General features: G+C 44.4%; 1 protein-coding gene across 3 annotated transcripts; it reads left to right on the top strand.

Moving 5' to 3' along the window:
* Window positions 1-11,633: 11,633 nt before the first annotated feature.
* On the top strand, window positions 11,634-216,918 carry nfatc3a (nuclear factor of activated T cells 3a). 3 transcript variants are annotated; one of them, XM_072518290.1, is made up of 10 exons: window positions 11,634-11,953; window positions 24,972-26,082; window positions 42,033-42,195; window positions 92,692-92,891; window positions 105,275-105,447; window positions 107,290-107,430; window positions 131,384-131,439; window positions 132,556-132,682; window positions 144,284-145,042; window positions 212,539-216,918. In XM_072518290.1, the coding sequence occupies exons 1-10, from the start codon at window positions 11,866-11,868 to the stop codon at window positions 212,658-212,660; spliced, it is 2,940 nt and encodes a 979-aa protein (XP_072374391.1). In that variant the 5' UTR covers window positions 11,634-11,865; the 3' UTR covers window positions 212,661-216,918. The 3 variants fall into 3 exon arrangements, with proteins under 3 accessions (XP_072374391.1, XP_072374393.1, XP_072374392.1); XM_072518291.1 differs by lacking the exon at window positions 11,634-11,953 and adding an exon at window positions 12,952-13,140; XM_072518292.1 differs by lacking the exons at window positions 131,384-131,439; window positions 132,556-132,682.
* The last annotated feature ends 71,440 nt before the right edge of the window (window positions 216,919-288,358 follow it).

Here is a 288,358-nt window from a genome sequence, read left to right on the forward strand (position 1 = left end):
ATAAGGAGAGTGGTAAAAAGCACTTTGGCTGCTGAGACGTTAAGCCTTGTAGAGGCGGTTGATATGGCCTTTTATATAAGTATGATATTGGTAGAAATTTTGGGATTAAGGTATTTGGGTAATATACCTATTGACTGTCACATTGACACTAAATCCCTTTGGGGAAATGTGCACTCTACAAAATGTGTCAATGAAAAGAGGTTACGGGTAGACATCGCAAGTTTGAAGCAGATGTTGGACAGAGGGGAAATAACAAAAATTAAATGAGTCGACAGGAGCTATCAACTGTCAGACTGTTTTACGAAAAGAGGGGCGAGTTCACAGAAACTTTTGGATATTGTTAATGAAGGGCGCTTGTTTCTGTGACTGTTTTTTTTCTTTCTCGTCCAAAAAAAAGGGGGAAAATCATGTGTGTGTTTTTGAGTTTCTTGAAATTTTCTTTTCACCTAATTATTTTTTTTCTCTAAGGAAGGGGAGACTGTTAAGTAATGGGTTAAGAGACATTGCAATTAGTTGTCTCATTTATGTTAAGTATCCATTAATTGACACTGATATGTAAAGAGGCTTCAGGTGGCCTCTGTCAGGTGGTGTGTTGTTAAGAGTTTTGTGCAGAGGCGGTGGAAGTGAAATAAAGGTTGTTTGGTGAAAAGGACCAAGAACCTTAGACTCTTCATATCACAGCAACTAAAACGGCTAACATCATATTCCTTCTGGCTGTGACTGCAGCTCTCCAGTTCTGAAAATGAAACTAAAATACACTCTGCAGCAAACAGCCTAAAACAAAAGTAAAAAGCTGACAGGGCAGCCCAGCTCCACCCACACTCTGACATCACTGATAAACACCCATTTCTTAAAGGTACATTTCTTAAACACCCATTTCTTAAAGGTACTCTCACATGACACCTGTCACTGACAGTCAAGTCTGCAGGCTCCTCAAGGGAGTGGAGATCAGGGCTGTATTGAGGGAAGGACTAGGGTGTGAGAGAGTAATCATTTTAATGCTGACAAGGACATCAAATGTGGTGGTGAAAGTGTGACTGAGCTGGTCAGTAACTTTAATGAGAGCGGATAAAAATGTAATAACTCACAAAAACATTTATGATTATTTTCAGATGAGAGATTACGATGAAGCTCCATCTGTCCTCTCAGGTGAGCTAAAAAGGTTCCAAGACACTGTTTGCGGGGCAGACCAACAGAGTTCTCCTGATGTCCTGGTCAGCAGTTACTCTTTAACCAGCATCAATAATACAAATTATCCAGTTGTTTATTTTGTTGCTGTTTGTGGGATCTTACTATGCACAAATTGGCTGCTGGCTTTCTCTTCATTACAACAGTGACTACACTTCAGAAGTACAGCAGTGACTGCAAATTTTTCTGAGACTGTATGAAAACCATTATATAAAAGCAAGATTTCTTTTCAGTCTTTTCTGTGGTTTGCTTTGTGCAGCTGCGCTATCTATCACAATACTTGCTGTGCTAAGCAGCAGTAGCTGTATTTTATTTGTACAGACAGTAAAAGGGAAATAAAGGGCTTTTCTGCTGGAACGAGGAGCAATGGTGTCATTTGATTAACTGGGAACATCCAAAGAAGTTTCCTTTGTTTTTATATTCTTTCACAGGATGTCGCTGGCTAGGCCCGCATTTATTGCCCAACCCTAATCATCCTGTCAATAAATAATCAGTATTTATAAAAACAGACACAACATTTTGGCAACAAAGATGATTCACGAATATTAACAAGAGCACAGTTAAGGATGGTAAGTAGGAGGGTGAGATTGCGAATAATGCATGTGGTGAAGAATTAACTCTTGTTTTGCTTAACTGTTGTCGGGGGTAAGTCAATAACTATAGACCCATGTACAAATAACAATACAATTCACTGGGATTGCCTGTAAAACTCCATTCAGTCCATTTAACAGCTTGACTTCAATCACTTCAAAATAGTACCATGGAGAGCTTTGTAGTATGAAGGAGAGCATTTTAAAGCTATTAAACACAGATTTGGATATTGTGAAAATAATGTAATCTATAATAAGGCTTAGTCCCGACTTATCATTTCACTCCCCCAAAAAATACAATTGAGAAATCAATCATACTTTAAGAGACTGAACAATACACAAGTGCATGGGCTTTTTGCACATTTACCTCGGCTAGCAAAGGAATGTATTGTTGAGTCAATACTGAAATCAGAATACAAATTACCAACGTTAATTACCATCTAAAATGTTGCATTGTTGAGATCTCGAATACAATCTAGATGCAACAGTAGTTATCCTGTTAGACAGCATTAAACAATAAATTATTGGAGCTTGTGAAAAAGACAATGTGATAACAGTGGGGGGATTTTAATCTTTACAATCAAATTGGCAAGAGTGGCAGGAAGATGTGTTTGTAGACGTTCTTGTTACAGTTTCTTGGAGCAGTGGAACTGTCTAGGGATAAAGCTATCTTAGATCTAATATTGCGTGATGAAGAAAGATTAATTCGTAATGTCATAGTAAAAGATCCGCTGAGAAACAGTGATCATAATCCCATTGAATTCCATGTTAAATTTGAAAGTGACATACTTCAATAACAAACAAGAATCTCAAACTTAAACAAAGCCAATTACGTGGGTATGAGGGGAGAACTGGCAACGGTTAATTGTTTAAATAGACTAGAAGATATGATGGGAAATGAACAGAGGGAAATGTTTGAAGAAACAATTCAAATTGTACAACAAAAATATATTCCACTGAAAAACAAAACCTCAGCAAGAAAAGTCCTTCCATGGCTCACTCAGGAAGTTAAGTATTAGGTTGAAAGAAGAGGCTTATAATCTTGCAAAAAAATGATAGCAAGCCTGAGGATTGGGAACATTTTAGAAATCAACAAAGAGCCACCCAAAAGTTGATAAAAAGAGAAAAAATAGAATATGAGAATATAAGAGCTTCTATATGTATCTAAACAGGTAAAGAGTAGCTAAAGTAAACATTGGCACCTTAGAAACAGGGGCAGGAGGAATGAGAAAATGGTGGAGGCATTGTACAATTTTTTTGTAACTGTCTTCATAGTAGAAGACAAAAGTTTCACTCCAGAATTTGGCAATAACCTAGGGGCTATAAAGAGTGAGGAAGTTAATACCAGCAGAGACAAAGTATTGGAGGAATGTAAGGGATTAAGTCTGACAAATCCCCAGGACCCTGATGACCTACATCCAAAGGTTCGAAAACAGATAGCTGCAGAGAGAGTGGATGGGCTCGATATACATTTTCAAAATTCCTTAGATTCAGGAACGGTCCCACTAAATTGAATGTTGGCAAGTCAAGATGGTCATCGTTAGACTTTTTAATGCAAATTTCACCATCTGCCGTGGTGGGATTTGAACCTGGGTCCCCTAGAGGATTACGCTAGTCCAGTGACAATACCACTATGCTGCCCATACCCTGGTGGAAAAGGGTCAAGAATATGGGTCTGAAATGCAGCCAACAATTGAGGAGCAGCTCCCTCAGATAATGGAAGAGTAGCTGCGACATCTGACATCCCACAGATATGTGAAACACTGACTCCTCCAGGCCGCAGAAATTACAGGTATCCTGGAGATCAGTGAATCAACCGAACAGACTATTTTGTGGTCCACCACGGGCAGCTTCCTCCATGCCAAATCCCGATTGACAAAGGGATGACTCGTGGGTAGGTAATCTTCCACCACGGAATCCTGACTCCCCTGTATGTTGGGATGGAATGCCACATTGTGTCTGGATGGCTATCAAAGGTGAGGAAGTGGTGGATGTATAAGGAAATTCTCCTTGCAGATTAGAATGGCATGGAGGCGATTTCCGAGAGACAACTCAGGTTGTGGGGGTCAAGAGTCCTGAGAGACGTTGCATGGCCTGACACTGATGAGAAATTCTATCTGAACAGGAATCAGCTTAGATGGGAGTACGCCACGTGCCTGAGATGCTTCGACACCATGTGCACTCTGCTCTTGATTCTCAAGGTTCTTGAGAATTTATGATTCTTGATGGTTTTGATGATGAGCTGGGGCAGCCAGGGACACACGTTGTGCCACCTCTTCTGGTGACATCGACCCCACTCTTCTGTAATCCAGTACATCCTGGACTCTGGTCACTTTGTCAGCCAGACACCAGGGGCAAAATTCTCCCCCAACGGCGCGATGTCCGCCGACTGGCGCCCAAATCGGCGCCAATCAGACGGGCATCGAGCCGCCCCAAAGGTACGGAATGCTCCGCATCTTTGGGGGCCGAGCCCCAACATTGAGGGGCTAGGCCGACGCCGGAGGGAATTCCGCCACGGCAGCTGGCGGAAATGGCGTTTGTTGCCCCGTCAGCTGGCGTGGAAATGCGGCGCATGCGCGGGAGCGTCGGTGGCCGCTGACAGTTTCCCGGCGCATGCGCGGGAGCGTCAGCGGCCGCTGACAGTTTCCCGCGCGTGCGCAGTGGGGAGAGTTACTTCCGCCTCCGACATGGTGGAGGCCGTGGTGGAGGCGGAAGGGAAAGAGTGCCCCCATGGCACAGGCCCGCCCGCGGATCGGTGGGCCCCGATCGCGGGCCAGGCCACCGTGGGGGGACCCCCTGGGGTCAGATCGCCCCGCGCCCCCCCAGGACCCCGGAGCCCGCCCACGCCGCCTTGTCCCGCCAATAAGAAAGGTGGTTTAATCCACGCCGGCGGGACAGGCATTCTAGCAGCGGGACTTCGGCCCATCCGGGCCGGAGAATCGCCGGGGGGGGGCCCGCCAACCGGTGCGGCGCGATTCCCGCCCGCGCTGAATATCCGGTGCCGGAGAATTCAGCAACCGGCGGGGGCGGGATTCACGCCAGCCCCCGGCGATTCTCCGACCCGGCGTGGGGTCGGAGAATCTCGCCCGATGTGCTTGTTAGGTGAATTGGACATTCTGAATTCTCCTTCAGTGTACCCGAGCAGGCGCCGGAGTGTGGTGATGAGGGGATTTTCACAGTAACTTCATTGCAGTGTTAATGCAAGCCTACTTGTGACACTAATAAAGATTATTATGCAGAAGTCAGATCGGGTGATGAAATTTGCCTCAAACCTGAAAGCTTGCAGAGTCCAAAATTAAGTATTCATGATTTACTCTGTCAAACATCTTCTCCTGATCCAGGGAAACAAATGCAACCAACGGACCAGTCCTTTGGGAATAGTGCACGAGCAACAAGACCAAATGATTGTCAATGATTGTCTGGCCTGGGATTGTATTACGATCGCAGACCAGACTCCGACAATCGCTAGGATACTGGACTGCAACCCCAACATTTGAGTTTATTTTGTAAGACTGTGTGGAAAGAATGATTCACTCCAGGAGTGATTGCATGAAAAAATGGGGATTTGGTATTTTAAAACAAAACTTTATTATGAATACAATATTATACTCTTTAACATCACACCTAAAACGAACAGCTTACAATTACCCCTTAAACAATCATAATCAATTTCCTAATAAACAGCAAGAAAATAAACATTCAGCTCTCAATCCATGTTTTAAATCAGCATGGCATAGAGTAATACTTGCTTTACAGAACAGATTTTGGCTCCTGTTAGAACCCCTGCAGATTCTGGCTGAATACCTTCAAATAGCTGCTTCAACTGGGCTGTTTCAGCCTCTTCCTTGTCTTCAGACAAGACTGCTCTGCTTTAACTACTATTACTATTTTTTAAACTATCCTTGTGCTTTTACTTGTGGTTAAAACAAGTGTTGCCAGATCAGACTTCAACTCCTCTCCAAGTCTTTTTTTCTAAGGGGCAATTTAGTGTGGCCAATCTACCTACATCTACATCTTTTGTGTTGTGGGGATAATACCCAAGCAGACATGGGGAGAATGTGCAAACTCCATACGGACTGTGACTCGGGGCTGGGATTGAACCCGGGTCCTCAGCGCTGTGAGGCAGCAGTGCTAACCACTACGACACTGTGCCGCCTCCTCTCCAAATCTTTCTCAAAATGTCTCTGAATCCCTTAGCTCCACCCAGCAATGACATCATCTCCCCGAGCCGAAAAACAAAACAGCTTTCCAGGCTGAAAGCACATTAAATCCCCAAGACTGTCCCCAGTCAAACTACAGTGCATTAGCCCAGACTGAAAAACACATTCCTCTGGTCAATTTCACCTCCTGGCTTCTAAAACCTCCCAGGCCCTGCAAAACAATATCCTTTTTAAAAACATGACCACTACAGTCAAACACACACCAACTCCAGGATTTCAACGCTTTAATTGCCCAATACCTAAAACCCTAAAATCCTCCATTCATCATAAATGAGTAAAACTGGTCAGGTTCGATCATGTAAGCTTCTCGACCCATCTGCAGCCTTCGATCCAGTTGACCCCACCATCATCTTCCAACCACATATGCTCCCTCATCCTGTTGGATGAAGCTACCCTTTCCTGGTTCAATTCTTACATATCCAGTCATAGCCAGAAAACCTCCTGCATTGGCTTTTCTTCATACTCTTGCACGTTTACTTCTGCATTCTACTAATGATCTCTGTATTTCTCATCTAAATGCTGCCTTTTGGCAATGTCATCTGACAGGTTCCACATATATGCTGACTACACTCAGGCTCTCCCTCCCATGACTTCTCTCAATCCCTTCCACCGTCTCTGATTAGTCAGACGTCCTGTACTGGATGAGCAGAAATTTCCTCCAATAAATACTGAGAAGATCAAAGTCATTGCCTTTGGTCACCACCACAAATTCCATTCCCTAGTCACCAACTCCATCCCTTTACAACAATGATCCCTGGAATGAAGAGCTTGTCAAATGAGGAGCGGTTGAGGACTCGGTCTGTACTCATTGGAATTTAGAAGGATGAGGGGGGATCTTATTGAAATTTACAGGATACTTAGAGGCCTAGATAGAGTGGACATGGAGAGGATAGTATCAAAAACTAGTATGAAAAACTAGAACTCGAGGGCACAGCATCAGACTCAAGGGACAATCCTTTAAAACTGAGATGAGGAGGAATTTCTTCAGCCAGAGGGTGGTGAATCTGTGGAACTCTTTGCCACAGAAGGCTGTGGAGGCCAAATCACTTAGTGTCATTAAGACAGAAATAGATAGGTTCTTGATTAATAAGGGGATCAAGGGTTATGGGAGAAGGCAGGAGAATGGGGATGAGAAATATATCAGTCATGACTGAATGGCGGAGCAGACTTGATTGTCTGAATGGCCTAATTCCTATGTCTTATGGTCTTATGACCTTTACCTGGCCTGAACCTGGGCCAGAACGTTGGCAACCTTGGTGTCATATTTAATTTTGCAATGATTTTCTGACCACATATCTACCCCATCACCAAAACTGTAGACTTTGAACTCAATAACAGCGTCCAATGCCAGCTGGCTCTCAGCTCGTCAGCTGCTGAAACCCTCATCCATATCTTTGAAATCCCCACATGTGAATATTACAACATTCTCCTGGCCTGCCTCATATCTTCCATCCTCCATAAATGTGACCTTATCCAAAACTTTGCTGCCTGATCCTAACTTGCACCAAGTCCTGTTGATCCATCACCCCTGTGCTCACTGTCCGACATTGACTTGCAGTTGAGCAGTGATTACATTTTCATCCTGATTTTCAAATACCTCCACAGCCTCGCCACTGCTTACCTAGGCTCAGTAATCTCTGGCAGCCCTATAAGCCTCAGAGCTATCTGAAATCCTCCAATTTCTGGCAGTTGTGTGTGCCTGACTTTAAATGGTACCCCATTGGTGGCTGTGCCTTCAGCTGCGAATGCCCTAAACTTTGGAATTGTTCCCCAAACATTTCCACCTCTCTGCCCTCTTTCCTCATTTCAGATGCTGCTTGTAACATAAGAACATAAGAACTAGGAGCAGGAATAGGCCATCTGGCCACTCGAGCCTGCTCCGCCATTCAATGAGATCATGTCTGATCTTTTGTGGACTCAGCTCCACTTTCCGGCCCGAACACCATAACCCTTAATCCCTTTATTCTTCAAAAAACTATCTATCTTTATCTTAAAAACATTTAATGAAGGAGCCTCTACTGCTTCACTGGGCAAGGAATTCCATAGATTCACAACCCTTTGGGTGAAGTAGTTCCTCCTAAACTCAGTCCTAAATCTACTTCCCCTTATTTTGAGGCTATGCCCCCTAGTTCTGCTTTCACCCGCCAGTGGAAACAACCTGCCCGCATCTATCCTATCTATTCCCTTCATAATCTTATATGTTTCTATAAGATCCCCCCTCATCCTTCTAAATTCCAACAAGTACAGTCCCAGTCTACTCAACCTCTCCTCGTAATCCAACCCCTTCAGCTCTGGGATTAACCTAGTGAATCTCCTCTGCACACCCTCCAGTGCCAGTACGTCCTTTCTCAAGTAAGGAGACCAAAACTGAACACAATACTCCAGGTGTGGCCTCACTAACACCTTATACAATTGCAGCATAACCTCCCTAGTCTTAAACTCCATCCCTCTAGCAATGAAGGACAAAATTCCATTTGCCTTCTTAATCACCTGTTGCACCTGAAAACCAACTTTCTGCGACTCATGCACTAGCACACCCAGATCTCTCTGCACAGCAGCATGTTTTAATTTTTTATCATTTAAATAATAATTCCTTTTGCCGTTATTCTTACCAAAATGGATAACCTCACATTTGTCAACATTGTATTCCATCTGCCAGACCCTAGCCCATTTACTTAGCCTGTCCAAATCCCTCTGCAGACTTCCAGTATCCTCTGCACTTTTTGCTTTACCACTTATCTTAGTGTCGTCTGCAAACTTGGACACATTGCCCTTGGTCCCCAACTCCAAATCATCTATGTAAATTGTGAACAGTTGTGGGCCCAACACTGATCCCTGAGGGACACCACTAGCTATTGATTACCAACCAGAGAAACGCCCATTAATCCCCACTCTTTGCTTTCTATTAATTAACCAATCCTCTATCCATGCTCCTACTTTCCCCTTAATGCCATGCATCTTTATCTTATGCAACAACCTTTTGTGTGGCACCTTGTCAAAGGCTTTCTGGAAATCCAGATATACCACATCCATTGGCTCCCTGTTATCTACCGCACTGTTAATGTCCTCAAAAAATTCCACTAAATTAGTTAGGCACGACCTGCCCTTTATGAACCCATGCTGCGTCTGTCCAATGGGACAATTTCCATCCAGATGCCTCGCTATTTCTTCCTTGATGATAGATTCCAGCATCTTCCCTACTACCGAAGTTAAGCTCACTGGCCTATGATTACCCACTTTCTGCCTACCTCCTTTTTTAAACAGTGGTGTCACGTTTGCTAATTTCCAATCCGCCGGGACCACCCCAGAGTCTAGTGAATTTTGGTAAATTATCACTAGTGCATTTGCAATTTCCCTAGCCATCTCTTTTAGCACTCTGGGATGCATTCCATCAGGGCCAGGAGACTTGTCTACCTTTAGCCCCATTAGCTTGCCCATCACTACCTCCTTGGTGATATCAATCCTCTCAAGGTCCTCACCTGTCATAGCCTCATTTCCATCAGTCATAGAATCATAGAATCATAGAAGTTACAGTGCAGAAGGAGGCCATTCGGCCCATCGAGTCTGCACCGGCTCTTGGAAAGAGCACCCTACCCAAGGTCAACACCTCCACCCTATCCCCATAACCCAGTAACCCTACCCAACACTAAGGGCAATTTTGGACACTAAGGGCAGTCTATCATGGCCAATCCACCTAACCTGCACATCTTTGGACTGTGGGAGGAAACCGGAGCACCCGGAGGAAACCCACGCACACACGGGGAGGATGTGCAGACTCCGCACAAACAGTAACCCAAGCCGGAATCGAACCTGGAACCCTGGAGCTGTGAAGCAATTGTGCTATCCACAATGCTACCGTGCTGAAAGTGAACCCTCGGAAGGCGACGGGCCCAGACGGGATCCCTGGTCGTGCACTCCGAGCCTGCGCGGAGCAGCTGGCAGAGATATTCGCGGACATCTTTAACCTGGCCCTACTCCACTCCAAGGTCCCCACCTGCTTCAAGAAGACCACCATCATACCGGTACCAAAGAAGAACCAGGCAACGTGCCTCAATGACTACTGACCAGTGGCCCTGACTTCAGTCGTAATGAAGTGCTTTGAGAGGTTGATCATGAAGCGCATCACCTCCATACTCCCAGAACGCCTTGATCCACTGCAATTCGCATACCGCTGCAACCGGTCCACATCAGACACCATTTCCCTGGTGAACCAGGACACCAGTCACTGGCATGTTATTTGTGTCTTCCACTGTGAAGACCGACCCAAAAAACCTGTTCAGTTCCTCAGCCATTTCCTCATCTCCCATTATTAAATCTCCCTTCTCATCCTCTAAAGGACCAATATTTACCTTAGCCACTCTTTTTTGTTTTATGTATTTGTAGAAACTTTTACTATCTGTTTTTATATTCTGAGCAAGTTTACTCTCATAATCTATCTTACTCTTCTTTATAGCTTTTTTAGTAGCTTTCTGTTGCCCCCTAAAGATTTCCCAGTCCTCTAGTCACCCACTGATCTTTGCTACTTTGTATGTATGTAACATAGCTCTTTGACCATGTCCTAGTATATAAACTCATATGGTTGTGTCAAATTTTGTGTGATAACACTCTGTGTAGTACCTTGCAAAGTTTTAATGTGTTGAAGTCGCTTAAATATGCAATCTGAAGGGCAATAAGGAATGGCCAACAAATACCCGCTTAATATTTCCACATTAGAACACAGAATTTAGAAAGAAGCACAATCTGCTTTTCCACTTAATTCTGTGGAGCGATGAGGAAATATTAAGGAAAAGCATACACACTTTTGCCCTCAAGCCTCGTTGTTGGGGAATTTGAACTTGTCGAACGAAAAAAAGTGACTGGGGAATGCCAGATGACAATTTGTTTTCAAATAGAGCAGAGAGAACTACAACTCCCATGAGACACGGGGCCGAAGGTACATGCGCAGTGGGCAAAGTTTCAAAAGATGGCCATGGGTGCATGGGGGGCGGGTGACTCCACAGGGGAGTGCGAAGTGGTGGCCCGGCGAGGACAAGAGGACGCGCGATCACTGTCAGGGACTGAGGGGGCGTGGCCGCGGTGAGGGACTGAGGGAGCGTGGCCGAGTGAGAGCGAGTGGCCGCGCTGAGGCACTGAGGGCGGCGTGGCCGCGGCGAGGATGAGGGCTGGCGGAGAGGGACAGAGGGGTGGCGGAGAGTGACAGAAGCGGCCGCCGTGAAGGTGTGAGAAGGGGCGGGGCGAGAGAAAGGGGGCGTGGTGAGGGAAAGGGGGCGTGGTGAAGGAGAAGGGGCGTGGCCGCGATGAGGGAGGGGGCGTGTCCGCGGTGAGGGAGGTGGCGAGTCCGCGGTGAGGGAGGGGGCGTGGTTGCGGTGAGGGAGGGGGCGTGGCCGCGGCGAGGGAGGGGGCGTGGCCGCGGCGAGGGAGGGGGCGTGGCCGCGGCGAGGGAGGGGGCGTGGCCGAGGCGAGGAAGGGGGCGTGGCCTCGGCGAGGGAGAAGGGGGCGTGGCCGCGGTGAGGGAGAAGGGGCGTGGCCGCGGTGAGGCAGAAGGGGCGTGGCCGCAATGAAGGAGGGACAGGGGGTGCGGCCCTGGCTGCAATCAAGGAGGTTGCAAGAGGGCGGGGCGTGGGGGAAGCTGAGCGCGAGTCAGCGAGCAGGCGCGGGTGATGAGGCTCGGCAAAGTTTGAGAGGCGCAGCGAGGAGAGCAGGGGTGTGGGGGGGTCTGATTAACTGTTTCCAAACAGGACAGCAGAGAGGCGAGCGGAAAAAAAATAAAACAAGCCCGGAAAAGTTGGCGGTGTGAGCCGGGATTCCCCCCCACATTCTGTTATGAACTTTATTAAACAAGTGGGGGAAAGGGAAACTGCTAACCGATGACTACTGTAAACAGTGGCAATGACGAGTTTGACTTTAGACTGATATTTGGTGAAGACGGTCCGCAGCCTGGACTAGGCCCTGCAGGTTTGTATGAGAGAGGAGAGGGGGGAGCGCTTCCAGATGGAGGGGATTAAAACAACAAGAACAAAAAGTTGCAATCTGTTTATGTTCAAATAGGATTTTTTAAAAGAAAATGTTTTTGTTGAACCCAGAATTTAAATGTTGAGATTGCGGGCGTTATTCTTGTATTGTTATTTTGATATAAATATGAAAAGCCAAAGGGGCAGGTTTCACCTTTTGTGCTCATCCGATTTGTGATCGCGCAGGCTAGACTGCTTGAGACGTATGTCGATAAATTGTAGTATTTACACACACAACTGGGTGCCGTTTATGCTTTGCTGGGGATTAGTGTTCTGTACACATTGATTCTATGTAGTGGTCATCGGCTGTCTCTATTTAAAAAGTTCCAGCTTTAATTATTTTTCTCCAGAGAAACGGATTCATGCACTTGCAGCATTTTCAGTTTGGCACGAATTACAGTATTGGGGAATACTTTCGCTTGTAAATTTTAATCTGCCGCAGCATTTAATTTATGGCCGGGAATGGACCACGTTAGCTTTTTTTTCTTCTTTTCTCTTGTTTTAAAACTGGTTTGGCAAAGTTTTTGTTTAAATCTCTATATTTTTTGCTGCCCTATCAGACTACGCGCTACAAAACGTAAATAAGGGTAGGTGTCGTATCTCTGCGAGTCCTTATAGGACGTGGGAATAGACTAAAGTAGACTTGGAAGCTAGCCCAACATTCAAGTCATCAAATTTGCCTAGGCACGCCATGTGCAGTTCAGATGACAGTGGAATTTAAGACGAGGGAAGTGATCAGAAAGGTAGATCCACTTCCAGCAGCCTATAGCAGAGTAGCAATCTGCTACCAGACCTGATCGCTAATGTTGGCAGATATCATATACTCACCTATTTACTTTCTCCAAACATCGTTATTGATCTTTAAAGTGGTCTCCGGGTTTGATAGGGACATTGACAGTACGAGACTCGAAAAAGAAAGTGGATTGCGAGTTACTATAGTGTCCGCGTGATTGGACGACTGTAATTTCATCGGCCTTCTGGTTAATTATAATTAAATATCAGACTGACTTTGCTGTCAAAGGACTATCACGGTTTCTAAACTTTGTAGGTGCACGTTTCTTTGAGACTTCAGGTTTACTTTGTGCAGTGCCAGGACTACGAAATATATGATGCTTTGTGCCACATCAGCAGGTGAGCAGCAATTTCTGAATTAGCACTTTTGGGGGGATAATTTGAGCTGGATCAGTTGTTGACATTGTTTTACTGATTTTGGTTTTATCAAAATTGAAGCTGCTGTTACTATGTTGGCTTTTACGGCTTCTTGGAAATTTTCAACTAAGTTCAACAGTTTTGTCCCAAAAAGTACTTTTCAGTATTAGACATATTTTTTCATTCTTTGATTAAACCTGTTACACAAGTTTCAAGGAAGGGATTTCGGAACTATCTACATTGGCTAGTTTAAGTTCTAGGTACTATGTGTTTTGCTAAATAACGAGCAGGAGATTTGTTTCCATGGAGTAGAGATCAGATAGCTATGTGTGGTATTTCAGTAGTTTAAATTTAGTGCAATAGTAACTGTAGTAGTGCAGTGACATGGCTTGTTCTCAGTAATGCAGAATATAGTTACTGAAATGTAATTACATCAACCTACTCTTTGTAACTCTAGTATTAAAAGTGCAAATTTAAAATTGTCTTGGTTCTTCCCCTCCCAACGATCACTAAGTTTCTTTGACAAATCTATTGAACAAAATATATAATTTAAATAGCCATATACCACTGTACTTTTAATCTTTTGTTCTGATTTTGTAAGCCAGAAGAGTGCAAGCTGTTGTACACACTGTCCACATAGCTCAAATTCAGTGTATACTCTCATGACTGAGATGGGGTACCGAAAGGAATTATTTTGATTGTGCGATATCACTGATAGATTTCAGATGCAGCAGGAAAGCGTGGAAGATGCAAACATTTCTAAAGCTGTATTGGACAGGACTAAAAATCATGAAGAATGGACCTCTAATTTGATTGATAGCACTGTGCTATCAATCAAATCATTACATGCACGTGTTTATGTTAATACAAGAAAGGACACTGGAAGGGGAGAGAGGTGTGCCTAAGCTCTAATCTTTTATTAATTGGGAAATAGCAGAAGTAACTGACTGTAACTTGCATTTTAAGTAAGTGTTTAATTGTCTTGCAATGTTAATGCATAGGGGTACATAAGTTTTAAAAAAAATATTTTGCAGGGAATCCATTCACAAACCATAAACTTGGGAGATGGGAGGCAATATTGTCAATATGTTGAAAAGCCTTAAAGCACCCAAAGAGAACAGAACCACAGAGAAGCAAATAGTATGAAACACTGATAACCGCCCTCCTCCTTTGACAATATACATCTTAATTAACACACAAGTCTTTGGGGAAGAGGAGGTTGCGGAAGGGTTGAAAATGACTAAAATATGGTCATACTGTGTAAATAGTGCACTAATGGTCTCGTTTTTCTGTTCTCTTTGGTAGTGAATGAGGTGAGTATCAAGAATTTAATGTAGTTTAGGCTTTAGAAAACAGTGATTTGGATTTTGCAAATTATGATTTTCTTTTGGGGGCCCATTTGTTTATTTGTGCAGAATACAAGGTACTGTGCAGTCATTCAGCCTTGATTGATAACTGCCATGTGTGCTTGGTGGATTGTGGAAAAGGCCTCATTTGACTTCACTCAAAAGTTGAACATCAAATTTCAATTTTGAGTTTCCTGTCCGTTTGTAATATTTTAAAATTTTATCAATAAGCACCAAGTTGTGGTATAATAAAAGTGCAACTCTGTGCATCAAGAGGAATGTTTCGGCCTTGTGTAAGTCTTGCGTAGGTGGCTACTAATTATAGCATTGGTATTTTGATGTAGTGCATCAGTGTTGTGTTGACAATAGAGTTGCTTGAGTCTTTTCTGAGTGGGCTAATCAACTATGGCTTCAGCTACATGTCAGGGTTTTTAGCTTGTGGTCTTATTGTTTATTATTGGGGTGCAGCGTGCTGCAATTTTGTTTTGCCTTGATGACATTGATTGCAATGCCGCATTAATAATCACAAACCGAGACATTTATTAATTGCCAGCATGTTATTTGTTTACTATTGAGAATTACGGAGCTGGTGTTCGAACTGTCATTTGCCTTTGCCAAATGATATCTACAGCTGTGTTTACAAAAACAACTGTTCTCAGTTGAACAAACTGCAGAAAAAAAGCCTGCTAATTAATGTCAGATTCTTCACAATGCTCATTCTCAATTTCCTGAATGTCTTTATATTAATATTTTACATTTTACTTTGTTCTTTAGATGCAAATGTAATCCTGTTTCCTTGTTGGGTAATAATTTACATTTTGGTGCAGGATAGCAGGATAGGGTCTTTCACTTGTCAGCTGTTAAATTTTGAGAAAGTTGTGATTGTGTAATTTACCTTTAAATTGATGTGTAGGTTTTATGTTGTCGGCTGTTAGCCTTTTTTTTTTTCAAAGAAAGTGAGAATTGCAGCATTGTATTTTGGGTTGACTCCTGAAATGGCTTGCACCTTTTCGTTTCTAACTCTGACAATTAAAATAGTTTATCTTTAACTCAGTAATAGGATTTTAGTGAAACAAGACAGAAATTGCTGGATACATTCTGTGGATTGCGAGTTCCCGATAAAAATGATTAACTGTTGAGCTTAGAATAGAAATGCTGTAGCTATCATAGCACATAGCAAATAAAGTTTGTATCTTCTCCTGAGAGGGTTCAAATGAAAGTGCGGTTTGTCACCTTCTGCACACAGAGATTGTATTGTACTCCAAATATTTATTTTATATAATTAGTTTTTTTTCTAGGCAGTATTTGTGCTGAGTGTACAATGTAAGGTTGAGCATTTATAGTGTGACCGAGGGCATTGCTTCAAATTTGAAGTGCGCAGTATCATGTGATGGGAGCTCAATTGTTACATTCTCTTTGGAAGGGGTGAGGAATTTGAGTTGTGGTTTACTAGTATACATGTGAAATGTATGTGTATATGTGTGAGCACAGTCCTAAATCATCTTCAGTGTAAAGCCCGAAAAATATATATTTTAAAATTAATGCATATTAATATTCAAGTTGGGAGCAGGAATAGGCCATTTGGCCCCTTGAGCCTGCTCTGTCATTTGATGATGTCATGGCTGATCTGATTCGGGCCTCAACTGTTTTCCTGTCCACTCCTATATTCTTTGACTCCCTTGCCATTACGAATCTATCTAACTCGGTCATAAAAATATTTAATGACCCTGTTCACTGAGAAACAGGATTCCACACACTGTTCCACATTTTCACAAATTTAGAGCTGGAAAATGTTCTTGCATACTCCTGTTAAGGGATGTGGCCTTAGTGATACTTCATGGAATGTGAGTGTTGTTAGCACGGCTAGCATTTGTTCCCTATCTCTAATTTCCCATTGGTTCCTGGGGATGTTTGCGAAGAACTTGGGAAAACAGTAAATTATTGGTCTCAAAAGCAAACATCTTTATTGGGAAGCACATGTTTGAAAATGTAAACTTATGGCTAAATGGCCCCCTCCCTGATAAATATTTTGTAGTTTTGAATGCTCCTAATAGTTGATATGTTTTTTCTGGTAGATCTTTCATTGTACGACAAGGATAGAGGATGGCTAAGTGAACAGGAAACAGGGAATCAGGATAATTGGGTCTTTTTTAAGTTGGCAAAATGAAGCCAGTGGAGTGCCGCAGGGGTCAGTGCAGGGATCTCAACTACTTGCATCTATATTATATGACTTTGCTGAAGGGACTGACGTCCAGGTGGCCAAATTTGATGATAAAAAAATAAGTAAGAAAGCAAGTTGTGAGGAGGATGCAGAAAACCTATGATCCCCAGGCAGACAAGTGAGTGTGCAAAGATTTGGCAGATGGTGTATAATGTGGGGAAAAGGTGAGATTGTCCACTTTTGAGGAAGAATAGTAAAGCAGAATATTATTTAAATAAAGAGACCACAGAGTGCTGCTGTTCAGAAGGATTTGAGTGTCCTTGTACATGAATCACCTTGTACATGCCTTCAGTTATGCTAGTAATTATGAAGGCAAATGGCATTTGGCTGTCATTGCAAAGGAATGGAGTATTAAAGTAGGGAAGTCTTGCAACAAGTGTACACGTACAGTTTTGGCCTCCTTAGGATAAAATTGCAGTGGAAGCAGTTCAGAAAAGGTTCAGTAGGCTGATTCCTGAGGTGAAGGGGTTGTGTTATGAGGAAAAGTTGAGCCTATCTATACTCCTTTAGAGTTCAGAAGAATGAGATGAGATTGAAATGTATAAGATTCTGAGGGCGCTTGACAGGGTAGATGCTGAGAGGAAGTATCCTCTTGCGGGGGAATCTAGAACTAGGGCTTATTGTTTAAAATTAAGGGGTCTCTCATTTAAGATGGAGTTCAGAAGGAATTTCCTCTCTTAGGACGGCCATGAGTCTTCGGAATTCTCTTTCACCCAGAGAACATAGGAGGCTGGGTTAGACAAATTGTTGATTGACAAGGAAGTCAACGGTTATGGGGGAACAGATAGGAAAGTGGAGTTAAGGCCAGAATTAGATCAACCATGATACTAAATGGTGAAACAGGTCAATGGGCCAACTGGCATTGTAACAATCCTATTTCTTATGATCTTATAATTGGATTTTACAACTCTATGAGCATTATACCTTGTGATACACATTGTATTATTTTGTTGCTGATATGAAATTTGTTTAGGATGTCCTGTTTCCCTAAGACCCCAAGTCTAATCACTGTTAACATGAGCATATGAAACTAATGAGCAGGAAAACAACAGATGAGCAATTGAGCTTATGTTACAAATAAGCACCTTACCTTCATAACCCTCTGCCTCCCTGCCCAGCCACCAGCAGCTATGTAATCTCTCTGCAGAGGAAATAAATCCTTGGCCAATAGAGGGCCAAGAATTCAGGGAAACCCCTTTGATACTCCTCCTTCTCCCTCTCCCTAAGGCACTCCAACCAAGTTCCAGAAGAGAACAGTGACAAGGATGCAGCACACCCACACCTACCTTTTGCATACAGTGACATTTCAGGAACTCATCCAGCTTTCTTTTGAAACTTGTAGGAAACCCATACTTGCTGCCCAGTCTGTGAAATAGTCAAAACGTTGATTTTACACTGTGAAAAGGACAGCTACTTGACAACTGATCCAGTTCTATACTTGGATAACTTCAGATGAGGTCAATTAAGAGGCTGTTTGTTGAAATGAAGAGGATTTGCAGCTTCACACTAAAATTTCAAGCTCAAAATAAAATAAGAAATGGCTATTGTTTTCATGCTTTGTGGCTGAATTTTCCCATTCTGAGACTATGTGCCATGGCAGGGGTGGGAATATGGAGTGTTTCTTGCTCCGGTGGCTGGTGGGAAAATACATCAAATGGCCTGGCCCTGATCACATTAATTACACACCTGGGTGTTTTACGCCGTATTCCGTGGCGGACAGACCAGGGTGACGTGTCGTCTGCTGTTTTGTCCGGGTACCATTTTGTACAAATGGCTAACATCACTGACCCATTATTGATGAAAGAAGGTGGGTCTCCCAAAAATGAAGGCAGATCTCTGGGAGCACCTCGAGATTGGAAATTAGACCTCCTGAGAAAGAAAATGAATCTGCAGGAACATTCTTGGGCAAGAAGATGGACCCCCTCATGACACCGAACGTGGATGTTCCATTTTCAGATGCAACCCCCGGCCCAATTCTGTGGTGTTCCAGGGTCCCGGGTTGTGGGTGGCCTCCATCCTGAACTCTGGAGGCAGCCCCAACCATTGTTGAGATGAGTCCCCACATCTGCATGCCATATTGTTCCGAACGTGTTACACCCTGGAGCATTTTGGTACCAGCAGTGCAGAGAATAGTGTCATAGAGGTTTACAGCACAGAATCTGGCATGTATGTTCGGTCCTTGATCATCACCGCCTTGTGGCGGCAGCACGGTGGTACAGTGGTTAGCATTGCTGCCTCACAGCTCCAGGGACGTGGGTTCAATTCCGGCCTTGCCTGTGTGGTGTTTGTACATTCTCCATGTGTCTCTGTGGGTTTTCTCTGGGTGCTCCGGTTTCCTCCCACAGTTCAAAGATATACAGGTTAGGTGCATTGCCCAGGCTAAATTGCCCCTTTGGGTCCTGGGATATGCATGTTAGGTTACAAGGTTACAGGAATAGGGCAGGATGGCTGGTGGTGTGGACCTAAGTCGGGTGCTCTTTCAGAGGGTTGGTGCAGACTCAATGGGCCGAATGGCCTCCTGCACTGTTTGAATTCTATGATCATTCTGTGATCCCATTAACAGGATGTAAGAGTTTCATGACAGCCTCCGGCAGGTTTTCTGACCTGCCATGGTGGGCACCAGCAGAGGTTCTCCCATCATGGCCTGCCATCAAATACGCCGGCGGAAACCATTTTACATGAGATCCACATTTTTTTCCTATTAATTCATGGGATGTGATATTTATTGCCCATCCCTAATTGTCCTTTAGAAGATAATAGTGAGCTCTCTTGAACCACTGCAGTCCATTTGGTGCAGGGGAGGTACACCTACAGTCTGTTGGGAAGGGAGTTTCAGGAATTTGACCCAATGACAGTAAAGGAACACCATTCTAGTTTCAAGTCAGGATAGTGAGTGACTGGGGGGAGCAGGTGGGGGGTGGGGGGTGGGGGTGGGGGGTGGGGGGTGGGGGGGGGGGGGGGAGATTTGCAGATGGTGGTGTTTCCTTGCATCTGCTGCCCTTATCCTCTGAAGTGGTAGAGGTCACATGTTTAGAAGGTAAGGTAGGAACATTGGCGAATTGCTGAAGAGCGTCTTGTATGTAGTACACAGTGCTGCACAGGTGGTGGAGGGCGTGAATGTTTAAAGTGGTGGATTGGATTACAATCAAGCAGGATGCTTTGTCCTGTGTCGTTTGTCTATATGTTGTATGAAAAGTCCTGTCTCATATAAAATTTGTCACAATTCAGTCTTCGCACACATTCAATGCAAATTGCTGTCTCATTTTTTTTAGAAGTGTAAATAAAGGCTGTAATATGAAATAAACAGAAAAGCTCCTCTGAAACGTGCAATACAGGAGCAGCGTTGACAAGCAGAAATGACTTGATTAAGAATTGTGACAGTTTTTTAGCCACATATACTAGTCTTAATCGAAAACAGCTTTCATAATTTCAAGTGCATACTTGCTTAACAAATCTATCACTATTCAGTGTGGTGATTTGCAGTCTTTCTGACCAATGTTCAAAATTCTAGCATAAATATATGCATATCTTGGTGCAGCTTCTAGATTTTTGTTCAGCAGCTGAAAGCAGTGCTTTGACTTCACCAGAATGGTTGTCCAAGTCGACATTCATTGCATTGAGGTGCAAAAGACCCTTCCCTGCTCTTCATCCAAAACTTGGTTTGTTGGTTGCCTGGCTTCCTGCTGGAGGCCTGTCGTGAGCAATCTTATTGGTCCATTTGATTATGATTGTTCCTTGCTCCACACCATTTTCCTGGTGTTTCCAAGTTTAAATATAGGTTTTTTGTCCGTGTCACACATCATTTTAGTTAGTAACCAAGGAAGTAAAGCATTCACATTGATCAAAACACTTGCACGTTCTGCTTTTATTTTTTCCCATTTATCAACAAGCTCGCAAATACATGCAAACCATCTTTTTTTAAGATTATATGCCCAATACCTGTACCTATTCATTTTTAAATTTACTAATCAAACTAGTTAGGTGCACCTGATTTCCCCGTTAGCCACATGGATAACTGCACTCCTGTACAATGCAAGTTTTTAGCTGATAATTCACAAGTAAATCCTGGATCCTGATATCCAGCCTGAATTTCAATTAACCTTTGAATGAACTCACTCAGTGTTTGCTTATTATAAATTAGCCATAAAGGGACATACATCCGCACTGTTATGGCAGATGATTATTGTGTTTACATCATCAATGATTTGTAATATCAGCACCGTAGGACACTTGTGGTTATGTAATTTCTAATGCATATTTCCTGCTCACTGCATTCCCCTGCCCTCTGATTTCCTCTAAAAATGAAATAAAACTGACAATTTCAAAAAAATTGCTTTGAAATTTGGTTCCCTTTAGCAATTTGGGTATCTCACCATTGGGACCCTTTAAAGTTGACCTTTCTCTTGCATCTATCTTTCAAACATGGTGAAGGCTAGTGATGCTCCTGGATGAAACACATTTTACAGAAGTTACTGAATTCAAAAATGTGAGGGAAGAAAATTAAATGCAGTCATGAAGGCAGGCTGATTCAATTAAAATATGATTGTAAGTGGGAGCTGAATTAACACACAGTTGAATCAGTATGTCATAATAGACTTCCTACAGATGCTAATAAATTGTTTCGCACTTCAGGCTCGGGAACTATTCTCTTTGATTCCCAAAAGGATGGCATCAGCAGTCATCGGTTAATGTACATTGTACATTTATATGAAACACTCACATCTTTGAGCCAATCAGTTGACCCTTGTTGGTGCTGCTGTTTATGTTGGCCCACCAGGTACAAATTATCTGTGGATCATTCTCTATGGATCAGATAGTGAAGAAGACTGCATTCATTCCTGGATATGATCTGTTTTAGTAAGGATGTAGCACATATAGTGATGGAATTGTCTTGTATTTCAGAAATCAATCGCCAAAATATTGAAACCAGTTCCTTTAAACCCTTTGGACACGAATATTTATCAAGAAAGAGAAAGGCCTCTTTAGCAAAAGCTTATCTTTCACCAACTACTTAGTTCACTTTTGTCTGTCAAATGATACTCGCCATCATTTCATTTTCTACATTTATTGTTCCAATTGGTAACTTTCGTTAGCACCATCAGAAAGATAAACTTTTGAATGCAACTTAATTTAGTAAATGAAAGTTTCCGTTGTTATTGTCTGTAACAGTTTTCTGTGTTAGTGAATTTGGATAGTCTGAACCCAGTGCCTTGTGGGAATTACATTACATTGACGATAGAATTCACTTAGGAGAAGTGCCTGTGTGGAAATTGGAAATTTCGGTATGAAGCATTCATCCTTCTGAGTTTTGGGTTGGGACAAATAATTAGGATTTATGTAGAGAGAGATTTACTGTGCAGCTTGCTGTGATACGAAAATCTTTGAGAACTTGCGACAGAAATTGAAAAACATGTTTCACTCCACAGGTCTGATCTTTACATTGATCAACAAAATGTTATCTACTCTACCAAAAAAGTCATGCTATTAGCTATTTTCCTTGTATAAAGCTGCAGGTTAATTTTGTAAAAGACTCTGTATTGCACCTCAGATCTGAGTCCTACAAGTTGATGGAACTCTTGAGAACTTGGACTGAGTTACAGATATAGTTCATTTCTGCTTAAAACTCTGAGAAATATACATTTAAAAATAAAGTGATTAGAGTTCACTTTCTTAAATTGGACATGGCTATGATGGCTGTTAGAATTATTTTATTTGAGTTATTGAATATGTCATTTGGTAGAATTTATAACCACATTGACAAATGAAAACTGTCCTGGATTGCTATCTATTTATAGATCCCAGAGAGAAATAAACAAGTTTTTAAATGCGTTTGGACATCGCAATAATACCAGTTTGTTATCTATATATAGTCAGATTGACTGTTGCTCAAAAGTTCTTACATAATGCAGGCTGCTAACATAATGAGTCAGTTGAGCTGATATTTGACATTTTAATGGACAATACTGCCCAATGTGCTTTCAAAGTTTTAAATTATTGCCCAATGCAATATTTACAGCACCTGTTCGTACGGGTTACCTACTACCTTCTGCTGTTTTATATTTTGTGAAATTTTCATCTGTAGGGTGTAACAATCAGTAACATATTTTGCAGCATGCCTGGTTTTTGGAAAATTGACCAGGATGCATAATGGATGACTAATTTGTGGCTGCCTCTTTTACATAAGGGAATGATAGGTTTTCGGGGGTAAGTGGGATGCAGCTTAAGGTTGCCATCAGATCAGCCATGATGTTATTAAATGGCAGAGCAGACTCAAAGGGTTGAATGAGCCACTCCTTGCTCATGTTCGTATGTATATACCTCTGCAAAGCTGAGAGTTCTGTTCATTGTTTCAAAACTCAAATGCATTTTGCTAGCGGTTTACAGTAAATTGCTTAAGTCAAGTGGTGTTGATTGAAGATTATGAAATATATTTGATTATATGAAAACTTCTGTGGAGGTTATCTGCACATGTGCAGTACCTGGATCCATAAATAGCTTTGGGGTAACCATTGGACTAAAACTTGCAATACTTAAATTTTTCATAATTCTAAGGGTTTGATGAATTCCATGAAAATGTTCATTTATGTTCTTGGCATGCTTGCGGAAACATTTGGTCAAATACAGACTTAAATTGCAATTATACAATCTTTGTACTCCTTGATCGCCTTTTTGTTAGGAAAGAGTTAATGTTCCCCAGTGCTAAAGTTTGAATTGGGGTTTTAATATTTAACGGATTGCACTTATTGTTTAATAGACTGCACAAAAATATATAAAGGGGATACAGGTGGTACTGTTTTGTTGTTGAAGTGATCACAAACTTGGAGTTGAAGAAGTCGAGACTTGCTTCCTAGTTCTTATTATAGAGTTGCCATCGGAGCTTAACACTTTTCAGTTGTTTTTCTTATGAACACATCAGGTTAATGGATCTCGGCTTGAGTGGCAATATGTCACAATGCATTTTTGTACCAATATCTTGGTGTATTTATTATGTTTTAATTGTATACTAATCATAGAATCCCTACAGTGCAGAAGGAGGCTATTCGGTCCATCGAGTCTGCACCAACCCGTCGAATGACCAGTCTGCCCATTTATGAGTGTCCACCCCACCCTCTCCCTGTAATCTCATAACCTAATCTGCACATTCCTGGATATTGAGGGGTAATTTAGCATGGCCAATCCACCTAACCACATCTTTGGACTGTGGGAAGAAACCGGAGCACCCGGAGTAAACTTGTGCTGACGGGAGAAAGTGCAAACTCCACCCAGACAGTGACTCGAGGCCGGAATTGAACCTGGGTCCCTGGCGCTGTGATGCGGCAATGCTAACCACTGTGCGACCATGCCGCTATTAAATAATAATCATCTTGACTGCATGCTATTGTGGTCTCTCAGCAATACAATATTATGTGTAAAGGTGTTGTAACATTTTTTAAGGAAAGCTTCTGATGTTTGTAGTTTTTAAAGGGAATTTCAGATCTATAAAGAGAGAATTGTTAGAACCTTGCATCTCAAATCTTCACATACAATGAAATATATTGTAAGTACAGTAAATATAATGGACGCCATATTGTGAACCACAAAATCCTATCAACTGCAGTGGATGCTATCAACATACCACCAATAACTCTCTGCTTCTCTTAGTACCATTGGATCTTTGAAATTTACACCTATGTCACATGAGCAGCAGCATGGAATCTCAGTTAAAGATCTCACCTGAAGGATAGCACCTCTTACCATGTTGCTCTCATTTTTGCGTACTGCACAGAAGGGCTAGCCTGCATTGTGTTTCATAAGTCCTGGGGTGAGCTTGAACCCACAGCTTAACTCATGAGCGATAATAATAATAACTGAGTTAAATTTATACTGATATAAATATGGGTTAAGGCATAGAAGATCGTTTGGGATGTTTGCTGCTCCTGAAGTTTAATTCCGCATCGATCATTGCTTAGTGCCTGCAAGTTCAAGAGAATTGGAGAAATCTATAGCAAGTAAATTTGATCTTGGATAAATTAGGATAATTGGCTCAACTGAATATAAGTGTACTAGTTACCTGCACACCTTTCTGCAGCTGAGCCTGGAGTATTCAGTATACATTTTTATGTCATAGAAACAAAAATGTAAAGGGAAGGGTAGTGCACTTTCACTTTATATTAGCGAAATCAACAAATCTTGTGTAGTATAATGAAAGTCTCTACGAACACATGGTAAATGGAAGGTATAGCTCATCTGTTTTCTTTTTCTTTCAGATACAGAGCCAGATGATTCTGCATCATTTTACATCTTTAATGAAGGCCATCTTCAATCAAGTATAATCCAACCAATAGGTGTTCATCACCATGAAACACAGACACATTCTGTAACATTTTCATCACCACATCGGCTGCAGACCTCTAATATCCAGGACTCTAAATATAATCCCATTGGTGGTCCAAAAGCATTTGAATGCCCTAGTATTCAAATCACCTCTATTTCTCCCAGTTGTCAGCAAGGGATAGGGCATAATGAAGAAGTGCATGCAAATGGCACAGATAATGACTACATGGAAAGACCATCCAGGGACCATCTATATCTTCCTCTTGATCCTGCTTATTACAGGGATGCATCACTAAGTCCAAGTCCTGCCAGCAGCATTTCTTCCAGGAGCTGGTTTTCAGATGCTTCTTCTTGCGAATCTTTCTCTCATATATACGATGATGTAGACTCTGAATTGAATGAAGCTGCAGCTCGTTTTACACTTGGCTCTCCGAGTGGGTCACCTAGATGTTGCCCAGCAGATGAGACCTGGCAGCCAAATTACTCATTTGCACAATCTCTATCACCTCGACAATCACCTTGCCATTCACCTAGAGCTAGTGTTACTGACGAAAACTGGCTCAGCCCTCGCCCAACTTCAAGGCCATCTTCTAGGCCCACATCTCCTTGGGGAAAGCGGCGACATTCAAGTGCAGAGATCTGTTACGCAGGTTCACTTTCACCCCATCATTCACCAACACCATCTCCAGGCCATTCCCCAAGAGGAAGTGTCACAGAGGATACATGGCTTGGTAATACTGCTCTTCAAGGTGCCTCTAGTCTAAGTCCTGGGCTCATACCTTTTCAGTGTTGTCCCCCAGAGACTGACATCCCTTTAAAATCAAGGAAGACTTCTCAGGATCAGGCTGCTCCAGTGTCAGGAAAAATAGATTTGACTTCAGAAGATCAGGGAAGTTTGTCACCTTCAGTTGAATCTCCAGTCGATGATCTTTGTGGCTCTCCACATCATTTAAAGAAAGATTTGTCAAGTGAACAGTTTCTTTCTGTTCCTTCACATTTCACTTGGAACAAACCAAAACCTGGTGGCCATACACCAATTTTTCGGTAAGTCAGCACTTGTTTTAAAATAATGCCTTTAAGATTTTTTTCTAAAACTAGAAGGAAATAAAAATTCAAATTCTGTTGAGCTAAGGACATCTCCAGGTGGTTGTACCATTAGTAATGCATTCTTCTTTTGTTGTACATAATTGCCAAAATCTAATTCAAGGGCTTGGTGGATGAAAAAGATGAAAATTCCTTGGAATAGTGTATATTGCCCTTTTAAAAGCCATAGCCAGAAGTTAAAATAAGACAGTGAATGTTGTTAGTTTAAATCCTGTTACAGTATGGTGTGCTTTTTGAAAGTTGACTTTAAGAAAAAATTCAATTTTGAAAATAATGCCTCAACTGGAAAGAATCAGTGTTGTTCTGATTAGCATAGAAATGTGGCGCGCTTTTAAATTGTTGATGTAATTCCAGTGATGTAATTCCAATTGATGGGAGTATGATCAGCATTTGAAATGTTTCTACCTGAAAGCAAATAAATGTATTTGGCAAGCAAATAGTTTGTGCCTTGGGGCATAAAATAAGTAAATTAGCAAAATAGTGATGCACAATTTAAAGTGAAAAGTGTTCTTGTTATATGGCTTTTATCTCAAGTGAAATTGCTGTACATAGGGTAGATTATTATTGTCTGAAAGAGCACATAATATATAACTCCAAACAACAGTAGCCATTACCCATGTTACTTAAGATAGAGGAATGACTCACCTGGATTTGACTCCATTGGTCTGCTGACTGACCTCCCATTTTCTACCCTTCGCAAACTTATATTCGTCCAAAAACCTGCTACCTGTATCGTAACTCTTATCATCCCATTCTCCCATTATTTCTGTGCTTACTGACTTATGTTTACTCCTGGTCCAGCAATGCCGCGTGTTTAAAATTTACCCTGTTGTGTTCAAATTTTTCCATTGATTCATCCCTCCCGTTCTCTGCAACTAACAGCCCTACAACTCTTTGAGAACTCTGCGTTTCTGTTGTTCTGCTCTTTTGTACATCCCAGAGTTTCCACCATTGATGGTTGTGCTCTCAGGACTCTAGGCCCCAAGTTCTAGAATTTTCTCCTCAAACCTCTCTTTGCCTCTGTCTCTCTTCCTTTTAACATGGTCTTTAAAAACAATGGACAAAATTCTCCCCAAACGGCGCGATGTCCGCCGACTGGCGCCCAAAATGGCGCCAATCAGACGGGCATCGCGGAATGCGGAATGCTCCGCATCTTTGGGGGGTGAGCCCCAACATTGAGGGGCTAGGCCGGCGGCGGAGGGATTTCCGCCCCGCCAGCTGGCGGAAACGGCCTTTGTTGCCCCGCCAGCTGGCGCGGAAATGACATGTCGGGGCGGCGCATGCGCGGGAGCGTCAGCGGCCGCTGACAGTTTCCCGCGCATGCGCAGTGGGGAGAGTCTCTTCCGCCTCCGCCATGGTGGAGACCGTTGCGGAGGCGGAAGGGAAAGAGTGCCCCCACGGCACAGGCCCGCCCGCAGATCGGTGGGCCCCGATCGCGGGCCAGGCCACCGTGGGGGCACCCCCTGGGGTCAGATCGCCCCGCGCCCCCTCCCCCCCCAGGACCCCGGAGCCCGCCCACGCCGCCTTGTCCCACCGGTAAATAGGTACTCTAATTTACGCCGGCGGGACAGGCAATTTATCGGCGGGACTTCGGCCCATCCGGGCCGGAGAATCGAACCGGGGGGGCCCGCCAACCGGCGCGGCCCGATTCCCGCCCCCGCCGAATATCCGGTACCGGAGACTTCGGCAACTGGCGGGGGCGGGATTCACGGCGGCCAACGGCCATTCTCCAACCCGCTCGGGGGGTCGTAGAGTGACGCCCAATATCTTTGACCATGCTTTTGGATACCTGGAACTCTCCTAAAGGGGTCTAGGGCAATTGAAAATTTCCAAACCAAATTGCTTTTAATTTTGTTAAGCAAAGGCATCAAGGGTTATGGAACAGGATAGCCTTGATACAATTGAATGGCCAAAGCTGGTTGAATGGATTATTAATGTTCCTAAATTCCTTCCTTCCCTAATATCTCTTGTGCAACTCAATGTCAAATTTTGTCTCTTAATACTTCTGTGATGCACCTTGGCATGTTTTACTGCATTTGAGGTGTTATATAAATGCAAGTTATTGTTGTTGCATGATCTTTGGAATTAATGCCCCAGGAGTTGATATTAATGACCACAACCTTTCCTGCTCTATATTAATGATCTTTTCTTGGATGTTTGGGGTGCAATTTCTAAATTTTCAGATGGCACAGAATTTATGAATTGCAAGGAAGAAAATGATAAGACTTCATGAGGACATAAACTGCTGGAATGGCTGGGCACAGGGCAGGTGAAATTTTATGTTGAGAAGATTGAAATTATGCTTTTTGGCAGGCAGAATAAGGAGAGGCAATATAAAACAAAGGGTACAACTCTAAAGGCAGTGCCAGAGCAGAGACTGGGGGATATCTGCAAAATTCATTTAAGGTGGTAGGGCAGGTTGAGAAGGCTTTTAACAGGGTACAAGGGATCCTGGGGCTTTATAACTAGAGATGAAGAGTGGACTTCTCCCATTCTGAGACTAAGTGCGGTTGTGGGTGGATCTGGCGGAGCCTTTCCCGCTGGCCAGAATGGTTGGAACCCGCGCCAGATTCTGCACTTTGAATCTATTAATCATGCACAGATGAGTTACCCTCTGACTCTCCTGGTATGTTGGCAGCTGATTCGTCTGCCTGCCCTCAGCTGATGGGTTCAAAGGTCTCACCGCCATTTTTAAAAAGCTAGTCCAGCACATTCGCATCACTTTCTCCAGCCCACCTGTTTCACCAAACTGTGCAATATGTCAGCAGCCCAGAGGGAAAAGGCTAGCAGCTTCAAGATGTCTGTTCTTCAATTAAACCACCGAGCCCATCACCAGCGAGGCATCCATGTTCCACTTGGACCTCTACCTGTTGCACCTGGAGTCTTCATTCATCCCCTGTGGCGGTCTTGTGACGCAGTGATAGCGCCCTTATTGCTGGACCAGAAGCCCTGGATTTGAGTCCAACACCAGGACTTGTTGGCAATGGAAGGAGCATTCAATGTGGTTCAACGGGCTGCCTATCAGCTCGGAAATCCTACCACCACTTCCCAACTATGCCCCAAAGGGTCAAGAACGGTGTATGGGTGTGAAGATCCACTAACAACAACATTCATCCCTTTCTTGTAAACAATATGGTATTCCTTTGAAACCCTTGTTTGTGAGCTTTTCATGCAGGCTTGTCAGGGTCCAGCTTCCCTCCCCTCTGTCTTCCCTCTGCCTTCCATTGTTCATCATTTTGGCCTCTGTCTGACATCGTTAGCCCTTGCCACGGGCGGGATGGGAGAATTCCACCCATAGTGTACAAAATCAAGGAGGTTATGATGAACTTTTATAAAATGCTGGGTTTTGCTTCAGTTCTGGGCACCACACTTTAGAAAGGATGTAAAGACATTAGAGAGGGTGCAAAAAAGATTAGCGTGGTTCTGGGGATGTGTGACTATAACTGGATAGATTGGAGAATCTGGGGCTGTTCCATTTAAGAGAAGTGAATGTTGAGTGGTGGAGATTTGATACAACTCTTCAACAGCATAAGAGGTCTGGACAGAGTATATAGGGAGAAATTATTCCCATTGGCAGAAGGATCGAGAACCAGAAGAAACCAATTTTAAGGTGAATTGGCAAAAGAACCAAAGACAACACGGGAACAAACATTTTTATGCTGCACATGGTTAGGATTAGGAATGCACTGCATTAGATTGTGGTGGAGGCAAAATCAGTTGTGTTTTTGAAAGGGAATTGGATAATTGTCTGAAGAGAGAACATTTGCAGGACTCTGGGGTAAAAGGTGAGGGAGTGGGACTGGAGAGTTGGCACAGACAGGACAGGCCAAGTGACTTCCTGTGCTGTAACTATTCTCTGATTCATTGACTTAGCGTGCACTAAAAGGAACTATTGACAGTTAACCAATGAAAAAGTGGCATGCCATAAGATGTGTCAAAGACAGGAATTTACAATAAAAAATAAATACATTTAGTGTACCCAATTCATTTTTTCCAATTAAAGGGCCATTTAGCGTAGCCAATCCACCTACCCTGCACATCTTTGGGTTGTGGGGACGAAACCCACAAAAACACGGGGAGAATGTGCAAACTCCACACGGACAGTGACCCAGAGCTGGGATCGAACCTGGGACCTCGGCGCTGTGAGGCAGCAATGCTAACCCACTGCACCACCATGCTGCCCTGAATTTACAATCTTGAAGACAAAAATCTCATGTGTTTCCGCAGTTTTAAGCATTCGCTCCGATCTAAGCTCGGCAATTAAGGTGTTTATGCCGCCTGTTAGAGTATCTGTATGAAAAGAGTTTGAACAGTCTTGGACTCATTCCAATTGATTCTATAATTCAACATAAATTGGTAAGATAAGGTTGGGTATTGATGGAAATGGAATTCTTGCTAGTGCAGTGAGATAATCATAAGAGTGGATTAAAGCACCCGGATGCGCTTACTTCTGAAATGAGTAAGTGTGTATTGGTGCGGAATAGAAAAAAACACTTTAAAAATAGAAGACAGAAGTGAAATAAGTTGTTTTTTCAGCATCTTCACTCTTGGTGAACTCACCAATCATGTTAATTGCTGGAAAATTGGAGGGATCATAGAAGAATGATAGAATCCTTACAGTGCAGAAGGAGGCCATTCAGCCCATCGAGTCTCCACCGACCCTCCAAAAGAGCATCCTACTTGCATCCAATCCCCCACACTATCCCCGTAACCCTACCTGACCTTTTTTGAGACACAAAGGGTCAATTTAGCATGGCCAATTCACCTAACCTTCACATCTTTGGACTGTGGGAGGAGCACCCAGAGGAAACCCATGCAGGCACTGGGAGAACGTACAAACTCCACATAAACAGTCACCCAAGGCTGGAATTGAACCCTGGTCCTCAGGCAGCAGTGCCAACCACTGTGCCACCGTGCTGTGCTGCCCTAAAGGACATTAAGGGACATTGGAACTAAAATACTAAGGACAAAGGTGCATTGTCTAATAAAATATGATGGCTAATTTTAGTAATTGTATATAGCCAGTCTTGTCTACTGGTCAATTACATTGAATGTCCTCTGATTGCTGACATTCCTGCTGGTGGAAACACATCTAATCAGCCAATTTCTCAATATGCAGTTGGTGGGTGAAGCTCTCCATCATTGTGGCTCTTCTATAAAATTAGCCATAAAAGAGCTGATAAAAGTTAATCCCCTCCCCCAGGAAAACCAACTGCAAAGGTTGGTAACATTTTAATTGGCATTCTTAAGAACTGATAATTACTCTGGAATTTCTCACTAAACATATGAGTGGAATGAAGTCTGTCTGGGTTCATTCCTCTTTTAACCTTGAACGAGTTGTCTGGGCACGATTTGTGGTGATGTTGATGTTTTCCTGCAGAAGTAGGATTTCTTCTACCCAAAAATATTTGAAAGGCAGGTGTATGTTATAGTATTTAAAATGAAACCAGGACGGTGTGGGGGAAATGGAAGCCAGGAATAGAAATAAAGCAAAATATAAATTAACAGTTTTACATTTTGTGCTGTCAGATTGTTCTATGAAGACCTTTTGGTATCATCTAAGAGAGTAATAATTAATTGGAAGTACTGCAGTAACTCAAATACTTTTACTTCACTTCTGAATACCAGAATTCTCCAGCCTCCCAACTGCTGCTGACAACTGTCATCTGGCAACCTGTACTGCACCAGATTGCTAGCGTTGCTCAATGTCCTATTGCTTTAACAGAGAGCCTGAGATTGCAGGTGGTTTGCTTGTCTGCACTAAATTGGAATTTCAGTTGTTGTGCTCTTAGATCATGTGGCCCCTGTCTTCCAACAACTGACATTGGAACTGGTGACCTTCAGAACCAAGGCTGGGCTTGATTAAGAGAGGGAGTAATTGTTTTTACTCTTGTTTTCCCTCCATCTACCCACTAAAACAAATTGGTAGTCAGGTGGATAGAAATTCCTGCAAATTCCCCCACTGTAAAGTTGAGGCTTCATGGCTGAATGTGATCAAGCTCCACTCCAGCAATGTTCATACATAAAGGTTCAGAGGACTGCTATATTATCAGAGGCTCTGTCTTTTGGATCTCTAGGGTGGTGAAGAAAAAAAAAACAGTAGAGGAGTTCTCATGGTGCCCTGGTCAAAGTGGTTGCTCAGCCAAATTCAATGTGTAAAAGAAAATGGACACGTATCTGTTTGAAGGACTTTGTGGGATGTTTCCTGTGCTCAAAGTGGCTGCAGCGTTTTCTACCTTGGTATTTCATTGGCGGTAAAGCACTGAGATATTTTGAAAGCCCTCAAATAAACACACGTTTGGCCCCTTGCTTTTCCTTAACATCTCATCCCCTTCACTCTTTCCATCTGCTCCTCTGATACCCACTGTGTCCCACATTCTCCAATTATTTTCCTCTCTTCCCCTTCTTCATCTCAATCTTCTTTCCTCACTCCCCTTCCCTTCCTCTCACCTCCCCTCTTTTCTCCATATTGTTCTGTGACCACCTCTTCTGAAGGACAGGCTATAGTTTCAGGCATTGAATCAGTAAAATAAATGCATGGTTTTCATTTTCCATTTATTTGAGAATAGTCAATTTTTCAATGTAGGCTTTTTTCTAAATTTGAAATGACTGCTGAGTAATAGTCTCAAGTGGTTCCTGATCACCTTCCCCTTTCTCCCAACTCCACAAGTGGAAAAACCTCTGCTCCCATGCACTTTTTAAAATGCCCCTATGAGTTTCCCCCAGGGTTGCATCGGTGAATTTGGGACAATCCTGGAGGGTTGTACTTAAGACTTGTTGATGAGAGGGGAGGCCCGACAGTATTTGTCTTCAACAACTCTGCATCTAGTAGATGATGTCAATCCCCCCCCTGGGGTTGGCCCATGCAACGTTTTTCAATGACATCAGTGGAAAATATTTTGATGGTAAAACCGCAAAATATGTGATACATTCAAGGCGAAGTAACTGGACTCCCCATGAGGTTAGAACTAGAAATTGTAAAGCCATTTCAGTGAAGAAAATGATGCTTTTGCAGTTGAGCGATAACTGTCAGTTCTGTGACTAGTAACAATGTAGTCCCAGTGCTTGCAGCTGACTTGCTTAGACTTGTTGCATAAGGTGCAACACCAAAATTGGTTTCTTGGAGCACACAAACAAAAGTAATGTTTGAAGTGTTAATTGTTTGAAACAGGTGTGGCTTGAGGAATTTAACTCAACCTCCATATACACCCCAAGTAAAATTGCCTCTTAAATTAGACCTGTAGAGACCCCAAAGACTGATTCAAAATTCAAGCTTCAGTGTATATATTGACTTAAACTTCAAGAAGCCTTGAAGCTAAAAATACCAGGCTTGTTATAGCTTTAGTCCCTCTGTGTTTTTTTAGCGTTTGCTACTTGCTGAAATATTTCAAGGGAATGCTGGCTAGCCTTTTGGGAAATAATCAGTAGAACAGCAACTAAAATAAACTTAAGTGAAGGTTAAATAATTTAGATTGTAACATCAGTAATCTTATTTACTGAATCAGATACTTGGGAACAAAATGCTGAAGGGGCAAATTCTGACAGCACCTCTTGAAAGTGATAGTTAAATTGCCATGTAGCTCTAAGTTAATATATATTTTTAGTGTAGTTATGTGCAATCTTTGCACATGTTCATTGATCAGGAGGTTGTTTCTGATGCCATAATTTTGCAAAGTAATCCAGCTTGTTTGCTGTAACAGTGATATTTTTAATCGTGATGGACCAAAAGCTAATGAACTTTTCACACGAATTTTAGTTTATAGGAGTCAGTGAAGATTACTTTAGAAAAAGGATTAAAATTTGTTTGAATTAAATACTCCCCGTTTTCTCAAGTGATTCCAAATGGTTAATCTGTTACAGGCTTGTTTCAACCATAATGTGTTGTAAAGGTTCGTGAGCTATTGGATTAAAATTATGGAATTCTGTCCTTCCTTGTGTAACTACTGTACCATAAAATACAACAGCTCTAGCCCGAATTCTGCCCAGTCTGCTACAATGTCCCCTCCAGTGATGTTTTCAGTTATCCAAGTCTTACCAGGAACAACTCCCTCCACCTTTCCTGGAACAACCCCCCCACCCTAAGACCCATGATTTGTTATTTAACTCTCTATCTTTTAAAAACCTTGAAGCATTTTTTTGGTTCTTTTTGATCAGCTCTCCTAATTCTTCTAAATCTTGGTCTGTTTTAATGCATTGGCTCATTTTATTCTATTAAAGATAAAATATAAATACAATTTGTTGTTTTGATAATCAATAACATTCAATATCCTATTTAAACATTAAACTCAAGAAAGTATCAATATTGCATTTGTTTTGAAAGTGACCACAATGAATCAAGTTAGTGTAGTAGTTCCCAGCTAATCCACAGCCTCATGGTGTATCACAATGCGTATTTCTAACTGTAATTTGACACTGCTGCATTGCCTGCTTCAGGTACAGATGTGTATTGTAAATGCAGAGATCAAATTCAGATGAAGATCCGTGTCATCATTCTATCCTGTAAACAGTCTATTTGAAAGGATGTTCCCATATCTTCTGATCTCCCAAGTGATCTGAGTTGGCATTTAAAAAAAATAAGGAAATGGCAAGATGAATGTCAAAATGCTGCTACTAATGTAGCAGTGGGGCACGGTCTATGTCTATATTGATTATTGAAACCGAAAAGGGTCTTGTGTTAAAAGCTTTGTAACGATTTTCCTTTTGCAGAGGCTCTTGAGAGTAAACTGAGCAATTATAGAGCTATAAATAATGTAAAATATCATAATAAGTGAAAAAATATAATCTTAATAATTGAAAGTAGAAAACTTGTTAGTTATTAATGTTTTGAAAATACATTTTGTATCATTGGCACACTGTATGCCATATGATTATTCACTTGCTACTTTTGGCACGTATTGTGATCAAACCAAACCATTCAGAAATGTAGAAACCTAATGCAAAGTCTGAAAAATATCCTGGACTCCTTAACAGGGGTAGAGGGAAGCCTTGGTGATGATACCAATGTTCATGTTTTGAGCAAAGTTTAAATATGAGCACCATGTGCATTGTCTGTTTGTAAAGTTTGTCTGCGGAAGGTTTTGTCAAAATAGAAATAACCAAGTGGATAACTTAGGGGCTGTTTAGCACTGGGCTAAATCGCTGGCTTTGAAAGCAGACCAAGGCAGGCCAGCAGCACGGTTCAATTCCCATACCAGCCTCCCCGAACAGGTGCCGGAATGTGGCGACTAGAGGCTTTTCACAGTAACTTCATTTGAAGCCTACTTGTGACAATAAGCGATTTTCATTTCATTTCATTTCATGCTAGATTAAAAAATAGTCTTTTTTTAATACTGGAGAAAAATACAGGTAGGTCAAAGAATATTGTTTATCTGAATTTGAAGCCTATAAGTCTAGAACAAATAGGTTGAAATTGCCATACTGAATTCTTACTAAAACCATAAGTGAATTGTAGGATACTTATTTAAAATGGACTCTTGATCTCCAATAGTACAGCTATAATACAGCAGATAGGATGTGAATACTTTTAGTAACAGTCACTGAAGATAATAGTGGAATATGTATTATTTGATCATTACTCAACTTTACAGTGCTTAGAGTATTGTTGAAAAAATATATTTTGTCGAAGCTTTCTGTCTTGCATTCATCAGGACAATGTAAAGTTCTTTCACCAGTTAATGATTGAGATCTAAAGGCTAGCCCAGTTTACTTTTACCCATTTAGTTTTAACTCCATTTTTATTGTTAATGTAATCATAGAATCCCTATGTTATAACCCTACATGGGACTCATCCAGGATGATTGTTCCCTCGTTGAATTAACCAGCACTAGTATAGCAGGTCAGCGACAGGAAGGAGTGAGGACCCTGAGATGTGTAACCAGGTCCTGTGTAAATACTGCAGTTTTGCTGAATAAATGTCTTTCTTATGAACTTTTTGGGCTCCCCTTAGTCGTTTACTTCACCCCACAGTACAGAAAGAGGCCATTCAGCCCATCGAGTCTGCACCACCCTCTGAAAGGCCATTCCCCCGCCCTATCCCAGTGATCCCATTTAACCTTTTGGAGACTAAGGGGTAATTTTATCATGGCCAATCCACCTAACCTGCACATCTTTGGACTGTGGGAGGAAACTGGAGCACCCGGAGGAAACCCACGCAGACACGGGAAAACATGCAAACTCTACACAGACAATCAGCCAAGGCAGGAATTGAACCCGGGTCTCTGGCACTGTGAGACAGCAGTGCTAACTACGGTGCCACCGTGCAGCCAATAATGAAGAATGTTGTATTAGATCGAAAGATATAGTGCCATTTAATATCCTATGCTACATTATTCGCACCTGGGTGAATTAACTTCATTAGCTTCAATAACTTCATTGGCTTATTCTGCTCATTAAAAGATCGTATTGTCTGAATCAATGTGTACGTGATAAATGTAATTTCTTGTACTCTGTTCTCTCTTGCGTAGAATTTGTGTTAACCCATCAGTTGGGATCTGAAACAGATGCTATGTAGAGAATTAATTTTAATGAGTGCCAGAGGTTAAGCTGCGCCCAACTGTATTCCACTCCAGTTCAGAAAATGTTTGAGATTTTTAAAGGGGTTTCGGTGTCAATTGAATGCGTTTATGGAGTTATTTGAAATTAGCAATTAATTCATTTTTAAATCAGTTAAAATGTTTACTTGTATAATGTGATTATAGAATATTGAGTTGAAATCAAAATTTAGTCGCTGTTATGTCACAAGGGAACCAAGCACAGAGACTCCTTGAGGAACATGCAGAGGTGAAGTTGAGGCTTCAGAGGGAGGAATGCACAAATCTTCAAACAGCCCATCTACCCAACCCTTCCAGCACCACTTGCCCCATATGCGGCAGAGTCTGTAGATCGTGCATTGGGTTTATCAGCCATTTCAGAGCCCATCAAACTGGTGTGGAAGCAAGTCATCCTCAATCTCAAGGGATCGTCTAAGTGTGAAGGTGTCTGTAGTCAACACTTGCCACCAATTTATTATTTGAGTAGAGCATCCTCCTGGGGAGAAACCCATTGAATGTTTAATTACCAAAACAATGGAAAAACATCCTCTATTGACAGATGATGTATAAGATTTAATGCCCTCCAGTTTCCTTATAACCACAAAGTTTAACACCATTCTGCTGACCTGGCTTGGCAGTAGTACCTTGTTATTAAAGACTCAATGCTTGAAAACTTGGCACCTGTTCCAATTACGGATTATTTTGTGGAAGTAGTGAATATAAAGAAAGATTTGCATTTATATAGTGCCTCTTTGCAGCCAATTAAATGCTTTCAAGTTGGTTACTACTGTAAGGTGGGAAATATGGCAACCAATTTGTACTTGGCAAGTTCCCACAAACTGCAATGTGAAAATGACTAGATATTCTACATTAAGCATGCTGATTGGGAGATAAATATTGGTCAGGATACTGTAGATAACTGCCCTGGTCTCCTTTGAAATAATGCCACGGAATGTTTTGTCCACTTATGCGGGATCTTATCAAACCAAGCTATCAAAGATTAATCGAAAGGCAATCCTCCAAAGTACAGCTTGTCTTTAGAACTCATTGGCATGTTTTTCTTGGTTTTTCTGCTTAAATCCTGGAGTGAGACTTGATTGCATTCTTTTTTTTAAATTAAAAATTAAAAAAAAAAAAAATTTTTTTTAGAGTACCCAATTCATTTTTTCCAATTAAGGGGCAATTTAGCGTGACCAATCCACCTAGCCTGCACATCTTTTGGGTTGTGGGGGCGAAACCCATGCAAACACGGGGGGAATGTGCAAACTCCACACTGACAGTGACCCAGAGCCGGGATCGAACCTGGGATCTCGGCGCCGTGAGGCAACAGGGCTAACCCACTGTGCCATCGTGCTGCCCGTTGACTTGATTGCATTCTTAACGAAAGGTGTCCAAACATAACCTCAATCGGAATGCATAGCAGACTACAAAATTGCTGGAGACTTGAAGATTGTAGGGTACACATTTTAAGTATTTTCATCCATGCAGTTTATTAGCAGAATTTGTATCAATCGAGCATATTAAAATATATTTTTATTTGTAATTTTGTTTATTTATGCATTCTCTTGAGCTTGCATTGTGCCTGCAGTGCCCTTGAATTATATATACATCAAGAAGCTGATTTTCTCTCTAATTTTACAGCCATATAAACAGATAAACCTTGGTTTAATATCTTTCTCAAAGAAATATCCTAACAATATAGCACTTCCTAAATACTGCACTCGTGTGGAGTAGGGTTTACACCTGCATCCTCTGACTCAGAAGCAAGAGTGCTCCTTTGAGCCACACTGAGACTCTAAAAGTTCTTCAGTGCTTCAAGAATGCTAAGTAATTACCAGTCTGTGTGCAAAAGTATAATTTTCAATGTGCTTGTGTTGGTCTTTGGCTCTCTTCTTTGCCATTGTGCCCTCCTTTACTCCACTTCTCTCGCTCTGTCTTCTCTTCTGTTTCCTGTTCCCTCTTTCTAGCTCCCTTGTAATCTCTTTTTCCCTATCCCTGTCTCTATCTTCCCCATTCTTGTTGTCTTTGTAAATATCTCTTCCTCCGTATGTCCAAATTTATATCAGCCAAAACAGTTATTCCAATGGGTATGGGAGGAGCCACACTACTTCACAGATCACAGCATGAGTGTAAATGCTTAATTCACTTAGCAAAATGGCCAATTGTAATACTTTCGCTAGAGTTAAACTCAGAATAAAAGAGACTAACCAGGCTTCTTTCAGTTAATTCAGAGTGACCGATTTAATATGCAATGAAACTTATTTTTAAGAGCAAGTCGTAAAAAGTGGCTAACATACAATTTGCAATCCCGAAGTGTAACTCTATACCCCTTTAAATCCCAACACGTACACACACTTAAACAAAGACCAAAATGAATAATGTCTCTGCAGAGGTTGGCATTTTAAAAACACCTTCCGGCCAACGGGAAAGCTTAATGAAAAGGGATAAATTTAGAAGACTTTCGATGCTGTCGATCTGATGATCCTGCGCCCAAAGACGTATTGCTGGTGACGGTGGTTGTCTGGAAGTTCTTTCCAAAGGAGCTTCAGTGTGGAAGAGAGCAGCGCAGAATACATGTCCTTAGGATCTCACTCTCTCATCTCTGCTTCTCAAAGTTCCAAATAATTTAATAGTAATCGCTTATTGTCACAAGTAGGCTTCAATTAAGTTACTGTGAAAAGCTACATTCGGGCGTCTGTTCAGGGAGGCCGGTATGGGAATTGAACCCACGCTGCTGCCTTGTTCTGCATTACAAGCCAGCTGTTTAGCCCACTGTGCTAAACCAGCCCATAGATATGTTATACTGAGATGAAGATTTCTAGCTGGAAACTAATAACTACACTGAACTTCAGTTGAGGCAGTGAGAGAGCAAGTTGGGCAATTTCTCTTTTTTGGTTTATTCCCCAAAACGGAGTCCAAAAAAACCAAGTTTGAAACAGAAAGCTCACCTCAGTAAGGTGGGTTCCAGAAAACCAAAGGGCCTTGTAGCTTGAAACCAGCAGTTTATTTTTCCCGTAGCAATTAAAATGTAAGTAAACAAACAGGTGTTATCTCCTGTGGTGCCTTGCCGGTCATTTAACTGAAGTGACTTCTTGGGAAAGACCATTTTTGCTCACAGTCCAAAAACATAACCTTTTTAAAAAAAAACCCCAAGTGTCCAAATAATTCCTTCCAATTTAAAAATAAAACCTACAGTTCTAGGAGATATTTATTCCTAACTCAGCGACCACTTTTGGCTGTGAGAATTAATGTGTAGATTATGTAACTGAGTCAAGTTCCTCTTATTCATAGTTTGCATCCTTTTCTCTTAGTTGCATCATGCAATTGGGAATGATACAAGATATATTTTTTCAAAACTGTCCATAAATTTCAGCACGCAAATGTGCAATAGCAGCTTTAGTGGCCTGATTAAAAAGCAGAGGTTATTCTGACCACAGCACTGTGTAGAGTTGTTAAAAGGTCATTGTAATTAAATTGGTTGAAGAGATTATGTAATGATGTGAAATAAATTGCTTCATCTTGGGGTTTAGCTTCTTCTAACTCATGGGGATTGCAGTAATATTTCATTGCTAAAGTCAAAAATAAAGCTATTTTTATAGTCCTAGAATTCTGTATGTTAGTCGTTAATCATTGTTTCTCTGCACTTAATCAGATATAACATCGTTGGAAACTAAAGGGAGAGTCAATTTTGTAATGCTTTTTGAAAGCTAGCAATTAAGTTTGGTGTCCTATATTTGCTGTTCCTCTGGCCTTCAATTGTGAGTTTCTATTCATTTATAGATCAAAAATAAAATCTCCCATTCCAGTTATCCCCCAGCTGGAGAACCACCATGTTCTCTGCTACTACCAGTCGGAACCAACAACACCATGTGTGTTCAGTTGTGTGCAATATCTACTTAACACACGCAACCCCCTCAAAGTAATTCAGAAAATTACGGAAAATAACAGATACCAAACAAAGGGAGAGAGATTAGGACTGTTAATTGAAGTTTAGGTCAAAGAGATGTGTTTTAAGAAAGGTTTTAAGGTAGAGCAGATAAGTGGAAATTGAGTGTTTTAGAGAGGGAGTCCCAAATAATAGAGCGAGCAGAAAGTTAGATAAGTTTGAAGGAGGTTGCTCTTATAAGCTTGTTTTTGGGCAGCATGGTGGCACAGTGCTTAGCACTGTTGCTTCACAGCGCCAGGGATCCAGGTTTGATTCCTGGCTTGGGTCACTGTTTGTGCAGAGTTTGCGTGTTCTCCCGTGCTCCGTAGATTTCCTCTGGTTGCTCCGGTTTCCACCCACAAAGTCCCGAAAGATGTGCTTGTTAGGTGAATTGGACATTCTGAATTCTCCATCTGTGTACCCGAACAGGCGTCGGAATGTGGCGACTAGGGAATTTTCATAGTAACTTCATTGCAGCGTTAATGTAAGCCTACTTGTGACGCTAATAAAGATTATTATTATTATTATTATTTTAAAAATGCACTGGACCAGCCAATGGTCCCGTTTTTCTCCTATCTGTCTTTGGAAAAGATCCAATTTCTTGTTCAGCCACAATGTACATGGTTGTGATCAGATCCCTGGAGAATGAGAATTTAACTTGAATAAGCACATTGGCATTCAATAATGTTGTACCAGTGGCTCGTATTTCTGATATACCTTCTTTAACTACAACCATAATTAAAATGTAGAAAATACTGAATGATCACAGCAGCTAAGATGGGGAATTCCAATTGGCTGGAGAATCCTGTGTCGGCCCAAAACCTGGATTGGCCCCGGGCGGAAGACCCGCCCTAGTCTTTGGACCCGCTGGCCATAGCGAGCTTCCCGCCCCATGCTGGCGGGAACATGCATACAGCTGATGTGTGTGTCATTAGAATGCGATTAACGGGCGGGAATTCCGAATCTCCAAACCCCACCCCGGCGATGCTCCTAGCACCAGCATGACATAGTCCCAATTCTCTCCTTGCAGGAGTCAGGGAATGGAGAATCCTGCCCATTCTATTTGTCTTAATTTCAAATAGGTGGCATGATTACTTTGTTCAGATTGGAATATTATTAGCCTCATTTACCTTCCAGCTTTTAAACTGTTTCTTGAGATGTGAAGCAACTGAGACCTGTTTCACCTATTTTTGGCTACTCGCACATGGCATTGCCTGAGGGCAGGAGGAAGGTTTCTGGCTGTTATTTTTGTCAACTGAGTTGGAAGGGTCAAAAATGGTTGTGGATGTTGAATGAAAATGCATCGAAGGTAAACTTTTTATTTATGCCACATGTAAAAAGTCACCAGGTGAAGCTTCAATATGATGCGTGGTTTGAAATACATGTAATAAAGTCACAAAGTGTACTTGAAGCATTATTTACATTTTGTCTTTCAGTACATCATCGTTGCCTTCTTTAGACTGGCCCTTGCCAAGTCAGTATCTGCAGTATGAACTAAAGATTGAAATGCAGCCGAAGACCCATCACAGAGCTCACTATGAGACAGAAGGGAGTCGAGGAGCTGTGAAAGCATCTTCTGGAGGACACCCGGTTGTTAAGGTATGCACTTCATTTTGTTTAAATGCTGACAACTTTTTATTCGATTCATCAAATTGTGGCTAAACAAATCCAATCCAAGGTAAGGATTTATTGCCCTCTAAGGTAGTGATCAGCTGCTTCCCAGAACTGCTATAGTCGGTGTAGTGTAGTATACCCACAGTGCTATTAGGTAGGGAGTTCCAGGATTTTGACCCAGTGACTATATTATGTATGTTACTGAAAGGGGCAACACAGGTGGAGAAGGTAGTCAAGAAGGCATATGGCATGCTTGCCTTCATTGGCCGGGGCATTGAGTATAAGAATTGGCAAGTCATGGTGCAGCTGTATAGAACCTTAGTTAGGCCACACTTGGAGTATAGTGTTCAATGTGCTTGCCACACTACCAGAAGGATGTGGAGGCTTTAGAGAGGGTGCAGAAGAGATTTACCAGAATGTTGCCTGGTATGGAGGGCATTAACTATGAGGAGCGGTTGAATAAACTCGGTTTGTTCTCACTGGAACGAAGGAGGTTGACGGGCGACCTGATAGAGGCCTACAAAATTATGAGGGGCATAGACAGAGTGGATAGTCAGAGGCTTTTCCCCGGGTAGAGGGGTCAATTACTAGGGGGCATAGGTTTAAGGTGAGAGGGGCAAGGTTTAGAGTAGATGTACGAGGCAAGTTTTTTACGCAGAGGGTAGTGGGTGCCTGGAACTCGCTACTGGAGGAGGTGGTGGAAGCAGGGACGATAGTGACATTTAAGGGGCATCTTGACAAATACATGAATAGGATGGGAATAGAGGGATACGGACCCAGGAAGTGTAGAAGATTGTAGTTTAGTCGGGCAGCATGGTCGGCACGGGTTTGGAGGGCCGAAGGGCCTGTTCCTGTGCTGTACATTTCTTTGTTCTTTGTTGTCATGTACAGACTGTGCTCTGAACCCAAGTTAGTATCTGTGGTTTTCTCTTCTGAATCCCCCCAGGTGATTATCTCATGAGAGTTTCCAAACTCCATTCCCAAAAACATGCTTTAAAATCTTTTCTCATAATATTGCTTTCCCTTGAAGTTTGCATTCCAAAATCTCGTACAGTTTTTACAAATAACACATTGAAACAAAGCTTCCGCTTCATTTTTAGCAGCGAATTCAGTTCAGGATTTCACACCATCCCCTTTAGGATTTTTTTGGTCTTGACTACTGTGCAAACTGCGCACAATTGCAGTAACCTTTCAATTCCCAGACCATATTAAAATGAGATTGAACATTTTGTCTATCTCTGAAGTCTGCTGTCTCACTTTAAATCTAGTTACTGCAATTATCTCTTTAACTCAGAACACTTTGTTTACTCTTCCTTGAATTCTTCTGAACAATTCCTTGGTCTGAGACAGTCCAGAATTCTTAGACAGTCTTTCTGTCCCAATTTCCCGGTTATTTGGGCTGTATCCTGTTACTTAGGAAGCCTGCATCTTTGCAAATCCCTTTTCCTTCCTGGTTTCTCCTGGCAGAGTTGAGAGCTGTTCACTCCTGAGTGACCCGGCTACAACTGCTCCGGTTTCCAGTTAAAACTAAGAACAAAGGAAAACCATTGCCGCTGAAAACCTTCCTTTTGCTCAGCACCAACTTGTTTCTATTTATTCTTTACACTTTAGCCCTCTCTAAGCACAATAGAAACACAGTGGGAACTTAACAAACCCCCAATCATACAAACACTGATGTCCAGCATGAATCTAACTATAGAATTTACCCTTCCAGCACAGAGACATTAAACTAACCACAGCTAAAATGTTCCTTATTTCTAATGTTTACCAACACAAATATAATTCCCTTAAAAAAAAAACTACCTTTGTTTTCCTAACATGTAAATAATTTTCCCCATACACAAAAACAGTGTTTTAAGTGCATATTAAATTTTGTTTATTGAAATGCCTTCATTATTGTGAATTTTTCTGTATAGCGGGCAAACCTGTTTTAGTTTCTTTGGCGTGGAATCCGTTGTGCATCAGGTTTTAACAATATTGTCACTCGACTTGCCATATTGATGATAATGCAGAATAAAAAAGAAATATTGCACGTAAGCACAAATGCTTGAAAATTATGTGAAAGATTTCTTCCTTGATGAACTTTCTTGTCAGAAAACTGATGTTCCTTTGTTTCCGTTTGTGCAGTTTTGCAAAAGCATGTACCGCATTTTAGTTTAGCAGTGCTTTAATACTCAATAAACTATGACTGCAGCCAGTTTCTCCTGCTTTGTCAAATATTAGCAAATGTCTATTGGTGAGGTTTATGGGGAATAAGGAAATTGAACTAAAATTTGAAAATCCCTTCCTATTCTCATAATTCTGCAGCATAATTTTTATTGTGGGTAGTTTGGTTCACAAGTCTACCGTCGCCTATTGGTGCACTGAAAACAAAGCAGCAGAAACAATTGATTGTCACTACAATTTTAATTCATTAGTGACGTTTCTTATTCACTTAGCCATAACAGGCATCGCTCTGGCATGAACTAAATGGTGGGGCCAGGGACCTGTACCTGACGCACAATTAATACATGCAAGAAAATATTTCTCATTGTTACTGTTAATAGCACACAGCTTGGTAAATAAGGTGTATTTATGTGGGAAAGCACTTGTCAAGTCTTACTTTGAAATGGTGCCTTCCCTTATCAAGACCTACATATACGTTTTATGCCTGTTGTAACAGTGCTATTCAGATTGTACATTTCAATGAAATTGGATTGATCTTTCAGTTAAAAATCCAGTATTGTTTTTAAAAAAAATGTGACCCACATTGTGTTTTGCTTATTTTTTATTTGTATTTTGTAATTGTGACAACTACATTCTGGAAAGCCACAAGAAAGGGAAACAAAGCATTCAGAAAATGATTCACAAGTTCATCTTGCTATACTTGAATACTTGTACATAACAATCTTACCCCACTTTGAATGCTTTCATGTATGAGAATTGCCCTTTTGCCATCCTTGTAGCTTTGCTGTTGTTTATGCGAAATGTACATTTACAGAATGTATGAGAAACATGAGACTGCTCATGACACATGATGTGGCTGTTTATTTTTTCACTAATATTTAAATAGAAGCTGCAGGTAGTTTTTTTCCTGGATTAAATCAGATTGCCCATCCTCCCAAAAATTTCCTAAAAAGGTTACTTTGTGGAGGCTTATGTATTTGTAATTTCAGCAACTGAATGGAATGGATATTTTTAGATTCTTAAATCAAGAGGATATCCTTGAGCTCATCCACTATTTAGCTCTAGTGCCAGAGTTATTCCTTTTATTTTCAGACTAAACACTGGTCATTTTTCCTCTCCGGTCTTTAAGTAATAGTTTTTTTTTATTCATGGGCTGGTATGGGCAGCATTTGTTACCCATCCCTGATTGCCCTTGAGAAGATGGTGCTGAGCCGCCACGTTGAACCTCTGAAGTCCATGGTTTTGTTAGGAAAGTAGTTCCAGGTTTTTGGCCCAGTGGCAGTGAAGAAGCGAAGATCTGGTTTGAATTAAGAATGGTGTGTGGCTTGAAGCAGAATTTGAAGGTGGTGGTATTCCCATATATCTGCTATGTTTGACCTTCGAGGTGGTAGAGGTACAGATTGTTTGGAAGGTTGAAGGAGGTTTGCAGTATATCTTGTAAATGGTGCAGGTGCTGCTGCTGAGCACTAGTGGTGAGGGAGTGAATGTTGAAGGTGGTCTATGGGGTGCTGAACAAGTGGGCTGTTTTGTCCTAAGTGGTGTTTAATTTGAGGTTGTCTTCATCTAAACAAGATGAGATTATTCCATCACACTTCTCGTGTGTGTCATGTATATGTCGGACAGGCTTTGGGAAGTAAGATATGAATTACTCACTGCAGAATTCCCAATGTCTGATTTGCTGTTGTGGCCACAGTATTTATACTTTAGTTTCTGGTCGATGTTAACCGCCAGAATGTTAATAGTGGGAGATTCAATGAATGTTGTGCTGTTAAACTTCAAGAGGAGTTGGTTAGATTGTCTTTCGTTGCAGATTGTTGTTGCCAGGCACTTACTGTGCAAATGTTACTTGCCATTTATCAGCCCAAGTTCCAATGTTGTTCAGGTCTTGCTATATTTGTGCATAAATTGCTTCAGTAACTGAGGAGACACATATGGTACTGAATATTGTGCAGTCATTGGCAAACATCCCACTTCTGACCTATGATGGAGGGAAGGTCATTGATGAAGTATTTGAAGATGGCTGGGCCAAGGACACTACCCTGAGGAACTTCTGGAGCGATGCCCTGGGGCTGAAGTGATTGGCCTCTAGCAACTACACCTAGCTCCCTTTGTGCAAGGTATGATTGTAACCAGTGGTGAGTTTTATCTCTGATTCCTATTGTTGCTCGTTTTAGCCTTAGTTTAATTGCTCTTGTTCTATCACCTTTGCTCTTGAGTCGCCAGGTATCTTTCTGATACCGCCACGTGGTTCAAGTCCGAGTAATGATCAATAATCCAACACACCGCTTAGTAAGAGTTAAATCAACACACATTTATTATATACAGTAATCAATAGTTATACATTCTACTTCTGAGCTACTTCCTACAACTAACAGGCCAATACTTAACTTTGGAAATGGCCCACCAGGTCAGGGAAACGAATGGCCTTTTGTATGGGTTCTGAGCCTGCGGGATTCAAGGCTGGTATAGGTCGATAGCCAGGAGCGCCTATCTCGTAGCGAGCGTTGAAGTAAGACTTACGATTTTAGCGGCTGTTGCAGAAGGGTCTCGAAGGGTGCGGAAGGATGGAGAGAGGAGAAGAAGGGTCGATTTGAACTTGGACTCTATTCTTATAGTCCCCAGGGGCTTCCTGCCTTTCGGGGCGGACCCTGTACCTGGTTCCAAGTGATTGGACTTTGTCCCAATCACTTGGTTCGATATTCTCCAATGCTGGAGCGATTCCTTGATCGATGGGTGGTTTTGGGGTGGTCGTTCACCTCTCTTTGTGTAGGCTCCTGCTGGCGCCGGAAAGTCTGGGTTGGCTTTGTGTGTCTAATTTGTTGCCTCCCTAGAGGCGAATACACAGTTTTACCTGCAGCTGCTTGTTTGAGCCCTGTTGGCTGATTTTCCCATCAGCCTTTTCCGTTCGCCATTTTACATCGGGGTTGGCCATTCTAAGTCGGGAGTTAGCCATTTTAACTGGCTACACTATTAACTTGAATTTTGCTCGGGCTCCCTGGTGCCACACTTGGTCAAATGCTGCCTTGGTGTCAAAGGCATTCACTCACATCTCACCTCTAGAATTCAACTCCTTTGTCCATGTTTGGACCAAGGCTGTAATGAGATCAGGAGACAAGTGCCCCTCGAGGAACCCAGAGCATCGTTGTGTAGGTTATTGCTGAGTAAGTGCCGCTTAATAGAACTGCTAATTACTAATAACTAATAGATAGTTTTTATCACTTTGCTGATGATTGTGAATAGGCTGCTAGTGGTAATTCACCAGGTTAAATTTGTCCTTTTTGTGGACTGGACATATCTGGCCTATTTTCTCCATTGTTAGGTAGATGCCAGTATTACATCTGCTTCTATCACCGTAGGGCATCAACTGTTCTGTTCGAATGTTGATATGCAGGACACATAGTTCTCCACAGAGGCTCTTTACCAGTGGAAATATTTGGATAACAAGTGTTAATTTTTGCTTGAAGTAATTATGATGGGATACAAGTATTTTCGTATTGGCTGTGCTCCTATTTGGGTGGAAGGATATCTTGGGAAATAGTGTATTTCTAGTTGAGAAGCTTTCGTTTTTATTTAATTTTATTGAATCGTCTAAATAGGTACTTTCAGCCCCACCGTGTGCAAATAATTAATTTTTGCAATTTTGATACTTTTGAGTAGGAGCAAATGTGGCAATTTTGGAGTTGACATCAGTATACAGATTTTTTTAAATCCTAAATTTATAGTAAAAGAACAAATCAAATAGCTGAATTGTGCTCTCTCATTTAAAATGCATGACAGTTTATACTTGTAATAAATAATGTGTTTTGAACATTAGCGGAATATTTGCTCTCTTACCAGTAAAGAACCATTCAATTGTAACATGACCAAAATGGCTGACAACTTGAGCTTTCCCTGTTGGAATTTGCAGGTTGCAATTAAATTATAGCCATCAAAAAGCCATTAAATCAAAACATATTGCAAAGTTTGAAGACACTTCCTTCACTCTTACCAAGTGATTCAATGCCTTCTGCTGAATATCAGAGTTATCTACCATGCCCTTCAGTGCATATTGTAAATATAGGAATTCTTAAACTTTTAAAATTTGCATCTGCCATGATCATGAATAAAGGAAGAATGAACCTATTTCTGTCTTAACCCAGGATGGGTTGGATTTCACTTCATGGAATCATAGAAGGAGGCCGTTAGGCCCATCGAGTCTGCACCGGCCCTTGGAATGATCATCCTACTTAAACCTATGCCTCCACCCTATCCCTGTACCCCAGTAACCCCATCTAACCTTGTAGACACTAAGGGGCAATTTTAGCATGGTCAATCCACCTAACCTGCGTATCTTTGGACTGTGGGAGGAAACCGGAGCACCTGGAGGAAACCCATGCAGACACAGGGAATTACTCGAGGTTGGAATTGAACCTGGGACCTTGGAGCTGTGGGGCAGCAGTGTTAACCACTGTGCCAAATGCCATTCTTTATTAATTTGCTTTCAAGAGACTGATCAGAAATTATAATATTTAATTGAGGTTGTGTCCCTTGGATATTAGCAGCCACGTGGATTTAATGGTTGAAGGCTTGATTCCCAAGGGCCTGGAAAATCTGACGGCTGAAAGGCAATGGAAGCTGCAGCAGGCGAGTAGGTTTCCAGTGCTGCTTGTTTGCAAGGAGGAGCAATAGTTCCCATCCCCCAAAGTTTACCTGCTGTGATTAGTCCCTCTTCCTTCGACTGGGAATGGGACCAAGAACTTCCTGATGCAGTAGCAGTAAGGTGTTTATTGATGGAATGCTGGCAGATAGTATATCATCTTTGAGTAATTAATCACAATACCTAGTTCGTCAATGTTTTTACCATTTTCCATCCTGATGTTTCTTCAAACGTGTGGATATACGTCAGTTGCTCTTTTAAAACCTCTTTCTGTGCAAATTTAATCAAAAACTTCCAGAGAGTGACATTGTCAGGCAGAATTCTGGTATCCACCTCACATAGGAATCAGGGAAAGCCATTTAGCCCCTTGAGCCTGTTCTGCCATTCAGATAGATCATAACAGATTTGTGGCCTGACTCCAGGGGCGGGATTCTCTGCGGGCCAGGCCACTGTGGGGGCACCTCTCGGGGTCAGATCCCCCCCCCCCCCCCCCCCCCCCCCCCGGAGAACTCCGGAGGCCACCCATGGGGCTGGGTCCCGCCGGTAGGGACCAACCTTGATTTACACTGGCAGGATCCTTGTCAAACGGATGGGTCTTCGGCCCATTGCGGCCCGGAGAATTTGGGCGGCCCTGGAGCCCATTGAGTAGTGCCGGTCCCCGCCATTCTCCGAGGCGGGCGGCGCGATTGACGCCGGGGCGATTTTTGGGGGGATGGAGAATTCGGAGGACGGCGGGGGCGGCATTCATGCCGACCCTCAGCGATTCTTCGACCCGGTGTGGGGGGTCGGAGAATCCTGCCCCATATATCTGCCTTTTCCCCACATCCCTTTATACTTTTGCATTAACAAGTATCTTTTAATCTCAGATTTAAAATGAACAGTTAACCCAGTATTCATTTTAAATATTTTTGTATTCTTTCAAGGGATGTGGGTATCTATCGCTGGCTCGGCCAGCATTTGTTGCCCAACCCTAATTTCGCTTGAGAAGGTGGGGGCGAGCTGCTTTCTCAACCACTGTAGCCCAGCGATGTAGGTACACCCACAATTCTGTTAGGAAAGGAGTTCCTGGGTTTTGGACCAGCAACAGTCATATAGTTCCAAGACCAGATGATGAGTGGCTTGGAACAGAACTTGCAGCTGCTAGTGTTCTTATGCATCTGTTGCCCTTATCCTTTGAGGTGGTTGGAGTTGCAGGTTTGGAAGATGCTATTGATGGAGCTTTGATGAGTTACTGCAGTGCATCTGGTAGATTGACACACTGCTGCCATTGTGTACTGGTGGTGGAGGGAGTGAGTGTTTCAGTTGGTAGACGGGGTGCCAATCAGGTGGCTGCTTTGCTGGATGGTGTCAAGTTCCTTGAGAGTTGTTGGAGCTTCACTCAACTCAATCAGGTAAGAGGAGTGTACAGGAATGTCTTGTAGATGGTGGACAGGCTTTGGTGAGTCAGGAGGTGAGTTACTCACCAATAATTCATGGGGTCTGGGGTCAATACTGAGGACTCCCAAGGCATCTTGTAACTCTGGTGAGGTCTCCTACTGGTGGGGCAGGACTTACCCAGGGATGGTGTTAGTGGTATCTGGGACATTGTCTGTAAGGTGTGACTCCATGAATATGACTGTGTCAGGTGGTTGCTTGACCAGGCTGTGGGACAGCTCTCCCAATTTTGGCACAGGCCCACAGATGTTATTAAGGTGGACTTACAGGGCCGACTGGGCTGGGTGTGCTATTGTCATTTCTGGTGTCTATGTCGATGCTGGGTGGCCCGTCCACTTTCATTCCTTATTGATTTCCTGTATTGGTTTGATACAACTGAGTGGCTAGCTGGGTCAGTGCAGAGAGCACTTGAGAGTCAGCTACATTGCTGTGGGTCTGGAGTCACATGTATGCCAGACCAAGTAATGATGTGGAGATGCTGGCGTTGGACTGGGGTGAGCACAGTAAGAAGTCTTACAACACCAGGTTAAAGTCCAACAGGTTTGCCTTCACTACTTGCCTTCAAACAACGGCGCAACCTCAAACAAACCATTGTTTGCAGCAAACTACCCAGCCTTCAGAACAGTGACCACGACACCACACAACCCTGCCATGGCAATCTCTGCAAGACGTGCCAGATCATCGACATGGATACCACCATTACACATGAGAACACCACCCACCAGGTATGCGGTACATACTCGTGCGCATCTGCCAACGTTGTCTACCTCATACGCTGCAGGAAAGGATGTCCCGAAGCATGGTACATTGGCGAGACCATGCAGATGCTGCGACAACGAATGAACGGATATCGCGCAACAATCACCAGGCAGGAATGTTCCCTTCCAGTCGGGGAACACTTCAGCAGTCAAGGGCATTCAGCCTCTGATCTCTGGGTAAGCGTTCTCCAAGGCGGCCTTCAGGACACGCGACAACGCAGAATCGCCGAGCAGAAACTTAAAGCCAAGTTCCACACACATGAGTGCGGCCTCAACCGGGACCTGGGATTCATGTCGCATTACATTCATCCCCCACCATCTGGTCTGCGAAATCCTATCAACTGCCCTGGCTTGACACAATTCACACCTCTTTAACCTGGGGTTACCCCATCTCTGGATCTGTAAAGATTTAATCACCTGCTAATGCTCACATTCCAAGCATTGTCTGGCATCTTTGAATCTGTCTATATATATATATATATATATATATATATGTTTCTGGAACATACCTCTTCATTCACCTGAGGAAGGAGCAGCGCTCCGAAAGCTAGTGACATCGAAACAAACCTGTTGGACTTTAATCTGGTGTTGTAAGACTTCTTACTGAGACCAGGTAATGACAGCAGATTCCCTTCCCTAAAGAATATTAATGAACCAGATGAATTTTTGGGACAATCAACAATGGCTTCAGTGTCATCATTTACTGAGACTAGCTTTTAATTCTTGATTTATTAATTGAATTTAAATTCCACCAGCTGCCATGGTGGGATTGGAACCCCTCTCCCCAAAGGATCAGCATTGACTCATCCAGTCTCCCCGTTTGTGAAAGCGAGTTCCAATCTTCTACCACCTTTTCTATGAAGAAGTGTTTCCTACCTTCATTCCTGAAAGGTCTAGCTCAGATTTTTAGTCCATGCTCCCTAGTCCTAGGCTGCTCAACCAGTGGAAATAGTTCATCTCTATTTACTTTATCTGTTCCCCTTCATAACTTGAAAACTTAGTCAAATCATCACCTAACTGTCTACATTTCAGGAAATGTAATTCTAATAATGCATGCACTCGAAGATCAGTATATCCTTCCTAAGAAGTGGTTCATGGGACTGCTCACCGTACTCAAGGTGTCATCTAACCAGGGCTTTGCGTAGATGAAGCAAGGCTTCTAAAATTCTTTAGATTATCACCTGTGCATGGCCATACCAAAAATGTAAAGAGCTTGTGCACTTAATTCACCTGCATACCACAAAAGATGAAAGTAGAGCGTACATAGATTCCTTTGGTCCATCACTAGTTGCATTCTGCCAATTGGCATACTAATCATTATCCCCTATGAAATGCCTCTTGAAAGTCCATATAAATAACAACCATAGATATTCTCCTCCACTACCTTAGGCTCCTCTTCAAAAATATTCAGTCAACTTCCATCAGTAATTATGTACCCTTTAAGAAATCAAAGCTCCATTGAGTGCATCATGGTTGGGATGCAGTGCTTGAAACAAAAAGACCATCCTCATATCAATGTCAGCCACAGTGCCGACTTGGGTAAGAACCAACAATTTTATTAATAATAATAATCTTTATTGTCACAAATGGGCAATTAAGTTACTGTGAAAAGCCCATAGTCCCCACATTCCGGTGCCTGTTCGGGTACACAGAGGGAGAATTCAAAATGTCCAAATTAACTAACAGCACGTCTTTCAGGACTTGTGGGAGGAAACCGGAGCACCCGGAGGAAACCCACGCAGACACTGGGAGAACGTGCAGACTCCGCATAGACAGTGACCTAAGCCGAGAATCGAACCTGGGACCCAGGAGCTGTGAAGCAACTGTGCCAACCACTGTGCTACCGAAGCAAAAATGGAAAGGCACTAATGTAAAAACAAAGTGCCTGAAATACTCAGCAGGTCTCGCAACGTCTGTGGAGCAAGAAACCAAGTTAACATTTCAAGCCAGACATGACTCTTCAGAACTCTTCTAGTTTCATATATCAAGGCTGAACAATCACCAGCAACCTGTCACTTGATGCTGAAATCAACACACACATTGCAAAACCTGCAACCGTTATGTCCTAGCTAAGTACTTTCTGCAATACTATACTTTTGGGGTAGTTAATACTGAGTGATGGATCAGGTGAAAAAAGCTGTGTGAAACTCGCTGGCTTCACAGCCGTCTTTTCTTGTCTGATTAAATAGCACTCTGTGCAATTTCAGAATGCAGGCGAAGGCCTCATAGCCAGATGGAGGGTTGGTGCCTAAACACGCCACCTTGATCTCAAAGTTAAATTTAAGGCCCCCTCCATGGATACTGGGACTCTGCCACCCTGGCATGTGCCCTCTTGGATGTTCCCCCTGGCAGTGAACCATCTGGGTGTGGGGAGCAATGCCCATGCGTATCCCTCATCCCCAGGGCCCACAATCACCTCCATGTGTGGTCATGTTTCGTTTTTGAAAACCAGAAGTAATTTGCACCGGCATGCCGTCACCTTGCCTGGGGGAAGGGTAGGTTGTGAGCAGATGTTACAGCATCAGGCCCATTCGTTAGATTAAAATGTATTTAGCTTGTGGAAATCGGGTTCATGCCCAACCGTCATGGGGGGTGGCAGTAAAGAGCTTAAATTGAGATCACACCAGCGCTAATCTGTTTCTGGCCATCGTGAGATTTAGTGGTCATTATGGGATTTGCGACCACGACCATTGCGCTTGCTAAATTGCAGCCATTGTCTTTGAAGGGGGGGGTTTGTTGGCACGTGTTAATATTTGCAGGGCTTCCCCCAAACAGAATTTGAAAACCACGAGGGTAAACCACTTACTAGGTCTTTATATATCTTGGGAGCTTCGCTCAATCAAGAAATGGATCTCGGAACGAACTTTTTGCAAAAAAACCCCTATCTATTCCTACATTGCAGAAGACGTCCATTTGGCCCACCGGGTCAACGTCGGTCCTCTGAAAGAGCACCCCACCTAGACCCACGCCGCTGCCCTATCCCCGTAATCCCATCTAACCTTTTTGGACACTAAGGGGCAATTTAGCATAGCTAATTCACCTAACCTGCACATATTTGCACTGTGGGAGGAAACTAGAGCACCTGGAGGAAACCCATGCAGCTCTGGGAGAACGCACAAACTCCATACAGTCGCTGAAAGGTCAGAATCAAACACTGGGCCCCTGGCCCTGTGAGGCAGCAGTGCTGCCTGACATAGCATCTTTAACTTTATAAAGTTTCCCAAGCTGCTTCAAAGGAGCTTTATAAAACAAAATGTGACACCAAATCACATAAGGTAATATTAGAATAGATGACCAAAAGTTTAGTCAAAGCGGTAGGCTTTAAGGGGTGACTTAAAGGAAAAAATTGATGTAGATAAGAGGTGTAGGGAGGGAATTCCAGAGTTTAGAGCCAAGGCAGCTGAAGGCATGGCCACCAAAACTGGAGCAGTTTAAAATTGGGGATGCCGAAGAGGGGATGTATACTGATGATTGTAACATTTGTGGCACCTCCGATACAGTAACAGCTTCTGTTCTCATGCAGCAAATCTATTTTTTATTAATTCATGGGATGTAGACGTCACTGGCAATATTAGCATTTATTGCCTATCCCTAATTGCCCTTGGACTGCGTGGCTTGCTCGACCATTTCAAAGGGCAGTTAAGAGTCAACCACATTTCTATGGATCTTGAGTCTCATGTAGGCTGGACCAGATAAGGAGAGCAGATTTCCTTCCCTAAAGGACATTAGTGAACTAGATGGCCTTTTATGACCATCGACAATGGTTTCAATGTCATCATTAGACTGTTAATTCCAGATTTTTATTGAATTCAGGTTTCACTAACTGCCATGCTGGGATTAGAAATCGGGTCCCGAGAGCATTACCCTGGGCCTCTGGGTTTCTAGTCCAATGATGATACCACTATACCACCACCACCACCACCACCACCACCACCACCACCCCCCCCCCTCCCCCCCCCCCCCCCCCCCCCCCCCCCCCCCAAGTAACATTTGTGCCACACAAGAACCAGACAATGGCTGTCTCCAACAAGAGATAATCAAACCATCATCCCATGACATTAATTGGGGTAAGCATTGTTGAATCCCACAGTCATTACCCTGAAACTGAACTGGTCCAGCCACATACTTATTGTGGCTGCAAGAGCATGTCAGAGGCTGGGAATTCTGTGGCGAGTAACTCCCCTTGACTCCCCAAAGCCTATCCAACAGCTGCAAGATGCAAGTCAGGAGTGTGATGGAATGTTCGCCACTTGCTTGGATGAGTGCAGCTTCAATTGAAGATGCTTGACACCATCCAGGGCAAAACAACTCACTTGATTGGCATCCCATCTACCTTTCACTCTCTCCACCTCTGATGCACCGTGACAGCAGTATGTACCATATACAAGATCCATTGCAGCAACTCACCAAGGCTCCTTCAACAGCACCTTCCAAACCAGCGACCTCACCCAGGAGGACAATGGCAGTAGATTCAGTGGAGTGCCACCACCTGTAAGCTCTTCTCCACGTCACACACCATCCGGACTTGGAACAATATCACCCTTCCATCATTGTTGTGGTGTCAAGAGCCTGGAACTCCATTTCAAACACCATTGTGGATGTACAGTCCAAAGATGGACAGCAGCAGTTTAATAAAGAGGCTAACCATCACTTTCACAAGAGCAATTATGTATGTGCGCCAAATGTTGGCTTTGTCAGTGACATTCACATACCATGAAAAAATAATTTAAAAAAGGATGGTGAAGAATGTTAATTGAATATCAATTGTGTTTAATTATATACAAGTGGAGGGCATTAATTGAGCTTTTACTTAAGCACATAAAAAGAGACACTTCTAGAATTTGTGGTGTGTTCAGTTAGGGCAGCACGGTACAGTGGGTAGCACAGTTGCTTCACAGCTCCAGGGTCCCAGGTCGAATCCCGGCTTGGATCATTGTCTGTGCGGAATCTGCATGTTCTCCCCGTGTCTGCATGGGTTTCCTCCGGGTGCTCCGGTTTCCTCCCACAGTCCAAAGATGTGCAGGGTTAGGCGGATTGGCTATGCTAAATTGCCCTTAGTGTCCAAAAAGGTTGGGCTAGGTGGGGATAGGGTGGAGGTGTGGACTTGGGTAGGGTGCTCTTTCCAAGGGCCGGTGCAGACTCGATGGGTCAAATGGCCTCCTTCTGCACTGTAAATTCTATGATCGCTATGATATGGTTTTAATGCTTTAATCTTTAAGCAAATATAAGACTGAATAAAGATTGCCTACGGTATCCCCCTTACCAACAGTTTTCTGGGCAAGAACTGTGTGATAGAGCTAGGTGTCAGTGAACATGTGGAAACCAGTGCTGTGATTGTGAATAATGCGGTCTCGGGACTGTATGCAGATGAGAAATAGAAGGGTGGCCAAGGATAGACCACTGGGCACACCAGAGGTAATGGTACAGGAGCAGGAAGAATAACCATGGCAAATGACACACTGGCTATGATTAAAAAAGAATGGAGCCATGGGACAGCAGTTCCATCCAGTTGGATGACTGGGGAGGTGTTGTAGAAGGATGATGTGGTTAACTGTGTCAAGAAGGAGGAGGAAAAGTTTTTAAAATAAATAAATGTAGAGTACCCAATTCAATTAAGGAGCAATTTAGCGTGGCCAATCCACCTACCATGCACATTTTTGGGTTGTGGGGGTGAGACCCACGCAAACACTGGGTGAATGTGCAAACTCCACACGGACAATGACCCAGAGCTGGGATCGAACCTGGGACCTCAACGCTGAGAGGCAGCAGTGCTGACCACTGCCCCACCGTGCTGCCCTATGAGGAGGGAAAGTTTACCTTTGCCACAGTCAAGAAGGATGCCAATTGTTACTTTGACGAGACCTGTTTTGGCACTGCGGCAATGGCGGAAACCTGATTGGAGGAATTCAAACATGGAATTCTGGGGAAATGGATGTATATTTGACAGATGACACTACGCCTGAGGACTTGGTGAGAAAATGTTGACGGTCAGCCAGAATTACTTAATTTCATTCATTTCAATGGATTTTGGCATGCACTTGGCTAAGTTTCTCTTCTGTGTGGTTTAGGATGGGAAAGAAACATAGTCTGTTGCTTAGTACATATGTTGCAAATTCATGAATAACATTGTTTAAAACCTCAAATGTTTTGTGTTTAATAATGATTTCATGAACCATTGGGATCTATCTGGGGGCACTTGCACCTTTACTCGGTAATTGGTTCTGTTTATGATTGTATTAGCTCAGAGGCAATTCTATCATGATCAGAAATCTCTGATTTTCCTCAACTAATGCCATGACATTGTAAATGCTAATGAACCACTGGTACAGGCAGCCGGAGCTTCTCATTTGAAAAATCACTTCAACGGTATGTCATAAAAGCAGGAAAGCTATTTTCCTTTTCCTAATGCTCTTCTAGACTACTCTTGGGAGTCCATCTTTCAGACTGGCCAGCCTCTAGAGATACTGGGCAGATGAACTGCCAAAACTGGCAATGCAAAGCTCGAGGCTCAGCTGACACGTTGACTTTTGGATGGGTTGGCTTGGAATAGAGGTTTTGACGATTTATGTTCCTACCTTTGCTGACATCTGTGGAGCCGTAGTGAAAAGTGGAAGTGGTCATTATAGTGATGTCAGGAAGGTTTTTATCATTGCGAGCAAAAAACACTTGCAATTCTATCATGTGTGCAGATCTGCAAAAAATCAATTTAAATTTTAAATAAAAAAAAAAACATTTTCTCCTCCATGGGAGCAAACCTCAGTTGCTAACTGTATAAATAGTATCTTCAGAAGTGACTATTTCACAATGCACATAACAAATGCAACAATTTGGTTGCAGGAAAGTACCTGTTTGTCACAAATATTTACAAAGAGGCATTGTTTTGGAATTTTAATTGTAAGGCTGAGGAAAACGAATTTTCAAATACCAAATGAAAGCTACCTTCAAAGGCTACATTTTACGAGGAAGGCACTAAGATGTACTACAATGATGGTTCTCAAACTTTTTCAGTTATGGAACCCTTTCGGCCTCCCAAGAATACTGAAGTTACTCCTGAGAATTATTATTATTGTGTTGAAGAGCCAAACCACAAAAAAGATTGTTTTCGCACATAATGGTTAAACATATAAAAATCTAATTTGAGTCTTTTCTAGATCTTGTATGTATACATTTACTATAATTAAAAAGCCCTTTCATTAAAAAAACATACTTGGGTCTTACTATTTTGTAATTTTTAATGGGAGGAGTGTTGCTGCTCCTTTGGTTCAAATGGGAAGAGTGCTACTGGAATGTTGGATTCTCGCACTCCATTCTCTCTCCTCGCGCCCCTTTCCATCACGCACTCACTTCTATATCTCCTCTCTCACACACACACTCTCATCCCTTTCTTGCTCATGCGCACTCTCCTCTCGTGCTCTCTCTCTCATGCTCACTCGCTCCCTTTCTCTCCTCACACCCCTTTCTCTCACGCACTCACCTCTCCCTATCTTATCTCTCTCTCTCTCACACACACACTCATCCCTTTCTCTCTCATGCACACTCTCCTCTCGTTTTCTCTCTCGCGCGCTCCCTTTCTCTCTCTACACATGCGCACACACACAGACCGCCCCCTGGCATGGTGCAAACCCCTGTGCTACAGCATGAATTCTGACCTTTTTATTTGCTAATCAGCATTATCATTCTCCATAACCAGATTCCCAATTAACCACGTGGCGCTAATGCAAAGGACAGCACTGGTCTGGTCTAAAAGTCCTTGACTTCACTTGCTCGCAGTAGAATAGATTCAAGACAAAAACCATGTTGGGATAAAATATGGAACCCTCAAGCTGCCATTGGAATGGACAGATCATATCTGAAAGTTTGCAAATTGCAATTAATTTGCTTTTTTTAAAATAAACAATTTTGATGAGGTATTTTTTCGCATTGTAAACAGTAGAATTACAGAAAGTATCCATTTCCGGGCTGCCGGGGAAGCAAAGGCCAAGACGTCGGCCTCTTTCTCCCCCTGGATTTCCGGGGCCTCTGAAACCCCAAATATCGCCACCTCTGGACTCATTGCCACCCTCGTGTTCAGTACTCTAGACATGATGTCCTCGAACCCCTGTCAGTATCTCCTAAGTTTTGGACAAGCCCAAAACATGTGGACATGGTCTGCCGGTCCTCTCAGACACTTTGCACACCTGTCCTCTACGCCGAAGAATCTGCTCATCCAGGACACTGTCATGTGGGCCCAGTGGACGACCTTAAATTGAATCAGGCCAAGCCTGGCATATGTTGCAGTCCCATTGACCCTGCTCAGCACGTCCGCCCACAGGCCTTCCTCAATCTCCCCTCCAAACTCCTCCTCCCATTTATGCCTCAGCTCCTCGGTCTGCGTCTCCTCCACCCCCATGAGCACCTTGTAAATATCCAAGACACTTCCCTCCCCCACCCATCCTCGAGACACTACCCTATCTTGGATCCCCCTTAGTGGCAAGAGTGGAAAAGATGGCACCTGCCTACGCAAAACGTCCCACACCTGAATATACAAAAATTGCCAGCGGCTCTATAGCTAGCGCAAACAGCAGTGGGGAGAGGGGGCACCCCTGTCTAGTCCCGCGGTGCAGTCTAAAATAGTCGGACGTTGTCCTGTTTGTCCTCACACTCCCCTCCGGGGCCTGATATAGCAGCCTAACCCAGTCGATGAAACCCACCCCAAATCCAAACCGTCCCAGCACCTCCCATAAGTACTCCCACTCTACCCGGTCAAACGCCTTCTCCGCGTCCATTGCCACCACTACCTCCACCTCCTTTCTCTCTGGGGGCATCATGATCACATTGAGCAATCTTCTTATATTCGCCACCAGTTGCCTACCTTTTAACGAACCCTGTTTGATCCTCCCTAATAACACTCGGCACGCAATCCTCAATCCTAGTGGCCAAAAGCTTTGCCAGCAGGTTAGCATCCACGTTAAGAAGGGAGATCGGCCTATAAGACCCACACGGCTCCGGGTTCTTGTCCCGTTTTAGAATCAAGGAGATGGTAGCCTGTGACATCGTCTGGGGCAGCACCCCTCTGTCCCTTGCCTCATTAAAACCTTGACCAGCAGCAGCCCCAATATCCCGGAGAACTTTTTATAAAATTCTACCGGGTACCCATCCGGCCCCGGGACTTTACCTAACTACATGGCCTTTAAGTCCTCAAATATCTCCTCCACTCTGATCAGGGCGCCCAGCTCTTCTACTAGCTCCCTAGCCACTTTTAGGAATATCAGGCCGTCTAAGAAGCGTCTCATCCCCTCCGGCCCGCGGGGGTCTCCAAGCTATAGAGTCTGCTATAAAAGTCCTTGAAAGCCCTGTTCACACCCGCCGCATCCCCTACCAAGTTACCGCCTCCATCCATCACTTTACCTATAGCCCTAGCCGCCTCCCCCTTTCTGAGCTGCTGAGCCAGCATCCTGCTGGCTTTCTCCCCATGTTCATATACCGCACCCCTCACCTTTCTGAGCTGCTCCACTGCCTTACCCCTGGACACCACCCCAAACTCCGCCTGCAGCTTCCTCCGTTCCCTCAAGAGCTCCGCACTCGAGGTCCCCACGTACCTCCTGTCAATCTGCAGGATCTCCGCTAACAATCGGTCCGTTTCTGCCCTGTCTGTCTTGTCTCTGTGAGCCCGGATTGAAATCAGCTCCCCTCTCACCACTGCCTTGAGCGCCTCCCACACCACCGCTGCTGAGACGTCCCCCTTATTGTTGACCTGCAGGTAGTTTTGTCGACACTTCCTCACCCTCTCGCACACCCCTTCGACCACCAGCAGTCCCACATCCAGCCTCCTCTGCGGGCGCTTGAAACTCTCTTCACTCGCCTGTAGCTCGACCCAATGCGGGGCATGGTCGGAAATGGTGATTGCCGAATACTGCGTATCCACCACCCCTGTCAGTAGATCCCTACTCAGTATAAAAAAAATCGATCCGGGAGTAGACCCTATGGACGTGTGAGAAAAAGGAGAACTCCTTCCCTGTCGGCCTGCCAAACCTCCACGGGTCGACCCCCCCCCCCCCCCCTTGTACGTAATGTCCAAGCAAGATAGAAGGCAACTTATTCATCTGTATGACTAAAGTTTACAAAATAGTACCAAGTTTATAATGTAGTTCTATGGAATGAGTGATAAGGAGAGAAAGAGAATTATAATTTTTTTGTGAGAAGTTTTTTAGTGAGAAATGACAAAGAAAGATTGTGAGAAGAAAGAGAAATCTAGAACCTAGAATCCTTACGGTGCAGAAGGAGGCCATTTGGCCCATCAAGTCTGCTCTGACCCTCTGAAAGAGCATTCCACTCAAGCCCACTCGTCCGCCCTATCTCAGTATCTCCTCAAACTAACCTACACTGGACAATAAGGTGCAATCTAGCCTGGCCAATCACTTAACCTGCACATCCTTGGACTGGGATGAAACCGGAGCACCCGGAGGAAACCCACTCAGACACGGGGTGAAGGTACAAACTCCACACAGTCAGTCATCCAAGACTGGAAATGCACTTTTGTACCTGGTGCTGTGAGGCAGCAGTTCTAACCAGTGTGCCACCTTGCCGCCCCTTTGTGAAATAAAATTGTGAAAATGTTAAAACCCGTAGATTGCCCTATGATAATCTCCCCTTTTTCTTTGGGGAATTTATCAAATTTCACATAACACCGATCAAATATGATAAGTCAAATGGCTCTATTTATATTTAGAAATTTATATGCAGCTCTGTATTTCAGTTCTGTATGTAATGGAAAAGCTTAACACATAGTCCTTATTGATGCTTTGTAAACCTGTACAATTTTTGCTTCTGCATGATACCACAACCATTTTTACAATTGGTCGTATACTACCTACCTAGTGAAAGGTCTGCAGCTGTTTCATGTTTAATTTTCCTTTGAAAGTGTTGTTGACAGCCTTCTCTGGTGAGACACTGGTTTGCGTCATGATGGTCAGCTAAGTATTGAGTGTTGTCTGGTGTGGCTCAGGAGCCCCTCAGACATGGCCATCTCTGCCTCATTTTCTGCAGAGGAAGACGGTGGCTGAGATCGTGCTGGATTGACTGGTCCTTTTCGTGGCCAGCTGATCTTCCTGTTTTTCTTGCCTCTTCCAGTGTCTACCAAACAGAGGTATCAGCTGTTGGTGACTGTCAATGCCTGTTGTCTTCATATTTTGTTGCAGGTTTCCTTGTCATGGAGGTGTGGACACCTAGGAGATCTCAATTCAGTGGGGCAGCACAGTCGTTGGCACTGCTGCTTCGCAGTGCCAGGGTCCCGGGTTCAATTCCAGCTTTGGATCGGGTCACTGTCTGTGTGAAGTTGTACGTTCTCCCCCTGTCTGTGTGGGTTTCCTCTGGGTGCTCCGATTTCCTCCCACAGTCCAGAGATTTGCAGGTAAAGTGGATTAACCATGCTAAATTGCTTCATCGTGTCCAAAAGACTAGGGGGGGGGGGGTTACGGGAATAGGGTGGGGCATGGGCCTAGATAGGGTGCTCTTTCAGAGGGTTGGTGGCCACTCGATGGGCTGAATGGCCTCCTGCACAGTAGATGCAGGGAAGATGTTACTAATGATGGGTGTGCCCAGAACTAGGGGTCACAGCCTGAGGATTTAGGGTAAACCATTTTGGACAGATATAAGGAGACATTTCTTCACACAGTGGTGAGCCTGTGGAATTCATTACCACAGGAAGTAGTTGATGCTAAAACTTTGAATATATTCAAGAGGCGGCTAGATATAGCACTTGGGGAGAATGAGATCAAAGACTATGGGGAGAAAGCAGGATTAGGCTATTGAGGTGGATGATCGTGATGAATGGTGGAGCAGGCACGAAGGGCCAATAGGTCTCCTTCTCCTCCGATCTTCCATGTATCTATGTAGTGATTCTGGACTGTAGGCCTTTGGGTATGTGGCTGCCCTGAATTCAATGCCTGTGGCCGAGTCAGCGGAGATAACAATGAATGTATGTTGATGGAATTAGCACACCCTAGACTCTTGAGTTGGTGACCTTATCCTGCCAAGAGATGGTGAAGATACATCGGAGACCAAAAAAGCCCAAACTGTTTAGCCTTTTCTCCTACCCAGTATATGTTGTTCAGGTCTTCGACTGTAGAGGGGAGTATGCAGGCTTTGGTGGACTTGCCATTGGTTTTCTTGGTTAGTTTGCTGTTGCTTCACACTCTTACTCGGCTTGGACATAACACTTGCAGTTGTTATGATGTGTGTGTTGACTTCATAATCACAGAATTGTTACGGTGCAGAAAAGAGGCCATTTGATCCAGTGTCTGAACCGGCTCTTGAATGAGCAACTCGCCCAATACCATTTTTCTGCCTTCTCCCCGTAACCATGCACATTCATCCTTTTCAGATAACAGTCTTATTCATCTTTTGAATGCTACATTTGAACTGCCTCCACTGCCTTTGCTGTCTCTGATATATCCTCCGCATCTTTTGGCAGGATATGGTCACCAACTCAGAAGTCCTAGAGTGTGCTAATCCATTTGCATACGCTCATTGCTATCAATTGCTATCACACTCTCAAGCAATATATTCCAAAACCTAGCATGTTGCTGCGTAAAAGGGTTTTTCTTAACACTTTTGCTTCTATTTATTATTTTAAATTTGTGCCCGCTTTATCTTGATCTTTTCATGGACAGGAACAGTTTCTTCCTATCTACTCTGTGCATACCCCTCATGATTTTGAATACCTCGTTAAATCTTTCAAGTGATAGATTGCTGGTGATTGTAGATATGCAAAGTTATTCGCAACCTGCAGCCTCACATTGTCAGTGCCATATCACTGTTAATCAGCAATGTCCTGGGCCATGACATTTTTCTTCCTGGTGCTGGTGGTCAAACCAAATTCTTTACAATCTGTAGAAAATATGGCCATTTGCTGCTGGAAATGTTTGTTGATATGGAATGCTAGTGTGGCGTTATTGGCGTGGAGCAGCTCTCTAATGAGGACTTGGCGCACCGTTGTATTGGAACTCGGCGATGTAAGGCTGACTAGTTTTCGATCAATTCTGGTATGTAAGTAGGCACCGTCTCTGTGTATGACCTGAAGGCATATGACAGAAAATTTGTCAAAGAGTGTCATTGCTAGAGTACAACCCTGATGTTTTGACTTGGGGATTCTGCTGATACCAGTGTCAACCTCCTCATAGAACTGGCCCTTCCCCTTTGTAATAGAGCACAGCATTGAAGAATAACTATCCATGAGGGTAACTGGCACTCTTCCAGGTGAACATGCAATATTTTCTTTTCAGTGATCCACTTACGGCGAACATTGTGTGGGAGATGTGTCAATGTTCAGTCAATCAAGTTCCACGTTGATCACAGCTTTTTTGTGCATGTAATCGACCAGCTGCAAGTCATCTGGCAGATCCCCACTGTGGATCTCAAAACGTTATGATGTTGCCCCATCAAAGCTGACCTTGCCCATCATGTCGTCATAGAAAGAGGAGAACACACTGAGCAGTTTTGGCAGGTAGCTAGTTTTCTCCAGCAAATTAAACAAACTGCCTCTACTCACATGGCTGAATACCTTGGTGAAACTGATGAAGGCAATATCTAGTGGCCCCCCTTGTTCACAACGTTTCTCTAGCAGCTGCTGGACTGAGAAAATCATGTCACTTGTAGATCTTCCAATTCCAAAACCATTCTGGGTAGATATATTCAGCCAGGATCTGCAGTCTGACAAGGGAAATAGTAGGTAAAGATGTTCTGACTTGGGAATTTTGCTAATAATAGTGTCAACCTCCTCATAGAACTGGTCCTTGCCCTCCGTAGTGGAGCACTGTTTTGAAGCATAGCTACCCATGAGGTTAACTTGCCTTGGTTGAGCTAAGAGGCAGATGGAGAGAACATATTATGAACCATTCTAGGGAGTTCTGTCATTGACAGTAGCGGGTTCTTGTACAAAATCTACACCTGCGCATTGGTTTCCTCTGAACTCATCCCGCTGAACATGTAATGTTTTTCTTTCAGTGATCGACTTTCGGCGAGCTTTGTTTGGAAGCTGTGTCAATGTTCAGTCAATTAAATTCCACGTCGATCACAACTATCTTGTCCACGTAATCGACAAGCTGCAATCTCATGTGTGAGTCCCGTGCACATATAGTCCTGGCGTTCCAACTTGCCAGTTGAAGCGTGGCATCTTTCTTTTTGCTCGTTTCATTCGTTTACCAGTTGCAATGGAGACTCTAAGCTCCAAACATCCATTGAAACAAATGGGCTGTGGCAGGTCCGCACTTTACTGCTTGATTTGAGGTGGGCAATGGGACACACGAGCCCCTGCCACCATTGGAGGCAGCCCTAGCACCCGTTCAACACACTAATGTAGTTGGGCTATCACACATTACTGCTGCTGTACATATTGGTGTTAATTCTCTGCAGTGAAACTGGGATGTCCTTTTTCTTGGCACAAACTGGGAAAGATTTATGGAGAACCTGAGCTGCCCAAACATCAGGGACCCCCTCCGACCTCCCAGTTAGGTTGAAAGGAATACAAAGCACTACATTTGCCATCGGCTTGGTTGCAAGAATTGCTGGAAAGATTACATATTTATACATCCGTCTACCTTTGGCTCCGCTCCAAAATATAAAAAATAGTCAAATGTGCAAGTTTTTCTGTCAGTACACAGCCTCTCCATCCTCTCCACTGTCTTCTCATGGCAACACATGGAAACGTGGGTCCCTTGTGGCTTCAAGCTAAAGTTTCAGAGGAACTCTTAGGGGGTTTGGCCCCAAGGCATGCAATGTGTGGGTTCACCTGCATGTGGACATTCCCGAGCAAGTTGAAAGAATGGTTCTGTTTAGAAAACCTTTGTAGAAATGTTGATTTTTATTTCTGAAGATAGCTGTAGAGTTGAAGTTACAAATGAGCAATGCTGTCTGTCTTGTGAGGGCAGTAATTATAAAAAATATCATCTATCTTACAGTAAATGTGAACCATATTGTCCTTGCCCAACTGGTGTCATTGTTTTCTGTGAAATTCTTGTTGTGCAAAGTGGTTCAAATAGAGATGAGGTGCTTTCCACTGAGAGGAAGGGGAATTTACTTGTGCACCTTTGTGGGAACCAGCTTGAATGGCATTGGCAGAGAATGCCTAATTGTAATGTAAACAGTAATATTGTCCAGGGAGCATGTGACTGAAATAGTCAGTTGGGCAGCTGTGTCAGTCACGATTCCCAGGTGTCAATATGATATGAAATTGGGTTTGTTACATAGAACATAGAACATAGAACAATACAGCGCAGTACAGGCCCTTCGGCCCACGATGTTGCACCGAAACAAAAGCCATCTAACCTACACTATGCCATTATCATCCATATGTTTATCCAATAAACTTTTAAATGCCCTCAATGTTGGCGAGTTCACTACTGTAGCAGGTAGGGCATTCCACGGCCTCACTACTCTTTGCGTAAAGAACCTACCTCTGACCTCTGTCCTATATCTATTACCCCTCAGTTTAAAGTTATGTCCCCTTGTGCCAGCCATATCCATCCGCGGGAGAAGGCTCTCACTGTCCACCCTATCCAACCCCCTGATCATTTTGTATGCCTCTATTAAGTCTCCTCTTAACCTTCTTCTCTCCAACGAAAACAACCTCAAGTCCGTCAGCCTTTCCTCATAATTTTCCCTCCATACCAGGCAACATCCTGGTAAATCTCCTCTGCACCCGCTCCAAAGCCTCCACGTCCTTCCTATAATGCGGTGACCAGAACTGTACGCAATACTCCAAATGCGGCCGGACCAGAGTTCTGTACAGCTGCAACATGACCTCCCGACTCCGGAACTCAATCCCTCTACCAATAAAGGCCAACACTCCATAGGCCTTCTTCACAACCCTATCAACCTGGGTGGCAACTTTCAGGGATCTATGTACATGGACACCTAGATCCCTCTGCTCAGCCACACTTTCAAGAACTTTACCATTAGCCAAATATTCCGCATTCCTGTTATTCCTTCCAAAGTGAATCACCTCACACTTCTCTACATTAAACTCCATTTGCCACCTCTCAGCCCAGCTCTGCAGCTTATCTATATCCCTCTGTAACCTGCTACATCCTTCCACACTATCGACAACACCACCGACTTTAGTATCGTCTGCAAATTTACTCACCCACCCTTCTGCGCCTTCCTCTAGGTCATTGATAAAAATGACAAACAGCAACGGCCCCAGAACAGATCCTTGTGGTACTCCACTTGTGACTGTACTCCATTCTGAACATTTCCCATCAACCACCACCCTCTGTCTTCTTTCAGCTAGCCAATTTCTGATCCACATCTCTAAATCACCCTCAATCCCCAGCCTCAGTATTTTTTGCAATAGCCTACCGTGGGGAACCTTATCAAACGCTTTGCTGAAATCCATATACACCACATCAACTGCTCTACCCTCGTCTACCTGTTCAGTCACCTTCTCAAAGAACTCAATAAGGTTTGTGAGGCATGACCTACCCTTCACAAAGCCATGCTGACTATCCCTGATCATATTATTCCTATCTAGATGATTATAAATCTTGTCCCTTATAATCCCCTCCAAGACTTTACCCACTACAGACGTGAGGCTCACCGGTCTATAGTTGCCGGGGTTGTCTCTGCTCCCCTTTTTGAACAAAGGGACCACATTTGCTGTCCTCCAGTCCTCTGGCACTATTCCTGTAGCCAATGATGACATAAAAATCAAAGCCAAAGGTCCAGCAATCTCTTCCCTGGCCTCCCATAGAATCCTAGGATAAATCCCATCAGGTCCCGGGACTTATCTATTTTCAGCCTGTTCAGAATTGCCAACACCTCTTCCCTACGTACCTCAATGCCATCTATTCTATTAGCCTGGGGCTCAGCATTCTCCTCCACAACATTATCTTTTTCCTGAGTGAATACTGACGAAAAATATTCATTTAGTATCTCGCCTATCTCTTCAGACTCCACACACAATTTCCCATCCCTGTCCTTGACTGGTCCTACTCTTTCCCTAGTCATTCGCTTATTCCTGACATACCTATAGAAAGCTTTTGGGTTTTCCTTGATCCTTCCTGCCAAATACTTCTCATGTCCCCTCCTTGCTCGTCTTAGCTCTCTCTTTAGATCCTTCCTCGCTACCTTGTAACTATCCATCGCCCCAACCGAAACTTCACACTTCATCTTCACATAGGCCTTCTTCTTCCTCTTAACAAGAGATTCCACTTCCACTTCCATACCTTATTTAAATGCTAAGTACAAGTGCCCTAAGTATGTTTGGCAATAAAACCTGAATGCTGTAAGGATGAGGAAGCCACCTGCTAGTTAGTTGCCACCTAGAAGAGGTATGGAACTGCAACAAAAGATATGAAAATAAACATCATAAAGTCCAAATAAGAGTTTATTTATCCTCCCACCACATATAGTTGTTTGGCATTAGATATGTAGATTTGCTTTGATTTCTTTTCCACTGGTTATCTTTGCAGGTTGAGATACTAGTAGTAGTAGAAAAGTCTCTATGTCCCAGATGACAATAGATTACTTTCTCCTTTGAGCGGGAGAACTGACTGGTGGTGATTTAACCTGAGGATCACCACACCTCCCAAGATCACGGAAAATACAGTGCAGAAAAGACCTTTCTGCCCATCGAGTCTGCACCAACGCATGAAAAACACCTGATCCCATTTGTCAGCACCCATAGCCTTGATTGTTATTACGTGTCAAGTGCTCATCCAGGTACTTTTGAAAGGATGTGAGGCAACCCACCTCTGCCATCCTCCCAGGCAGTGCATTTCGGGCTGCCCCCACCCTCTAGATAAAAACAATTTTCCTCACTCCCCCAAACTTCTTGCCCCTCCTCATGTGTCTCCTTGTGACTGACCCGTCAACTAAAGGGAACAGCTGCTCTCTATCCACATCTTCCAGCCCCCTCGTAATCTTGTACACCTCTCATATGCCTTTTTCACTACCCTATTAACCTGCCCTCCCGCCTTCAGAGATCTATGGCTAAACATGCCAAGGTCCCGTTGTTCCTTGGAACTTCCCAATGTCATACCATTCATTGAATACTTTGACAGATTTCTTCTTCCAAAGTGTATCATTTCACACTTTTCAGGGTCAAATCCCATCTGCCACTTATCTGTCCATTTGACCATCCTGCCTATATCTTTCTGTAACCCAAGACGCTCCATCTCACTGTTAACCACCCTGCCAATCTTTGTCATTCACAAACTTGCTCATCCTACCCCCCCACACAGTCACCTATGCTGTTTATATAAATGATGAGTAATAGGTGATTCAGCACAGATCCCTGTGGTACGCCACTGGGCACTGGCTTCCAGTCACTAAAGCACCCATCTGTCATGACCCTCTGTCTCCTACAACTAAGCCAATTTTGATTCCACCTTATCAAATTACCCTGTATCCTATGTGCATTTGCCTTCTTTATAAATCTCCCATGTGGGACCTTGTCAAAGGCTTTGCTGAAATCGATATAAACTACATCAACTGCACTACCCTCATCTACAGGGTGAGGGTGATTTAGAGATGTGGATCAGAAATTGGCTAGCTGAAAGAAGACAGAGGGTGGTGGTTGGTGGGAAATGTTCAGAATGGAGTACAGTCACAAGTGGAGTACCACAAGGATCTGTTCTGGGGCCGTTGCTGTTTGTCATTTTTATCAATGACCTAGAGGAAGGCGCAGAAGGGTGGGTGAGTAAATTTGCAGACGATACTAAAGTCGGTGGTGTTGTCGATAGTGTGGAAGGATGTAGCAGGTTACAGAGGGATATAGATAAGATGCAGAGCTGGGCTGAGAGGTGGCAAATGGAGTTTAATGTAGAGAAGTGTGAGGTGATTCACTTTGGAAGGAATAACAGGACTGCGGAATATTTGGCTAATGGTAAAGATTCTTGAAAGTGTGGATGAGCAGAGGGATCTAGGTGTCCATGTACATAGATCCCTGAAAGTTGCCACCCAGGTTGATAGGGTTGTGAAGAAGGCCTATGGAGTGTTGGCCTTTATTGGTAGAGGGATTGAGTTCCGGAGTCGGGAGGCCATGTTGCAGCTGTACAGAACTCTGGTCCGGCCGCATTTGGAGTATTGCGTACAGTTCTGGTCACCGCATTATAGGAAGGACGTGGAGGCTTTGGAGCGGGTGCAGAGGAGATTTACCAGGATGTTGCCTGGTATGGAGGGAAAATCTTATGAGGAAAGGCTGATGGACTTGAGGTTGTTTTCGTTGGAGAGAAGAAGGTTAAGAGGAGACTTAATAGAGGCATACAAAATGATCGGGGGTTGGATAGGGTGGACAGTGAGAGCCTTCTCCCGCGGATGGATATGGCTGGCACAAGGGGACATAACTTTAAACTGAGGGGTAATAGATATAGGACAGAGGTCAGAGGTAGGTTCTTTACGCAAAGAGTAGTGAGGCTGTGGAATGCCCTACCTGCTACAGTAGTGAACTTGCCAACATTGAGGGCATTTAAAAGTTTATTGGATAAACATATGGATGATAATGGCATAGTGTAGGTTAGATGGCTTTTGTTTTGGTGCAACATCGTGGGCCGAAGGGCCTGTACTGCGCTGTATTGTTCTATGTACACCTCCTGGTCACCTCCTCAAAAATTTCAATCAGATTTGTTCGGCATGATCTCACTCTGAAAGTCATGCCAACTATCTCTGATCAAACCTTGCCCCTCCAAGTGGCGATAGATTTTCTCCTTCTGAATTTTCTCCAATAGTTTGCCTACCACTGACATGGGACTAACTGGTCTTTCACTCCCTGGCTTATCTGTACAACCCTTCTTAAATAATGGAACCATGTTAGCTGTTCTCCAGTCCTCTGGCACCTCCCCCATTGGATTGGATTGGATTTGTTTATTGTCACATGTACCGAGGTACAGTGAAAAGTATTTTTTTGCGTGCAGCTAAAACATCATTTAGTACATGAAAAGAAAATATGTAATAGGGCAACACAAGATACACAATGTATATACCTAGACACCGGCATTGGGTGAAGCATGCAGGAGTGTTGTATTAATCAGATCAGTCCACAAGAGGATCATTTAGGAGTCTGGTAACAGCAGGGAAGAAGCTGTTTTTGAAACTGTTTGTGCGTGTTCTCAGACTTTTGTATCTCCTGCCCGATGGAAGAAGTTGAAAGAGTGAGTAAGCCGGGTGGGATGGATTTTTGATTATGCTGTCCGCTTTCCCAAGGCAGCGGGAGATGCAGATAGAGTCAATGAATGGGAGGCGGGTTCATGTGATGGACTTGGTGGTGTTCACAAAAGTTTCTTGCGATCTTGGGCCAAGCAGTTGCCATACCAAGCTGTGATTCAGCCAGATAGGATACTTTCTATGGTGCACCTGTAAAAGTTGGTAGGAGTCAATGTGGACATGCCGAATTTCCTGAGGAAGTATAGGCGCTGTTGTACTTTCTTGGGCATAGCATCGACGTGGGTGGACCAGGACAGAGAAATTAAAAATGTGGGTCAGAGCCCCTTGCAACCCCCTCCTTCAACTCCCTGAGCAGCCTAGAACACAATTCATCAGGACATGGCTATATGTTTTTACCCAGTAATGATGGGGAGATTACTTTGCATTTGGATCAATGTGAAAACAAAAGCACAGTGAATTGCAACTCAAATTTAAAGGTCTTATTTTACATTTGTATGTTTCAGTAATTTCATAGAAATGTGTAGATTGGCACTTGCAATGTCAGTTTCATAATTTTGGATGTCTTCTGCCATGAATGCACATGTACTTTTGTGATGAATATCTATAAAGAGAACCTGTTATACCAATACACTTTAATACTATGCCAAAATGCCTTGCGTGGTTCTTTATGGCCTCCTGTGACTGCCTTTGACCCGGAATCAATAATGTTAAGGAAAATTTGCAATTGCTTTAAAATATTTTGGGCATATCTAATTATTTTTTTAGAAATGTTCGTAACAAAGTTATTTTTGGATAGTAAGAAATACAGGTCCATGTGACCTGGCGAGCCTTGACCAAAGCAGCACCAACAGAAAGGAAGTTAAAATATTGAAGGCATGTGAGGAACACGAGCGGAGAGACCAAGGAAAGAGACTGGAATTCCGCCTTGAACTGCGTGGCTGAAACTGGGAAAATAAAGGTGGAATGAGACTGCCTATTACCTCTGATAGGCTTTATTGTATCTGCTATCCCATGTGTACTTCATAAATTGTGCCTGTGACTTGCCTGTTTACTTTGCATGATTCTGATTCATGTTAAAAGTAAAATTACAAAAATTAAAGTTTGCCTGGCAATTTCTCCACCCAAAGGTTCTTCGGTAAATTTGGCTATTTTGGTGTATGGCTCCCCACTGGGATCGTAACACACGAACAGCTCCCTTTTCACACCCTCTATTCCTTTCATGGGCGACACAATGGGTAGCACTGCTGCCTCAGAGCACCAGGGACTCGGTTTCAATTTCGACCATGGGTGATTGTCTGTGTGGAGTTTGCACATATTCCCTGTGTTGGCGTGGATTTCCTCCGGGTACTCTGGTTTTCTCCCACAGTCCAAAGATGTGCAGGTTAGGTGAATCGGCCATGATAAATTGTCTCGAGGTGGGATATTGGGCCTAGGTGTAATGCTCTTTCGGAGGGTCGGTGCAGACTCAATGGACCGAATGGCCTCTGCATTGTAGTGATTCTATGATGATATCCACAATTGATCTGACAGAGATGGGTTTACTCGGCATTGATCAGGGAATCATCCATTTTGTTTGCAAGTTCTATACTTTATGGCACCAGTTCAGTTCAGGCAGGTGTAGAGAGCCCAATGCTGTAGCTTGCTTTGTGTTGTACAATGTTAATCTGAATATTGGGGCAATTGGGTCTTGTTCTATTATTTAACCAGCTCATTCGTTTTTTTTTGTCTGTTTACCAGTTTTAATTGGAATGTTTCTACTTCAATCACTCTGATCATTTGTAATAAGTTTTGGTGTAAAGGTTGTTGTATTTTGGCACATTTTAACTTCATTCTCAATTTCTTGAGTGTTCCTTTTTAAACTGAATATTTTTTGAAAGTTTGAAAGCTTGTAGTTCGTGTTTCATTTTGTAATGAGACATGTGCCAGCTGAATAATTTACCAGCTAGATTTGAGTAAATGAACAATGGAGGAGGGGTGAGTCTCAAGTGTCCAACCTGTAATTTAGCTATATGCAAATTCAGATATAAATTACAACCCCCCCCCCCCCCCCCCCCCTCCCCCACCCCACCCAAACCTCCAGAAATGATGGATGTGCAACAAAGGTGGACTTGGTTCCGTGAGGAAGACCATTGAAGCCAATTTGGAAACTTCCTTTCAGCCCCACTGTACCAGTGACTAGCATTTTGAAGAGAATGCCTTTGCCTGGTGGATTGAGACTTTGTTACATTAGAACCTTGCTGCTGCTGGAGGCGTGATAAGTTTATTTGTGTAAGAAGCTATCCTTGTACACCAAATTTACACAACCTTGTTTATTAATATTTTTGATTGCAAATTATGGATGTGTTGAAGATTTAGTGTTAAACGGAATAACAGTCATTTAAGGCACCAAAGAAAGCCATTCAGCCCATCCAAGTCGATGCCAGCCCCTGTGGAGAAATATTCATATTCCCATGCACTATCACCACAGTCCTGCAAGTTTATTTCCTCATATGCTCATCCAATTTCCTTTAAAAATCATTGATTGTTTTCACATTCATTATCTTTGTGAGCAGTGAGTTCAGGTCATTGCCACTCGCTGCGTACTTCTCCTTGCATCTCTTACCCAAAATCTTAAATCTGTATCCCCCAGTCCTTGTACGATCAGTTAATGGGAAGAATGTTTCCTTGTCTGCCTTAACTAACCTTTTCATAATCTTCCTCAATCTCCTTTGTCCCAAGGAGAACAACCCCAGACTTTCCAACCTAACCTTGTAGCTAAACCCCTTGCCCATTCCTGGAGCCATTCTAGTAAATCGCTTCGGCTATCACAAGGACCGTCCCATCTTTCCTAAAGTGTGGTGTCCAAAGCTGGATGCAATACTCGTTGGGGCCCAACCAGAGCTTTTTATACATTACGGATAACTTGCCTGTCTTTGTACGCAATGCCTCTTTTTATGAAGCCCAAGATCCCATAAGTTTTGCTAACCACTCGCTCAGTCCGTCGTAGGATGAGAGAGGATCTGATTGAGGTATATAAAAGACTAAAAGGGATTGATAAAGTAGACGTAGACCAAAAGTTCCCCCTTGTGGGGCAATCTAGAACGAGAAGTCATAGATATGGGTTGAGAGGCAGTAGATTTAGAACTGAGACGAGGAGGAACTACTTCTCGCAGAGGGTGGTGAATTTGTGGAACTCCATAGTGCGGTGGAATCAGAGACATTAAATGGTTTCCAGAAGGAGATCGATATATTTCTGATAGAAAACGGGTTAAAAGGATATGGGGAACATGTGGGGAGGTGGATTTCAGATCAGGAAGAGATCAGCCATGATCTGATTGAATGGCGGATCAGGCGTGAAGGACTGAATTGCCTACTTCTGCTCCTAATTCCTATGTTCCTATAGAATTCCTACAGTGCAGAAAGAGGCCATTCAGCATATCAAGTCTGCACCAGTCATCTGAAAGAGCATCCTATCTAGGCCCATCCCTCACCCTATCCCTGTAACCCCACCTGGGGCAATTTAGCATGGCCAATCCACCTAACCTGCACATTTTTGGTCTGTGGGAGGAAGCTGGAGCACCTGGAGGAAACCCATGCAGACACGGAGAATGCGCAAACTCCATACAAACAGTCACCCGAGGTTGGAATTGAACCCGGATCCCTGGCGCTGTGAGGCAGCAATGCTAACCACTGTGCCATATTCCTGCACATCTTTAGAATTGTGCCATTAGGCCTGTTTTACCTCTCCCCATCCTTTCTGTCAAAATTGGTCACCTCACACCTCTCCATATTAAATTCTATCTGTGAGTTGTCTATCCTATCTATGTTCTGATGCAGGCAATTCATATCATGCGCACTGTTTGCCACTCGGTATCACCAGCAAATTTTGACGTTTCGCTCAATATTCAAAGATCCAAATCATTTGTATATTTAACAAAAAACAGTAGTCTTCGCAACGACCCCTGGGAAACACAACTGTTTACACCTCCGGTCCTAAAAGGACAGCCATCTACCACAATTCGGTGCTTTCTGCCCTTGAGTCACTTTTTTTATCCAAGCCCTCTGGTACCATCCCAAAAGCTAAGGAAGGTTGACAAATTAAGGCAAGTCCTTCTGCTGTCTCCAGCCCCACTGCGTATAGGAACCTGGGATGCAAGTCATCCAGATCAAGTGACTTATATACCCTAAGCATGGTCAGCCTTTCCAGTACCTCTTTCCTTTTAATTTTCATACTATCCATTGCCACACCTGCAGCACGGTAGCACAGTAGTTAGCACTGTTGCTTCACAGCTGCTGTATCCCAGGTTTAATTCCCGGCTTGGGTCACTGTCTGTGCGGAGTCTGAACGTTCTCCCCGTGTCTGCGTGGGTTTCCTCCGGATGCTCCGGTTTCCTCCCACAAGTCCCGAATGACGTGCAGTTAGGTAATTCGGACATTCTGAATTCTCCCTCTGTGTACCTTAACAGTTGTCGGAATGTGGCGACTAGAGGCTTTTCACAGTAACTTAATTGCAGTGTTAATGTAAGCCTACTTGTGACAGTAAAGATTATTAATTAATTATCTCTGCTTCCACTGGTATTTCGTTAGATTTCTCTTCCTTAGTAAACACCAATGTAAAGCACTCATTCAGAATTCCAGCCTTGCCCTTCGCCTATAAGTATATATCACCTCTTTGCCCCCAATGGGACCCACTCTACCTCTTTGAACTGCTTTTCTGATTATCTATCTAGCAATTGATGTATATATTGAAAGAAATCACTTCTCACATATTGAGGAAACATGAGTGCTACTGAAATTTATTGGTTGTGTTGCTCAACCGGTCTGAAATACATTGATCCCCAACTGTGTGGGCATATATGTGTTGGTGAAAGGTGTTGATTTGAGGGGGGAGGAGTTTCACATGGGAATTCCAGGATATTAGGGTAAGAGGTTTCTGCTGCATGGTAAAGGAAAAGTTGAGATGGTTTTGTATTTCATTGCATGTTTCCTTCTGATTTTGAAAATATATTACGGGAGGGATGGAAAGGAAAGGCAATTTGCCAGCGTGCAGTAGGTGATTGGTATATTGTACCTTCATAGTCATATTGTGTTGTGATGGGTATATTGCACCTTTATAGTCAGATTGTGTTGTGGCTGTAGAGAACCGAGATAGCAGATTGGAGAGGGGGATCAACCTACAGTGTTGTTTTCTTGTTTCTTTTACCCAGGGTTGCAAAAAGGCATTACTTGCTATAGCTCTCCAATAAACTATGGGCCTGAATGGCAAACTATTCAGTTAGAAGTTAATTTACTAACTGAACCCAATTCATACTTCCGTGTTATGTTTTTACACATGGGGTAGTTGGCTCTCTTGTACTTGAGCATGAGCAGATTTTGTGTGATTAGTATACTATTGTACTTGTTGATTTTAAACGTCACTGAGGATTCTAAGTTAAAATATCATAGCTATGTATTTTGTTTTTCAACTGTATAATTTGACTTTTCAAATTATTTTACTCTGCTTTGTCATTTATTTAGTTTAGTGTGTGACCTAGAACAGCCACAATGACTGTAATTGCACAGTTGCTTGGGATTGCTTTTTATCCTGCAGTGACCTTTGGTGTTACCCCCTTCACTGCAATTTTATTTACGCACACACTGACCTTTGCCATGGAAACACAAGAGAAACATAAAGAAACAACTTGGCAATGGTTCCCTGTACAAGCAATGGGTGTCAGTAAAAGTGTAATGTTACATGGGTGGGGGGAATAGGCCTCGCTGCTGGCTGGCATTGTGTCATATATAATAGACCACTAAAGTAACCTAAGGATGACGAATTTAATTTTTAACTTTGCCATGATTTTAAGTTCTTGAAGAGAATTTAATTTTTGCAGTGTTTATAAGCTGATTTCTTTTGCTATTACCAGAGAGTGTTGATGGAACAGATGGAGACCAAAATAAAGTGTCCTTAAATTAGATGATCAACATATGTAATATTATACAGCAGTTTTATTTTAGTTTCTGTTTACTATCTCTGCAGAAAGGGCATGTGGTGGTTTTACTGATCTGGAAGGTATAAATGTCAGTACTTTAATATAACTCAGAATTCATATGCTTGAGTTGTGATGTGTAACAGCTGGTCGGCTGAGGTCTTGTTAGATTAAATAACCATGAACCCTGCAGACATTGCATTCTTCCCTGCAACATGGTGTGTTTGATCCGTACTTGCCAATTGAAATTTGGTATGTGATTGATGAAAGAATGGCAGGTGCGTTTTAAGAGAGCAATACTCCAATATTGTCCTCCTATTCATGGATATTTTATGAGGTAAAAAGCGTTGTGCTTTTATCACAAGATGAAATGTAAATATCCCAGTCTTCCTTTCTGCCCACTAAAAGTATTTGGCATTAAGCCTATGTGCATCTCAGCATATTAGAAACTTGAGGCCTGTCTATTTTATTTTTATTTATAATACATGAAAACAAAATAATCTCAGACTGAAGCTCCATTGTAACCTTGGTGAACATTCATTTGAATTCAATTTATTGTATGATGAATTTTATCCAAGTTCATAAAATAAATTCTCCTGAAGTACTGAACCGGAGGCGTAGCTTGGGCTCTTGAACGTTACAGTAATCATGATCCCCTGTGGCATTACGTACTGAAAGTGGAGACAGTAGCTTCGCCTCAACATTGGTGGCATGGGTAGTATCATTGCATGTGCTCGGCTAGAGGTCGAATGGGGGTAAAGGTAGAGCGATTCTAGGAAGGCATCAAGAGGGACATGATACCGGGCTGGGGTAGGTCAATAGCTGTATAGGCAGGAAGTTAAATCATGGAAGAGAACTGAGTAATATTGCATGAATGTGTAATTGGAGTGGAATGGAAGTTAATGCTTAACCTACTGAGAAAAGAGTCAAAAGCTGTTTCATAAACAGTAAATGCATTTGTTAACTGTAGTGATAATTTTTGCCAAAAGCAAAATACTGTGGATGCTAGAAATCCAAAATAAAAGCAATGCTAGATATACTTAGCGCATCTGGTAGCATCTGTGCAGAGATAAGCAGCATTAACGTTTCAAAGTTGGCTGTTCTGAACATTAATTTTATATTTAAATGCATAGCATAATGGATGTTAACAGTGCAGGAGGTCATTCAGCTGGCAGTTTGCTAGAGCAATCTAAAACTAACTCCACAACTTTGCGTCCTCCACACAGTTCTATATTTTCATTTGCCTCAAATGCTAATCTACTGTTCTCTTGAGTGCAATGCCATAGTCTGTAGGAAAAAAATGCTCATCACTTGCCTGGTGGCAGAGTGGTTAGCACATTAGCACTGCGTCCGGGTTCCATTTTGATCTTGGGTGACTGTGTGGTGTGGAGTTTATATGTTCTCCCCTTGTTTGTGTGGGTTTTCTCTGGGCGCGCTAGTTCCTCTAACAGTCCAAAGATGTGCAGGTTTGGTGGATTGGTCATGCTAAATTTCCCCTTAGTATCCAGGGATGTGCAGGTTTGGTTACGGAGATAAGGTGGGGTGGGCAGGGAAACCCACCTTTCGGAGGGTCGGTGCATACTCGGTGTCCTCTATGAATCTATGCCTGTTCACTCTGTGACATTGTAAATTGATGGCCACTTGTCACTGACCTCTAAGTAAGAGGAAGTGGTCATTCCCTATTCACCACATCAGAACCTTTTCACTACCCTCATCTTGATCTTTATCTCTTTTAAGGATTCTGCAGTGAAGATGATGCCTTATCTTAACTCTCTCCTCATAACGATAGTCATTCATCTCTGGCATCATTCTGATGAATCTATGTTGGCTATAACTTCAATATCCTTTCTGTAATGAGACAACCAAAACTCTGCACAGTATCCTTAATTACTGCCTAACCAATGTTTTGTATGCATTCATTATGATGGCCAGCTAGTTCACAATCTTGTGATCAAGTTTACCAATTGAATAATCCTTTTTAATACCCTTGTAATATTTTTACTTCAAGGCCTCAATGTCTCAAAAGTACAGGGCCATATCAGGATATATTTTCAACGGATTTACCAACCACATTCATATGTTCTAAGCACGTTCAGTTTGCATAGTTTGTTTTAAATGATAGATAGGAATTGGGATTTCCTCGTTCTGTGAGAATTAAGAGTTTTTGTTTCTCCCAGATGACTTTGAAATATGCCGTAAATTGAATTCTCAGGAAAGTTTCTGACTTAAAATGTAAATGACTGCTCAATTTGAACCCTTGTGGCAATTAAGGGACGTTATTGCTCATCCCTAATCGCTCTTGAAGGTGGTGGTGAGCTGCCATCTTGAACCACTGCAATCCATGTAGTACAGGTGCCATCATCACTGAACATCCAACTTCTGACATGATAGAAGAAAGGTTATTGATGAAGTAGCTGAAGATGGTTAGGCCTAGAACACTCTCCTGAGGAACTTCTGCACTGATGCCTGGGACTGAAATGATTGATCTTCAACAACCACAACTATCTTTCTTTGTGCTAACCAGTGGAGAGTTTCCCCCCCTGCTCCTTGATGCCACACGTGGTCAAATGTTGCCTTGATGTCAAGGGCAGTGGCTCACACTTCACCTCTTGAGTTTATCTCTCTGCTCTTTTGTCCACATTTCAACCAAGGCTGTTCTGGGGTTAGGAGTTGAGTGGCCCTGCTGGAACCCAAGCTGAGCATCAGGGAGCATGTTATCACGGAGTAAGTGCCACTTGATAGCACTGTTGATGACCTCTTCCATTACTTTGTTGATGATTGAGAGTAGTCTGATGGGGTGAAATTGACTGGGTTTGATCAACCTGCTGTTGAGAGCTAAGGAAGTACGGGGTAATTTTCCATTTTGTTAGGTAGATGCCAGTGTTATAGTTGTACTGGAACAGCTTGGCTAGGGATGTGGCTAGTTCGAGAGTACAACTCTTCAATACTATCGCTGGAATATCATCAGGGCCCGAAGCCTTAATGTATCCAGTGCGTTCGGCCGTTTCTTGATATCTTGTGGAGTGAAATGATGAGCTGAAGACTGGCACCTGTGATGCTGGGGACTTCAGGAGGGATGGATCATCTATTCGGCACTTCTGGCTGAAGATTCTTGCAAATGTTGCAGCCTTGCCTATTGCACTGGGCTCCGCCATCATTGAGGATGGGGGTACTTGTGGAGCCTCCTTCACCAGCTAGTTTAACTCTCCACCGCCATTCATGACTGGATGTGGCAGGACTGCAGGTTTAAATCTGATCCGTTGGTTGTGGGACTGCATAGCTCTGTGTATTGCATGCTGCTTATGCTCTTTGGCATGTAAAGTGGTCTTATGTTGTGTCTTCAGCAGGTTAATTCCTATTTTTAGGTATGCCTGGTGCTACTGCTGGTGTGCCTTCCTGCACTCTTCAATGAAACAGGGTTGATCCTCCCAACTGGATGACAATGGTAGATTGGGGATATGCTGGGCCATGAGGTTTAAAACAATTTTGCTGCTGATGTTTTCCCACAGTAACTCGTCGATCCCCAGTTTTGAATGACTATATGTGTTCAAAATTTATTTACATTGAGAATGTTGGAGGGTATTCTCCATGTGAAGATGGGACTTTGTTTCCACAAGATCTGTGCAGTGGTCACTAATCGATATTGTCATGGACAGATACATCTGCGACAGTTAGACTGGTGAGAATAAAGTCTGGTAGGTTGTTTTCCTTTTTCTGATTCCCTCATCATCTGCCGTAGACCCAGTCTAGCGCCCCTCAAGGCTTGGACATTGAAGTCCTCCATTCAGAGTACATTCTGTGCCCTTGCTACCCTTTGTGTATTCCTTCAATTGGTGTTCACTGTGAAGAAATACCGATTCATCAGCTGAGGAAGGGGGTGTGGTCGTGAATGAGAACAAAGAACAATACAGCACAGTAACAGGCCCTTCGGCCCTCCAAGCCATCATGATACCAACCTTTGCCAAAACCCTCAGCACTTCCTTGTGTTGTATACCTCTATACCCATCCTATCCATGTGTTTGTCTAGATTTGATTTGATTTATTGTCCCATGTACCGAAGTACAGTGAAAAGTATATTTCTGCTGCCAAGGGAATGTACACAGTACGTATATAGTAGACAAAAAAGAATAATCGACAGAGTACGTTGACAAATGGTACATTGACAAACAGTGATTGATGCGTTTGTTAATGTATCTGCTTCCACAACCTCCCCTGGCAGCGCATTCCAGGCACTCATCACCATCTGCGTAAAAAACCTGTCTCTCACATTTCCTCTAAACTTTGCCCCACGGACCTTAAATCTATGCCCCCTGGTGACTGACCCCTCCACCCTGGGAAAGAGTGCCTGCCCATTCACTCTATCCATGCTCCTCATAATCTTGTAGACCTCAGGTCACCCCTCAACCTCAATTTTTCTAATGAAAACAGTCCAAGTCTATTCAACCTCTCCACATAAGTAACACCCTCCAGACCAGACAACATCCTCGTAAACCTCCTCTGCACCCTCTCCAAAGCCTCCACATAATAATAGCTTATTGTCGCAAGTAGGCTTCAATGAAGTTACTGTGAAAAGCCCCTAGTCGCCACATTCTGGCGCCTGTTGGGGGAGGCTGGTACGGGAATTGAACCCGCGCTGCTGGCATTGTCCTGCATTACAAGCCAGCTATTTAGCCCACTGTGTTAAACCAGCCCCTCTGATAGTGTGGCGACCAGAATTGTGTGCAATATTCCAAGTGCAGCCATACCAAGGTTCTATACAACTGTAACATGACTTGCCAGTTTTTATATGCGATGCCCCGTCAAATGAAGGCAAGCATTCCGTATGCTTTCTTAACTACCTTGTCCACTAGTGTTGCCACCTTCAAAGATCTGTGGACCTGCACGCCCAGATCTCTCTGACTTTCTATATTCCTAAGCGTTTTGCCATTTACGGTATATTTCCTCACTATGTTAGACCTACCAAAATACATTACCTCACATTTGTCCGGATTAAACTTCATTTACCATTTCTCTGCCCAAGTCTCCAACTTATCTTAGTCCTGCTGTATCTTCTGACAATCCTCAACACTATCTACCACTCCACCAACCTTGGTGTCATCCGCGAACTTACTAATCAGACCGGCTACCCCTCCATAGTCTGCCCACCATTTGCAAGACACAAGTCAGGAGTGTGATAGAATACTTGCCACTTGCCTGGATGACCTCCGAACAAGCAAAGCTTGACACTATCCAGCTTGGTTGGCACCCCATCCACCAGGTTAAACATTCTCTTCCTCCAACTACGATGCGCAGTATCAATAGGTGTACAATCTATGTACTGCAGCAACTCACTAAGGCTCCTTAGACAACCCCTTCCAAACTCATGACCTCTACCAGCTCGAAGGACAAGGATGGCAGATGGATGGGAACATTGGAGGTTCCCCTCCAAGCCCTAAACAATTTGACTTGGAAATATATCACCAGTCTTTCACTGTTACCGGGTTAAAATTCTGTAACTTCCTTCCTAACAACTTTTTTTTGGGGGGGGATGCCTGTACCCATGAACTGCAGCCATTCAAGAAGGTGGCTCACCACCACCTTCTCCAGGGCAATTGGGGATGGGCAATAAATCATGGCCTAGCCAGCAATGCCCACTTCTTGTGAACAAATAAATGAACATATCTTTCAGCCCATATATAGAACAGAGAACATTACAGCGCAGTACAGTCCCTTTGGCCCTCAATGTTGCACCGAACTGTGAAACCACTCTAAAGCCCATCTACACTATTCCCTTATCGTCCATATGTCTATCCAATGACCGTTTGAATGCCCTTAGTGTTGGCGAGTCCACTACTGTTGCAGGCAGGGCATTCCACGCCCTTACTACTCTCGGAGTAAAGAACCTACGTCTGACATCTGTCTTATATCTATCTCCCCTCAATTTAAAAGCTATGTCCCCTCGTGCTAGACATCACCATCCGAGGAAAAAGGCTCTCACTATCCACCCTATCCAATCCTCTGATCATCTTGTATGCCTCAATTAAGTCCCCTCTTAACCTTCTTCTCTCTAACGAAAACAGCCTCAAGTCCCTCAGCCTTTCCTCATAAGATCTTCCCTCCACACCAGGCAACATTCTGGTAAATCTCCTCTGCACCCTTTCCCATGCTTCCACATCCTTCCTATAATGTGGCGACCAGAATTGCACGCAATACTCCAAATGCGGCTGCACCAGAGTTTTGTACAGCTGCAACGTGACCTCATGGCTCCGAAACGCAATCCCTCTACCAATAAAAGCTAACACACCGTACACCTTCTTAATAACCCTCTCAACCAGAGTGGCAACTTTCAGGGATCTATGTACATGGACACCGAGATCTCTCTGCTCATCCACACTGCCAAGAATCTTACCGTTAGCCCAGTACGCTGTCTTCCTGTTATTCCTTCCAAAATGAATCACCTCACGCTTTTCTGCATTAAACTCCATTTGCCACCTCTCAGCCCAGCGCTGCAGCTTATCTGTGTCCCTCTGTAACTTGTAACATTCTTCCGCACTGTCCACAACTCCACCGACTTTAGTGTCATCTGCAAATTTACTCACCCATCCTTCTACGCCCTCCTCCAGGTCATTTATAAAAATGACAAACAGCAGTGGCCCCAAAACAGATCCTTTTGGTACACCACTAGTAACTGGACTCCAGTCTGAACACTTCCCGTCGATCGCCACCCTTTGTCTTCTTCCAGCTAGCCAATTTCTGATCCAAACTGCTAAACCTCCCTGAATCCCATGCTTCTGTATTTTCTGCAGTAGCCTACCATGGGGAACCTTATCAAACGCTTTACTGAAATCCATATACACCACATCAACTGCTTTACCCTCATCCACCTGTTTGGTCACCTTCTCAAAGAACTCAATAAGGTTTGTGAGGCACGACCTACCCTTCACAAAACCGTGTTGACTATGCCTAATCAAATTATTCCTTTCCAGATGATTATACACCCTATCTCTTGTAAACCTTTCCAAGATTTTGCCCAGAACAGAAGTAAGGCTCACTGGTCTATAGTTACCGGGGTTGTCTCTACTCCCCTTGAACAAGGGGACAACATGAAAATGAAATGAAAATTGCTTATTGTCACAAGTAGGCTTCAAATGAAGTTACTGTGAAAAGCCCCTAGTCTCCACATTCCGGCGCCTGTTCGGGGAGGCTGGTACGGGAATCGAACCGTACTGCTGGCTTGCCTTGGTCTGCTTTCAAAGCCAGCGATTTAGCCCTGTGCTAAACAGCCCCTTTCTTCTATCCTCCAGTCTTCTGGCACTATTCCTGTAGACAAAGATAACTTAAAGATCAAAGCCAAAGGCTCAGCAATCTCCTCACTAACTTCCCACTATACAGTTTAATTTCAATCAAATACATGCTCTAAATGAATTCCACCAGCAGGGGAAGCACTGCAGAGGATCCCTTATCGACACTAATGACTAATGCAGTGAACCATTTCATGTGAAATCCTTCTTTGCTCTGATTCTCAGCAAAGGGAGAGAAAATAAAATGATGGAAGTCTAGGGCTGGGTGGGATTGGGTAATCTTGGCATGTCTTGGGTGGCAAGGAATGGGAGGATGCAGCATGAACAGCAAGGATTTTCCTGGGGGGCAGGACATCAAAAGATGGAGATGAGTGTATGATTTACAAAGAAAAGGGGAGGGAGAAAGTAGTTCAGAAACATTTTCCAAATCCAAATGGCTATGCAGCTATCATCTGATATATTTGCATGCCATTTAAAGTTACCAGCTTTCCCAAGGCCCTGCAATGGCATTTTCTTTTCAAGAAAAGCAGGGATGTTCTTCAGATGTATCGGCCAAAATTTATCCCTCAACCAAAACCATTATCTGGTCATTGCTCCTTGCGGTTTGTGGGACCTTGCTGTGTGCAAGTTGTCTGCTATGTTTCCCTACATTCAAATAACAACTGCTTTTCATAATTAAATTGGCTGTGAAGCACTTTGAGACATCCTGAGGATGTGAAAAGCGCTTATAAAAGTGCAAGTTCCGTCTTTCCTCCTTGATACTAATCAGATGCTTCAGAACAAAATTTACTTATGCATTCCATTTAACATAACAAAACATCCTATGTTTTACAGTAAAGGGCCGGAATTGAATAGGGGGAAATTAGGGGAACAAGCTGAAAAGGTGAGCTGTGGAGAGACGTAGTAAGTTTAGGCAGGTTTTGGGAGATAGTGTTGGGTTAAATGACTGAAGGTTACTGATGGAAATATGAAGGGTTGAGAAATGTTTGGTAGACAAGAGTTGGGACATTGGGAGGGTTACAGGAGATTGCAGAGTTGGGTAATGAGACCATTGAGGGTTTAGTGATGAAAATGAGGGGTGGGATTTTCAGCGCAGCCCGCTGTGTGTTTCTCAGCGGCAGTAGCAGCTCACCATTGGCCAGCGGCATGATCTTCTGGTGCTGCCATTGTCAATCGGGTTTCTGTTGAATGCACCCTCACTGCTGGGAAACCCACCGCTGGGGTGCAGCATTGGCGGGACTGGAAGATCCCGCCAGCATGAACAGCTGGAAGTTGCAGTCAAGGAATTCGAAGTTTGATTTGATGAGGAATGGGAAGCGAATGGAGGTCATTGAGCACAGGGTTATGATGGGAGTAGGATGTTGTGCCTTATGGGATGTGGGCAGTAAAGTTTTGGATGAATCAAAAATTTATGTATGGTAGAATCTGGGCCAGTGAGGAAGTTATTGGCTTGAACATAGAAGGGACAAAATGAATGTGAGTGAATAGAAATATTTAAATACTAGTCAGGAACTGACAAACCTCACTCTGATTCGGTTGGTAGATTCGAATGACTGAAAAATTGGACTCTAATTTCTTCAATTTCTGGTTGGTAGTTAAGGATGTATAATTTATACTATTGAGCCTTATAGTTGTTGTTTGCAAAATATTACATTTTATTCACTTGGATCCAACATTAATTTGTAGTGAAATATTTTGGAAGCAAATTTATTTTGTATAAATCATTTTGTTTGGTGTTAATAGTTGCCAAGTGGTTTACAGTATAAGTATTGTTTCCACACATCTATCTTCTGAGCATTAAGAATTTGGGAATGAGCATTTGAGTTACTGGTTTAGCTGCACTAATATCTGGCATTTTAATTTGAAAATTAGTGTTTTCTAATCATTGTAGATATTGGTCTCTCAAGCAGATGTTGGTGCTTGCCTTTTTTTAAAATGGAAGAGTACCCAATTCTTTTTTCCCATTAAGTGCCAATTTAGTGTGGCCAGCTCACATACCCTGCATATCTTTGAGTTGTGGGGTTGAGACCCACGCAGACACGGGGAGAATGTGCAAACTTCACCAGGACAATGACTTGGGGCCTAGATTGAAGCCATGTCCTCGGCGCCAGTGAGACAGGTGAGACAGCGGTGCTAACCCTTGTGCCACCATGCTGCCCTGTGTTCGCCTTAACTCTATCAGCCTACCAGGTAAAATTGGAGTTATAATAGGAGGGTTTTTTTGCTATTCTTGGGTCAATAAATGCAGGATAGGTAGGAGAAGGGATATATTAAATATTTATTGCACGAAGAACAAATATATTACTGTTGAGCTCAAGATATACTTGATGTAACATCTCTATCTGTGGAGACTTTGGTTTACTTTGAACCACAGCACTGCTTGGATGACTACAGAGTGCCACATGGCTTTTACTAACTTTCCTTGACTGATTTCAAGTTCTTTTTTTTATGGAAGTGTTCACTGATGTACCTATAACACCAGCAAATTAGGTTTATGGTGTGAGGATAGTTCACTAATCAAAATAATATATGTTAAGTTTCAAATTTTTAAAAGACTTTTAATAGTGCACAAATTAGAGAGAATAAAGTACTTTGTATTGAAAGCATCCCCATACTATCCTCAAGTAATATTTTTTCTGGCTTCTCTTTGCTGAACCGGAAGCATTGCGCACATTGGGTTGGATTCTCCGATTCTGAGACTAAGTGCTAATGCCGGCGTGGGAATGGTGGCGTTTTACGACTGAAAAAACAGTGCAAAATGGCCACCGATTTTCCCCCGTCTGGTGGGAGGCTAGCAGGTACGCAGCGTAGAGCACCCGGCTCTAGCTGCGGATAAGACCGGAGAATTGCCGGGTCCGTGGCTGTGCATGCGCAAGGTGGCCTACAGCGGCCATGCCATGCAACATGGCTTCGGTCGCGTGCGGGCCCGGCCTGCCAAATAGTGACCCCCTTTGTCCAGGCTCGCCACACCCCAGCCTCTGCCAAAGCCCCCCTGCCCGCGGATTGACACCCACCTGACTGTGGTGGCACTGGACTTAGTCCGCAGCCGCCATGTCGAGTTCCCGAAAAGAAATACCACACGCGACTGACGCCGTCGGGAACTCGGACCCATCGGGACGGAGCATCTGGTGGGGATGGGGGCCTCTGGTAATGTCCCGAGTATGTCGTTTGGGAGGGTGCGGCGCGGCGCATTGCAAAAGTGGCGACATTGTGGATTCTCCGGCCGATCGCCGAACGCGATTTTGGCGTCTGAGACTGGAGAATCCCACACATTATGTTTTGTCTCTGTAGTAAAATGTTCTCCAGATTAGTTTTTCCAAAATAGAGAGCCCTTGTAAGTTTAATAAATGTTTTATATATAACTAATGAAAGTTACACATTAAAGCTAGTGCTGTTGGAAAACCAAAGGAAGTTATCGATTCTTTCCCTACATATGCTCTTTATTACCACCTAGTAATCCCAGCTAAGTGTCTGTATGTGGACAGGATGAGGTTTAAGTGTTCTCCATAGTAAAACTGGCTCTCAACTCTTAAATCTAAACACATGCATCAGCTTGGAAACTTAACAAAGGGTCACTGTCGCCTGTGTACATAAACACAAACCAGCAGAAGAGGAGGAAATTTGCAAGATACCCTAAAGATTAGGCTATAATTCTATGTCTCCCAGCAGGGCCAAGATCAGCTTGGATTGCAGGGGGTGTCTGGCCGGCACTTCCCGCTGCCAGTGGAGGGTGCCCCCACTCAAGACAATAGAGACACGTTAACATACATATCAGGAGCAGGAGTAGGCCATTCAAGCCCTCAAGCCAGCTCTGCCGTTTGATAATATCAAGGCTAATCCGATTGTTGGCTTACTCTACTTTTCTGCCTACACCAAACGCTTTGACTCCCTTGTCAATCCCCGGGCCCTGATGATCTACATCCCAGAGTACTTGAGAAAGTGGCCCTAGAAATAATGGATGCATTGGTGGTCACCTTCCAAGATTCTGTAGACTCTGGAACAGTTTCTACGGATAGGAGGATAGCTAATGTAATCCCACTATTTAAAAAGAGAGGTAAATAGAAAACCGGGAATTATAGACCAGTCAGCCTGATGTCTGTAGTGGTGAAATGCTGGAGTCTATTATAAAAGATTTAATAGCAGAGCACTTGAGAAACAGTGGCAGGATCGGACAGAGTCAGCGTGGATTTATGAAAGGGAAACCATGCTCGACAAATCTACTGGAATCTTTGAGGATGTAACTTGTAGAAGTGCCGGCCAGACACCCCCTGCAATCCAAGCTGTAACTAGTAGAGTTGATGAGAAGCCAGGGTGATGTGGGTTACTTGGACTTTCAGAAGGCTTTCGATAAGATCCCATTTAAGAGATTAGTGTGTAAAACTGAAACGCATGGAATTGGGGCAGTGTATTGAGATGTATAGAAAACTAGTTGGAGAAAAGGAAGCAAAGAGTAGGAACAAACCAGTCTTACTAAGTGGCTGGCAGTGACTAGTGGGACACCGCAGAGATCAGTGCTAGGACGTCAGCTATTCAAAATATATATTAATGATTTAGATGAGGAAACTAAGTGTAATATCTTCAAATTTGCAGATGAGACCAAGCTGGGTGGGAGGATGAACTGCGAGGGGGATGCAGAGATGCTTCATTGTGATTTGGCAAGCTGAGTGAGTGAGCAAATGCAAGGCAGATGCAGTATAATGTGGATGTACGTGAGGTTATCCACTTTGTTCGCAAAAACGGGAAGGCAGATAATTATATGAATGGCTACAAATTGAGAGAGGAGAATGTGTAACGAGACCTGGGTGTCTTTGTACACCAGTCGCTGAAAGTAAGCATGCAGGTGCAGCAGAAGGAAAATAGTATGTTGGCCTTCATAGTGAGAGGATTCGGGTACAGGAGTAAGGATGTCTTGCTGCAATTATACAGGGCCTTGGTGAGACCACACCTGGAATATTATGGCAATTTTGGTCTCCTTATCTGAGAAAGGAGTGCAGCGAGGGTTACCAGGCTGAGTCCTGGAATAGCGTAACTGACATGAGGAGAGATTGAGTCGATTAGGATTGTATTTTCTGGAGTTTATAAGAATGAAGGGGGTTCACATAGAAACCTATAAACATCCAGCAGGACTAGGCAGCGTAGATGCAGGAAGGATGTTCCCAATTGCGGGGGAGCCCACAACCAGGAGTCACAGTCTGAGGATGTGGGGTAGACAATGTAAGACTGAGTGGAGGAAAAATTTCTCCACCCAGAGAGAGTGGTGAGCCTGTGGAATTCTCTACCACAGAAAGCAGTTGAGGTCAAAACGTATGTTTTAAAGAAGGAGTTAGATATTGCTCTTGGGGCTAAAGGGATCAAAGCGGGAGCAAGTTACTGAGTTGGATGATCATCCATAATCATAATGAATGGAGGAGCAGGCTTGAAAGACCTACTCCTATTTTCTATGTTTTTATGTATCCATTGCGGGCTCTGCAAAGAGAATTCCATAGACCAACAATCCTCTAAGAAAAAAGAGATGTAAGAAACATCTAAGGGTCTTTCCCGCCAGTGCAAGTTATTTTACCTTTAGCTCATGGAGGCTCCTCCCAATTCCTAATCACGCTTAAACACCCACTTCGTGACCATTGCTGGGCCTGCCTGATTAGTCTTGGCGTTCATGGCTTTTGCTGGGACGGAAAAGCCTCTGTCCCTCTGATTGACCGGTAGCTCTTAAAGGTGGAACATTCTGCATTAGGTAAGTATAGGCCACTACAGCAGGCAATTAATTGCCTGAGGACTGTACAGTCTGGTTGTTGATTCCAAGATCGGGGAAGTTGTCCCCGACTTTCTAATCGGTGGGCGAGGCCATCACCCCTTTCACCTGGTCATAGTTTTCAGGTGTTACAACATGACTTGTGATTTTGAAATATTAGAAGTAATATAATTTTATATTTTGAATTTTGTAACATATAGTAAGTATAACAGATCAACTACAAAATGGTAATGAATTTCAGTCTCCAGAGGAAATTAGTAAAATTACATTAAAACTTTGTTACTTATCCTGTCAACCCAGTTAGGAAGTGCTAGATAGTTTTATCTTGTTGTATTGAAAAGCCATAACTTCCTATTTTTGCTGGCCAGTGGTTTTTTTTAACTGATAATGGCTCTCTAAATTTTAATGTGGTGTATCAGTGCTGTTACAGCACCCTGGACTAGGGCGTGGTCAATTCCAGCCCCCCTTGACCGAGTCGCAACACAATTGAATTAACCAATAATTCTTAGAAAAATACCCTTTGGCCCTTAGCTGCCCAATAATTACAGCCACCAGGTTTGTAAATTTAATAATAACCTATATTGGTGTCACAAGTAGCCTCACATTAACACTGCAATTGAAGTTACTGCGAAAATCCCCTAGTCGCCACACTCTGGCACCTGTTCAGGTACACTGAGGGAGAATTCAGAATGCCCAATTCACCTAACAAATACGTGTTTTGGGACTTGTGGGAGAAAATTGGAGCACCCGGAGGAAACCCACGCAGACACTGGGAGAACGTGCAGACTCCGCACAGACAGTGACCCAAGCCGGGATTCGAACTCGGGCCCCTGGTGTTGTGAAGCAACAGTGCTAACCATTGTGCTACCTAAACACAATTACGTTTATTAATAACAATAACTATAATTAAATATGCAGCAGATACAACTGGGTAACTATTATATTTTTTATACACATCTATATATGTATATATATATATATATATATATATACATATATATATCATTTCTTTTCCCAATCTGTAATGGTTGTCACTGTACATTCATTGAGACAGAGCGAGATGTCCTTGACATCCACCTTCTACTCCACTGCCCCACCTAAGCACACTGGGCACAATATTGGTTCTCTGTGTACAGAAATTAGGGAACAATGAATGAAAGATCTTTTTTTAATCTGGCAAATTTATGACTTTGGCAGGAGTTTTCAATTTCATATGCATCATTCAAAAGAAGATTTTAAACAGCAAAGAGTCTTGTACACAGAAACCATCTGAAGTTTATAGTGGGAAGACAGTTCTGCCCCATCTGAGGTCTTTTCTTGATTGATGTTTTCATACTTTGACCCTCATTGTCAATCTAAGTACACTCCTGAAGCTTCAATAGGTATAGTTTTAAAATCTAACTTTAAAATCAGGAAACAAAATGAGGCTTTGAGCATGGTTGGAAATTAATTTCTGCTTTTCTTTTTCAACAGTAAATTATTCAGTTTTCTTTATTAAAATTAGTAATAACCATGCAGTTTGCAGACTACTTATCCCATTGCCGTTTTGTGCCTTCCAACCAATTTTGTTCTCCCCCCCCCCCCCCCCCCCCCCCGGATAAAACCAATTGCAGCTTTAACATGTGCACTTCTGATGAAATGCCATCAATGTGAAACTTTAATTCTCTTTTGCTGTCCACAGAGGCTGATTGGCCTGCCGAGTACTTCAAGCTTTTTCTGTTTCTACTTCCGATTTCTCACATCTGCGGTATTTTACTTTTTGATTTCCATTATGGTCTTTTTATGTGCCTTTGTAAATTGCTGCATTATTTTATTTATTTCTTATGGAAGTCAGAAGCATGTAATGGGCAGAAGCCAATGTAGTGCTAATTATAAAGTTGCAATAATCAAACTCGAAGCACTGCATTGCTGTTTCCATGTTTGAGCAAAGTTCTTGACTATGAAATGTAAGTGTCTTTTTTCCACGCAATATGAAATTTTCCACACTGTACAATTGTTTCTTTTTGGATTTGCAGTATGTCTGTTACCAATGTGGTGAATAATTATAGAACGCTGTAATAATGAGTAGGCAGTTTTACTATAGTGTTTCTGATTGACGATTGCTGTATTTTGAACTTATCTTCCATGTTGAACCAGAAAAAACTGAGAAGAAAAGATGTAAAGTTTTGAGGGGAGAAAAATAACTCTCACTTATTAATGCTGTGTTGCTAAAGGGAAGTCTCCAGTTTTAAAAGATAACTTGAGAGTTTTGAAGTTGGTCTGCTCCTCTCATTGAAGAAAACCTGATTCATCTTTTGGTGATCATTTCCTGTTCTTTCTTTACAGAAAATCTAGTTGCTTTTGCTTACTGTAAACATGTTGTGTTTTGCAGCTTCAAGGTTACAATGAAAAACCAATCAACCTGCAGATGTTTATTGGAACTGCTGATGATCGCTATTTAAGACCACATGCATTCTACCAGGTGCACAGAATCACCGGCAAGACTGTTGCGACAGCTAGCCAGGAGATTATAGTTACCAGTACAAAAGTTCTTGAAATTCCTCTTCTGCCTGAAAACAATATGACTGCCAGGTACTTTTAAAAAAAAATAAAAAAAAAAAATTTTTATTCAAGGCTTTTTACATATATACATAAAATGTCAGAAGAGCAACACATTAACCTAAACACACAGCCACAAATCTCCCAAATGTCCCCGATACCAGCACCCCACCGCGTCCTGCCTTCCCAATTTTATACCCCTTATCTCTTTCCCCCCCCCCCCCCCCCTCACCCTTGCTGACCCCCAAATCCTTCATGAAGAAATCAATGAACGGTTTCCACCACTAGGTAAACCCCGCTACTGACATCCGCAAAGTGAACTAGACTTTCTCCAACCTCAGGAAGTCTGCCAGGTTGCTCATCCATACCCCTATCTCCGGCAGCTTCGAGTCCCGCCAGCACAACAGAATCCATCTCCGGGCTATCAGGGTGGCAAAGGCCAATAAATTAGGCCCCCCCTGCCTGACTCCCGGATCTTTCGACACACCAAATATTGGCACCTCTGGACTCGGGACCACCCCTACATTCAGAACCTCGTGTGTAACAGTTGGGGATTCCTGCCAGAATCCCCTCCGTCTTCGACACGCCCAGAACATGTGGACGTGATTCGTTTTCATGATCTCTGCTGTTTGAATCCTTTCACACTTGAGGGATGAAAATTTGATAGTGTAACCCCATAACTGCAGAAGGCATTGGAACTTTATTAAAACTTTTGTCAGTTCCATCTAGTATGAAGCTGCAGTCCCAATAATTAAATTTCTGAAAATGCATTTTTACACAGAGTGGAGAGAGAGACTGTTATCTTATTCAAAGAATATTCCAGAATTAGATGTCACAAAATTCTTGACCTTGATTATTCAGAAAATAAATTACACAGTGTGAACTGCAAATAAAATCCATGTTCATCCCTTCAAGATGTTATTCATAACTCTATTTCTAGAAATTAGATTTCTTAGTTCTGATCATTTTCTGTATTGGATGTAACAGGAAATCAATGTGAAGAAATGTCATGGCTTCTGTAACTAGATTCCAATATGAAGCAAACATAACGGCCACCAGCAAGGGACTGCTGCCCTAGAGTATAACAAACTTAAAAAGCAACTTGGATGGGATTGTACATTTTTTGATTGAATTCTTGACATAATGTGTTCTTTTCTGCAAGGGGCATTTTCTATTAGAACAATTTTTAAAGATTTTTCTTCCTGCATTAAGATGAAGACCCCACTAAATGTTCATCCGTGGCAAACCCTCTACAACATCGTGGTCTTGAGTAAAGAGCATAAAGTACCTGGCATGAATGGGTAATTGTTTAATGAATGGTCAAGTTATTTGTGGAATATTGGGATGCTTCCAATAGATGGGGTTTGCATATGATTATAGATGAGCTGAAGTATTGGTGGTGAGCAATTGATGCAACTGATACATTTCTTAATATTATTTTCTTAACATTGAACCAAAGGAGAGTATTTTTCAGAGCTGGTCACAAGAGAGGGTTGAGAGGAGAATGAAACAACTGTTCAAAATTTGAGGGATCTAGACAGAGTAGATAGGGATAAACTATTCCCATTGGTGGAATGGTTGAGAATCAGAGGACCCTGATTTAAGGCGATTTACAAAGGAAACAAGAAAAAAGTTTTTACATGGCTACTGCACAGCTACAGCACTTTAGTGCACTACCTGGGATATGGTGGAGGCAGATTGAATCATGGCTTTTAAGGGGGAAAATGGATAAGCACCCAAAGAGAACCAAATTGCAGGTCCGGGTCAAAGGGCAGGGTGCCATTCGAGAAGTTGGGAGGCGGTTGCGGGGGGGGAAGAAAATGTGGTAGTATTAGGGGACAGTATAGTCTTGGATAGATTCTATTCTCTGTAGCCATGACCAGGAGAACTGAAGGTTGCGATGGCTTCCCAGTTCCAGGGTTAAGGACATCTAATGGTTGGAAACAAGCTAGGACTGGATGGGGGAGGATCATGTTGTCGTAGGAACTATTGGCACATGTAGAACTAGGAATGTTCTGCGAAGAGAGTTTACCTGAGTGTCAAAGTTTTTAAAACTACCTTCAAAGGTAATCATCTCTGAATTGTTACCTGAGCCACGCGTCAATTGACATAGAGTCCACAAGATTAGAGAATTATACATAAGGCTCAGATAGTATGGGTTGAAAGTGTATAGGTTCCGGGGGTACTGAAATCAGTTTTCAAGAAAGGGAAGCTGCTCCATTGGGATGGAGTCAACTTAAACCGGGCGGGAAACGGGATCCTGAGGAATTGTGTAACCAGTGTTGTGAGTAGAGCTCTAACCTAACAGAGTAGAGGAGAATTTGAGTATCAAGAGATTTAGAAATCCAAAGAGAAAAATTAAGACAATGAAATGTTGTACCGATTTGGGTAAAGGTGAGCAAAACTGGACAGGAAAAGACTGCGTTTAACAGCAATACTACTTTTGCGAATAAGGCATATGCAAAGTATAGTCATAAAAGTATAAATAAAGGCTCTTTATTTGAATGTGAGAAGTAAAATAGATTAACGAGTGGCTCGGGTAGAGATAAATGGTTTAGACCTAATCATCATTACGGAGACATGTTTACAAGGTGACTAAGGTTGGGAAATAAGTATTCTAAGGTTCACAACATTTTGACAAGACGGACAGATTGGAAACGGAGGAAAGGTAGCCCTGATAGTAAAGGGTGGCATAGGACATTTAGTGAAAAAGGATCTTAGTTCACAAGATCAGGAAGTAGAATCAGTGTGGATGAAAATTAGGAGCATCAAACAAGAAATTGCAAGAATTTGTAACAAAGAGAATGTTATTGTGGGAAACTTTATCCTTCATAGAGACTGGACAAATCAAATGAAATGAAATGAAAATTGCTTATTGTCACAAGTAGGCTTCAAATGAAGTTACTGTGAAAAGTCCCTAGTCGCCACATTCCGGCGCCTGTTCGGGGAGGCTGGTACGGGAATTGAACCATGCTGCTGGCCTGCCTTGGTCTGCTTTCAAAGCCAGCGATTTAGCCCTGTGCTAAACCAGCCCCTAAATTAGCATGGGTGGACAAGAAGGAGAACACCTTTGTGACTGTTTCCTGGAGCAACATACTATGAAATCAACTAGGGATAAAGCTATTTTAGATCTCGAAGTGTGCATAGGCAGAGGTAATTATTAAACTCATAATAAAAGACCCGCTGGGAAATAGTGATCATAATACAATTGAATTCCATTTTGAATTCCAATAACGAGCAAGAATCTTAAATGTAAATAAAGCCAATTACACAAGGTATGAGGGGGGGGAGCTGGCCAAGGTTGATTAGGTAAATAGACTAAAAGATATGGCAGTGAATTAACAGTGGCAAACAATGAAACAATTCAAAGGGTTCAACAAAATTACATTCCATTGAAAATCAGAAACTCAGCAAGAAAGATCCAGCTGTGACTGACTAAGGAGGTTAAGGAGGGTGTTAGATTGAAAGAAGATGTTCATAATATTCCAAAGAATTAGTACTAAGTTTTGGGTTTATGAATATTTTAGAAACCAGCAAAGGGCCAACAAAAAGCTGATTTAAAGGTTTTTTAAAAATAAGATATGAAAGTAAACTAGCCAGGAGGAGCTTTTACAAGTATATAAAAAGGAGAGTGGCTACTGCATTGTTGGTTTCTTAAGAGGCAGAGACAGGAGAAATTATGATGAATGAGGAAATGGTAGAAATTGAACAAACATTTTTTGTCATCTCATAAGTTACATACCAGAAATAGAAGGCAATTTAGGGGTTAATAAGAGTAAAGAAATTAAGGTAATTAATACCAACAGAGAAAAAGCACTGGAGAAAGATTAAGGACTAAAATCTGACAAATCTCTGGAACCTGATGGTTTCCATCCTAGTGCTTTAAAAGAGATAGCTGCAGAGATGATGGATACGCTGTGTATGATTTTCTGAAATTCTCTAGATTCTAGAATGGTCCCAGTGGATTAGAAGTTAACACATTTAACTCCGCTATGCAAACTCCATGTCAAGTCAGTTAGCGTGACAGTCATTGGAAAAGTGCTGGAATCTGTTATTGGAAGTCTTAACAATGCATTTGGAAAATCATTGTATAATCAGACAAAGTCAACATGTCTTATGAAAGTGAAATTGTGTTTGACAAATTTGTTAAGAGATTTTTGAGGATGTAACCAGTCGGGTAGATAAAGGGGAACCAGTAGATGTGGTATACCTGCATTTCCAAAAGGCATTCAATATGAATTTCCAGAAGACATTTAATAAGGTACCACACACAAAGGTTACTACACCAGATCAAAGCTCATGGAATTGGAGGTAATATATTAACATGGATATAGAGAATTATCAGAAAGCAAAAGAGTATGGCTAAAGAGGGCATTTTCAAGTTGGAAGATTGTCTCGTGAAGTCCTGAAAAAATTGGTGTGTTCAGTTATTTACAATCTATATTAATGACTTGCATGAAGAGTGTAATGTATCTAAAGTGGCTAACGATATAAAGCTCAGTAGAAATACAAGTTGTGAGGAAGGTTCACTAGTTTAGTGCCTGAGCTGAGAGGGTTGTCCTATGATGAGAGGCTGAGAAAATTGGGGCTATATTCTTTGAATTTTTTATGAATGAGATTAGATCTCATTGAAGCATATACGATTCTGATGGGGCTTGACAGGATAGACACTGAGAGATTGTTCTCTCTGGGTGGGGCATCGAGAACAGAAGGACATCATCTCAGGATAGTGGACCGATCGTTTAGGACTGACATGAGAAATGTCTTCACTCTAAGGGTTGTGAATTAAAGCACTAATAGGTTTGACAGAGAAATGCATATATACTGGAAACCTTTGCAGCTTCTCCTCTATTTGAAAATGTTAGGCAGAATCAATTGCAGCTCAAGATTTCGGCCAAAGAATCGTTACATCACTGGAAATGGTCCCATTTTTAAAGATTCATTTACGGGATGTGGGCATTGCTGGCTAGGCCAGCATTTATTGCCCATCTCTAGCTGCCCTTCAGAAGGTGATGATGAGTTGCCTTCTTGAACCGCTGCAGTCCTCGAGGTGTAGGCACACCCACTGTGCTACTAGGGAGGGAGTTCCAGGATGTTGCAACAATGAAGGAGTGGCGATATATTTCCAAGTCAGGGTGGTGAGTGACTTGGAGGGGAAGGTGGTGGGGTTCCCAGGTATCTGCTGCTCTTGTCCTTCTAGATGGTAGTGCCCGTGAGTTTGGAAGCTGTTGTCTAAGGAACCTTGGTGAGTTACTGCAGTACATATTGTAGATGGTGCACACTGCTGCCACTGTTCGTTGGTGGTGGAGGGTTTGAATGTTTGTGGAAGGGCGAGCAACCAAGCGGGCTGCTTTGTCCTGGATGTTATTGAGCTTCTTGAGTGTTGTTGGGGCTGCATTCATCCAGGCAAATGGAGAGTATTCCATTATACTCCTGACTTGTGCCTTGTAGATGGTGGACAGACTTTGGGGGGTCAGGAGGTGAGTTACTGGCTGTAGGATTCCTAGCCTTTGACCTGCCGTGATAGTCACAGTATTAATGTGGCTAGTCCAGTTCAGTTTCTGCTGAATGGTAACCCCCCAGGATGTTGATTGTGGAGGATTCAGCAATGGTAATGCCATTCAATGTCATGGGGCAGTGGTTAGATCCTCTCTTGTAGGAGATTGTCATTGCCTGACACTTGTGACACAAATATAACTTGCCACTTGTCAGCTCAAGCCTGGATATTGTCCAGGTCCTGCAGCATTTGGACATGGACTTCTTCATTATCTGAGGAGTCGTAAATGGTACTGAACATTGTGCAGTCATCCGCAAACATTCCCACTTCTGATCTTATGATGGAAGGGTGCTGAAGCATCTGAAGATGATTGGGCCTAGGACACTACCCTGAGGAACTCCTGCAGTGATGTCCTGGAGTTGAGATGATTGCTCTCCAACCACCACAACCATCTTCCTTTGTGCCAGATATGGCTCCAACCAGCGGAGAGTTTCCCCCCTGATTCCCATTGACTCCTTGATGCCAGACGCGGTCAAATGCTGCCTTGATGTCAAGGACAGTCACTCTCACCTCACCTCTTGCATTCAGCTCTTTTGTCCATGTTTGAACCAAAACTGTAATGAGGTCAGGAGCTGAGTGAACCTGGTGGAACCCAAACTGAGCATCCGTGAGCAGGTTATTGCTGAGTAAGTGCTGCTTGATAGCACTTTTTAAAAAAAAAAAAGGCATTTATGTTCTAATTTTAACAAAATAACAAAATGAACAATGGCTTACATCAATGACTCCCCAATCCCAATTCTCCACTAACCTTCTCCTACCTTATCCAACCCCCCAAAAGCTTATTTTTTCCCAAAGAAGTCGATAAATGGCTGTCACATCCGGGCAAACCCTAACGTCACTCCTGTCAGGGCGAACTTAATCTTCTCGAGCCTGAGAAACCCAACCATGTCACTGACCCACACCCCCGACTTCGGGGGCTCCGAGTCCCTCATTTCAATAAAATCTGTCTCCGGGCTACCAGGGAGGCAAAGGCCAAGACATCGCCTCTCTCGCCCCCTGGACTCCCAGGTTTTCTGACACACCGAAAATTGTCACCTCTAGACTCGGAACCACCCTTACCTTCAGTACCTCCGACATGACGTCATCCCTGCCAGGATCCCCGAAGGTTCGGACATGCCCAAAACATGTGGACATGATTCGCAGTCCCACACACACACCGCCCACACCTATCCTCCACCCCTTCAAAGAACCTGCTGATCTGGGCCACAGTCATGTGCACCCTGTGGAACACTTTAAATTGTATCAGGCTAAGCCTGGCACAAGATGAGGATGCATTGGCTTGCCTCAGGGCATCCTGCCACAACCCAGTCTCCAGCTCCAAACCCAGCTCTCTCCCCCCCCCCCCCCCTTTGCATCACCCCCCCTATCAGTGCTCCCTCCCATTCCTTCAGCTCCTTATAAATCTCCGATACCTTCCCCTCCCTGACTCCCATTTTCGTCAATACCTTATCCTGTAGCCCCTGGGGCGGTAGGTGCGGGAAAGTCGGTACCAGCCTCCGCACAAGTCCCTCACCTGCAGGTAGCGGAACCCATTACCACTAGTCAGCTCATGCTCCTCCAAACATGAAAAGCCACCGACAATAAACAAATCCCCAAACCGCTCGATCCCCGCCCGCTGCCACCCCTGGAATCCCCCATCCGATCATCCCGGAACAAACCAGTGGTTACCACAGATTGGTGCCCACACTGACGACCCCCCTCCCTCATGTGCTGCCGCCACTGTCCTCACACCCTCGAGGCAGCCACTACTGCCAGGCTTGTGGAGTACCTGGCTGGCGAGAATGGCAGAGGTGCCATTATTGATGGCAACTGTTGATGACCCCTTCCATCACTTTCATGATGATGGAGAGTAGACTCATAGGGTGGTAATTGGTTGAGTTGGATTTGTCCTGTTTCTTGTGAAAATAGCACAGCTGGGCAATTTTCCACATTGCTGGCTAGATGCCAATGTTGTGGCTGTACTGTAACAGTTTGGCTAGGGGTGCGACAAGTTCTGGAGCACAAATCTTCAGTACTATTGCTGGGAGTATGTGCTCTTGAACTATTTGGGCGGCACGGTAGCACAGTGGGTAGCACTGTTGCTTCACAGCTCCAGGGTCCCAGGTTCAATTCCCAGCTTGGGTCACTGTCTGTGTGCAGTCTGCAGGTTCTTCCTGTGTCTGAATTATCATAGGTCATAGAATTTACAGTGCAGAAGGAGGCCATTCGGCCTATCGAGTCTGCACCGGCTCTTGGAAAGAGCACCCTACCCAAGGTCCACATCTCCACCCTATCCCCATAATCCAGTAACCCCACCCAACACTAAGGGCAATTTATCATGGCCAATCCACCTAACCTGCACACCTTTGGACTGTGGGAGGAAACCGGAGCACCCGGAAGAAACCCACGCACACACAGGGAGGATGTGCAGACTCCGCACAGACAGTGACCCAAGCCGGAATCGAACCTGGGACCCTGGAGCTGTGAAGCAATTGTGCTATCCACAATGCTACCGTGCTGCCCTAATGTGTCTGCGTGGGTTCCTCCGGGTTCTCCGGTTTCCTCCCACAAGTCCTGAATAAAGTGCAGTTAGGTGAATTGGATATTCTGAATTCTCCATCTGAGTACCCGGACAGGCGCTGGAATGTCACGACGAGGGGCTTTTCACAGAAACTTCATTGCGGTGTTAATTTAAGTCTACTTGTGACAGTAAAGATTATTATTATTTTACAAAGCTTTGACAAAGAGTCATCGGACTCGAAAAGTTAGCTATTTTCTCTCCATGCAGAGGCTGCCAGAACTGCTGAGATTTTCCAGCATTTTCTCTTTCGTTTCAGATACCAGCATCCGCAGTAATTTGCTTTTATTATTGTTTTAACTCTGTCCAATCTTTCTTCATTGTGATATTGGCAACGTCCTCTTTTGTAAAGACAGGTGCAAAGCACTTATTCACTACCTCCGTCATATGTTTCTTTTACAGGGTTTGGATAACTTGCCAGCTCATTACCACCACAATTTATTTATTCTAGGCAGAAACAAATTACATGGCTGAATACTGACAATAATAATCTTTTATTAGTGTCACAAGTAGGCTTACATTAACACTGCAATGAAGTTACTGTGCAAAGCCCCTCGTCGCCACACTATGGCGCCTGTTCGGGTTCACTGAGGGAGAATTCAGTATGTCCAATCCTGAAAGTATGTCTTTTGGGACTTGTGGGAGGAAATCGGAGCACCCGGAGGAAACCCACGCAGACACGGGGAGAACGTGCAGACTCCGCACAGGCAGTGACCCAAGCCGGGAATCGAATCCGGGCCCCTGGCACTGTGAAGCAACGTGAATGGCACTTCAAAATGGGGTTGATTCATTTCTATCTTAGTTGCAGGCCTTAACTAGAACCAATTGCTAAATTTCACATAGAAACATTTAATGCCGATTGCTTGGCTGCAGGACAGAAATGTTGATCAACAAAGAACAAAGAAACGTACAGCACAGGAACAGGCACTTCAGCCCTCCAAGCCCGTGCCGACCATGCTGCCCGACTAAACTATAATCTTCTACACTTCCTGGGTCCGTATCCCTCTATTCCCATCCTATTCATGTATTTGTCGCGATGCCCCTTAAATGTCACTATCGTCCCTGCTTCCACCACCTCCTCCGGTAGCGAGTTCCAGGCACCCACTACCCTCTGTGTAAAAAAAAAAAAAAAGCTTGCCTCGTACATCTACACTAAACCTTCCCCCTCTCACCTTAAACCTATGCCCCCTAGTAATTGACCCCTCTACCCTGGGGAAAAGCCTCCGACTATCCACTCTGTCTATGCCCCTCATAATTTTGTAGACCTCTATCAGGTCGTCCCTCAACCTCCGTCGTTCCAGTGAGAACAACCGAGTTTATTCAACCGCTCCTCATAGCTAATGCCCTCCATACCAGGCAACATTCTGGTAAATCTCTTCTGCACCCTCTCTGAAGCCTCCACATCCTTCTGTCGTGTGGCGACCAGAATTGAACACTATACTCCAAATGTGGCCTAACTAAAGTTCTATACAGCTGCAACATGACTTGCCAATTCTTATACTCAATGCCCCAGCCAATGAAGGCAAGCATGCCGTATACCTTCTTGACTACCTTCTCCACCTGTGTTGCCCCTTTCAGTGACCTGTGGACCTGTACACCTAGATCTCTCTGACTTTCAATACTCTTGAGGGTTCTACCATTCACTGTATATTCCCTACCTGCATTAGACCTTCCAAAATGCATTACCTCACATTTGTCCAGATTAAACTCCATCTGCCATCTCTCCGCCCAAATCTCCAAACAATCTAAATCCTGCTGTATCCTCTGACAGTCCTCATCACTATCTGCAATTCCACTAACCTTTGTGTCGTCTGCAAACTTACTAATCAGACCAGTTACATTTTCCTCCAAATCATTTATATATACTGCAAACAGCAAAGGTCCCAGCACTGATCCCCGAGGAACACCACTGGTCACAGCCCTCCAATTAGAAAAGCATCCTTCCATTGCTACTCTCTGCCTTCTATGACCTAGCCAGTTCTGTATCCACCTTGCCAGCTCACCCCTGATCCCGTGTGACTTCACCTTTTGTACTAGTCTACCGTGAGGGACCTTGTCAAAGGCCTTACTGAAGTCCATATAGACAACATCCACTGCCCTACCTGCATCAATCATCTTTGTGACCTCCTCGAAAAACTCTTATCAAGTTAGTGAGACACGACCTCCCCTTCACAAAACCATGCTGCCTCTCACTAATACGTCCATTTGCTTCCAAATAGGAGTAGATCGTGTCTCGAAGAATTCTCTCCAGTAATTTCCCTACCACTGAAGTAAGGCTCACCGGCCTGTAGTTCCCGGGATTATCCTTGCGACCCTTCTTAAACAGAGGAACAACATTGGCTATTCTCCAGTCCTCCGGGACATCACCTGAAGACAGTGAGGATCCAAAGATTTCTGTCAAGGCCTCAGCAATTTCCTCTCCAGCCTCCTTCAGTATTCTGGGGTAGATCCCATCAGGCCCTGGGGACTTATCTACCTTAATATTTTTTAAGGGGGCTTTTCACAGTAACTTATAGAAGTTGATAAATTCTTGATTTCTCGAGGAATTAAGGGCTATGGAGAGTGAGCGGGTAAATGGAGTTGAAATCAGCCATGATTGAATGGTGGAGTGGACTCGATGGGCCGAATGGCCTTACTTCCACTCCTATGTCTTATGGTCTTAAGACGCCCAATACCTCATCTTTTTGGATCTCAATGTGACCCAGGCTATCTACACACCCTTCTCCAGACTCAACATCTACCAATTCCTTCTCTTTGGTGAATACTGATGCAAAGTATTAATTTAGTACCTCTCCCATTTTCTCTGGCTCAACACATAGATTCCCTTGCCTATCCTTCAGTGGGCCAACCCTTTCCCTGGCTACCCTCTTGCTTTTTATGTATGTGTAAAAAGCTTTGGGATTTTCCTTAACCCTATTTGCTAATGACTTTTCGTGACCCCTTCCAGCCCTCCTGACTCCTTGCTTAAGTTCCTTCCTACTTTCCTTATATTCCACACAGGCTTTGTCTGTTCCCAGCCTTTTAGCCCTGACAAATGCCTCCTTTTTCTTTTTGACGAGGCCTACAATATCTCTCGTTATCCAAGGTTCCCGAAAATTGCCGTATTTATCCTTCTTCCTCACAGGAACATGCCGGTCCTGAATTCCTTTCAACTGACACTTGAAAGCCTCCCACATGTCAGATGTTGATTTGCCCTCAAACATCCGCCCCCAATCTAGGTTCTTCAGTTCCCGCCTAATATTGTTATAATTAGCCTTCCCCCAATTTAGCACATTCACCCTAGGACCACTCTTATCCTTGTCCACCAGCACTTTAAAACTTACTGAATTGTGGTCACTGTTCCCGAAATGCTCCTCTACTGAAACTTCTATCGCCTGGCCGGGCTCATTCCCCAATGCCAGGTCCAGTACCGCCCCTTCCCTAGTTGGACTGTCTACATATTGTTTTAAGAAGCCCTCCTGGATGCTCCTTACAAACTCTGCCCCGTCTAAGCCCCTGGCACTAAGTGAGTCCCAGTCAGTATTGGGGAAGTTGAAGTCTCCCATCACCACAACCCTGTTGTTTTTACTCTTCTCCAAAATCTGTCTACCTATCTGCTCCTCTATCTCCCGCTGGCTGTTGGGAGGCCTATAGTAAACCCCCAACATTGTGACTGCACCCTTCTTATTCCTGATCTCTGCCCATATAGCCTCACTGCCCTCTGAGGTGTCCTCTCGTAGTACAGCTGTGAGTGTTTGATTGAGCTAGGGAAGTAAGAGCTTTGCGAGCAAGACTTGTAGCTTTATTTTATCCTGAAGACATCGATGGGTGGAAACCAGTTTCTAGGAAATTGCCTGATGCATTTTATCCCTGCTGTGAGTGTTGCAGCTTTTTACTACTACTTTAAAACATCAAATCTGATTGGCCAGTGACAGCTTTATGTGCTTCGCCTTACAAAAAGCAGCATTCTCATGAGTTTTATTGAATTGCAGGAGCAGGTATCATTGTGTCCAAGCTTCAAAATTCATGTCACTAAACTGAGCAAAAAATGAAGATACCTTCACCGTAAATTTACCTTTTTAGCACCCCAGACTAAATGTGTGAAAATCAGAATGTTGGTTTATATTATTCATGGAGCAAACTAATTAGTGTGGCTTAGTATTAGCCTGTTTTTTCCCGATATTTTGTTTCCGTTTTCATACGAGACAGCTGATTGCTCAAGTTTTATTTAAAATCCATTTAAAATTAAACAACTTTTTAAAGTGGTCCCATTTAGGTTCATGTAACATGCATTTCTTACAAATCTGTTTTGTTTCTTTCTAGCATTGACTGTGCAGGAATTTTGAAACTACGCAACTCTGATATTGAACTTCGCAAGGGTGAAACTGACATTGGTAGAAAAAATACAAGAGTTCGCCTTGTTTTCCGTGTGCACATCCCACAACCCAATGGAAAAGTTGTCTCACTGCAAGCAGCTTCCATTCCTGTTGAATGCTGTTAGTATTAAATTCACATTCGTCAAACTTTATTTTCCTACAATTTTTCATCATGTTTCCATATCTCTCCACAGAGATTGCTGCTTTAGTGACTTGCTTTATTTGGCCAGGTGTAGATGTCTAGATACTGTGCCTCCCACTAGTTGTTGTCAGGCACTATATGTTTAGATTGTGGGATGTAAGATTATAGTAAAATTTGACATGCACCTGTCATCTCATTTCACAGGGCATCAGTCTCAGGATAAGGGGCCGATCATTTAGGACTAAGATGAGAAATTTCTTCACTCAAATGTTGTGAATCTTTGGAATTCTCTACACCAGAGGATTCTGAATGCTTCTTCATTGAATACACTTAAGGCTGGGATAGACAGATCTTTGTTCTCTCAGGGAATTAAGGAATCTGGAAAGCAGGTGGGAAAGTGCACTTGAAGCCCAAGAAGACTGAGGGGTGACATGATTGAGGTATACAAAATTGTGAGAGGTAGAGATAGAGTAGACAGGAGGAACCGGTTTCCCTTGGCAGAGAGTTCAAGAACCAGGGCCATAGATTCAAGGTAAATGGCAGAAGGAATAGAGGGGACACGAGGAAAAACATTTTACGCAGAGGATGGGGGCTGTCTGGAATTCGCTTGCTGAGTTAGTTGTGGAGGCAGAGACCCTAAACTTTTTATAAAAATGTTTAAAAAAATTCCTGGATCTGCACCTTAAGCGCTGTAAGCTGAAGGGCTATGGGCTGTGTGCAGGAAAATGGGATTAGAAAGGGCACCTGGGTTTGTCTTGGCATGGATAGGAAGGGCCAAATGGCCTCCTATTCTGCTGTATCATTTCTATGGTTCTATCAGCCTTAATTTGATTGAATGTCAGAGCAGGTTTGATGGGCCATGTGGTCTCCTCCTACTTTCAGTGCTCTTGTGCACCAACTTATTTAGATAACACTCATTGATAGTCCTGGTGTTGGCATGTGTGAGGAAAGACTAAGGAAGCAGGGAAATGTTCTCAAGTTGTAATTTACTGAGTATTTGGTATTGGGATTCACCATGTGGAATATTATGGGTTGAATACGGGCTGTGCTACCATGAGTTAATGTACTTTGGTGCTGTTCACTGTCAGATAGTTTTGCTAACTTGTTTTTAATATTGTTTCTTCACACTCTCTGGAACCCTAGCAGAAGCACATATATGCTGTACTACTGTTCATATGTGTACGGACACAAACTTCCTATTGTCTCAGTAGTGAAATATTTCAGATGCAGAATGTATTTTCCTTTCATGTGACCAAAATATTGTTATATCACAAAATTAATTCATTGCTGAAATTCACCTAATTGTTGATTTCACTACTGTTGTGGATTCCTTTGTTTAAAAATGAACACATCGGCTACTATCTAAATCAGATTGACTATGTGAACGTTTTGTACTTTCATAGCTATCCTGTCATCTCAATCATCTGGAAATATCATCAGAATTTAATTTGAGACATTTCTTGAATGTTTTGGATCTTTTTTAACTGTGCTTGATATTAGCCGCTAAATGCTTTATCGATATTGAGAATGTCCAAAACTGCATTAGAGAGGGCTAGCGCAGAATGCATATTTGGGCAGAGCAGACACATCCTTTGAGCAGGTAAAGCAGAACTGGAGTAAATGCACCTGCACATATTCAAAATTTGACTTTGTAATATTTGTATGGTTTGTGTTTGTGATTCTTATGTACTATGCTCTTTTTGAGCATTTCCTATATCTCTTAACACATTGTGTGGAATTGACGAAGAATCGATGATGTAATAAATATGTACTTGGTAAGGTTTTTTTAATCAGTAATCCTTGTTACTTGATTAATACAGCCCAGCGTTCAGCTCAGGAACTTCCTCAGATTGAAAAGTACAGCATCAATTCATGCTCCGTCAATGGTGGAGAAGAAATGATCGTTAATGGCTTCAATTTTCTTCCGGAATCTAAGATTGTCTTCCTTGAAAAAGGCCCAGGTAAAGAATTATGCAATTAGCTGCACTGAATGCCATTTTAAGTTGTTGGTTGTCTAGAATTATCTTTATTTTGGAAAAGAGTCAGTTGTGATCTTCACCTCAAATGCAGCTTTGCTTGCATGCAAATTTTGTTTTATTTTCCTTGTTATCCTTTACTTGGTTAAAATCAGCATACCAGATGGAGAATTTTGAATAATAAATTTTATTTCCGGCTCTATGTTGGCTGTGCTCTCGCGTGTCTACTTACTTTTCTCCTATTTATCATTATTCGATTTGTGTAACCTTAGTCTGCAACCTTGGTGACATACTTGACCTAAAGCTGAACTTGCCAACTCACATCCTTGTCATCACGAAGCCCACATGTTTCCACCTCTGTATCTGGCTTGATTCTGCCAGCGTGTCACTTGGCTTGATTCTGCCCAGCGTGTCTCATCTGTTGCTGAAGACCTCATCCATCTCTTCATTGCCTCTAGATGTGACTGTTCAAATATGTCCTGGCTGGCCTCTGCCATTCTACCCTCTGTAAATTTGAGGCAAAGCTGTGCTCATCTAACTGTGACATGATTTTTATTGCTTCCCCATTGATGGAGATGGCCTTGCATTCAGGTGCTTCTGCCCTAAGGTCTACAGTTTCCTCCCAAACATCTCCCCTTTAACACTCTTTCTTTTAAAACGCTACTTGAAATTTGCTTCAAATTTTTGATCGTATGCTCTAACATGTTCTAATAAGTAAGAAGTCTTACAACACCAGGTTAAAGTCCAACAGGTTTGTTTTGAATCACCATGATGTGGAGATGCCGGCGTTGGACTGGGGTGAGCACAGTAAGAAGTCCTGTTGGACTTTAACCTGGTGTTGTAAGACTTCTTACTGTGCTCACCCCAGTCCAGCACCGGCATCTCCACATCATGGTCTAATATGGCTTGTTTTAAGTTTAGCTTTTTACCTCTAATGTGAAGAACATCTTATTGTGCTGAGGGTGCTATATAAACAAGTTGTGATAGAGTGTGTAGTTATGTTCTCGGATATAGGGGTGAATTTTGTCATTATAGGGATCTGCTCTCAGCTGAAAATGGTGGGGGCAGGGACCCTGGTAAAACATGCTCTTGACAGCAGCCATGCAGCCAATTAACTGCATGCTGCGGGGGCTGTCATACAGTCGACGAAGGCACCCCAGGTCTGCTGCCGGCATAATCAGAAAGAAATTGCTCAGCAGCTTCAACAGCACCACTACTAGCGACGCCCTGAAAGAGCAGGTAAGTTCATCACAGAGCCGGGACAGGCAGACAGGTTTCAATGATCAGTGTTGGGTGAGGGGGGTGGACTCGTGGGGTAGCAATGATGCTGCTGCTGCAGTGGAAACCATTGCTACTGAAGGGGGCCCACTGTGAGAACCTCTCCCCTTCCATAAACAAGACCCCCATTCCCAGGGACCTGCCAGGAGGTTGCCGGGGTATTTCTCTCCTGACATTTTCCTCTGCCATATTTCGACGCTTCCCGGGCCATCTCCACGGGCTGGGGAAAGTCAGCCCACAGCGTCTGGTCGGTTTTCTACCCATCAATTTAGAGCCTATTTAGTAGCCTCTTTAAGCAAATAGCAATTCCCATGTTTTACTAGATACCTATCTTTGGTAGCTGCCCATCCACAGGTGAACGGTCTGCAAAACCTGTTCTTGTATATGCAGCTATGCTTCGAAACTGAGTATGAACTGGTTTTCAGATGGAAGAACAATTTTTCTGAGGCAAAGACAGGATGTCATCTTTAGGTGCTTAATTTTGAATTGCCTTACGTTTTGTAGCCCTATCAGAGGAACATTTTAGAGATTCAAATTCAATCAGTTCAAGTCACTGGGTGCGATCCAATGGCCGTTCTGCACGCGAAAAGCAGCTCATGCGGCACAGCATGGCTGATAAAAGCCAGGAGATCCTGCAGGCAGGATCTACCCGGTCCACTATGTCTTGTGAGATCCAACGCGATCTCGCGAGACATTGCGATGTAAATCCGGCTCATTGTGGGTGGGATCATGTTTTGGCAAATCTGCATATTAGATTCCCAAGGTACCTGAGGCTTTGGGATTCATCCCCTTCATCTCGGAGATCGAGGACGAGCGCTGTTCAGCACTGGTCCCCACAAACGGACCACATGGAACGGCACTCGCCCAAGGTCTCCCAGGGGATCAGAGGCACCCAGCCGCATGTCCTTTGGGCAGGGTGATGCCCCTGGGCACCCTGGCAGTACCACGTTGGTGCCAGCCTTGCACTGCGAAGGTGCCCAGGTGGCATTGCCAGCTGACATGGGCGGTGCCACGTTGGCACTGCCAAGGTGCCACGCCGGCATTTTCTGCATGCGCAATCGGTTGTTTGGTGTTGTTTGGGGGGGGCACGGGGGAGACCCTAGTGCATTCGGGTTGGGGTGTCTGGGATCGCTTCGGGGGCCTTGGAGATCGGGAGCTCCCCAGTGTACAAAATGGGGCTATGTGTAACCTCGGCCACGCGTTCCCCGCTGAGACCCAACCGTGCTCGCTATGGGACCTTGATCCCATTTAATTGAATCAAGCCCATTGGTTCTTAATAAGTCTGCTTCTGATACTCAAATTCAAATAACCAAAAACCATTGTAATCCCAGTGATAGATTGTTTGACACCTTTGAAATTGAGCAGTTATTTCCAGATATTGTTGTAACTTTCAGATTCTGGAGAGATTTTGATTAGGCAGAATAATCGCTGGTAAGTCATTAGCCAGTGTATTGTAGAGTATTTCACTACAGTGACTAGAGCAATCCTTAGTAAAGACTGAATTATGTACTGTTGCTGCATTTGTGTAAAAGTCATAGCCTTAGTGCATTATTAACCAATGAAACAGTACTTTTGAGTATTTCTTTAAACTGCTGATCAAAGAGCAGTGGCTATCTTGCTGGCCATCTCATTCTGGCCTCTCCGACCTTGTGTGTTGGATTGACATAATTGTAATGCTCTTAATTTCCAGGTCAGAAGGTTCTAGGTTGGCAAGCGGTTTACAAGTATGAATAGAACAGTCAAGGCTATAGAACAGCGCAGTGTTTTAGATAAAATCAAGCAGATTGTGTCAGGAAAGTATAGAGGGTTTTAAAGTACAATTACATGAGCGAGCAAGGTCACATCAGGGAAAATAGTAATATGTTAAAACTACAGACTGTATCTGAATGCACAAAGCAAGATAGATGAATTAATGATGCAGATAACTGGAAATACAAAAGCATAAATACTGCATATCCTGGAAATCTGAAATAACTGAAAATGCTGGAAATACTCAGCAAGCCAGACAGTATCGATGGAGAGAAAAATAAAGTTAACAAAGCAGGTTGATGGCCTTTCAACACTAGTCAAGGAACTAACTAGGGAACAGGATATTTTAGATCTATGAAGATACTAGGAGAGAATTTCAAATTACTTTCAAGAATGATATTGGGTCAATTATGGAGGCATGAAGGGTGAGTGAGCAGAGGTAGATTAGGAAATTAGAGTTAAGTAGATAAGCAGTGACAAATATTTTTTTAAAAATTCATAATTGTCAACAAGCATACATTGCCTTTTAACTCCACTGGACGTTTTGAAAGACCGTTGCTGGCCTCAGAAGACCACGATGTAGAGTCAGTATGCATAGAAATTAGAAATAGCAAGAGTCAGAAAATACTAATGGGGTAGTTATAGGCCCCTAATAGTAATTATACTGTTGGACAGAGTGTTAAATGAGGAATTATTTGAGCTTGTAACAAAAGCAATGTAATATTTGTGAGGGACTTTAATCTTCAGATAGATTTAGGCAATCAAATTGAGAATAGTGGCCTAGGAGACTAGGAGATGAATTTGTGAAATATTTTTGTGATAGTTTCTTGGACCAAGACATTTTGGAACCAACTATGGATGAAGCTTTCTTAGACCTAGTATTGTGTAATGAAGCAGGGTTAATTAGTAATTTTGTAATAAAAGATCCACTGGAAAACAGTGATCATAACATGACTGAATTCCAGATTAAATTTGAAGATAAGATACTCCAATTACAAACGAAGATTGTTAACTTAATAAAAAGACAATTACATAGGTATGAGGGGAGAACTTGCTAAGGTAAATAGATTAAAAGGTAGGGCTGTAAAGGAACAGTGAGAGACACGTAAAGAAATACTTTAAAAAATCACTTTGTTTAAAAAAAAAGTCCAACTAAAATGCATTCCATGGAAGATGAAAAATGCAGCAAGGTAGTGTCTCAGACAGGAAGTTATGGATAGTATTAGATTAATAGAAGGGCTTACAATATTGTAAAAAAAAGTCTGTGGAATGAGAATGTTTTAGAAACCATTGGAAGGGCATCTAAAAAGCGGATAAAAAGGGAAACAAATGTGAGTAAACTGGCTAGTTATGTAAATACATTGTGAGAGCTTTTGCAAGTATATAAAAAGGAAGCCAGTAGCTAAAGTTAGAATCAGAGACAGAGGATATTTTAATGAGTAAAAGTATTGGAGTAACTAAAGGGACTAAAATCCAACAGTTACCTGGGGCCTAATGGTCTACGGCCTAGAATTCTACAGGATATAGCTGCATAGGTAATGGATGAATTGGCTGCGATTTTCTAGAATTCACTGGATTTGAGAATGGTCCCACAGATTGAAGTTGGTAAATTTTACTCTGCTTTCCAAGTAGGAGGGAGGGGAAAAAAAATGTGAATTCCAGGACCATTAACCTAATATTAGTTGTAGGAAAATGCTGGAATCTATTATTAAGGAACTGTGAACAATGCACTTAGAAAAGCATATTTAGAACAAGTCAACATTGAAATTTTTGTTTCTTTTTTTCAAATAAATGTCGAGTACCCAAATATTTGTTGTTCCAATTAAGGGGCAATTTAGCAAGGCCAACCCACCTCACCTGCGCATCTTTGGGTTGTGGGCGTGAAACCACGCAGACACAGGGAGCATGTGCAAACTTCATACAGACAGTAACTCGGAGCCGGGATCGAACCAGGGTCCTCAGTGCTGTAGGCAGCAGTGCTAACCATTGCACCACTGTGCCACCCCTTATTGGAATTTTTTGAAGATGTAACTAGTATGGTAGATAAAGGGGGACCAGTAGATATGGTATACCTGGATTTCCAAAAGCTTTTCGATAAGGGGCCACACTATGGCATATAATTAGACTAGAATTCCCACCGTGCAGAAGGAGGCCATTTGGCCCACCGAGTCAGCACTGACGCTCTGAAAGAGGACCCCACCCAACCTGCACATCCCTGGACACTAAGGGGCAATTTAGCATGGCCAATTCACCTACCCTGCACATATTTGGATTGTGGGAGGAAACCAGAGCATCCAGAGGACACCCATGCAGAGACGTGGAGAAAGTGCAAACTCCATACAGTCACCCAAGGATGTAATTGAACCTGGGTCCTTTGCGCTGTGAGGCAGGAGTGCCATCATTTAGCATAGCCAATTCACCTAACCTGCACATATTTGGATTGTGGGAGGAAACCAGAGCATCCAGAGGACACCCATGCAGAGACTTGGAGAAAGTGCAAACTCCATACATCACCCAAGTGTGTAATTGAACTTGGGTCCTTGGTGCTGTGAGGCAGGAGTGCTATCGCTGTGTCACTGCGCCGCCCAAAAGAGCACTCCATAGGCCCACTCCCCACCCTAGCCCTGTAACCCTTCACATTGACCATGGTCAATCCACCAAATCTGTACATATTTGAATTGTGGGAGGAAACCAGAGCAACCAGTGAATTCCATATGGACAGTCACCCAAGGCCAGAATCGAACTTGGCACTGTGAAGCAGCAGTGCTAACCACTGCAACCCTGCCACCTGTGCTGGTTGCAACGAGACATAGAGAGCTTAAGTGAGCGAGTAATAGAAGGCAGATGAATTATAAATGTAGGGAAGTGTGAAGCTATTCACTTTGGTCAAAAAAATAAATAGAAGAGCTAAATATTTTTACAAGTTGTGAAACCGCCAAGTATTGATGTTCATAGCGACTTGGATGTGCTTGCACATGGAACATAAGTTAACATATAGGTACAGCAAGCAACTAGGAATGCAAATGGTATATGGGCCTTTATTGCAAGGGGAGTGGAGTACAGGAATAGAGACTTTGCTAGAGTTGTTTCGGGTTTTGTCTCCATGTTTGAGAAAAGATGTACCTGCATTGTAGGTGGCACAGCAAAGGTTTTCAAAATTGGTCCTGGGATGAGGGAGTTGACCTTTGACAAGAGGCTGAGCAAATTAGATCTATTTTATCTGGAGTTTAGAAAATGAAAGTGATCTCACTGAAACATACTAATTCTGAAGGTGCTTGATAGGATCGACTCTGAAGGATTGTTTCTGCTGGTAGGAAAAGCTAAAACATTGGGGCACAGTCTCAGGATAAGGGTCAATTATTTAGGATTGAGATGACCAGAAATAACTTCACTCTAAGAGCTGTGAATTTTCGGCCCCACAGTGTTACGGATCCTCCATTGTTGCATACATTTACGGCTGGGATAGGCAGGTGTTTGGTGTCTCAGGAAATCGAGAGGATATGGGGAACGGGCAGGAAAATGAAGTTGAAGTCCGGGATCAGCCATGATCGTATTGAATGGCAGAGCAGGCCATATGGTCTACTCCTAATTTTTGAGTTCTTGTGGAAAAGTGCCTAACTAGAGAAGTTAAATTAAAACAAGACGTTTACTCTGTTGTCAAAAAAAGTTGTAAGCCTGAGGTTTAGGGGTGTTTTAGTAATCAGCAAAGGATAGCCAAGAAATTGATAAAGAGGAGTGAAATAGAATATGAGGGTAAACTAGCAAGAAATAGAAAAATGGATTATAACAGCTCCTAAAAGTATGTAAAAAGGGAGAAATAAATCATAGGTCCCTTAGAGGCAGTATTGCAGCAAATTATAATGGGCAATAATGGAATGAGAGACGAACTAATATTTTGTGTCTTGCTTTACAGAAGATGAGACATAGGACATACCAGAAATTGTGGGGAGTGAGAAATTCAAAAATAATTAGGAAAAAGAATGTACTTTAAAAAAAAAACTATGGCTGAAAACTGACACCCTGGATCTAATGGCCTATATCATTGAGTTTTAAAAGGGTTCGCTGCAGGGATGGTGGCTTCATCTTCCAGAATTTCCTAAATTCTAGAATTGTCAGTGTTAGAAAATATAACGCTGCTGTCCAAGAAAGGAAGAAGAGAGAAAACGTGGCCAGCTTGTTTAACCGTATGTTCTATCGGTAGTGGTCAAAATAAAACTGAAAGAAATATTGTTTTAAAGGCTCGAGGGACAGATGGTGCTCCTATTTCCTATGCTCTTATAATCTATAGTTAGGAATATGATGACAAAGCACTTAGCAAATCACAATATGATTAGGTAGAGTTAGTTTGGTTTTATCAAAGAGCAATAGTGTTTGACAAATACACAAGAGTTTTTTGAGGGTATAATTAGGAGGGTAAATGAGGGAAAAACTGTGGACACGTTTATAGTATATTTGGATTTTGAGAAGACATTCAATAAGGTGCCACCCAAGAGGTTGTTGCAAAGGGTGAGCTGCCTTCTTGAACCGCTGCAGTTCCTGAAGTGTAGGTACACTCACAGTGCTGTTAGGGAGGGAGTTTAACCCAGCAAAAGTGAAGGAACGGCGATGTATTTTCAAGTCGGTGTGGTGAATGACTTGGAGGGGAATCTCCAGGTATCTGCTGCTCTTGTTCTTCCAGATGGTAGTGGTCGTGGGTTTGGAAGGTAAGGAACCTTGAGTTACTGCAGTGCATCTTGTAGATGGTGCACACGGCTGTCACAATTCGTTGGTAGCTGAGAAACTGAATGTTTGTGGAAGGGGGAGCTATCAAGCGGGCTGCTTTGTCCTGGATGGTGTTAGCTTCTTGTGTTGTTGAAGCTGCACTCATCCAGGCAAGTGAAGAGTATTCCATTACATTCCTGACGTGTGCCTGTAGACGATGGACAGGCTTTGGGGGGTCCTTGCTACAGGACTCCTAGCTTTTGATCTGCTCTGGTAGCCACAGTATTGGCCATTACGTGACACTTGTCAGCCCAAGCCTGGATATTATCCAGGCCTTTCTACATTTGGATATGGACTGCTTCATTACCTGAGGAGTCCTGAATGGTGTTGAACATTATACAGTCATCTGTAGAAGGATGGGTGAGTAAATTTGCAGATGACACAAAAGTCGGTGGAGTTGTGGACAGTGCGGAAGGATGTTACAAGTTACAGAGGGACATAGATAAGCTGCAGCGCTGGGTTGAGAGATGGCAAATGGAGTTTAATGCAGAAAAGTGTGAGGCGATTCATTTTGGAAGGAATAACAGGAAGACTGAGTACTGGGCTAATGGTAAGATTCTTGGCAGTGTGGATGAGCAGAGAGATCTCGGTGTCCATGTACATAGATCCCTGAAAGTTGCCACCCAGGTTGAGAGGGTTGTTAAGAAGGCTTACGGTGTGTTCGCTTTTATTGGTAGAGGGATTGAGTTTCGGAGCCATGAGGCCATGTTGCAGCTGTACAAAACACTGGTGCGGCCGCATTTGGAGTATTGCGTGCAATTCTGATCGCTGCATTATAGGAAGGATGTGGAAGCATTGGAAAGGGTGCAGAGGAGATTTACCAGAATGTTGCCTGGTATGGAGGGAAGATCTTATGAGGAAAGGCTGAGGGACTTGAGGCTGTTTTCGTTAGAGAGAAGAGAGTTAAGAGGTGACTTAATTGAGGCATACAATATGATCAGAGGATTGGATTGGGTGGACAGTGAGAGCCTTTTTCCTCGGATGGTGATGTCCAGCACGAGGGGACATAGCTTTAAATTGAGGGGAGATAGATATAGGACAGATGTCAGAGGTAGGCTCTTTACTCAGAGAGTAGTAAGGGCGTGGAATGCCCTTCCTGCAACAGTAGTGGACTCGCCAACACTAAGGGCATTCAAATGGTCATTGGATAGACATATGGACGATAAGGGAATAGTGTAGATGGGCTTTAGAGTGGTTTCACAGGTTGGCGCAACATCGAGGGCTGAAGGGCCTGTACTGCGCTGTTATGTTCTATGTATTAATATAGCCAGTTCAGTTTCTGATCGATGGCTGCCCCCAGGATGCTGATTATGGGGGAATTCAACGATGGTAATGCTAAGGGACGATGGTTAGATTCTCTCCTGTCAGAGATGGCCATTGCGTGACACTTGTCAGCCCAAGCCTGGATATTATCCAGGCCTTTCTACATTTGGATATGGACTGCTTCATTATCTGAGGAGTCACGAATGGTGTTGAACATTGTACAGTCATCTGCAACATCCCCACATCTGATCTTATGATGGAAGGAAGGTCATTGATAAAGCTGCTTAAGATGGTTGGGCCCAGACACTACCCTGAGGAACTCCTGCAGTCTTGGAGCTGAGATGATTGACCTCCAACCACCACAGCCACCTTCCTTTTTGCCAGGTATAACTCCAACCAGCGGAGAGTTTTCCCCCTGATTCCTATTGACTCCAGTTTAGCTAGGGCTCCTTGATGCCCCCCCCCCCCCCCCCCCCCCCCCCCCCCCCCTCGGTCAAATGCTGCCTTGATGTCGAGGGCAGTCACTCTCTGGCATTCAGCTCTTTTGTTCATGTTTGATAGGGTAGATGCTGAGAGCCCGTTTTCCCTGACTAAAGTCTATAATTGAAGCTCATTATCGCAGGACAAGGGTTCAGTCATTTAGGACTAAGATGACAAATTTATTCTCTGAGTGGGTTGTTAATCTTTGGAATTATGTACCTCAGGACTGTGGATGATCAGTTAATGAGTGTTTCAAGTCTGACATTGAGATTGATTTAGATTTTTGGGCAGTAAGGTAATCAAGTGGTCTAGGATTTGGGTGAGAAAATGGAGTTAATGTAGAAACTTAACCGCAGTCTTGTTGAAAGGTGGAGCAGGTTTATGGGGCCTACTCCTGCAGCAATTTCCTGTGTTCTTATAAATGCTCCTATTTACTTTGCTCCTTCTGGCCACATATGATTGACTGTTGTAAGTAATATGAACAAGTAGCTCACAGCGATGTGTCTGGCAAAATTTTCAAGGTAAAGGTTTCCTGGTTTCCTCGTTAACATAGCGATCATACAATTTGTGAAGGATGAGGTCGTTGCTTTGCTGTTTATATCTAGCTGTGTAGAAGTTTTTTAAAGAAAAACATTTTATTAAGGCATTTGTAAATTTCAAGAGAAAACACAACAAAGTAACACCCACCCAACCAACAACCACACCCACCCAACATGGCTTACATACACATTTCCCCAGACCCCCTCCTCCACTTACTAATCTAGCCTCAACCATCCCCCCCCCCCCTTTGTATCTGCTTTCAGCTCAAACTGGTGATTGCCATAAATTGGAGCCCATACCGAAGCTCCCTCCACTCCCATATGCTTCTGCCACTGTCCCCACACCCCCAAAGCCGACACCACCACCGGGCTTGTGGAGTACCAAGCTGGCAAGAACGACAGAGGTGCCACTATCAGTGCCCCTAAACATGTGCCCCTACACGATGCCGCCTCAACCTGCCCCCATACCGACCCCTCCCCACTACCAACCTCCTGATTATTGCTATGTTTGCCGCCCAATAGTAGTTCCTGAAATTCGGTTGGACCAGCCCCCCACCCCCCCTTGGCCCCGCTCCAGCAGCACCTTCTTTACCCACGGGGTTTTACCCGGCATACAAACCCAGACATCACCGCATTCACCCTCTTAAAAAAGCTTTCAGAATAAAAATAGGCAGGCACTGGAATATGAACAAAAATCTCGTGAGAACTATCATCTTTACAGTCTGTACCCTCCCTGCCAGTGACAACGGGAGCATATCGCACCTCCGAAAGTTCTCCTTCATCTGCTCCACTAACTGAGCCAAGTTCAACTTGTGTAGCTGCTCCACCCCCCGTGCCACCTGGATTCCCAAATACCGGAAACTCCCTCCTATCACCTTGAATGGCATCGCCCCCAATCTCCTCTCCTCCCCCCTCGCCTGAATGGCCAAGACCTCGCTTTTGCCCATATTCAATTTATACCCCAAAAAACGACCGAATTCCCCATGGATCCTCATTGTGGTGATATGTATCACTGTAAATACACACTGGGTTAATGTAAATACACTATGATTAAGTAAACACTAGAGGGAGCATCAGAGACGTCATGACATGCAGACATACAGCTAATAGCCCTTTGATGCTTTCAGCGCCACTGCCAGTGGCTCTATGGCCAAGGAAGACACCAGTGGGGAGAGTGGACACTCCTGCCTCATCCCCCGGTGCAGCCTAAAATAATCTGAGTTCACTCGGTTTTTCCGCATGCTCGCTACCGGAACCTTCTACAGCAACCGGACCCAGTCCACAAAACCGTGCCCAAATCCAAACAGCCCCAAGACCTTCCACAGGTACTTCCACTACACCCGATGAAAGGCCTTCTCCGCATACATGGCGCCCACCACTTCCACCTCCATTCCCTCGGAGGGCATCATAAGAGCCTTCTGACGTTGGCTGTTAACTGCCTCCCTTTCGTAAATCCGTCTGATTATTCCCTATCACCCCTGGCACACCATTCTCTCTTCTCGAGGCCAAGATCTTCGCCAGCAATTTGGCTTCCACATTCAGAAGGGAGATTGGTCTATTTGACCCGCATTGTTCCGGGTCTTTCTCCCGCTTCTGGATAAGGGAGATTGAGGCCTGTGACATCGTTGGGGGGGGAAGTACCCCTCGCTCCCTAGCCTCATTCAACACCCTTACCAGCAAGGGCCCCAGCACCCCTGAAAACTTTTTATAAAACTTCACCAGGTACCTGTCCGGCCCCGGGGCCTTGCCCGGCTGCATAGCCTCCAGCACCTCCACTACTTTGAACAGCCCAGTTGGGGCCCCTAAGCCCTCCACCAACTCTTCTTCCACTTTTGGGAACTCCAGTCCTTCCAAAAACCACCTCATCCCCTCCACCCCTGGATGGGGTTCCGACTCGTACATCCTACTATAAAATTCCCTAAACACCTCATTTACCCCCACTGGGTCCAAGATCGTGTTCCCCTCCTCTATCCTTCACTCTCCCTATCTCTCTAGCTGCCTCCCCTTTCCTAAACTGGTGTGCTAACATCCTACTGGCCTTCTCCCCATATTCATGCACCGCCCCTCTTGCCTTTCTCAATTGCCCCACTCCTTCCCTGTAGATAACAACTCAATTCCATCTGCAGCTTCTGCCGCTCCTTCAACAACCCCTCCACCAGGGCCTCCTAATACCTCTCGTCAACCTGAACAATCGCCTTAAGCAGTCTATCCATCTCCACCCGCTCGACCTTCTCCCTGTGCGCCTGTATCGAGATAAACTCCCCCCTCACCACGGCATTCAACGCCTCCCATTCTGTAGCTGTCAAGACCTCTCCTGTATCGTTTAGCTCCACTTATCTCTGAATGGCCTCCTTCACCTGCACACAAACCTTGTTCATCTGCTAATAGTCCCAGATCTAATCTTAAGTGCGGGCGCTGGCCCCCCTCCTTACTCGCCCCTAAATCCACCTAGTGTGGGGCATGATCCGACACTACTATCGCTAAATACTTGGCATCCACCATCCCCACAAACAACATCCTAACCATAATGAAAAAGTCAATCCGGGAGTACTCTTTGTGTACATGGGAGTAAAAAGAAAATCCCTTTGATCTCGGCCGCCCAAACCTCCACGGATCCCCCCCCCTCCATCTGTTCCATAAGACCCTTTAGTTCCTTCGCAGCCACTGACACCCTCCCTGTCCTCTAACTCGACCGATCTAGTCTCCAATCTATGACCGTATTAAAGTCCCCCCAACATAATCAGCCGATGCGAGTCCAGGTCGGGGATCTTCCCCAAAGCCGCCTCATAAACTCTACATCATCCCAGTTGGGTGCATAAATGTTCACCAGTACCACCGGCATCCCCTCCAACTTCCCGCTCACCATAACGTGTCTGCCCCCCCGAGTCCGCCACAATGCTTCCCACTTCAAACGCCACCTGCTTATTAATCAGCTACTCCCCTTGTTTTAGAATCTAGGCCCGAATGGAATACCTGCCCTACCCGCTCCTTCCTCAGCACCCACCCCCCGCCGATCAACCATAGCCCTTCCTAGGCCAGTCTCCAGCCGCGTCCCGTGCCTCTTCAGGCCTGCCCTCGGGCACCCACCGCCATCGACCTCTGCCATTCGTCAGTCCCTCCCCTGTCAGCAGACTTCTGCCCCCCCCCCCTCTCCGCCCCTCCACCCCCACCACCAGCAAAATAACAATCCCAACCCCCATCAACAAATTTATCACCTCGCCTCCCACTGCCTGGTGGCTCCTGTCCATGGCGCCAAGCATCCTACCTCCCGCACTGATTCCCCTCATCCCTGCTCGACCATCCTATCTGTACAAACTTTACTATCCCCAACAAACACAAAGAATAAAAAGCAGCCCACCATCCCCCATTTAGAACAAAACAGACCCAAAAACAGAACAGAGCAGTGGCCCCAAACATAGTGCAAAAGTGGTTCATACAAACCAGAAGAAAATAAAAATACAAAATATAAACACTCCCTCCAGAGTTCAATGTCCTCCTTTTCCTGCCAATCCATTGTCTCTGATAAAGATCATCATGGCTTTCATCCTATCATCACCATAGATAGGATGCAGAGCTGGGCTGAGAAGTGGCAGATGGAGTTGAACCCTGAAAAGTGTGAGGTTGTCCATTTTGGAAGGACAAATATGAATGCGGAATACAGGGTTAACGGTAGAGTTCTTGGCATTGTGGAGGAGCAGAGAGACCTTGGGGTCTATGTTCATACATCTTTGAAAGTTGCCACTCAAGTGGATAGAGCTGTGAAGAAGGCCTATGGTGTGCTCGCGTTCATTAACAGAGGGATTGAATTTAAGAGCCGTGAGGTGATGATGCAGCTGTACAAAACTTTGGTAAGGCCACATTTGGAGTACTGTGTACAGTTCTGGTCGCCTCATTTTAGGAAGGATGTGGAAGCTCTGGAAAAGGTGCAAAGAAGATTTACCAGGATGTTGCCTGGAATGGAGAGTAGGTCTTACGAGGAAAGGTTGAGGGTGCTAGGCCTTTTCTCATTAGAGCGGAGAAGGATGAGGGGCGACTTGATAGAGGTTTATAAGATGATCAGGGGAATAGATAGAGTAGACAGTCAGAGACTTTTTCCCCAGGTGGAACACACCATTACAAGGGGACATAAATTTAAGGTGAAAGGTGGAAGATATAGGAGGGATATCAGAGGTAGGTTCTTTACCCAGAGAGTAGTGGGGGCATGGAATGCACTGCCTGTGGAAGTAGTTGAGTCGGAAACATTAGTGACCTTCAAGCAGCTGTTGGATAGGTACATGGATTACGGGAAAATGATATAGTGTAGATTTATTTGTTCTTAAGGGCAGCACGGTAGCATTGTGGATAGCACAATTGCTTCACAGATCCATGGTCCCAGGTTCGATTTCGGCTTGGGTCATTGTCTGTGCGGAGTCTGCACGTCCTCCCCGTGTCTGCGTGGGTTTCCTCCGGGTGCTCCGGTTTCCTCCCACAGTCCAAAGATGTGCGGGTTAGGTGAATTGGCCAATGATAAATTGCCCTTAATGTCCAAATTGCCCTTGGTGTTGGGTGGAGGTGTTCAGTTTGAGTAGGGTGCTCTTTCCAAGAGCTGGTGCAGACTCAGGGGGCCGAATGGCCTCCTTCTGCACTGTAGATTCAATGATAATCTATGATTAATCTAGGACAAAGGTTCGGCACAACATCGTGGGCCGAAGGGCCTGTTCTGTGCTGTATTTTCTATGTTCTATGTATGTTCTATGGCGATCCCAAGTAGAGTTCCTGGCCCTCATACGTTACCCACTGTCACACCGGGTACAACATGCCAAACTTCACCCCCTTCTTAAAGAGGGCTGAATTAACCTTCTTAAAGCTCACCCTCCTTTTTGCCAGCTCCACACCCAAGTCCTGGTAGACACGTAGCTCGCTGCCTTCCCATGTACAGTGCCTCGTCAGCCTGGCCAATCCAGGAACCAGTGCATTCGCACCACCATCGGCTCATTTCTCTGCGGCTTCCTCAAGTGCGCCCTGTCCACCTCCAACGGCCGAGCAAACGCTCCTTCACCGAGCACCTTCTCAAACATTCGTGCCACATATGCATCGGTTTCCACTCACTCACTGCCCTCTGGCAGGCCCACGATCCTCAAATTCTGCCTGCGCGATCTATTCTCCAGATCCTCCATTTTGTCCTGCAGCCTCTTCTGATGATCTCTCATCAGCATCATTTCCGCAGCCATCGAGGTGAGCTGCTCTGTGTAGATGTTTTAACAGAATCTGTCAAAGATCTAAAATATGAGGGGAAAAATGTTTGGTAGTTATTTGATTTTTGTTTTTGACTTGCTTTTGGGAATTTACAGATACTGCAAATAACCCTCAATAAACAGGCTATCAAACTCTCAAATAAAAGCAAAATACTGCGGATGCTGAAAATCTGAAATAAAACAAAATGCTGGATAAACTCAGCAGCTCACAGCGCCAAGATACACAACGCTATCAAAAGGCACTCTGGTTAGATAGGGGGCCTCAGCGGGGAACGCATGGCCGAGGCCCCACACAGCCCCGTTTTCTGCATTGAGAAGCTCTATTCGCCGGAACCCCTCAGTGTAGTGGAAATGGCGTCCTGATCTCTGGAGACCCATGACCCGATCACTGCCGTGCAAAAAATACCAGCTTGGCTCCTTGGCAGTGCCAACCTGGTACCCTGGCAGATCCCTGCCACCTGGCAGTGCCAGCTGGGCATCTTGGCAGTGCCAGGTTGGCACCCAGGTGGAACCGCCAGGGTGCCAGGCTGGCAGTGCCAGGTTGCCCAGGTGGCACTAGCAATATTAGGGTGCCGCCCTGCCCAAAGGGCATGCAACTGGGGGCCTCCAATCCTCTTGGAGACCCCCACGAGTGCCACTCTGCCTGACCCTGTTTGTGGAGACCAGTATTGACTGCGCTTGCTCGAGGTTTCCAAGGTGAAGGGGATCGATCCCAACGCCTTGGAAAACTGAATATTACAGTGAGACTAACTATCTCAATGTAAAATGCAGATTTGCCAAAAAGTGATCCTGCACATTGACCGTCTCACGAGATCGTGTTAGATTTCGCAAGGCAAAAAGAGCTGAGTAAATCCCGTGAATGGGGTCTCCCGGCATCTATCGGCCACGTTGCACCTTGGCACGCTGCTTTTCAGGCACAGCGTGGCCTTCCGATCGTGCTCATTGTTAATGTTTCGAGTGTGATGAATTATATGCTAGGAGAGGGGATGGCGCAGAATGGAAAGTCAGTGACAGGCTGGAGTTAAGGAGAGATTGACAAATATGTCATGGGCATGAGAAAGGGGGTTGTTAATGGTGTCATTAGGGATTGAAGAGTGTTAATCGTGCCTAAGTTGGAAAAAGACAAAGCAGAATGCAGGGGAACATAGGTTATTGCTCAGTGGGAGAAAAGCTGACCAGCAAAGGTCAGTGGCCATGTGTGGAGGGGCGGGGGGGGGGGGGGGGGGGGGGGGGGGGGGGGAGGGAGAGAGAGAGGGTGTTGGGACAAGCCAGGGGAACTGAATAACAGAAAATAAAGAGGGTGGTCAAAATGGAGGGGAAAGTTCACAGTCTAAAGTTGTTGAATTTAATGTTCAGTCCAAAAGGCTGTAACGCACCTAATTGGAAGATGAGGTGTTGTTCTTCCACTTTACATTGGACTTCACTGGAGCATTGCAGCAGGCCAAGAACGGACAAGGGTGTTTAGCTGAAATGGCAAGCAATCGGAAAGTTGGGGTCATGTTTGCAGACGGAGCGAAGGTCTTCCGCAAAGTGGTCACCCAGTCTACATTTAGTCTCTCCAATGTAGAAGAGACTTGCATTGGGAGCAGCGAATCTAGTAGACCAAATTGGAGGACGTGCGTGTGAAATACTGCATCACCTGAAAGGTGTATGGGCCCTTGGACAGTGTGGAGGTCGAGGAGCAGATATTGCACTTTCTGTGATGGCATGAAAGGTGCTGCGAGAAGGGGATGGAAGGATTGGGGAAAAGAGTAGTGGACCAGGGTGTTGTGGAGGGAGTAGTCGCAGTGGAATAGGTGAATGGGGAGGGGTGGGCTGTAGGTGTGTTTAGTGGTGGCAAAGGTAAAGTCGTCATAGTCCCAGGTGACCATAGACTGCTTTCTCCTTTGATGGGGAGAGCTGACTGGTGGTGGTTTAACCTGAGGATCACCCCACCTCCGGCGAGGGGCAAGGTTGAGAAGGAAGGTCTTCATGAATAATCTAGCCGGTATGGGAATTGAAACCGCACTACTGGCTTTGCTCTGCATTGTAAACCAGCTGTCTAGCCAACTGAGCTAAACCACCCTTAGTTGTGGTGTCATGCTGGAGTTGGTGGAAATGGCAGTGGATGATCTTTTGAATGTGGAGGCTGGTGGGGTGAAAAGTGATACAAGAGGCACCCTGTCATGCTTCTGGGAGGGCGGGAAAGGGGTGAGGGCAGAGATGCATGAGATGGGTTGGACATAGTTAGGAGCTCTGTCAACCACAGTTGTGGGTGAAACCCCATTTAACATGAATGGTTTCCCACCGTGTTGTGGCTGGCGCCAATCTCGGCGCGCCAGGTGCATCATGGGAGAGGCCCAAATCGGACTTTACGCTTGGTGAAAAACTGCGCGCGGGTCACCCAACCTGTCGTGCATAGCATGATCTGGACCACACCCTCACTGGCCGTGAGCCAGGTAATATTTAAATGATCCATCCATTCGGCTCATTTAAATATGCACGGCCAGGTTACGGCCGCATTCTCCCAGCTCCGCCAGGAGAAATTGCCGACGGTGAGGTTCACTTGCAGTATTTCAAATCGGAACATTGTGGTTGTTGAAGGAAAGAGTGGGGATATGAAAAGTGCCCAACATCGCTATAGTGTGCTGGCAGTTGAGCCACTGGCTGGAGGGAGGGTTCTGCCAGGGCTGGGGATGTCGTGGGGGCAGCCAGGAGGTGGGCGGTGGAGATAAGCATGCTCCAGCGCAACCAGTGCCATCATCCTGGCTGGGATGAGGGTCGGCCTCCATTGGAATTGTGCAAGTCCTATGTGGCACTGGTGCTCGTCCACTAACGAGATCTGAAACTCTCCGGGACTAGCGCTGCTTTTATCCACATAGAATACTCGCGATTCAGTCTCGGCGTCCGCACTTAGTCTCCCAAATGGAGAATTCGGCTGATCATATTTGGATTGTTGCAGCCTACTTCAAAATTGTCCTAAAATATTTCTCATTTATATTGAAATTCGGAATTGGCTCATATCAGATGAGTGCATACAACTCGAAGTAAGAAGACCAATCATACAGTTAATTTGGGCGACACGGTGGCATAGTGGTTAGTTTTGTTGCCTCATAGCACCAAGGATCTGGGCTGTATTCTAGCTTGTGTGGAGTTTGCATGTTCTCCTTGTGACAGAGTGTGTTTTTTCCAGGTGCTCCGGTTTCCCCTCTCAGCCCAAAAATGCACGGGTTAGGTGGATAGGCCATGCTAAAATTGCCCCTTAAGAGTCCAGTGATGTGTAGGTTAGGTGGGGATATGGGGTGGAAGGGAGGCTGGTTAGGATGCTCTTTCACAGGGTCGGCGCAGACTCGATAGGCCAAATGGCCGTCTTCTGCACTGTAGGGATTCTATGGTATGATTAATCACTGAACCCATCCATTATTTTGGCTATATAATGATCAAATAAATTCACCACTGTTATGGGTCTGGGTTTACAGAACCCCAAAGTGTTTCATGGAGTTCACCGACCCACAACTTTTAATAGATTGTGGTGTGGGAAGCACACGGCGTACTCTCCAGGTGTGATACAGCAGAAATGAACAAGTGAACTCAAGTTAACCCTTTTAAAACAAACATTGAATATCTTAACACCCATTACTTCAAAGATAACCCCAAAAGACTACAACACTAAATAATCCTTCAAACTGTTCCTTTAAACATCCAAAAGACTTCAAATCTTCAAAAATAGGAGCACATTAGGTTACATTCAATATATTTATAGTCTTTGGATTGCAGAAATCAACAGACCAGGTCTGTGTTTCTTCCTGCAGCTCACAGCAAAACACACAGACACTCCCAGCTGCGTTCTCAAACTGAAACTCAAAAAAAGCAGAAGTGAGCTCAGCTCCCCCCACCCTGTGACATCACTTCAGTAATATGATCAGCTCCATTTCTTAAAGGTACATTGCTTAAACATCCATTTCTTAAAGGTACTCTCACATAACACCACATATCCTTCTTTATCAAGAGCTTATTGAAAATTTCACATGTGCTTAGGTGGTGCCAGCTACTGTGGGCAAGTTTTATCTGCCTGTGTTAAGGTAAAGTTCAATCAAAGGAGTTAAAGTTCTTAAATTGCTCCTGTGAAACCACAATTACTCGAGCATACTGTGACTTCAGATGGAAAACTGGGACTTCAAATTGAAAACTGAGAGCTGGCAGGTGGGCGGGGACAGCAAAAATCTATTTATTTTCACCATTCGAGAATATTTAAGTCATTAACTGAAAATATTCTCAGCCTCATGATGTCTGGGGAGAGTTTGGTCTTTTTGGTATCACTGAGGGGATCAATATGTGCAAGTGGGGGTGAGTAGAGCTGTTAATAAGATACTCAAATTCTGACTGTGGACACAGACTAGAATTGTGTTATTGGTTACCTGCTTAGATATTGATCAATGAAGAAACCAGTGGTTTTATAGACAAATCCCACTTTTACAAGTTGCAAAATTGAATTAAAAACATTCAGTTGTTTGGAAGATAATAGGGGCTGTTTAGCACAGGACTAAATCGCTGGCTTTGAAAGCAGGCCAGCAGCACGGTTAAATTCCCGTACCAGCCTCCCCGAACAGGCATCGGAATGTGGCGACTAGGGGCTTTTCACAGTAACCTACTTGTGACAATAAGCGATTTTCATTTCATTTCAATGAGGCTAAAGTTGAGAGCAAGAAATGCAATTTGCTTTATCTAATAAGGAAATGATATTGAAAATGTGTAAAGCTTAGATAACATTAACATGAATTTCCTAATTGGAAAATAGAGCATACAGACTGAGAATAAATTGACGTTAGATGGCAGCTTCAATTTTTATTTTGCTCAGAAAATATTCTAATTTTCCGTAGTATATGATGCAGTACTAAGAAAATTAATTCCCGAGTTGCTATTGTCTCTGGTCCTGCTATATACTGATATCCCTAGCCCAGGCGGTTTGCAAACTTGGTTCCATACCCAAAGATGATCTTCCAGCTACATACCTATGTCATTATAAAGACCACCAGTCTCCACCTCTGTAACAGTGTCGGTCTCTGCCCCTGCCTTGGCTCATCTGTTGCTGAAACCCTCATCCATGCTGCCTCTAGACTTGATTATTTGAAGGCAACCTGGATGATCTCCAGCATTCTAACCTCCATAAACTTTGGTCATCCAAAATTCTGCTGCTGTGTTCTTACCAAGTCTCATTTGCTCCTCAGCTCTGTGTTCATTGACATTAACCCTTAGTTAAGCAATACTTCTATTTTTAAAAATATTCATCCTTGTTTTCAAATCCTTCCCTCGTATCTCTCCCTATGTAATTAATCTCCTCCAGCTCCTCAGCACTCCAGAGACAACTGCATTCAAATTCCAGCCTCTTGAACATCCCTGATTTTAACTGTCTACCTTTGGTAGCTGTGCCTTCAACTGCAATGTGCTTTGCTCTGAAACTCCTTCCCTTAAATTCTCCACCTCTTTTCCTTTCCACCTTTAAGAAGCTGTTTAAAACCCAACTCTTTCACCAAGCTTTTGATCAGCTGGTCTAATATCTCCTTATTTAGCCTGGTGTCAAATTTTTGTTTTTTAAAGCTGCTGTGAAGCTCTTTGGAATGTTTTATTACATTAAATCTGCTATATAAATGCTTGTCTGTCTCTTTCCATGTAATGCTTGCTTTATCTGAGGGCTGCTAATCATGGGGCTCCACATATCTGCCTGCCATGATATCACAATGGGATAAGGAGAAGAGGCAGGCATCAAGAACTACCTCAGTTGGTATGGGGACTGACCCCTTTCTATTGACATTTTTTAAGTACTGTGCTCTAGCCAACTTGAGCGAACAGGCACGTAATTTAGTAAAATTGTTTATTTGCCAAATATTTTAAGTAGATGACCACAATTAAAAGGGTTACGCTGATCATTTTAAATAATTATTTTTAACTGTCAGCAATTTTAGAAAGCATTTCATATTTTTGAACAGTTTTGCAAATAATTTTATATTTTAAGGGTAAGCATTTAATCATAAATCATCACTGGGCCAGTGTTGAGCCCTAATAATTATCATTGTTCCTAAGCAAAATAATGTTTCCCTGGTGTTAGAATTTGACACCTGTATTCTGGGTAAGTAGCCAGGTATCAAAATTGTAGAAAGTGTGGTGTTGAAAATGCTGCTGAGTTTAAACTAAATTTTCCATTTATAATGTCGTAATAGAGTAAAAAAGACCAAATCAACATGAATGTGAACAGGAAAATTAAAATATCATAACGATTCTGACTGTCTAGAATCTTTCTTTTTATAAGAATTGAGGCGTACACAAGATTCTGCAATGATTTATGGAGAAGACTAGTTGTATAATGTAGTGGGAAAAAAACTATCGTAGGAATAATTTATAATCCTAATCACAAGTAATGAATAAAATTTTCAATCTACACCACTTCAGGAGAAAAATTCTCCAGATGCCCCTGAACCGTATTATGAAGTACCTTTTAAGACCCATATGATCGAGGAACTTTGCTTGCTTTAAAATGTTTTGAAACTATAAGCTAAAGACTGAAAGTTTTCCCATTTCCTTGGCTTCTTCTGCAAGTACTCGCTGAACTCTCAGGCTTCCAACTATATCACGCTCTGCTGCTTTCTTTAAAGTAATTTTGCAGGTGCTTCAGCTTCCATAAATGTTGAATCGTATGTATTATTAAAACTTGCCAACAGGCTACAACTATCTAGATTTTATTTTGAGTACTGAATGACGATAGTACTTTAAAAGCAACACACACAATTGTAAAGAAAACAAATGTTTTTTTTAAAAAGTGAGATAATATAAAAAGTTATGTATGTCATTGTGACTTCATTCTATCTATGTGTGGCAATGACTCTTCTAAATCAGGAGAATCCCATTTTGACCCCTTGTCTGGACTGAGTAAACTGGTCCTGTAATTGTGTTAGTTGTCTGTCTCAATTGATAATAGATGGCTCTGGATTCGGAAGGTTTTTGATTCAAACCTTCTTGTGGATTTGAGCATGTCATTTAGGAGGGGACATTCTTCCAATGAGGCATTAAACCAAAGCCTGTTCAGATGGACATTAAAGATCCTTTTGCCCTACTTCGAGATGAACATCTCCCTGCACTGTGCTCAGTGGTTATCATTCAACTAGCATTACCAAGAAATTTAGTGTTCATTCATTAAATTGTTTTGTTCTGAGATATTACTATGTACTAAATAATGGTGAGAAATTTGGTAAAGCATACTGTTTAAATGCAAACCTGGATGCCTGTGCATGTGTCTTGGTACGCATGCTGGACAGAGATGCACATTTCTAGCATATGCAAATATGTGTCTATGTATAATGTAAAAATTCAAGGACTTCCCTCACTTCTGGCCAGCCACCTTAAGGAAAAGAGAATTTTAGGTGATTACAAGATCAGAATCCTGGTGTTAGTGTACATGAATAATGGTCACAAAGATGATGATTCAGAGGGCTGAGAGTTGGGGGTCGGGTTAGCTCAGTTGGTTGGACGGCTGTTTCGTTATATGGAGAGCCGACAGCAAGGAATAATCAATTCCTTTACTAACTGAGGTTATTCATGAAGGCCCCGCCATCTCAACTTAGCCTCTTGCTTGAGGTGTGGTGACCCAACAAAGAACAACGAACAATACAGCACAGGAACATGTCCTTTGGCCCTCCAAGCCTGTATCGGTCATGATGCCAACCTTTGCCAAAACCCTCAGCACTTCCTTGTGCCGTATCCCTCTATACCCATCCTATCCATGTGTTTGTCAAGATGCCTTTTGAACGCCATTACCACAACCTCCCCTGGCAACGCTTTCCAGGCACTTGCCACCCTCTGCGTAAAAAAACCTGTCTCGCATCTAAACGTTGCCCCATGGACATTAAACCTATGCCCCCTGGTGACTGACCCCTCCACTCTATCCATGCCCCTCATAATCTTGTAGACCTCTATGAGGTCACCCCTCAACCTCCGTCTTTCTAATGAAAACAGTCCGAGTCTACTCAGCCTCTCTACATAGCTAACACCCTCCAGACCAGGAAGCAACTTGGTAAACTACTCTGCACCCTTTCCAAAGTCTCCATATCCTTCTGGTAGTATGCCGACCCGAATTCGAATTGTGCGCAATGTTCCAAGTGCGGCTGCCCCATGGTTCTATACAACTGCAGCATGACTTGCCAGTTTTTATACTCGATGCCCCGTCCAATGAAGGCAAGCATTCCATATGCTTTCTTGACTACCTTGTCCACTTTTGTTGCCACCTTCAAAGATCTGTGGACCTGCATGCCCAGATCTCTCTGACTTTCTATATTCCTTAGAGTTTGGCCATTTACGGTATATTTCCCCTCTATGTCCAAACTTCTGTCCATTACCTCACATTTGTCCGGGTTAAACATCTTCTGACAATCCTCAACACTATCTGCCACTCCACCAACCTGGGTGTCACCCGCGAACTTACTAATCAGGGTTAAATCACTACCAGTCAGCTCTAAAAGGGGAGAGCACCCTACGGCCCTCAGGAACTGTGGTGGTATTTACAATTGTGTTCATGTGACTCAGTATTGTAGGCCCTTATCAGTTGCAGAGATACAATATCATTTTTGTAGGTAAATATTTAGATGGCTCTAATATGTTCTACAGATGGACGCCCTCAATGGGAGGTAGAAGGAAAAATTATCAGGGAGAAATTTCAAGGGGTAAGACATTTAATTTTCCTTTTTAATCTTATTCCAGATGGTAATATTTAGACAGTCTTGTATATGTCCTGAGTGGCTGCCTATTACATTGGATAAACATTAGAAGATTAAAGTACATTTTTTCAAGTTTTGTCCAAATGATGCTGAGCTGCATGAACTGTGAAGATGAAAAGCAATCTTGATCAATTACTCCTCTTATCTATGTTGACTTGAGCAATGAAAGTTTTGGGGCAGGATTCTCTGGTCCCCCAGCCGTGTGTTTCTTGGTAGCCTGCCATTTGATGGTGGCGGATTTCTCTACTCCAGCAACTTGTCAATGGGATTTGCCTTTGAAGCCACCCCACATTGCCGGGAAACCGCGGGCGGGGGTGTACTGCCGGTGGGAACAGAGGATCCCAACGGGCAGAGAATTCCGGCCTTGGTCTTTTTGACTTTTTCTAATGCTGTTTACTACCATTTGGGCTAAGAGAATGAAACCTGATTACATAATTGATTTTCATTTCAACTAATTTTGAGCAAGAGAAAATTCATCTTAAATTGTTTTTTTGAATTATGTGCAAAATAAGTAGCATTGGAGAATTCTACAAATTCACACACACATCTTAATCATAGTATTTTTGCAAGTAAATCATATTAGTATTTTAGTTCAAAAATCAAAATTGGCTACTGACTTCAAAATATTAATCTGGCTTAGAAATTGTGGTCTTGTGGCAGAGTTACTACGCCTGTTAAACTCAGTCAAATTCCATTATGTGCCATTATTCTACTTGTAATTGGAAGCCTTTGCTTTTTGGTTCAAGTTTTACAGAAACCTATTTCTTGGATGCCATTTATATTTTTAATTTGAAACTATATGCATATTTGGCAGATATTTCATTATTTTAAGGTTTTGATCCCCTCAGCATCTCCTAAATCCGTTTTTCTTTTCATTGTGGAGTTGAAAGAAACTTGAAAGATACCAAGAACTGTTGTTGCAGTTTTTTTATAGCTGATCTTAATTTACTGTTCAATATTCAAAAGCCATCTTGATCATAGATGAAATTTACTTTTTTTTTACTTTAAATATTGTAAACTCAATTGTGCATGAACTTATTCTTTGAAGTTGTCTTCTTGCAGGTTAATCTTGTTGTTGAAGTCCCTCCATACCATAATAAAAATATAACGTCTGCAGTTCAAGTTCAATTTTATGTTTGTAATGGAAAGAGAAAAAGAAGTCAGTCCCAACGCTTCACTTACATGCCAGGTAAATCATTTCATTCAGTTGGTCTAATTTTTTACTGCAAATACAAGGGGAATTGTATTTTCTCTTTGTAAAATTACAATAAAATGCAATTTTAAAGAAATATGCATTGTTATTTCAGTACTGCATTTGGACTTGGTCTTCAAATCAAAATCATTGTTTCTTCATTTAGTTAACTAAGAAACAGGGTAGCATGATGGGTTGCAACAAACATTGACCTCCCCTGCCCAGCAGTTCAATGTCTGAAAATTGGAATAGCTTTGCTATCTAGGGGTAGTTACAGTTTTCTTAAGGAAAACATATTCATTTTTCTTCACCTGAACCATTCTGGGACCAGTGTTCTAGCGAATAGGATAAATAGGTGGTCACAAGGACTTTAAACTAGTAAGTTGGGGGGGAAGGGAAATATAAAGCTATGGACAGTATAATGGTTAATGGAGATCAAGGCAGCAGGTTACGTGACAGGTTATTATGTAGAGATATGGGTTCAAAGACAAGGAAAATTAGGAGAAAGGGTAAGAGGAAAAATAAATTGCGAAAAGTTACTGATCAAGGTGTTAGGATTCATAACAAAGACATTAAAAACAGCATAAGTGTACTTTACCTGAATGCTTGTAGTATACGAAATAAGGTAAATGAGTTGATGGCGCAAATCATCGTGAATGACTATGATTTAGTGGCCATTACTGAAACATGGTTAAAAGATGGTCACGACTGGGAGTTAAATATCCAAGGGTATCAGACTATACGAAAGGATAGAATGGACGGTAAGGGCGGTGGTGTAGCTTTGTTGTTTAAGGATGGCATCCGGGCAATAGCAAGGGATGATATTGGTGCTATGGAGGACAAAGTTGAATCAATTTGGGTGGAAATCAGGAATAATAGTAAGGCGAAAAGGTCACTGATAGGAGTAGTCTATAGGCCACCAAATAGTAACAGGATGGTAGGGCAGGCAATAAGCAAAGAAATAACGGATGCATGTAGAAATGGTACAGCGGTTATCATGGGAGATTTTAATCTGCATATCGATTGGTTTAACCAGGTTGGTAAAGGCAGCCTTGAGGAGGAGATTATAGAATGTGCCCGGGATAATTTTCTGGAACAGTATGCAATGGAACCTACAAGGGAACAAGCGGTCCTAGATCTGGTCCTGTGTAATGAGGCAGGATTGATTAATGATCTCATAGTTCGGGATCCTCTTGGAAGGAGCGACCACAATATGGTGGAATTTAAAATACAGTTGGAGGATGACAAGGTAAAATCAAACACTAGTGTTTTGTGCTTAAACAAAGGCGATTACATTGGAATGAGAGAAGAACTAAGGTAGACTGGGAGCAAAGACTTCATGGTGAAGCAGTTGAGGAAAGTTGGAGAACCTTCCGAGCAATCTTTCACAGTGTTCAGAAAAGGTTCATACCGACAAAAAAGAAAGACGGTAGAAAGGGGAAAAATCGACCGTGGATATCTAAGGAGGTGAGGGAGAGTATCAAATTGAAGGAAAAAACATACAAAGTGGCAAAAATTAGTGGGAGACCAGAGGACTGGGAAGCCTTTAGGGGACAACAGAAAGCTACTAAAAAGGTAGACTATGAAAGTAAACTGGCTCAGAACATAAAAGCAGATAGTAAAAGCTTCTACAAATATATAAGACAAAAAAGAGTGGCTAAGGTAAATATTGGTCCTTTGGAAGATGAGAAGGGAGATTTAATAATAGGAGACGGGGAAATGGCTGAGGAGCTGAACAGGTTTTTTGGGTCAGTCTTCACAGTGGAGGACACAAATAACATGCCAGTGACTGATGGAAATAAAGATATGATAGGTGAGGACCTTGAGATGATTGTAATCACTAAGGAGGCAGTATTAGGCATCTAATGGGGCTAACGGTTAGACAAGTCTCCTGGCCCTGATGGGATGCATCCCAGAGTGTTAAAAGAGATGGCTAGGGAAATTGTAAACGCACTAGTAATAATTTATCAAAATTCACTAGACTCTGGGGTGGTCCCAGAGGATTGGAAAGTAGCAAACGTGACACCACCGTTTAAAAAAGGAAGTCAGCAGAAAGCGGGTAATTATAGGCCGGTAAGCTTACCTTCGGTTGTAGGGAAAATGCTGGAACCTATCATTAAGGAGGAAATAGCGGGGCACCTGGAGGGAAATTGCCCCATTGGGCAGACGCAGCGTGGGTTCACAAAGGGTAGGTCGTGTCTGACTAATTTGGTAGAATTGTTTGAGGACGTCACCAGTGCAGTAGATAGCGGGGAGCCAATGGATGTGGTATATCTGGATTTCCAGAAAGCTTTTGACAAGGTGCCACACAAAAGATTGCTGCATAAACTAAAGATGCATGGCATTGAGGGTAAAGTGGTAGCATGGGTAGAGGATTGGTTAACTAACAGAAAGTAGAGAGTGCGGATAAATGGGTGTTTCTCTGGTTGGCAACCTGTAACTAGTGGGGTCCCTCAAGGATCAGTGTTGGGCCCGCAGTTGTTCACAATTTACATAGACGATTTGGAGTTGGGGACCAAGTGCAATGTGTCAAAGTTTGCAGATGACACTAAGATGAGCGGTAAAGCAAAAAGTGCAGAGGATACCGGAAGTCTGCAGAAGGATTTGGATAGGTTAGGTGAATGGGCTAGGGTCTGGCAGATGGAATTCAATGTTGCCAAGTGTGAGGCTATCCATTTTGGGAGGAATAACAGCAGAATGGATTATTATTTAAACGGTAAGATGTTAAAACATGCTGCTGTGCAGAGGGACCTGGGTGTGCTAGTGCACGAGTCGCAAAACGTTGGTGTGCAGGTGCAACAGGTGATTAAGAAGGCTAATCGAGTTTTGTCTTTCATTGCTAGAGGGATGGAGTTCAAGACTAGTGAGGTTATGCTGCAATTGTATAGGGTGTTGGTGAGGCCGCATCTGGAGTACTGTGTTCAGTTTTGGTCTCCTTACCTGAGAAAGGACATATTGGCACTGGAGGGAGTGCAGAGGAGATTCACTAGGTTGATCCCAGAGTTGAGGGGATTAGATTATGACGAGAGGTTGAGTAGACTGGGACTGTACTCATTGGAGTTTAGAAGGATGCGGGGGGATCTTATTGAGACATATAAAATTATGAAGGGAATAGATAGGATAGATGCGGGCAGGTTGTTTCCACTGGTCGGGGAAAGCAGAACTAGGGGGCATAGCCTCAAAATAAGGGGAGGTAGATTTAGGACGGAGTGTAGGAGGAACTTCTTCACCCAAAGGGTTGTGAATCTCTGTAATTTCTTGCCCAGCGAAGCAGATGAGGCTCCTTTAAACAGTTTAAAGAAAAAGATTGATGCCTTTCTAAAGAATAAAGGGATTCGGGGATATGGTGTATGGGCAGGAGAGTGGAGCTGAGTCCACAAAGATCAGCCATGATCTCATTAAATGGGGGAGCAGGCTCGAGGGGCCAGATGGCCTACTCCTGTTCCTAGTTCTTATGTTCTTATTGATGATTCAGTGCAGATGTTGGGAAAACTTGCTTGGAGAATATAATCAGGAAAAGCCGAGAATGATGAGGGTGAGGGAAAACTAATTCAGTCATGCAAACCCAAGTATGAGGCAAAATATATGAGGGCAAAGAGTTCAGCAGAAATAAAATGTCCCGATGATTTCCAGCATATGTGGCTATTTTTCTTTCTACCCTACAACTTCTCTACGTGCTGGCAGATAGACTGTTTGGTTTGGCAGCAACCAATTGAGTTATGACATGTGAAATGGGAATTGCTGCTCCTTTCAAGCAAAAATATGACCCGAAGAGAATATTTCAGAAATGATTGGCATATGACATTAGGGTTTTTGCTTATACTGGACAATGTAGTTACTTCTTCAATGGATTGGGCTGGAATTTACCATTAAAATAATAGACTGATGGTGTTCACTATCAATTATGTGCAAAATGGAAAGTAACTTGAGGCAAGTACAGATGCACAGTTAAACCCCAAAATCTGAAAGTCTGACATGACCCACTCTCATAAACTGCATAAACACAGCATTTCTGTCTGGCTTCCCATTCAAATTTATTGTGTGAAGTGCCAGTAGTGATGTGATATAGATGTGGGCTATACTAATAATGTTAGGGCTTGTCCCTTTTAACTACTTGTTTACTACCAAACAATCTCTCTTTTGGGCAGCACGGTGGTGGAGTGGTTAGCACTACTGCCTCACCGCGCCGAGGATCTGGGCATGTGCAAGGTTTCTTCAGATGTTTAAAAGTCCAGCTGACCACATTGTATCTTGCCTTCTCATGCACAATTCTGTTCTAAAAGAATTGGTGTTCTGGGTTAAATATATACAGGGAGGGGAGAAGGGATATAAAAATGGTTGTAACAGTTAAATGGCCATCACTAGCTTTTATTTTTACTTTTGATGTTGTAGTTTAGTTTTTCTCCATTTTATCAAATCTGAGCAATGAGAAAATATTTCCCATTTAGTGGTAGGCTAGATTTTGAGGGTCTAGCTGAACTGTTCTTTTAAACCAGTGTCTTAATCTCACCGTTATTTGGTGGTGCAGTTGGAAGATAAAGTGACTGGAAGATCCTATATTTTTCTTGTCAGATTTTTCCTTTGGGCTTCTGAGTATTAATCATTTGCTGGTGTTTAGACATTTGACAAGGTACAGAGGAGTGACAGGCAAATATTATTCATGAAATTGTAATGGGAAATGTCAGTAGGCCTTTGACCAGTGAGGCCAGGGAACCTCAGTGCCAAGCCAGATTTAACACTAGGAGGCAATGGCTTAGTGGTATTGTCATTGGACCAGTAATCCAGAGACCCAGAGTAATGCTCTGGGGACCTGGGATCAAATCACACCATGGCAGATGGTCAAATTTGAATTCAGTAAAAAAATCTGGAATTAAAAGTCTAATGATGACCATGAAACCATTCTCGATTGTCGTAAAGACCCATCTGATTCACTAACGTCCTTTTGGGAAGGAAATCTGCCGTCCTTACCTGGTCTGACCTACATGTGACTTCAGATCCGCAGCAATGTGGTTGATAAATGCTCTCTGAAATGGCCGAGCAAGCCACTCAATTCAAGGGTCATTAGGGATGGGCAACAAATGCTGGTCCAGCCAGCGATACCTGCATCCCATGAACAAATTTTAAAAAACCGATAGGGAACCGAAGCAATCATACTGACCAGTTATCAATTTTCCTCTACCCTGGTGCAAAAAGATTGAATCCATTAGCACTCCCACTCCCACCATTGTTCCTGCTGAAATTAACTAACTTGGTACATCATAGAATTATCATAGAATTTACAGTACAGAAGGAGGCCATTCGGCCCATCGAGTCTGCACCGGCTCTTGGAAAGAGCACCCTACCCAAGGTCAACACTTCCACCCTATCCCCATAACCCAGTAACCCCACCCAACACTAAGGGCAATTTTGGACACTAAGGGCAATTTATCATGGCCAATCCACCTAACCTGCACATCTTTGGACTGTGGGAGGAAACCGGAGCACCCGGAGGAAACCCACGCACACACGGGGAGGATGTGCAGACTCCGCACAGACAGTGACCCAAGCCGGGAATCGAACCTGGGACCCTGGAGCTGTGAAGCAATTGTGCTATCCACAATGCTACTGTGCTGCCCTTACTATATAACATACTAAGGTTCAAACTCAATAAATAGTTCCTTGATCAGTATCACTTAGGATAAACTCAAGAGTCATTCTGAGAGCTCTTTTCAATTTATATGAAAAGTTGCATGCCACAATGAATATCCTTCTAAAAATGTTTTAGCACTGATACCTCACGGTGCCGAAGACCTGAGTTCGATCCCAGCCCCGGGTCACTCTCCGTGTGGAGTTTGCACATTCTCTCCATATCTGCGTGGGTCTCGCCCCCACAACCCAACATGTGCAGTGTTGGTGGATTGGCCATAATAAATTGCCCCTTAATTGGGAAAAAAGAATTGGGTGCTCTAAATTTATATTTTAAAAATGTCTTCCCAAAACTCTGGTAATGACATTTGCATGTAGCACAGCAAAACCTAAAGAGATATAAAGTTAATTGGGAAGGTTCCCCTGTGGGGAAAGAAAGAAATCAAAATGTATTGAATAAAAAAAAAAGGTTTAATTTTGTAACAGTTTGAGCTTTGCTTTTCTAGCGTGTATATCAGAGCTCCTTGATTATTGTGCTCCTTGATTATATTGCCTTATCAGATACACAAGGGGACTTAGAAGTCCTAGTTCAAGATCCTCTTAAGATTAACGTACAGGTTCAGTTGGCAGTTAGGAATCAAATGCAATGTTAGCATTCATGTCGAGAGGGCTAGAATACAAGAGCAGTGATGTACTTCTGAGCTTGTATAAGGCTCTGGACAGGACAGGATCTGGCCAGACCCCATTTGGAGTATTGTGAGCCGTTTTGGGCCCCGTATTCAAGAAAGGGTGTGCTGGTCTTGGAAAGGGTCCAGAGGAGGTTCACCAGAATTATCCCTGAAATGAAGAACTTGCCATAAATGGAGCGGTTGAGGACTCTGGGCCTGTACTCGTTGGAGTATAGAAGGATGAGGGGGGATCTTATTGAAACTTACAGGATACTAAGAGGCCTAGATAGAGTGGGCGTGGAGAGGATGTTTCCACTGGTAGGAAAAACTAGAACCTGAGGGCACAGCCTCAGACTGAAGGGACGATCCTTTAAAACTGGTCTGATGAGGAATTCTTTCAGCCAGAGGGTGGTGAATCTATGGAACTCTTTGCTCAGAAGGCTGTGGAAGCCAAATCACTGAGTCTCTGAGACAGAGCTAGATAGGTTCTTGATTAATAAGGGGATCGGGGCGATGGGGAGAAGGCAGGAGAATGGGGATGAGAAACATATCCGCCATGATTGATTGGCGGAACAGACTTTTTAAAAAAAATTTAGAGTACCCAATTAATTTTTTCCAATTAAGGGGCAATCCACCTCCCTGCACATCTTTGTGTTGTGGAGGCAAAACCGACGCAAACATGGGGAGAATGTGCAAACTCCACACAGACAGTGACGCAGAGCCGGGATCGAACCTGGGACCGTGGCGCCGTGAGGCAGCAGAGCTAACCACTGCACCGCCGTGCTGCCCTGGTTGGCGGAACGGACTTGATGGGCCGAATAGCCTAATTCTCCTCCTATGTCTTATGGTCATATTGCTGATTTTCCAACCTTTTGCTATTCTCAATGGACAAAATAACTTCTGAATAGTAAGATTGTTAGTATCGCAATTTGAGCAAGGTTGAAATATTCAAAAATGTAAGTAATTGGAGGGGGGGTGCAGATTAGCCCAGTGAACTAATGTTGCAGAGGATAGGATGGGAGGAGTGTTGCAATGATATTGCATCTGGGAAGTGGGGGAGCAGAGTAATGAAGCCAGGACTTTGGTGTCGGGACCTGGAGGAGTTTTCCTGTTTTAGTCCAAAGAATGAGTAAAGATGCCATTGAGGCCATATGTAAGTTATGGGGCTACAATTTAAATTTATACTGAGGCTCCGGCAGGAGTCCAGCAGGATCCTCTCACCTTCTACTTAAACCAGCAACAGAAGCAGGGAAATGGCAGGAAATGGAGAACTCCATTTTAGCTGTATTCCTCCTATCCGGCCAAGAGCTGAGAATTTAAATCCCCTGTTATGTCTGTTTGTGTAATGTTTAGCTATAGTGATGCCATCGAGCTGTAAAATAATGAGATATTATATCAAAGTTGAGTGCTCGTAACGCAGCCTACTTGATATGTTTCCTGTTTTCATTGCATGAAATGTTCAGTGGACCAATGATGGATCAGGACAGTTGGCAGGAAGTGGCTTGTTGTACTGCTAAGCAGCAACCAGTTATTATCTGTAAACCACGGTCTTCTGCTAAACTGGCAGAAGCTGAGGCTTGAACTTGTCGCAAATTGTTTGTCGCTAACAACAGTACACGTGTGGGCGTATGGCACTCAAAGCATTGGGAAAGCAGTGTGAAATGTGTAGGCTTGAGCTGTCATCTGAGCATTTGAAGTAAAGCAGCCAATCTTTTTGGTTACTTGTTTCAAATAATCGGTTTTAAGAATTGGTTTATTTTAGAAACTGGTTAAAATTGATGCCGCAAAGTTAGTGTCCTCTTTCAAATCGAAGCTACTTTTCATTGCATTTTCGTTGCGTTACATATCTTCCCTTGCTTCAATGCTATTTCTTCCCGCTCCATAAACAGCCCCATTCCTCTTATGTTACTTGCTATTTAAAAATCATTCTGTCTCAGAAAATAAGTCAGCTTGACTGCTGCAGGTCTGAAAGATCGTGGGGCGGGATTCTTCGACGGCCCACTCCGGAATCGCGAAATGCAATTGGGCGGAGAATCGGTTCCGACCGCGAAATCACAGCGGGCGCCAATTTCATTCCAAATCGCAATTGTCCGTCGCCTTGACAGCGGCGTCAATGCGTTCCAGAACGCATGTCCAGTAAACACCATTTGCATATCATTAGCAGGCTCGACCCGGTATTCTTGGGGGGCTCTGCGATTCTCCGCCTCCAATGGGCTGAATTCCCGATGGCGAATTTCACTTGTGTTTTTAAAAATCGTGAAACCGACGTCTTGGCTGCTGACGGAGAGAGAGGGGGCACGGAAAGTGAAGAGGGGCCCCCAGCCCCTGACATAGTTTGTTGGCAGTGGTTGTTGATGGCCGGGGGGGCTTCTGCCAATTCGGGGTAGTGGGGGAGGGGGTAGGGTGGCCAGGAGGTGGGCTGCGAGGTCGGGGTGGATGGGCACGAAGCTTTAAAAACAAAAAAAAAGTGCAAGTCGACCAATCCTGCCCCGGCATCAACACTTAGGGCTGGATTCTCCGATTTTGAGGCTATGTCGTCATGCCAGCGTGGGAACAGTGGCGTTTTACAAGTCAAATTTCGGAGCAAAACAGTCCGTTTGGCTGGGCGCCAAGTTCTCGACGGATGATACCACATGAGACCGATACCGTCGGGAACTCGGCCAGTCGGGGGTGGAACATCGGGGTGTGGGCCTCAGGCAACATCCTGAGGCCGTAGATACGGCGTGCGCCGTACTCTGAGGGTATGCCGTTTTGGAGGGACGGAGCATGGCGAAAGCGGCACTGCCCCTGATCTGGTCGTAAACTGGTATTCTCCAGCCAATCACCGAACGTGATTATGGCATCGTCGACCGGAGAATCCCGCCCATTGTCTCAGGAAAGGAGAATCCAGCCCCATATGTTTGCCAAATCTTTTAGCAGATTCATGCATTTGCTTCGATTTCCTTTCTTTTTGGGAAAAGGTACATTTCTCTGATTTGATGACTTTGTAGGTTTACCTCTTAAACATGAGAAATATTTTATGGAATTACGTGGGAGCACCTGCAAAGCACAGAACGTTGACACACTGCACCTTGTCATAAGTGTTTTGAAACCTAAATTTTGGAAACCTGTAAAATAGCTTGTTTTATGGTATTTTACCATCTTACGAAAGTATAACAGCTACTGTATTGTTTTTCTTGAGTACTTGGCATATATGAAATTAAAGGATTAGAGTTGGTAGCCAGGAGAGTAATTTACAAATCTTTTTGACAGGAGGTTTAAAACAAAGACAAATAATTAGTTTGAAATGTGCAGTTTATGGAGGCAAGAGACCAAGGTTTGCCAGATGATTTTCCAAGTGCATGACTGGATGAGAATTGGACCGTGTACTGACTTACTTTAAAATGATAGAAATGGAGATCTATTTTCCTTGTGCGCAATTGGTGTTATGCATAATATGTTGCAACCTTCCTGTCATTATAACAAAATATATCCTCCAACCAAATGAGCAATGCCATGGAAGATCCACTGGTGTGCTTTTCAAAAAAATAGGAAACTATAATTGTGAACTTTTATTTATAATTCAGTGAGACAGGAAACACATTTGTTTATAAAATACTTAGATTCAACTGTAAATGTAGATTCTTAAATCAAGGAAAGGCACTTCATTTTAAAATATCAAAACAATTAAACTTCTAGTGAATTTGAAACTGTTAAATAGAGCAGTAGAAGTGGTATAAGTGATTGTACTTGGTCTTCAAAGTTGAGTGGAGATGTTGAAAGTAACTTAACATTTGTCACAAACTATTCAATATCTTTAAATGGAGACAAAACTACCCATTTTCCAAGTTTTGTGATGCATCTGGCTCCACTGCAAAATCTGACTTTGTTCAGAATTTTTCAAACTGACTATCGCTCTTTTATTCCTTTGCCAATTGATTAATTCCACTCAAAAAAGATTAGGCAAAGATCCATGATTATGGAATGATTTTAATATACACCTTTTAAAAACTCATCAATAAGCCTAATTATAAGCAGCTTTAGATGCAACCTTTCATCCCTTGAATCTTCCACGTGTACTTGACAGTTTGCAGTTCTGCCATGGGGATATATGAACTATACTCTTTTTAAAAAAAAAAAAGAAAGGTAAGTGCATTTTTAAAAATGTCTTAACATTGTTAATTTTTTTTACCTTGTTTTCTTAAAATACAGATTGTAAATATATGTGTGTTATGCAATTAGATGGGAATTGCTTGGAATTTTGTGGCCCCAGATTAAGATTGTATTCATAAATTGTGGGACTGAGTTGGTGTGAAAAGCAAGTGCATTCTGCTGCAGTGTGCATGTATTAAGCAGATGTCTTCTTATGGAGTGAGCACTACTGCTGAGCTACACTTTTGATTAGACTGCAGGAGCCGAACAGTAATTGCAGTGAATGTAATTTCAGACTTTTACATCTGTTTCTGAAGGAGGAAAAGTATCCCCATAAAGTTCTACTTAAGTAGTGTAGTTTATATTATTGTGCTCAGAATGTTAAGATTTCACCATTGGTGACTTGGTGGGTAAAAGTTCTACCCTTGTATGATCCAGCGCTACAGATCAAAAGATTTAGTCGCAGGTTTGGGCTAAGTTCCCTGATCAGAATAAGAATGTTTACCTTGCCTTAGTGGTCCTGGGCTAAGGAAGAGTAAAATCAAGACCGGAATCAAGAATTCTCATTGTCTATGACCGCTTATACTAAATGGCCAATTGGATTTGGTTCTAGGGCCTGCCAGCGTCAGAAAATATGATTGTCTTTATATAGCACTTGATGACATTTTTCACATCCCGTAAAACGTCATATCCAAGAATTCAACTTTTGAAGTGATGTTACCTCAGTCAATGTGGCAGTCATACTGTAAGGAGCTAGATTCCGAAATAACAGTGAAATGAATGCAGATTGTTCTGTTGTTACTTTGTTGTTTCAGTTGAGAAATATTTGCTCCTCATCGAATAGTGTCATGGGATCATCTTGTCCTTGTGAACCACCAGAGTAGTCCGATAGGGTCTCTGACTACCTATAATTGCACAGTTGGAAATGCATTTCTCATTCAGAATTGCACGAAAGCGTCAGATTGTGTATTCTAATCCTGCAATAAAGTTTAAGCCCACAACCTTTTGAGTTTGGTGTTCGCCAACTCAGATGAGTTGATACTGAAGATAACATTCGGCAACCTGACACCATGGTATCAGCAAAATAAGGTATAAAAGTGGATGCATTGATGCATTAATGGCATATATTATTCACTCCACCTGGACTTAATTTGTCTTTTCTTTTTCTTCACAGTTTTAATCAAACGGGAGCTCACGGATGAGTTAGAATTGCCCACCATTCCAGCCCTTCCAATGTCCGTTGCACACACTGCAACATCTGGTCTACATCAAGTTGGATCTCAGCTGCCTTCCACAGATACTGGCCACCATCATGACAATTTGGCATCTGCTTCACAGAGGAACCTCGGCCCTCCAATGCAGCAAACGTATGCACCAATGATTTCTCCATCAGTAGCGTGTATGTCACACCTATCAGGAAGAAGCATTAACCCAGGTTCAGAATGTCCCATTATGCCTCCCATGAGTCACCAATCCTTCCCAACACCAGCTCCACCTATCAGACCTTCTTATCAGCCTATGCAATCTAACATGATGTACAATGGACAGCCAGGTCTTCCCATGAACTCTGTTTCTAGCCAGAGATATGACAAATTATCCTATGAGCCTGATGTCGCTTGTCCACTTCAAATCAACCTTGGATGTCAACAAATGCAGCAAATGTACTGTTCTCCAAATTCAGGTCCAGCTTCACCATCTCCAACAGCAGCTCACCCTTTGGGACATTCTCCACACTCTGGACAAAACTCACCACAGCTACATAGCACGAGTTTAGGAGGTCTGTCAGCACCTCCTCCATTGACACATCACAATGTGTGTGATCCATTGCCATTTCCAACACCAGAGAGAGCATCGATGAATATTAAACAAGAACCAGAGGATAGTGAGTTGCCTTTTCAGGCTATTGGCCTGCAGGATATCACACTTGATGATGGTAAGTAATGCAACCTAACTTTTAATTTTATTGTTGAAAAGGATATTACCAAAGGATTAATACCTAAATTTAGGAAACATATATGCATAAGATAGCGATTTTTCAGATCAACTCCTCATGCACAACCTCTTGAAATTGTACTCTCTTTGGAAATTGTGTGTTTAAGTGCAATTCTAGAAATGTTAACTGTTGACAGAAAAACAGATTTTATCTTTTTTCATATTTTTCGTCCCCACCTACGCAAACCAAACACATCCTTTTAATTAGCTGCCAAGTTGAAATGCCTATTATAAATATTTTGTATCTGTTATGTTGACCAGGAAGATGGTAAATTTTTCACTAAAGTTGAAATCCTAGGAACGTCAGAATCATATGTCATCAAGAGCAAGGTTATTGGTCAAGAAAAACATTACTAATGTAATAATAAAAAAAAAATGCTGGAAATATTCAGCAGCTCAGACAGCATCTGTGGAGAGTGAAATAGCATTAATGTTTCAACTTGATGATCTTTAATCAGCTCTGAAACATGTTAGAGATCGGTTTTAAGCATGCCCAGAGACAGGAAAAAAGCGGGAGGGGAGGAAATAAGAAATAGAAAGACCTGAGATAGGATGGAAGGCAGGAGTGCTTAAATGACAAAAGGGATGATGGTGCAAGGCAATAGCAAGTGGTAATGAGATAAATGAAGAAAAAACTTGGGGAGAGAGGAGTTGTAGATGATAAAACCAAAACCGTTGCCAGCACTTGCGGAAGAAAATGGGAACTACCGACTTAAAAAAAAAATTTAAAAAATTTTAAATAATAATTTATGGGATGTGGGTGTCATTTGTTAGGCCAACATTTATTGCCCTTCCCTAGTTGCCCTTTAGAAGGCGGTGGTGGGTTTCCTTCTAAACCGCTGCAGTCCCTGAGGTGCAGTTACACCCACTGTGCTATGAGGGAGGGAGTTCCAGGATGTTGCCCCAGCGACAGTGAAGGAACGGTGATATATTTCCAAGTCAAATGATGAGTGACTTGCAGGGAAACCTCCAGATGGTGGTGTTCCCAGGTATCTGCTGCTCTTGTCCTAGATGGTAATGGCCGTGGGTTTGGAAGGTGCTGCCTAAGGAACCATTGATGATTGATGTCATTAGCAATTGTTTACCCTTTATGATGAATCACAGAATTGCCAAATTGGGACAAGAGTTGCTTTTTAAAGGAATCATATAGAATTAAGCATATGCATTGGATTTGATTATTTTTGAGCAAAGTTTGTGAGAAAGATATTCTGGTGGTCTATGTTGTAATATAGAAAGCCAGTTGGTGAAGGATATTACTGGAGCCAATCTTTATACCCTTTTATAAGCATATATTTACAGTTACAGATTGGAAACAAGTTCTTAAACTAGCAACCACAGATTAGGTCAGTGTCCATTTATTGGAGCACAAGTGGATCCCTGGCTAACGCCTCCTACCTGCCCACATCTAAACATAATTTGATATATAATTAACTGTTCTTCACTGAGGGTTTGACCTGGTTTGCAGTTTTTTTTGGTCAACATTTCTCCATAACGTTTCGTGGCAGAGGAGATGATGAGAGCAATTTGTTACTCATTTTTCCCGCAGTTCAAGCTGAGGTGAAACATCTACCATGCAAGAAATAAATAATGTCTCCTTTCTTTCTATGAACTAATAACAGAGTCTGATCCTTCAATACCTTGTACTACAGACTTAAAACTGATTTGATTTCTCCATTGTTTCATGCCAGTGTATCTTGGTCTTATCCTGATTTGTTGGACAATGGGAAGTTCCAAATATTACACACATTCTGGCAAACGAGCCAGAAATTTAGAAAGGTGAAATGTAAATTAAGAAAACTCTTATCCAAAGTTGTTACAGATTGTAGTCACCAACCATGTCGCATTTCCACAAAACGGCAGGAATAATTTCTACTTCTATGATAGCTACTTGGTAAAGAAAATTAATAAGTTATAATGTATCTCTAATTGAAGTTGCAATAACATTACAAATAATGTCAACACTATAAAGACTTTAAGGGGTAATTTTAAGACTAGTATATATTTAGCACCTCCACATTCCTTGTTCCATAAAAATAAGAAATTGTTATGATTAGAGTAAGCTATTGGTGTTATTTATTTTTTAATGAAGGCTATCCTTGTGGATACGGGGGGATCTTATTGATCCTTGTGGATGCGGGGGGATCTCATTGAAACATATAAAATTATGAAGGGAATAGATAGGATAGATGCGGGCAGGTTGTTTCCACTGGTCGGGGAAAGCAGAACTAGGGGGCATAGCCTCAGAATAAGGGGAAGTAGATTTAGGACCGAGTTTAGGAGGAACTTCTTCACCCAAAGGGTTGTGAATCTCTGGAATTCCTTGCCCAGTGAAGCAGTTGAGGCTCCTTCTTTAAACGTTTTTAAGATAAAGATAGATACCTTTCTAAAGAATAAAGGGATTCGGGGATATGGTGTACGGGCCGGAGAGTGGAGCTGAGTCCACAAAGATCAGCCATAATCTCATTGAATGGCGGAGCAGGCTCGAGGGGCCAGATGGTCTACTCCTGTTCCTAGTTCTTATGTTCTTAAAATAAATTTAAGAATACCCAATTCTTTTTTCCCCCAATTAAGGAGAAATTTAGCATGGCTAATCCACCTACCCTGCACATCCTTGGGTTGTTGGGGTGAGACCCACGCAGACATGGGGAGAATGTGCAAACTCCACACGGACAGTGACCCAGGGCCGGGATCTAACCCGGGTCCTCGGTACTGTGAAGTAGCAGTGCTAACCACTGCACCACTGTGCTGCCCCTTTTGGTTGTGATACAAATTCAAAGGAGTTAGGACCATCTGAGGAAGGCACTGAATTCCATACATTTTGTTGGCCCTTTAGAAACCTCTGAAGTAAGGGCAGCATGGTGGCGTAGTGGTTAGCACTGCTGCTTAACGGCGCTGAGGATCCCGGCCCTGGGTCACTGTCCATGTGAAGTTTGCACATTCTCCCCGTGACTGCGTGGGTCTCACCCCACAACCCCAAAAAATGTCCAGGGGAGGTGAATTGGCCACGCTAATTTGCCTCTTAATTGGGTAAAAAAAAATTGGATGCTCTAAATTTATTTAAAAGAAAGAAACCTCATTCAAACGAATGACAGAATATTCTTGGCGAGCAGTAAAATTGTGGAAAAAATTAAGCTTGCTCGTTATTGGAATTTAGGATTGTTCTTATTCCTTTAAGGACTGTGGTTCATTTCTAGACGAAAAACATGAATTTAAAATATTTTTTATTCCATAAATCTAACATTGGTTTTTTTTTTCTGATTTGTAATATTTATCAATGGAAATGGTTTGTCTGAAATCTGTATGAGAAAGATTCATTTTGAAAAGTTGTTTTTACTTTATTCAGATGCAAGTCCCATTAAGGCCTATTCCTAGTTGCTCTGGGAAGGTGGTGGTTGGCCGCCTTGAATTTCAGGAGTACCTGTGATGTTGGTGCTTCGACAGCGGTAGTAACTAGGATATTTCAGGCCAGTGATAATCAAGGAAAAGTGATATAAGTCAAGTTTGGCGTTTGATTTTGAAGGGAACTTTTAGAGGTGAGGATATTCCCACAACTTTGCTACTTTTGCTACTCTTGGTTGCAGTGGAAGGTGTTGTCAAAGTAACCTTGTAGTGCATCTTGCTCATCATACTTACTGGAACCACAGTGTAGAAAGGGTAGATATTTAATCCAGTATCATAGATGTGAGTTAAATGAACAGATCTGTCCTGGTGACGTTGAGCTGCTTGTTGTGAAAGTGTTAGGTTTTCCAACATTCCTGACATGAGCTTCATAGATGGTAGAAAGCCTTTGAATGGAACCCGCATGTTGTTGGTCCACTAATGATGAAGGAAAAGTGATATTGCTCCAACTCAGAACTGTGCGCGAGTTGGAGCTGGTGTTGTTTCCATAAATTGCTGCTCTTTTCCTTCTTGGCGTAGAGGTCACAGAGGAGGGAAACTATTATTAAAGTAACCTTACTGCAGTGCATCCTGTAGTTCATGCATACTATAGTCACAGTGCCAAAGTGATAGAGGAGAGTTATAAAAATTGACATAGAATTTACAGTGCAAAAGGAGGCCATTCGGCCCATTGAGTCTGCACCGGCCCTTGGAAAGAGCACTCCACTTAAGCCCACAGATCCGCCCCATACCTGTAACACAGCAACCCCACCCAATCTCATTTTAGCAAGGCCAATCCACCTAACCTGCACGTTTTGGGGCTGTGGGAGGAAACCAGAACTCCCGGAAGAAACCCATGCAGGCACAGGGAGAACGTGCAGACTGTGCACAGACAGTGTCCCAAGCCGAGAATCGAACATGGGACCCTGGAGCTATGAAATAACAGTGCTAACCACCAACTACTCTGTCACCCAGTCTAGTGGCAATGGCATTGATCAAGAAAACTGCTGTGCCCAGTGCTGATGAAGGGTCAAAATTTTCTTTTGCTTACAAATTCTGTCTGACGTTTTCTATTTTTTCTCATCCTGCATGGTGTTGAGCTTCTTAAATGTTACAGCTTCACCCTCAGATGCATGTAGTGAATGTTCAATGACACTCCTGACTTGAGCTTTTTAAAGGAGAAACTTTGAGGATCCAGGATGTGAACCACTCATTGAAGTCCCCATGCTTTGCGCTATTTAATGATGACCCCCCAAGATGTTGCTGGCTAACGAAATAGTAATTGAAGGTCAAAGGACATGACAGGGTAGCATGGTGGTTAGCACAATTGCTTCACAGCTCCAGCGTCCCAGGTTCGATTCCCGCCTTGGTTCACTGTCTGTGCGGAGTCTGCACGTTCTACCCATGTGTGCGTGGGTTTCCTCCGGGTGCTCCGGTTTCCTCCCGGTGGGGTTACTGGGTTATGGGGATCGGATAGAGGTGTGGGCTTGGGTAGGGTGCTCTTTCAAGGAGCCGGTGCAGACCCGATGGACCGAATGGCCTCCTTCTGCACTGTAAATTCTATGAACAGAGTCATGATCTGACACTTGAGTGCCATAAATCTTATGTGCTATTTTTCAGTAGATTTTATCCAAGTTTTGCTGCAGGCTGCATGGAGTTGAACAGTGTGGAATCCATGCTGAAGATCCCTGCTCCTTGGCTTGTGACAGAAGAAAGGTAATTGAAGAAGCAGTTACAGATGGTTGGGTTGAGGTGAAACCATTGCAGTGACATCCTGGGCATTCATTGGCCTCTGACAACTGCAACTGTCTTATTCTGTATAATGTGACTTCAGCCACTGGATGGTTAGGATCCTCAGTTACTAGCATTTTGCTTGAGCTCCTTGGTGCCATACTGAGTCAAATACCGCTCAGATGCTGAACTCTTTCTATGAATAGTTGATTAAATGGAATTACTTCACTTGAAATGAGATATTAAATATTTTATGAGCCAGGAAAGACCAATACTTCAAACTCCAGATTCCTTTGTGTGTATTTAATAAATTGTGAAAGCTTTACACTGGAAGGGGGAACCTTTGTAACTGGGTTAATTATTTTTGGCCTGTCTTGCTTTGGTACCTCACTCAAAACACAATTTCAGCCTAATGACTGTACTCTGTCTCATTCAAGTTTCACTTAAGTTTACAATCACATCCACTTAAGCCACTTTGGTTTTATAAAATTGAATTAATCTACAGATGACATTTTGGAAACTTCAGAGCTTCAGAATGGTTAATGTGCCTTTGGATGTCCTCCATGCAATAGTTTTGTTCAGAGCCACTATTTTAAAAAAAAATCTATTTGGAAGCTCAAATCTCAGTGCCGGTGGTTGTTGTAAATATTCAAATTTTGAGTTGCGTCATTGTTATGTAAACATTTAAAGCCCTTCTTTACTACTGGCCTCAAGCCCAACTTTCATGTTTTTAAAATAATAGAGCAGCACGGCAGCACAGTGGCTAGCACAGTTGCTTCACAGCTCCAGGGTCCCAGGTTCAATTCCCGGTTTGGGTCACTGTGCGGAGTCTGCACGTTCTCCCCGTGCCTCCGGGTGCTCCGGTTTCCTCCCACAATCCAAAGATGTGCTGGTTAGGTGGATTGGCCATGCTAATTTGCCCTTAGTGCCCAAAAAAGGTTAGGTTGGGTTACGGGGATAGGCTGGAGGTGTGGGTTTAGATAAGGTGCACTTTCCAAGGGTCAGTGAAGACTCGATAGGCCAAATGGCCTCCTTCTACACTGTAAATTCTATGATTCTAATAGATGTTTTTGATTCCTAACACTAAACTGTAAACCGAAAAGAAAGGAAATATTGGGCTGAAAATTGATCTTCAGGCACTCCAGCACTCTTTCCACCCTCCGCCCCCACCCCCCAAAGCTGCTGACCCTGGACCACCAGCCCCTTCCCTCTAGTGACACCTCAGGAATCTACTCAAACTACAAAGTCCAACCATACAGAGCTATCAATCTCCACAGTCCTTTCCTGGTACAACCAAGCCCATAACTCCCCTACTGTTATCATTCTCCAGAACCACAGAAAAATGCTGCTAAATAACCGCAGTACCTCTACCTTAACTGCTAAACTTAGACTTATATTTCCCTGTACACTGCCTGCCAACCTTTTGTGTCACCTGGACTTTATTAAAATTAAAATAAAGATTAAATGTGTGGGTAAAGGAATCTATAATCTGATTAGCGGTTTTTCACAACTGTAAAAGGTTGAAGATCAAAGCACTGATGTAATAATATCACAATTCCTTGTTACATAGGTGGAATTTGATTTAATAAGTAATGATGGGCCCTGGTAATATATTACATATCTCCCGGTATGACAGTTCTATTTTGATAACTTTTCAAACATAAATTTAAGAGTAGCCAATTATTTTTTTTCCAATTAAGGGGCAATTTAGCGTCGCCAATCCACCTACCCTGTGCATCTTGGGGTTGTCGGGGTGAGACCCATGCAGACACGGGAAGAATATGCAAACTCCACACAGACAGTAACCGGCGGCCGGGATCGAATCGGGGTCCTTGGCGTCATGAGGCAGCAGTGCTAACCACTGCGCCACCATGCTGCCCCTATTTTGATAACTCAAGGTGACTATCACTATTGGAGATTTGCAAATATATATGAAAACAGCTGGTGTATTTTTGTTACCCTGAAATTCTCATTTTGTTGTACTGTTTTTAAAAAAAAAGTTGAAAGAAAAGTAAATATTTTCTTCCTGTTTCTTCAGACTGAGAATCAGAAACTTGTTATAGTTGCTCTCTAATTGACTGCAAGTTTACAAGCAGCTGCAGTTATTTGAATTAACTTATTTAGTAAGACATCGCAACTCCAAACTTAGTCCAAGTGGAGATCTAATAACAATTTGTATTTATATAGCATTATTAACATAATAAAATGCCCCAAGGTGCTTCACAGGAACATTGTAGATTAAAATTTGACACTAAACCACAGAGGCGATATTACTGCAGATGACCAAATGCTGATTGAAGGTCTGCATGGCACACCTTCAAGCTGGACAGAGAGGCCTCGGGTGTGAATTCCAGGTCTAGGGAGCGAATTTAGGAGAGGCAGTGGCAGAGTGGTATTGTCACTGCACTAGTAAATCAGAGAACCAAAGAAATGCTCGAGGGACCCAGGTTCAAATCCCGCCACTGCAGATGGTGAAATTTAAATTCAATAAAAATCTGGAATTAAAATTCTAATAATGACCATGAAACCATTGTTTTAAAAACCCATCTGGTTCACTAATGTCCTTTAGGGAAGGAAATCCTAGAATCCCTACAATGCAGAAGGAGGCTATTCAGCCCATCGTGTTTGCACCGGCCCTCTGAAAGAGCACCATACCCCGCCCTAACCCCATAACCTAACCTGTGCATCTTTGAACCTTAAGGAGTAATTTAACATGGCCAATCCACCTAACCTGCATATCTTTGGACTGTGGGAGGAAACTGGAGCACCCAGAGGAAACCCACGCAGACACGGGGAGAAAGTGCAAATTCCACACAACCAGCCACACAAGGCTGGAATTGAATCTGCTGCTGTGATGAGGCAGTACTAGCCACTGTGCCGCCTCAGTGAAATCTGCCATCTTTATCTGGTCTGTTCTGCATGTGACTCCAGATCTACAGCAACATGGTTGACTCTTAACTGCCCCCCTCAAGGGCAACTAGGGGTGGGCAATAAATGTTGGTCCAGCCTGCGACACCATGTCCCATGAGTGAATGATAAAAAAAGAATTCCAGAGCTTGGAGTTTTGCCAGCAGAAGGCATGGCCACCAATGGTGGTGAGATTAAAATCAAGGGTGCTGAAGAGATTAGAAGTAGAGAAGTGCAGATACTTTGGAGGGTTGTAGGACTTGAAATGACAGAGACAGGTAGAGGCAAGGCCACGGAGGAACGCGGATGAAAATCTTAAAATCGAGATATGGCTTAACCAGAAACCAATGTAGGTCAGTGAGCAGGGGTGAATGGGACTTGGATGAAGGTTTCAGCAGCAGATGAACTAAGGTAGGGCCTGAGTCACGTGACATTACCCATGTGGAAATAGTCAGTATTAGTAATGATGTGAATATGTGGTTGGAATCCACCTGCAGTTGAAGGAAGTCTTTTGCTTCATTCTAGTGGGTTAACTTTTTTTAAAATGCTGTACAATTATAGCCAGCTTTTAATGTCTCTCTTGTTTCCAATGCAGAAATCTTAAAATAACTAATTGCCAGTTATAGTGATTGACAATTAATTGCATTTTTATGCAAATGTGCTTAGTATGTTTATGAGAAGTCTCAGTAGTGTAGAGCACCAGCTTCCCACAGATGTTTAATTTTCATGATCATGGGCGCAGATGTTCTGATCAGCTACTCATTGATTCACAAATGGACCAAAAATATTTGTTTGAAGCTATAAAAATTCATACCTTTGATACATTAAAATATAAAAGTTCAACTTTTAAAATTCACCTACCCCTGGCCCATCGTTCTGTGACAGCCATCTATCTCTTAAGACATTGGTTTGAGCCAACTCTTTGAGTCAACTCTTTGTTAAGCACCTCATAGCTTCCAGAGGTGAATGCTGTCAGAAACTGTCTCTCAGTTGTCAATATCAACATCTGCCATTTTCATATCTCGCTTTCAGGTTGTGCCCCAGTGACCAGTTCACCACACAGATGGTCCTTGGGTATGCGGCTATCATCCACTTGTTGAACATGGTCAAGCCAACGCAGATGTTGTTGGCTTAGCAATGAGTGTATGCTGATTGAATTAGAACTCTCCAGGACCTTTGAACTGGTGACCTGTCCTACCAAGCGATGCTGAGGATATGTTTGAGGCAGCAAAGTTGGAAACTATTTAGCCATTTCTCCTGCCTAGCATATGTTCGCCAGGTCTCACCGCTGTAGAGGAGTGTACTGAGGATGCAAGATTAGTAGACTTGCAGTTTGATGTTCTTGGTCAGATTGCTCCTACATTCTGGGTAGGAATGTAAGAATTATTCCACATTCTTACTCAGCCTGGACGTAACAACTGCTTTTGTGCTGATTTCAGCATTATGATGGATTGCTGGTGATTGTCGAGCCTAGACATGTGAAGCTATTGACAATCTCCAGCATTGCATCAGCAATGCTTGTAGATAGTAATCTGGCAACATCCTGGACCGTGACATTTGTCTTCTGATGATGATCATCAAAGCAAACTTTTACAGGCGTGAGAGACGGTCCATTTGCCAGTGCAGGTGTTCCTCAGTATGGATTGTGAGGGAGACATTGTTAGAGTAGACCAACTCTGATTATAACTTGGCACGGTTTTGTCTTGGATCTTCGGGAAGCAAGGCGGACTGCTTTCCTTCTGTCCGCTATGTATGGAGTCAGATGTGAAGGCACATGACCGTAGTAAAGAGAAGAATATGCGAAAGAGTGTCGGTGCCAGAACTCCAGCATCTTGACCCCACTGTGGATCTCACAAAGTTACGACGTATCCCCCTCATGTCTGATCTTACCCATCATGTTGTCATGGAAAGCAGAGATCACAATGAGCAACTTCAGCAGGTAGCCAGTTTCCTCCAGCAGCTTAAATAGACTGCCTCTACTTAGATGGTCAAATGTTTTAGTGAGATTAATGAAGACAATATATTGTGTCCTCCTTTGTTCACAGCATTTCTCTTGCAGCTGCTGGAATGAGAATTAGCATATCAATTCTAAATCTTGTTTTTTTGAAACCACACTAGGACTTAGGATAGATCCATTCAGTCAAGATCTGCGGTCTGACAAGGGCAAATACTTGTCACACGATGCTCAGCAGGGAAATACCTTGATGGTTGTTGCAATTGTTGCGGTCACCCTTGATGTTGTGCAGGGTCATAATCTTTGGGTCACACACATCCTGGGGCACTGCCCCCGCCCTCCAACAGAGACCGAGGAGCTTGTGCAGAAGTTACAGGAGTGCAAGTCTCCTGTGCTTAATGAATTCAGTAAGAAGCCTTACAACACTAGGTTAAAGTCCAACACGTTTGTTTCAGATCACTAGCTTTCAGTGCACTACTCCTTCCTCACGTGATTCACCTCAGGAAGGAGCAGTGCTCCGAATGCTCGTGATTCGAAACAAACCTGTTGGACTTTAACCTGGTGTTGTAAGACTTCTTACTGTGCTCAACCCAGTCCAACGCCGGCATCCCCACATTAATGAATTCAGGCAGTGTAGCATCTACATCTAGAGCTTTGCTTATGGTAAACTAGTCATTAGTTTTGGTAAACTCCACTCTGAGTTTGATTTCCAGCTCTGCCATGAAGGTAGGATGTCTGGAGCTTCTTTGGTGATGTTCTCCCCAGAATACAATTCAAGGTAGTCATAGAATCATAGAATTTACAGTGCAGAAGGAGGCCATGCTGCCAATCGAGTCTGCACCGGCCTTTGGAAAGAGCACCCCACTCAAGCCCATATCTCTACCCTGTCCCAGTAACCCCATCTAATCTTTTGGACACTAAGGGACAATTTATATCGGCCAATCTACATAACCTGCACATCTTTGGACTGTGGGAGGAAACCGGAGCACCCGGAGGAAACCTATGCAGACACGGGGAGATTGTGCGGAGTTTGCACAGTTACCCGAGGCTGGAATTGTACCCAGGACCCTGGAGCTGTGAGGCAGAAGTGCCACCATGCCACCCATAGTGTTCCAGCCATCTCTCCAGCAGTTTGTTGCAGCCAGTGATGAACTGCAGTGGGGTCATTCTTTTATTTTCTGATGGACCTGTTTGTTGCCTTTTTGATCCCTTCATACCTGCCCTGACATTTCCTGTGTTGAAGGACATCTGGATATTCATAGAATCCCTGCAGTGCAGAAGGAGGTCATTCGGCCCATTGAGTCTGTACCAACCCTCTGCAAGAGCACCCTACCTAGGCCCATACGTCTGCCCTAGCCCCGTAACCCCACCTAACCTTTGGACAATAAGGGGCAATTTAGAATGGCCAATTCATCTAACCTGCATATCTTTGGACTGGCAGAGTTATAACGAGTAGCCATTGGCTGACCACCTAGCAGCCTGTTGGACTTTACATCAAACGGCTCTTCGTGCATGCGTAGTTTTCTTGATCAGATCTCTCTTATAATTAATAAGAGTGGAACACTTGGCTTCAGTGACAAGTTCCATCACAGTGATGTTAGCCTTGAACCAGTCAATATTTTTCTGCTCTTTTCCATATGTTGAGAGTGTGATATCACAGATAGTATTGCGAAGCGTATTCCATTTCGCTTTGAAGTTTGTGTGGGAATGCTGTGAAGAGCGCTTGTTCAATCAAGTCATGGAACTGTTGTTTTTTATCTGAATAGGCAGTATGGCTGATATTGATACAAAGTTAGCATTATTGTTTTGAATGAAAGATTTCAGTGTATATCAGGGAATGATCTGTATCATGGCGTGTGCTGAGAATGCTGTTCAGAGAGGTCTGTTCATGATCTGATCCAACTGGTGCTAATGCCCTGAATTTGGATGTCTCCAGGATACTTGTAGAATGGTTTGTGTAGAATGGTTTGTTCTGAAAGACGGTGTTAAGTACACAAAGCTCGTATAGTCTCTGTCCTTTCTCATTTATATTTCCCAGGCGGTGATGGTTGAGGAGAGCCAAGCCTCATGCTCCCCACTTGCGTTGAAATCCTCCAGTAGGTCAAAGTGTTCTGACTTGGGAATTCTGCTGAGAGTAATGTCAAGCTCCTCAGAACTTTTTGCCGCTGTACTGGAGCACATTATTGGAGTATAGATACTCGTAAGGTTAACTGGCCCTGTTTGAGTTGAAAGGTGGATGGAGGTAATATGTTCTAAACCATTTAAACGGGGTTCTATCATCGAGAGTAGCGAACAAAGCCTAAATCCCGCTCACACATTTCATCTGAGCTCTTCCCCTTCCAGTTGAATAAGTAATGTTTTTCTTTCAGTAATCCACTCTCAGCGAGCCTGGTCTCTTGTAGCCTGGTCTCTTATAGAGATTTTATGTCGATGCTTAGTCTATCAATTGCAGCTGTCTTACGAGTGTTATCGACCAGCTGCAAGCCATATGTCAAACCCGTGCAGATGGTCCTGACATTCCAGCTTGCCAATCGAAGAGTTTGGCACATTCTTTCTTTTTGTTTGTTTGCCTTATGTGATGGATTCTATCCACTTGTTGAGCAGAGTCTCTTAAGCTCCAAGTACCCATTGAAGCTAATGGACCATGTTGGGTCAGCATCTTTCGTGTCAGGGGCTGCCTGACTGGAGGTAGGCAGTGGCTGACCAGTGGGTTATGATGATCCTTTCCACCGTCAGAGCTGGCCCACAGCAGCCATTTACTACGCCAATCAAGTTGGGCTTATTTCTCATAAAATGATGTCTCCTGTATTATGTTAATGCTCTGCAGTGGAGCTGGAGTGCCCTCTCCAGGGTCTGAATCTAGACAAACATTATGCACACCCTGGGCTGGCCAAATATTAGGCTTCCCCAGTTGGGTCCAAAGGAATGCAAAGCACTATATTTGCCACAGGCTTGATTTCAGGGGTTTCCACAAAGATGACATATTTAGACATGTCCAAAAGGTCAATGTTATGTGTCCAGTGTGAAGAGAGTTGACATCTGTATCACTTTTGTCTGCTAATTTGTATCTCATTTTCAACCTACACTGCTGGCTAGCAGCAATTTTTTTTTTTACAAAAGGTGCCAAATATGTATATATAACTCTCTGTAAGTATATAGCCTGTACATCGGCAGGTCCTCGGCTGTGTCTCCTCGTGGTGACATGTGGAAATTGAGTCCCTCACAGCTCCAGGCTAAACCATCAAAGGAACTCTGAAGAGGTTTGGCTCCTGGACGTGCAGCGTACATGCCTGTTAGCATGTGGACACGCTCTGGCACTCAACCAAACTCTCAACTAAAGGCAAATAGCTGCACTGACTTGTGTATAACTTGGGAGAACTGAAAACTAAGAGGCCTGACAAAAAGAATCTAGCGAGAAACCCAAAGATAGACTGATGTGTCAATATAACACCTCCTAATGATAAGAGAAATGTTTTCTGTTATAGAAGTACAGACAAATTCTTTACAATTCTCCATATTTTATGAACTGTTCAATAAGTAAGTTCCAGAGTAAGAAAAGAAAACAGGAATTCTATGGTTCTAACTGGTCAGCATTTCTGCTTTTGATCATTATTTAGTGACCCATGCTTGAAATGCAGATCCAATAATAATAATCTTTATTATTGTCACAAGTAGGCTTACCTTAACACTGCAATGAAGTTACTGTGAAAATCCACTAGGCGCCACACTCCGGCATCTGTTCGGGTACACGGAGGGAGAATTCAGAATGTCCAAATTACCTAACAGCACATCTTTCGGGACTTGTGGGAGGAAACTGGAGCACCTGAAGGAAACCCATGCAGACACGGGGATAGATCTGGTCTGGTGTAACCTATGATGTCCCCTACAATCACTAACATAAGACAGATTGCACCTAGGCCAATGGCAAGGAAACAACTATATGAGAGGAAGGAAGAAAATTGGTGAAAAGGAGGAAGATACATAAAAGAAAGTTAATCCTCATGTCTACAATATAATATAATGCAAAGCAAATCTTTGCACAGTGAATAAGCTGTAGTGCATAAATGAAAGAACATTGTCAGTCATCAATATATTTTCATAGATACCTGTTTCTTAAAGTTTTAGAATATACACAATATTTTTACCCAAAATTGAGTTATAACTATAAGATGGCAAAGTCTGTAACCCATCTCTGTTGGCTTGCTAGGCTTAGAATGAATTTAAATTATAACTTGATAATTATGTAGCACTACATGCGTTTGACTATTTAGTCAGGTTTCACTTATATTATTTTTAATTAAATAACTGCATGCTGAGTAATAAAACGGAACTTTGCAATAAGAGTGATATGATGTAAACATAGGAAAGGTACTACTATTAATATTATGCCTGTAAGAATTTTATTATGCCTGAAAGAAAAATAAAGCATTGATCTTTTTTAATGTGGGGGCAGAATTCCCCATCCTGGGACTAAGTCCCATGACAGACCGGGAATGTAGACTGTTTCCCGCCCCAGAGACCAACTGGGAAACATGCCAAATCTTCTTTCCCCTACCTTTTTAATTATGAAACTGGGTGTTTTGTGCCATTTTCAGAGGCAGGGCAGCACGGTGACTCAGTGGCTAGTACTGCTGCCTCACAGCACCAGGGACCCGACTATGTGGAGTTTCACATTCTCCTCGTGTCAATGTGGGATTCCTTCAGGTGCTCTGGCTTCCTCCCACAGTCCAAATATGTGCAGGTTAGGTAGATTAGTCATGCTAAATTTCCCCTTGGTGTCCAATGATGTGTAGGCTAGATTACGGGTATTGGGTGGGGGAGTGTGCCTAGGTAGAGTACCCTTTCGGTGGGTCAGTGGACTTGATGGGCCAAATGGCCTCCTTCTGCGCTGTAGGGATTCTATTATTGGGATTCTAAGAAAACTTGACTTCTGGGTCTCCCACTGAACTCTTCCCTCTTGCCTGCCATTGAACCCGTTGGCGGGGCTTGTGAGAATTCCACCATAGTTTAGGTTTTTGAAAGTTTTCTTCAGTCAGAAATGAAATTAAATGCTTCTACATTCAACCCAACCACTAAGCTGGAAGGAATTTGTTTCTTGTAGAATCACTTATATAATTCTATTGTAAACAAGAGATGTTTATTTCTGAATGGTCTGAGCCTAATTTGCACAAATATGGCAAGCTCCTGTATTTTTACTAAAAGGGGAGGGAACATGTATGGGTATTTTTAATTCCTTTTTTTGCACTGGGCAAAAGTAAATTATACATTTTTTATACTTTTTAGAATGTCGGGTCTTTCAATTTCCAACAGAGTCCATTCTGCTAATTTGCTTTGCTGTTGCGTGTGATACCAATTAAACAAAGATTTCAAAGTAGTGTATTATGCTTTAATACACCCCTCAAAATATTGTCTCTTTTTCAAATTTTTTATTCTTTAGGAACGTGATAGGAGCAGGAATAGGCTTTTCTGCCCTCGTCAGCCCTTTCATTCAACTAGATCATGACTGATCTTCTAATAACAGCATTTTCCCACACTTTCTTCATATCTTTAATGACTAGGAATCCATCTGTCTTGTGCATACTCAATGACTGACCCTCTGGAGTAGAGAATTCCAAAGGTTCACCACCCTCTGAGTGAAAAAGTCCTTCCTCATCTCAATCCTAAATGGCCTACCTAGTTATAGACACCCCAGCTAGGCATCCTTCCTACTCTAGAGAATGCAGGCCCTGTCCTATATAGAGTTTAGAAGAATGATAGGTGACATCATTGAGACAAAATACGTACAGGGATCGACGGAGTAGATGCAGAAAGGATGTTTCCCCTGATTGGGAGGCCAGCATTTGCCCTTGAACTGAGTGGTTGCTAGGGCAGTTAAGAATCAACAATATTATTGTGGGTCTGGAGTCGCATGTCGGCCATACCAGGTAAGGATGGCAGATTTCCTTCCCTAAATGGTATTAGTGAACCTGATGGGTTTTTATGACCGTTGTTGACAGTTTCATGGTTGCCATTTCATGGTCCACCAGCTGCCATGGTAGGATTTGAACACATGTCCTCGGGGATTAGCCTGGGCCTCTGGATTATTAGTCCAGAATCTACAGTCTCCCAAATTCTAATTCCACATTCTGCCCACTTTTACTCTATTAATTCCGTACTTGAAATCCTCATGCATCATTGTCTGGCAAAGAGTTTGGGCAGCTTCCAATCTACTGTTTGCCCTGTTCTGCAATTGATTTCTGAGTCTTACAGTAATTCTGGAGAGGTGATTCATTTTTCCTCTGAGTAGGACTTCCCGTATTCTGCAAACAAAATCAAAAGTGCCTGTGTCAAGTTTACATGTACAAGCATGCGCTTATGCAGATAAAATAGTTTAGTGTAAATATGCCAAACACACCTGCAATCGATAGTCTGCCCTCCATTTTAGAAGTTTATCTGTAGTTTACCATATTTATGTAAATTTAAGAAACGCATATTTTAAGTAATTTTAAATATTAACTGATTTCAAAGCCTTTTAGGGCAGCTTATAACTGATTGTATATTACATTTTGACCGTTTCTTATTATTAAGGCTGCATTTTATTCTGCTTTTAGTTTAATAATGTTGGGACAAGGCAATATTTCTAATTTTGGGTATCTTATGCTTTCCATATAGAAAACTTAAGAGAACCAAACCATTGTGTGTTTGATTAATGTACAGTTAATAAAAGACATAGCTGTACAGGGAGTACCCTCCTGCATTTTCCACAAGGAATGAGTAAAATGTAAACGTGCTAGAACTTGAAAGGTGATTAATGTGCATTGTCAATGAAAAATCTATGTTCCCAGAAATACATTTTGCAATTGGCAATCATTTAATCCCCTTTTTCCCTGTGTATCCTCTAACATAATTGTGTTCTTAAATTTCTTCATTTGAATAGAGAAAATTGCAACCTTGTTGCTATGTATTTAATTTTCCAAAGCTGAAGTAGCATATTAATTCAAACTTTCTATTTTAATTTTATTGAGACTCAAATGGAAGATGTTTCTGCATATATTCATATCTCTGCTTTTTCTCAATCCGATTTCCATTCCTGCCAAAACACAACAATCTTCATCAAAATCACAAATGACATCCTCTATGAATGTGCATCTCTCCTTATGTGGCTTTTGACATAATCATCCACACCAACCCAATCCAGTGCTTCTCCTCACAGTTCTAGTATGGAGGTGGTTTCGCTCTTGCCGATTTGATCATAGCCAATGTTTAAATTCCACCGCTGCCTTGCCCCTTCTTATTGCTGTATCGCCCTCAAATCCAAATCCCCTCCTCAACATTCCCCTCAATTCCCATTCCTTGGATTCTGACCGTTTCTGCCTCTCAATAATGCCCGTGACCTCAAGTCATCCAGGCACCTGAATCACTGATTACTTATTAAAATCCACCTCTGAAATAACATTTTTGATTGTCTCTCTTAAAACCTTCACCCACGGCTTAGAGTCTATTTTATACTTGCAGTTTTGTGAAGTGCCTTCGTGTTTTTTTTTACATTAATAGCACAATATGGAGGTTGAGTGGAACAATGGTAGCATATCTGTCTCTGGACCAGAAGCTCTGGCTTTAAGTTCCACTTAAGGATCTGATGACGACAGAAGGAGCGTTCATACAGGTTGATCATCAGCCTGTAAATCCCTACAATTCATCTGATGCAGGCATTAAGAATGGGAGAGTTTCCTTGTCAGCCATCCTGTAGAAGGCAATGACCACACCACTGCAATACTTCGCCAAGCATAATCATGGACCGATCCAATAGAGTCCTTGGTCGCCAACACCCTCTTAAAGCATGGTACCTGAAGGACAAGAGGGAAGCCATTATATAGATGCAAATTTTTCTTTCTGAGCTGGTATGAAAAGTTAATAAATCATAGGTTGTAATAGTTTGCGAAATGGCATATCTATTCTGAGAGATACGAGAGTATACTGCATGGAGTATAAATGGATAAATACTCTCTTAGCATTAATCAAAAGGTTAGTCGAATTGGAATGATTCTATTTGCGCTATCTCATATCACAAAGTTCCCATCTCTACCAAATGGCTAACATTGATCATGCCAGCGCAAAGAGATTGCAGCTGTTGCTCAGCTTTAAGAATAATCTGGGTTAATTATAGGTGAAGGCTGCTGCTATGGTGAAAGTTGACACCATATCAGCCGCAGGTTGCGCTCAGTCACAGGCAAATCTAAATATACTTTGCTAATAATCTGACGCCACTACAGGGAATCTCTACGCAGCCACAGCTGTTAAAACTGTACAACTAGATGATAAGCAATCGGCCTTGTATGTCAAGTGTTGCCCTTAAGCTTCTTCGAGTGTTGTCCAGTTAATCGAGATTAGCAATAATAATTACTCCAAGGTTTCAATGTCTTTGGAACTCAGTGGACTGTCTCAGGGAATGGCCGAACATTAAAAAATGCATGCACACATAACAAATAAATGGATTAATGTTTGTATTTCAGTAATAATGTAGTTGGTTTAAGAGTTGCTTATTTTTGTTTTCATTGCCAAGACAGGTTGCCTGCCCATTATAGAATTTGCCTCCATTTTCATTCTTTCTATATGTATGGAATAAAAATTAGACCGGTTCTATGATCAGTTGGGGATTTACTCTGCTAGGTAACCGTCTAGTAATTTTTTGCCTGCAGATTAATTAGTAAAAGATTTCGAGCTTTGAAATTCTGTTTATTACAGTTTGATATGTTCTTTAATTTCTGTTAAATTACTTTTGCAAAGCAAATTATATGTATGAACAATTAAGTTTATTCTTGATTTTACCCCAACCTCCACCTTGTGTTACCACAAGCTACAATGTGAAGAAATCAACAAAAAGTGGAAAGAAAGTGAAATGCATTTCAATTTTTGTTGCATTTTCAGTTTCTAAGAAAGGCCAAATAAGTTACATCATAAATTAAACTTTATATTGTATTTTAGCTTCTAGAAATATGTTTATCAATCTACTCCTTCATGAAAGAATTTTCAGAGCTAAATAACCAACTTACAAAGTTTAATGACAGATTTAGAGTATTTTCTTTCATTTCGGAACATGCAACTTTTTTCAGCTGCTGCTTTAAAAGTAGTTTTATTTTTAAATTTGAGACTGGCTTTAAATATGCATTAAATGTTTGATTTCTATCTAAAAACCTGTTTTGACTAAAGTTTTCTTGGGATTTCCCTTCAAAAGTCAATTTGTGGATTTGTGCTTAGTTTAGATAAGAATATGTATCCCTGTTTCTTTCCCACTATGTTGATTCACATAAATAACCAAGTAAACTAAATCAAATGAACTGAGGGACAAATTTAAAGGGACAGTCCCTTAAAGGGAAACTTCAAATATTCAACCAAAATGTGATTGATGGGGTCAATAATGGACCCCAGCCGCTGCTCATGTAATTAATAAGTGGCAATAGGACAGCCCAACATAATACTTAAGCTGCAGAGAGTTCATTACAGACTCAAATAGGAATAATGATTTTCTGTAAGAAACATCTATATTGGAAAATGTAATGTCTTACATGGAAGTGAGATAATGATGTATAACATACAATATGAATTGTATAAAAATAGCATACCAACAGACTTAAACCAGTTTCTAAAGGAATATTTTATATGTGCTGGCAAAAGACCTTGTTTGGTTGTATCCTTGTATACTTCAAAAATGAATCTTGTCTCAATTAACATAGTAGTATTGGAAGTAACTTCAAACAAGGTGATTTTGGTTAATTTATTCTTTCATGGATGTGGACATCACTGGCATGGCCAGCATTTGTTGTTCCTAATCGCCCAGCTATTGACTCAGCTGAACAATTTTCGTGAGGTATTCCGTGGACCTTTTTGAAGTGAAATCGCGCCACATATTTGATGCCCCTTTTCAATCTCATTGATATTGAGATTTATGAGATGTATTTGTCTAACGGGGCAAGAAGGGGATTTCATGATTCCCTTGAAACTGCTAAAATATTTCACCCCCGCTATTCAAAGATTGGAGTCACTGTAATCATCTTCACAGATCTGCACAGCCGTATTTCCGCACGAGCATATATTTTGTGGCCAATTCATTGTCAAATTTGAAATGAAAATAATTTTTCCTTAAATATTTTTCTTGCCCCACAGGAATACATTCAGGCTGCCATTGTGAAAAATTCCTGTGAGAATTTTGAGAACATTTTCTTATCCTTGTACAGTAGCATGGTACTTGTACAGGTGCGCTGATTCCATAGCACATCTTTTATGTTCTTTAATGGCACGCTTGATGTACCAATCAATGTACCAGACATGAAGTGCATTTGTGGTTTTTTTCCCCCCAAACCTTGTGTAGGTACGTTGTAATACAAAAAACAATACAGCACAAGAGCAGGCCCTTCGGCCCTCCAAGCCTACGCTGATTACGTGTCCTATCTAGACCAACCGCCTGTATCCTTCTATACCCCATCTGTTCATGTGTCTATCCAGAAAAATCTTATAAGGTCGCTAACGTATCTTCCTCAACCACCTCACTAGGCAGTGCATTCCAGGCCACCACTGCCCTCTGTGTAAAAAAAACTTCCCCGCACATCTCCACTGAACCTATTCCCCCATACCTTGAAACTTGCTCGTTAGTATGCAGATGGCTGGTGTTTTGTTATGCTGATGGTTGCTGGTATCGATCTTGTCTGGCCTTTCCAGAGGTAAATACACAGTCAACCTGCAGCTGCTCGTTTTTGTCCTGTTGGCTGACTTTCCCATCAGCCTTTGCCGTTCGCCATTTTAAATTGGGAGTTAGCCATTTTAAGTGGCTACATTCCCTCCTTGTGATCCTAACGCGAAGTGTGAAGGATCACATAACTATATTGCTTTCCATTCCCTGACCTGGGGGGGACACTTCCTTCATGGCCTCTGCACTGACTATAGCTATGCAAAACATTTTTAGCTAACAATTCTAAGGGCGCTATGTCAAACAGGGACATGCATTACAAAACAATAAACTGGGAACCTCTAACTATCCTTAATACATCACAGTCACTTAAACATTTCATCATCCTAACTTCCTCAACCATACAAACAAAATCATAGCATTTTATACATCAGTCTTCCTGGCTTGGCAGTCAAGCTCAGGATCGTACAATTTGCTCATGAACAGTTCTTTACATTCCTTTATTTACAATAAAGTGTAAATAAGTGAATGCACTTTATTACAGATCGCGGGGGTCTGGTCGTATCCGAAAATAGGGGATCTGATCCTATATACCGGGGTTCAAGCGCGGTAGGCTCTCCTTCTCCATTTCCGTAGACGCATAGTCTGCACTATGCAGCAAAGTATCGCTAATACCAGTAATGTTTCTATTACATAGGACAGAGAGTACCAGGTTATAAACCTGGCACACCAAGATGATGTGGTGTCGCTGGTGACTGGACTCTGGGTACTGCAGGGAAGTGAAACATTAACGGCTGGGGGGGCTTGAAGTCATGGGGTTCGCGGTCACGCGCAACCAAATGTCCATAAATATGATGCTGATCATGTGAAGGAAGTCTTTTCTTTCTTCTGTTCTCCAGTCCTGGAGCTTCTGGAGTTCTGTGGAAACAAGCATAGTGTCTGTAACTATCTTTGTTTAGTATTTTGTACGATAGTGTGTCTGTCCTGTAGTGCCAATTACTCCCTTTATAATTGGTCACTATGTGTGACTCCCTCATTTCTTTTCAAAAATCGAATTTTAGGACAAGACACACTTCCCAATAATGAACCAGTGCGAGCCGTCTCGCAGACTGTGCAATTTACCATCCAAATCTTTCAGGATGTAAATAGCATGTGGTTGGCAACCTATAGGTTACCTAAACAAAACACAACTTTTTGAACTGAAAGTGCCAAAATGAGGTGCGTATGGGCCGCGACGGGTAAGAGTTGGATGGAGTCCCCGGGTAGGGCGTCTACCAATGCCGTGTCTCTCCTACCCGAGCGTAGTTGACCAGAGGGGGGGGGGGATTCCCAGGCAGGGCAGGTCCCAAGCTGTTTCTCCATTGCCTGAGCAACCGACAAGAACAGGCAAGAAATGTAGTCATCGTGGTGGGGCTGCCGTAGTGGTTCTACCTTCGAACCAGAAGGGCAGTTACAAACGGGCGTCTGGTTCCTTAACCAGTCTCTGCAGACAAGCTCTCAGAGGTTTCTGCTGAACTAGTGTCTGGCAATGGTGAGTCTCTGTAGGCAAGTCCTCCGAGGTTTCGGCCGAATAGGCGTGGGGCAGTGAGGAAAAAAAATTCTCCCGTCGGACATACAACATTTAACAAACTTACACACAACATAAAACATTCTGCAGGTTCCATCAGAAAGGACAACACTTCTGCCAAGCGGTTCCTTTTAAAACATCATCTGGACACCTCAGTTCTCAGTTGCTAACAGGGTCGCTAAGGGGTTCTTGGTATGGGAGTCAGACCCAAGGTTGTCATCTTCTCCCGGGTGCCAAACTCTTGAGTGTATCAGGGCTGAAAGGGCTGTGTGGTGTGAGGTGGAGTCGCTCTCGTCATTGCGGACGGGTCGGAACGAGTCATCTCGGTGCCAATAGTTGGTGCCTAGCTGTGTGGGGACGAAATCGGGGTCATCAGTGTGGTTCGGTGGTCGGTGGTGGGGTTTATTTAGGAAAGTGATCAGGAAGGGATCACTCGGATCGTAGTCGGAATCGCTGGGTGTGGGTCCTGTTGCATGGGGATAGTAGGGCGGCGTGCTGTGGCTATCGTCCGAGTCACAGTCGCTGTCTCTGCTTCTGCAGCCTGTGGGTGTTCCGGGGCGGAGTGTATATTTCGGGGGTGGAGTCGAGGTCGAGTCCGTGGCTGGGCTGGACGTGTTGGGGATGGTAGGGTTACGTTGGCTGTGGCGGGGCGTGGTGTGCTGCGTCGAGCATGACGTGGTGTGCGTGGTTCGACTATGTTCCATATGCCTTCAGCTGATTTATATGGAACCACGCAGTCTTACCGTTGGGGTACTTTATTTTATAAACGGAAGGGCTTACTTTATCCGCAATGGAGTACGGACCCGAGTATTTTGGTGACAGGAATGTGCTGGGATTATATACAGAGAGCATAACTTGCTGTCCTATACTGTACTCAGTCGCATGCACGGTCTTGTCGAAACAAGCCTTGGTCTGTTTCTTTCTGGTGCCCAATTTTACTGCGGCTGCTAGCTGAGCCGTTTTAGCATTTTCCACTAATTGTTGTACTGCTTTCTCGCCGACCCCCCCCCCCCCCCCCCCCCCCACCCCCTCCCCCACCCGCTTCCTGATCATGGCTATATTCGCCGCCCAGTAATAGTTACTAAAGTTTGGCAGCGCCAGCCCGCCCTCTCCCTGACTCCGCTCAAGCATTACCTTCCTTACTCGCGGGGTCTTGCCCGCCCAAACAAAGCCAGTGATCACTTTGTTGACCTGTTTAAAAAAGGACCACGGAATAAAGATGGGGGGACACTGAAATACAAACAGGAATCTCGGGAGGACCGTCATCTTCACCATCTGCACCCTCCCAGCCAGTGACAATGGAAACGCGTCCCATCTCAGAAAATCATCCTTCATTTGGTGTGCTAGTCAGCCGGTCCCATTTCCACACCACTTGAATGCCTAGGTACCTAAAGCTTCCCCCTACTAATCTAAACGGCAGCTCCCCCAATCGCCTCTCCTGTCCCCTCGCCTGGACCGCAAACATCTCACTTTTCCCCATATTTAGCTCCTACCCCAAAAACCGGCCAAATTCCCCTAGAATCCTCATGATTTCTTCCATCCCCTCTGTTGGGTCCAATACATACAGAAGCAGGTCATCTGCAAAGAGTGAGACTGTGTGCCCCACCCCCCACCAGACCAGCCCCTTCCAGCCCCTTGAGGCTCTCCGAGCAATTGCCAACGGCTCTATAGGTAGCGCGATCAACAGTGGGGAGAGGGGGAATCCCTGTCTCGTCCACCGGTGCAGTCTAAAATAGTCCAATGTTGTCCTATTCGTCCATATGCTTGCCATAGGAGCCTGATACAGCAACCTGACCCAGTCAATAAAGCCCCGCCCAAATCCGAACCGTCCCAGTACCTCCCACAGATAATCCCATTCTACTCGATCAAAAGCCTTTTCTGCATCCATTGCGATCACTACCTCCACCTCCCTACCTTCCGGGGGCATCATGATCACGTTTAACAACCTTCTTACATTGGCCACCAACTGCCTACCCTTAACAAATCCTGTCTGGTCCTCCCCAATAACGTCCGGAACACAATCCTGGAGGACAAAAGTTTGGCCAGCAATTTAGCATCCACATTCAACAGGGATATCGGCCTGTAGGACCCACACAGCTCCGGGTTCTTGTCCCGCTTCAGAATCAGCGAAATTGTGGCCTGTGACATCGTCGGGGGCAGCATCCCTCTTTCCCTTGCCGCATTGAACATCCTCATCAACACCCGCCCCAATATTCCAGAGAACTTTTTATAAAATTCCACTGGGTACCCGTCCGGCCCCGGGTCTTTACCCAACTGCATGGCCTTCAGACCCTCCACTATCTCTTCCAACCCGATCTGGGCTCCCAGCCCTTCTACCAGCTCCCCGTCCACCTTTGGGAAATTCAGCCCCTCCAAGAAGTGCCTCATCCCCTCCGGCCCCGTAGGGGGTTCCGACCTGTACAGCCCACTGTAGAAATCCCTAAATGCCTTCTTCACCCATGCTGAATCTCCAACCAGGTTCCCATCTCCGTCATTTACTTTCCCTATCTCCCTGGCTGCCTCCCTCTTTCTAAGCTGTTGTGCAAGCATGCTGTTGGCCCTCTCCCCATGCTTATAGATCACCCCCCTCGCCTTTCTCAGCTGCTCCACCGCCCTCCCTGTGGTTAACAAGCCGAACTCCGCCTGTAGCCTCCGCCGTTCCCTTAAAAGCCCTGCCTCGGGTCTCCGCATACCTCCTATCGATCTGTAGCATCTCCTTAACCAGTCGGTCCGTCTCTGCCCTGTCCACCTTCTCGCTATGGGCCCGTATCGAGATCAGCTCCTCTCTGACCACCGCCTTTAGTGCTTCCCAGACCACCGCTGCTGAAATTTCCCCCGTGTCATTGACCTGCAGGTAGCTCTGAATACATCTCCTCAGCCGCTCGCACACCCCTTCGTCAGCCAAAAGTCCCACATCTAACCTCCATTGCGGACGCTGGTTACTGTCTTTACTAACCTGCAGGTCAACCCAGTGCGGAGCATGGTCTGAGATTGTGATCGCCGAGTACCCCGTGTCCACCACCCCTGCCAGTAAGGCCCTGCTCAAAATAACGAAATTAATCCGGGAGTGCACTTTATGCCTGTTTTCGAGCTTGACCGGTCCAAGCCAGGGTCAATACTATGTTGAAGTCCCTCCCATGACCAACCTGTGCGAGTCCAGGTCCGGTATCTTCCCCAGCATCCTCTTTATAAACTCCATATCATCCCAATTTGACACATACACATTTACTAATACCACCTGCACTCCCTCCAGTTTCCCACTGACCATAATGTACCAACCTCCCACATCCGAGACTATTCTACCCACCTCAAACACCACCCGCTTATTGATCAAGATCGCGACCCCTCTAGTCTTTGATTCTAGTCCCGAGTGAAAGACCTGACTGACCCAGCCTTTCCTCAATCTAATCTGGTCAGTTACTATAAGGTGCGTCTCCTGCAACATTACCACGTCCGCCTTCCGTCCCCTAAGATGCGTGAACACACGTGCCCTCTTGACCGGCCCATTTAACCCTGGAACATTCTAGGGTATCATCCTAGTTGGGGGGATCATTGTTCCCCCCCCCCCTTCGCCGATCAGCCATCCCCTTTTTTGGGCCCGCGCCTCCACCGGTCCGCCCCCAGGCAGCCTCCACCCCCAACCTCGTCTCTGTCCCTTAGCCCATGTCCCTCCCTCTTCAGCAGAACATTTACCCGCCTCCCCCCCCCCCCCCCCCGCCCTAGTAACAACACTCTGTAACCCAACCCCTTTAATAAACCAAACATATTCCGCAGCCCCCACTGCGCTTCCGTGAGCTAGCCCACCCAGCTAGCTTGGTGGCCCACATCCCTGGCGCCGGATAGTATCCCACCTATTGTGCCCCCCCACCCACCACCCCCACCGCTCATACAAACATACTCCAACATCAAACAATCCCCACACAATTGCCCAACAGAAAAACACCAAGATCTAAACAAGCACACCGCCATCCCCAACTGTACAAATGAAAACCTTAACTCACTCAGCTCTATCGCTGGTCCCAAATCAATGCAAAAGGCATTACAAACAGCTTCCACAAAACGAAAAACGAGAAACTTTAAAAAAAAAAAGAACAGAAAAAGAAAACAAAAACAAAAAAACAAGAACATTGCAGCTAAGTACAAAAGCTCTCAGTCCACCACCAGTCCTTTCCTTTTCGCGAAGTCCAGCGCGTCCTCAAGCGACTCGAAATAAAAGTGCTGTTCCTCGTGCGTCACCCAGAGACAGGCCGGATACAACAGTCCGAACTTCATCTTTTTCTTAAAAAGGATCGACCCAATCTGGTTGAAGCCTGCTCTTCTCCTGGCCACCTCCACACTCAGGTCTTGGTAAACCCGCATCATACTGTTGTCCCACTTACAGCTCCGAGTCTGCTTGACCCGTTGTAGAATGCGCTCCTTATCCAAGTACCTGTGGTATCTCACCACCATTGCCCTCGGGGGGGGGGTCTCCCATTCGTGGCTTCCTCGCGAGTGCTCTGTGAGCCCTGTCCACCTCCAAGGGCCGGGAGAATGCCCCATCCCCCAGCAGCTTCTCAAACATGTCTGTGATGTATGCCCCAGTGTCCGCTCCTTCGGACCTCTCCGGAAGTCCAACGATTCTCAAGTTCTACCGGCGGGACCTATTCTCTAGGTCCTCCACCTTCTCCAGAAGCTTCTTCTGCTGGTCTCTCAGCATCCCCAACTCCACCGCAGTTTGATGTTCCTCCTGCTCAGCCAGCACCTTCTCTACCTTCTGGATCACTCGATCTTGGGCGTCCAATCTAAGCTCCAGCCGCTCAATCGACTCTTTTATTGGGTCCAAGCAGTCCTGTTTCTGCTTAGCAAAGCCTTCCTGAATAACTTGCATCAGCTGCTCCGTTGACCACTGGGTCGACAAACCAGAGGTCCGGTCCTCCGCCTTGCTGTTTCCTGCTGCAGCTTCAGCCCAAGCCTTCTCTATCTTTCTGTTTCTGCCTTTACGAGCACTTCTAGTCCTTCTCTCCATGCACCAATGTGGGAATTCAGTACACAATTGCCTCATCACTTTTACAATTCAAGTCCGGTATAAAATCGGGGGAAAAGGTCCAAAAGTCCGACCAGAGCGGGAGCCACCAAATGTGTGACTTACTCCTTCATAGCCACCACCGGATGTTTTCCAGCATTCGTAAGTGTTGAGCAGGTAAATGTTGTTTCTACATAATTTAGATTTTTGAATTGTTATTTCTGTATCCTAGTTTTGTAAAATCCACTGCAATTAAATAGATAACTAAATTAAAAAAATAAATATAAATTCTACTCCAAAAAGTAGAAACCATCAACGTTTTGCTCATCAAATTGTCATTAGTTATGCCTACATTTGTACGAGTCCGGTAACACTTTGCATAACTTTGTAAGCCTAATAGTCATGTTGAATTGCTTCTTGAATACTTAGACATCATTTAATATTTTCAGTATTTTCTTTATTTGAACTCGTACACTGTTTCCAGTTCCAGTGAATTGTACAATATGGGCTGGCTAGTTCCTTTTGGTTTTTGTAATACAGCAACACTCTTAAAGGCCCTTTGAGCCATTCAGATGCTAGTAGTCTTTTTTAAAATTAAAGATAGTTTAGGCATTCATTCTTATTTTCTTTTTTCTCTCACCCCTCACTCACTTTTGCCATTCCCTTCTACGTTTGCTGCTTAATTTAACCCTTTTAAATTTATTTGCAGCTATTCTCAGATTCAGACAAACTTACCCATTTTATTATGTACTCTATTCTCCATATGGGATTTACATTGTCAAATAGTGACATATTTTGCTCAAAACTCATGACTGCGGCTGCTTTTCAACCAATTGACACTGTTAGGATCCTAGACTAGACCCAATATTTGTTAGAATACCGGACATGAGCCCCAAACAATTTTTTTAAATTTGTAAAACTGTGAGGAATGGATATTTCACCCCAGGAGTGATGACTCTGACCAATGGTATCTTTTATGTTAAAACAAACTTTAATTTAAACACAGAATTAATTACATTAACATCACTGAAGTAGCTTTACAGTTATCAGTTAAACAATTTTTAAATAAAAGGAAACACTTAAACTTACTATATACCTGCTACTAATTCCAATTACTGAACCCAATACTGTTCAAATAGCAGTTATAAATAAAGTTAACAAAACAGATTACTTGCTTAGTTGTGGAGAAACCGTTGGAGAGAGACTCTTTCAGGAGCAGAGCCAGTATACTTCTGCCCAGCCTAGCAGTAATTGGCAAAACTGCTATTCAACTAAAGTCGTTCCGTCTTGTCAGAACCCAATTCTATAGCAAACTGCAAAATCACAGTCAGACCTGGCTCTGCCCATTAATTACATCATCTGTATCCCACATGACCTGCTTAGCTAGGACTAAATACACCCCCTCATAAATTATATTTCTCCAGGGAATCTCCAGCAATCATAACAATTTCCCATTAGACCTTTATCTGTAATCAAATGAGTGGTTGAAATGAATCATGACTTCACCTTTACAGTTCCCTAATTATAGCTTTAGAAGACATACTGCCTGTATATATTTTAAACCAGAGTTCTTTAATAATATTACTGCAATACATATGAAATATAATATATAACAATTTCTATATTCATCGCAAAACTGAGAGCATAAAGTTTTACCTTCTGCCATTAAAGTGAAAATCTTCATGAAAGCACGGCAGAGCATGTTTTGTGGATGCTCAATAGCATGGCCGCTTCCAAAGAGTTCACTGAAGTGTTTCTTTAATTTTAATATAAAACTGTTGCATTATTTATAATTTTGTTTAGATTAATTTTCCCTGGAAATGGATATCTATTGAAAGATAAATGAAACAACTTTGCAATCTCAAAATTAGGGAAGTAATTCACTTACTGTTTCCATGCAGTTGTATAATTAGTATAGAATAAGGTAATATATGAAGTGCCAAATTGCATTTGGCGTTCAGATTGTAAAGTTTGAAATTTTCAGAGTAACTGGCAGTGTTTTAACATGACAGTGATAGCATCAGTTTAATGTAATATGGTGAGCCCACTATTTCCCAACCAACCATGAAGCAATATTTTGAATTAAATGGTTTCTTATTTTCAAACCAATCCTGCCTCTGTTGATTCTTTGAATTTGTTCTCATTTTGCTTAATGGCTTTCATTTTTAAAAATGCTCTTGGGAGAATATTTTATAAGTGGATTGTTGTAAAATGTAAATACAGGGATACTTTTAAAGTTGTTTTTGGTTGTTTCTCCTTGCTTTCTTCGAAAAAGAGTTTAGTTTTATCTTCATTTCACTGTGAACGTTTATCAATTTTAAAACCTAGGAACAAAATGTGGTTTAGAACTTATCACTTGAGCAAGCAGTTTTTCTTTTGCAAGGTTGCGTGGGCTGTTTAAACTTCGAATAATATCTTGTGGTTCATGTCGCACCAAAAACAAGATGGGTCAACAGGAAACAATATCCTATATTTTGTACCAATCCGTGGTTGTCTTAAAATACAATATGTAATTCAATTTCCCAGGTTTGGCAGCCAAAATAACAGCAGTTTAATGTAGTGTGCCATTATTAGTGTCTGTATCACCCAGCATCTGATGGTAAGTAAAAAGAAATCCAAACAATTGTGAACCGCCATACGTTGCTGAACATTTTGCACCACTCTAGTCTTGTGCAAAATAGCCTGTCCTCAACCTCACTGAGTTTCATTATTTTTTTTGCATTAAAAAAGCAATTACCAATTAAACTCATTGTAAAAGGCTAAGTGTTCCACTTGATAGCATTCCAACCTTTCCAATGAGATTTATGTTTCCAGCAATGCTAATCAACATTTTTCATTGGTTGTCTATTCATGGGATGTGGGCATTGCTGGTTAGGCTAGCATTTATTATCCATCCTTAATTTCCTTTGAGAATGTGGTGGTGTGCCACCTTATTGAATTATTGTAGTCCATGTGATGTAGGTACCCCACAATGTTGCTGAAAATCGAGTTCCAGGATTTTGACTCAACGACAGTGAAGGAATGGCAACATAGTTCCAAGTCAGGATGGTGAGTGGCTTGGAGGAGAGTTTGCAGTTGGTGGTATTCTCATGCATCTGCTGCCCTTGCCCTTCTAGGTGGTAGGGTTTGCAGGTTTACAAGATATTGTCGAAGGATCCTTGGTGAGTTGTTGCATTGCATCTTGTAGATGGTACACATTGTACATCAGTGGTAGAGAGAGTGAATGTTTAAGGTTTTGGATGGAGTGTCATCAAGCATGCAGCTTTATCCTGGATGGTATAGGAGCGGCACTCATCCAAGCAAGTGGAAAGCATTGTAGATGGGCTTTGGTAGTCAGGAGGTGAGTTACTCACACACAATTCCCAGTCTCTCTCCTGCTCTTGTATCCACAGTAGTTATATGGCTGATCCAGTTCAGTTTCTGGTCCGTAATAAGCTCTATGGGTGGCACAGTGGTTAGCACTGCTGCTTCACCGCACCAAGGACCCGGGTTTGATCCCGGCCCTGGGTCGTTGTCCGTGTGGAGTTTGCACATTCTCCCTGCGTCTTCGTAGGTTTCGCCCCCACAACCCAAAGAAGTGCAAAGTAGGTAGATTGACAACGCTAAATTGCACCTTAATTGGGGGGAAAAAATTGGGCATTCTAATTTATTTTTTAGAAAAGTAATAAGCTCTAGGATGGTGATAACATAAGAAATTGAAGCAGAATGAGGCCAATTGGTCCCTCGAGCCTGCTCCGCCAGTCAATGAGATCATGGTTGATCTGAGATGGCCTTACCTCCACTTTCTGTCTTTCCCCATAATCCTTGATTCCTTTGAATATATTCAACGACCAAGCCTCCACTGCTTGCTGGGGAAGAGAATTCCAAAAACTCATGACTCTTTGTGAGAATAAATTCCTCTTCATCTTAATGGGAGTCATAATATTTTTAAATTGTGTCCCCGGTTCTTGATTCCCTCCTGAAGATCTTGTTCTGTGATAAATGTTGCTAGATCATAGGAGATTCAGCAATGGTAATGCCATTGAAGGTCAAGGGAGATGGTTAGATTCTCTCTTGTTGGAGATGGTCATTGCCTAGCACTTGTGTGGCGCAAACGTTACTTGCCACTTGTCAGCCAAGCCTGGATATGATCTCCCAAGTCATACTGCATATGGACACGGACTGTTTCAGTAACTGAGTAGTCACGAATGGTGCTGAACATTGTGCAATCACCAGCAAACATCCCTACTTTTAATCTTATGGTGTAGGAAAGGTCATTGATGAAGCACCTGAAGATGGTTGGGCCTATGCCACTACCCTGTGGAACTCTGCAGCGATATCCTGGGATTGAAATAATTGACCTCCAACAACCACAACCATCTTTCTTTGCATTAAGTGTGACCTCAACCAACAGCGAGTTTTCACTAGTTTCACATTGACACCAGTTTCCTTGATGCCACACTGGATCAAATGCTGCCTTGATGTCAAGGGCAGTCACTCTTGCCTCACCCCAGCTCTTCTGTCCATGTTTGGACCAAGGCTGTAATGAGGTCAGTAGTCGAGTGGCCCTGGCGGAACCCAACTGAGCAGGTTTTATTGCGGAGTATGTGCCACTTGATAGCACTGTTGACAGCCCCTTGCATCACTTTGCTGATGATCGAAAGTCGACTAATGGGGCGATAATTGGCCAGGTTTAATTTTACCGTTTTTTGTGGACAGGATGTACTGGGGCAATTTACCGCATTGTTGGCTAGATGCCAATGTTGTAGATGTACTGAAACAGATTGGCTAGGGACACAGCTAGTTCTGGAGCACACATCTTCCGTCCTATTGCCGGCATGTTGTCAGGCCTATAGCATTTGCAGTATCTAATGCCTCCAGCTATTTCCTGATATCACGTGGAGCAAATGGAATTAGCTGATGATTGGCATCTTTAATGCTGGGGAACAGCAGAGGATGCCAATTAGGGTATGCTGTGCCATGAAATTACTGATTGCGGTTCAATACAATTCTGCTCCTGCTAATGGCTCTCAGAGTCTCCTGGATGCCCAGTTTTGCGTTGCTACATCTGTTAATCTATCCTATTTAGCACAGTGGTAATACCACACATCATTTATGGAAGGTATCCTCAATGTGAATCATAGATCAAAGAATCCCTACAGTGCAGAAGGAGGCCAATCGGTCCATTGAGTCTGCACCGACCCTTTGAAAGATCACCCTACCTAGGCCCAATCCCCCAACCGATACCTGCAACCCCACCCTAAGGGCAATTTAGCATGGCCAATGCACCTAACCTGCACCTCTTTGGACTGTGGGAGGAAATCGGAGCACCCAGAGGAAACCCACGCAGACACGGGGAGAATGTGAAGACGGGACAGTGTCTCGACTAGGACTGTGCGATGGTCACTCCAACCAGGACTGTATTGGACAGCTGTATCTTGACAGGTGAATTGGTGAGGATGAGATCAAGTATGTTTTTCCCTCTTGTTGGTTTCCTCGCCATCTGCCGGAGGGAGGAAATGCGGAGGTGGCAATGTTGATAATAATCAGTAGGAGATTTCTTTGCCCATGTTTGACTTGGAGTCCGCAGTCAATATTGAGGATTCCCAGAGCAACTTCCTTCTGACTGTAGAGCACTGTGTCGCTGCCACCTCTGATGGGCCTGCTCTGCAGGTGGGAAAGGACATGCCTAGTGATGGTGGTGTCTGGGACATTTTAAGGTATTCAGTGAATATGACTGTCAGGCTGGTGCTTGACGTGTCTGTGGGACAACTCTCCCAATTTTGGTGCAAACCCCCAAGATGTAGTAAGGAGGACTTTGCAAGATGAACAGGGCTGGGTTTCCTGTTGCCATTTCCGGTGGCTAGATTGATGCCAGATGGTCCATCCAGTTTGAATTCGTATTTGACTTTTTGTAGCAGTTTAAGTCAACAGAGTGGCTTGCTAGGCAATTTTGAAGGGGATATAGGAGTCAACTACATTTCTGTGGGTCTGCAGTCACATGTAGGCCAGACCAGGTAAGGGTGTCAGATTTCCAAATAGTTTTTTACAACAATTAACTGACTTTTACTTCAGGTTTATTAATTAATATAAATTCCACTAGCTGCCATGGTGGAATATGAACCCATATCCCAAGACACCCTTCTGCCTCACCCCATATCTGTCTCTGAAAGGAAACTATGTAAACTGTGACGTCTCAACCCTACACATAGAAAATTGAAAGATTTATTTTTAAATTCAATTTTACCTTACTCTTCTGTCTCCATTTCCCTCCCTTAATCAACCTTTCCTGCTCTCTCTATTTCTCTTTCGGTATCTAATTCGACTCTAATTCTCTGTATTTCCTTTCATTCATCCCTGTTATGACCTCGATCATTAAATCTCATTGGTTAAGGAAATAGACTGTTTAGTCCCATTGTTCACCAAGGTCAAAATGTCTCGCTTCCCTCTCTGTTATCAGCTCCTCCCTCCAGTAACTTGCAAGGCAAAACCTTTTGAGCTGCTAGCTGAGGGAAGAAAACTTGCTCTGCCCTAGCAAAATCTGGATAACATACTGATAAGATGTTATTACACTATGCTGTGAAACATGGATTTTGGTATGTGTCAGCTGTGGGTCAGTGGGTAACATTCTTGTCTTTGGTTCAGAAGGTTGTAGGTTCAAGTCCCTCTCCAGTGCAGTACTGAGAGAGTGCTGCACTGTCAGAGGTGCCATGTTTTGGATGAGACCGTAAAGTCCCACTTGCTCTCTCAGATGGACGTAAACAATCCCACCACACTATTTCAAGAAGAGCCAGAGAGTAATATCCAGTTTCCTCCCCAAAATGTATCCCACCTCCAATGTCACAAAACAGATAATCTGGCCAATATCACAGTACTGTCTGGGGGAACTTGTAGCACACAAATTTGCTGCCATGTTTCCAGCATTACAACAGTTCAAAAGTATATCATTGACTATATAGCACTTTGGGACATCATGTGATCATGAAAGGCACCATGTAAATGCAAGCCACTCTTTCTAATCCAGATGTAGGTAATCTGATTGGGAATTAGCTATTAAGTACACATCTTTTTGGCTGCTCTGGAAGAGGGGTTCTTCCACACCTCGAGTGACTGCGTCACAAGTCTTTGCCGGTGGTGCACTCGGGGAGCAGTCTATAGAGCCTCAGTTGCAGTCAGTGCTGTCATTTTGGGAGTTTTAAACCCTAAATATCAGTGTCAGAAGGAGTTGAGAGAGAGCTCATATTTTGACACACAAAGTTGCGTTCAATCAAATGTGATCTGGTAAGTCTATGCAAAGCATTGGCATTGCAATATGTTAATTATATTCAAGATTGGAAGGTACCTATTTAAGTGACATTTTTTTTTATTCATGAGGGATATGAATTTTAATCATTTTGTGTTCATGGAATATGTTTTGCACTGAACTAATGGTGTTTTTGATGTGCTTCTACCTGTCTAGCAATTTTTAAAAATGTGAATTCAACAATCTCCAGAACAAGGCCTCGGGTCTGCTTACAATCAGTTTGTTTCCAGATATTTATCTTCGGTTCCATTTATACTGCTGCCCCTCGTCTAAACGTAGGTTCCAACTAGACATAACCGTGTTTATGTTGCTTTGCTCCTGTCTGGCTGGATCTGTAGCAGTCCTGTCCAGGATAGAGCTACCAGCCTGCGCAGAAACAGATGTGGGTAGAGTTCTCTCGCAATAGCTTAAAATGTTTGGCGCAGATTTCTCTGTAAATGACAAACTGATGGCGCTCACCACTGCTGCATCTCCAGAATCTGTCCACAAAAGGCTAATTATCTCTGGTGTGGATTTCCCCTTTCCTGACGTCAGTTTGAACCTGGCATCATGTCAATGTGGTCTTCAGGCTTCTAATATCAAGAATGCCATCAAGCAAGATAAGTAGCCAACCACATTGAAGTAATTTCCCCAACAACTGAACTGAATTTTTCATTTCTAAATGGGATTAAGGTAGAAACTGAAATACAATACAGTATCTCACTATCCAAAAAACAGACATTTTTGTAAACAGGCCATGCAAGAATTTTACGTCGTATTAAGAGAGTAAAAAAAAAATACTGGTTCAGCGAGTTGCTGCATTGACTTGTTGAGCAGTTACCAGCTTTGTGCACTCCTAGTGGTCGGAACGACATTTGACCCCACTTTTCTTTAATTTATTCATGGGACGAGGGCATCGCAGACTGTGCCGGCATTTATTGCCCAACTCTAATTTACCTTGAGGGGGCAGTTAAGAGTCAACCACATTGCTGTGGGTCTGGAGTCACATGTAGACCAGACCAGGTAAGGACATTGGTGAATCAGATGGGTTTTTACAACATTCGACAAGGGTTTTGTGGTCATCATTAGACTTTTAATCCCAGATTTTTTTTGTTGAATTCAATTTCACCATCTACAGTGGTGGGATTTGAACCCGGGGTCCGAGAGCATTACTTTGGGTCTCTGGTTAACTAGTCCAGTGACAATACCACTATGCCACTGTCTCCCTGCCTTACCCAGCTCAGCAGGGTGGCACAGCTGCTGCCTCACGCGTCAAGATACCAGGTTCGATCCTGGCTCTGGGTTACTGTCCGTGTGCAGTTTGCACATTCTCCCCGTGTTTGCGTGGGTTTCGCCCCCACAACCCAAAGATGTGCACAGTAGGTGGATTGGCCATGCTATATTGCCCCTTAATTGGAAAAAATTAATTGGATACTCTAAATTTTTTTAAAACACAGTCTGGTCTGCCAACTCAAACCTGCCCCAACTGCCCGACCTGTATAGGAGCACCCAACCTGATCCCAGTAGCTAATAAAACTGATAACTTGTATTTTCTTTTTTAAACTTGCACAGTTTTGATACAGCTAGTGATACTGGTACACTGTGCAGAGCAACAAAGTTAAGGCAATCAATCAAAAAAAAATTCAGAAAAACGCCAATGTGTCATATCAAACTTTGTTAGCATCAATAGAAAAACCAGGCGAAGCAAGAAGGTGTTCTAGAAAGACTAGAAACTCGAATGGATAGAAAATACTTGTATATAAACTATAGAAACTTAATCTCTTGATTTTGTGCTCCCTATTAATTGAATTAAGGTTCTGATTTCCCTCCCCCGAAAACTGGCCTGGACCCTGTCTGAGGGTGCTGGTTTTGAGTCATTGTTGTAAATGTTTTTTTTAAATATTGCGTGTGTGTAAGTCTAATTTTTAAAATCATAATGAAGAAATCTGACATTCTACAAATGTAATTAGTTGCTCAAGGACAGTGAGGTTGTTTAGTCGTTGAAAACCCAGTTGCTCTTCCTTCAACAAAGTATAACTCTTTCAAGAGACTTTGTAGTACAACTAATGGTATAAATGTCAAGCTTTGTCAGTTCAGTGATTTATATTTGATTGTATTGGGGGGGAAGACTTCAACAGTGTACTCTATGAAGGACAGAATCACTGACATCAACTTCTGGATTTCTGTGTCTACCTACACATGTTTGGACTTCAGAAGTTGCTGTCCGTATCAGAGGAGTAATGATGCTGAATAATTCACTATCAATTTAACGGCAGAATCCAAGCCTAAATGTTTAGCAAGCAGAGAATTCTTATTCTCTCAACATCTAAATTAAGGTGAGTTGGATTTACAAAAAATCCATGGGACTTGAGACACCAGAGCATTTTACAAGCCTTGGGTGACACAACACTGGATTTAAATTCCATATTATGTCAACCAAAGCTGTACAGGAACATCCTCTCAGCAGTACAGGAGCATCCTCTCAGGACGCTTCACTAAGCTTTGTTCTGGAATCAAAACTTGCATTGCCAATTTAGCTTTGGCATGAAGCTGAAGTTGCATTTTACCAACATTAAGTTTGCAATGTAAATGTACCCTAAATTTCAGTAATGAGGTCTTTTAATATGCAGTATGGTTACTGGACGTTGCAGTGGTGTGTATTTAAATGGGGTTCAGATATTTACCACAAACATGCACTTGTAAAACCAATTGATTAAATGTACTTTCATATGGAAAAAGTAGTAGTGAAAGTTCTGCTTTATGTACATCAGTTTGTGGTGGTAGTTTCCACTTTGGCCAGCAGCATGTTTCCCATGTATTGATCACGCCTGTCTTTTTATTGTATGCTAGATAACTTACTTGCGGGTGCCTTGGAGTTCAAGTTAACTTTTTAATAGTAATTATATTTTTTAAAGTTAATTTTCATCTGACATTAGCCTAAACAGACGTGAGGATATACGTTAGTCAAGTTTCTGACTTTTATCCATGTGGTTATCCAGATGTTTGTGTTTATTAAAGCTTCTTGAACTGAAGTGGGGCTTTTGTATTTTTTTTAATTAAAATTTTTAAATCACGGCAATACAAAAAAAAACCTCCATTTAATAGTCTGGTAATACTTGATTAGATTTTGTTAAGCTTATCTAGACTTTAAAAATGTAAAATATAATACAGATTCTGTACGTTATATGACTTTTCAGCAAATACTAATAGCTCTGAAACTTAAGGAGTGAACCAATCTGTTCAGTGTGCTTGTGTGAAATCCTGAAAGCTTACCACAATTTTTTAAATGACCAAACTGGAAACTTTTTTTGTGCAGTAAGGACATAAAGGAGAAAGGCCTCTAATGCAGTGAGAAATCTCGCTGGTTAAGTTCATCCAGGCTATTAGCAACAATGCAAAAAGATTTATGCCCCCCTCTGGGAGTCTCCTGGACAATCTTTAAAGATTGGCAATCCGATTTAAACCTACAGGGGTATAGGGTTGAACTCCTCTCTCCGAGCTTTAAAAATGCGGCTAAGCTATTATTTTTGGAATTACATAGAATATACAGTACAGAATTATATTTACTTGTTTCTATGTGAAAATTGCTTCTGATTGCTTTTCCTGACCATTAGAGTCTAGATTTCCGAAATCTCCTCATTTAACCTAAGTGCGAATCCATTTTAAATAAACGGTTTGATGCTAGCGTTAAGTAACACTGGTTCAGAAAGTCGAGGTTTAAAATATTTTGATTAGTGCAACCTGAGGACAGATATCTTGTGACAACACTTGCGAGCGGTGTGGGAGAGGTCCGGCCAACCCATGTACATATGCACTTGTCCTGCCCGAAGTTGGAGAAATTTGGTGGGTCATTTTTCAGCACTATGTCAGCAATCTTGCAGTTGGATCAGGAGCCCAGTCCCCTGAGGGCCATATTTGGGGTGTCGGACTTGCTGGAGCAGACAGGAGCAGGGTAGACGTTTTAACCTTCACCTTGCAGGTTGCTCACAGGCGTACCGATTCAGTTGGCAGTTAGGAAGGCAAATGCAATGTTAGCATTCAAGTCGAGAGGCCTGGAATACAAGAGCAGGGATATAAGGCTCAAGTCAGACCCCATTTGGAGTATTGGGAGCAGTTTTCAGCCCCGTATCTAAGGAACGATGTGCTGGCCTTGGAAAGGGTCCAGAGGAGGTTCAGAAGAATGATCCCTGGAATGAACAGCTTGCAATTTCAAGAGTGAAATCTTTCCCGTGAATCCGAAAGGGGGAAGGGCAAAACTGGAGGGACTACCATTCAAATTGAGGGATTGAGTTCCGGAGTTTGAGGGATTGAGTTCCGGAGTCGGGAGGTCATGTTGCAGCTGTACAGAACTCTGGTCCGGCCGCATTTGGAGTATTGCATACAGTTCTGGTCACCGCATTATAGGAAGGACGTGGAGGCTTTGGAGCGGGTGCAGAGGAGATTTACCAGGATGTTGCCTGGTATGGAGGGAAAATCTTATGAGGAAAGGCTGACGGACTTGAGGTTGTTTTCGTTGGAGAGAAGAAGGTTAAGAGGAGACTTAATAGAGGCATACAAAATGATCAGGGGGTTGGATAGGGTGGACAGTGAGAGCCTTCTCCCGCGGATGGATATGGCTGGCACGAGGGGACATAACTTTAAACTGAGGGGTAATAGATATAGGACAGAGGTCAGAGGTAGGTTCTTTACGCAAAGAGTAGTGAGGCCGTGGAATGCCCTACCTGCTACAGTAGTGAACTCGCCAACATTGAGGGCATTTAAAAGTTTATTGGATAAACATATGGATGATAATGGCATAGTGTAGGTTAGATGGCTTTTGTTTCGGTGCAACATCGTGGGCCGAAGGGCCTGTACTGCGCTGTATTGTTCTATGTTCTATGTTCTAAATTAGCCCAAAGCAAATTCCGCTATCTGGGGGAATCCAGATTGCCCATGACTGAACATGGATTCACAAGTGGAACCTGACTAGTCTGGCGGAGGAAGTAAAGAAGGACCTACAGAGATGGGGACACACACCCGCTCTCCCTAGCAGGGTGCAGACGATCAAGATGAGCGTGCTTCCCAGAGAGAGAGGGGCAGGGCCAATTGACGGGAGGGGGTGGGGGGGAAGGAGAGCTGCACATATGTAAATATAGGACAATCACCTACTGGAAAATATGTGATCTAACAAAATATCCTAAAACAACAAAGGGGGGGGGGGCGGGGTAGATGCTTGGGCCAATGTAATGGAAAGTTCTTGTATATTGCACCCAATCCACATAGCTTTGTCTATTGTACAGTATATAAAATGAAAAACGGCAATAAAAACATTTTTAAAAATAAAATAATAAAAATATTTTTTTTAAAGATATGTTGTGAAAGTAAGCTTGATTATTTCTTAATGCACCAAAACCAATGATGATTTGTGCTGAAAAACTAGATGATTAATCCAAAGGCCTAATCAATGCTTCAGTCACACTGGTTCTCTAGGAAACATGTAGCTTTTTGAACATGAATAATTGAGTGCTTTTGAATTATATGAGAGTGTCACTGTAAAACATTAAAGTTAGTCTTCTATTTTGACCTCCTGAATTGATATAAAATGATATGCAGATGTAGCGGTTCTCGTGTTCTGTCATAAAAATGAAGGCATATTCTTGTCCCATTTGATAACATGCCTGCGAAGTACCATGCATTATATTAAAGATGTTATCCAGTGAATGATCTTGCATTTGAAGGACTGAGTTTTCATGGGATGTGGACATCACCATCAAGGCTGTCACTAATTGCCCTTGATCTCAGTGGCTTGCTAGGCCATTTCAGAGGGCAGTTAAGAGCCAACCACATTACTGTGAATCTGAGTAAACCAGACCATGCAAGAACAGCAGATTTCCTTCCCGAAAGGACATAGTGAACCAATTGTTTTGAAACCGATGGTTTTTACAATAATCAAAGTTGGCTTGGTGACCAATACTTTGACTAGCTTTACGTTCCAGATTTATTCATTGAATTTAAATGTCCACTGTGAATAGGTGAGTGGGTGACTGAGTGAATGAGAAGGTGTTAGTGTGCATGGACTAAGTGGGCCAGGGGGCAGGTGGGTAGGGTGGTGGTTGGGTGAGTGTGTTGTGAGATTGTCAGGTTGGTGACTGGTCAGCTCTGGTCATGGGAATTTGTCAAGTGGTGAAGGAAGGGGGACCAGTTTGCAAGGGTAGTCAGGTGGTTGGGGTAGCGTGGTCGGGAGAGATAATCTGGTCTGACTGAATTGCGGGGGAGTGGAATTTAGTTAAGTTTGGGAAGAGGATTTCATGTCTGGTAGAGGGAAGAATCGCGGAGTCGGTGTGAATAATTGGGGATGGTCAGTTTTATAGCTTTTGAGGAGTTAGACTAGGTTTTTTTGTCTTTTTTTGAAGTAAATTTAGCATAACCAATTATTCTTTTTTCCAATTAAGGGGCAATATAGCGTGGCCAATCCATCTAACCTGCACATTTTTTGGTTGTGGGGGCGAAACCCATGCAGACATGAGGAGAATATGCAAACTCCACCGAGACAGAGTGCCGGGATTGGAACCAGTGTCCTCGGTGCTGTAGGCAGCAGTGCTAACCACTGTGCCACCATCCGCCCTTGGATTTTTATGTCTTAACATTTCCTGGGTAACTATCCATGAATGTCAAGAGCTACCCAAAATCCCTGACTTTAGTTCAGAGTCTGAAACACTCTGAGGATCCCAGGGAACAGGGGGATTTCCTGTCAGAAGTCCAAACCTCCTGGACAATTTCCATAAATTTCCGTGTTGAGACTAGCGCAGGGTCCTGATGTGCATTTTGAGTCTGACTATCTGGAGAATGGAAGATCAAGCCATTATGTTCTTAGATTAAGTCAAATATGGAACTGGATCTGCTAAACTAGCATTTGTATAATAGATAATCGAGTACATTATTCGACAGGAAATTTGTACCGATAAAGCAGGTTATTTTCAGACAAGAAAATGGTTACATGGTACAGGACAGCATAAGATAAATGGGATCAGTATGAAAGAGCTGATGAAGGTTATTGAGCGAAATACACCACTCCTTTACCAATATACCTGTGTTGGTGAGTTTCTTTATAAAGTAGGTCAGATAATACAAAAAAAGACTTGGTGCAGTGTTTGAGGTGGAATTTCTTTTGGATTAAATGCGAACGTACTTGTTAAAAAAACTAGTTACCATTTTACCTGTATGTTGTTTATCAAACGTTATGGGTTATTTCAATGATAAGCTGAGGTGTCTTGAAATGCTATAAAAAGCTATATAGCCTTTGTCTACAGAACATAAAATGTTCTCTTTGGAAGTCTGCCCCACAAAACAGATTATCTTTGTGATTAGATATCTGATTTTCTTTTATCTAGCAATTTGCTAGTGTACTGCAAACACATACAGTATACATAGTAATTAGCAGTGTAGAACACACTGAAGAAACCATGCATTTCTGTTTATAAAAGCATATGATGTTCTCTAGATTGAAGCTATTGTGGATAAATAAAGTCAATAGTTTTTCAGTATTGTGAAATAAAATTCAATTCAGACCATTGTCAGGTGCTGGATTGGGATAAATGATTGAAGCTCAAGGTTAGAGTCAACTCCTAAACTTGAGGTACCCTGTTCTAGTGCAAGTCTGTTGGATATTTCACCAAAGTCAGTAAATTACTGAAAATAATACCTGTAATTATCTCAGGGCATATTTTACCCCTCTTCCACTCCCGTTTTTTGTTAACTGTATAAAGTTTATCCTTCGCACTTTTTTATTTTTTTATTTGGTAACAATTTTTAAAATCAAACAAATAACTTTTGGAAACCCAGAAGAAAAAGAACTTTATTTCAAACTGTATTCTCAGTATTAAAAAAAAACATTTAAAAATTGATGTAAGATTACTTTGAGATTTTTCAGTCCATTGTTTTGGCTGCAAAGTACAATCAGAACTTTCCCTTAGGCCAATAATCGTTAACATCCATTGGCCTTCACTTGCAGCTCATTAGAGGAACAAATCCCATCATCTCACTCATGGTGTCTATTGCTCTTGCACACTTGAGCTCTTTCTTATGCGTGTTCTCACTCGTGCAATCTCCCTCTTGCTCATCCTGTTTTATGCACCCTTTCCTTCACTGCCACCTCCTATTCTTCCTTAATTTCTATGCTTTTCACACTACTACCTCCCCTTCTTGCTCTCTCTCACTTCAGACTCTCCCTTTTTAACTTCTGTTTATTCTGTATTGAGGTTATGTCGGCTCATGAAACACTTGGGAGGAAACACTTCAGGAAAAAGGATGAATAACAATGGCTAAGCACTTTGGCTGAGTTGGAATGCTGGGAACAGCTCGGACTGAAAAATGGGTCAGAAAGCATTGGGGCTAGGGAGACTGGAAGGCAGACACTTGTCTCTGAACTCTCTCCTCCACCTATACCCCATTTTTGTTTCTATCAATTTATTTTTACTTCTTCCATTAATCTGTTCCGAGTTTCCCTTGGTTCACCTTTGTTCTGCCATTCACATATTTTAATCTCTTTATGTGCCACTGTTCGGCACCCTCCACAGCCTTAATCACTCCATTTACATTTCTTTTGTCTCTCTGTCCACAATGTTAATCGGCACCTATCGCTGGTCCCCTATCCAGCCCCACCATTCCACACCTCCTCTCTCCTCCGCCCCCCCCCCCCCCACAACATTATAAATCTAGACCTATTCCCACTTCGCTCCAGCTTTGACAAAGAGTTAGCTCCCTTCTCTCTCCACAGATGTCCTCAGACTTGCTGTGATTGTCCAGGATTTCCTGTTTTTGTCTGTTATTCTCAGTTGCCCTGCTGTTGAGAATAAGCATCTTATTCAAAATAGTTAGATTTTATAATCTTTTAGGTTAGATACACCACCTTTCCTGAGAACATTTAATCTGAGAGAAAGAAAAAAATTAATTGCTCAAATGAACATTACAAAGCACTTTGAAATGTCTGTCTGCTTTCTCCTACTTGCCAGTTCAAGATTAATACTGTTGGATTGATGGCCTTCAAAAATAAATCAGTGACAATTAGCTGGTAGCTTCAGACTCTCAGGGCCCGATCTAAAGAAAAGGTTTCTAAGTGTCTTTTGTGGTGGGTTTTCCCACTGTCTCTGCCGGCAGGTTCCCCACCTTTATCTAACGACACTTCGTCACTCTTTTGGGCCCTGGGGAGTGTCTCACCGGTTTAGCCCACACTTGAAATTATTTTCAACACTGGAGAGTTGAACTCACTTGCCAGATTGGGTCCTCGGTTTGAAATGGTGCCCAGTCTCCTAAGTACGCCTAGTTTAAAACCGACTAAAGCGAGCATGGCTTGGTCACGCCCATATGGACGGGATACTGATCCCAATGCTTTACGAGGCATACTTGGCTGCCGGGAAGCCCGCGGGAGGCTTCACCCAGTACCTACTGACTGTGCCGCTCTCCAGTTTGAGCGCGGCGTAGCACGTAGATCGCGGCCATTAGTTTATAAACTATTCTGTACCTTAGATTAGATTGCAGTTTTATAACTAATTTCTAATTCTTTGTCATCTCCTTATACCCTTTATGCACTGCCTTTTATTTTCTTTGTTCTGACATCTCATCAGTAACGTTTAACTTGATGAATTGAGAGTCTGGAATATTTCTCCGCAGTTGTAAGTTATTTTAGCTAGTTCCCTTTAGAAGAAAAACCAACATTAATGTGTAAGCCTCTTGTTCCATAGTATTTAGTGCAGCTGTTCGGTCTGTCATGAAAGTGATCCTTTGCTGCCTGCAATCTATCAACAAGATCGAGTGTCAGTGAATTAAAGAAGTTCATGATTAATATTGACTTTAAATTTATTAATGCAGGTACTCAAAAAGTCATGCCTTTGATTTGTTTTTGTTCTTTTTAACTTAGTGATGTGCCAATAACTAGGCAATTCTAATTGTGAGATAAAACCTACTTTGTTCAATCTGGGCATGGCAGCCAATATAGATGGCAATGAATATAGTAAGAGTAAGAGAGAATAAGGTGTGAACTGTGTATATTTTAGGCAATGTTTAATTTTTAAAAGAAGATTTCCACAAAATTATAAATATCAGATGTTTTTATGAAATACGTATTAATTTATCCAAAATGTGATAGTCATGCTTGCCTCAGTTAATTTCTTGCTTGTCTAATTGAAAAGAAACTGCCATGAGTGTGATTTGTTGTATGTCTGTTTCTGTTTGGCAAGAGCTATAATATTTTAATTTTCATCTGCAAATACAAATAAAGCCCTCAAGAAAAATATAGCAAATAAGCACAAAATGGAAAAATTATGCCACTAGGTTTCATTTGTGCCTTAGTTGCTCATGGGAAATGCATAGTAAGAAGTCTTTCAACACCAGGTTGAAGCCCAACAGGTTTGTTTGGAATCACTAGCTTTTGGAGCACCGCTCCTTCATCAGGTCAACCTGGTGTTGTAAGACTTCTTACTGTGCCCACCCCAGTTCGACGCCGGACTGATCTTCACATCATGGCAAATGCAAGTGGAGAACATATTGAAATTGTTCTGATGAACAAAGTAGCTTCACGCTGAAAGTGGGCAATTTGGCTCCTGATGTTCAAGTATTTTGCATTGATGCTTTTGTTGTGACATCATAAATGGAAACAAATAGATCATCAGTTGACAGATGTTTAACCTTTTTGGTTATTGTGTCCCAGTATCTCTATTTTTTGTGATGTACTGGTACAAAACAATTCCTGTTGGGAGAACCCATAGTGAGAGGCGCAGAGGCTGCAATATTGACGGTGCATGCCTAGCATGTTATAACACTACAGCAATGAACACGTACCAACCCAACAAATCTCATGTCGATGGCCAAGAAAACAAGTGACCACGATTTTAAAAAAAAGTCATCAGGTGAAAGAAAAAGTAATGTGTTAGCCATTTATCCACTTTGCTTTCCAAGGACTATATCCCTGCTGACAAAACATTTATATATGTCGAGAAACATTATTTGGAGATAAATGTGAGGTTACGCAAACTGGAACCAGAAACATAAAATGTATAATAAAAACGTATCCATTAGCAAAGAGAAAAGATCTTGATGTGTTTAAAAGTTCATTGAAAGTATCCGTTTATTATGAAATTATTGGCAAGTCTAACAGCTAAAATGCACTTCAATGACATTTAAGTATAAGTTCAAAAAAAATTGCATTCTTCTTGTTTAGATCGTTGATCTTACCACATTTGAAATGCTGCTTATAGTTTGGGGTAGCTTGCCTTCAAAGTGCTCAAAGAAGAGGGTAGGAACGATTTTGGATTTTTGCAAGCTGATGCCCTGTTGATATTATTTGCTATTTGGCAATGAAGCAAAATATAGTAGAGGTTCAAGATAGTTACCTAGACTGGCAGAAGGTAGGAAGTGGTATTGCACAAGAATCTGTGGTGGGATGATGTTGTTCACTATTTACATAAATTATTTGGGCTTGTGAATTGGAAGTAGAACCTCAAAATTTGAAGTTGACCTCAAATGGGGGTATTTAGTTAACACTGAGAAAAAATACAAAAAATGTTCTTAAATTTGTAGAACAGATGTGTAATTGTCAAATTAATTGGAGTAGAGGATCAAAGGGATCTAAGGGTACAAATGCACAGATCATTAAAAGTAGCAGCAAAAGTTAAAATGGCTATTACAATGCAAACAAGGCACTTGGATTCATATCGAGAGTAATAGATTTGAAAAGCAGAGATGTTATGGTAGACTTGTGTAAAATGTGAGTTGGGCTCCATAATTTAAGACGGGTAGAAAGACATTAGAAAGGTGCAATTTAGAGTTCAGTGGATGATACCAGAACTGAGCAATTCTATCCATCAGCAATGACTGAACTCATTGAGCCTCTCTTCTGTAGACAAGAGAAGACAATCTAATAGAGGTCCTAAACTATAAAGCAGTTCGATAGGATCGCAACCTTTTACAATATACATTAATGATCTGGAAGAAGGTACTGAAGGCACTGTTGCTAGGTTTGCAGATGATACAAAGATCTGTAGAGGGACAGGTAGTATTGAGGAAGCAAGGGGGCTGCAGAAGGACTTGGACAAGCTACGAGAGTGGGCAATGAAGTGGCAAATGAAATACAATGTGGAAAAGTGTGAGGTTATGCACTTTGGAAGGAGGCATCTAGGCATAGACTATTTTCTAATTGGGGAAATGCTTTGGAAAGCAGAAGCACAAAGGGACTTGGGAGTCCTTGTTCACGATTCTCTTAAGGTTAATGTGCAGGTTCAGTCGGCAGTTAAGAAAGCAAATGCAATGTTAGGATTCATGTCAAGAGGGCTAGAATACAAGATCAGGGATGTACTTCTGAGGCTGTATAAGGCTCTGGTCAGACCCCATTTGGAGTATTGTGAGCAGTTTTGGGCCCCATATCTAAGGAAGGATGTGCTGGCCTTGGAAAGGGTCCAGAGGAGGTTCACAAGAATGATTCCTGGAATGAAGAACTTGTCGTATAAGGAACATTTTAGGACTGGGTCTGTACTCGTTGCAGTTTAGAAGAATGAGAGAGGATATTATTGAAACGTGCAAGATACTGCGAGGCCTGGATAGAGTGGACGTGGAGAGGATGTTTCCACTTGTAGGAAAAACTAGAACCAGAGGACACCATCTCAGATTAAAGGGACGATCCTTTAAAATAGAGACGAGGAGAAATTTCTTCAGCCAGAGGGTGGTATTTCTGTGGAACTCTTTGCCGCAGAAGGCTCTGGAGGCCAATTCACTGAGTGTCTTTAAGACCGAGATAGATAGATTCTTGATGAATAAGGGGATCAGGGGTTATGGGGAGAAAGCAGGAGAATGGGGATGAGAAAATATCAACCATGATTGAATGGCGGAGCAGACTCGATGGGCCAAGTGGCCTAATTCTGCTCGTATGTCTTATGGGTGGGTGTGGAGAAATTGTTTCCACTTGTAGTGGAGTCCAAAATTAGGGGTCGTAAATATATGATAGTTGCTAAAAGTCTAATATAAAGAGTTCAAGAGAAACTTCTTTGCCCAGGGAACATTGAGAATGTGGAACTTGCTACCACATAGGTGCTTGGACCAGCACGCGAGAGAGAAAGGAATAGAAAGATTTGCATATTGGGTTAGATGAAGTAGAGTGGGAGGCGCTTTATGTGGAACAGAAACACTACAGTAGGCTAGTTGGACAGAATTTCCTGTTTCTGTACTGTAAACTCTGGTTATAACTTTCCTTGAACATAATGAAATATCCAAAAGTGCTTTACAAGAAGACAGAGCAGGAGTTCAAAATGGAAAAGTTCAAAAGAACCAATATCAAACACGTCAAATTCAGTTTAGATACAATTTATTGCAATCATAATCCTGTTCTGTATGGTGCATTCAGTTGCTGATTATGGGAGAAGGGATAATTTTAGAAGTGGGCACGTGATAGTGAGGCTAGGAATAGGGAGAGAGTGCAGCTGAACACGTGGCTGCAGGAATGGTGTAGGAGGGAGGGCTTCAGGTATTTGGATAATTGGAGCGCATTCTGGGGAAGGTGGGACCTGTACAAGCAGGACGGGTTGCATCTGAACCAGAGGGGCACCAATATCCTGGGAGGGAGGTTTTCTAGTACTCTTTGGGAGGGTTTAAACTAATTTGGCAGGGGAATGGGAACTGGATTTGTAGTCCAGCAACTAAGGTAGCCGATATTCAGGACGCCAAAGCGTGTAGTAAGGCAGTGGGGAAGGGAACACTGACAAAGGAGAGTACTTGCAGGCACGGAGATGTGTTGAAGTGTGCATACCTCAATACAAGAAGCATCAGGAATAAGGTGGGTGAACTTAAGGCATGGATCGGTACTTGGGACTACGATGTGGTGGCCATCATGGAAACTTGGATAGAAGAGGGGCAGAAATGGTTGTTGGAGGTCCCTGGTTATAGATGTTTCAATAAAATTAGGGAGGGTGGTAAAAGAGGTGGGGGTGTGGCACTGTTAATTAGAGATAGTATAACAGCTGTAGAAAGGCAGTTCGAGGAGTATCTGCCTACTGAGGTAGTATGGGTTGAAGTCAGAAATAGGAAAGGAGCAGTCACCTTGTTAGGAGTTTTCAATAGGCCCCCCAATAGTAGCAGAGACGTGGAGGAACAGATTGGGAAACAGATTTTGGAAAGGTGCAGACGTCACAGGGTAGTAGTCATGGGTGACTTTAACTTCCCAAACATTGAGTGGAAACTCTTTAGATCAAATAGTTTGGATGGGGTGGTTTTTGTGCAGTGTGTCCAGGAAGCTTTTCTAACACCGTATGTAGATTGTCCAACCAGAGGGGAGGCAATATTGGATTTGGTACTTGGTAATGAACCAGGGCAAGTGATAGATTTGATAGTGGGGGAGCATTTTGGAGATAGTGACCACAATTCTGTGACTTTCACTATAGTAATGGAGAGGGATAGGTGCGTACAACAGGGCAAGGTTTACAATTGGGAGAAGGGTAAATACGATGTTGTCAGACCAGAATTGAAATGCATAAGTTGGGAACATCGGCTGTCAGGGAAGGACACAAGTGAAATGTGGAACTTGTTCAAGGAACAGGTACTACGTGTCCTTGATATGTATGTCCCTGTCAGGCAGGGAAGAGATGGTCGAGTGAGGGAACCATGGTTGACAAGAGAGGTTGAATGTCTTGTTAAGAGGAAAAAGGTGACTTATGTAAGGCTGAGGAAACAAGGTTCAGACAGGGCATTGGAGGGATACAAGATAGCCAGGAGGGAACTGAAGAAAGGGATTAGGAGAGCTAAGAGAGGGCATGAACAATCTTTGGCGGGTAGGATCAAGGAAAACCACAAGGCCTTTTACACATATGTGAGAAATATGAGAATGACTAGAGCGAGGGTAGGTCTGATCAAGGACAGTAGCGGGAGATTGTGTATTGAGTCTGAAGAGATAGGAGAGGTCTTGAACGAGTACTTTTCTTCTGTATTTACAAATGAGAGGGGCGATATTGTTGGAGAGGACAGTGTGAAACAGATTGGTAAGCTCGAGGAAATACTTGTTAGGAAAGAAGATGTGTTGGGCATTTTGAAAAACTTGAGGATAGACAAGTCCCCCGGGCCTGACGGGATATATCCAAGGATTCTATGGGAAGCAAGAGATGAAATTGCAGAGCCGTTGGCAATGATCTTTTCGTCCTCACTGTCAACAGGGGTGGTACCAGGGGATTGGAGAGTGGCGAATGTCGTGCCCCTGTTCAAAAAAGGGACTAGGGATAACCCTGGGAATTACAGGCCAGTTAGTCTTACTTCGGTGGTAGGCAAAGTAATGGAAAGGGTACTGAAGGATAGGATTTCTGAGCATATGGAAAGACACTGCTTGATTAGGGATAGTCAGCACGGATTTGTGAGGGGTACGTCTTGCCTTACAAGTCTTATTGAATTCTTTGAGGAGGTGACCAAGCATGTGGATGAAGGTAAAGCAGTGGATGTAGTGTACATGGATTTTAGTAAGGCATTTGATAAGGCTTATGCAGAAAGTAAGGAGGCATGGGATAGTGGGAAATTTGGCCAGTTGGATAACGAACTGGCTAACCGATAGAAGTCAGAGAGTGGTGGTGGATGGCAAATATTCAGCCTGGATCCCAGTTACCAGTGGCGTACCACAGGGATCAGTTCTGGGTCCTCTGCTGTTTGTGATTTTCATTAATGACTTGGATGAGGGAGTTGAAGGGTGGGTCAGTAAATTTGCAGATGATCCAAAGATTGGTGGAGTTGTGGATAGTGAGGAGGGCTGTTGTCGGCTGCAAAGAGACATAGATGGGATGCAGAGCTGGGCTGAGAAGTGATAGTTTAACCCTGAAAAGTGAGGTTGTCCATTTTGGAAGGACAAATATGAATGCGGAATACAGGGTTAACGGTTGAGTTCATGGCAATGTTGAGGAGCAGAGAGATCTTGGGGTCATGTTCATACATCTTTGAATGTTGCCACTCAATTGGATAGAGCTGTGAAGAAGGCCTACAGTGTGCTAGCGTTCATTAACAGAGGGATTGAATTTAAGAGCCGTGAGGTGATGGTGCAGCTGTACAAAACTTTGGTAAGGCCTCATTTGGAGTACTGTGTACAGTTCTGGCTGCCTCATTTTAGGAAGGATGTGGAAGCTTTGGAAAAGATGCAAAGGAGATTTACCAGGATGTTGCCTGGAATGGAGAGTAGGTCTTACGAGGAAAGGTTGAGGGTGCTAGGCCTTTTCTCATTAGAACGGAGAAGGCTGAGGGGCGACTTGATAGAGGTTTATAAGATGATCAGGGGAATAGATAGAGTAGACAGTCAGAGATTTTTTCCCCGGGTGGAACAAACCATTACAAGGGGACATAAATTTAAAGTGAATGGTGGAAGATATAGGGGGGATGTCAGAGGTAGGTTCTTTACCCAGAGAGTAGTGGGGGCATGGAATGCACTGCCTGTGGAAGTAGTTGAGTCGGAAACATTAGGGACCTTCAAGCAGCTATTGGATAGGTACATGGATTACGGCAGAATGATATAGTGTAGATTAATTTGTTCTTAAGGGCAGCACGGTGGCATTGTGGATGGCGCGGTTGCTTCGCAGCTCCAGGGTCCCAGGTTCGATTCCGGCTTGGGTTGCTGTCTGTGCGGAGTCTGCACATCCTCCCCGTGTGTGCGTGGGTTTCCTCCGGATGCTCTGGTTTCCTCCCGCGGTCCGGGAATGTGCAGGTTGGATGGATTGGCCATGGTAGGTTGCCCTTGGTGTCTGGGATTGCCCTTGGTGTTAGGTGGAGGTGTTGACCTTGGGTGGGGTGCTCTTTCCGGGGTCCGGTGCGGACTCAATGGGCCGGGTGGCCTCTTTCTGCACTGTAAATTCTATGATAATCTATGATTAATCTAGGACAAAGGTTCGGCACAACATCGTAGGCCGAAGGGCCTGTTCTGTGCTGTATTTTTCTATTTTCTAAAATGATTTTTGGGATTCATATTTCTTTGTTTCCATTCTCCTTTATAATTGCAAAACCTCCACCATTTGAGTAATTTCTCCGAGACAGTGCATTTTACTACCTACTGATTCCACTCCAAAGTCTGTCATACGCTCTTCATTTCCATAGATTAGATTTAGTTTGGGTGCGAGTAAAGCTTTTCTGAGTTCACTCACTGGAGGGAGGTAGTAAATTATCCATTCAAGCATGGAATGGGGTTTTCATTCGGTGCTTAAGCTAGCTTGATTACAATTTCCTGCTTTCCAGCACCTTATGGTTCTGAAAAGATTGAATTTGGAGTGCTTACTCCAAAATCGTACTCTAAAGAAAAAAATTGACATGAAATTTTAGTGCAGTCAAAAGTAATATTTATGTGCAAGTTGCTCTAAGCAACAACTAAACTGTTGTAGGTAGAATAGTCAAGTATTAATGTCAATTGTAATCAAGACTTGAACCAAAAACTTCAGGAGTGCAGCAGTTCGTGTTATTCACAGTACTCGTGCAACAGTAATGGATGCCGGTAAAATACATCATTACCGAGTTGGTGCTATGCAGAATCACAGGGTAAGATTCAGGGCAGCATAGCACCCAGGCACCTACATTTACTTTCAAGTCACACCTACAATTTTGTATCAATCCAATGACATTATCCAATATTGGAAAAGATCTGTAGATCCTGCAATATAAAATCCACATTTAATTCCCAGGTAACTTGAAACATGGGGCCTGATTTTCCGTTTGGTATTGGGACCCCGACAACGGGATCAAAAGTGGCTTGTAGCCTCACACCTGGCCTGCAATAGTCATTTGACAAATAATCTTTGGTGAGCTTGCCAGTTATTAGCCAGAAGGCACACTCGCTATCAAATTAAGGGCGACCCCTTCACTGCAACCAACAGCCAAGCTGTGGCTCAACATCCATGTTGCGTGCAGAAAAGGATGTTCCCCAGGGGGAGGCCGCAGTATGGGCTGGCCTGCCGACTGAAAAATTCCAGTTTCCCTTCATTATCTGAGTTAGCTACCCATGGGCAGGTAGCCATCCTGCCCCTGAATCAACCTTGAAAATGGCTCAGGGGTGGGATGCTGCCGGCAAACCATCGCCCTCCAACGGTGACCAAGATCCAAGTCTGACTGCCTCTGATTCCACATCCGTCGGCCTTCAACAGTCCTGTCCATGGTTGCTGCAGCTGTTTATGTTCAGCAGCTCGAGCATTGTTGCCTCCAGTGAAGCCTTGGAAGAACATCTTTTAAAATAGTGTTGCTTTGGTAATTTTATAGGGCTGCTACAGAAATCATGCTGAGTGGCACGGTGACACAGTGATGAGCACCTTTGCATCACAACAGCAGGGACCCATGTTCGATTCCGACCTTGGGTGACTGTGTGGAGTTTGCAATTTCTCCCCGTGTCTGTGTGGGTTTCCTCCGGGTGCTTCAGTTTTCTCCCACAGGCAAAGATGTGCAGATTCGGTGAATTGGCCCAATAAAAAGGGGTGGTAGGTTGGACGTTGAGGGGAGGTGGAGTCAGTGAACCACAGATCAATTGCTCAAGAGGAAGTTGGCACTTCGGACATCTGAGAGGGGATTCCAGTGCAGCTTTGGGACACACACCCTGCCAAATCTGATATTGGAGCTTGGAATTTTTGGCCCAATTGATGGCAGCAGTTGTTAGGATACCGGGCCACCCCAACATGTGTTAGGATACCGGACAAGAACCCCAAACAATTTATTTTTAATTTGTAAAATTGACAATTGGATACTTAATCCCAGGAGTGTTGACTTTGGCTAATAGGTATTTTTTATGTTAAAACAAACTTTAATTTAAACACCGAATCAACCACATTCACATCAAAGAAAATAGCTTTACAATTATCAGTTAAACAGTTCTTAAGAACAAGGAAAAATGGAAATTTGCTACCAATACCTGCTACTAACTCCACTTAAGCAACCCAATATGGATATGGTTCAAATGTCACTTATAAATAAAGTTAACAGGTTACTTGCTTAGTTGTGTAGAGACTTTTGGAGATAGTGACCCTTTCAGGAGCAGAACCAGTACATTTCTGCTCAACCTAGCAACAGTTGAAAAAAATGCTGTTGGACGTGAAATACTTATGTCATCAGACTCAAATCCTATGGCAAAACTACAGACAGACCTGGCTCCTCCCATTAATTAATCATCTGTATCCCACTAAGTTCTGTGATCTCCTTAGCTAGGACTAAACACCACTTCCCTACAAATTATCTACTCGCCAGAGAATCTCTAGCAATCACAGCAAAGTTCCATTAACCCTCTTATTTAAATAAATGAGTGGTTGGAATCAAGCATGACCTCACTTTTTAAGACCCCTTATAGTACTTTAGCAGACACACATTCTGGATACCTTAACCTAAGATCTTTAATATTGCTGCAACAAATATATACCTAACCCCGGCTTTTAAAAGCATTACTGCAACAGATATACAATATAATATATAATTTCTACATTCATCACAGTGTTGTCTGAATTTGTAAAAGTCACAATCCATTGTCAATTTTACATTTATTTAAAATGTGGCTGGAAACGAAATTATAGTTGCTGATCTTTAAGTGAAAATAGTTGAAAACCAGAGAAATTTTCTTTCTCCATTTCTCACTTTAACTTGGTGGTCTGAAACACAAGATCATGAGCATTGTTTAAATTGATAACAAGTGAACCCATGGGAATTGAAACACAAATGTGGCTTATTTCCTCTCTAGAGTAAGCGCTTAATTTTACAAAGGGTGGAGTTAATGACACAAAATACAGGGCGCATAGAATTTTTCCATCAGTATCAGTGCATTGGGAACAAACTAAATTGAGAAGCATATTACAATTAAAATTTTCACCTTCAGGAAATAGTATTTCACTTTTGCTCAGGTACCCGAATGATGATTGTAGCTTTGCAAGCCACTCAATTATTGATTCTGTGCTAGATATTTCTGGCACTCATCAACAATTTGGAAGCTTTGACAATAATGCATTTGCAGAAGCAGGTGTTTCATGCAGACTGTAGAAAGGATAAAAGAGGTTGTTGATTAAGCAAATTTGAGTCAGCAAGCTAGCATATAAAAAAGAATCCTGAGGGGCAGGTGGTTTATTGGGTTTGTTCATTATCTTTCTCTACACAGGCCCTTCTGAAACAGCATCTCTTGTTGAAATGTAATTTCCAGTCATTCATAATTTGCATTTTATTAATTATTTCAGTAAATTAAAACTAACTCCTTATTCTAAAATTACATAGCCTCCAGTTAGACCTTTAAAAGAATATACAGTAAATGTATATTGCAAAGAGATAAATCTTCAAAACTTTTAGAAGAGTAGTTTTTCCTTACACGATACCGATCAGCTTTGAAAGGGTTAGAAATGTCTCTTCTCCCATTTTGTGCATCTGTAGGTGTATACACTTGTACAATTGTGTTATTGCTTTAGGTTGTTGATCCAAGTTTGCTTATACTTTATTTAATTTATTCCCAGAGCATATAAAGAATAAAAGGGAAAATGTGTGAATTCTCTCCTGGAGATAATTCTACCCCCCCCCCCCCCCCCGCCCCCCCCCCCCCCCCCCCCCCCCCCCTCTGTTTCCAACCACAAGAACCTCCCAGGTAACGATCCCGTTTCCAACCGCAAGAACCTCCCAGGTAAGGATTGTACAGCAATTGCCTGAGATGCTCAAACTTCCGATGGGCAATTGCCCTGAACTGGGAACCATCCAAAATGTGAGTTACACAAACCTTTGGATGGTCTTGCAGCAATAGTTACCCAGAAAACGTATGAGTTAAAACCACTTCTAGCTTCTGGGTAAACCTTGTGCTGTCCCCCAGCCAACTGCACCCTGTCACTGGACCCCACCACCCCAAATTGTGCAGTTAAAACTGGAGCATGGCCTCCATGCGTCTGACTCCGTAGTCCTTGACACAAGGCCTCAGGGTGGCGCACTGTCTTACGCAGTTCTTGCCCAGCCTGAGGCCGAAGGTTGGGTGACAAAGGATCAAAAGGATTTTGAGTTTAAAAAAACTAGGATCAAAGTGGCAATCTTACTCCACGGACGTTCAGACCCATTATGTCACATGAGAAGCATTCAGCTGTTAAGTTTCACTCTGAGTTTAGCAAAAATAAGCTACAAGGGGATAAAATGTGTATTTATATCTGTGGGAAGGAGGATGCTGTAGTATAAAGGGTTAACAAATGGGATATGTTTAATGTATGATATAGATGATTTACTGACATTAGTCAGTCATGTGTTACACTCGCGAGAAAGAGAGAGGAGTTGGAATAATGCTCAGAAACTACGGGCGAGATTCTCCACTCCCGCGCCGGTTGGGAGAATCACCTGGGCCGCCAAGATGTCCCGGGACGCCGGTCCGACGCCCTCCCGCGATTCTCCCAAGCGGCGGGAACGGCCCGGTCGAGTTCCGCGGGCCGCAGGCCGGAGACACCCAAAATGGCGATTCTCCGGCACCCCCGCACCTCAGGCCCGGATGGGCCAAGCGTCCAGGCCAAAAAGGCAGGTTCCCCCCCCCCGGCGCCGTCCACACCTGGCCGCTGCCATCGGGAACAGCGCGCGAACGCTGGGGGGGGGGGGCGGCCTGCGGGGGGGCGAGGGGGGGATCCTGCACCGGGGGGTACCTCAAATGTGGGGTGGCCCGCGATCGGTGCCCACCGATCGTCGGGCCGTCCTCTCTGAAGGAGGACCTTCTTCCTTCCGCGGCCCCGCAAGATCCGTCCGCCATCTTCTTGCGGGGCGGACTTAGAGAAGACAGCAACCACGCATGCACGGGTTGGCGCCGGCCAACCCGCGCATGCGCGGATGACGCCAGTTATGCGGCGCCGGCTGCGTCATCTATGCGGCGCCGCCTTTACGCGGGCGACAAGACCTGGTGCGTGTAGATGACGCGGCCCCGAACCTAGCCCATTGTCAGGGCCTGAATCGGTCGGGATCGGGGCCGTTTCGCGCCGTCGTGAACCTCGACGGCGTTCACGACGGCGCGGCCACTTAGGGCGGGATTCTCCACTCCCCTGCCGATGTGCCTACTCTGTAACCTGTTTAGAATTAGTACTAACAAACAAATGTTAAGCAGATACCAGAGTATAGTCTTCATTAGAATCAAATCCTACACCAAGAGTCTGAAACAGAAGGACCCACGTTCAGCACCGATGTGAGCAAAACAGTTATGCGTTGAACGTGAGCTGTGTTACTCTGGCATGTGCTATCTTGTCTCATGCTGGTTCTAAAGCTTGTATCTCCAGAGCATTATTAGTTTACCAGCCAGTCTGGGTCGCATAGTGATTTGGAGTGGTAGAATTAACACAGGAAATTCTCCCCAGTTGGCTGCAAATAGTTATGCAATCAGTGGTGTATCTGGGCAGGTAGTAAAGCTACCCACGCAGCAGAAAAGTTGTCTGCTCTGTACTGGTAAATTTTATGGTGTGAATTGGTTAAACTAAACTATGTTGCTCTTTTTAGCCTTAGTTTATTAGCTCTGATTACGTCACCTTTGCTCACGAGTCGCCAGGTATCTTTCTGATACCGCCACGTGGTTCAAGTTCAAGTTATGATTAATAAGTCAGCACACCGCTTAGTAAGATTGAAATCAACAGTCATTTATTATATACAGCAAGTAATGTTTACACAATAATCCTACTATCTATATAATAAACCTATCGCTACTGGCCAATACTTAACTTTAGGAAGAGCCCACCAGGTCAGGGAAACAAATGGCTTATCCCATCGGATCTGGCCCGCGGGATTCAAAAGGCTGATACAGGTCGATGGCTAGGCGTCTTTATCGGATAGCGATCGCTGGATTCAAACTTACAGTTGCCGGTTGCTGTTCTTGCAAAGGTCTCGAGCAGGCGAAGAGGAGAGAGAGAGAGAGATCTGAACTTGGCCCCTCACTTTATAGGGCCCAGGGGCTTCCCGCCTCTAGGGGCGGCCCTTGACCCTGAGTCCCAAGTGATTGGACTTGTTCCCAATCACTGGGTTCGATACGTCCAATTGCGAGGCGATTCCCCGATCGGGGGGTGGTCGTTCACCTGCCTTTGTTTCGGCCACTGCAGGCGCTGACAGGTCTGGCCCGGTATTCAATTGCTAATATGTTGCAATTGTTCCCGGGGATAGCCGATTAAACTGTAGATGTCTGGGTTGATGGGCTGCTAATAGTCCTGAGTATAACTGCAGATGTCTGGGTTGATGGGCTGTTAATAGCCCTGAGTATCGATCTGGGCCGACTTCCCCAGAGCCGAATATGATATTCTGCCTGCAGCTGTCCGTTTATGTCTTGTTACCTGCTTTTCCCATTAGCCTTTCCGGTTAGCCATTTTAAATCGGGTTTTGGCCAAATTAATCGGGAAGCAGCCATTTTACGTGGCGACAACGCCAACAGTATTCCACATACATGGGGTTTGCTAAATCGACCTGAATTACATTTTTTGAACTTGGGGAAGTGGAGTTGCCCCTCTAGGAAGGAAACTTAGATTAATATTGAGAATTTGAAATGATCCATCTGTTTAATTTAAAACCTTTTGTAATATCCCAACAAAAATAATTGTTTTCAGATTATTGAGATAGGTCATTTTTAGTTTGGTTCATGTTATTGAAGAAAATGTTACTTAAATAATTTGTCACTTTGTCCCAGATCACCCACATAGAAACACAAAGAAGACTATGGTATTGAGGAGCAATTAAATATATAAATATTTGCATAACCCTTCCCCAGCTGAAATGACCAGAAGACCATAAAACATAGGAGCAGAATTAGGCCACTCGGCCATCGAGTCTGCTCCATTATTCAATCATGGCTGATATTTTCCTCATCCCCATTCTCTTCCCTTATCCCTATCACCCCTGATCCCCTTATTAATCAAGAACCTATCTATCTCTGTCTTAAAGACACTCAGTGATTTGAACTCCATGGCTATCTGCGGCAAAGTATTCCACAGATTCATTACCCTCTGGCTGAAGAAAGTCCTCCTCATCTCTGTTTTAATGGATCGTCCCTTTAGTCTGAGATTGTGTCCTCTGGTTCTAGTTTTTCCTGCAAGAGGAAACCTTCTCTACACGTCCACTCTATTCAGGCCTCACTGTATCCTGTATGTTTCATTAGGATCCCCTCTCATCCTTCTAAACTCCAAGGGTACAAACCCAGAGTCCTCGACCGTTTCTCATACGACATACTCTTCATTCCAGGGACCATTCTTGTGAACCTCCTCTGGACCCAGATTACCACCTCTGCTGGCTCACAGAGCTCAAATGTGCTGCTATTATCTCAGCAGCCCTTATAACCTCCAATTTTGTTGACAACCTCCCTTTGAGAATGAAAAATGCAACTTGAGGAACCTGAGTTGTCCAGGATCTGAGGACCTCCCATAATATTCCTGACACACAAGCAGATTGAAATGATGATTTGTGCAGATGCTGACCTAGCACACGGGAATTGTTCTGAACAGACCAGGTGTGGGCAGAGAACATATGGTTTACAGTATCAACAAACAGGCAGGAATATTTTCCTGTCCCAATATCGATGCTGTTCAGTTATTGTCTAGGTCACTTTCCAGAACAAGAGGCGGTCCAGCAGTACCAAGAATTGTTTATCATAAAGGAGTACAGAATAAAGTATTTTTCATAGAATTAATTGTCTATGTGACCTAAATATTCATTTGTGTCAATATATGCAGTCCATTCGTTTTTCATTCCAAAACTCTTAGAGCACAAACAACTGCAAGTTGTTAGAAGTGGATTGTACTTGTACAAAGAGCATAAGCACAATAAGTAATTAACAGAACTTCCATGGAGAATTGCTGCTAAATATTTTAAATGTAAATTGGGGCAGCACGGTGCCACAGTGGTTAGCACTGCTGCCTTACAGCGCCAGGGGCCCAGGTTCGATTCCAACCTTGGGTGATTGTCTGTGTGGAGTTTGCACATTCTCCCCGTGTCAGTTTGGATTTCCTCTCACAATCCAAAAATGTGCAAGTGAGGTAGATTGGCCACGCTAAATTGCCCCTTAGTGTCCAAACGTTCGGAGGGGCTACGGGGTTGGGGAGTGGGCCTGGGTAGGGGGCTCTTTCGGAAGGTCGCTGCAGACTCGATGGGCCGAATGGCCTCCTTCTGCACTATAAGGATTCTATGATTCTTCTGAATTCAACCTACCTGTCACACTAAACCCTGGGACATAGCATTAACATGCCATGTTCACACAGATCAGACCAAAACGTATTCATGGTCTCCTGACTCCTCCTTGTTCTATCTCAGTACAATTCACAGTGCAACTATCTTCAGACTTCAATCCAAGTTTCATTATCATCTAGGTAATAGAGATATTTAAAGTATGTTCCCTAAAACCTGATAGTACTTTCTCTATGTTTACAATGCTTAGAATTTGATTAATATTTAAACACTTCCATTAATGAAATGCATTCAGAGCAGGTTGCAGAGAGATCTAAAAGGATTTGCTGTTTGTGCGTCATTGTCTATTACAGTTTCTGTCATTTCTGGTAACCGTCCTCTTATTACATACTCTATCTATGAAATACTAAATTTGTGGAGGAAGCAGTAGGTTGCTAACCTTGGCCTTCGTGGACTATGACAAGAAAAAAATGTGGAGTTGTCACTTGATCACTGTCCACTTCGCTGATTTAAGTGCCTGTGTGTGGATATTGATTAAGAATGCAATCTGACTTATCTGTGAAGGGCCATGTGGTTGAATAGTTCGCTAATATTCGCAGTCAATATCTATTTAAATAAGACCATTTAGGAGTGGTACCATAGACAGCATATGCTTTCCATGCAGAGAATCAGTATTTTTGTCAAGTGGAGGCTTGGCTGAGGGAAGAAGAAAGGGGAGAAAATTGGTAATTACATAAAATAAAGCTGAGGTTAAATTTTAGGTAGTTCTGATTTTAGGAAGTTTTTTTAATCATTGCCTTCTTTTAGATTTTAGATACATTATGAGAGGTCATCCACAATAACTATAAAAATTGAAAGATGGAATTACTATGACATCTTATCAGTATATGAAACAACATTAAGTTTTATCCTTTGTAAAAGCTCCTCCGTCCACTTGAGCGTAATCACCTCTGCTTTCTACTGTTATTGCTAAAAAATATATGCAAGCGTGGGATTTTCCATGCATTTGTCCTCTTTCAGGGAGATTGATCACCATATGATACCTTGTCTTTAAATTTTTGGACGGTCTTGTATTCTAGAATGCAGATGCTCTAATCTACCGCATGACAGTGTCATTTACTAATTGTGACATGTGTTGACAACATCGGTGTGGTTCACATGACAAGAATATGTGGTCAAATATCTTGTGGCATTTTCCCAGCATGTATAAAAAATCATTATAGTTGGGTCTAAGCCAAATAGATATTTTAGATCCTATGACACCTACTTAAGTATTATGCTATGAGAAGTGTGAGGTGATTCACTTTGGAAGGAATAACAGGAATGCGGAATATTTGGCTAATGGTAAAGTTCTTGAAAGTGTGGATGAGCAGAGGGATCTAGGTGTCCATGTACATAGATCCCTGAAAGTTGCCACCCAGGTTGATAGGGTTGTGAAGAAGGCCTATGGAGTGTTGGCCTTTATTGGTAGAAGGATTGAGTTCCGGAGTCGGGAGGTCATGTTGCAGCTGTACAGAACTCTGGTACGGCCGCATTTGGAGTATTGCGTACAGTTCTGGTCACCGCATTATAGGAAGGACGTGGAGGCTTTGGAGCGGGTGCAGAGGAGATTTACCAGGATGTTGCCTGGTATGGAGGGAACATCTCATGAGGAAAGGCTGATGGACTTGAGGTTGTTTTCGTTGGAGAGAAGAAGGTTAAGAGGAGACTTAATAGAGGCATACAAAATGATCAGGGGGTTGGATAGGGTGGACAGTGAGAGCCTTCTCCCGCGGATGGATATGGCTGGCACGAGGGGACATAACTTTAAACTGAGGGATAATAGATATAGGACAGAGGTCAGAGGTAGGTTCTTTACGCAAAGAGTAGTGAGGCCGTGGAATGCCCTACCTGCTACAGTAGTGAACTCGCCAACATTGAGGGCATTTAAAAGTTTATTGGATAAACATATGGATGATAATGGCATAGTGTAGGTTCGATGGCTTTTGTTTCGGTGCAACATCGTGGGCCGAAGGGCCTGTACTGCGCTGTATTGTTCTATGTTCTATGTATGGAATGAATATTTTTTGATCATATAGAAGACGGACTGAGAGATGAGAAGATGGAGTGGAGCTGTGTGTTTTTCCCCTGCTGGATATGGTTAAAGCCATTAATTGATAGGGCTGTATCAGTTGAGTTGTATCAATGAGACTCATTCAAGAAATGTGGGATTATGTGTGGCACATAGGTCTGTTATTTGCAAAGCCTGTGCAGTCAACCTATTTCATGAAATGAGATTTGTGAAATCAATTCTAATTCTTAATAAGCTGATGTCGCGCTTTATTTGCACAAGAGCCAAAATAATTTTTGTTCAAATGAGCAAATGGAATTTAATATTCACTAGTTCTGTTCCAAGATGTAAAGTGTTTCACTATTATTCTACCCTTGGGCTGTATTCCTGAACGTGACTGTCTTAATACACTTTAATTAGAAATGAAGCGTGTTGGACAGGAGGCTTTCACAGTCGGGAAGCAGAAGTATCGCAGCAGTTCCTAGTGTATTAAACAAAGCGAAGATCATGCATAGACTTGTAATGTTTTTTAAAAGAAATCTGCCATCAGTGCAAAATATTCTTTGTATTAATTTTATGTTTGTTTTGAGAGTTTCAGCATTATTACAGTCATATCATTCTGGCTCATTTGATTAACTTGATGCAAATTAACTGTACAGTTATCCTTTTCAGTGCATAGCATTTTAAGCTTGCAAGACAACTTTACCCTCAAACAGTTAATTTCCACTTCACTCAGTCTCAAATGACAAAAATAAATGCAGCATATTAAGGTCATTGGCTTGTTTTCAACCACCCACATTTATTGATTCGAAGAATTGACATCTTTATCTGTGCTATTGTCTACAACACCTTACTGCTTCCTCTAAAAATCCAAATCATGTAATGAAAGGTAGATTAGTCCATTTAGTACAGAAACAAATTGTCTTGCTACAACTGAGTGGTAATTGGAGAATTGTCCTGTAATATTTGTAGACCTGTGTTTGTGAAAGTATTAGAAATTGACTTCATTGTTGCAAATATTTAATCTTTATTGAATCTCCGAATGGTTACACCGAGGCTATTTGCCCTGTTGTCCGTGCAGACTACCTACAAAAGCAACTCGACTAGTCCCACTCCTCCACCTGTTCACAAGAGCCCTGCAAATCAATTTTCTCTTCAGATAATTATCCAATTCTCTTTTGAAGTCCTTGATTGAATCTGCCTCCACTACAATCGCCGGCAGCACATTCAAGATCCTCCTCGCTAACTGTAAGAAAAGACTTTCCTCATGTCACTGATGCTTCTTTTGCCCTCAGGTTCCCGATCCTTCTGCCATCTGGAATAGTTTCTTGCCATCCACTTCGATTTTGAACATCTATATTAAGTCCCCTCTTGATCATCTCTTCTACAAGGAGAGCAGCCACAGCTTCTCTAATCGATCCATGTAACTGAAGTCCCTCATCCTAGAATAATTCTTGGGATTTATTTCTGCACCTTCCACCGTGCCTTCACATTTTCCTAAAATGTGATGCCCACTGCTGCCTCACGGCGCCGAGGTCCCAGGTTCGATCCCGCCCCTGGGTCACTGTCCGTGTGGAGTTTGCATATTCTCCCCATGTTTGCGTGGGTTTCACCCCCATAACCCAAAGATGTGCAGGTTAGATGGATTGGCCACGCTAAATTGCCCCTTAATTGGAAAAATTGGGTACTCTAAATTTATTTTTAAAAAGTGACGCCGAGAACTGGAGACAGTACTCCAGTTGAAGCTGAACCAGTGTTTTATCCACATTTATCATAACGTCCTTGCTTTTGCACTCTTTGCCCTATTTGCAAAACCCAAGATCCTGTGCGCTTTATTAAACACTTTCTCCACCTGCCCCCAGATATACCTCCAGCTCCATCTGCTCCTGCACCACATTAAGAATTGCACCATTTTGTTTATTTTTCCTTTCTGTGTTCTTGCTAAAATATCACTTCACACTTCTCTGCATTCAATTTCATCTGCCACTTGTCCATCCAATCTATCTGTTTGTTGTGCTGATTTTAACATTATTCTCCTCACAGTTCATAGTACTCCAAAGCTTTGCATCATTCACAAATTGTGTCCTGTGCAACCAAGTCTAGGTCGTTGATATAGATCAAGAAAAGCACTGGTCCTTAATGGGGAACCCTACTAAATATCTTTTTTCAACTCGAAAAACAAGTGTTTACCACTGCTTTGTTTTGCGTCACTTGGTCACTTTTATATTGAAGCTGCTACTGTTGTTTATGGAATAAGTTCTAACTTTACTTACAAGTCTGTTTTGTGGCACTTTATCAAATGCTTTTATAAGTCCATGTATACCACATCCATAACAGCATTACCCTCCATCAATCCTCTCTGTTACCTCATCAAAAAAACTCAAAACAAATAAGTTAAACATAATTTTCCTTGACGAACTCGTGCTGGCTTTCTTAAATTAATCAACAATTTCCAGTGTGGAGTTAATTTTGTCCCAATCATTTCTAAAAGCTTTCCCATCACCAAGGTTAAACTGACTGATCTATATTTGCTGGGCTTATCCTTGCACCCTTTTTGAAGACTGGTTTAACATTTGCAATTCTCCTGTCCCTGTCTCTGAGGCGGATTGGAGGAATATGCACTTTCCACCCTTCCCTCAATATCCTTGGATGCATCTCATTCTGTCCTGGTGGCTTATCAACTTTAATGTACAGCTAGCCTATCGAATATCGCTCCTTTATTAAAAATTTGTAACTATATTTTTCTTCCAATCGTAGCAAAACAAAACAAAGACCATGCAACTCACAACCAATAATAGAACGGATAAATGTAGTGCAAATATTTTGTTGGTTTTAGGCTTAACAACGTATACAATGACCCCCCCCCCCCAAAAAAAAAAGTTGCCGGTCACGAACAAGTCCTTAAAGACGGCGATAAACTGCTTCCACCTGACCCTTTATTAATTTTTAGCACATCCAATGTCTCAGCCACCTCCTCTTGTCTTGTGGGAAATCATTGTCTTTGGTAAAGACTCAATTAGTATCTTGGTCCTTCCCCTTTCCTCCTTGTGTGAATTCCCTTTTAGATCCCCAGTCTGCCCCATTATTTCTTTTTACTACCCTTTTACTATTTATATGTATATAGAAGACTTTTCTGTCCTTGACCCTTCTAGGACATTCTCTCTGTCTCTCTCTCTCTCTCTTTACCCCCCCCCCCCCCCCCCCAACCACCACCACTGTAATGTTATCTTTAATCAATACTTTCCCTATCTTTCTTCAACATCATTCAGGAATATTTAGGACCCAGTCCTGCTCTTTATGAGCAAGGTCTTTGTTACTGCCACAGCATCATAATCCCATGTGGAACCACTCCTTCTGCTTCCTTCATGAGCGAATTTAGAACTAAGGGGCATAGTTTTAAAATATGGATTTTTCCATTTAAGACTGTGATAAAGAGGAATTTCTTCTCTGAGGGTCAATCATCATTGGAATTCTCTATCCCAGAAAGCAGCATTGGGAGCTGGATTATTGAATAAATTCAAGACTTGAGTTCGATTTTTGATCTGTAAAGTGTCAATGGTTATGGGGGGCAGGCAGGAAAGAGGATTTAAAGCGACAGTCTGATCAGCCATGATAATATTGAATGATGGAGCAGGCTTAAGGGTGAAATAACTAACTTATGCTGCTAGTTCTCATGTCCTCACTAACTATATTTGACACATTCTGTGCATCCATGTACATGCAAAGCAAATTTAGCCTTTATTAAATTCCCTCTTACTGTGATCCCATCTAATTTGTTATAATTCCTACTCTGGTACGATCTGAATCTCCCAATTCTTTGTGCACTTTGGTTTTCCTATCTAATAATGCCTCCTGGTCTCATGGCCCCGTCGAGTTAGTTTAACTCTCCCCAATTGCACAATTAAATATCCCAACAAGGATATTGGTCCCAGTTCTATTCAGCTGTAACTCATCCAGCCTGTGCATGTCCCATCTCCCCAAGGATCCATCCCAATGACATACAAATCTGAAGCCCTCCCTCCTGCACCATCTCTCCAGCCATATGCTCCATCTTCCTGTTTCTATACTCCCTGGATCATGGGGAGAGTTAAACTAACTCGACGGGGCCGTGAGGCCAGGAGGCATTATTAGATAGGAAAGCTAAAGTGCACAGAGAATTGGGAGATTCAGATAGTACTAGAGGAGTAAATATAACATATTAGATGGGATCACAGTAAGAGAGAATTTAATAAAGGCTAAATTTACTTTGCATGTACAGAATGTGGCAGAATGAGAATAATCTTTTGCTAACCAGCTTTGAGGTCCTGTTTACCAATTTCCTTCTAGCTCCCAAAACCCTGCCTGTAGGCCCTCACCTGTCTTTCCAGCTAAATCTTTGGTAGCAGTATGGATTAGGACTGCTACCTGGCTTTACCCCTGAAGCGCTCAGCAGTTGTTCAAATGCATCCTTGATGCTGGCACCAGGGATGCAACATGCCATGCTGGAGTCATGTCTGGTGCCTGAGAAACGATTGTCTAACCCCCTATCACATCCCCTATCGCTATTGTTTTTCGAATCATCTTTCTTCCCCCCTGTAAAACTGGACCAGCTGTTGTGTCATGGACTAGGTTCTGACTGCACTCTCCACTGGAATCATCACTCTCACCAGTATTCAGAACTGAATACTTGTTGGAGAATGAAATGCACTTGGGGGATTCCTGCATAGATGTGCTATCCATGTCATTCTCAGCCTCATGGATGCAGCAGAGTGATGCCAGCTGGTGGCTCAGGCTGCAAACCCTGCAGTTTGAGCTACACATGTTCCTGACAGGAGAAATGATCTGGAGTTCCAACATGAAATATGATGCACACTCCATGGGTCTGACCTGCTCTGTCATGCCTCTATTAAACTTAAATAAATGAAGGCACCCATTAGAAACTTCTACTATGCTAATGTTTCTTTATAAAAATAGAGAGTTAACGTAAATGTTTGTACTTAAACCTTGATATACCTCTTTACTGGAATATTGAGATCAACTCTGGGGGATAAAGTTAACTAATTTAACACTGCTTGTAATTATTTGATAAATTATGAAATTGGTTTTAGTTTTTATACAAATTAATTATACTGGACTTTATAGTTGTTTAACTTGAATTAATTTGAAAGCTTACCACTATATTCACTTCGCGTGTCTCCTTGATCTCTGTCATCACTTTGCAGTTTTTTCTCTCTTTAGGTTCAGTCTCACAACCCAGCTACAGATTAAGTATCTGTGATCTATGTGTTTGCCTTAAAAGCCCTGCTGTTCTTATAGATCTCTCTCTCTCTCTCTCTCTCTCTCCTCCCTTTCTCTCTCTCTCTCTCTCACCTCCCCCTCGCTTTTCTCTCTCCCTCATTTGCCCCCTCTCTCTCCTCTCCTCTCCTCTCTCTTCCTCTCCTCCCCACCCCACCCCCCTGCTCTCTCCCTCTCTTGGCCCTGGCTTTTGCAGTTCTCAGAGGTAACATGCAGTACTCTGGTTTAATGATGAGTTTGCTGGCAATTTATCTTTCCTATTGTTCGAATCGCTAATTTTTTCAATGTAGTGCCCTCGGTGATGTCAATAGGGGTTGTTTATAAATATTATTTAAAATGGGTATCGATAAAACATGTTCAAATGAATTATGTAGTTGACTTATAAAACGCTATTTATGAAAGTTGAAGAACAACTAAAATACATTAATGTGAATACATCTGAATGTAATACTTTCCATTCTTGTTTTAGTAGACTTTATGATGGGGGAAGTTTATATGCCTTAATTATCATGTGTACATAGAAATACCCTAATTTTTGTTTTCTTTTTTTTTTGCCAGTGAACGAAATTATAGGAAGAGACTTGTCACATATTCCAACGTCTCATGCAACAGCAGTGCATGCCCAATCACAATGTGTCTGTTCTGGAGCTTTGGATAGTGGAATACCTGAGGAAGTCTGATGTCAACCACAAACACCACATATTCTGCCGACCATCAACCCTTCCTGCACCCGCCTCACCCCACCCCATCTAGATAAAGTTGTTGTGCTTCCAACATTGTGGCCTTTTATAAAGTGGAACAGTGGATCCTTGCGTAGTTCCTACAAGAGGTGCTGCAGTTCTATACTGAAAGAGAACATACGGTGTCATGTCCTACATCGTAATGCTCACAAATCTCCTATTGCCTGCATGTCACTGCAACAGGCAAAAATTTCTGAAAAAACAAAAGCAACTTTAATCTACTTTAGGAATACATTTAGAGAGGTGGGTCTCCTTTGGTAGATTAAGTCAAATAGTATTGAATAGTGTTTTATCACAATTAAAGTGATTTGTATCTACTGTAAATATTACACTCATTTTAAGCTAAAAGGGGATTTAATAAGGTGGTAATATAAATAGATGGTAAGCGAAATGGTGTATTCTTCATTCTGTCATCCTGAAGAGTGCTTAAGCATGCAGGATGTGCAAAAGGTTTCTTGAAAATGAACAGAGACTAGAAGCCTGTCCAGTGTAGCCAATGTCGCGGAAGCCATAATCTAAAATGACTAACAATTCTTTGTTAATAGGAAGCAAAGCCAAATGTGGTCCTGCATTTGTTTCTAAACTTAAAATGGTCGACAGACCATTCCATCATGGAAATATGTGGTTTGGGGCGGCTGGGAAACAACATTCCAAATTCAAGGAGTTTTTGAAACTTTGTAGATATGTTTCTCTATACTTCAAGTTAGCACAAATACAAGCGCCTTACTAATTTAGCTTTTAGAATGTGTCAGAAGCCTTCTTAGAACTGATGGATTTTGTAATAGGGCTCCCTGAATAAATAACTTTTACTATGTACAGGATTTATGTTGAAGCCATTGAAGTATAATAAGTTTAAATGGCTGCAGTTTGCAAAGGATTTAAAGCGTTTTTGATGTGTTTTAGTCATTTGCAATAGCCTATGTGACGCCTGTACATCACCAAACAAATCCTACTAAGAATCTGTTGTAGGTGCAGAACAGGGCATTGGGAAGAAAACTGGTGCTTCATTCGACAGCAATACTGGTAATCTGACCAATGATTAGGATGGTGTAGACCAGATTTCTGATTTACATTTAAAATGATTGTATTTGTACCTAGAATTTATATAGCTTTGCTTTTGGTACAGTGGAAATACAATTGAGAAACATCTTGCCTGTCTTTTTCATTAAACTCCAAATTATACAGTATACGAAGGACTGGCACATAAATAGTTGCAATCATGTTTGTCACCTTATTAACAGTCCCATAACATCCTTAATCTTCAAGTATATATAAAAATAATGAATTGTCACTGTTACAGGATATGAGTCCAAATATTTAAAATAAAAACAAATGAAATTCAAACAATGTTAGGCCAATTTTATCTGTTTCATGCAGAATGCACACTCCAGCTGTTTTATGAAATAGCATAAATGCATTTTAAAGAACGAGGCAGGGGATGAGGTAAAATAAAAGATGAAACAAACATTGTTTTTATTTTTGTCAGCATAATAAATTGCTTTTATTTTCCTGTAATGCTAGTGAAACTGCTTGTTAAATGCAAAATGAACCTGCACCATACATGGGCAAGCAGAATGTTTAATTTTACTACTCATCACAAAAGAAAAGCACAAGTCTGAGCAAAATTCAGATTTCTGTGGGGCCAGCGTAAAGTCTGAATCATAGTTCATTGGGAGTCATTATATTGTGAAACTTTATGAATTTGAGGTCAACCTTCTAACTGCCAAATTACAATTATATTATCTCTTGGTTAGGTCCCATTATTCTTAAAAAAAGGTTAACCGAATAGGCTAATTTGTTCATGTCACTGCTGTCTAGAGTAGGGAGCTCTGAGCGGAGTATCACACTTAATGTTAGATCGAGCTTGTGCAGTAGTGAAAGGTTCAGTTGCTTTCATTTTCTATACTGAACCATATATTGTTCAAGCATGCTTAATTCACAATATATCTAGCACTTATTACATAAAGAACCCTATAAAGGCTTAAACTGTTTCCCTGCCTTATCTTTTGACCTTGGATATCATAGCATGTGGAATTTGTAATGAATGGTGCATCATCTGAGTTTTCTTTGCAAATCCTCTGGAGTGACTTATAAAGCTGTACTGTACTAGTGTACGGAATCCCGTACAACCCCCAGAAAATCCTATGCACTGAACCTCCTGATGCCTTCAAATTACCTTGACGCCTGAAGATGTAGAAAGTCTGTAACTGCTTTTTAAAAAAAAAAAAAAATCCCCCAAAATATATAGCTGTGGACAACCCCCTTTCGTCTATGTATCTGCGTTGCCAAGGATTATGTACAAGGGTCTTAATAAAACTGCAGTTTGTTGCTTTCATAGGAGTGTAGAAGTAAACAGCTTTCTGAAACTGTTGTTTTAATCCTTTATTGTAAAAGCACAGACTTATTAGGCTATGCAAATTCAGTTTTGTAAACAGCACGTTGGGGTTTTGACCTGTTGTTGGCAAGCACAAAAAATAAGCTGATATTTATGGTACCCTCTGTACTCTGTGTATTTCAAAAAAAAAAGTTTCCTGACTCTCATAGAATGTTTGGAAAGCTGTAAGAAAGCCTTAAATCTTATTGTATTCAAAAGCTGCAAGAGAAAAAATCTGTAAATTTCAATGAATTGTGGTTGCATTTTAGTAAAATAAACTACATTAAAGGTCCTGGACTATAATCATGTTAGTTACAAAAAGGATGGATAGGATTGTATAATTTGGAACTGAAACTGGCTTCAGTGCAATTATGTTCATCCTTTGGAAAACATTACTGTGTCAATGGAACTGCCATCCTTTTTTTAACCAAAGAATAAAAACTTTCATTTGCTGGTGTGAACACTTGCTTTAAAACTCTATTTTTGATACTCAAAACAGATGTCATTCCTAACGGTTGAATTTGTTCAACAATTGTACGTTTTGTAGAAGGAGCAAAGCTACTACAGGCTATGTCAACTGTTTTGCAGATGTTTACAGAGCCTTGTAATTTCATGTACATTTTGTATTTTAAAATTTTGTAAGGAATTTTAAGATTGCTGTGCTGTTGAGAGACATACAAATGAAAGAACTTGCATCCTTAGGCTCTTAAATCATAGTGTTTAAATAAAATGTAAGATGTGTAACCTTGAGTGTTTTTATTAGTTACTTGATATTTAGGCAGAAGGTATTGAATGTTCTCTTTCTAATTGCTACATTTCACTGTTTACAAATTCAGTGTAAAATGCATATTCTTTTTATCGGGAGAATTGGTTTTTAATACTAACAAATAATATGCAAGGTACTAGTAGAGTAACATAGCAGAGTAGATTGCCCTTGAACAAGTGGTCCAGATGATGTCCTAAAACCACAACAGTTTGAACATCTCTCTTGACCTCCCCACTGTCTCTAAACTTCAGCCTGATTGTCCAATATCCAGTGTTTGACCAGCAGAAATTTCTTACAACTTAATGTTGTCTTCAATCCCTGTCGCAATCTGTGTCCTTGCCACTGACTCCATCCCTTTCCCTGGTTACTGTCTGTGGTTGAAGCAGGCTGCTTTCATCCTTGGTATTAAATTTGATCCTAAAATTAACCTCATGCTGCGTATGGCACCATCTCGAAGAACATCTATTCCACCTCTGTAACATTGCCCGACTCATCTGCTGCTGACATCTTCGTCCATGCTTGGATACCTTCATCCATAGACTTACTCCTGCCCATCCTCGCTCAACAACCTTGAATTCATTCAAAGCTCTGCTGCCTGTCCTAATTTACACACAGTTCTGCTCACCCATCTCACCTATGCTTGAATGCCCAATATTGGCTTTCAGTTAAGCAATGCCTCAGATTTATTTTTAAATGCTCATCCTTGTTTTCGAATATCTCCATGGTCTCGGCCCTCCTCATCTCTGTGATATTCTCCAACCTTACAATCTGAGTTTTTTATGCTATACCTGTTCTGACATCTTGAGCATTCCTGATTAATCACTCCTCCATTGGAAATGTTTTCTCCTGCCGCAAGGCACTAAACTCTGGAATTCCCTCCCTAAATATCTCTACCCCGCTACCCTTTTAAGACTCCTTTAAAACCTACATCTCTGACCAAGGTTTTGATTATCTAACCTGATAGCTGCTGATGTGGCTCGGTGTCAAATTTTGTTTGTTAATGCTTGTAAAGCACCTGGAGATGTTTTTATTACATTAAAGGTGCTAGATAAATGGAAGTTGTTGATGTTTTAATGCTGTTTTCAAGTCACTGCCTCAGATCTTACTTGATTATAAAGTAACAATATAAATTTCTAGATGTAATTATGTTGTAATTCCCACCGTTTCATTTCAAACTGAAGATGTCTCCATTTTTAATTGCAGTTCCATATTGTGCATTGACCTCACATATAGCCACTTGCATTATGGCCATTGTGATAGAGTACCTAAGACTAACTTCACAGCATGTTATTAAGAAATAATTTGCAATTCATTTGGTAACAAATTCTGCATCTATGATGATATTCCACTCCTGTGTAGGTCATGAAATGTTGAAGCATAGAAACAGGCTATCAAGTCACATCACTGGCTAGTTTAATCCCACTCATGATCTCTTCCTGTAATATTCCATATTGTTTCAAGCAAGTATCTGATTTTCTTTTGAACGTACAAGAAATCTGCTTCAACAACAGTTTATGCCGGAGAATTCCAAGTTCTGACTATCCTAAAACTATACTTTCTCTAATTTCTCCTTTCATTTTTGTTGTGGTGATCATGTTTGACCCCTCTTGTTGCCATCTGTCTGACCAATGGAAACAATTCATTGCTATTTACCCTATAATTTAATATAATCCTATATTTATTCTTCAGAACTCTAAAATCCCCCGTTGAATCATCCGCTAACCACCCCTCCAGTGAAAAACCCTTAATTCTGCAAAGATCTCAATAACAAAATGTCTCCCTGTTCCTGCTGACATGCATGCGAATGTAACGTACATCTTTTTCATTCTTCCTATAGAGGTGGTCAGAACTATAATATAACTCCAGCAGTCGCCAAATGAATCTGTTATGAAAGTTCAGCATGGTTGCTTGCCATTGTTTTTTTAATGTCCGATACAGTCCTTTATGTGGCTTTTATAGTTAAACTGCCACCTTTAGAACAAAGAAAACTACAGCACAGGAACAGGCCCTTCGGCCCTCCAAGCCTGTGCCGAAGGGCCTGCTCCTGTGCTCTACTTTTCTTTGTTCTAAAGGTGGCAGTTGTTTACCTATGATCTGCACCAAGACTCTTCTGTTGCTCTGCAGCATTTGAAATATTACCGCTTTACTTATTGCTTTCAAAATGTATCATTTCACATTTCTACTGTTACAATCCCCATAGAGACTATTAACATTTAAAGAGAAATTCAAGCACCCAAAAATTAACTGAAAGAACCACGTCACAAGATTTCACATTTTTAAACAATTAAACTTAATATTTAAAAAAAAGAAACAAAGTGAGCTCTGCTAACTTAACACTAGTTTGTCAAGACTTTGACTATAAATCCAGTAACCCTTTACTTCCTAATTCTCCAAGGTTTGTTTTTATTCTTTTGTGGGTGTGGGCATTGCTGGCTAGGCCAACATTCATTGCCCCATCCACATGGTGGCATAGTGGTTTGCACTGCTGCCTCACCGCGCCAGGGACCCAGGTTAGATTCCTGTCTTGGGTCACTGTCTGTGTGGAGTCTGCACGTTCTCCCCGTGCCTGCGTGGATTTCCTCCGGTTTCCTCCCACAAGTCCCGAAAGACATGCTTGTTGGGTGAATTTGGACATTCTGAATTCTCCCTCTGTGTACCCAAACAGGCGCCGGAGTGTGGTGACCTGGGGATTTTCACAGTAATTTCATTGCAGTGTTAATGTAAGCCGACTTGAGATACTAATAAAGATTGATATTATTGCCCAAAGTTGGCGGTGAGCTGTCATCTTGAACTGTAACTACACCTACAGTGATGATAGGAAGGAAATTCCAGAGTTTTGACCCAACAACCGTGAACTAACAATGGTTAAGCTCCAAGCTCATGCTTAGTGATTTAAAAATCAGAAAAAACCCTGATTTCTAATTGCTCTTTTGCTCCATGTCCTGGTTTTAGACAGACACGGCTCCTGGCAGTCTATCTCCCTCATTCTTTTCCTCCCTTTTCTCTAAGCTAATTGTTCTGTGAGCAAAAGCACACACAGGTAAGTAAATAGCGAGGCCTCTCTCGTCCCCAGAGCCCATCTGCATGGCAACATAGTATAAATGTTCCAAACAAATGTGAATTAACCACTTTTTCCTTCAAATCAACCCCTTTGATTCTGTGACCCACATGCCTAATTTATCTGTAATACAGTTAATGTCCTGCAGACTTACTGGCCCCACCAAGTAACGCCCTTATTTATAAAAGTGTTTAGCTTTTTTGATCTGAGAGCAACATGAATAATTCAGATCTCCTATTGTCCTAGCTGCAGACCTCCTGGCCCTGCCAAACTCTCAAAGATGGACCAACCAATGTTTAAGTTTTAGCACTTCCAATTCTACCCTCATCTAATAAACATTATGTGGAAATGCCGGCATTGGACTGGGGTGGGCACAGTAAGGAGGCTTACAACACCAGGTTAAAATTCACCGGAAGTAGGAGCTGCGCTCCGAAAGCTAGTGATTCAAAACAAACCTGGTGTTGTAAGACTCCTTACTGATAATAAACATTGGTTAGCTTATGAACTGCAATTACCCCAGGTCAGTTTACAAGTTCTTCAACTGAGTGTTTCCAGTTATCTGCACTTTACACTTTAATTGCTGAAACTAAAAGTATTCCTCTGAAACACATGGATTATGGAATCCAATATTTGCAATGTTACATTATAATGTATTTTTCTAACTTGCTTGCCAATATTGTACATTCTGGAGTCCTCTATGGTTCTTGTCACAATTTAATTTTATTAGCAGAGTTCAAATGTAGAAGAATTAGTTGCAACATGCCTAAATTCAAAAGAAATACTGACCTGAGTAGGACCAAGCCCCCCTGTACCTTCTGTCATGCAGTGCCACGAAAGGGTAGGTTGACACTTTACTCTGTTGTTTCTGCCTGCCTTGAACTGCTTGCTGGAAAAGAGAAGCAAACATCTGGAAGCAATTTGTGACATCCCATGTTCCTTGCTGTGAAACGAGAGAATAAAAACCCAATCTGTCCAGACCACGGTAACTTGGGTAAGACCATTTTCCAAATTCACCCTGGGATTGAAAATGGTTTACCGCCCATGTGTTGAAAATAAAACAAATTAATAATAATCTTTATTATTGTCACAAGTAGGCTTACATTAACACTGTAATGAAGTTACTGTGAAAATCCCCTAGTCACACTACGGCGCCTGTTCAGGTACACTGAGGGAGAATCATTTAGAAAATCATTTTGAGGATCATGTAGAAAAGTTACTACCCTGTGCTCATTTTCCATTAATTGGATTTAATGTTTATTGTCACGTGTACCAAGGTACAGTAAAAGTATTTTTCTGCGAGCAGCTCAACAGATCATTATGTACATGGGAAGGGAAGGGAATAAAAGAAAATACATAATAGGGCAACACAACACTACATAAGCACTGGCATCGGATGAAGCATACAGGGTGTAGTGTTAATGAGGTCAGTCCATAAGAGAGTCATTTAGGTGTCTGGTAACAGTGGGGAAGAAGCTGTTTTTGAGTCTGTTCGTGCGTGTTCTCAGACTTCTGTATCTCCTGCCCGATGGAAGAAGTTGGAAGAGTGAGTAAGCCGGGTGGGAGGGATCTTTGATTATGCTGCCCGCTTTCCCCAGGCAGCGGGAGATGTAGATGGAGTCAATGGATGGGAGGCAGCTTTGTGTGATGGACTGGGTCATGTTCACAATCTCTGACGTTTCTTGCGTTCCTGGGCCGAGCAGTTGCCATACAAGGCTGTGATGCAGCCTGATAGGATGCTTTCTATGGTACATCTATAAAAGTTGGTAAGGGTTAATGTGGACATGCCGCATTTCCTTAGTTTCCTGAGAAAGTATAGGCGCTGTTGTGCTTTCTTGGTGGTAGCATCGACGTAGGGGAACCAGGACAGATTTTTGGAGATGTGCACCCCTAGGAATTTGAAATTTGAAATTTTTCAGTTAGTAGGAGAAAGTGTATAGAAGCAACTTGAGTAACTATGCTTTTCTTGTGTTTCTCTAGTTAATCAATGTCCTCAGTGGCATGAACTACAACTATGTATTTGCAAAGACATCCGGAAACAAAATTTTATTAACCATGCTTTTGAAGTTTCTACATCTTGCTCCTTACTTTAAACATTGTCCAAATGCAGGTAATTAGTTTATGAAATATGTAAAATTCAAGGTAATGTGTTGAGTTAATGGGTTAATAAGACCATGATGGTTTAGTGATGTAATTGTGACATAAATAGTTGCACGATCGAGAATCTCCAAGAGAGCTAGGAGTGAACAGTCTGTGTCCTGAATGTTATGTGCTTACCCTGAGGTTTTTGTAAATAGTTCTTAATAAAAGGTTTGAAGTTAAGCTAAACCAACTAGTTAGTCTATCAAAGGGATGCAAAACCTCATCGAGTTCGGTTAGACTGGAATACATAGTATTAGGAAAACCTCATTAATGCTCGGCAACAACATCAAAACAACCTGAAACATGGTACAATAGATATCTGTATACATGGGCCAACCCAGAAAAAGAACACAATTCCAGGTTTGGTTGTGATAAGAGCTGAGTAAGAAGCTGAAATTCCTCAGTATTATACATATGTTGAAATATGTTAAAAAGGTGAAGAAAAGGACCGCTGAATTGCATTATCCAATTATGAAATTTTGCTATTCTTGCAAAATGGTTACTACAGACAAGTTTCCAGCTGGAACAAGTTTGTACCAATAGGCCATCTTTTAGGATTTAAGGTTTTTAGCAAAATTTTAAAGTGGTAATTTCTCAATTCTAAACCTCCATATGTGGATTCCCAGCTGCAGCGTGGAATCGAGAAATTGCCTCTTTACATCTAAGGTCTTTAAAGGAATGAAAAATAGCTGAGAAGAAGAAGCAACTAAGACCAAATTCCATCTGTAGTTATGCCTCAGTTGTATCCCAGGTTTTTATGATCAAAATCTAACAGTAGAGTCCACAGGAGAGGTTCTTCACCTAACCCACCTCCCCAGTAATTGACCCAAATCTTTGGTACATTCAAAGGAAAAGTAAGTAATTCTTATAAGCCATTGTGGAAATCTTTGGCTTCTGATGTCCCATTACCTTGCGGTGCTATTGGGGGCACTAAGTTCTCAACAGAAAGACATTTTTCTGTACGCCTGTAACAATGATGTACTGCAACTTATACTTCCATCTTGGCTCAGGTGACAAGCAGGCAAGGGTAAAAGCATGCATAACGTCTCTTAATATCTGGAAAAATTCCAGCCAGAATGACTGAATTGCAAATAAACTTTATATGCATTCAGTTCTGTTAGCAAATCTCCCACAACATTCAAGGGGCCAATTTGAAACCTGACACAACTGCTTCTACAATATAACAAAACTATTAGAATGTGTCTCTTGATGACTTTTGATTCCCACCACATGACCTATAAAATCCATTCAATGTATTGATGATTCCTAACACCTGTCTGATATCATGGCATGCCTCAAATTCTGGCCCCTTGCACATGTCCGGTTTTAATCAATGTAAATTGCTGCTGTGCTCTTAGTTTCCTACACTCAGCTGTGGGATCCTCACCTGAAACCTGTCGCCCTCACTTTCATTTAAGATGCTTCTTGAACCCACATCTTTGACTAAGCTTTTGGTCACCTTTCCGAATATCTCTCTCTCTGGCTTGGTGTCAAAATTTTGTTTGCCAATACTCCTGTCGGGACCAATGTTTCCTCTTAAGTTGCATGACTATGTAGCAATCCTCAACATACCATGCAGAGATCCCGCACACAACCAGGATTTTCTTTCACATGTGAGCTGTCATGGGCACACAGCAATGCTAAAGGGACTAGGCAGGGCAATATACAGCCTACTCTCAAAAAAATGAAATAAGAGGGAACATTACTTGTGATTTATTTTTTTTTATTAAATATTTTATTGAAAATTTTTGGTCAACCAACACAGTACATTGTGCATCCTTTACACAATATTATAACAACACAAATAACAATGACCTATTTTATAAACAAAAACTAAATAAATAATAAATAACAAAAATGAAAACTAGCCCTAATTGGCAACTGCCTTGTCACAAGTAACACTCTCCAAAAATATAATTTAACAGTCCAATATATAATTATCTGTAGCAACGACCTATACATACTATACAGTATATATTAACAACCCTGAGAGTCCTTCTGGTTCCTCCTCCTCCCCACCCCCCGATCCTGGGCTGCTGCTGCTGCCTTTTTTCCATTCCGTCTATCTTTCTGCGAGGTATTCGACGAACGGTTGCCACCGCCTGGTGAACCCTTGAGCCGACCCCCTTAGGACGAACTTAATCCGCTCTAGCTTTATAAACCCCGCCATGTCATTTATCCAGGTCTCCACCCCCGGGGGCTTGGCTTCTTTCCACATTAGCAATATCCTGCGCCGGGCTACTAGGGACGCAAAGGCCAAAACATCGGCCTCTCTCGCCTCCTGCACTCCCGGCTCTTGTGCAACCCCAAATATAGCCAACCCCCAGCTTGGTTCGACCCGGACTCCTACTACTTTTGAAAGCACCTTTGTCACCCCCTCCAAAACCCCTGTAGTGCCAGGCATGACCAAAACATATGGGTATGATTCGCTGGGCTTCTCGAGCACCTCGCACACCTATCCTCCACCCCAAAAAATTTACTGAGCCGTGCTCCAGTCATATGCGCCCTGTGTAATACCTTAAACTGAATCAGGCTTAGCCTGGCACATGAGGACGATGAGTTTACCCTGCTTAGGGCATCTGCCCACAGCCCCTCCTCGATCTCCTCCCCCAGCTCTTCTTCCCATTTCCCTTTTAGTTCATCTACCATAGTCTCCCCTTCGTCCCTCATTTCCCTATATATATCTGACACCTTACCATCCCCCACCCATGTCTTTGAGATCACTCTGTCCTGCACCTCTTGTGTCAGGAGCTGCGGGAATTCCCTCACCTGTTGCCTCGCAAAAGCCCTCAGTTGCATATACCTGAATGCATTCCCTTGGGGCAACCCATATTTCTCGGTCAGTGCTCCCAGACTCGCGAACTTCCCATCCACAAACAGATCTTTCAGTTGCGTTATTCCTGCTCTTTGCCACATTCCATATCGCCCATCCATTCGCCCCGGGGCAAACCTATGGTTGTTTCTTATCGGGGACCCCCCCCAAGGCTCCAGTCTTTCCCCTATGCCGTCGCCACTGTCCCCAAATCTTCAGTGTAGCCACCACCACCGGGCTTGTGGTGTAGTTCCTCGGTGAGAACGGCAATGGGGCTGTCACCATAGCCTGTAGGCTAGTCCCCCTACAGGACGCCCTCTCTAATCTCTTCCACGCTGCTCCCTCCTCCTCTCCCATCCACTTACTCACCATTGAAATATTAGCGGCCCAATAATACTCACTTAGGCTCGGTAGTGCCAGCCCCCCCCCCCCTATACTTGCTACGCTGTAAGAATCCCTTCCGCACTCTCGGGGTCTTCCCGGCCCACACAAAACCCATGATGCTCTTTTCAATCCTTTTTAAAAAAGCCTTCGTGATCACCACCGGGAGGCACTGAAACACAAAGAGGAATCTCGGGAGGACCACCATCTTAACCGCCTGCACCCTCCCTGCCAGTGACAGGGATACCATATCCCATCTCTTGAAATCCTCCTCCATCTGTTCCACCAGCCGCGTTAAATTTAACCTATGCAATGTGCCCCAATTCTTAGCTATCTGGATCCCCAGGTAACGAAAGTCCCTTGTTACCTTCCTCAACGGTAGGTCCTCTATTTCTCTACTCTGCTCCCCTGGATGCACCACAAACAACTCACTTTTTCCCGTGTTCAATTTATGCCCTGAAAAATCCCCAAACTCCCCAAGTATCCGCATTATTTCTGGCATCCCCTCCGCCGGGTCTGCCACGTATAGTAGCAAATCGTCCGCATACAAAGATACCCGGTGTTCTTCTCCTCCCCTAAGTACTCCCCTCCACTTCTTGGAACCCCTCAACGCTATCGCCAGGGGCTCAATCGCCAGTGCAAACAATAATGGGGACAGAGGGCATCCCTGCCTTGTCCCTCTATGGAGCCGAAAATATGCAGATCCCCGTCCATTCGTGACCACGCTCGCCACTGGGGCCCTATACAACAGGTGCACCCATCTAACATACCCCTCTCCAAAACCAAATCTCCTCAACACCTCCCACAAATAATCCCACTCCACTCTATCAAATGCTTTCTCGGCATCCATCGCCACTACTATCTCCGTTTCTCCCTCTGGTGGGGCCATCATCATTGCCCCTAACAACCTCCGTATATTCGTGTTCAGCTGTCTCCCCTTCACAAACCCAGTTTGGTCCTCGTGGACCACCCCCGGGACACATTCCTCTATTCTCATTGCCATTACCTTGGCCAGGATCTTGGCATCTACATTTAGGAGGGAAATAGGTCTATAGGACCCGCATTGTAGCGGGTCATTTTCCTTCTTTAAGAGAAGCGATATTGTTGCTTCAGACATAGTCGGGGGCAGTTGTCCCCTTTCCTTTGCCTCATTAAAGGTCCTCGTCAGTACCGGGGCGAGCAAGTCCACATATTTTCTATAGAATTCGACTGGGAATCCATCCGGTCCCGGGGCCTTTCCCGCCTGCATGCTCCTAATTCCTTTCACCACTTCTTCTACCTCGATCTGTGCTCCCAGTCCCACCCTTTCCTGCTCTTCCACCTTGGGAAATACCAGCCGATCCAAGAAGCCCATCATTCTCTCCCTCCCATCCGGGGGTTGAGCTTCATATAATTTTTTATAAAATGTCTTGAACACTCCATTCACTCTCTCCGCTCCATCTCTCCTTCCTCATCCCTCACTCCCCCTATTTCCCTCGCTGCTCCCCTTTTCCTCAATTGGTGTGCCAGCAACCTGCTCGCCTTCTCCCCATATTCGTACTGTACACCCTGTGCCTTCCTCCATTGTGCCTCTGCAGTGCCCGTAGTCAGCAAGTCAAATTCTACATGTAGCCTTTGCCTTTCCCTGTACAGTCCCTCCTCCGGTGCTTCCGCATATTGTCTGTCCACCCTCAAAAGTTCTTGCAGCAACTGCTCCCGTTCCTTACTCTCCTGCTTCCCTTTATGTGCCCTTATTGATATCAGCTCCCCTCTAACCACCGCCTTCAACGCCTCCCAGACCACTCCCACCTGGACCTCCCCATTATCATTGAGTTCCAAGTACTTTTCAATGCACCCCCTCACCCTTAGACACACCCCCTCATCTGCCATTAGTCCCATGTCCATTCTCCAGGGTGGGCGCCCTCCTGTTTCCTCCCCTATCTCCAAGTCCACCCAGTGTGGAGCGTGATCCGAAATGGCTATAGCCGTATACTCCGTTCCCCTCACCTTCGGGATCAATGCCCTACCCAGCACAAAAAAGTCTATTCGCGAGTAGACTTTATGGACATAGGAGAAAAACGAGAACTCCTTACTCCTAGGTCTGCTAAATCTCCACGGGTCTACACCTCCCATCTGCTCCATAAAATCTTTTAAGTACCTTGGCTGCTGCCGGCCTCCTTCCAGTCCTGGACTTCGACCTATCCAGCCCTGGTTCCAACACCGTATTAAAATCTCCCCCCATTATCAGCTTTCCCATCTCTAGGTCCGGAATGCGTCCTAGCATCCGCCTCATAAAATTGGCATCATCCCAGTTCGGGGCATATACGTTTACCAAAACCACCGTCTCCCCCTGTAGTTTGCCACTCACCATCACGTATCTGCCCCCGTTATCCGCCACTATAGTCTTTGCCTCGAACATTACCCGCTTCCCCACTAATATAGCCACCCCCCTGTTTTTCGCATCTATTACTTGTGATTTTTACTATGCTAAAAGCCGCATGAAATTTGCAAGTTATTGTAAGCCTGACTGCGTTGGGCTATTTGAACTGACATGTTGGATTTACCTTTTTTGTCTTCTTGTCAATTATGCACAGGTCCTCCCTTATATTCCCACAATTAATAAAACTATGTCACCCGGGTATCTGTGTGAAGATTTACAGAATCAAATGTTCAAATTAAGTGGATAGGATATGGAAAGGAAAATTAAATTTAAGGTGAAGACGTGTGGTTCCATTGAACATGAATATTAAAGTCTGAACATAATGGATGACTTTTGGGAAAAGTAAATGCATGCTGGTTTACTACTCGCTGAAAATACAATTCAAGCTATAGCACGCTGATTGTTATCTTAGCCCTATATAAGTCATGTGGGAGCTTACATTTGGAATATTTTCTGCGGTTGTGTGCATCTTAGTTTTGAAAGGAAAATGCTGAAAAGGATTTGTAAAATATAACTATGATTGTGGTGCTTTAAATCAAGTTGTAAGGATAAGCCACCAGAAGTAGAGAAAGGTGCTCACAACATACACATTGTACAACTTTTACATTTTTCATCTGTCTGTATTCCAGTTTAAAGCAGTGCCAGGATCTCTTATCATTGTATGCAGAACATCAAGTGCAAATTCAAGCTTGTTTTGGTGAATCAGGATTTTTAAAGAACGTAACTTGTATCATGAACAATTTCTCCTTGACTGTGTCATGATCTAATTTTTGAAGTATCAAACCTTGTTAAGGATGTCTCTGCTCACAGCTTTCAATCTTTACAACTCCAGAATAATCTACATAGACTTTTTCAAAAATTACAGACATGATCTTGGTCTTTAACGTCTTGAAAGCAAAGGATATAAACAAGTTTCATTTTAAGATATGATTACAAGACTAGAATTTAAAATTAATGCCATGTTCTAGGTGAGATTAAAACACTTTATTAAGGGTTATTTTGATAAAGAATTAAACTCTCATTAACACACCCTACTCTGCCCGAGCTCCTGGGCGATCCTGCCAAGCACCGCCTCGTGTTGCTCTACGTGACCACGTCATCATGACTAGGTCTACATCCCATTTAGTTTGGGACTCCAGCAGTGCAAGATGTAACAGTGTACGCATATAACTATTTACAATTAAGTAAGTGTAAACAGAACAATGAATTTACAGAAACGTACAAACAAACACCAGTTTGACTCTTGCAGTTAGTTGGTGCACAGTGAGCAATAGAACTCCAACTTGGCTCTTGCAACTAGTAGACAGCCTGTTTGTCCATTGTGTGCACTCCTCCCCTTTCTTTCAGGATACACTTGAGGAATAACAAATGTAAAATGGACAGCATGACTTCAGACAGTTTAAGACGTGACAAAGTCCCAATACCGCATATTGGGCTTTCTCAAGTGTCCGGAATGTGTACGAACACCAAAAGCTGCTGGTGGGATGTCCTATCAGCAGTGTGCATTGTGATGGGCATGTAAGGCACATTGGTCATGTGGGGTGAAGGCCTTGGACTTGCCACACAGGATTCCAGAAGAGGTTTACCAATGATCATGTGAATGAAGGGTTATATGAGGAGCAGTTTAGGACTCTGGGTCTGTACTCTATGGAGTTTAGAAGGATGAGGGGGGGGGGGATCTCATTGAAACTTTAAAAAAAATTTAGAGTACACAATTAATTTTTTCCAATTAAGGGGCAATTTAGCGTGGCCAATCCACCTAGCCTGCACATCTTTGAGTTGTGGGGGCGAAACCCACACAAACACTGGGAGAATGTGCAAACTCCACACGGACAGTGATCCAGAGCCGGGATCGAACCTGGGACCTCAGCGCTGTGAGGCAACAGGGCTAACCCACCGCCACTGTGCTGCCCTATCTCAATGAAACGTAACAGAATACTGAGATACCTAGATAGAGTAGACGTGGAGATGTAGGAGAAACTAGAACCTGAGGACACAGCCTCAGACTGAAAGGAAGATCCTTTTGAACTGAGATGAAGAGAAGAGGCATTTCTTCAGTAGAGGGTGGTGAATCTATGGAACTCTTTGCCGCAGAAGGCTGTGGGAGCCAAGTCACTGAGTCTCTTTAAGGCAGAGATAGATGGGTTCTTAATTACTAAGGAAATCAGGTTGCGGGAGAAGGCAGGAGAATGGGGATGAGAAACGTATCTGCCATGATCAAATGTCAGAGCAGAATCGATGGGCCAAATGGTCTAATTCTGCTTCTATATCTTATGGTCTTATAGTAATCTTGCCAAGCTCCGCCACCATGATGCTCCATGTGACTGTCATCACGTAGTGACACGATGACCCGGCTACATCAGGCACTCTATTTGGAAGTCTGGTTTCTACACACAATTTTGGGACTAATTGATTATAGCCATCCTTAAATTTGCCTAGAGATCTAAAACCTCCAGGTTTGGTACTGACGTGCAGATGAGAAGCAATTTAGCCACTTCGAAGAAGGGAAAATTATCCCCTTTGTTTTCCTCCCTGGATGATGTTTCATGGCATTACCCATCAGGGGGTTGGAACACAATGTTCCTGCCACTCAAACTTACCTGGATCCTGCGCTCCCTTTGAAGAAATTGTATGGCTTAACAAACGCAGGTAATTGTAGCTGCATATATTTGTCATACTAGTCCAGAAGATCCCTGTATGAAAAGACTGCCTTTTCAAGATTATTTTGCATTGTCATGAGAATGTTGCTTTAAGAAATGTTTGGCTGCTCATATTACTGCAGTGATGTCAGAGTGTGGGTGTAGCTGGGCTGTCTGTCAGCTTTTTACTTTCATTTTAGGCTGTTTGCTGTAGGGTGTGTTTTAGTTTCGTTTTCAGTGTTGGAGCTGAAGCCAGACCACGCAGGTGTACTGCTGTTCTCTCTGTCATCAAAAGACTATCTCTTGATCATTTGGTGAATTCAGAATTATAAATGTTCTCAGTAGTGAATGTAAACCTAATGTGCTTCTGTTTAAAGTTTTTTTTTAAAACGTCTTCTGGATGTTAAAAGGACAGTTTACGGATTACTTTTGTGTTCTTCGGGGGTTGTATTTGAATTAATGGTTGCTAAGATGTTCACTATGTTTTCAAAAGGTTAACTTGTGTTCAGAGAATAAACATTGTTTTGCTTTAAAAGCTACTTTTCCATTTCTGCGGTACCACACCTGTACAGTGGGCCGTATGCTCCCCATACCACAATCTATTAAAAGTTGTGGGTCAGGTGAACTCCATGATACACTTTGGGGTTCTCTAAACCCCGGCCCATAACAAATTGTGGGCTCGATGGGGGTAAAAGTCTATTTATTGGATTGGCTTAGTGAACTTTAAAGACAGTGAGGGGTGAGCATTTTGTGGTTGCTTTTCAGGTGTGGTAATTTAGTTTAAGTAGGGAGTGTGTTGTGGACAATGGCTCTTTCAGAGACTCTGAAGTTTTTTGGGGTGGAGACGGTCACACGCAGTACCTTACGGACAGAGACTAAAAACAGACTGTTAAATTTGGCAAAAACATTGCAGTAAACATTATCTGACAATTGGCAAAAACATTGCAGTTAACAGTATCTGACAAAATGTGTAAAGATGAGGTAATTATGGCAGTGGCTAAGCATTTAAATTTGCCTGAGATACAGGTTGACTCATTGGAAATGGCAAATATTCAGTTACAACTTAAACAAATGGAACATGAGAAAGAATTAAAGCAGCTTGAATACGAAAGAGATAGAGGAAAAAGAAACAGAAAGGGTGATACAGATCAGGGAAAAAGATAAAGAGAGAGAGTTTGAACTTCAGAAAATGGCCATGAAACATGACAGTCAGTTAAAATTGGCAGGCATAAAGGGAAATGTACAGTTGGATGATAGTGATGGGGATAGTGAGAAAGAGCATCATAGTCAAAGGCTTGGTGGGGATCTATTTAAATATGTCCAAGCATTGCCAAGTTTTGACGAGAAGGAAGTGGAAGCCTTTTTCATTTCATTTGAGAAGGTAGCTAAACAAATGAAATGGCCACAGGACATGTGGGTATTACTGATTCAAACAAAGCTGGTAGGTAGGGCTAGTGAAGTGTTTGCATCACGACCGGAGGAGGTATCTGAGACGTATGAGGAGGTGAAAAAATCCATCTTGGGTGCATATGAACTGGTACCTGAAGCCGACAGACAAAGGTTTAGAAATTTAAGGAAATAATTTGGTCAAACATACATGGAGTTTGAAAGGATCAAACAGAGTAATTTTGATAGGTGGATAAGGGCTTTGAAAATAGACCAAACATATGAAGCTCAGAGAAATTATACTTTTGGAGGAGTTTAAAAATTCAATTCTTGATGTGGTGAGAACTCATGTGGAAGAGCAGAGGGTTAAAACTGCGAGATTAGCAGCAGAAATGGCAGATGATTATGAATTAGTTCATAAATCAAAATTTCCGACATCAGTTTCAGCCTGTGACGGATAGAAACTGGGGACATGAGAAATACACACGTGGTAAAGGTAAAGGTGATCTGATGGGAAATAATAAGGGGAATGTACCTCTGACTAAAAAATAAATCCAGGAGGGTGGAAGAGACATGAAAAGTTTCAAATGTTTCCACTGTAGTAAACTAGGCCCTGTAAAGTCACAGTGTTGGTGGTGGAAGAAAAGCACTGGGAAGGCTGATATGGTAAAACAGGATAAGACAGTGGGGTTTCTAAAGTGGTAAAGGAAAGCCCAAGTGAAGCGAAGGAGATGCAAAAGATTGTACAGCCTGATCAAGAGGTGATTGATAAGATCATAGATCATAGAATTTACAGTGCAGAAGGAGGCCATTCGGCCTATCAAGTCTGCACCGGCTCTTGGAAAGAGCTCCCCACCCAAGGTCCACACCTCCACCCTATCCCCACAACCCAGTAACCCCACCCAACACTAAGGGCAATTTTGGACACTATGGGCAATTTAATATGGCCAATCCACCTAACCCGCACATCTTTGGACTGTGGGAGGAAACCAGAGCACCCGGAGGAAACTCACGCACACGGGGAGGATGTGCAGACTCCGCACAGACAGTGACCCAAGTCAGGAATCGAACCTGGGACCCTGGAGCTGTGAAGCAATTGTGCTATCCACAATGCTACCGTGCTGCCCAAAACAAGGAGCCTCCGAACTTGCAAACAAGGCACAGGTCATAGTCTCAAAACCGACGACCTTGGGACTGAGGCCAAACCAAATTTAGATCTTACGGATCCCAGGCCGGGTATCACAATTGCTCTGAGCATAGGAACAGACTGGTGTGCAAGAGACGATGGCTAGTCAAGCGCCACACCGTGCCATTGCAGCACCTAGTCAAATTACATACAGTGCAGAAGGAGGTCATTTTGGCCCATCGAGTCTGGACCAACCCACTTAAGCCCTCACTTCCGCCCTATCCCCGTAACCCAATAACCCCTCCTCACCTTTTTGGTCACTAAGGGCAATTTACCATGGCCAATCCACCTAACATGCAGGTCTTTAGACTGTGGGAGGAAACCGGAGCACACCGAGGAAACCCACGCAGACACAGGGAGAACGTGCAGACTCCGCACAGACCCAGTGGGGAATTGAACCTGGGACCCTAGAACTGTGAAGCCACAGTGCTATCCATTTGTGCTACCATGCCAGATCTCTTTAAATAATTTACTTGTGTGGGTAAATTTTACTCGTGTATCAGGAGGAGCAGGTAAAGAAGTCACAATTTTAAGAGATATGGGAGCTAGTCAATCATTAATGGTAAGAGATGAGGAGTTATGTAGTTTTGGAAGAATGTTGCCAGAAAAGGTGGAATTCAGGGTGAGAGGAGTTCCATTATATAAGGTAAGGTTGGAAAATCCAGTGAAGAGTGATGAAGTGGTAGTAGGAGTAATAGATAAACTATCTTGTCCAGGAATACATTTTATCTTGGGTAATGATATAGCTGGATCGCAGGTGGGAGTGATGCCTACTGTGGTTGATAAGCCAGTGGAAAATCAGACAACTGAAGTGTTGAAGAACGAATATCCTGGGACTTTTCCGGATTGTATGGTAACAAGATCACAAAGTTACAGGTTAAGACGAGGAGAAATCAAAGAGTGAAGATGACGTTGAAGTGCAATTTCAAAAACTATTTTTGATCAGATGGTTGAAAAAGAACAAGAACAGGTGGAGGATGCGGTGGAGATTTTTATTTCAGGAAGATTGGCGGAGTTACAACAGAAAGATGTTGAAATAAACCGGATGTATCAGAAAGCATACACGGAAGAGGAATCTGCGTGTATACCAGAGTGTTACTACCGTAAAAGTGATGTCTTCATGAAGAAATGGGGACCTTTACATATGCAGGTGGATGAAAAGTGGGTAGAAGTTCATCAAGTAGTATTGCCGGTAGGGTATAGCAAGGAGGGGTTGTGAGTTGAAATGAGGTACCAGTGGGAGGTCATTTGGGGATAAGGAAAACTCAAGCTAAAATCCAGAAACATTTTTATTGGCCTGGACTACATAAAGATGTAGTTAAGTTTTGTCAATCATGTCACACATGTCAAGTGATAGGGAAACATCAAGCAGTGATAAAACCAGCACCCTTCATACTCATTCCAGCATTTGAGGAACCTTTTATACAAGGGTCCTAATTGATTGTGTAGGACCGCTTCCTAAAACGAAAAGTGGGAATCAATATTTTTTGACGATAATGGATGTATCTACTAGGTTTCCAGAGGCCATTCCAGTGCGTAATATTACAGCTAGAAAGATTGTGGAGGAGTTACTTAAATTCTTTACTAGATATGGACTACCCACAGAAATACATTCAGATCAAGGATCATATTTTACCTCAAGGTTAGTCAAAGAAGTTAGGGATAGCTTAGGAATAAAGCAATTTAAATCAACTGCTGTTGCGAATTTCTTTTACTTGTCTTTTCTGTGGCTCTGTTTCAATTATGGCAATCAGTGAATTTGCCCTTCTTTCTGTGTTATCTATGTCCTAATGCTTAGAGACGGCAGGTACCAAATGATACCACCACAAGTTTCAACTGGCTATCGATCAAAGAGCCAAACACCAGTTAATTAGTTCAAGGTCAAGGGTACTTTATTTACACACAATTAGTCATGCAACATAAACACTACTAGTGAACTACACTACTAGTGAACTACACCTATCGACTAAGACAACCTTTACTTAACTCTGGGCATCCGGCTTAGGTCAGAAAACAGTGGCCGCTGTTCGCTTCTGGATCTATTGGGTTCGAAGGAGTAACTGCTGCTCAGCTGGGCTCATCCGTCTGGTCTGGTAGCGGGCGTTGAACTTGTACTTGCTTCTGGTGTTGCTGCACTTGGCGATGTCCATGACCGGGGTACCAGGACCAAGAGAGAGTGAACATATGGCAAACTCTTATTCTTATACTCGGAGGGGGGGGGGGGGGGCGGCGGTCGCGCTCTTTTGGGCGGTCCATCGCTTTTGGCCTTACTAATTGGGTGATCCCTGATCACTCTGTTCGATTCCTTAGCCAGTAAGTGGGCGGGGATCTGGATGGCTGGGCGTGTCCCAAGCGGTCATTGACCCCGTTGGTTGCGTTTCCCTTGAACAGGGAGTGGTGCTGAAATGTCTGGGACTGTCCCAGTTGCTCGAGTACCAGTCCTTTGTTTTGGTGAAGGTGGCCATCAAATGCTAATCGGCCCCATTAAAATGCTAATTGGACGGAGTTTTGATACCGTCTGGACTTCTTGATTACAAATATGCATTTCAGGCCCTGAGCCTGCCTGAGTCTTGGCTTGTCCATTTTACCCGCCAGGCTTTGCGAGTTTCTCTGTACCTAGTTGGAAGTGGCCATCCCAGATGGCTACACTCCGTCCTCTTGATCCTCAACGCGAAGCGTGAAGGATCACAATACTGGGTCTTCTTTGCTCTCCGAAATGCCGGGTACCCTTAACCAAGGGCAGGTTCTACTCTACTCTGTCCTATGGGTCCAAAACATTTACCTAATTTTCCCTAAACAACACATCTAAGAATTTCTAAGGGGCCATTTAACATTCAGTAAAAGGGGGAACCTCTAACTGTCTCTAACTAGACTACACTCGTGCTGCTATTTAACAATCAAAGAACTTATCTTACAATACAAAAATTTGATAGCAGCATCACATTTCTTCTTATTATCAACATTCATACACAGAAAAATAAGCTTTATTAACAAAACAACAACCGCGAAATTTATTAAGGAGAAAGGTTCAGAAAGAGTGTGGGGTTTGCTGGAGTCCAAGGAAAGGGGCTCTAAATGTGTATACTGGAGGGCGGGAGGCTCTCCTTCTCCATTTTTGCAATCTAATTGCCTGAATGACACTGCACAATATGGCTATCACTAGTAAGGCTTCCACTGTGTAGGACAGGGAATACGACTTAACGAGATACTCAATGGGTGTATGTGTGGTGTAGAGTCCGGGCTTGGGGTGTTGTGTTGGGTAGTCGTGTTCGGGGCCTGTGTGGTGAGGGAGGTGGAGGTGTGTAACGCGCGCAACTGGGCTGGTCCAGCGATGATCTTGATGCCGATCATCGGGGTCGTCTTCATCTTATTCAGGCTTTCCTTTGCCGTCGGGTGTCTTTGTATCTTCCTAGGGGAACAAGCATAGTGTCTGTTATAACCTTGTTGTTTAATATCTCGTGTGTCTGTCTGTTTCTCCTTAATGTCAATGTCCCATTAGAATCGTCACCATATGTGACTCCCTCATTTTTTTTTAAACCAACCATTTGCGGAGACGAGACATCTGAAAAAAATATTCTGTGTCACAGTGCGAGCACTCTCACAGCCTGTGGTCGATGGGCTGAGTGGGAGGACAATTTCTCCACCTTCTGCAAACTTGTTTTTCCAACCAGGTGTTTCTGACATGTAAATAGTATGTTGGGGATAGCAATCGAAGGGTTGCCGGAAAGGGTAAAAGTTGTGGCAAAAAGCATTCTTTAAACCACAGGTCTAGAAAAGAACAGCAGAAGAGTTTCGAAAACAATTCTCCGAATGGGGTGGTGCGTATGATCCGTGGCAGGGCTGAATGGGTGGGTTCCCCGGGTAGGGCAGTGATCAGTGCTTCACTGCCCGAGCTTGGCTGACCAAATGTATAGGGGGTCCTCAGGCAGGGCGGGGGATCAGTGCCGTTACTCCACTGCCTGAGTGACCTTCCAAGAGCGGTAAGAATTTGTAAATCTATGGGCTCCACACAAACTTGTTTCTTTAACTGCCCTGTGACGTCAAAAGAGTAGTTATGACTGCATCAAGAAAGCGTCCATGAGGACGACACACAAATACGTACAAGAGAGAACAAACAACATTTAAACACAAACTAAACATAAAAGCGGGCAGGTTCCATCAGAGTACAGGACACCATAAATCTCAATCGGTTCCTGACTCTCATCATCTGGACGCCTCAAGGTTCCATTCCAAAAAGATTTTCGAAGGGGTTACCATGGTGGGAGTCAGACTCGGAGTTGTCACCATCTCCAGGGTGCCAAACTCACTCATGGAGTTTGCGTGCTAACGCGCCGTGTGCCGATGTGGGGTCCATTTCATCATTCCTTGTCAGGCGACAGGAATTAACACAGTGCCAGTGTTTCATGTTCCGTAGGGAGGTTGCAAGGGGGTTGTCGCTATCATCGGATGGCGGGTCAGGTTCCGGTGTGGGCAAATAAATCATTTTGAAGAGGCTGAGCGTATCGTGGTCGGGGTCTCTGGACCTGTAGTGACTGGGGCCTGGTCCGTGGGAGCTTTGTTCGGGTCTCTCAGGGGCTTCAGTCGTGCTGTCGCTGTCGCTATCAGCTGAATCAAGCATCAGGGTGAAATTTGATTCTGGGTCCGTGGTCAAGGTCCTGTCTGTGGATGTGCTGCTGCTGCTGGGTGAGGGGGAACTTGGGTTGTCAGTGGGCGGGTCCTCATTGTCTGCCATTGCCAATGAGAGGTGGTGCGAGTGGCTGCACTGCGTTTCATAAACCTTAAGCTGATTTACATGGAACCATCCAGATTTTGAAATGAAAATCGCTTATTGTCACAAGTAGGCTTCAATGAAGTTACTGTGAAAAGCCCCTAGTCGCCACATTCCGGCGCCTGTTCAGGGAGGCTGTTACGGGAATTGAACCGTGCTGCTGGCCTGCCTTGGTCTGCTTTCAAAGCCAGCGATTTAGCCCTGTGCCAAACAGCCCCTGTTTTCTGTTTAGATACGTGATTTTATAAACTCAGGGGCTTACTTTGTCCGAGAGTGAATAGGGTCCTGCATATTTAGGGGAGAGGAATGAGCTGGGGTTGTATAAGGTGATCATTACTTGCTGTCCGACTGTATACTCTGTCGGGTGTACTGTCTTATCAAAGAAGGCCTTACTCTGCTTTCGTTTAGTGCCTAGTCGAACAGCTGCAGCGAGCTGTGCTGCTTTAATATTCTCTACCATGTGCTGGACTGCGTCCTCATGGGTCAGGGCGATGACTGCGGGGCTAGCCAAATCAAGTCCAAATAAGTATTCGGTACCCTCCATGGGTCATCCGGTCATGAGGGTATGGGGGTATATCCTGTTGAACTCAACACTGTGTTCCTAATAAACATCAGTGCGATTGGGAGCACTGTGTCCCATGTTGTGTTGTGCTGCTGCACTATTTTTCTAAGTGTGGCCTTTATGTCCGATTCATGCGTTCCACAATGCCGCTGGACTGCGGGTGATAGGCAATGTGGAACTTTTGTTTAATCCCAAATACCGTCATCACATTTTTCATGACACTTCCCGTAAAGTGGGAACCCTGGTCCGACTCAATACGGCGGGGGAGTCCCCATCTCGTAAAAATTTGCTCTGTTAAGATCTTCGCCGTCGACTTGGCTGTATTTGTTCTCGGGGGGAACGCCTCGACCCATTTTGTAAATGTGTCTATCACCACTAACACATACTTGTATCCATTTCTGCAGGGGGGGAGGGGACCAATATAATCCAATTGAATGTTTGTCCACGGGCCATTTACAGGGCGGATGTGACGTAGCTGGGCTTTTTTCGCATACCTATCGGGGTTGTTTTGAGCACAAATTAAACTGTTTTTGACGTAATGGGACACGTCGGTTTTCAAATCAGGCCGCCAGCAGAGGGGTCTGAGGTGGGCAAGGGTGGATTCAATCCTTTGGTGTCCATGTCTGTCATGGAACTTACAAATTATCTCATTCCTGTCCTGGTTGGGGACTATATAAATTCCATCTTTGAAAACGATTCCCTCTTGGACCATCAAAGAATTCTTAAACTTTGAGTAGGGAGTTGGGAAGTTCCCTTTTAAAATGTCTTTTAATGCTTCGTCTTCCTTCTGTGCTTGGGCTAGGACTTGGATGTTGGTCTGTGAGACCTGAACTGCGTGTACTGGGGCACTCTCGGGGGGGGGGGGGGTTGCCAAAAGTGGCCATGTCATGAGCCTGCCTTCGTTAGGGCGTCAGCTTTCACATTACCGGGTGGGGAGGGACGATGGTGACTTCTTACTTTAACAATGCCATATTTCCTGCCTTTAGCTGTCTGAAGGATATTTTCGAGCAGTGGGGCTGAGGGTAGAGGTTTTCCGTCCGCGGAAATAAATCCTCTAGATTCCCACAGGGGTAGGAATTCTGTTAGGCTGTTGCAGACGTACAAACTGTCCGAAAATATGTCTGCTGGGGTCGGGAATGAATCGGGGTGCTGGACAATGTAAGCAATGGCTGCTAGCTCAGCTGCCTGCGAACCTAAGTGTCCAGGCAACTTTAAAGCTTTCTCTTCTAAAGCGCGTCCCTGCGTGTCCTCTACATAAATACCACAGCCTGGTATCCTTTTTCCCTCCAGGACTGTGGAGGAGCCATCTACGTAAATTCTCAGTGCTTTGTCTGTGGGCTGGGGTCCGATACCTGCCTTTCTTGGTACTGACTTGGGAACAAAGGGGCCTGTGCTGTGCATGGGGGCTATGATCTCGCACTCATGCGGGATTCCTGCATAGTGCAAATTATCGGCCAGAAACGTAGGCGTTTTTGTCCGTTTTACAGTGATGTCGCGTCCCTGTAGGAGTAGGGTCCATCGCACTGCTCTAATTTGGCTTACTGTGCCGTCTTTTAGTCTGCCGTCCAATAAAAGCTGTGTCAGTGTGTGCTCGGTCAAATTGGTTACTGAGTTGAGTCCGGTTATGTACGCGAAGTACTGTACCGCCCAGAAAACTGCTAACAGGTGCCTCTCGCAGGCTGAAAATCCCTGTTCCACCGGATCTAAGACTCGTGAGGTGTAGGCTACGGGTCCTAGACGATCGTGTCTTTCCTGTAGGAGTATGGCCGAAAGGGCTCGGTCCGTGGTCGCTACCTCTATTGCGTATGGGGTGTGTGGATCTGGGGCTTGCAAAGCGGAGGGCTGTGCTCAGGGCGCGTTTCAATGCATCCACGGCGTCCATGTGCTGTGGAAGCCATTTCCATGGGGCCTGTTTCTTTCGGAGGCTGCTTTTGTGGCAAATCCGTCTATGTGGTTCCTACAATATCCAACCAGTCCTAAAAATGACCGGAGTGCAGTAACGTTTTGGGGCAAGCGCAAATTTACAATGGAATCAATGCGTTTGAGTTCTATTTCACGCTTCCCATGCATGATGACCGTACCTAAATATGTGATTTTTTTCCTGAAGGATTTGGGCTTTGTTGGAGCTAATTTTGCATCCAATCATTGTGAACAGTTCTAATAATTCCGAAAGAAGCGAAATGTGCTCTTCCTTGGTGTCAGTCTGTAGGTGCAAGTCGTCCACATACCGAACAAGGCATTCAGGGCGGGAAAATTTAGATAATCCGTTTGCCAATTGTCTGTGAAAAGTGGAGGGGGAGTTGTGGAAGGCACGTCCACGTGTACTGCTGTCCATGGAAAGTGAACGCAAATTTATACTGGCATACTTTGTCCAGTGCTATGGACCAAAAGCCATTACTGATATCCAATACCGTAAAAAGTTTTTACTGGAGTCCCTGTCTCAACATGGTCTCGGGACTTGTGGCAATGGTGGGGGCTGCTAGGGGAGTCACTTTGTTCAATTCTCTGCAGTCGATGGTCAGTCACCATGACCAATCGGGTTTTCTTACTGGCCAAATCGGGGCATTATTTGTCGATGCAACGGGTCGAATCACACCTTGATTCAACAAACTTTGAATTACCTTGGCTATCTCTCCCTCGGCCTGCTGGGGGAAGCCGTACTGTTTATGGGGATTTGGATCGGGACCTGTAATGTTTACTACCCCTGGGATTTTGCCGCAGTCATGCTTGTGCTGGGAAAATGCTGCCTTATGTCTTTTCAAGACCCCTCTAACCGCTTTGTCTGTGGTAATGGTTTGTGGATCAAACAAGTGCTCTCCTACTGAGCTGATTCTCTGGGCATAATCTCCTACTGTGAGTGTAGCGGGGGCTCGCGCTGCTCTAGCCATTTTCTATATGCATCGGTTGACTGGGTCAAATGAAAGGTTGTGTGCGCTCATGTAATCAATGCCTTGGATGTGTTCTGCTGCCTGGGGCAAGTCTACTAAAACAACTGAATGTTTTGTTTTGATATTAACGAGCTGTACATCCACAGGGGCTGTGTTGTGTCCCTGCTGGAGGTGACCTGCAAAGTCGCTAAGGGTAATGGTATCCGTATCTGTAGTGTGCCATATCTCTTTCTGGTACATGATGGAGGAGTTCAACGTGGTTCGGGACCCTCCTGTGTCCCAAAGGAACTCTACGGGGTGTCCCCGGACTGTGCCTGCAATGACCGGTCTTCCGGACTTATCCCAAAGGGTATTGCAGACCCAAGTTGGGGAGCCCGAACACCATCAATCGATCCCATTCATGGCTGAATTATCTGGTCGGGCGCTAACACTGTGGATGGGTGCTGATTCCTTTGCTGCTTCAGGGGGGCTTGACATTCTCGGGCGTAATGTCCTTTCTGTCCACGGTTGTAACATTCTTGTGTTTTGGGGTGCGGCACTGTACCTCTGCCTTCATTTACCCATGCGGGGTCTTGGTGTGCCCTTACTGGATTCATTGTGGCGTCTACTCTCTCATGCTCTGTCTTTTTCTGTACAGACTGTTCCCAAGCTCTGGACAATCGCTTTAGAACCCACACTTTATTGTGTGCTGGATCCGAGGGGTCGTAACTGGCACATGCCTTCTGTCCTGCCTCTGTGGCATGGAATACTAGCGTACGGGTTGATTTGGCCGTATTGTCTGCTGATAAATGGGCGCGGGCTAACTCACCAAATACAGCAGTAAAATGGATCCAAAGGCGCCCAGCAAACGCTGTTGGATGCTCTCCCTTTTTCTGCCTGCACCGATTGAGTCCTTCTACCAGATCTCCTCTATTATATCCTATGGTGTCTAAAATGGCCGTTTTCATTTCTTGGAGGCTACCTCCTCCTACATTTTGTGGGTCGGGAAGGGCTGAACTAACTGAGTGGTCTAAGCACATAACTATGAGCTTTACCTGTTCCGGCTCGTCTAAACCATACATGAGGGTTTGTTGTTTCACTAACTCGAAAAAGTGATGTGGGTCCGATGTGGGGTGGAAAGTATCTATCTTCTCATGGGCATCTTGTAACTGGGTGATAGATAATGGGATGGTGTACACAAAATCGGGTTGGCCTTCCATGGTAACCCTGCGCTGTGTGGTAATGGGGTTCATTGGGTTGGGTGCTGCCTGTGCAGTCGGTGGTGCGGGTGCTTTTCTTTTCGGGGCCGGGGGGCTCTATTTTGATTCTCGGTCTCGCTTACGTACCGTTGGGCCGTTTCACGGAGTTCCTGCCAATCGGGGCCGTCTTCCTGGTCTAGCTGTGGGCCAAAGGTGTCTCTAAACCCATTTTGAACAGATAGCAGGGATTGCAACCTTGCAATTTGCTGCCTGAATTTGACATGGTCCACCGAACTCTGTCTCTGTTCCATGGTGGAACTGTGGAGTGCTCGGAGGGCTGCCTTTAGATCATCGCACTGTTTCTTTAACTGTTGTACCTTATTCTCGCTCTCTTCTCGTATCATTACAGCACGTTGTGTGTCCTGGTAGGCCTTATCTGGATTTGGAAGCTGCTAAGGTGGGTGAGACAGGATTGATGTGCCCTCTTGACATCACCCATTTCCTTGTCCTTCACCGCTACCTGCTCCCGGAGCTGTACATTTAATCTCTCGCTTTCACTTAAATCTCCTTCTCTACTCCTTCTCCTCAAGCTGCTTGCGGAGCATCCTCATGACCTCTGTGCCTCGCAATTGTGCCAGACAGGACACGATTGCCATCGGCTTACGAACCTTAGTCAAACTCTTTTTATGGACCTTGGTCAGGCTGTCCCACCAAGTCTGTCCTATGCTGCCAGGACCTGTCTCTTCATTTGAGCAAAATTCCAACCATAGGGGCCATCCTTTAGGTATCTCCTAATCTCTTCTTCCCATACGGGACACTGTTCTGATCTAATGGTCGCTGTGACCTCGGGCTCTTGTGGATGCATAAGGCGTTCCATTGCCTTCATGGCCATCCCTACAAATACTTCTGTCTCCCGGAAATTTGGGACAAAGGGGAATAAAGCAGTGGTGCAAACACGGGTACGCCTTAAGCTATTTTCCGGTTTATGCAACAACCGAAAGTTTCACGCAACAAAATCTATCGAGTTTACCTTCTACCCCTTTGTTAGTACGCATGCAAATTACACACTTCCGAATTCTGGAGGTTTGATCGATACTGGTTTCGCTTGTGGTTTCTTTTACTTTGCCAAATTGGATTTTAGTTCAAACACTTTTGTGGGTTCCCTCGGACTGCCACGGTCACTTCTGGGTCGAGTCTCGTCAGATGTCGCCAATAACTGTTGCGAGTTTCTTTTACTTGTCTTTTCTGTGGCTCTGTTTCAATTATGGCAATCAGTGAATTTGCCCTTCTTTCTGTGTTATCTACGTCCCAATGCTTAGAGTCGCCAGGTACCAAATGATACCACCACAAGTTTCAACAGGCTATCGATCAAAGAGCCAAACACCAGTTAGTTAGTTCAAGGTCAAGGGTACTTTATTTATACACAATTAGTCATGCAACATAAACACTACTAGTGAACTACACCTATCGACTAAGACAACCTGTACTTAACTTCGGGCACCCGGCTTAGGTCAGAAAACAGTGGCCGCTGTTCGCTTCTGGATCTATCGGGTTCGAAGGAGTAACTGCTGCTCAGCTGGGCTCATCCGTCTGGTCTGGTAGCGGGCGTTGAACTCGTACTTGCTTCTGGTGTTGCTGCACTTGGCGATGGCCATGACCGGGGTACCAGGACCAAGAGAGAGCGAACATATGGCGAACTCTTCTTATACACGGGGGGGGGTTCGAGCTCTTTTGGGTGGTCCTTCGATTTGGGCCTTACTAATTGGTTGATCCCTGATCATTCTGTTTGATTCCTTAGCCAATAAGTGAGCGGGGATCTGGATGGCTGGGCGTGTCCCAAGCGGTCATTGACCCCATTGTTTGCGATTCCCTTGAACAGGGAGTGGCACCGAAATGTCTGGGATTGTCCTGGTTGCTCGAGTACCAGTCCTTTGTTTTGGTGAAGGTGGGCCATCAAATACTAATCAGCCCCATTAAAATGCTAATTGGATGGAGTTTTGATGCCGTCTGGACTTCTTGCTTACAAATATGCATTTCAGGCTCTGAGCCTGCCTGAGTCTTGGCTTGTCCATTTTACCCGCTTGGCTTTGCGAATTTCTCTGTACCTAGTTGGAAGTGGCCATCCCAGATGGCTACACTGCATACCATCCTGAATCACAGGGAGCGTTAGAAAGGTGGCATCAGACATTAAAGACAATGTTGAGGGCTTATTGTCACGATTATCCAGAGGATTGGGATAAAGGAATTCCATTCGTACTATTTGCAATTAGGGATGCACCAAATGAGTCAACCAAATTTAGTCCTTTTGAAATAATTTTTGGTCATGAGGTAAGAGGACCACTTAAATTGATTAAGGAACAATTGGTGAGTGAGAAATCAGAACTTACATTATAGGAACGATTAAATAGAGCAGGTGAATTGGCGAGACAACATTTGCAAGTTGCACAAAATGTGATGAAGCGGGTCGTGGACAAGAAATCCAAAGTTGGTAGTTTTGCCAGTGGAGATAAAGTTTTTGTGTTATTACCAGTGATAGGTGAACCTTTAAAAGCAAGGTTTTGTGGACCTTATCAGATTGAAAGGAAATTAAGTGAGGTGAATTATGTAGTAAAACCACCAGATAGAAGGAAGAATCACAGTGTGTCATGTGAATATGCTTAAAAGATACTTTGAAAGAGAAGGAGAGAAAAAGGAGGTTTTAATGATTCTAACTCAAAGTGACAAACCAAATCAAGATGACTGTGAATTTGACATCCCTCAAATTCAATTGGAAAACGAGGATGTTCTTAAAAATTGGGATAAATTGTTGAGTTACCTTCCAGAGGAAAAACAAACTGACCTGAAAGAGTTATTGATATCACATGGGCAAGTTTGTAGAGATATATTGGGAAATACTAAAATGGCTATACATATGTAGATGTGGGAAATGCTGTTCCAATCAAACAACATCCATATAGACTTAACCTTTAAAATTGGCACAGGTTAACAAAGAGATTGAGAGTTTGCTTAAAAATGGCATAATTGAAGTGGGTTGCAGCCAATGGAGCTCACCCATAGTGATGGTACCTAAACCAGACGGTACCCAACAGTTGTGTGTGGACTATAGAATGATTAATGCAGTTACAAAAACGGACTCTTATCCTATCCCACGTTTGGAGGATTGCATTGAGAAAGTGGGACAATCAGCTTTTATTTCCAAACTAGATTTACTTAAAGGTTACTGGCAGGTACCTTTATCCGAAAGGGCGAAGGAGATTTCAGCTTTTGTGACTTCAGATGGTATGTACCAATTCAAAGTTATGCCATTTGGCATGAAAAACGCCCCAGTCGCATTTCAACGGTTAACTAACAAAGTTGTTTCAGGATTGTCCAATTGTGCGGTATACATCGGCGATCTGGTAATCCTCAGCCAGACATGGAAATAACATTTAAAACATCTGATGGAGTTATTCGATCGACTTCAGGAGGCGGGTTTGGTGATAAACTAGCCAAAAGTGAATTTGGAAAGGCACAAGTCACTTTCCTTGGCCATACAATCGGACTGGGTCGAATGGTCACACGGGATGTGAAACCAACAGTTATTGAGGAGTTTCCAATACCCTCAAGACGAATGGATATAATGCGATTTCTCGGCATGAGTGGATTTGATTGAACATTTGTGAAAAGGTTTTGTGGCATGATTGCTCCACTGATGGACTTGCTGAAGACACGTCGAAAATTTCAGTGGACAGCGGACTTTCAACAGGCATTTGACTGCCTGAAAGCTGTAATAACCAATGCTCATGTGTTGGAGAATTACAAAGGACTCTGATCAGATTGAACTAAAGTATCTGACTTTAAAGAGAAATGCCGAGGCGTAGAGAAATGTACGGATCGTGCAAGGACCTTCTTGTTCAAAGAGACTGTCAATCGAGAAGGATTCCAGTTGGAGGAAGAAGGAAAAAAATGGACTATATTATTCTACCTGTTTGCGTGTGTTGTTTTTTTGTAACGAAAAAGTATATTTACTGTGTGCATTTCTTAAAGGATAGCGAAAAGGTGAAAAATGAAACCATCTTGAAGTTGATGGGGTTTTTTTTCTTGCGGGGAGGTGTCATGAGAATGTCGCTTTAAGAAATGTTTGGCTGCTCATATTACTGCAGTGAAGTCAGAGTGTGGGTGGAGCTGGGCTGTCTGTCAGCTTTATACTTTTGTTTTAGGCTGTTTGCTGCAGGGTGTGTTTTAGTTTAGTTTTCAGTGTTGGAGCTGAAGCCAAACCACGCAGGTGTACTGCTGTTCTCTCTGCCATCAAAAGACTATCTCTTGATCATTTGGTGAATTCTGAATTATAAATGTTCTCAGTAGTGACTGTAAACCTATTGTGCTTCTGTTTAAAGTTTTTTTTAAAAAGTCTTCTAGATGTTAAAAGGACAGCTTACGGATTACTTAGTGTTGTAGTCTTTGGGGGTTGTATTTGAATTGATTGTTGCTAAGATGTTCACTATGTTTTAAAAAGGTTAACTTGAGCTCATAGAATAAACATTGTTTTGCTTTAAAAATTACTTTTGCATTTCTGCTGTACCACACCTGTAGAGTGGGTCATGTGCTCCCCATACCACAATCTTATAAAGGTTGTGGGTTAGGTGAACTCCATGACACACTTTGGGGTTCTTTCAACTCTGGCCCATAACAGCATCTACAATAAGTTTGACACTTCCATTTGTTAGGCCAGAATTTTATGTTCCCCTGCCAGCGGATTGGCAGGTGGGGAGTGTTATGGGCCAGCGTTGAGAGAACCCCAAAGTGTATCATGGAGTTTACCTGACCCACAGCTTTTATTAGATTGTGGTTATGGGGAGCACACGGGCCTACTTTACAGGTGTGATGCAACAGAGATCTACAGTACTTTTAAATTAAAACAATGTTTATTTATGAAACCAGTGAACGCTTTATAAACCCACAGTAAACATCTTAACAACTATCAACACCAATAAATCCCCCAAAGAATGCAGTACTCCGTAAGTAACTCTTAATCTGTACTTGCAACATCCATAAGACAAAAATATCCCCTTTTACAGAAAGGCATCAGGTTTAACTTCTTTACAGAAACAGGTGTGATTTTTAAATCACCACAGGATCTGGAGATAGTCTTTAGATTGCAGGGAGAGAGAGTCTAATGCACCTCTTGCTGTGACTGCAGCTATCCAGCTCTCAAAATGAAACTTTTTTTAAAAACCCTGTAGCAGACAGCCCAAAACGAAAGTAAAAGCAGACAGACAGCCCAGCTCCACCCACACTCTGACATCACTGAAAAATACCCATTTCTTAAAGGTACATCCACTACCACTATTTTATAAACACCCATTTCTTAAAGGTACTCTCATATGACAGGGGGAACGATAAAATTCTTCATGTGACCGTTCCACCAGTTTCCTCTCCGATCCAACCTCTCAGCAATTTTCTGGTGGTATGAGGCAAGGCCTAGCCTGACCCACCTTCCCTTGCTTCAACTGAGGCCTTAAGTGGCCAATTTTTGACCACCTATGGGCTATTTCCCATCTCAATCTTCAGGCTGGCAGGAGGAGAACAGGAGCAGGGAAAACTCTGAAAGTAACCCTGCTCAGGCCTCGAGCGGCAGGTGTAGGTAGGGTTCCACCATCAACAGCTGCCTTTCTAGATAGGGCATCGCCCCCCCCCCCCCCCCCCCCCACCAACAAGGTGACCCTCCCTGCCAATACCTAAACCCCTAATCCCCTGTGCCTGTACCTCCCCCCACCCTGATATCCCTGCCCATACCTGGTCCTGACCTCTGAGACTTGGGGCTGGATTCTCCGATTTTGAGGCAATGTCCCCACTCCGGCGTTGGAACGGTGGCGTTTTACGACTGACAATTCGGCATAAAATGGCCACCGATCCTCCGTTTGGCTGGGGGCTAGCCGCCGAGCAGCGTAGTGCACCCGGTTCTAGCTGCTGATACGACCCGGAGAATTGCCGGGTCTGTGGCCACGCCTGCGCATGGCGGCAGCCTGTAGCGGCTGCTCGTGGATCCGGCCTGCGGAATACTGCCCCCCAACTTTGGCCGGCTCGCAAACCACGGACTATCCCCCAACAGTGCCCCAGCCCCTGACAAAGTCCCCCCCTGCCCGCGGATCGGCCCTCCTCTGACTGTGGCGGTGCTGGACAGAGCCCGCAGAAGCCACGCCAAGTTCCCGACGGATGATGCCACAAGCGACCGACATCGTCGGGAACTCGGCCGGTCGCGGGCGGGGCATCGAGGGGATTGCCTGAGACCGCAGATACGATGCGCAGCGTACTCTGAGTGTACCCTGCTTTGGAGGAGGCGGAGCATGGTGAAAACTGCCCCGATTTGGTCGTAAACGGGGATTCTCCGACTGATCGCAAAACGCGATTTCGGCGACCGTAGAATCCCACCTGTAGACTCTGAGAGCTGGCTGTAGTCCCAGTCCTGTCCACTGAAGTTTCTGGTGCGATTCTGGTGCTTTTAGGAGTAGAGAGCTGCCGGCCAATCGGTCACTCTGAGGGGCACATGTCTGATCTCCAGCCAATTAACGTTCCTTGGAGTATTGATGGGTGAGTTCACCACTGACACTTCAGATGGTGCCATTTCCTGGCTGGGGATTTCTGTGAAATAGATTTGCATCATGAGCAGCAGTTTAAGAAGGCAGCTCACCACCACCTTCTGAAGGGCAACGAGGGTTGGGAAATACATGCTGGCCTAGCAGAGAGGTCCTCAACCTTTACATGAATATATAAAAGCTATCAATACAGTGAATAGCTTCCTTTGCTAACAAATGTTTGGTTATGAAGGAGGTTGATGATCATTGAAGAAACATGGACATGGCGATGAAATGCTTTATTGACATTATGGCTCTATTGCTGTCCTCCGTGGAATACTAGATATGGTCTACATAATTTATTTTGTATACATTAGCTTGGTATCCCGCACAGCTTTATGCTCAATTTTGGGAACTGGATAAGAATATCAACATGGTTGCCTTAAAGCTCTTCTATTTTTAAGAATTACTAATTTACATTGTGATATATGGGGAGACCATAGCAATTGAAAGCATGCATGGATTTCTGGAGGGTTATATAAAGTCTTTCATTAAGAACAAGCTTGCATTTATACAACACATTTTGTAGGGTATAGGACTTATGAGCAGGAACATATCTGGTCGTTGTCTCAACATCACTTTCCTATCCGCATTCCACCCAGCTCCCCATTAACCCCTTACTCCTTTTTCTACAAAAATGTGCGGAGTTTGCACGTTCTCCTCGTGTCTACGTGGGTTTCCTCTGGGTGCTCCGGTTTCCTCCCACAGTCCAAAGACGTGCAGGTTAGGTGGATTGGCCATGATAAATTGCTCTTAGTGACCAAAAAGGTTAGGAGGGGTTATTGGGTTATGGGGGTGGAGTGGAAGTGAGGGCTTAAATGGGTCGGTGCAGACTCGATGGGCCGAATGGCCTTCTTCTGCACTGTATGTCTATGTATCTGACTCGGCCTTAAACAAATTCAATGGCCCAGCCTCCACTGCTTTCGGAGGAAGAGAATTCTCCCTTTCTCTATCTTTAAAGGGAGACCTCATACTTAAACTGTGTCCCTTGGTTCTAGTCTCCTGCACACAAGGAAACACTGGCCCACAACTTCCGATTATTGGCAGAAAACCACGGCTGAGAGAGAAAACTACTCTTACTACCCTCAGCACAACAAAGCTTGCTGCTCCAGCAGCAACCCTGGACACCCAGCGCACCTTCTTCGCTTTAATTGGGCTTTCCTTTACCACTTTAACAAAGTCAACTTATCCTGTTTTACCACATCAGCCTTCCCAGTGCTTCTCTTCAATCCCCAACACTGTGACTTTACATGGCCTAGTTTATTACAGTATAAAAATCTGAAACATTTCATTTCTCCCCCACCCTTCTGGATTTTTTTAAAATCTGAGGTACACTCTCCTTATTATCTCCCATCACATTCTCTTTTCCTTTACCACTTGAGTATTTCTCTTTTCCCCAGTTTCCATCCCTCACAGGCTGAAACTGATGTTGGAAACCAAACTTTGATTTATGAACTAATTCATAATCATCTGCCATTTCTGCTGATAATCTTACTGTTTTAACCCTCTGTTCTTCCACATGAGTTCTCACTACATCAGGAATTGAATTTTTAAATTTCTCACAAATTATAATTTCTCTAAAACCTTCATACGTTAGGTCTATTTTCAAAGCCCTTATCCACCTTTCAAAATTACTCTTTGATCCTTTCAAACTCCATGTATGTTTGACCAGATTCTTTCCTTAAATTTCGAAACCTCTGTCTGCAGGCTTCAGGCATGAGTTCAGATGCACCTAAGATGCCTCCTCTGATAGTGATGCAAACAGTTCACTAGCTCTACCTCCCAACTTTGTTTGAATCAGTAATACCCATAAGTCCTGTGGCAATTTCATTTGTTTAGCTACCTTCTCAAATGAAAAGAAAAAGGCTTCTACATCCTTCTCATCAAACCTTGGCAATGCTTCGACATATTTAAATAGATCCCCACCAAGCCTTCGACTATGACGCTCTTTCTCACTATCCTCAAACTGTACGTTTCTCTTTACATCCGCCAATTTTAACTGATTTTCACGTTTCATAGCCATTTTCTGAAATTTAAAGTGTCGCTCTTTTTCTTTTTCCCTGATCTGTACTTCCCTTTCTCTCGCTTTTTGTTCTGCTAGGGCCATTCTTTTTCCCTTTCCTCTGTCTCCTTTTCTTTTTCTCTGATCTGTACCTCCCCCTTTCTCTTTTTTTGTTGTTGCTAGGGCTATTCTTTTTCCTTTCGCTCTCCTTTTCTTTTTCCCTGATCTGTACCTCCCTTTCTCTTTTTCCCCTCATTTCATATACAAGCTGCTTTAATTCTTTTTCATGTTCAAGCTGCTTGATCTGCAATTGAATTCTTTCCATTTCCAACGATTCTGACTGTGTCTCAGGCAATTTTAAATGCTTAGCTACCAGTGCAATTACCTCTTTTCGTATTTTGTCAACAAAATCTAAAAGCCTTTTTCTAGTCTCTGTTTGTAAGGTACTGCGTGTCACCTCCAAACCTTCTCAGCCTCTGAAAGAGCCATTATACACAACACATGCCCTACTTAAACTGGAATACAACACCTGAAAAGCAAACAAAAATATGATCACCCCTCTCTGTCTTTAAGTTCACTAAGCCAACCCAATCACGAAAGATAGACTTTTACCCCACGAGCCTCCAATTTGTTATGGGTCGGGGTTTAGAAAATTCCAAAGTATATCATGGAGTTCACCTGACCTACAACTGTTTATTGATTTTTGGTTATGATGAGCACAAGGGCCTGCCTTTCGGGTGTCATTCAACAGAGGCCTTAAGCACTTTTAATCAAAAACAAGCTTTATTCTATGAATTTAGTTAAAAGTTTTATAAACACACACAGTAAGTATTTTTATCAACTACAAACATAAATACCCCACACAGCTACAGTAATCTATGTATCACCCTTAATAAATTCCCCCCTTAAGCTGTTCCAATTTAATAAAAAGATCCCACAAACCAGAAACCCCCTTTTCAAAGGTGTGGCCCAGCACACAGCACTCATGGCCTGGTATGGATGCTCTTGTTTCCTTTCCAAAACAGCAGGATTGTATTCCTTCCAGAAAACAGTGATTTATTTTCAAGTTATCAAGCCGCCTGGAAACAGCTTTTAAAATGAAGATAGAGAGTCACTTCTTTTGAACCTGTGCAGAACAAAACAGTTCAAACTCAAAGTGAAAGAACAACTCACTCCGAGAGCCACAGCCCAGCTCCACCGATACAATGACATCACGGAAGCCATGTGATAAGACAAAAACATTTCTTAAAGTGACACTCCCATGACAGTATTTCCACAAACACAACAGTTCTGTCTATTTGTAATGGGGAAGGAAGGGGAGCGAGGGAGGAGTAAGATGAGGAGGGCTTCAACATATCAATTGTTAATTTTGCAAACTCAAAGACCGAAAATAGCAACTGCTGAAGCGCAGTGTCCTGGCACACATCTCCTATGACACATTTTGGGATGTCCTTTGCCTGTACATTCTTAGGGGGGGGTAATTGATTCACTTCCTCGCCAGGCAGAGATGATTCCTGCGCATATGTCGATGCCTCCAAAGCTATAAGTGTGATGCCCCAGCGAAGGTGAAGCATGACTACAGATTTTGAATCTGCAATGCCTGTCAGAGAGATAGCTCACATTAGCTTACTAGAGCCTTCCATACGTCAACTAAGGCATTAAACTTTAATAAAGAATTTAAAGTAATCACTGAGGCTTGTAAGGATGAATATTACATCAGGGGCACTCAAACAACATAGCTTAAAAATATTGCAAAATCCAAATGTATCTTTGCATCATATGGGAGGACAGGCATGCTAACATTAGTGTCCTTGAAGGAGTCAATAGCATCAGTATCGAGGCGATGACCATCCGAAACCAACTTCACTAGGCTGCTCATATGCTTAGGATGTCAGAGTCCTGACTGCCAAAGTAAATCTTCACCCAGCTCAAGGAATGATCACAAACATGAGGAGGACAAAGGAAGCTCTTCAAAGATAGTTTGAAGACTTACCTCAAGAAATGGAACATAGACGTCAGTGCCTGGGACACCCTAGCTCAGAAGAAACTTATTGGGGGAACCTCCTGATTGAAGGGACACAATTCTTCGAGAACACCCGACGGCAAGAGGAGGCCCAGAAAAGAATCTTGAGAAAGGAATATCGGCCACTTAACGTCCAAGGACCGATGCCACCTTTTGGAAACTCCTGCCAAGTGAGTGATTGAAGATGTGGCTCTAGGATCGGGCTCATCAGCCGGGCAAGGATCCACAGAACCCGTGACCAGCAACACTGAGTATCTTAGCTGGACAATCATACCTGTTTTAAAAAAAACAAAAACAAATATATCTTCCTTTCATTTTATTTGCATTTGAAAATCTTTGCAAACGCTAAGAACTAAAAATATAACCAAAGAAATGTCTCCCGATGTCTCCTGCCTCTGCTAGACTGAAAATCTTCCATGTAAATAAAAAGGTGTGAAAACTCACCAAATATTCGGTAAGTGGCTCAAGTTGGCAGCTGGATTTTTCAGTCAGCAGCGCAGAACTTCAAGCAGGGAGAAAAAAATGTCCGGGAGTTTAAACACTGCCACTTTTAGCACAGCGACTTAGAGTCGCAAATCCTCCAGGAAGTTGGGGACCATTATTTCCCTTTCACAAAACCATGTTTGCTCTGCCTGATCCTATTATGATTTTCTAAGTGTCCTGCTATAGCCTTCTTTGCAGGTTCCCTATGACAGATGTTAGGCTAACTGGTCCATAATTTCCTCCTTTCTGGAATACAGGTGTTTTACATTTGGAACCTATCTAGAACCTAAGGAATTTTAGGAAATTAAAACCAATGCCTCCGCCATCTCTGCAGCCACTCCGTGAAGACCTTCGGTTGCAGGCCATCAGCTCCTTGGAATTTATCATAGCTTCAATTAAACAAAAACATATTTCCTCTTACAATCAAGATTGCGAGAAGTACATCACCAACAGTCGCATGTGTTGATGTTTTTTTAAAAATGTACTTTATTCCAAACATGTGTTTAAAAGAGGCAGCAACATATGAAATAGACATCCCGTACCAGCCCCCCCGAACAGGCGCTGGAATGTGGCGACTAGGGGCTTTTCACAGTAACTTCATTTGAAGCCTACTTGTGACAATAAGTGGTTTTCATTCATTCATTTCATTTTCACAAAATCACAGTCCACAGTTTGTACAATTTTTCCCCTTTTTACCATCCCCCCATGATGAACAGTTCCTTAAACATCAATACAATCTCCACCGAATCTCAAAACCTTCCACAGACGCCCTCAACTCAAACTTAATCTTCTCCAACTGGAGAAAGTTGTACAAGTCCCCCAACCAGGCCGACACCCCTGGTGGCATATCCAACCTCCAATTTAACAGGTCCTTCACTGGGTGATCAGAGAGGCGACAGCCACAACATCGGCTCCCCCTTCCCCTCCAGCAGCTCCGGCACTTCCAATACCCCAAGGATGGCCACTATTGGGTTCGGCCTGACCTCCATCCTCACAAGCTGAGATATCATCCCAAACACCGCTTCCCAGTAGCTCACCAGCTTCTCGCAACCCCTAAACATGTGTGCATGATTCGCCGACCCTCGCCCACACTTCTTGCACTCATCAGCAACCCCCTGAAAGAACCCCGAGTCATATGTATCCTGTGCACCACCTTAAATTGGATCAGGCACATCCTCACACAGGAGGAGGTTGAGTTCACCCTACAGTACCACAGTACTCGCCTTGTACCACAGTCCCCAACATATTTCCCCCCCACAACTCCTCTTCCCATTTGTTCTTGATCCTGCACCCCCTCAACTCATCAAGGACCAGCAGTTGCTCCAATAAAGTGTACTCCAGCAACCTGGGAAACATCCTCCACTCTTTTTGTGCACAGTCCCTTACCTACATATATCTAAACTCACTGCCCCTCGGTAACTCAAACCTTTCCCACAACTCATACAGATCTGCAAACTTCCCTTCAGAATACAAGTCCCTCACCTTCTCCAGTCCCGCCTCCCTCCACTTCCCATACATCCCATTCATTACCCCCGGCTTAAAACCTGTGTTTCCCATATAGTGGCGTCAACACCGACATCCCTTCCAACTCAAAATGTCTCCTCCGCTGATTCCATACCCTAACCATTGATGGTACCACCAGACTCCCTGTTTACTTCCCAGTGCTAATGGCAGCAGAGCCGTCACCATAGCCCTTAGACGGGATTCCCTGCAGGACTCCTTCACCCTCCTGGCCCACTTGAATCCCCAAATACCTCATTTTCCTAGCTACCTTGAATGGCAACACCTCCAAGTTGGCTTCTCATCCTGGCCCGTTCACCAGAAACACCTCACCCTCTCCGACATTTAACTTGTACCCAGAGAAGGCCCAAAACCTCTCCAATATTCCAATGGTCCTACTCCTACTCTCCAGTACAACAGGTTGTCTGTGTGCAATGACACGCGGTGCTCCCTGCTCCCCCTCACAATCCCCGACCACTCCACAGACCCCTTGAGGGCCATCACCAAGGGCCCTATCGCCACCGTGAACAACAACGGCAACAATTGACACCCCTGTCTCGTTCCCCTATGCAGTCCAAAACTCTGTGAACTCATCTCATTTGTAAGTAGACTTACCACCGGCAATACATACAACAGCCACATCCAGACCACGAACTTTGGGCCAAACCCAAACCTACCCCAAATTTCAAATAATTACCTCCACTCCACCCAATCGAAGACCTTGTCTGCATCCATATAAACAATAACGTCCGTCACCCACCCCCCCCTGATGGGGTCGTGACCACATTTAACGGCCTCCTGATGTTGCTAGTGAGCTGCCGGCCCTTTACAAACCCTGTTTGATCCTGGCACACATCCTTCCATACTCCCTGCCAACAACTTCACCAGTACTTTCATATCTGTATTCAGCAACAAAATGTTCCTATACAACCCACACTCCAATGGTTCCTTCCCCTCCTTCAGGATTAGCATGATCGATGCCTGTATCAACATCTCTGGCAGCTCCCTCTTCAGCGCCTCACTAAATATCCCCAACAAATGGGGTGCCAACTCTGCCACAAACACCTTATAAAACTCTGCCTGGAAGTTGTCCGGTCCTGGGGCCTTCCCCAACTTCATCCCCCTGATATTGTCAATCACCTCCCTCAGTCCCAGGGGCACCCCCAACGCCTGCCTCCTCACTTTCTCTCCCCTTGGAAACTCCAATCCATCCAAAAACTGTCCAATATCCCCTTCCTCTCCACTCGGTTTGGCTCTGTGCCTCCTAAACACCTTGCTTATTCGCCCTGGCTCTGACACCACCTCCCACTTCTTCCCGAATTTCCCTAGACGCCACCTGCCTCCGAACAGCTGCTGGGACAAAATACGGCTCTCCTTCTCTCCATATTCATATTGCACTCCCCTCGCCCTCCATAGCTGCCCCACCCCCTCTCCTGACATCAACCTGTCAAACTACCCCGCAACCTCTTCCTCTCCGCCAACAATTAGTGGGAGCCCCCGTGTATCTCCTGTCCACCTCGACTATCTCGTCCAGCTGCCGTCCATGCTCCCCCCTCCTCCTGTGTCTGTTTGCCTTGAATGAGATAATCTCACCCCGGACCACCACCTTCAATGCTTCCCAGAACGTGGCCGCCGAACCCTCTCCATTTTGATTAACCTCCACATAATCCCCAATCATTAATCTCACCTTTTTGCAAAACTCCTTCTCTGCCAAGAGACCAAATCTACCTCCATCCCGGCCTCTGCACCTGCCCGAGCTAAGCCTCCCCTCCAGCCAATGCAATGCATGATCTGATATCACAATTCCCACATAACCCAACCCCACCACCCCCATCAACACCGCTCGACTCACCACAAAGAAATCAATTCTAGAATACGCCTTGTACACATGTTGACTAGCACCACAGATATCCCCTCCCAACACCCCACTCACTTTCACATATATTCCCCCCCCCCCCCCAGTCCCACACGTCCTTGGCCCCCACAAACCCTGCCCCTTTGTTCAACAAAATGGCCAACCCCCCCTCCCACGACTTCGAGTCAAATCCCGAGTGAAATACATTCCCCACCCATCCCTTCCTCAACCTAACCTGAAACTTCATCCAGAAGCATATCTCCTGTAGAAAAATCACCTCTGCTTCAAACCCCTCGGGTGCGCAAAAACTCATGATCTCTTAATCGCCCATTTAACCCTCGTATCAACAAGAGGTTAACATAGAACATACAGGGACTTCCGGGTGCGGCGATGACCAGCTAAGTCGCACGTTTCAGCAGCTCCCGGTGGAACGGACTTTTGGGCTCTTAATAGGAGCCCCAACGGCAATTTAAACGGCCAAAAACACTGTGCGGTAAACTAGAAGGGAATCCCCCCGGACACGCATGGATAAGGGAGAGGATAGCGGCCGGATTGCGGTGGATCCTCTGGAGCAGCGGCAAGGAAGGCAAGCTCAAAGCAAGATGGCGTCGGAAGGTGGCCGTTTGTTATGGGGCCCAGACCAACAGGTGTTCCTGCGGCGCTGTGTGGAAGAGCTGAAAAAGGAGTTGAAGAAGGAGCTGTTGGCCCCGATGTTACAGGCGATTGAAGGGCTAAAGGAGGAGCAGAAGACCCAAGAGCAGGAGCTTCGGGTCGTGAAGGCAAAGGCTGCTGAAAATGAAGACGAAATACAGGGCCTGGTGGTGAAGACAGAGACGCACGAGGCACAGCACAAAAGGTGTGTGGAAAGGCTGGAAGTACTGGAGAATAATTCGAGGAGGAAGAATTTAAGGGTTCTGGGTCTTCCCGAAGGCGCAGAAGGGGCGGACGTCGGGACATATGTGAGCACGATGCTTCACTCGCTAATGGGATCGGAAGCCCCGACGGGCCCTTTGGAGGTGGAGGGAGCTTATCGAGTTTTGGCGCGAAGACCGAGGGCTGGAGAAATACCTCGAGCTATAGTGGTGAGGTTTCTCCGCTATAATGACAGAGAGACGGTCCTCAGATGGGCGAAGAAAACTCGGAGCTGTAGGTGGGAGAACGCGGTGATCCGCGTATACCAGGATTGGAGTGCGGAGGTGGCGAGAAGGAGGGCAAGTTTTAATCGGGCTAAGGCGGTGCTTCACAAAAAGAAGATCCAGTTTGGAATGTTACAACCGGCGAGATTGTGGGTCACACACCAAGGGAAGCACCACTACTTTGAGACGGCAGAAGAGGCGTGGACATTCATTGTGGACGAGAAGCTGGAATAGTCTGGCGAGAGAAAGAACTTTTGGGACAAAGTGGTGGGGTGATTATGTGGGGTGAGGAAAAAGGGGGGGGGATGATTTTTCAATTTGTTAATCTTGCGATCCTGTAACTTTTCTCTCTTCCCCATGTTGGGGGGGGGGGGTGGGAGTATGAGGAACTGTGGGCGCCGGTCATTAGGGGCGGGGCCGAGTGGGAAACGCGGGCTTTGTTCCCGCGTTATGGTAATTATGGCGGTAACAGGGACGCAGGAAGGAGGGGGCCTCGCACAGTGGGGGCAGAGGACAAGGGGGGAAGCCGAGGTCAGCCAGAGTTCGCTGACTTCTGGGAGCAACATGGTGGGGTGCAACTACGCTAGAAAGGGATCGGGGGGAGGGGGGGGGGGGTTAACTGGGTTGCTGCTGCTAAGGAGAAGGGGGAGCTGTTATGGGATGGGGTGGTCGAGGCGGGAGGGCGCCGTCGGGGGGATACACGGGTACGTGGGAACCGGGTGAGGAGCTGGGTTAAAAAAGGGGATGGCTAGTCGACAAGGGGGGTGGGTAAACAGCCCCCCAACCCGGCTGATCACGTGGAACGTGAGAGGGCTGAACGGGCCGATTAAAAGGGCACGAGTACTCGCACACCTAAAGAAATTAAAGGCAGATGTGGTTATGTTGCAGGAGACGCATCTGAAACTGATAGACCAGGTCAGACTACGTAAAGGATGGGTGGGGCAGGTGTTTCACTCGGGTTTGGATGCGAAGAACAGGGGGGTGGCTATCTTAGTGGGGAAACGGGTACTGTTTGAGGCAAAGACCATAGTGGCGGATAGTGGGGGTAGATATGTGATGGTGAGTGGCAGATTGCAAGGGGAGGCAGTGGTTCTGGTGAACGTATATGCCCCGAACTGGGATGATGCAAATTTTATGAGGCGTATGTTGGGACCTATCCCGGACCTGGAGGCGGGAAAGTTGGTAATGGGGGGAGACTTCAATACGGTGCTTGATCCAGCGCTGGACCGATCGAGGTCCAGGACCGGGAGGAGGCCGGCAGCGGCCAGGGTGCTCAAGGACTTCATGGAGCAGATGGGAGGGGTAGACCCCTGGAGATTTAGTAGGCCTAGGAGTAAGGAGTTCTCATTTTTCTCCCATGTCCACAAAGTATACTCACGGATAGACTTTTTTGCCTTGGGAAGGGCACTGATTCCGAAGGTGACAGGGACGGAATATACGGCCATAGCTATTTCGGACCACGCTCCACATTGGGTAGACCTGGAGGTAGGAGAGGAAAAAGAACAGCACCCACTCTGGAGAATGGATATGGGATTATTGGCGGATGAGGGGGTATGTTTAAGGGTGAGGGGGTGCATCGAAAGATACTTGGAGCTTAATGACAATGGTGAGGTTCAGGTGGGAGTGGTCTGGGAGGCGTTGAAGGCGGTGGTTAGAGGGGAACTGATATCCATAAGGGCACATAAAGGGAAGCAAGAGGGTAAAGAAAGGGAGCGATTGCTGAAAGAACTTTTGAGGGTGGACAGGCAATATGCGGAGGCACCGGAGGAGGGACTGTACAGGGAAAGACAAAGGCTACATGTGGAATTTGACCTGCTGACCACGGGTAAGGCAGAGGCACAGTGGAGGAGGGCTCAGGGTGTACAGTATGAGTATGGAGAGAAGGCGAGTCGGCTACTGGCCCACCAATTGAGGAAGAGGGGAGCAGCGAGGGAGATAGGTGGGGTGAGAGATGAGGAGGGAGAGATGGAACAGGGAGCGGAGAGAGTGAACGGGGTGTTCAAGGCATTTTATGAGAGGTTATATAAGGCTCAGACCCCGGAAGGGAAGGAGGGAATGATGTGTTTCTTGGATCAGCTGGAATTCCCTAAGGTGGAGGAGCAGGAGAGGGCGGGACTGGGAGCACAGATTAAGATGGAGGAGGTGGTAAAAGGGATTGGGAGCATGCAGGTGGGGAAGGCCCCGATACCGGACGGATTCCCGGTGGAATTTTATAGGAAGTATGTGGACTTACTGGCCCCGCTTTTGACGAGAACCTTTAATGAGGCTAGGGAAAGGGGGCAGCTGCCCCCGACTATGTCGGAGGCAACGATATCGCTCCTTTTGAAGAAGGAAAAAGACCCGCTGCAGTGTGGGTCCTACAGGCCCATTTCCCTTTTAAATGTAGATGCTAAGCTCCTGGCCAAGGTGATGGCGACGAGGATAGAGGACTGTGTCCCGGGGGTGGTCCACGAGGATCAAACTGGGTTCGTTAAGGGGAGACAGCTGAACACGAACATACAGAGTTTGCTAGGGGTAATGATGATGCACCCACCAGAGGGGGAGGCGGAGATAGTGGTGGCGATGGACGCCGAGAAAGCATTCGACAGAGTGGAGTGGGATTATCTGTGGGAGGTGCTGAGGAGATTTGGTTTTTGAGAAGGGTATATCGGATGGGTACAGCTGCTGTATAGGGCCCCGGTGGCGAGCGTGGTCACGAACAGACAGAGGTCTGATTACTTCCGTCTTCATAGAGGGACGAGGCAGGGGTGTCCTCTGTCTCCGTTACTGTTTGCATTGGCGATTGAGCCTCTGGCCATAGCACTGAGGGGCTCCAGGAAGTGGAGGGGAGTTCTCAGGGGAGGAGAAGAACACCGGGTATCCTTGTATGCAGATGATTTATTGCTGTATGTTGCGAACCCAGTGAAGGGGATGCCTGAGACAATGCAGACACTCAGGGAGTTTGGGGAATTTTCGGGGTACAAATTGAATATGGGTAAGAGTGAGTTGTTTGTGGTGCATCCGGGGGAGCAGAGCAGGGGAATAGATGACTTACCGCTGAGGAAGGTAACAAGAGATTTCCGGTACTTAGGGATTCAGATAGCCAGGAGTTGGGAACCTTACACCGGCTTAATTTAACAAGATTGGTGGAACAGATGGAGGAGGATTTTAAGAGATGGGACATGGTGCCCCTGTCACTGGTGGGTAGGGTGCAGGCAGTCAAAATGGTAGTCCTCCCGAGATTCCTCTTTGTGTTTCAGTGCCTTCCGGTGATGGTCACGAAGGCTTTTTTCAAGAGAATTGAGAAAAGTGTCATGAGTTTTGTGTGGGCCGGGAAGACCCCGAGAGTGAGGAGGGGGTTCTTGCAGCGTAGCAGGGATAGGGGGTGCTGGCACTACCGAGCCTAAGTGAATACTACTGGGCCGCCAATATCTCAATGGTGTGTAAGTGGATGGGAGAAGGGGAGGGAGCGGCATGGAAGAGATTGGAGATGCCGTCCTGCAAGGGAACCAGCCTACAAGCAATGGTGACGACGCCGTTGCCGTTCTCCCCGAAGAAATTCACCACAAGTCCAGTGGTGCTGGCAACACTAAAAATTTGGGGGCAGTGGAGACGACATAGGGGAAGGACGGGAGCCTCGGTGCGGTCCCCGATAAGAAATAACCATAGGTTTGTCCCGGGGAAAAAGGATGGGGGATTTGGAGCATGGCAAAGAGCTGGGGTTGTGCAACTGAGAGATCTGTTCGTAGACGGGACGTTTGCGAGTCTAGGAGCGCTGACGGAAAAATATGGGTTGCCCCAAGGGAATGCATTTCGGTACATGCAACTGAGGGCCTTTGCGAGGCAACAGGTGAGGGAATTCCCGCAGCTCCCGACGCAGGAGGTTCAGGATAGAGTGATCTCAGGGACATGGGTGGGGGATGGTAGGGTGCCGGATATATACAGGGAAATGAGGGACGAGGGAGAGATCATGATGGATGAGCTGAAGGGGAAATGGGAAGAAGAGCTGGGGGAAGAGATTGAGGAGGGGCTGTGGGCTGATGCCCTACGTAGGGTAAACTCGTCGTCCTCGTGCGCCAGGCCTGATACAATTCAAGGTTTTACACAGGGCGCATATGACCGGAGCACGGCTCAGTAAATTTTTCGGGGTAGAGGATAGGTGTGGGAGATGCTCGAGAAGCCCAGCAAACCACACCCACATGTTTTGGTCATGTCCGGCACTACAGGGGTTCTGGGTGGGGGTGGCAAAGGTGCTTTCGAAGGTGGTGGGGGTCCGGGTCGAGCCAGGCTGGGGGTTGGCTATATTCGGGGTTGCAGAAGAGCCGGGAGTGCAGGAGGCGAAAGAGGCTGATGTCTTGGCCTTTGCGTCCCTAGTAGCCCGGCAAAGAATATTGCTTATGTGGAAGGAAGCCAAACCCCCGGGCGTGGAGACCTGGATAAATGACATGGCAGGGTTTATAAAACTAGAACGGATAAAGTTCGCACTAAGGGGTTCGGCTCAAGGGTTCACCAGGCGGTGGCAACCGCTCATTGACTACCTCGCAGAACGATAAAGGAAATGGGAAGGTAACAGCAGCAACCCGGGGGGGGGTGGGGGGGGGGGGGGAGGGCCCAGGCGGGTCCACAGGGGTGTTTTTGTATAGATATTTGTATTAGGCTAAGTATATTGGATTGTTTGATTTTATTTTTGGAGAGTTATTATTTTTGATATGGCAGTTGCCATTTAGTTTATATATTATTTATTTATTTGTTAAAAACGGCCACTGTTATTTATACTGTTTTATTGTTGTAAAAAGGAAAACCTTTGTATTGTTTTGTTTGGCCAAAAAATTTGAATAAAATATATATTTTTAAAAAACATAGAACATACAGTGCAGAAGAAGGCCATTTGACCCATCGAGTCTGCACCGACCCACTTAAGCCCTCACTTCCACCCCATCCCCGTAACCCAATAACCCGTCCTAACCTTTTTGGTCACTAAGGGCAATTTATCATGGCCAATCCACCTAACCTGCACATCTTTGGACTATGGGAGGAAACCGGAGCATCTGGAGGAAACCCACGCAGACACGGGGAGAACGTGCAGACTCCGCACAGACAGTGACCCAGCAGGGAATCGAACCTGGGACCCTGGCGCTGTGAAGCCACAGTGCTTAGTATATCAATGGTTATTGCATAAGAACTCATAGTCTTGATATGTTCCACATCACAACCCCTTGCAGAGGCTTACGCCTCCATTCCCCACTATCATTCCCCACCGGTTGTACCTCCTTTAATACTGCCCTGAACTGGGCCCATCCAAGATGACCCGCGTCTCCATCCATGACCACACTCAGTTTCCAACCCTGCTACGTCGCAATCGTTCCCCCCCAACTTAGCCATTTCTCGTGACCTCCTCCCCCACCTCACCTCTGTTCACCAGCCTTACCTCGAGCCTGGAAACTCCTGTCCCCCTTCACACCGCTTCCCCCACCAGTCCCCCCTTAACCTAGTACAAACGGCCCCTTACCCACCTGAATACCCCTCAACCAGCAACCCCACCCAACAAGCCCCACCATACACACCCCTTACCAGTAACGAAAATAACTCACAAGTCACCTCCTCCCAAAAAGAAAAACACCACAAAGAGGCAGGGAGGGGGGGTGAGATAGTGGGGGGGATGATCACCCCTTACTTCCAACTTCCAACTTCCCGAAAAATTCCCACCCTCCGGTAACACAAAACAGCCATAAAATCCAACCTTTGCAGATTCAGCTCTTCCATCTCACACCAACTCTCAGTTCTCCCCCAGTTTATGGTCCGTTACAAAGTCATTGGCCTCATCTGCTGTTTCAAAATAGTACTCCTAGCCTTCAAATGTGACCCAAAGTTTTGCCGGGTGCAACATCCCAAACCGAATCTTCCTTCGGTACAATCACCAACCGCACAATCACCGTCCGCAGCGGCTCCCCACCCTTGGCCTCTGCATTAAGGACCTGTGGGCCCGGCCCACCTCTGGGGCCTTGTCCAGCATACTCCCCTCCACCAGCCCGGCAAGCATTCTTGACACGTATTTCGTGACACTCGTTCTTTTCACACCATCTGACCGATTCACAATTCGTAAGTTCTGCTGCCTGGACCTGTTCTCCTGCTCCTCCATCTTCACTCGCAACGACTTGCATAGATCCCCCAGGATCTCCGCCTCCAAGGACACCATCCAATCGCTCTGGTCAGACAGCGCCTTCTCCTCCTCTCGTTGCCCCTTGAGCCTCAAGGCATTTCTCTTACCCTGTCCATTGAACCTCGCAGAGGAGCTACTGTTCCCTCAATGACCTTTGACCAGTTGACATGCATCTCCTTCCTTTGCTGGTGAAATTCCTCCTTGTTGAAAGCCTTCAACTGCTCAACCTGGGGCTTTCCCACTGACAACGACCCTTCCCCTTCTGCCGTTTTCACAATTGTTGTTGCGCCAAAGGTCCCCTCCAACTCCTTAGCCAGGTCTTTAAACTGTCTTTTGCCGGGTCTAGTAGCCAGTAGACATGCCAGTCTTGGGGAGAACCTCTCCCTCTTTCCTGCCGGAGTTACCCATTAACGGGTATAAAATGCCCAAACCGACGCCTTTGAGCCAGACCTGCCCTTTGTGCGACCACTTACTCCATGGCCGCCACCTGAAGTCGGCGCATGTGTTGATGTTGATGACTAATGAGACATCTAAAGTTACGAATAAAGAAAACACACAAATGCTTGAGACCTAAAACAAAACAGAAGATGTTGTAATTGTACAGCTTACGAGAGAAAAAAGACAGTTAAATGTCCTGAGTGCATCCCCGAGTGCAGCCCTTCATCAGAACTTTGGATAAGTATCAACTTGTCTCCAGCTTTCACTGCGCCAACGCATTTACGATAATTGTGGCTTTGATGCCTCAAGTGGATTGAGGACATTTCTGGCAATTTGATATTGAAGAAACCATATCCAGAGTCTGTCACACCAATTATTAGCTTCCAAAGTCGAGGAGTGACTAACTTTGTGCTAGTAACTGAAAGTGATGATTGATTTGATGTTGTTCATTCGTGCAATGGCAGGCTGTAATTAAACAAAACTATCCAAACAGATCCAAAATACATTACCCAAAGATTGGCAAAGGATGTAACACGTTACAAATATTATTTGTTTCACAAAGTTCATAAAATAGATGTGATGAGTAATTTGCATATGCAGTAAACATCCCTTTAACCTCAATTATTTAGTTTTCTCCCAAGAAAGAAAAAAAAATGCCAAAAATAAAATGATAGATATACAAACAAACTTTGGCCATTTTGTTCCCCCAATAAAACAAATACTGTACCAGACTCCAGTACAGGCAGCTTGCTCTTCCTAAAGGCAGCTTGCCCCTCTAAAAGTGAAGCTGGTAAAAGAGATTGTTGCAATTGTTATGACCACAGCAGATATTAATTGCTGAACAAACCAGATCCCAGAGGGAAGCTTGGCTTATGGGCCATACCTATTTTCTGGTATTCTGAAAGCGAGAAAAGTACTGATCTCAGCTGAAAGAAGTGTCATAAAACTTAGGGGATTTTAAAATTTGAAAATACCACGTTTATTAGATTAGATTAATTGTCACGTGCACCGAGGTACAGTGAAAATTATTGTTTTGCGTATAGTCCAGGCCGATCGTTCCATGCATAAAAAACATAGGACATGCGATAAATCCACAATGTAAATACACAGACATAGTCATCGAGTGAAGCAAATGGAGTATAATCCTAAAACAGTAGTTAGGATGCATAGTGAAACCAGTGCAGTCCATAAGAACGTCATTTAGGAGTCTGGTAACAGCGGAGAAGAATCTGTTTTTGAATCTGTTGGTGCGTGTTCTCAGACTTTTGTATCTTCTGCCCAATGGAAGAGGTTGGAAGAGAGAATAACCCGGGCTGGAGGGGTCTTTGATTATGCTGCCCGCTTTCCTTAAGCAACGGGAGGTGAATACTGAGTCAATGGATGGGAGAAAAGGAAATTTAATGACACAAAATTACAGTTACACAGTTAAAATTAGTCTTGCAAAACATTCCCCCCAAAACCCCTACTTGGTCAGATCGCCAATAAACATCTTCCAGGCAACACTCCCTCATAGATGTTAAACTGTATAAATACAGTAATAATACCTAAGGAAAACTGCTGTAGCTTTAATAAAGACATACCATACAACCACTCAAACTCACGTCCACTCTGCTGTGGAAATCCAAGATTTCAGGGCAAGACTGCTTTTTGCAGCCCAAGACATTTCTGGCTTGACTGGAAGGATAATTCAAACTGCACCTTCTCCCAGTCCAGAGCTGTTTCTAGGACTCCTTCCTCACACAGCCAACCCCAAATCAATTCGACATCTCTTCTCATGTATCCTTTTTCCTTTTTGTCTTTGATTCCATTGTTCTGAGCACTTCTTGAACATAATGTTTGTAAAATATAAAAATCTTTCATGCCTTTCCTATTGCCCCCACTTTTGGGATCAAATAATATTCAATAACCTTCCCTTGCTTACTTATGAAACCTTTGCAAGTTGGAAAAGCCTTTTGCTCCCTGAAATTCAACAAACAAAAAAAAATGCAAATTCCTAATTTATAAAACCACTTAACTGTAGCTTCATTATAAATACATGTTTTGACACCTCTACTCCTTTTCCCTCGACTCTTCCAGAAAAATAGACTCGATTAACCATTTCCCAGCTTGATTAAATAATTTACACACACTGTCTTCTTTACAGAATAACACAATATTCACACCTTTTAAAAAAAACATCCATTCTCATACAATGTAAATTCTTGGAAAGGGAACACCAGAGCGAAATAAGGGATCCCTATGATGGCATCATATCAGTTGGTTGAGCTGTGTGGCATCTGGATCACCTCATATTAATGTCTTCTGGGCACACAAGGGATCCTGAGTGTGTCCATGTCCTCCAACAAGACTGTGCAAGAAACAACTTCATTGTGCGCCTGGGAAACTGAGGTGGACAGCTGATAGAAGCAGTGTTTTGCAACTAAATTTGTCACTCTCTTCAATATGTCTAATCAATACGTTGTTACTACATAAAGTTAACAGACTCTTTACTGTATTTTGCTTCTTATTGCCTCATATGTCGAAATATCACAATTTGACAGATAATACAGAAATATTAGCAATTTTGGACAAAATGCAACTTTGCCATATTGTTTCCCATGGCTAGAGAATCGAGATCTAAGGGTCACAATGTCAGAGTAAAGAATTGGTGAATCAGGAGTCAGATAAGACATCTTTTTCTTGGAAGGTTGTAAACCTTTGGAATTTTCTACCCCAGAAGATTGTGAATGCGGAGTAACTGAGTGCATTCAAAGCCGAGAATGCTAGATTTTTTTTAATATTAAAGGAATCCATGGAGTTGGGATAGAAAGGGAAAGTGAAGTTCAGGTAACTGTGATCTTATAGTCCACTCATGCTCCCATACCTTATGTTCTGTGGTCTCACTTTTGCAAGATGCTCCCATGTTGTTTCAGTTTGTACAGTGAAGCAAAGAAGGCCACGCCCATTTCCATGGCTCCTGTGAAATGTGTACCCCTGTCAGATGGGAGTCATCTAGAAGCTCGTCAACATTCTTTTTTCAAAAAGGCCACACCTTTATATAATGATATAAAATGTTGCAATAAGCATGTTTCACTGTTTAATCCCTGAACTTGATACAGTGAAAGGAGGTGGGAACAATAAACTGCCTACTATTGGGGCTGATTTAGCACAGGGCTAAATCGCTGGCTTTGAAAGCAGACCAAGGCAGGCCAGAAGCACGGTTCAATTCCCGTACCAGCCTCCCCGAACAGGCGCCGGAATGTGGCGACTAGGGGCTTTTCACAGTAACTTCATTGAAGCCTACTCGTGACAATAAGCGATTTTCATTTTTCATTTCTGAGAATGACAATTTAGTATTTCTGAGATTTAAAGTTACTGAGACTTGACCAACAAAGGCACAGATTAAAGATGGGATGTAATCAGGCAATGTTGTACAGGGAGAAGAGGATTTCTTTTTGAAATTATATCAATTTTAATACAAAACCTGCAAAAACACACTAAGAATTAAACCGCAAGAGCCCCCTCCCCCACCCTCCGTCTTCCATTACAACAGTAAAACGTAGTTACTAGGTCCCCCCACTCACCCTGCCTCCCCCCGCCCCCACTCTGCCGCCACCCTCTCCTATCAGCTAACAGTGATCAGGGGCCAGATTCTCCGACCCCCCAGCGGGTCGGAGATTGGCCGTTGGCCGCCGTGAATTCCGCCCCCGCCACCCGCCGAAGTCTCCGAAGGGAGAAAAGTCGGCGGAACGTCAATGGCGCCGCAGACCTCGGAGAATGGCACGGGTGGGCGCAAGGAAATGAATTTTGGGCCTGCCGATATTCTCCCGTCCGGATGGGCCGAAGTCCCGTCGACGTGATGACGGGTCACATCGGCGTAAATCAAACCTCCTTTTAATCGGCGTCAACCTGTGCTCAAGGTTTACGCCGACCAGCGTGGAGGTGGGTGACGGCCTGGGGGGTTGGCCGCTGGAGAGGTGATGGCGCAGTCTGAATGTGTGGGGGAGAGGTGTGTCTAGGGTTTTGTGTGTGTGTGTGTGCGGCGGGGGGGGGGGGGAGTGGTTAGAGTTGTCTGGGCTCCGGGGGAGTGCCGGGAGGGGGGTTGAGTGCCGGGGACGGGAGGATGAGTGCCGGGGACGGGAGGATGAGTGCCGGGGAGGGGGATGGGGGGGCGGGGTCCGTGCCGGGGAGGAGGATGGGGGGGTCCGTGCCGGGGAGGGGGATGGGGGGGTCCGTGCCGGGGAGGGGGATGGGGGGGTCCGTGCCGGGGAGGGGGATGGGGGAGGGTCCGTGCCGGGGAGGGGGATGGGGAGGTCCGTGCCGGGGAGGAGGATGGGGGGGGGTCCGTGCCAGGGAGGGGGATGGGGGGGGGGTCGGTGCCGGGGAGGGGGATGGGGGCGTCCGTGCCGGGGAGGGGGAGGGGGATGGGGGGGGTCAGTGCCGGGGAGGGGGATGGGGAGTTCCGTGCCAGGGAGGAGGATGGGGTCCGTGCCGGGGAGGAGGTTGGGGGGGGGGTCCGTGCCGGGGAGGAGGTTGGGGGGGGGGGTCCGTGCCGGGGAGGAGGATGGGGTGGGTCCATGCCGGGGAGGGGGATGGGGGGGTCCGTGCCGGGGAGGGGGATGGGGCGGTCCGTGCCGGGGAGGGGGGTGGGGGGGTCCGTGCCGGGGAGGGGGATGGGGGGGGTCCGTGCCGGGGAGGGGGATGGGGGGGTCGGTGCCGGGGAGGGGGGTGGGGGGGTCCGTGCCGTGGAGGAGGATGGGGTCCGTGCCGGGGAGGAGGATGGGGGGGGTCCGTGCCGGGGAGGAGGATGGGGGGGGTCCGTGCCGGGGAGGGGGATGGGGGGGTCTGTGCCGGGGAGGGGGATGGGGGGGTCCGTGCCGGGGAGGGGGATGGGGGGGACAGGGTCCGTGCCGGGGAGGAGGATGGGGTCCGTGCCGGGGAGGAGGATGGGGGGGTCCGTGCCTTGGAGGAGGATGGGGTCCGTGCCGGGGAGGGGCATGGGGGGGTCCGTGCCGGGGAGGGGGATGGGGGGGGTCCGTGCCGGGGAGGGGGATGGGGGGGGTCGGTGCCGGGGAGGGGGTGGGGGGGTCCGTGCCGTGGAGGAGGATGGGGTCCGTGCCGGGAGGAGGATGGGGGGGGTCCGTGCCGGGGAGGGGGATGGGGGGGTCCGTGCCGGGGAGGGGGATGGGGGGGTCCGTGCCGGGGAGGGGGATGGGGGGGACAGGGTCCGTGCCGGGGAGGAGGATGGGGTCCGTGCCGGGGAGGAGGATGGGGGGGTCCGTGCCTTGGAGGAGGATGGGGTCCGTGCCGGGGAGGAGGATGGGGGGGTCCGTGCCGGGGAGGGGCATGGGGGGGTCCGTGCCGGGGAGGGGGATGGGGGGGGTCCGTGCCGGGGAGGGGGATGGGGGGTCCGTGCCGGGGAGGGGGATGGGGGGTCCGTGCCGTGGAGGGGGATGGGGGGACGGGGTCCGTGCTGGGGAGGAGGATGGGGTCCGTGCCGGGGAGGAGGATGGGTGGGTCCGTGTCGGGGAGGAGGATGGGGTCCGTGCCGGGGAGGGGGAAGGGGGGGTCCGTGCCGGGGAGGGGGATGGTGGGACGGGATCCGTGCTTGGGAGGAGGATGGGGGGGTCCGTGCCGGGGAGGAGGATGGGGTCCGTGCCGGGGAGGGGGATGGGGCGGTCCGTGCCGGGGAGGGAGGCTGCGAGGGCAAGTGAGTTGGTCCACCTGGCCAGGTGCCAGCCTCCAACAGTTGGACCCATGCGGTCCATGCCACCTGGCTGGGGGGAGGAGGGGGTATGGGCAATGATGACATGTCGTCGTACCCCCCCCCCCCCACCAGGCCGTCATGTTTTCCGATCAGCCAGCGATGTTGGCCGCCCTGGCGGCATCACTAATGTCTATGTTGTCCTGGATGAGGTAGAGGAGGAGGAGGACGAGCATGCCAGAGAGGCGGCGCAGGCTGCCGCAGAGGGGCAGGCGGCAGCTGCCCAGGCTGGAGGGACACCTGACTGACAGGACGAGGAGGGGGAGGAGGACGTCGCGGCCCCACGGCAACGGAGGCACCCGAGGGTGCCCCGTGTGTACCGGCCCCGGCAGTCATACCAGGACCTCACGGACCGGGAATGCAGGTGGAGACTCTGGATGAGGCGGGAAACCGTGGCACACATCTGCCACCTGCTGGCACACCTGTCACCGCGTGGCACTGGCGGGGGACACCCTCTCCCCGTGTCCGTCAAGGTTACGGTGGCCCTGAACCTTTATGCAACGGGGTCATTCCAGGCACCGCGTGGGGACCTGTCCGGCATATCGCAGACATCGGTGCACCGGTGCATCCGGGCAGTGACAGACGCCCTATATGCCATGGCGCACCGCTACATCCGCTTCCCTGTGAACCGGGCCAGCCAAGATGCCCGGGCCGTGGGCTTCTCTGCCGTGGCCGGGTTCCCATGGTCCAGGGCGCGATTGATGGGATGCACGTCGCCGTGCGGCCACCTGCAGATAACAGGGCCGTGTTCACCAATAGGAAGGGGACCTATTCGATGAACATACAGGTGGTCTGCGACCACCGCATGATGATCCTGCACGTCTGCGCCCGTTACCCGGGCAGTGTACACGACTCATACGTGTTGTCGCGGTCATCTATCACCGGCATGTACGAGGGACGCCATCCCCGGCTGAGGGGCTGGTTGCTGGGCGACAGGGCTACCCATTGCGATCGTGGCTGATGACGCCTGTACGGAGGCCACGCAATGAGGCGGAGAACCCCTACAATGATGCCCATGTAGCGACAAGGGGAGTGATAGAGAGGTGCTTTGGCGTGCTGAAGATGCGTTTCAGGTGCCTGGACCACTCTGGGGGCGCCCTCCAGTATCGGTCAGATAGGGTCGGCCGCATCATTGTGGTGTGCTGCATGCTGCACAATATAGCCCAGCAGAGGGGCGATGTGCCGCAGGCAGAGGAGGGCGGAGTGGAGGAGCAGCAGGAAGAGGCGCAGTCCTCCCCAGATGAGGGGGATGGGGGCAATGGTCAGGGCAGATGGGCTAGACACAGGCAGGTGGCTGTCCACCGTTACCGGCTGGCCCAGCGGGCACGGGACAGGCTGATAAGACGCCCGCTTCACTGACTAGATGGGCGTGGGAATCGGGTAGCATGGCCACAGACCGCACACCATGGCAACAGCCGACCACCCACACCCCCCATCCATCCACCCACCCAGCACCCTCACCCCCCTCCCAACCCCACTCACCCCACCCGCATGCACACCACCCCCCCATTGCCGATCCACCTGCGGCACAACGGCCGGGCTCACACAGTTGCCGGTGGACGCGTGTCGATCACAAGCATGGAGGATGATGACAACCCGCCCTGCGATGAGCTCCTGGCTCCACATCGTTGGACTATGTCTGACCCATGGCCACAGTACCACCATCCACCCGGACCATCCCTGCATGCGGCTGTGACACTGCAGCGCACGGTCCCGTCCTCTGCCCAGGGGGATGTTGATGGCAGCCCAGGGGGAACGGGGCAGACTCACCTGGGGCTGAGGTACGACCGCCCCTCACACAGACACACTTGTGCTCAACGTACATGACACCCCCGCACGCTTTGGACAGAGCACAAAGGCAGCTTCTGTAGGTGTAACATTGACTTTAATAACCAAAGGAGTTCATGCACGTGCCCTAGCCCCTAAAACTCATCTGTGCCCTGCACCCGTGCCAACTTAGTCAGTGTCTAATTGTTTGGCCTTACGGGCCCTTTGACTACGTCTACGTGGTTCCCCAGATGGTACAGCAGAACTGGAGGTGGACTCCTGTGATTCCTGCCCTCTGACACGGGATCCCTTTGGCGGCCGTTTCCTGGGGCGTCCTGGCCTAGATGGGCCAGGCTGCGGCCCGGGCGACTGGGATGGCGAGCTGCCAGCCTGTCCTGCCCGTTGCCCACCCGATGCACCTGGGACGGAAGGGGGGGAGTCCGAGGTGTCGCGGTGTACCGGGACCTCCCCTACAGAGGGAACCGGGACGGACCACACCACCTCCTCCTCCCTCGGGGTGCCCGATGGCCCCCAGGCCTCTACATGGGTGGGGGATGCGAACGGACTGGCCACCCGACGCGCCCCCGACATCTGGCGCTGCCAGTCCTGGAGGCCCGTGCTGGTATCGACAGGGGTCTGCGGGTTTGTAGCCATGGAGCCCAGGGGGTTGTCGAACCCTGTCTGCGACAGTGCGACGCCAGCTCGCACATGGCCACTGGCGCCGATGCCCTCAGCGATGGCCTGCTGAGACTGGGCCATGGCCTGCAGAGACTGGGCCATGGCCTGCAGAGACTGGGCTATGGCCTGCTGAGACTGGGCCATGGCGTTGAGCGCCTATGCCATCTGGCGCTGGCACTGGCTCATGGCCTCCTGTGAGAGGGCAGCCATGTCCTGGGCCACAGACGCCGCCTGCACGGAAAGCCCCAGGCCTCGCAAACCGTTCCCCATGTCTGACACCGTCGCACCCATTGCCTCCACCGCGGACGCCACCCGTGCGGTGTCGGCCTGGGTGGCACGCATGACCGGCACCACTCCCAGCTCCTGGACGCGGGTGGACTCCTCCACCTGCGACTGCAGCCTCCGCAAGCCGGCCGTCACCCTCTTCGTTCGTCTCCGGTTCGGTGGTTGCATCGGATGTATGGGTGGGTGTGGTAACTCCAGGAACCCGGGATCCATCTGGGCGGCAGATGTTCGCATGGGCTGGGCTGCCCTCCGACCGCCCGGCCCCTCTGCTGCTCCTACCTCCACCTGCTGTACCGGGACGGCTGTGTTGTGCGCACCAGTGAGTGTACCAGACGCCTCATCACTAAAGTGCCCAACCGAGGTGAGCGTTTCTGCGATGGTGGAGGGTGTTGGTGACAGCAGTGGCATTGTGTCGTGCTCTTCATCCCACTCTGAGTCCATGGCATTTTGGGGTGGGGGTTCGTCTCCACCCATCCACTCTGTGTCACTGTCCGGTATTTCGTTTTCCTGGGTAGTGCTGTCCCGGGTAGGGGTGTCCTGGGTAGTGGTGTCCTGGGTAGTGGTGTCCTGGGGAGTGGTGTCCTGGCTCGGCTGTGGCGGGGGCCTGTGGCTGCCCCTCTCGTCGCTGGGTGGCACACGCCTGCGTCGTCGCACCCCCACGAGATGGGGGCGTCGTCTCCCTGTTGCTCAAGGTCTCTCCGTCTCCCATGGCCTCCGAGGGGCATCCTGCGGGCGTCGCATGCCGGAGGGTCCGGGTCTCTCCGTCTCCCGTGGCCTCCGAGGGGCATCCTGCGGGCGTCGCATGCCGGAGGGTCCGGGTCTCTCCGTCTCCCGTGGCCTCCGAGGGGCATCCTGCGGGCGTCGCATGCCGGAGGGTCCGGGTCTCTCCGTCTCCCGTGGCCTCCGAGGGGCATCCTGCGGGTGTCGCATGCCGGAGGGTCTGGGTCTCTCCGTCTCACGTGGCCTCCGAGGGGCATCATGCGGGCGGTCTGCATCTGCGGGGATGGGTGCCTCGACGTTTGCTCCTGCGATACACAATGAAGCATGCATGATTAGACACGCAGGCAGTGATCAGGTGATATGGGGGAGGGGGATATAGGGGAGGGGGGATATGGAGACGGGCTGTCGGTGGCTCACTTGCTAGTCCGCCCCCGACCTCTGCATCAGCAACCTCCCGGTCCTCAGGTCCGCCAGCCAGTTCCAGGTCCCATTCCTCGTGTTCGGTCAGTGGCCTCTCATCAGCGGGGCCTCCTCCAGTCCTCGCATGCTCCCTGGTGTTGTGTGCGCATTTCTCCTGTGAGGGGGGGGGGGGGTGGCAAGGGTAAAAGACAACAGTGTTAGGCAGGTATATGAATGTACGCCATCGGTTGCGCGTGCATTGCAGAGGTTAAGGTTAGGGCTGGTATCACTTGGAGAAATGGGGGAAGGCGGATATGGGGGAGGGGGATATGGGGGATATGGGGGAGGGGGGATATGGGGAGGGTGGGATATGGGGGAGGGGGGATATGGGGGATACGGGGAGGGGGGGATATGGGGAGGGGGATATGGGGGAGGGGGGTTATGGGGGATATGGGGGAGGGTGGGATATGGGGAGGGGGATATGGGGAGGGGGTATATGGGGGATATGGGGAGGGGGGGATATGGGGAAGGGGGGATATGGGGGAGGGGGGATATGGGGGAGGGGGGATATGGGGGATATGGATATCGGGCAGGGGGGGAGGCTCACCCTGGCTGTTCTGACGAGGTCGTTCACCTTCTTGTGGCACTGGTTGCCTGTCCGTGGTGTCAGGGCCACAGCAGTGACGGCCTCTGCCACCTCCCTCCACAAACGCCGGCTGTGGCGTGGGGCAACTCTGCGGCCGTGCCCGGGATACAGGGCCTCCCTCCTCTGCTCCACTGCGTCCAGGAGCGCCTCCACATCCCGTGACTGGAACCTTGGGGCTGAGCGGCGGGCGGTCATCCGGTCGGGTGTTCCAGTCGGGTGTTCCGGTCGGGTAGGGGGGAGCAGCGCGTCCTGATGAGCCGTCACGGCGTGCGGCGTGTATGACGCCGCATGGCGTGAAGCACGTGAGCAAGCGCGGATCCCGTCACGTCGCTGCTAGCCCATTCCGGGCTGGAGACTTTGAGACGTTTTGGGCGGCGTGATGAAAGTCGGATTTGCGCCATTTTTGGCGCCGATCGGCGGACTTTGCGCCGATAACGGAGAATTTCGCCCCAGCTCTTTAAAGTACAATATAAATGGCTGCCATCTGCAGTAAATCCTTCCACTGACCCTCTCACGGTAAACCTGGTGGTGTACTCGACCTCCAACCCATGAGATTCCGCCTCCTTGCCACCAGGGAGGCAAAGGCCAGGACGTCAGTCCCCGCCCCTGTCTGGAGTTCTGGCACAACCAAAACCCCCAAAATAGCCACCAATGGGATCGCTCTAACCCAATGTTTAGGATTCCCGACATAGTCTCAAAAAAGGGCCTCTCGAGATCTGCCTGCTTTGAGCACGTTACACTGGGCTCCCCAAACACCTATCACATCTATCATCCACCCGTTCAGAAAACTGACTATTCAAGCCTTCGTGAGATGTGCCCAGAACACCACTTACAGCTGGGTGAGACTCAGCCTCGCACATAACGAGGTCAAGTACACCCTCCTCAGGGCCTCACTCCACACCTCCTCTCCAAGATCGGTCCCCGCTCCTCCATCCACTTTGCCTTGATGCCCTCAACAGAGCCTATCTCCTCCCCCATCATCCGCTGGTATATACCCGACGTGTTGGCCACCTCCAAACCAGAGCAGGATAATATCCTCTTGAGCAGGATAGAAGGCTGCTTCATCGGAAAAGCTAAAAAGTACTTTTTGACCCAGTTGCGCACCTGGCGATACCGGAGCCTATCAGCGTCTGTAAGTCCATATTTTTCTTTCAGTTCCCTTGGCTAACCGACTGACCTTCTGAAAATAAGTCTCTCACTTTCTCTAAACTGTAGCCACTTAAAATGGCCAACTCCCGATTCAAAATGGCGAACGGCAAAGGCTGATGGGAAAGTCAGCCAACAAGCCACAAATGAGCAGCTGCAGGTTGACTGTGTATTTACCTCTGGAAAGGCCAGACACTATCGATACCAGCAACCATCAGCATAACAAAACACCAGCCATCTGCATACTAATGAGCAATCCTCAGGAACAATAAGTAACTTTTAGACACACAAAGCCAAACCAGACTCTTCGGCGCCAGCAGAAGCCTCCACAAAAGGAGGTGAACGAGCACCTCAAGACCGCCCATCGATCAGGGAACCGCTGCAGCATTGGAGAAAATCGAACCAAGCAATTGGGACAAAGTCCAATCACTTGGGACCAGGTACAGGGTCCGCCCCGAAAGGCGGGAAGCCCCTGGGGACTATAAGAATTGAGCTCAAATTGACCATGACCGGAGCAGTGAAGATCGAATCGTACGTTTAATTCAATGCTCGCTACGAGATAGGCGCTCCTAGCTACCAATCCGTACCAACTTCGAATCCCGCAGGCTCAGAACCTGAACGAAAGGCCATTTGTTTCCCTGACCTGGTGGGCCAGTTCCAAGTTAAGTATAGGCCTGTTAGTTGTAGAAGTAGCTTAGACGTAGAATTTGTGCATGAGTAGCGATTACTGTGTATAATAAATGTGCTTTGATTTAAACCTTACTAATCGGTGTATTGGATTATTGATCATTACTTGGACTTGAACCACGTGGCGGTATCATAAAGATACCTGGTGACTCGCGAGCAAAGGTAATAAAACAGAGCAATTGAACTAAGGCAAAGTTAGCAACAAAACTTTTATCCTTCCATTCGCTAAATTTCACATCTGACCGAGCAGGTTTGAATAATTGGTTCTCACAAATGGGGGTTAGCCTAGAGGCAGCCCTCAAATTAAAATGATGACAGAGTTGCTTCCAAATTTTTTTTTTATTCAGGGGAAATTTAGTGTGGCGAATCCACCTACCCTGCACATCTTTGGGTTGAAGAGGTTATACCCCCGCAGACATGGGAGAATGTGCAAGCTTCACATGGACAGTGACCCGGGGCTGGGATCGAACCTGGATCCTTGACGTCGTGAGGCAGCAGTGCTAACCGCTGCCACCTGCCTCAAATTTTTAACATGGCTATTACTACCAAGTTAGACAAATGTTTCTTCAGTGCCACCAGTAACAAAGCTGATACCAGCCCCGCTAGGATGGCTCCCCTCGCAACTCTGTTTCCACCCGGACCCAAAGCTCATCCGAATCTCCGAACCACTCGAGCACCTTTTCAGCATCAGCTGCCCAATCATAGTATTGAAAGTTTGGCAAGGCCAAGCCCTTAATTGTCTCTCCATCTGGAGCAACATCCTCTTGATCCTCGGGTTCTTACCCACCCAAATAAACCCAGTCACCAGACAGTCAATCTCTCTGAAAAATGCCTTGGGAAAGAATATAGCAAGAATAAAAATAAACATCTCGGCAAGATTTCCAATTTGCCGATGACACTCTGCCCGCCAAGGTTAATGGAAGACTGTCCCATCTTTGCAAGTCCGCTTTCACCTTTGCCATCAGATTCGTATAATTCAACCTCAGAGGTTTACCCCAGTCCTTTGCTATCTAGACACCCAAATACCGTAAATGGCTTCCAGCTAGCCGGATCGGCACTCTCCTAAGCTCCCCTCCCTGCCTCGGCACCCCAACCACAAAGTATTCACTCTTTCTTGTATTTATCTTATAACCAGGAAAGCTCCACAATCTAAGGGGTCTTTGTCTTTTTTCAAAAGCAGGGAATTAAAGCCTGCCTCAGTGTCTGTGGTAAAGCACCTTTCTCCAAGATGTCCCTGAACATTCAAACAATAGAGGGGCTAATAGGTCTATGAATTTTTTATTGAATGCCACCGGGAACCCGTGGGGTCCTGGTGCCTTCCCCGACTGCATCAATTTCATCCAATTCCAGCAGAGCTTCAAGGTCCTCTCGCAACTCCTCCTCCACACTAGAAAACTCCCAACTCACCCAGGAATTCCACCATATCTTTCCCATCCCATGGAGGCTCGGACCTGTATACATTTTAGTAAAAGATCTTAAATACCTCATTTACCCTTCTCCTGATCCGAGACCAACCCCCCATCCCGTGCCCTAATCTAGGCAATCTCCCTCTCAGCCTCCTGTTTCCTCAGTTTATATGCCAGGCACCAATTTGCTTTCTCCCTATATTCGTAAATAGCCCCTTTAGATTGCTTCAGCTGTCATACTGCCCTATCTATAGTGGTCAGATTAAACTGCGTTTGCAGCTTTTTCCTCTCCGCTAATAGTTCTGGTGATTTGCTGTCTGCATATTTACGATCTACCTCTATAATATCGTCTACCACCTTTTCCTGCTTCCTCCTTGCCTCCAGCTCTACATGGGCTTGAAAGATATAATTTCTTCTCTAATTACAACCTTCAGCGTTTCCCATAGTGTTGAGGGAGAGACCTCCCCATTGTCATTGTTCAAAATATAATCCTGGATAGTCCCTGAGGTCCTTGTGCAGAACACCATGTCCGCTAGCAAACCCACATCCCTTTCGATGTCCCATGCCTAGCCCCAACTCTAGGTCCACCCAATGTGGGGCATGGTCAGAACTGATCACAGCAGCATGGTAGCTCAGTGGTTAGCACTTTTGCTTCACAGCATCAGGGTCCCAGGTTTGATTCCCCGCTGGGTCATTTTCTGAGCGGAGTCTGCACATTCTCCCCGTGTCTGCGTGGGTTTCCTCCGGGTACTCCGGTTTCTTCCCACAAGTCCCTACGATGTGCTGTTAGGTAATTTGGACATTCTGAATTCTCCCTCCGTGTACCCGAACAGGCGCCGGAATGTGGTGACTAGGTATTTTTCACAGTAACTTCATTGCAGTGTTAATGTAAGCCTACTTGTGACAATAAAAGCTTATTAAAAAAAAGAGTACTCAAATTTCTTCATCCCTGAAGCACTTGGCTCATGACAAAATAGTCAATCCTGGAAGAAACATTGTGTATTGAGGAGAAAAATAAGAACCCTTCATCACCCGAATGTTCGAACCACCAAGGATCTGTGTGTTCCCCCCCACCCCCCCGGTTCATTCATAAAAGCAATTAATGCCTTATCCATACCCTCTGGGACCAGCAATCTTGGCCTTGAACGATCTAATCTTTGGTCTAGCATATGTGGTGATGTGCATCAATGTAAATACATGTAGGCTAGCTAGACACTAGAGGGAGCACAAGAGACATCACACACACACACTCAACCAATAGATCAAGTAGATAGGACACGACCAATAGACATTCACAATACACAAGGAGGTGACAAGAGCACAGGGGGCATTCCACCAACCCATATATAAAGGACACCACACACATGATCTGCCTCTTTCCAGTGGAGACAGTCAGTGAGTACAGACACAGGGTTGATTCAATATTACACCCACTACGTGGATTGCAGCAACTGGTTAGTCAGTCTGGGTAGCTACAGTAGGATTAGCAGTAGTGTCGAACCCAAGTAATAGAAGTGTAAATAGTTTAATAAACGTGTTGAAGTTATCTCCATGTCTGAACCTTCCTTTGTCAAGTGCACCACAAGGAAGCCGCTTATGTTACACCTACAACATAACAAATCACGGTACCAGGACTGAACTTTTTCAATCCATATAGCCATACCTCAGTGTACAGTGACAACCAGCAACGATACCCAGGCAAGATGTTTGAGATCCGGGTTCCGCAGCAGCTCCAGTGCCACGGCGATCTCCGCGAAAAGTGGCGGGTATTCCGGCAAATGTTTGAATTCTTCCTGGTAGCAGCCAACCTAGAAGACCTGGCCGATGCTGAAAAGACAGAGCTTCTCCTCACCATCGCCGGTGCCAGAGCAGAAGAAATCTTTTAAAAATTCTCCAAGGGGCAAAACAGGAGCGACTTCCAGGCAGTCCTGGACAAATTCGGCAAATACTGTGAGGAAAACACACTCCAACCAGCAAATAAAGGTAAGAGAAGCGCCAGTACTCACCACGAGGCCGAGATCCCGGAGCAGAGAACAGTTTTGATCGGCTGCCATCTTCTAAAGGGACTGTACTTGCGCAGTTCTGAGACGTCGCCATGCGCAATCACGAAAACGGCCCCCGGTAAAGGAACCGCGCATGCTCAGTCGCTTCCTACACAGTACATCACATGCGTCATGATGTCAGTAACCCCGGACCACGTCCATTTAAAGGGGAAACGTCCCAAATCAAAGAAAAAATCTTTTAAAGCCGTAAAACAACCTTCCTTCACCTGGAATGACAGCACAATGCCTCAAATTGAATCAGGAAATGAAATTAACCTCCGAAGAACCCTGCAACAAGCAGTTACCTGCGCCCAAACCGATGATTCCGACCTTGAATACTTCAAAACCGACCTTTACATTTTCTCTGGACCTCGTTAGCCCAATGCCAGCTCCGACGCAAACAGTGATGATATGGCCCTAGAAGACAACGACTCAGACGAACCTTTCACTTGGGAGGCTACCCCAGTACCAAATCTGAACCGCAACTAGACGTGTTGCACGATGACGACCCCGACGGCGAATTCTTCGGATTTGAGGATCTTCAGCCCAGCAGATATGACATCCCAACTCGTGAGTGCAGGATGATGCTGCAGCCTGAAACCAAGAGACAGAGAGCGGTACAAGCCCACAGAGAGCGGCCAGCTGCTACACAGAGCGTGGTCCACGCACCGCTCAGGGTTCCCGACTCTACAAAAGAAGACACGCAAGACTCCACACCGCAGCGCTTGCACAAACAAGAAGTGACACCAGTGTAAGAAGCCTCCACAGCGAGCTCATGGACAGACTCCACGATAGAAGAAACGCAAGACTCCAGAGCGCAGTCCTTGCATACACAAGACGTGACTCCAGTATCACAAGCCTCCGCACCGAGCTCGTGGACAGCCTCCACGATAGAAGCAACGCAAGACTCCGACGCGCAGTCCTTGCAGGAACAAGACCATGAGGGTCTAGCAACCTCCTCTGACCAACTAGCGGCAGACGATGCAAGTCTGCCATGCTCAAGTAAACAGCAAGAAGACTATGGCAGTCTACCACACTCCAGTGCACAGCAGGATGACCATGACGGTCTATCATGCTACAGTGAAGAACAAAGCGACGATGCCAGTCCAAGCCCAAATGAAGGACAACAGCAAGACAATGACAGTCCACCCACATTGTTTGCAACATCAGATGAAGACTCTGACCATTTACCCAACCCAAGTGAACAACAAGCAGCTACTGAGGACCTACCCATGGTATGTGAGATGAGTGACGACTGCATCCCACTTCCCATGCAAGATGTGCAAAGTGACAGACCTCAGCTACTGTGTACAGAGGCACTCAACGATCACTGAGACCACGGGTGACTCCGGTGACACCACGATACTTCCACCCTCATTCGCTCGAACCTCTCCACAAGTCAATGCATTCCTGCATGTTCCGACTCCAGACGTGCAGCTTCAAGAAATCTCAGCTGACTCCAGTGAACCTGCTAAGACCCCGGATGGGGAGCATCAACAAACCAACACTAACTCAGTTAAAACAGACCAGACTCCAAATGGGGGCAACCAAACGCCGATTCTGATTCACGTAAGCCGGACTTTGTTCCAGACAGGGAGTGCCGCAACCTCAGTGATGGCACGCTCAGGGTGGCAGCAGATGCCACAAAGACAGGAGATGGATCACTTAACAATTACACTGGATCAGTAATAACAAGCAGCGGCTACAGTCCAAGAGGAATACACCAATATTCACCACAGCTACGTCCACACATTTTTTCCACACCAGCAGTGCAGCCAATGACAGCTCATGCTGGACAAACCCAGTATTCAGGCATGCAGCAGCCAGCAGTCTATGCAGCATATTCTCAAAAACGCCAGCACTACGGATTGCCCACTAATGGAATCAAGACCGAAGGAGGACTACCGCAAGCGCAATCTGCACTACAGACTGGATGCCTTAGTTACAGCCCAGGATTTGCTGCACCCCAGCCTGGCCAGACAGCATATTCCTATCAGATGCAAGGTTCTAGTTTCACACCATCACCAGGTATTTATGCGAGCAGCAATTCTGTTTCCAATTCGACAAGCTTCAACGGTTCTCAGGAGGATCACCCTTCCTGCACAGCATGTGGCCAGAACCAGTCTGTACAGTCTTATCCAACTTCAACATATGGCACATCCATGACCTTGAATGATACTGTTGATGGTACCTCTTCAACGTCAACACCTTATCAGCTACAAGAAGCCATCCGACAGCACCATCACAAACATTAAAAAAAAGAAAGGGACTCCGAATCAGACTGCAAAGTGATTTGACCACTTCTTGGTTCCTGTGGCACAGGGCCGTTGATGGCGTTCATAACCAAGAGAGACATTTGACCATGATGATTGATGGTTTTTGGACTCACACAAATGATTTGGACTTATTGTTTAATCACTGTTCCCATGACTTGTATATACCTTAACCTATCTACCTGTTTTTTGTTCAATTTTCTCAAAGTGTGCAGAAAATATGTAACATAAAAAAGGGGGATATGGTGATGTGCATCAATATAAATACATGTAGGCTAGCTAGACACTAGAGGGAGCACAAGAGACATCACACACACACTCAACCAATAGATCAAGTAGATAGGACACGACCAATTGACATTCACGATACACAAGGAGGTGACACGACCACAGGGGGGCATTACACCAACCCACATATAAAGGACACCACACACATGATCTGCCTCTTTCCAGTGGAGACAGTCAGTGAGTAGAGACACAGGGTTGATTCAATATTTCACCCACCACGTGGATTGCAGCAACTGGTTAGTCAGTCTGGGTAGCTATAGTAGGATTAGCAGTAGTGTCGAACCCGAGTAATAGAAGTGTAAATAGTTTAATAAACGTGTTGAAGTTATCTCCACGTCTGAACCTTCCTTTGTCAAGTGCACCACAAGTAAGCCGCTTATGTTACACCTACAACATAACAAATCAGCATACAATTCATCTCTCCTCCCATATTAAGCTGATGGGTGTCTTGATCCAGTATCCTTGCCAGCAGCCTTTTCATGGACATTGTATAATCCCAATTCGGGGTGTACACATTCGCCAACACCACCTGCATCCCTGTAACACCCCCTTTACAATAACAAACCTCCCTCCCGCATCGGCTAATACCTTCTATGAATGAAACCGGACCCTTTTTCTTTTCAGTAATAAGGATCGCCACCCCCGAGTGGAAAACTTGGTTCACCCAAGCCTGTCGAAAACACGTCTGATTCACTCGCAAATGTGGGTCTCCTGGAGGAATGTCACATTGGCTCCCAATTTCTTTAAATGAGCAAAAACCCGCACTGTTTTGACTGAGCCCCCCGAGGCCCCGAACATTCCAGGTGACTACCCTTAGTGGGGATTGCTTCCCCCTCCCCTCCACCCTCCCCGCCCCCCCCCGGTGGTGAAATGCCTGTAGATAATAATACAAGTACTCAGCAGTGTGACCTCCCACCAACAGGTGGCCGTGTACTCAGCAGTGTGACCTCCCACCAGCAGATGGCCATGTATTCAGCAGTGTGGCCTCCCACCAGCAGGTGGCATCAGACATAAGTCAGGTGACATCCGACTACCAGTGGAAGGTTGTAAGGCGTATATTTTTTAAAATATAGATTTAGAGTACCCAATTTTTTCTTTTTTCCAATTAAGGGGCAATTTAGCGTGGCCAATCCACCTACCCTGCACATCTTTGGGTTGTGGGGGTGAAACCCACGCAGTCATGGGGAGAATGTGCAAACTCCACACGGACAGTGACCCAAGGCCGGGCTTCGAACCCAGGCCCTCAGCGCTGAAGTCCCAGTGCTAGCCGCTGTGCCACATGCCGCCCTGTAAGGCGTATATGAGGACAGTCACACATAAGGGTAGTTGCAGGAGAGTTGAGTGTAACTCTATGATATCTTGGTCTGTATATGGTCGTTACCTTACCACGTGTACATTAATAAATCCTAGTTCTGGCTATGTCACCAGCAGTTCTATAGAATCATTGAAAGACAAGATCACGAAACACAACATCACCCCACCCCCATCCTTGAGTCAGTCATTACCTACGGGAAAGGTCATAGCTATGCCGATGATTCCCAGGCCGCAGGCCCACCTAAGATGATGACCTACCCCACCTAAATGGTGGAGCAGAAATAGATAACTGGTCACTATCAGTTCCCCTCACTCCCTGTCAACAGATAGCCTATTGACTATTTTAATCTATGCGCCCCCCCCCCCCACCCGAGACCCATCGAGCTTAACCAAACTGGCCCGATAGGTCGCATCCTCATCCCCCACTTGACTTCTGTTAACTAGCTTACTTTCTAGTGCTAGTAAGGTGGCCACCAAACCCAGATCCCACCTGTTCCTTATCCACCTTCATTTCTGCTCCAACCTGATCTCTCCCCCTGATCCTCTTTCCCGCCCATAATAAACAAAAGCCTTAGACTAAGGAGAGACCCACCACCTGCCGTCCCAGCAACTACTAAGCCTGTAAAGAAGGGTAATCTTTTAAAAAAACACAGAAACTGAGGAAATGGAAAATATAAAACCAAATGATCACCGCTCGAGGTGGCTCATTTGGTCACGGTTTCTGCCTCTAAGCTCCGTGTGCCCTGTCAGGCTCTGGCCTAGCAAATGCCTCATCGCCGCTCATCAACTGGGAGAAAATCGCAGCAAAGTATTTGGTTAGCCTTGAGCCCTCAGCTCCCTCAGATAGACCCACCAGCCTATTTTCCAAATCATCCAGCAAAGCCTTGAAGCCCTCATTCCTGTCCCCAATGATCACAATTTCAGCCTCCAAAGACGCAAGTCCGTCTGGGATCAGACCTCCTCTACCCCTTTCAATTTCTCCACCTGCGCGCCTGCCACTTGTGCTGTCTTGTTCAGTTGCTGCCTGACTGGGCCCAAAGCTTCCTCCACCGTAATTTGAAATGAACCCTTCACTTCCTGACTATGTTTCTGGAAGCACTCATCCATCTCGCCAACAAACTTTTAAAATTCTCTCGCTACCACCACCGCCATCCTGTCGAGGGTAATAGGCATGGCCACTTCCCCCGCTATCTTCAATGTGTCCTTGTTCGGGTTCATCGTTTGCAATTTCACCCCTCCGCCCCACTTTGATGTCAATTTTGACATCGCCCGATTTCCAGCAGATTGCTCTGCCAAGCCGTCAAGTCCGATTATGAAATTCCTCGCGGATCGGGCAGATAAGCCCAAAGTGCCAGAGCCTGCGAGGGAGTCACCCAAGATGCGGCTGCTACTTAATGCCACCGCACCGCAAGTCAGAAGAAGATATTCCCGATAATGCATTAGATATAAGGGAAGATGCTGAGCTCCTGTTCAGCTTGAGTTTAACTGAAGTGGACATTAAGGAGATTGATAACCAAGGACAGGGGGCTAATGCTCTTGGGAGCTGAAGAACATAACTGCCATTATATAAGTTCTTGAGGATCTGGATCTTTTTGCCACGCGAGTAATAGAAGAAAGTGTCAGGTTTTGGGGTCAAGGGAAAAGATGACATGGAGTTATGTCAGTGTATACATGGAGGTTAAAGTTGTGCCCTTACATAGAATAAACAGATTCTAACTTTATAAGAAAACAAGACTATGTATGAAAACTAAAGGCAATGATTTTAAGTTGTAGTGAATGTGTCACCTTTGTTAATCCTCCAGTGTGGACAACGTTATGGGGAGAATTCTCAGAATATCAGTCAATGTGACACCTTCCTCAAATAGAAGTAATAAATGGATGCTATATCTTATATATTCTGCATAAAATCTGAAACATGGAAGTGACCTCAAGAGTTAAATTAATTGTTATGATCCACTCAAATGGGACTTCCGGGTGCGGCTATGCAGAGCTAGGTCGCATATTCGGCAGCTCCCGCTTGGAACGGACTTTTGGGCTCTTTTACAGGGCCCCCACGGCATTTGTTTGAAATTTCCCGGTTTGGGAAGAAGACTGCAACATTCCCCTGACAGTGTACCCCAGGAATGTTATGTCTTTTGGCTACCAGATCCGGGAGAAACAGTAAAAGATTTGGCTTGAGCTGCAGGAATAGACAAAGGCCTCTTCCAACATGCAGGCGGGGGAAAGGCAAGCTTAAAGCTGCAATCAGACTTGACTCTATCAAAGGTGAATTCTAGCAGCAGAGGGAACAACTGTGAAAAGATCTACCAAGGCCATTGAAGAAGCAGGGACGAGGCTTCCGGTGGCGGCCATGGAGGAGTAGGTCGCGCATTCGGCAGCTCCCGTCTGGAATGGACTCTCAGACCTTTTTCAAGAGTTTCCATAGACTTTTTGGGGCAGACTGGTGAAGTGAACACTGCCAAAAGGATTCCCTCTCGGCTTCTGGTTGCGGCTATGCGGAGCTAAGCCGCACGATCCGGCAGCTCCCGCTACCACGGACCTTCGGGCTCGTTAGAGGAGCCCCAACGGAACTTTTTTTTTTTTTGACGCAACCCATGGGGAAGGGAAGAGAGCGGTCCCCCTCCAACTTCTATGAAACGGACCAGAAGTGTAACGGCCAAAGGAGCGGCACTGGAGCAATGGGAGAAGCGAGGGAAAGAAAACAAAATGGCGGCGGCCAGGGACAAAGGGGAGCTGCAGGAGTTCATCAAGCGCTGCTTCGAGGAGCAACGCGAGGAGATGCGCAAGGAGATGTTGGCGCCTATGCTTTCGGCAATTGAAGGACTCGGGATCACCTAGAAAGCCCACGACGCTAAGATCCAGGAGGTACAGAAAAGAGTCAGTCAGAACGAGGACGAGCTCGTGGGCCTGGCGGTGAGAGTGGAGCAGAACGAGGCGCTACACAAGAGGTGGGCGGGAAGACTCGAAGACCTGGAGAACAGGTCGAGGAGAAAGAATCTGCGAATCCTGGGTCTCCCTGAGGGAGTGGAGGGGGCTGATGCCGAGGCATACGCGAGCACGATGCTCGAGGCGATGATGGGCACGAAGGCCCCTTCGAGGCCGCTGGAGTTGGACGGGGCACATCAGGTGCTGGCGAAGAAGCCCCAGGCAAATGAGCCGTCAAGGGCGATGGTGGTGAGGTTCCACCAGTTCACGGATAGAGAGTGGGTCCTGAGATGGGCCAAGAAGGAGCGGAGCAGTAAGTGGGACAATGCAGAGATCCGAATATACCCGGACTGGAGCACGGAGGTTGCAAAGCGGAGAGCGGGTTTCAACCGGGCCAAAGCGGCGTTGTACCGGAAAGAAGTGAAATTCGGAATGCTGCAGCCAGCGCGACTGTGGGTCACATACAAGGGCCAACACTATTACTTCGAAACGCCTGAAGAGGCGTGGACCTTTGTACAAGCCGAAAAGTTGGACTCTAACTGAGGGTTTGTGAGGGTGGGGGGATGTTTTGGGGTTTGATGTGTGATGGTTGTTGTATATAGGGGGTCAATCACGCGCAGGAAATGTTACATGGGCTGGGGGAGAGAGACAAGGCCGCGACAGGAGCTGCGCCAGAGGGGGCGGAGCGGGCTTTCGAAAGCGCGGGGTGTTTTCCCGCGTGCGGGAAGAAAGGAGGGAAGGGGAACGAAGGAATGCATATGGATTGGGTGACTCCCACGTGGGGAGGTCAATGGGACGGCGGGGGAAGCCGGGGTCAGCAGGCGTCAGCTGACTTACGGGAGTGACATGGAGGGAGCAAAAAAGCTAGACAGGGGTCTAGCGCGGGGGGGGGGGGGGGGAGGAGGAGGGGGGGAAGGGGGGGGGGGGAAAGGGTTGCTGCTGCACTGGCCGAAAGGGAATGGGACACAGAAGAGGTGGTCGGGACGGGGGTCCCCCCTCTGGGGGACTGGCGGGTGAGGGAGGCGTGGACACGGGACTGGCCCAGAAAAGGAGATGGCTAGTCGGCGGGGCGTGGGGGGGGTGAGAGCCCCTCCAATCCGGCTGATAACATGGAATGTGAGGGGCCTGAATGGGCCGGTGAAGAGGGCTCGAGTGTTCGCGCTCTTAAAGGGACTGAAGGCGGACGTGGCCATGCTTCAAGAGACACACCTGAAGGTAGCGGACCAGGTCAGGCTAAGAAAGGGATGGGTAGGACAGGTATTCCACTCGGGACTGGACGCGAAGAATAGAGGGGTGGCAATATTGGTGGGAAAGCGGGTGTCATTTGAGGCCAAGACTATTGTAGCGGACAATGGAGGGCGATATGTAATCATGAGCGGTAGGCTGCAAGGGACGTGGGTGGTGTTGGTAAACGTATACGCCCCGAACTGGGATGATGCAGGATTCATGAAGCGCATGTTGGGGCGCATTCCGGACCTGGAGATAGGAGGCCTGATAATGGGAGGGGACTTCAATACAGTGTTGGATCCAGCACTGGACCGCTCCAAATCAAGGACTGGAAAGAGGCCAGCGGCGGCCAAGGTACTTAGGGGGTTTATGGATCAGATGGGGGGAGTGGACCCATGGCGGTTTGCAAGGCCGCAGGCCAGGGAATTTTCTTTCTTCGCCCATGTACACAAAGCCTACTCCCGGATAGATTTCTTTGTTCTGGGTAGGGCGCTCATCCCGAGGGTGGAGGGAACGGAGTATTCGGCTATAGCCGTTTCGGACCATGCCCCGCACTGGGTGGAACTGGAGCTGGGAGAGGAGAGGGATCAACGCCCGTTGTGGCGGCTGGATGTGGGACTGCTGACAGACGAGGTGGTGTGTGGGAAGGTGAGGGGGTGTATCGAAAGGTACTTGGAGGCCAACGACAACGGGGAGGTGCGGGTGGGGGTAGTATGGGAGGTGTTGAAGGCGGTGATCAGGGGAGAGCTCATTTCCATTAGGTCTCATAGGGAGAAGACAGAGGGTATGGAAAGGGAGAGGTTAGTGGGGGAGATTTTGAGAGTGGACAGGAGATACGCAGAGGCCCCGGAGGAAAGATTACTTGGGGAAAGACGACGGCTCCAGATGGAGTTTGACCTGTTGACCACAGGGAAGGCGGAGGCACAGTGGAGGAAAGCGCAGGGGGCGACCTACGAGTATGGGGAAAAGGCTAGTCGGATGCTGGCACACCAGCTCTGTAAGAGGATGGCAGCGAGGGAAATAGGGGGAGTCAAAGATGGAAGGGGAGCCACGGTTCGGAGTGTGACGAAAATAAACGAGGTATTCAAGGCCTTTTATGAAGAGATGTACAGATCCCAGCCCCCAGCGGGGGAAGAGGGGATGAGACGATTCCTAGATCAGCTGAGATTCCCGAGGGTGGAGGAGCAAGAGGTGGCTGGTTTGGGGGCACCAATTGGGTTGGAGGAGCTGAGCAAGGGTTTGGGGAGCACGCAGGCGGGGAAGGCCCCGGGACCGGACGGATTCCTGGTGGAGTTCTACAGGAAGTACGCAGACCTGTTGGCCCCGCTACTGGTGAGGACCTTTAA

The sequence above is a fragment of the Scyliorhinus torazame genome, chromosome 10 (genome assembly GCF_047496885.1).
Source record: "Scyliorhinus torazame isolate Kashiwa2021f chromosome 10, sScyTor2.1, whole genome shotgun sequence".
Lineage (NCBI taxonomy): Eukaryota > Metazoa > Chordata > Chondrichthyes > Carcharhiniformes > Scyliorhinidae > Scyliorhinus > Scyliorhinus torazame.

Excerpts from the sequence above, each read along its gene's own strand:
- nfatc3a (XM_072518290.1), top strand. The coding sequence starts at position 11,866 with ATGACTACTGTAAACAGTGGCAATGACGAGTTTGACTTTAGACTGATA. Across the intron at positions 107,431-131,383 it reads CTTCCTTGAAAAAGGCCCAG|ATGGACGCCCTCAATGGGAG; the intron begins GTAAAGAATTAT and ends TATGTTCTACAG. Across the intron at positions 132,683-144,283 it reads ACGCTTCACTTACATGCCAG|TTTTAATCAAACGGGAGCTC; the intron begins GTAAATCATTTC and ends TTTTCTTCACAG.